The following is a 288,358-nucleotide window of genomic DNA, read 5'->3' on the forward strand; positions in this document are numbered from 1 at the left end:
TCATTTCCACCTGCCCATGTGATTTGGAAATGTGTATCCCAGAAACCCAGCTTCTGGGCTTGCCCAAGACACACCACCAGAAACAACACAAGATGCAGAGACCTACCTTCTCACTATGCAGCAAGAAATTATTTAAAAAATTCAAATGGCAGCAGGGCGGCTGGGGACGGGGTGGGGTCAAGTGATTTTTTGGCTACCTTTTCCCCCAGCGCTGCATAGACATCAGGCTGGCTGCCAGCACCATGAAGATCTGGACTTCAGAGAGCATCTTTGACCACCCATGGGAAACTGTTACCACAGCTGCAATGCAGAAATACCCAAACCCTCCAAGTGTGGTTGGAGTTGACTTATTGGATAGACTTATAGATCCCCCTGGAAAGTTGTACAGCGGTACACTTCTCAGCACAGACAGGACTGCCTTCCTTTGTGAAATCTCTTACTGGATGCAGCAAGAACTAAAACACAGGTGCAAGAACATTCTGTACTTGATCCTACAGAGAAAACAATGGAACTTGAATCTACTAATCTTTTATTTACAAATACGGTTTCAGTAGTTGAAACTCACATACAAACCACATCCTCAGGACACAGAAAACACCATTTTGACTCAAGAAGACATAATTACTGTGAAAGGAGTCAGTCTAAGCAGTTACCTTGAAGGACTGATGGCAAGTACAGTATCTTTGACTGCTAATAATACTGGGCTGAGAAGCAATGGAATGGTTAATACAAAAACTAAATGTTGAGGGGCACCTGGGTAGCTCAGTCAGTTAAGTGTCTGACTCTTGATTTTGGCTCAGGTCATGATCTCAGGGTTGTGGGATTGAGCTCCCCGTTGGGCTCCCACTCAGTGGGGTGTCTGCTTGGGATTCTCTCTCTGCCCCTCCCCTCCCCCACACTCACTGGCTCTCTCTCAAATAAATAAATCTTTAAAAAAAAAACTATATTTTAGGCAGAGTTTCTTTTTAAATAAGCTGAAGAAAAGCTATATGACTTTTCATGAAACCAAAGAGGTACAGGGTTTCTAAATAAAAGGGACCATCTGAAAGTAGTAGTGTTTGAAATGACCACCTAATTTTGAGGATTCCAGTATTTATGCAAAAATTACATAATTTTTGAAAAGTACTTGGAAATCATATTGGCATAATAATCTCCTTTAAGGTAGAATTTTAAAACTCGTCATGCATTGGAATTCTTACAAAGCAGAGCCACCTGAACACATACAATGACCCTGCTGTGGTAAACTTCACAAACTTGTATGAGGGAATGCTCTTTATTTTTTTTTAAGTTTTATTTCAGTTTAACTTCTATACCCACTGTGGGGCTCCAACTCAAAACCCTGAGATCAAGAGTTACATGCCCTTCCGACTGAGCCAGCCAGGAGCCCCTGAGGGAATGCTCTTTAAAAGGAGAAATTACAGGGGCACCTGGCTGGTTCAGTCAGTTAGTGTCTGACTCTTGATTTCAGTTCAGGTCAGGATCCAAGGGTCGAGAGTTTGAGCCCCACATCAGCCTCCTCGCTGGGCATGGAGCCTGCTTAAGATTATCTCTCTCTACCTCTCCTTCTGCTCCTCCCCTCCCCCCTCCAAATAAATAAATAAATAAAAGGAGAAATTACATAGTTTTAAAAGACGTATTAATTTGTATAAAATAACTTGTTCTGCTATAAAGCACCATTACAAAGTACAGTGTTTTGTTTTGGTACTTAAATGACATTTTTGGAGTGAAAATTATCACTAATAAACACATGACCCCAGCAACAACAAAAAAGGATTTTATTACATTAAAGAATACTGTATTAATTTGCCAAAGTTTTGTAACTTAGGAACGGTATTACCTTCCTTGGATTTGTACTTTAAGACAGTATGCTATGCCGTGGGCTGGAAATGTTCACTGAAAAAATAAAGTCATTACCGGGGGGGGGGGGGGGGAGTCAAATGTTAACAAAAGTTTACTTTCATTAAAAAAAAACATTGTCAAAAAACCATTGTAGTAACTGTAGTCATGTTGTAATTATAGCTAACAGCTTACAGTTTATTACAAAGAGGAGGATGAATCCTGTACAAAAGAAAAACCCACTCCTTAGCCAGATACTCCTGGTTATTGTAAAGAACGTATGTGACCTTTAAAACCAAAGAGGTGAGGCTGGAGAGGGACGTGTAGCACTCTTCCGCGGTGTGGCCCCCCTTGCACCACAGGGCCGCCTGGCAGGGCCTCAGCACAAGGTCAGGACAGCACGTGCTCCAGAACACCCTGTCTAACCAGCTGCTCACACTTCCACCTGGGCAAGAAGTGCTGAGGGGAAATGAGGGGGAGAGGAAGACAAACAATTGGAAAAGAATTTAAAGTTACATTTTGCATCATTAAAAAGCAGCAACCAATTACATACTTTTCAAGCAGCTAAGTAGCTAAAAGCTAAACTTAAGTACATTTGCTATTTTAGTCAACTGAAATTGAAGCCACTTAAAACTGTACTGAATTCTGATTTTTATAAATAAATTCATAATTTGCTTCAGTTAAACTTAACTGAAGACTTCTGCATTCCAGCAGGAATTTTGCTTGGCGTCTGCACTTTGGGATTTACGCACAGAAAACCCAGGGGTGGGATTCTGCAGCAGTGCACCACAAGTGGGACAATAGCTTGTCGGGAAGACCACTGAAAGGAGCATCTTCTTGATTAAGCTTCTCTAGTATTGAGTCTAAACATCTATTCTTATCATAACAACAGTAGCCTCTTTCCTCCTGAATTTTTCAAGGATTAAAAGTATCTGTAATCTGCAGTGTGGGTGCTGTTCACACGTGTGAATACCCTGGGACCCAGCTAAGGCTCACCCTGAGTGTCCCCTGAGAAGAAACCACTCTCGTTCTGAGGCCGAAAGGAGTCTCCCTGTCTTAAAATGGAGCGTTTACTGAAGTCTGGGGTGGGGGGGGTGCAGGCAGCAAGGCAGGAAAACTTCCCAGGCTCACAGAGGACCAAAGAAATCTCAAAGAAAAGACAGACATACTTGGGCAAAAACTAAAAACTCTTATGTTAGGAAGTTCAGAGCAAATGATCTTAGAAAATAACCACAGCATGAGGGATTATCATACTAGTTTGGGGGAGCGGGCCGTGCTTCCACGGCCCCGCACGCCTGACGGGCCTTCCTCACCAGCTCGCGGGCTTATTGAGGGGCCCAGGACCAAATAAATCCCTCCCGACCAGTTCAGGAAGACACCGTACTCTCTAACTTGTTAAATGAATTTTTTAAATGCCTTAAGAATGTAAAGTGTAAAAAAAGGGGAAAAGTTGAGTTGTTTAAGTTATTCCAATTCCTACTGCAAAGGGGGAGGAGTTTCTGATTTCTGGACAAATACAATCATGCTTGCCATATGGACAAGTATAAAGAAATCTATGGTAAAAAAAAAAATGCTTCCCTATTGTTTTATATTATGTGGATGATCTACACCAGATTCTATAGAAAATTGGTTTTAGATGTGGTTAGACATTTTAGAAGTAGATAAATATATAGTAAGTAAAAGGCATATAAAATTGTCCTCTACTTTTACAATTGAGGGTAGGGCAATACTGAGAGACAAGTTAAAAGCATCTCAAGGGGAAGGCTTCTGATGGTACAGAGAGAGTGACAACTGTCTAGCACTGGAGCACGGGGGGGGGCTCAACTGGTTTCCACCTGCCCCAGCCCCACATGGGCACTCTAGTAGAGAGATCAGCCAAAGAGCTTGAGAAAGAAATTCAAACACAGGATGCACAGGATGACGGTGTTTGAGATGACGTTTTTTCCTATCTTCCTTTATGAGGATAGCTTTGTTCTTGTGAACCACAGCTTCCTGCTATGTCCTCCAGAAATACAGATGTTTATGAGAGCGCTTCTTCACCATCTGCTTTCTATTCATTAGTATCCTACTTCCAAGAGGATACTTGGGAGGGAAAGTTTTGCTCTACCAACCAAAGATTTTAGGGTCCCTTGAAAAATCTGTGCTTTAGAATGTTCAACGTTTGTGTTAGGAAACTATTTAAAGGGTACTAGTAAACAGGGCATAAACAAAGACATCAATGACTCAAGGTCATTAGATACTAACTGGCTGAAAACAAAATGGGAAAGAGAGTTTTTATTAGGTCATTCTTCCTCCTATGCTAATGTGACTACAAACAATCGAGACAGGATAAAAATAAATCTAGCTAATGTGAATTCATCCAATGTGAACTTGAAGACTTCTAAGAAAATAAATACATTGAGGTTCTTTGTAAGAAAAAATTTAACTTGGGGCACCTGGGTGGCTCAGTTGGTTAAGCGACTGCCTTCGGCTCAGGTCATGATCCTGGAGTCCCAGGATCGAGTCCCGCATCGGGCTCCCTGCTCAGCGGGGAGTCTGCTTTCTCCCTCTGACCTTCCTCCCTCTCATGCTCTCTCTCTACCATTCTCTCTCTCTCATATAAATAAATAAAATCTTTAAAAAAAAAGAAAAAAGAAAAAATTTAGCTTAAATTACAGCTCCACAATTTCAATCTTTCTCTGTTAAACTGTTATGTTTATATGTTAAATACTTAGAAATTTTTGATCCATATCACTATTTGCCAAAGAACAGGGATTTGAAAGGTAACCTACAAACTGAAAATGAGCGCTTAGCACCTTTTTAATAAATTCAAAAAAGCAGTTAAATTCAACAATTTAATAGGCCCTTAACTAGAATAAGCCCACTTACCTAGAATAAGGCCCATTGTGATAATTTCCCAGGAACATGCTTAGTGTTAAATACAAGCAATAACCTAGTAAACTAACCTTTTCTTGGTATATGCAAGTCTTTATTTTAGAAAACAGAGAAAACAGGGTGTCTTATACTAAGCATAATGCTTATGATACAAATGATCATCACAAGGCAACATTTACTTTGCTACTGAGTCTAACATTTCCATCATTCAACACTCTCATAAGATTTAAAGTATCTCAAGGTGAGAAATACCTGGCTATTTTTTTTTAATAGGACTGAAGTACCATCATCAACTTCAAATTCTCCGTAGTCTTTTAGACACCGCACCTGAAAAGAAAAACTGTTGTTTTATTTAAATTGGTTTAAATATTTAGTGACCATAAAATAAATAGGGGTTATAAAAATACCCACACAGTACAAATTCTAGGCTTTCTGTCTGTCTGTTTCTTCTCTGTGTACCTGGGCCTAGGACTCCTTACTGAGGAGCCAACTGTCCTGTTTGGGGAGGAAGGAGAATGGCAGGATCTCCAAAGTATGTGTATGTCTGTGCTGACAGCAAAGAAACCCAGGGAGCTGGTGAGGGGAGACAACATCATGTATTGTTTTTTTTATTTTTTTTATTTTTATTTTTTAAAGATTTTATTTATTTATTTGAGAGAGAGAATGAGATAGAGAGCATGAGATGGGGGAGGGTCAGAGGGAGAAGCAGACTCCCTGCTGAGCAGGGAGCCCGATGCGGGACTCGATCCTGGGACTCCAGGATCATGACCTGAGCCGAAGGCAGTCGCTTAACCAACTGAGCCACCCAGGCGCCCACAACATCATGTATTGTGTTCCCTCTGCAAATCCTGGAAAATCAAAATAGTATCTACAAAGAAAAGAGAATGTTTTATTGACTCCAACTTGCCTCTTACAGATTCTTCCATGAAATATCAGTATCTGAGAACAGAACATAGGTAAATCTCCACAATTTCTGTTTTAAAGGGATTCTTCCAATCTTCTTCAATATTCAGATTGTCTCCCAGGAATATGTAGAAGTACACCATGAAAGAAGAGATACAGACTCACATCATAAGAATCAAGAGAGGTTCTTGGTCAGAAGGTAAGAGGGGTAAGGCAGCCTTTTGATAACCACCTCTGTAACTGCCAAGAAGATCACCGACAGACTGTAGCTCTCAGTTTTCCTCTCCCATGAGAACCCATGACAGGAGTTTGTGCTCCCGAGGTCTCGCATTGGTTATGAGTGAAGCCAACCCCACCAGCAAGTTCCAGTCTTCTACTTTTCCTAGATAATTTCATGCCCTGTGATTCCTCTGGTATTTTACTTAGTTCAAGAAATACCATTTAAGAAAAATCCCCACCACCACTACGACCTTTTTGCTTCTTTAAATAGACTTATATTATGGAAAATCTCAAACATTCAGAAGTAAAAAAGACTAATATAATGAAACTCCCATCAGCTGGCTTCAACAATTATCAACATGTGGCCAATCTTGCTTTCTCATCTACTTCTGGATTATTTTTAAGCAAATCCTACATACCATTTCATCTGTAAATATTTAGGTATCTATTTCTACAAAATAAGATTCTTTTTATTTTTTTAGAGGTTTATTAATTTTATTCTTGTTCACAAAGAATCAGCTTCTGGTTTCATTCAATATCTTTTTTTCTTAAGTTTTTATTTAATTTCAGTTGGTGTTATATTAGTTTCAGGTGTAAGATTCTTTTTACAAAACATAATCTCAATACTGTTATCACATCATCTTAATAATTTTTTACTGTCATGAAATTCCCAGTTAATATCCACATTCCCCCATCTGTTTCATGAATGTTTTCTTTAAAGCTGCCATGTTACATCAGAATCCAACAAGAGCTACACATGACACATTTCTGACATGTCTCCACGTCTTTTAATCTATACAGTTCTCTCCCTTTTCCCCCTTCCCCTTGGCAATCTATTGATAAAGAAAGTGGGTACTTTGGTAGTTTCCCACAAACTAGATTTTGTTGTGGATCCCTGTGGGGTCACTTAGCATGTTCCTCGGTCCCTGAATTTCCTACAAACTGAAGTTTCGTCTAGAGGCTAGATCAGATCAGTTTTGATTTTCTGGCAAATGGTGTTATACACTTCCTCTCACAAGACCCTGTGAAGCACAAAATATCTGGTTGTTCCTTTCTGGATGTTAAGACTGATCAGTGGGTCTAGGTGTTACCTGTACCCATCCATAAACATCATCTTCATCTCCATTAACTTTTCACCTACTGGCTTTAGAAGCTATTTGCCTCTATGTGTTATGGCTACAAAATGTCACTAATTTAGTTCTCTTATTCTACTGCATTTGTTAGCTGGAATTCTATAAAGAAGAAATTTCCCTTGTAAACAATTTGGCTACCCTGAAATACAGTTTATACAGTAAAGGCTGATAGATGCTTGATTCTATACTTTTATTCACCACTTTTCAAAATGAGTTGCATCCCTCATATTCTCCAAGGGGGACCAAAAAGATTTTATTTTTTAAATTGTTATTGTTATTTGATATCATTATGCATTCATGCTTCTAACATAACCGATGTGATGCAATTCACTGCAGTTAATCATTTTGATGCTTGGATTATTCCTTCTTTGGCCAGTGAGAGCTCCTTCAAATTGGCTCCCACTTTTTTAGCACTCCCCACTGTAGTCCTTAAAACACTCTGCTTTCTAGGAAAACAAGGTATTCCAAGCGCAGCTTGTGCATTTTATTTAGGACCTGGAATCAGCCTTTTATCTCCCCCTCTGGTTAAGTCTGGTTTCCTTTAGTGGGAAATGGGATTTAGACTCCAGAATTTGGCTGCTTATGGCATTGGGTTGGTGGTTGTTTCTACGTCTGTCCCATGGACAGAGCTAAAAAACGCTTTTTTTAAAGAAGAGAGATGATTCAACATGAGCCCATGCTGATATTTCTAACTCCAGTTTGGGAATGTAGGATTTTCACTTAACTTTTTCATTTTAATATTTGAATCACTTTTATTTTGAAAATCTTGGTTCCTGGTGCCACTACTTTTTTGCTTGATTTATCAATATATAAACTGTTCCAAATAACACTAATGATATTATTATTAATCATAATAGGATTACTAAAAACAGGTTAAGATTTCTTTGTAATTCTTTTCATCCTTAGAATATATCCACTAGGGATATACAATCAATTTATGTATTTTAAAGTAATTTAAAATAATTCCTGTGTGACTAATCTACCAACTTGAAACACAGGTTCATATATTTCATTCTGCTTTCAAAATCTGTGGGTTGGTTTTCCACTTTAATTTTTTTAATAATATGTAAAGTATGTATATGGTTCCAAAGTTAACCCTGTTAAAATACAAATGCAAATTCAGAAAATTTTAGCTACTCTATCCTATTCCCATCATCACCCTAGAGGTAACATTTTTGGCTTGGATACATGTGTCCTTTCTTTTCTTTTTAATTTTTTTTTTTTTAAGATTTTATTTATTCATTTGAGACACAGAGATACAGAGAGAGAGAGCAGGAGCAGGGGGAGAGGCAGGGGCAGAGGGAGAAGCAGACTCCCCGCCGAGCAGGGAGCCTGATGCGGGGCTCCATCCTGGGACCCCGGGATCACGACCTGAGCCGAAGGCAGACCCTAACCATCTGAGCCACCCAGGCGCCCTCCTTTCTTTTTTAATGTAAGTTAATATATACATAGTCATATACCCCCCTCTTCTTAGACAGAAGTAAGCATAATCTATGCATTGAAGAAAAATCTATATTTTATTTCAGTTTTCTTTTTTAAGATTTTATCTTTAACTAATCTCTACACCCAACGTAGGGCTCAAACTCACAGCCCCGAGATTAAGAGGCACATGTTCTACCGACTGAGCCAGCCAGGCATGCCAAGAAAAATCCATCTTAAAAGGTATATTTACCTCTATATATAGGCTTTTTGGAGGTTTCATATCCTGTGTGATGTCCAAACCTTCATCTCCTCCCAGTGACCTCATATAAGTAGCAAGGGACTTTTTATAATGATTGAACCACTCCATCTGTAAACATAAAGACAGTCATTTGACAAAGTTATAAGAAAACAAACTTGCAGAAATTGTATACTCATCCTTTCATAAATAGCCCATTTCCCCACATAGATCACTACTGACCATTCATTCATTTAAACTACAAGTATTACTAATTGCCTGCTATGAACCAGGCACCAGTCTGGGGATTTAGGATGGATCATTTAACAAAGTGAACAAAAATCTCTATGCTCACAGAAGTTACATACTAGCACACTTAATCACAGACCTAAGGAACATTTGACCAGATACAGAACCATGAAAAAAAACACCATTTCAGAATTATGATCTCTCCAAACTCTGCATTGACAGTTTTTTTGAAAACTATAAAACCCTGTCGAGAAAAACACCCAAGTGTCCATCAACTGATGAGTGGATAAGATATGTATATCCATACAATAGAATATTATTCAGCCATACATCAGAATGAAGTTCTGATACATGTTAGAACATGGATGAACCTTAAAAACATCCTAAGTGAAAGGCACAAAAGCCCACATACTGCATGATTCCACTTAAATGAAAAATCCATAATACGTAAATCTATATACAGAGAAAGATTAGTAACCTCCAGGGGCTGGGAAGACTGGAGAGAATATGGAGTAACTGATAATGGATACAGAGTTTCTTTTGGGGGTGTGAAAATGTTCTGGAATAGGATGGTGGTAATAGATGCGCAACTCTGAATATACCAAAACAAAAACAAAAACAAAAAAAACCTGAATTGTATACTTTAAAAGGGCAAACTTTATGGTATATAAGTTATATCTCAGTAAATCCGTTTTTTTTTCATTTTTGATATTAAAGAAGACCTAAATATAGGGAGGGATTACCACATACATGATTCAGTATTATAATCATATCAACTCACCTATAGATTCAATTCAATCTCAGTCAAAATCTCAATTAAAAAAAAATAGAACCTGACAAATTGAGTCTAAAATTTACATGGAAACGCAAAGGGCCAAAAATAGTTGAGACACTTGAAAAAGAACAAGATGGTAATACACACTCAAGACTTAATAATAAAGTTACAATAATTACAACACTGTAGAATTGGTATGAGGACAGATTAAGAGAACAGAAGAGAAAGTCCCCTATCCCAAATCCTCAGATATATTGACACTCAATTTATGACAGAAGTAGCACCACACATAGAGCAATGGGGAAAGGAGAACCTTTTCAATTAAAATGGTACTAGATCATCTCAATATCCGTATTCAAAATGCAACATTATACACAGAAATCAATGCCAGTACTGTAGATCTCCTCATGAAAGGTAAAACAATACAGCTCCTAAAGGAGTCCATAGAAAAACGTCTTCATAATCCTCATCAGAAAGTGTGTGTGTGTGCAGGAATCACAACTTTACCATAGTGAAAGGAATAAGAATCGCTACCAGCCGAAGGAAGAGACCCAGGGTGAGATGTGGGAAGGTACTATAGGGACCAAGGGCAGGTCACCCCAAGATGGGCCAATTTGGCATGAAGACTGTTTTGAGTTAAAAAGCAATTAAAACCCAGCAGATTCAGGAAAAACTCTTTACCTTCCTTAACAACTGCCTTAAAATTTAGAGGATCTGCTCCAGGAAGAGAGCTCCCACCATAAACAACTATATTATACTGTGAACAAGGTATGATAGACAGGGAAGGACCTAGCAAGGCCTGTTTGATCAAAGTCCTCTCTTTGTCTCATTGTTTTTTGTGGGCCCAGCAAACATCTGTTTACCAAACATTTGCTCTTTATCATTCTTCCTGAGGATTACATTCTTTCCCTTTGAAGTCCTAAACCCCTAACCCTTGGGGCTTCTGGCTGCCTCCACTGGTAGAGCATATGACTCTAGATCCTCTTGATCTGAGTCTTTAGTTCAAGCCCCACATTGGGCATTGAGCTTACTTAACAACAACAAAAAAGACCTCATTTTGCCTGCTTTTGGAATTTCCTTGTCTGTGTGGATTCCCTGTATGTATGAAATTTGATTTTCTCCTGTTTATCTGTCTCATGTTGAGACACCTGGGTGGCTCAGTCAGTTAAGTGTCCCAACTCTTGACTTTGGCTCAGGTTATGATCTCAGGGTTGTGAGAACGAGCCCTGAGCTGGGCTCTGTGTTTAGCACAAAGTCTGCTTGAGATTCTCTCCCTCTCCCTCTGCCCCTCCTCCTGCTTGTGCATGTGCAGGCTCTCTCTCTCTCTAATGAATAAATAAATAAAATTAAAAAAAAAAATCTGTCTCATGTCAGTTTGATTCTTAGTCTGGATAAAAGGACCTTAAAGGGACAGGACATTCTTGCTTCCTGAGAGTAAGCAAACATGAAGCTACTAGTGTCCTCTCCCTATGGAATCATGACACACTGCCCTCCTGGCACAATGGTATGTAACAATACACACAAAGTACTATCAACCAGAGAGGCTCACACAAGTTTTGGTGTCCAGAATTTTTACTGGGGTTTCATCACACAGGCACCATTGCTTAAAATACTATCTATGTGACTGAGCTCCATCTCTAGCTCCCCTCTCCTCTCTAGAAGTTCAACTGGTGTCAAGAGATTCAAAGCTCCAAACCTATGAAGCTGGCAGGACCCCCCAAATTTGTAGCCAATTAGAATGGAGGGAAGCCCTGGGAACCCCCAAACCTAAGGCTGGTGTCTGCAGTAAGGGCAGTCTTAGCCTGTGAAGTGTGGTCTAACTCTATATATAGAGTGTCAGAAGTCACTGCAAGCCTTCAATAGGTAAGTACTACCATCCTCATTGTGTAAATGAGGGAATTTAGGCATAGAGAGAACAAGTCACTTACCAAAGATTAGACAGTAGCAGAAAGAAGATCTGAACCCAAGTTTACTTGAGTCTAGTCCCATGTCCTTAAATATTGGGCTAGCTCTGAGCCTTAGTGATGGGTCAAATGAGTTTCGTTACAGATATTCATGTTGACTAGGAAAGTACACACACACACTCTTTCTTTGGAAAATCCCTAAATAATAATGCCAGTTCTTTAACCCTACTGATGGATCACTAATAAGTAGGACCCTTTATTTTGTTAATCAGAGAGGTTTCCACATAGCATTTAGAATTGCTCCTGCCATTCTCATCATAGTATATAGTAAATAAATACAGGCCAAAAACTGCTGAAAAACAGACATTAAAGACAAAGAGAAATACCATTAATACTATTACAGAACAATGCCAGAACCAGCATTTTCCAGATTCGGAAACGTGAACAACAGTACTAGCTTACTTCTTCAGCAGACATGTGAAATCGTAAGGCATTGGGCAGGACGCTGCCGTACTCCCACCTCAGTGCTCTGATCCGAAGCAATCGGTCATACCTAGGACAGAAAGAAGGTACGAGACTGCATGACTATAAGAAGACACCTTGGGGATGACAGGGAAACCTAAGTATGGACTGAATGGGTGCAGTGAAGGGTTCTTTGTTTCTCTAGGTTTGAGAATAGTGCCATGCTCATGGGAGAAAAGGCCCAAAAGGTCTTTATTTCTTAGAGTATTCAGTGGTAAAAGGCCATCAGATTCTAGACTAGTTTAACACAGGCGAGAAAAACAAGATGAAGCAAATATGGGAAAATGTTAAAAACTGTTAAGCCTATATGAAAGCTCCATGGGGGTTCATATTATTCTCCCCAGTTTTATGAACACTGCAATTTTTCATGATAAAGAAAAATTTAATGGAAAAAAAGTATTTAGAATGCTTATACAGGAAAAATAAATCTAAGAATTTGTTACCCATTTTAAATGGTTAATTAGGAAACCACATGGAAAGCCCTCCATTGTTCCCTGCCACCCCAAGCAAAAATTAAGAAGCTTACAGGTACGCTACAGCACAGCGTCGATTTCTTAACAAAGAACAGTGGCGAAACTTGATGGTTGGTATCAAGTCACTTCGACCACCCGACTTCACTTCATTCCTGGTAAGAACATTTAAAGAAGAAAAGAACAAATATACATACTTCAGCATAAGATAAACTTTCAAAGCCAACTAACAACTGACTTCCTTGTTTGTTTTTATCTATTTATAATTAGCGGTTAATCTAACCAAGTAGTACCTGCTCCACATCAGAGATTTTACTGGTGTGTTAAAAAGATAAAAAAGCCAAAAGCTGAAAGCCAAAAATAAACTAATTTACTTAAGATCATGCTATCAGCATTTCATTTAACCATTTGGTACTATGCATTTTTGCACACTGATTAATCTCCATTATTTTCAAAAGACACATATTGTATTTACTCACTTTTTGGAATTCTTTTATCAGGCTGGAATAAGAGATAAACCTAACATCATGGTTCATAAGATTATGGTCTTATATCATGTTTTTATTTTAAACGGTACTACTCTTTTGATGGTTTTTCCAAATCCTTGGAATAAAATGGAGTCAAAATGGTCCTTCAGTTATCCCACAAATGTTTATTGATCTTCACCTATGTACGTGTCTTATACTGCAGTGTTGTTCACAGAGAGGGAAAAATGTTGGTTTTACCCTACAAAATGTACATCTCCTTAGATATTAGACAAGTATCACATTTAAAAACCAGATGTATAATTAATTAATGGGCACAGAGTTTCAGTATTCCATGATAAAAGATTATGAAGATGGATGGTTGGTGATAGCTGTGTAACATTATGCACATATTTAATACTACTGAACTGTACACTTAAAAGGGTTGAGATGGCAAATTTTATGTTATTTGTTATTTTACCATAATAAAAATGATGGGAAAAAACAAATTAAAGACAGATGTACAGGATGAGTAAGAATCTACTTTGGAGTTTTAAAAGGAACTGGATACAAAAAGGATTCCTTCCTGCAGTGCCTGCTCCGGGCCCTGAAAAAGAGGCAAAAATCTATGTCCCGGTCCTATCATGTCTTCTAGATCTGCTCTGTACACTTCTGTCACTCTCTGACTCGTTCTCCACATTGTTTACAGTGTGCTCTGGATTATAAAGAAACAGTACAAATAAAATATATCTAAGCTAACTCCAGAGTGTTTCATTAAGTACAGAAGGACTTCCTAAAAAATTTTACTTTTACACGAGTAATTAAAAAGGAATAGACTTCCTCTGACAAAAAATTTTAACAGAAACTGGTAATAGTTACTGCCCCCTACCCCCCACCAAAAAAGAAACTAGGTGGGTGGGGCACAGAATTTTGGATCACGAATTTGCAAATGGTACAAATATAGCAAATACAGGAAAATCATTCCCTTACTGGACTAAGGCCTGTTAGGCCACCTCCTAAATAAATATGTCTTTAACCTGTTCACTTTCTATTTAGTCCAGGTCACCTCTGCTGTCACCTGGATGGCCAGCATGCCTCCCTCTCCTCTTGGTCCCCTGGTCTACTGTCCATGCAGCAGCAAGGGTGATCTTTTAAAACACAACCATGCCACCATCAGCCCCACAAGCTTAAAAGTCTCACCTGGTGTCAACCTTTGCCTTCTTGCTAAGCTTCAGCCATACTGGCCTTCTTTAACTATCACTGGCCTGAGCACCCCACCCGCCTTCACAACTCAGGGCCTTTGCATATGCTGCCCCCTCGACCTAGGATGCTCTCTGCCCACAATCACTGCCTCACTGAAACCGGCTTCTCCTTTAGATCTCAGCTGAAAGGTTTCTTTCTTGGAGAGAACTTCCCTGACTCTTTCTAAGTCTATCTATAATTAACTATTCTGTCTCCCAGAATTCTGTTGTTTTCCCTTCATGGCATGTATCCCAGTTTGGTGTATCTATATTTATTATCTGTCTTCTGCATTAGACTGTGAGGGTTATGGGGGCAGATATCTTTCCTGTGTTGTTTACAGCTGAAATACCAGAGCTACTTATCAGCACATAATCATTTAATACATATTTGTTGTATGAATTAATGAACAAACTGCTTGGGAATTTGAGTTCAGGACTTTATATCTGCCTTACGCTTACTGTAAACCTGCTATGGTTCCGTTCCTCATTCCATCTATGAAGATTTTTCTGTATCTTTCCTTAAACACCGCAGTTGGAAAACGTTCCCATTGTTCATGTTCTCCACAGATCTTACCAGCACGTTACTGATTTCTATGCCCAAGTAACTGATAAAAACACCGTACCAAACAAGGCCAAAAGTGAAACATCAGGTAACAGACGGACGTCTCTCTAGGCTGAGGTCTGGATACCTCACCTCTGATCCCGGAGTTGGTCCTCCTTGTGTCTTACTCTTCACCAAATCACAAGAACCTATGAAGTTTGTCACACAGCCCAAATTCTCCACTGTGCCACCACCATGCTCAGCTCTAAATGTTCTCTAACACTAGAGCCCTCTCACGCACCAGGCTGTAGCCTTCTGTCACACTGGTTCTCCGTGAACTCCACTCAAGCTGCTGGAAGTCACTGCTGCTACTGCTAAGTTTACGAATTGCCTGTTACCCCTTTAATGCACTAGGCAGCTATTAGTGCAAATGAGCAGTAGAAATTATAGGTTTCACTTTGTTAGGATTTTTATTTGCTCCTGTCTCATCTCTTAGATTCACTCTAATACCTTGCAAGTCATATCATTCAAATAAATATTTATTGAGCATCTGCTATGTACCATGCACTATTTGAATCCCATAGATTTAGGGTGATCAACACAAATCCCCTCAGTCCTGTATAGCTATAGCGTGATCAGGCTCACAAAGAATTAAAAAAAAAAATCATATCTAAAAACTGATGGAACATTATCTGACTTCAGTATCGTATTTCTTAAGCTGTTTTAAAATATCAGTCTCGATCCCAGGGTCCTGGAATCGAGTCCCGCATCGGGCTCCCTGCAAGGCGGGGAGCCTGCTTCTCCCTCTGCCTCTGCCTCTCTCTCTCTCTCTGACTCTCATGAATAAAAAAATAAATAAAAAATTTAAAAAAAAGGGGGTGCCTGGGTGGCTCAGACGGTTAAGAGTCTGCCTTCAGCTCAGGTCATAATCCCAGGGTCCTGGGATCCAGTCCTGCATCGGGCTCCCTGCTAGGCAGGGAGCCTACTTCTCCCTCTGCCTCTGCCTCTCTCTCTCTGACTCTCATGAATTAAAAAAAAAAAAAAAAAAAAAATTTAAAATATCAGTCTCATCAGGGGTGCCTGGGTGTCCCAGTTGGTTGGGCGTCTGCCTTTGGCTCGGGTCATGACCTTGAGGTCCTGGAATTAAGCCCCATGTCAGGCTCCCTACTCCCTAGCCTGCTTCTCCCTCTCCCTCTGCTCTTCCCCATCTGCTCGTGCTCTCTCTCTCAAATAAATAAATAAAAAATCTTTAAAAAATATCAATCTCATCAAAACTTACACATCAGACTGGTTTTGTTCATATAAAGCTTTCATCTCCTCCAGAACTTGCCTGAGTCCATCCTCCTAGAACATATGATATTGACACATCCATTAATTCCTTCACCAAGTCTGTAGCAATGTTTGATCTACTCTGTCTTTGATTTATATATCTTACCAAAAAGCAATACCTTTGGTAATGGCTATAACAAGTGTTCGTGAGGATGAGGAGAAGTGGAACTCTCATACATTGTAGGTAGGAATATAAAATGGTGCAGCCCTATCTGATGGTTCCTCGAAAAGTTTAACATAGAATTACCATATTATCCAGCAATTCCACTCTTAGGTATATACTCAAGAGACTTGAAAACATACGTTCATTCAAAAACTTTGTACATAAATGTTCAGAGCAGCATTATTTATGGCAGCCCCAAAGTGAAAACACCCAAATATCCATCAGTATTCATCCATATCCAAATATGCATCAACACCCAAATATGGATTAACTAATAAACCAAATATGGTATATCCACTCAATGGAATATTATTTGGGCATAAAAAGGAATGTAGTACTGCATGCATCAGCATGGATGAACTTTGGAAACATTATCCTAAGTGAAATAAGCCAGAAACAAAAGGATAAATAGTGTGAGATTCCACTTACCTGAAATATCTAAAATAGACAAATTCCTGAAGACAGAAAGTAGATTAGAGGTTACCAGGGGCTGGGGAAAGAGAGGGATGGAGAGCTATTGCTTAATGGTTACAGAGCTTCTGTTTCAGTTGATGAAAAAGTTTTGGATAGAGGAGTGATGGTTGCACAACCATGTGAATGTAATTGGTGGTACTAAAGTGTACACTTACAATTGGCTAAAATGGCAGATTTTATGTTATATAAATTTTACCACAATAAAAAAAAGAGAAAAAAGGCAATAAAAAGGAATGAATTACTGACAATTTGTGCAATCAACATACTGATGAAGGATATTCTCAAATATACTGTACTAAGCAAAAGAAATCAGATACAAAGGAGTACATACTGTATGATCCCTACTGGCCCTTTACAGAAAAAGTAGGCAACTCCCGGCATACTGAATCCAGACACCCCCCTGCCCACCCAGTAAAAAATGTAAGCGTGACTTCTATCTTCCCTTTCATCAAGTAGTTAAAAAGAGATCATAGAAAAGTCTGACTTATTAGAATTCAGTTAAATATTCCTTTTACCAGCAAATAATATTTTAAGGAATAGCTGAAACTCTTGTATGATTAATAGATCTGCAGGTATACAAAAGACACAATGTGTGAAATAATTTATAAAAATACATAGATGTGGGGTGCCTGGGTGGCTCAGTCGGTTAAGCATCTGCCTTCAGCTCAGGCCATGATCCCGGGGTCCCAGGATTGAGTCCCACATTGGGCTCCCCACTCAGCGGGGAGTCTACTTCTCCCTTGCCCTCTGACCCTCCTCTCTGCTTGTGTTTTCTCTCTCTTACTCTCTCAAGTAAATAAATAAAATCTTAAAAAAAAAAAAAATACACACATGCTGGGGCCCCTGGGTGGCTCAGCCAGTTAAGTGTCTGCCTGTGGCTCAGGTCATGATCCCAGGGTCCTGGGATCGAGCCCCGTGTTGGGCTCCCTGTTCAGTGGGGAGTCTGCTTCTCTCTCTCCCTCTGCCCCTACCCTCTGTTCGTGTTCTCTCTCAAATAAATGAATAAAATCTTAAAATAAAATACACGTTTTCAGATTTAGATTTATCTATAGTAAAAATTGCAGTTTTGTGTTCCCACCTCAGGCTGGGAGCCCAAGATAATTTTCCTAAAAACTCACTTAAACTATTACCAGTTCTACATGTAGAAAGTGGACAATTATTTCAATTTGCTGAATATAGCACCTAACCTTGAGAGATCCTGGAATGAACAAGGCAGAGTCCCTGCTCTAGACCCAGTGACTATCATTTTCCTAGGAGGAATGATTCTTGAAAGGTCCTGTGGGTCATGGGCTTATCAGCCCTCAGATCAATCAGATGGATTGGCCTGTCCCTGCTTGGCTGTGTTAAAGAGTGGCCAACCTCCTCAGGCTGAGTCTTCCAGGCTGCTGAGTCACCTGGCTATAGGTGGTAGGTTTGTCAGTGGAAGGTGCACATGCAGCAAAAAGTGCCCTGCCAAACTAAGACCTAGAAAAAGGGGTGATTTTATAACTTCTAAGTTCCACCCCTGACCCCCTCCAGAAGTGATAACTTAAAATTTGAGTGAAACAGAGAGCTGGATGGACTAAAGGTCCAAAGATCCAGTTGCAAGGCTGGCATGACCAGCTCTTGTTGAACAAGTCTGAGTCTCTTTGGGCTTGTCTCCTCATATGTTAAATAACCTCCAAAGTGCCTGGTTGTCTGAATGCAGTGTAGTCATATTTTAGAGCCTACACACCTTAGCATTCCAGCATCTCTGCTGAACTTCCCACCATTGTCTCCTAACTTTTTAAATGAAGTAACTGTCCTGAAAGAACAACAGACAGGAATCTAGGAAACCTGTGTTCAAGGTGAGGCTCTGCTCCAATATGCTTTAAATTCAGACAAGTCCCTGAACTTGATCTGTAATTTCTTTTGGCTCAGTCTCATCTGCAAAAGGACCTAACTGTTCGACCAGGCGCTCTTTAATGTTCAAAACAAAACTCACCTTTCCCCAAACACTCTTCCTCCTGATCTCTGATGTTGTACCTGAGAGAGAATCCCCCCAAGATCCTCTAATTCCTCCCTCATTGATTGCCCACCCCATCTCCACCCCTGTTCTAACAGTTACAAGTCCTGTTTGCCTCATCTCTGAAACCCAGACACTGATTTCTGGACCCAGCGACCAGACAGTTTGGACCATACACAGTTCTCACAGTAGGCCTGTCAGAGTGATCATAACCACCCATAACCATCTCCCTGCCACTGTTCTTTCTTATCTCCAATCTGTTCTGCGTAGTTCTGCCATCATTACCCTCAAAACATAAAAAAAACTGCCCTATCATTCCCCTATCTAAAATCCTTTACCAGCTTCCAAATGCCTTATATGTAAATACCCAACTCTCCTAGGCCTAGAACCCACCTTTGTAGTCTCTGCACACACATCAGTCCCCCTTTCCTATGTGACCATGGGTCTCTGCATGGCTGTATCCTTCAGCTGCAATGCCTATCTTCCTTCTCAGAGTGGGGACCTCATCCTTCCAGGCGTGGCCCAAATGCCCCCTCCTCTATCCCTTTTCATACCAGCATTTCTCCTTATGCTCCTGTGTACACCTCTCTGGTGTCCTCACACTGCACTCTAATATTCCTTTTTGTGCCCTTCTCCCAGCAGAACATGCCCTGGCATCCACACAGTGGCTGCCCTATGCTAGGGAAAGTAGTCAAGTGTAGAATTTAGAGTGCAGGTCTGAAGCCAGACTGCCAGGGTTTAAATCCTAGTTTCACCTCTTACTGGCTACAGCCAAGACACTTAATCTCCCCAAGCCTCTGTATACATGGCTGGAAGAAATGGTTTAAATCTCAAAGTGTTCTTATGAGAACAACAGATAACATAAGCTACGTGCTTAGCACCCTTTTGGGGTAGTAAGAGAAAAATAAGAATAAGGGTAATAAGTAGTAGTGAGTAAGGGACAGGCAGGGATAGGTAGGAAGAGATAGGTAGGGGGCCACGGGATCGGGCTCACAAAAATCCCAAAAATGCAGAGGTGTAAGGAAACCAGAGATAAGGGAACAAACCAGACCATCCTGTCCTAGGTGTGAGAGCTGGGGTCTTGTTATAACAGCTACTTATGACCAACAAAGAATCATGGGACCCTAAAAAGGAAGTAAGCCATTGAAGATGTTCTCACTAGTCTTTACTCAATGGTGCTAACAGAGAAGTCAAAAAGATTTAAGTTCCCTGGTTAGCATACTATAAAAGACCAACCCTAAAAGCCCTCAATAGTAACCCTGTCCCGACCCCTCTCATTCCTGAGAACTTCTTCTGTATCCTCACTTAATTACCTCTATCGCTTTACTCACTCTCCTTTGTCCGCGAGATTCATTCTTGTCTCCGTGAGACAAGAACCTCGCGCTCCCACTTCAGTAACAGCAGTGGTAGAAAGAAAATTAATAGCAAACACTAACTTCGCTGCTACTTGTGTGTCAGGTATTGTCCAGGGAAGCTGACATATATATGCCAGTCCTAGAGCCCTCACTACAGGAAGAGTTGAGTTACGCTCTTTCCCATTTTTACAGAAGAAAGGGACAGCACAGAAAGCCTGAGTAACTGCCCCAAGGTCACACAACGGAGTCCGAATCCCAGCCTGGCTCTACAGCCTAGCTTCTGCCTGAGCGTTCAACAAATGCTAGATTGTTATCAGGCAACCAATAAATGCTTGGTCAAAAAAGGAACCAGCAGTAAAGCTATACATGTTAAACACTGAAGGAAATATACTCAGGAAATTCACCAAATTGCTGCGTGATATAAACATGAACGCTCCTTTTCCTGCTGTATTTTGTTTTTCCGTGTTCCCGAAATTTTTGTTCCCGACTTTGGAGCTGACACCGTGAGAAAACCCACGCTCCGATGAGACGCAGGTTAGACCCGCGGGGTCGCCGACCCTCCTCCCACCCGTCCCCTGCGCTCCCAAACCCCGCCCCTTCAGCAAGGCCAGCCCTGTTTACCCCGTCCCCGCCTCACGTTGAAGGCTGGCAGCTGCCCTTCTGGCGCGCGATGCAGCTCGCGAACCAGCTCCATGGCCTTTTCGCAGAACATATTGTACACGCCCCGGTCCCGATGTCTCGTTAACCGCCGGCTCTCAAGCCAAACGGTCGCCGGGTTCACGCACACCGCTCTGGGTATCCTATGGCTTCCAGTCGCACAGGGGCGAATACTCGCCTCCGCCTCTGCTTCGCTCTTTGGCGCCAAACATGCCCAGCCAATAGAAAAGCGCTCCCGGGCCTCGCGGCCTACGGCGACGGCCAAGGGACAGTTGCCTCCGCTGCGCAGCCGCACTGTAAGAGGGGTGAAAGCCGAGGAAGGGTGCACCGGCGCATCCTTTCCTAGGGAAACCTCTGCAGCTGCGGGAGGATCAGCCGGCCTGGGGTCCAGCCTGTAGGCTGCGCAAAGGCTTTTTTTGAAGCGCAGCTCGCACTATATGCATATCTCGCAACTTTTTCCCATTCGATTCATTCATTTTCGTTTAGGTTCAACGGGGTTCTACCCTGAGGTTGAGAAGGAATGCTCAGAAACGTGGTGTGCTTAATGTTATGACGCAGCATTTTAGTTTTGCAGTGTGGAGTTTTGTTCGATAGAAAAGGGAAACCACTTTTATTGGGTATCTCCTGTGTGATAGGGACTGTGACATATATTTAATTCTCATGACTAACCCTAAGGAGGCTTTTAAGACTCTTGGTACTGATTAGAAAGCAAGCTAAATAACTTCTTCCTCTTCTTTTTTTAAGTAGGCTCCATGACCAACATGGGGCTTGAACTCAGGACCCTGAGATCAAGAATTGCAGGTTCTACCAAATGAGCCAGACAGGCGCCCCAACAACTGAATAGATAATTTACCCAAGTTTACTCAGCTTCTAAAGCGACAGACTTTGTATTTAAGCTTTCAGCCCTACAGAATCACCTTTGATTTTAAAGGAGTCATTTAAAAACATTTGGGAAATAGCTCTAATCACGAAGTCTACAAAGGGGGAAAATACCCAGATTAACACAAATTCACACAGCCATAATCCTACCTACTTGATTATGGAAATTTTCGTAACCATATAGAATCAAAGGTGGAAATTACTGCTATAAAAACAATTTGTTTTATTTGGCTACCTTTTAAAAAGTATTTTTAAAAAGCTGAGGAGGGGTGCAGGGGCGCATCCTTCCCTAGGGAAACCCCTGCAGCTGCGGGAGAATCAGCGGTATTTAAAAAGCAGTATTTTTAAAAAGGCAATATTACTGGATTCATTCTAGCTAACCCTAGAAACTATGTTCCTCTTTTGCAAATAAAGATCAACAGATGTGTAATCTGAAGAATAAGCATGGGAATGGCCTACAAAGCCTTTAAATCCTTAAGTGGAGTGACATTTCCTTTTCAGCTCTACAGTCCGGGATAATTTAGCTAAGTTTTGTTAAATACACAGATCTATAGTGGACTGTGCTACAGGATTGTATTCCAAAAATCGCCAGTATCCAAACAACCTTCATCATAAACCTTTTTAATTTCAGATCCTGGGCCTGAGATTCATTTCTTTACCTGTACAATGGGGACAACAGTACACACTTCTGAGGGGTTGTGGTGATTCATTACTCCTTCAGCAAATATTTAGGAAGTGCTTACTATATACTGAGCATTGTTCTAGACACTGAAGATAAAGTAGTGAACAAACTATGTTCACAAGTCTATGTTCCACTGTGGGGTACTGATGATAAATATATTAGTGAAAAGTGCTAAGGAGAATAAGCCAAGGCAGGTAAACAGAGTGATGATGAGAGGACCTGAGGGTTTTGTTAGTGTTCAGAGAAGGAACAGACCTGCAGTGGGGAGGGAGTAAGCCATGTGGAGATGGGGCCATAGGATGGGCAGAGAATTTCAGGCAGTAGGAATGCAGGTGCAAAGGCCCCAATGAGGGGGATGGATGACTCACACACATGCCACCCACACCTCTCCTTGGAGCCACTGCTTCAGCAAGGAGGCAGTGACACTGGAGCAGAGTAAGGGAGGGAAACCCTGGTGGCTGAGATCAGAGTGAGAGCTGGAGGCCATGTCAGGTAGGACACTGTAGGCCCTTTCACAAGCTTTCTGTTTTATTTTCAGTGAGATGGGAAACCATACAGGTATTTTGAGCAAACAAGTGACAGCACTGGACCTACATCTTTAAAAAGAACTTTCTGACAACTGAGTTTAGTAGACAAAAGTTGGCAAAGGTGGAGGCAGGAGACCACTTATGCTATTAAAATAATCCATGTGAGAGAGGATGGCAGCTTGGGCCAGGGTGTGGATGGAGAAGTTGGTGAGTAGTGATTGCATCCTGGATAGATTTTGAAAGGAGTGCTAATACAGACATAAAAAAGGGAGGATTCAAGGATGATCCCAGGGTTTTGACCTAAGGAAATTTAAGTGTAAGTTTGCCATTCCTGAGGTGAGGAAGGTTACACATGGAGCTGGGGGTGGGAGAAGAGTTGGGAACTCAGTTTTGAACATAATAACTTTAGGTGCCTATAGGATATCAGAGTGGCTGAGTAGACCATTAGGTAGAGGAGCCTGGAGTTCAAGGAAGGGGTGTGGACTAGAAATACAAATGTGGGCATCACCAGTGCAGGATAGTATTTAAAGACCATACAGAAAGTCAATGTGGAATATTAGGGAGCAAGAATTTCCTGTCCCCTTAGAGGTCCTTCTGCTGTACTAAGAATCAAATTGATATGAGACAGATTAACAGGAGAAAATCGAATTTAGTTTCCTACATACAGGGAATCCACACTGACATGGAAATTCCAAAAATAGGCAAAATAAGGTATACATATTATAAAGTTATATATAAATATATAAATAAATTAATATAAATATACATACGTATATTAACCTGAACTAAGGAGAATCAGGTAGGGGTAGAAGGGAAAGAATGCAAGTCACAGGGCAATAAGAAGAGATGTTTGGTAATTAGATGCTTGCTTTGACATATAGGTGGGTCACTCAGATAAAATTTTTTTCTGGTAATAACCATTATTCTGGGAAAGACCCCAATTTAGATTCTTCTATGTAGTCAAGGGAGGGGCAAAACGTTTCTTCCATAGGGAGGAAGTCCATAGGGTCTTGATTGCCTTTAGCTCAAAATAATCTTCAAGACAAAGTGGCCAACCTTGGAGCTGCCTGGCCCTTGGCCCCTATAGGACCAACAGTCGAGGACTGTATGGGCAAGGCCTAATGCCAGCCAGACTCAATAATCCTCACATTTCTCTCTTCTCAACAGCCCTCCCTTCCTTGTTTTTTTTTTTCCTATTAAAGAGGATTTTGTGAGTGATAGGGTCAATTTTTTCTTTAAACTTCAGTTTCTGGATTCCTAATCTCCAGTATGTGCTAAAGAATTCACCATTTCGGGGCGCCTGGGTGGCTCAGATGGTTAAGCGACTGCCTTCGGCTCAGGTCATGATCCCAGGGTCCTGGGATCAAGCCCCACATCGAGCCCCACATTGGGCTCCTGGCTCAGCAGGGAGCTTGCTTCTCCCTCTGCCTCTCTCCCTGCTCATGCTCTCTCTCTCTCTCTCTGTCTCTGTGTCTCAAAGGAATAAATAAAATCTTAAAAAAAAAAAAGAATTCACCATTTCAATTCTAAAAGAGTATTTGGAGATATCCACACAAATATGAATGCTGGTTGTGATATTTTTTGTAACACAGTCAATGAAATTCTTTCGCAATTTAGATCTATCATTACAAAGCTAACAGAAGGAGCTAGTGAATTTCTAAAGGCATTTCTAACTGATCTTAAATTATCAGTTGCCAATAGTTTTCAACTGACAGAAATGTTGAACGAAAGTTCACTTTGTGATAAGTAAGCAAATCTCTTGGTTGTAGATCCTTTGTAAGAAAGAATGCCAAGCTGTAAAACTAAAGTTCAATTAGTTCTTAACTTGGGTTCACAAGTGTAAATTTATCTTTGAAACAGATTTTTTTCCCCACTTTTTTTTTTTTTTTTTTTTAAGATTCTTAAGTAATCTCTACACCCAACCTAGGGCTGGAACCTACAACCCCAGATCAAGAGTCTCCTGCTCCACCCACTGAGCCAGCCAGGCGTACCTCCACCCCTGCTAGTAATTGCTTTACAAAAATCTAAAATCAAATACAAGTTTTAAAAAAAGTAAATTGTTTAATGAGTTCAGTTTTCATATGTTCAGCCCAAAACTTAAAAAATTAAATTATCTATATGCTTGTGTTAAAAAAAAAAAGCACCTGAGAGCATATTTTTTTAAGTAAAATCTTGTGGGAAAATAGTTATAAATCATGAGAATGGTGATTTGTTACCTTTTGCTTTTTGTTCTCATAAACCATTACAGAATCGTTTCCGAAGGGTTCATTCACATTGGGTTTTCAGCATTAGGGAAAAATCACAGTCTGGGGCGGGCTAGGAAGAAGCCAGCTTTCTTCCGCGGCTCTGGTTCGTTGGGTGCTTTCTAGCCGGCGTCCTCCCACGTTCGAGCCACTGATCTGGGGCAGGACCGTGTGCGTTTGCTCATGGCGCCGAGCACCCAGGTAGAGGAAGCCCTCCCACCTGCGGCGACAGAGCCCAGACCCTTCGCCACCACCAACGATCAATCGCCTGGCCCGTACCGGACCGTAACGCCCCGCAAGGCTTCACCTGCCCTTCTCCAAAATGGCTGAAAGTCGGCGCCGGGGACGCCGGGCGCGCTCCCGGCGGAACGAAGGAGGGGGCGGGCCGGGGGCGGGGCCGGTGGGAGCACGGCGCTGATTGGCTGGCGCTGCCGACCTGGTCCCCGGCGCCGGTCCGTAGAGCCGGGCGGCGAGGCCTGGCGCTGGAATGCGAGTGGCTGCGGGCTCCCGGCGGCAGCGGCTCCTGTGAGTAGCGGCTACTGCAGCGCGGGCGGGCGGGTGAGGTCAGCGGACGCCGTCGGCGGCTGGCCGTCTCGGCCGCGGGATGAGGAAGCGGACCGAGCCCGTCGCCTTGGAGCATGAGCGCTGCGCCGCTTCGGGCTCGTCCTCCTCCGGCTCGGCTGCCGAGGCGCTGGACGCCGACTGCCGCCTGAAGCAGAACCTGCGCCTGGCGGGCAAGGGGCCGGCAGAGCCGCGCTGCGCCGCGGACGCGGGCATGAAGCGGGCACTGGGCAGGTGAGGCACGGCGCAGGAGCGGGGCCCCCTACCTGGCCCGCACGCAGCCCTTAAGCCCCCCACCCCTCCATAAGTTTCTTGCCTGCAGGAGCGCCCCATGTCTACCCTCCATCCTTCGGTGTCCTCTTCCAATTCTCCTCCATCCCTTTCCCTCGCTTGGCCCGCAGATGCGGCCCGTGGGCATCCTTTCCAGATATCTGCCTGCGGGGTCGCCCCCGACTGTCCCCTTCCCTCCCCTGGTGTCCTTTTCTGGCCCTCCGCGGAGCCCAGCCCCGTGCCCCTACCATTCCCAGGTGAGCCAGTGGGACCTGGTCCGCGACGGGCTGGACCAGCGTTTCTCCCAGGGGCTGGGAGCGGCGGGCAATCACGACCCTGCGTGGGAGAGTAGAGGGCGTGGGGGGCGTCCCATGTGAGGCTCCTGGACCTCCCGCATGTAAGAGGTGGGACGCGGAAGGGGCATGCTCCCGAGCCAGAGAGCGTTGGGATTCTTCGCCTCAGATCTGCATAGAACCCCAAACTGAGCGCCCCTCTTGCTGGGCTGGCGTGTGCGGAAGCTTACCTTTTTCCCGGTTTCTCACTTTGGTAATTTTTCTCGGGTTAACTAGTTGTCAGAAGTGGCATTCTCTGCCCAGAACTGCTGGACCTTTGGGGCAAGGTTAAATGGTGTGCTGTGGGCAGGGATACACCGCATCGTCAGCTGTTGGAGGGAAACCTGTCGTTGATTGTGCAGATGGCTAGTGGTGCTTGAAATTGACTACGCGAGTTGTCTCCTTAGGAATCTCTGTAGAGGCAGGAAGTCTTTTAGTTTTTTGCGTTCTCCCTCTGAGTAGGAGATGAATGCATCCAGGTAAAGCTGATTTCAGAATTAAGTTAGTGTATTTCACAGGGACAAATCTCTCCCTCTATGCTAGCTTCGTAATTAAGCTGGCTCTTCATAGAACGTATCATTCATGACAATTTTGAAGTCTGGATGTTTCACGGTTTTGAACAAGTTAGTACGTAATATTCTCAGGTGCTGTTGCAGAGTCATTTCTTTTGGGGTCAACTGGAATGCCCTTAATTGATACTGGCCACTTCAGTGTCAAGTATTTATCAAAATAGTCTCTAAAAATATCAGTTTCATTGCCTAAAAGATCATGAAATTGAAAATATGAATATTTGGATAAATAAAAATATAAGTATTTGGATAAATAGAAATATTCAGATAGACACTTCAACATTTCAACTTCATTGCTTAAAAGGTTGTGAATTTAAACCATAGTCTCCTCTAAGTCAATGGTTCACATTCTTGCCAGAAGGTCAGGGACTGACAGTATTTTTTTTTTTTTTTTTGTACAAAGTTATCTAGTAACTGGTCGATATCTTTTGTGAAACTAATTTGTTCTCTTTTTTTTTGCAAAGGTTTATCTTCATTACAAACTTATGAATAGCTTTAGTGTACTTTTGTTAACCGGTTTGGCATTATACCTAGATAAGTTTGGGAATTCTTCCTTTGAAGAAATGAAATTGTTAGGCACCATAGTGTTTGGGGAAACAGTGCTGACCTGGCACCTTCCTCGAAAGATGTACTGTATTAAAAGGATATGCTTATTTTCATTTTTGTATTGGGACAAAGACATTCAAGAGGTGCTCATATCCTTTGGAGGAATGAAAGACTGTTAGGGAATAAAAAGAAAAGCAGAGGGCAGGAAAGCCAAATTTGTGTGTTATCCTGTGGCTTCCTTCCCTATTTCTTGGAATGTTCTCCTGGACATTCTTCTGCTTTGTTTTCTTCTTCACCTAGATCTCTGCCCAACTATCACGTCCTCAGAGAGGCCCTCCCAGTCCAGCCCATCCAAAATAGACTTCTTGCCACTCCCAACGCCCTTATTCTGTTTGCTTTTTTTCATCACACTTATCTCTTTTGACCTTGCAATTGTCTGTGTACTTAACTTGCTTTATTGGTTATCTCCTCCCCTATAAGAATGGAATCCCCATGAGAGCAGCAGCGTTGGTTCCTCCACTTTTCTGGTCTCCAGTGCATGGCCATAGCAGGTGGCGGAAAATACTTACTGAATTAGTATCTGTAGTGTAAATTCCTGGGCCAAGGAGTGTGTGTTTATAATTTTGAAAGGTGAGTCCAAAGTGCCCTCCAGTGTACTGACGGGTACTGGGTACTTTCCCCAGCAGAGTCAGTTGCCACCCTTCCCCCCAATACTGAAGGTTACCAAGTATTTTGATCTTTTTTCTATTTGATGAAAATGACGTCTGATTTGTAGCTTTAATTTGCATTTCTAAGTGTTAGGCGGCAATTTTTGTGTGTTTTTATAAGCCTGTTGTGTACCTTGGGTCTCTCATTACCTGCCTTTGTTGGGTTCTATTGTGCACATTTTCAAATAGACAAAAATAAGGAAGACAATATAATGAACCTTGATGTATCAATCACATCTTAAACAGTTTGCCATGTGTTGCCAATCTTGAACCACTTGTCCCTCCTGCCTCTGTTTCTTCGTAGGGGGTGGGACTAGAATATTTTAAAACAAATGATTTTATTCATAACTACTTGGGAACTAGAACAAATAGGGACTTTTGAAAATATATATAACCTCATTTGCTCTATTTATCAAAAATTTTTTAAATATTTATTTATTTGAGAGAGAGAATGGGAGAGAGAGAGAGAGCATGAGAGGCGCGAGGGTCAGAGGGAGAAGCAGACTCCCCGCCGAGCAGGGAGCCCGATGCAGGACTCGATCTCGGGACTCCAGGATCATGACCTGAGCTGAAGGCGGTCGCCTAACCAACTGAGCCACCCAGGTGCCCCCCAAATTTTTTATATTTATCAAATTTAACAATTTATTGCCTATTACTAATTTAATATCCAATCTACATACACATTTCTCCAGTTGTCTCAGAAATGTCTTTTAAAATGTGGTTTGTTTAAAAATCCTGTACATTTCTTAAGTTTATTCCTGGTTATTTGATCTTTTTTGTTGTTGCGTAGGACCCCTTATATTACATATTTTTATCATTGTACTTATTTTTTTTTAAGATTTTATTTCTTTATTAGAGAGAGAGAGAGCGCACAAGTAGGGAGTGCAGCAGGCAGAGGGAGAAGCAGGCTCCCCGCTGAGCAAGGAGCCCAACCTTAGGCTCCATCCCAGGACCCTGGAATCATGACCTGAGCTGGAGGCAGACGCTTAGCTGACTGAGCCACCCAGGCGCCCCAGTACTTATTAATTTTGTAAGCAGCAACTTATGTAATTGTATTGTTTTTAGTAGTTTTTGCCGTTGGTTCTCTAGGATTTTCAGGTATAACATCATATCAGTTACAAATAATAAGAATATCATTCCATGTTTTGTACTTTTTGTCTTGTTTCTCTTTTTTAGTTGCATTGTATTTTCAGAACAAGATTAAATACTTGGAATGATAGTGGGTACCTTATTTTGTTCCTTACTTTACTGAGAATGCTTTTAGTGTTTTTGCCACACTGGTTATTTTGCTAAGGTGTGCGTTGTTGCTATTTGTTTTTTTAATCAAAAATGGTTGTTGAATCTTATGAAATGCCATTTTAGCATCTGTGAAATTATCACATAGATGTTCTTCCTTGACCTGTTAGCATGAATTATAGTAACAGGAGCGCCTGGGTGGCTCAGTCGTTAAGCGTCTGCCTTTGGCTCAGGTCATGATCCCAGGGTCCTGGGATTGAGCCCTGCATCTGGCTCCCTGCTCCGCGGGAAGCCTGCTTCTCCCTCTCCCACTCCTCCTGCTTGTGTTCCCTCTCTCACTGTGTCTCTTTCTGTCAAATAAAGAAATAAAATATTAAAAAATATGTGGATTATAGTAACAGCTTTTATGTTATTGAATCATCTTATTACTGAATCATCAGTGAAAACTCTGTTAATGTGTAGCCAGATTCTATTAATATTTTACTTAGTCATTTTACATTGTTATTTGTGAAACTAGTTTGTAATTTTTTTTTTAAAGATTTTATTTGTTTATTTGACAAGAGATAGCACAAGTAGGCAGAGTGGCAGGCAGAGGGAGAGGGAGAAGGAGGCTCTCCGCTGAGCAGGGAGCCGGACATGGGGCTCGATTCCAGGACCCTGGGGTAATGACCTGAGCCGAAGGCAGCCACTTAACTGACAGAGCCACCCAGGCGCCCCTGTAATTTTGTATTTTTAATGTAATCTTTATCAAGTTGTTTTAATGCTTTCCTTAGCTTTATTAAAAGCTTTCTCCGCTTTAGCCTATTTAAATACTTTTGAAATGATCTGTTTCTTTAAATTTGATGGAATTCCCCTGTAAAACTACCTAAGCCGGGTGCTTTTTTTTTAGATTTGCTGTCTCTTTCTGGGTTTAGTGTTGGTGATTTATACATTCATAGAAAATCATCTGTTTTATCCAGCTTTTGCCTCTGTATCTGGGACTGTTATCCCTGTCCTGTTCCCTAATTTTGTGTGCTTACATTTTTTTCCTTTTCTCCCCTTTAATTATTTAGACTAGCTAATGGTATATCTCATACACAGATATACACTGAAGTATTTTTTCTTTGAAAAAAATCTTTTTTTTTCCCCCAAATAAAAATTTTTTTTGTTAATTCTGGGAGACCAGGATATTGCTGAAGGTTCTGGAGAAGTAGAGAGAACATCTTCCATCTGAAAGGAGCTACTGAACCTCTCCTGTTGCTGCCCGTGGCAGGAATGTGGCACTAGGGTGGCCAGATCATCCGGTCTCTCGAGAAGAGTAGCTGGGTGTGTGTGTGTGTTTGTGTGAACTCAAACTTTGTAAACGTTGCAACTAATTCAGATAAAAACAATAACTTTGGAGTAAGACAGAACAAAACATTTTTTGTTTTTTAAAATTTCTGGATTGGTCGTTTTTAAAGGTAAATGTTTAACTCATGTGTTGACCCTGAACTCCCTGAGAGGAGGGACTAGATATTACTTTTTACAGTATCTGGTAATTTTTGGCAAACAAGGGATTTGCGGGCATTTCCTGTTTTTTTCAGTAACCCTGGAGTTCTTGGGAATATGCCTTAATGGCATAAGTGGTCTAATTTGGACTCTAGGAAGGCGGTAATGAGATGCATGGGTCTTTGTGTTTTAGTGAAGTAGTCTTTATCCTTCCACTCCTAGCTCATAGGTGGATCTGCCGGTGACTGAGACCAGTGGGCTGCATGGGAGGTTTCAGAGCCGGTGATCCTCAAGTGTAAATACAGGGGCACTGAGGCATCATCCTTGGTTCTTCCTTGACCCAAAGCAAGGAAATTCATCCAGGTGCTAATGGCTTTACTATAATCCAGAAAGGCAGGTGGCTGAGGTTAACACCAGTCTCCTTCAACATCAGTCTTCTTGAGCTTACCCTAGGAGCTGCTTTGCATGGTATCTCTTTGTCCTTTCTTTATATACTGAGAAGGTGAGAGTGTGTTCTGAGCTAGCTTTTGTAGTTAAAGTTGGCTTTTTTTCCATCCCCCTTCTCCTTCCACTCCCTGAGAGTACATTCTGTGCCTGGACTTTGACAAGCAAGAGAGCAGGCTTTGTTTATGGTGCCTCAGCTGAGGCCCCCAGCTAAGTTCATCTCTTCCCAATTGCAATTTATCTTATCAAGGCCACACTCCAGCCCTGGACCCAGGACCCTGAGACTTGGTGCTTCTCTGGTGTCTCCCTCTTTGGTGGGACTTTGTGCCCTGTATCTCTGCTTCCTTTTCAGTTCCTTTTTAGCCAGTGCATACTCTCCCTTCTCCAGGGAGTGTCTGTCTTGTATGGTAACTGGGCAGACATTGCTTCTCTGTGGGAGATATTTTTGAGTAGCTCAAAGGCTCCTGAGGACATTATCATGGAGGTAGCCTTGGAAAGAGGAATAGAAGATGGGTCATCTTGCCAGGGTTATGCTGACAGCAGTGGAGACAGGCTGCCTTTCCAGACTCATTATCCTCCTCCTCCTCCTCCTACTTCTAGGGCGCTTTTCTTTACAAAATGAAGTCTACAGGAAAAATTTTTACTGTAATATGATCTTGAAAACTGACAGATTAAGTCAGTGCTCTTCTCCCAGAGATGATGCCACAGAACTTGGGTGTAGGTGGGTTTGTGCTTTGACAGAGGGCTCTTTCAGCACAGGGAGTGGGTAAGTCATTTGTCTTGTCCTGAACTGAAGGCCACGTTGGGAAGGGTCAGTTAGGAGAGGGGATGCTGACACAGGGAAGAACAGTAGCAGAAAACTTTGCCTGAGATATCCATTTAGCCAACTGACCATTATTTGGGCGTGGTCCTCATTGTAGTATCATTTGATATCTTAGAGGATATCACTGTCATAGATAACGGAGCTCCATGCCAGTGTTTTCAGGTTCTGTGGGTTGGGGAGACTTGCTCAACTTTTTGAGTCTGTTTCTCCCTCTGTGATGTGGGAATAGAAATACCTTCCCTGTAGGATCGGGATGAAGCTCGGATGTACAGAAGAGCTGGGTGCACGGTGAGCACCCAGTTAGTAGCACCTTCTACTTTGGTCATCCCCAGGGTTATTACTATTAGTTGGGAGTACTGAGAAAGCTCTGTTAACTTAGGTCAAGAGGAATTTACCCTCTTCTTCTCTGCCCCCAAACTATTCCAGTATGTCTTCTCAGCCAGTTGTGCCTGTAGTTATGATCATGATCTGTGAACTTATCTGTGGGTATTATAACATTTGTAACAGTACTGTTTGGTTATTCAACATTTTTTTTCACCAGTTCACTTAGCAGAGTTTGAGTACCTGTTATATAGAGTAACTTTTCTCAGTGCTGAGGCCGCAGCAATGGATGCAGGTCACATCTTGTGGACTTTACGTTCTGGTAGGGGAGGCAGATAACAAGTGAGAACCAAGCCGCGTCAGGTGTTTGGGGCGCTGAGGAGAACAGTAGGCCAGTAAGGAGCACCTGTGTTGTGTGCATGGTTTAGGTGTCAGGAGGCCTTTCTGATAGAGGACATTTGAATGGAAGCCACTGGCCTCTTTAGAGTGGAGAAATGCCTTGATGTGATGTCATTACCATGTCACTCTGCTGTGACAAGGACAGACTGGAGGGCCAGAGGGAGCAGGAGGACCAGTTAGGAGTCACCCAGGCAACAGATTACGGGGGCTTGGGCTGGCGGTAGCTGTGGAGGGGAGAAGTGCTGCGTTCTGGATCTGTTTTGAAGGAGATGTCAACAGATTTGGGGGTAGATTAGTGTGCGAGCAAGGACAGTCAGAGATGCTTCACCAGTTTTCTTTTGAGCAGCTGGAGGCAAGGAGCTGCCGTGTGCTGAGATGGGCCAGTTGTGGGAAGAGCAAGTGCTCTGGGGGGTGATGAGTTTGGTTTGGGGGCATATTGAAGTGCCTCCTCTTGCTGATGCAGTAGGTAGGAGGAGCTGGAGTTCAGGGGAGTTAGGTTGACTTCTGACCGTTAGCCTGCAGAAAGTATTTAGAGTCATGATGGGGGTCTGAGGGCTGGGCCCCGGGTCCTCAGTGGTTAGGGACTGGGAGAGGAGGAGACCTGGAGGAAGCAAGGGAATAGATTAGGAAGAGCGCTAGGAGGAAAGGGTCAAGGCAGCTGGGTGGAGAAGCCTGTTGCAGAGAAAGTGTGATCGGCTGTTGGATTTGGTGACATGGAGATGAGTGGTTGACAAGAGTGGGTTAGTGGAATGCTGGGGGTAAGAACCTGACAGAGTGGCTCAAGGGAGAGGTGGAGAGAAGAAATGCAGATAATTTTTTAAGGAGTTTTACCATAAAAGGGAATAAAGATAAGGGGGATCCCTGGGGTGGGAGGAGGCTTCTGACAAGTGCTGTTGTTAGAGCTCATTGCTGTGCTCAGTGGGATGGTCCAGTAGGCATAGATTGGCCTCCAGCACCCCAAGGCTAAGTGGAGGGTGCCCACACATGAAGACAGGCCAAGGGGGCCACGAAGGTACAGGGAGGTGGTTAGATTTGTGGGGGGAGCATTGGAAGTTGTCTTCTTCATGCTTCTACTTTCTCTGTGAAATAAGAGCACGGTCCCCTGAGGAAGGGGTGGTGGTAGAGGCGCTGCAGTCTTTCCCTTCCACTTCTCCACCTGGACAGTCCTAGTTCTTTGTCCGTGACCTAAACAGACTGTTCCACCATACTGCTAAACATTAATGTGAACAGTCATGCTACCTAGCAGGGACTCTTCTTTCTTTCTCTCTGACATGTAATGTTTCAGAAATGGCTCCCATGAGAAGTCATTTCAGCTGTGAGCTTGTGTCTGAGAAGCCACACGTGTTTCTGCACAGTCGAATGCTGCTTGGTTCTGGGGGCCTGAGTGGGAGGGCAGTGGCTCCACAAGGTTCCTGCACACATCCTCATGATGAGGGGGCTATAGCTGGGTTGGGGGTGGAGGTAGGAAAAGGAACAACATGAACTGAGGTCAAGATAGAGTGATTATGTGGGACCCAGGCAGAATCCTTAGCTCTCAGGTTTTGCTAATACACAAAGAACTGTTTCTAAATAGAATTTGTCTTGAGATGGTACTTGTGGACTTGAGTTGTCTTGATATCTGTGCTCTGTTCACCAGGTATGGAAGTGTCCTAAAAGGTAAAAAGAGGGGAGGGTCGATGAGTGTCATTGTGAGTAGTTTCAGAAGAGTAAGACTCCTCATTTTGCAAAGATGAAGGCAAAGAAGGGGTGTCACTGAAGGAATACAAGTGGATCTCTGGAATGCTAGACTCTTGGATCTGTTCTTAAAGCTTGAAAGAAGTTGCCCTGAGCTTTAGGGTAAGAAAAGAAAGTTCAAGTTGTTTTCAGTTCTTACAGACTTGTGGAATCTCCATGCAAGGTTTAGATATATGGACTGAACTATTCATAATGGGAAGGAGGAATGTTCAGGGTTGGAGCAGGTCATTTTGATGCAGTCGCAGTTCCAGTGGTTCAGGTCCCTGAGAGACATATATGGCTTTTAACTATTTTCTTGTACAACAGAGACTTCCCACCCTTTCTTCTTTCATCCTTGACTTGTGCCATTCCTGGCCCTGGAAGACCATTTCACCGCTACCTGAAAAAGGCCATGTCAGTGGTGAGTGCCCATAGGTTGTTTTACTCAGCACATAGTTATAATACTTGGGTTTTTGGTCAGATGCATGCTAGGCACTGGGAACATAAAGATGGAAGGAAACAGTACCTGTTCTCAGGGAGTTTGTTGTCTGTCAGTTTTTATTCATGGCAGCCATCAGCTCTTACACTCAAATATTTTAATGATATCTATAGTAAAGACAAAATACAGGCATGGCTGGAGATGGTTAGTCTGATCTCACTTTTGTCTTTCGTTGTTCTGACATTTTTTTGTGCCGATTTATCTGCAGAGAATCTCATCTTTTAGGCTCTCACTATTTAAAAAAAATTTTATTGTTATGTTAATCATACATTACACCATTAGTTTTTGATGTAGTGTTCCATGATTCATTGTTTGTGCATGACACCCAGTGCTCCATTCAGAACGTGCCCTCTTTAATACCCATCACCACGCTAACCCATCCTCCCACCCCATCCCCTCTAGAACCCTCAGTTTGTTTTTCAGAGTCCACCGTCTCTCATGGTTCGTCTCCCCCTCCAATTTCGCCCCTTCATTCTTCCCCTCTTGCTATCTTCTTTTTTTTTTTTTAACATATATTGTATTATTTGTTTCAGAGGTACAGATCTGTGATTCAACAGTCTTGCACAATTCACAGTGCTCACCATAGCACATACTGTCCCCAGTGTCTATCACCCAACCACCCCATCCCTCCCACCCCCCACCACTCCAGCAACCCTCAGTTTGTTTCCTGAGATTAAGAATTCCTCATATCAGTGAGGTCATATGATACATGTCTTTCTCTGATTGACTTATTTCGCTCAGCATAACACCCTCCAGTTCCATCCACGTCGTTGCAAATGGCAAGATCTCAGTCCTTTTGATGACTGCATAATATTCCGTGTGTGTGTGTGTGTGTGTGTGTGTGTGTGTGTGTGTGTGTGTGTGTGTGTGTGTGTGTATCACTTCTTTTTTATCCGTTCATCTGTCAGTGGACATCTTGACTCTTTCCACAGTTTGGCTATTGTGGACATTGCTGCTATAAACATCAGGGTACACGTACCCCTTCGGATCCTTACATTTTTATCTTTGTGGTAAATACCCAGTAGTGCAATTGCTGGGTCATACGGTAGCTCTGTTTTCAACTTTTTGAGGAGCCTCCATACTGTTTTCCAGAGTGGCTGCACCAGCTTGCATTCCCACCAGCAGTGTAGGAGGGTTCCCCTTTCTCCGCATCCCCACCAACATCTGTTGTTTCTGGACTTGTTAATTTTAGCCATTCTGACTGGTGTGAGGTGGTATCTCATTGAGGTTTTGATTTGGATTTCCCTGATGCCGAGTGATGTTGAGCACTTTTTCATGTGTCTGTTGGCCATTTGGATGTCTTCTTTGGAAAAATGTCTGTTCATGTCTTCTGCCCATTTCTTGATTGGATCATTTGTTCTTTGGGTGTTGAGTTAAGTTCTTTATAGATTTTGGATACTAGCCCTTTATCTGATATGTCATTTGCAAATATCTTCTCCCATTCTGTCGGTTGTCTTTTGGTTTTGTTGACTGTTTCTTTTGCTGTGCAAAACTTTATCTTGATGAAGTCCCAATAGTTCATTTGTGCCCTTCCTTCCCTTGCAGTTGGCGATGTTTCTAGGAAGAAGTGGCTGCGGGTGAGGTCGAAGACATTGCTGCCTGTGTTCTCCTTTAGCATCTTGATGGACTCCCGTCTCACATTTAGGTCTTTCAACCATTTGGAGTCTATTTTTGTGTGTGGTGTAAGGAAATGGTCCAGTTTCATTCTTCTGCATGTGGCTGTCCAATTTTCCCAACACCATTTGTTGAAGAGACTGTCTTTTTTCTATTGGACATTCTTTCCTACTTTGTCAAAGATTAGTTGACCACAGAGTTGAGGGTCCATTTCTGGGCTCTCGATTCTGTTCCACTGATCTATGTATCTGTTTTTGTGCCAGGACCATACTGTCTTGATGATGACAGCTTTGTAATAGAGTTGGAAGTCCGGAATTGTGATGCCGCCAGCTTTGCTTTTCTTTTTCAACATTCCTCTGGCTATTCAGGGTCTTTTCTGGTTCCATACAAATTTTAGGATGATTTGTTCCATTTCTTTGAAAAAAGTTGATGGTATTTTGATGGAGATTGCATTGAATGTGTAGATTGCTCTAGGTGGCATTGACATCTTCACAATATTTCTTCTTCCAATCCATGAGCATGGAACGTTTTTCCATTTCTTTGTGTCTTTCTCAATTTCTTTCATGAGTATTTTATAGTTTTCTGAGTACAGATCCTTTGCCTCTTTGGTTAGATTTATTCCTAGGTATTTTATGGTTTTGGGTGCAATTGTAAATGGGATCGACTCCTTAACTTCTCTTTCTCTGGTCTTGTTGTTGGTGTATAGGAATGCCACTGATTTCTGTGCATTGATTTTATATCCTGCCACTTTACTGAATTCCTGTATAAGTTCTAGCAATTTTGGGGTGGGGTCTTTTGGGTTTTCCACATAAAGTATCATATCATCTGCAAAGAGTGAGAGTTTGACTTCCTCTTTGCCGATTTGGATGCCTTTGATTTCTTTTTGTTGTCTGATTGCTGTGGCTAGGAATTCTAATACTATGTTGAATAGCAGTGGTGATAGTGGACATCCCTGCCGTGTTCCTGACCTTAGGGGGAAAGCTCTCAGTTTTTCCCCATTGAGAATGATATTCGTTGTGGGTTTTTCATAGATGACTTTTATGATATTGAGGTATGTACCCTCTATCCCTATACTCTGAAGAGTTTTGATCAAGAAAGGATGCTGTACTTTGTCAAATGCTTTTTCTGCATCTACTGAGAGGATCATATGGTTCTTGTTCTTTCTTTTATTAATGTGTTGTATCACACTGATTGATTTGCAGATGTTGAACCAACCTTGCAGCCCAGAGATAAATCCCACTTGGTCGTGGTGAATAATCCTTTTAATGTACTGTTGGATCCTATTGGCTATTATTTTTGTGAGAATTTTTTTTTGTTAAAGATTTTATTTATTTATTTGACAGAGAGAGACACAGCGAGAGAGGGAACACAAGCAGGGGGAGTGGGAGAGGGAGAAGCAGGCTTCCCACTGAGCAGGGAGCCCGATGCGAGGCTCAATCCCAGGACCCTGGGATCATGACCTGAGCCGAAGGCAGATGCCCAATGACTGAGCCACCCAGGCGCCCCCTTGGTGAGAATTTTTGCATCCATGTTCATCAAGGATATTGGTCTGTAATACTCCTTTTTGATGGGGTCTTTGTCTGGTTTTGGGATCAAGATAATGGTGGTTAGGCTCTCACTTCTTTGACAGGATGTAGTGCATCCTATCAGTGCATCCCTGGCTTACCAGGGTTTCTGTAGATAGAAGAAAAGAAATTCTCACAGTGTGGGGACACAGCACACTTCAACAAGGCATATCATGGCCAGAACCTATGGGAAGGAATATAAGACTGGACATTTGATATTTGGCTTAGGGTTCTAGAAGGAAGGGACTGCTACGCCAGTGTAGGCTGACTGGGAGCCTGCCATTACAGCCCCACGGCCTCAAGGGAAAGCATAAGGGAGATTCTGCAGGCACCAAGGCAAGGATCTACAGGGATGGTGATCACCATGGTGAAAGGCAGCCCTCAAGGAACCCTCTCTCTTCCTCTGTTCCTCTCTCATTTAAATTTTTTTTTCTGATTACAAAAGGAATAAAGATTTCTCAATAAAAAATTTTTTTTAAAGATTTTATTTATTTGACAGAGAGAGAGACAGCGAGAGAGGGAACACAAGGAGGGGGGTGGGAGAGGGAGAAGCAGGCTTCCTGCTGAGCAGATAGCCCGACGTGGGGCTCGATCCCAGGACCCTGAGATCATGATTTGAGCCGAAGGCAGACGCCTAACACCTGAGCCACCCAGGCGCCCCCTTAATAAAAATTTAAAACAGAGAAGATAATGGGAAAGTGGAATTTCCCTGGTTAATTACTGTTAACATTGTGGTATATATCAAAATTATTGCTTGCATGTTTGTTCTTTCATTCATCTAACAAATACTTGTTGAGGCCTACTGTGTGCAAGAGGATGTGGACAAAATGTTGCACAGGAGACAGACAGGTCCCAGCCTGTTTTACAGAGCTTACATTGTCATGAAGGAGAAAGGCAGCAAAAAAGGTAGCATTTACATATACAGTAAAATTTCAAGGGGTGCAAAATGGTATAAAGAAAAATAAAGCAAGGTAGTGTTAAACATAAGACAACAGGCCCCAAGTGGAGTCCCTTAGGCTAAGCCCTACTTTGCCAAACCAAGACCTAACTTAATTACAGCTTCAGCTCTCCCAGAAATGGAATCTTAAACCACTCGTTCAGGAATTGCCTGACCAACAAGCGAGGTAATCTGCCTGACAGACAGACCCCTGCCATCCCCTAAAGGAAAGTGACCAGGCAATAACCAACCCGCTTTTTTGTCCAGTATAACTTCCTTGTTCATGCTCACTTCTCTGCTTGTAAAAGCATTCATTTTGTACTGTTCCTCCAAGCTCCTGTCTGCTGGGTTAGGTGCTGCCTGATTCAGGAATTGCTGAATAAAGCCAATGAGAGCTTTAAAATGCACTCAGTTGAATTTTTGTTTTTTTGTAACAGTGGGTAATGCAGTTGCGTGTAAAGCACCTGAAAACAAGCTATACTGTAGTGTAAAACATTTTTGTCTCTGGCAGAAGAATAAGGCCTTTTCACAGCAGGACAATTCTGCCAACATCCTCATGATTTTTTTGTTTTCTTCTCTGGGAACAAAGAGACATTTATGAATTGCTCTTGTGTATTTTATTAAGGCCTTAACTTTTTCAATTCTGTTGAGTGAAATTACCCCAATATTCACTGTGTTCAGATAAGATTTTGAAGATTGTTCTTCAGGTTTCCACCTATGAACTAAGAAGAATTTAACCAACTGTTAGTCTTGGGGAATGAATCCTGACTTTACTCTTTTGTTCATTCTGAGAGAATATGAGATACTATATATATATTATGCAAACCTTTATATGTTATATATTACATATATATTTTATGTACCAAGTTGCCCCTTGAACAACATGGAGGATTAGGGATACCCAGTCCCATGCAGTCAAAAAACTGTGTATAACTTTTGACTCCACAAAACTTCAACTGCTAATAGCCTACTGTTAACCAGAAGCCTTACTAATAAACATTGTATTATTGTATTGTATACTGTATTTCTACAGAAAGTCAGCTATATATAAGAAAATGATATGAAGAATCATAAGAAAGAGAAAAGGCAGCAGGGGTGGCTATATTAATATCAACATATATTTCCGAGCAGAGAATATTATGAGAGATAAAGCAAATCATTTCATAATGACAGATCAGTTAATCAAGAGGACATAACAACTTTGAACATTTGTATATGTAATTGACAGAGCTTCAAAATCCGTACACCAGAAATAGAACTGTGAAGAAAATAGACACATCCACGATTATAGCCAGAGATTTCAATAACTGATAGAAGTAGGAGGCAGAAAATCAGCAAGGATGTAATAGACTTCAGCAACACTGTCCACCAACTTACCTTGATTGGCAGTCTGTCCAACAGAGGCAGATACATGTTCTCCTCAAGTGCACATCAAAGCAGATAGATTATATTCTAGACCATAAAACAAGTCTCAAGAGCTTTAAAAGAATTTAAGTCATGCAAAGTCTGTTTTGTGACCATAAGGAATTAAATTAGAAATCAGTAAAAACAAGATGTCTGGAAAATCCTGAAACATCTGTGAAGTGAATAACACACTTTTGAATAAGCCATGGGTCATGGAAAAAATCCAAGAGGAAATTAGAAAGTAGTCCAAACTGAATGAAAATAAAGACAAGTGTATGCTCCTAAAGCATCCTTGGGGAATTTATAGTACCAAATGCCCTAGGAAGGAAGGTCTTCAGTGACTTCAGTCTCCGTATTAAGAAACTAATAAACAAAAAGTGGGAATTAAACCCAAAGTAAACAGAAAAAGAAACGTATAATAAAGACCGAAACAAATCAAAGAAATCAAAAACGAAAATAATAATGTTAATAGCAGGTTTAATCTGTAATAGGCAAAAACTGGAAATGATCCAGGGTGCCTGGCTGGTTCAGTCAGTGGAGTATGTGACTCTTGATCTTGGGGTTGTAAATTTAAGCCCCATGTTGGGTGGAGAGATTACTTAAAAATAAAACCTTTAAACAAAGAAAACTGGAAACAGTCCAATACCCATCAGCAAGTGTGTGTAAAAGCGAATTGCATAGCCCCACAGTAGAATATTACTCAGCAATCAAAAGGAATGAACTGGGACCACAAAGGATATTTAGGGCAGTGAAATGTCTGCAGTATACTGTAGCAGTAGATACATGTCATTATATATTTGGCAGAACTTTTAGAATGCACAACACCAAGAGTGAACCTAAAGTAAATGGGTTTTAGGTGGTAAAGATGTGTCAATATTGCCTCATCAGTTGTAACAAATGTACCACTCTGGTGCTGGGTGTTGATTGTAGGGGTGCATGTGTGTGGGGCGGAGGTCTATGATAAATCTCTGTGTACCTTCTGCTCAGTTTTGCTGTGAACCTAAAACTCTAAAAAATAAGTTTTTTTTTTTTTTTTAAGAATGATACAGGCAATAATGAACAAACAAATGAATCTCGAAGTAATTATGCTGAGTGAAAGAAGGCAGTCAAAAGATATCCGTTTATATGAAATTATCCTGTAGTTGCAGACCGTGGATCTATGACTGTTTGGGGTGGGGAGCGGGGACCAGAGAGGGGCAGGAGGGAAGAATTAAAAGGAGCAAGGTGAATTTTGGGGGTGATGGGTATGTTCACTATCTTGATTGTGGTGATGGTTTCAAAAGTGTTTACATGTGTTAAAACTGACAAAATTATACACTTTAAATATTTGCAATTCATATCAGTTGTATTTCAGAGTTGTTTAAAAAAACAAAACAAGGGGTGCCTGGGTGGCTCAGTCCTTAAGCGTCTGCCTTTGGCTCAGGTCATGATCCCAGGGTCCTGGAATCGAGCCTCGCATCAGGCTCCCTGCTCTTCGGGAAACCTGCTTCTCCCTCTCCCACTCCCCCTGCTTGTGTTCCCTCTCTTGCTGTCTCTCTCTCTGTCAAATAAATAAATAAAATCTTTAAAAGCAAAACAAGACACAAATGTTATAGAACTTTTACATGAGCATTTTGAAAGAAAATTTTTTTCCCCAGCTTTCATTCTCACCTGTGTACTTGCCGCCACCTGGAACTTCTATGAGTTTGGCTGCCACCAGCCTTTGGGATTCTGAGCATAGGTGGGTGATCTGAAACCCTAAGAAGACCCAGGGGAACTGTATTTTATTATTTTTCATTCTAAAAATTTTCTGGATCTGGCAGTATTTAATTCATTCCAAATGAGGATTTAGTTGAATAGGAAGAGTGGCCCAGACTTAGACGCCAAGGACCTGAGCTCATTCCCCAGCTGAGGCCTTACCTTGAGCAAGTTATCTAACAGCTATGAGCTTAGTTTCCACATCTCTATACTGGGAATGTTATCTGTCCTCCCTGCTTCACTGAGTTGTACTAAGATTGCAACAAGATCAGATCAGCATTATACAAATATAAGGTGGCATAATGCTTTTCTCTCTCTCTACTCTCTCTGTCTTCGTTTTTAGTTAATTTAAAAGAAGGTCACAGGAGACACCTATTTTACATGTTGATTTATTTTCCCAGTATTTATGTGTTTCTTTGAGATACTAAATTACCTGTATTGCTAATACATGTTCAGTCCTTGTATTTTTGCTTTGCATTGCCACAGGTTTCAGAACTTTCTTGGATACCTTTTTTTGCTGTGAAAATAGGTTTGGAAAGCAGGTAGTTTCTTGTTCTAGTTGGTAAGGAATGCTTAGTTCTGGTAAACAAATCTGGAGCTAGACAAACAGAATGCTTCTTGAGTGAACAGCTAAATGAAAAGGGAGCTCATTTCCCAAATGAGACAGCCTTTGGAAATATTTTTTATTGTGGAAAAATATACGTTAACAATTTACCATTTGTAAGTGCACAATTACATGGCATTAAACACATTCACAAGGTGTGCAGCCATCACTACTCGCCCACCCCCATCTCCAGAACCTTTTCATCTTCTGGAACCGAAACTCTGTGTGCATTAAATGCTAACTCCCCACTCCCAAACCCAGCCCCTGATGACAGCTGTTAAACTTTCTGAATACTCTAGGTTCCTCATAGAAGTGGAATCCTAGAATATTTGTCCTTTTGTGTCTGGCTTATTTCACTTCATATAATGTCTTAAAGGTTCCTCCATGTTGTGACATATGTCATAATTACCTTCCTTTTAAGGCTGAATAATATTCCATTGTGTGTATATACCACATTTTCTTTGAGACAATTTTATTTTTATTAGTGATGAGGAAATTTTTAAAAAAATTCTATGCTTGCACTGTTGATAAGATAGAAAAGCAATGTATTAAAAAAAAGAAAAGCAGTGTATTGATTTTTGTCAAAATATACCTTTACTATTTGTGCATTAGCTCTTATCACCATAAAAAATCCAGGACTTGTGCTGTTCTGACCTGGGCCAGGTAGAGCAAAACCCCATATAAGATGCTAAAAAGATATCATTACACTGGCCCCCTTTAGGAATGAGGCCAGAAGTTTATCTTCTTGCCTGTAACCAATACTGCTTCCGTAAATGAAAGAGAGGATACAGGAATAAGAGCCCTGAAGTGGGATCCGGGGGTTTCTGGAATTGGTTTTGTCCTGAAACCACATCCTTCTTGGACCAAAGTAGACAGAAAACAGGACCAATAGGTGTGAAGAGGAAGGCAGGAAAGAGGGAGGAAGCCCATGGTGCCCTTCCTGAGGAGCAGGAGTTCCCAGTACTGGCTTGGGGTCCATGGTAGTTTTGAACTAAGTTTTTGCTGTGTGGAAGGGGAAATGAAAAATAAGGATAGTGTAGAGAGTATCTCATAAAGGTAAATTTATATAGTGTTTAAATTCTGAGACAGTGTCCTTTGTATATTTTTTGGTGTTAAAATGTTCTCTTCAGATTAGCTAGTTTTAGAAATCCTTACTTGGTAAAATTAAAAACTTGGCAACACTGTGTCAGTCCTCATTTTGCAGAAAATTTTGCTAGTTCATGACCTACAAAAATGCAGGAATCAGTTTTTCTGTGGCGGGAGTCGGGGAGGGCGGGTAGGGGTTGGTTGAGAGGTGAATTGAGCCTGCTGCTGACTCCAGGCTGTGACTCTGCCTATGAGGGCTGGTCACAGTGAGGCCCTGATATCCAGTGCGTGGCTGCCACCACTTAGGTGCAGCAGGCAGGTATGGGTCCACTGTGCTTAAATGCCTGTGTGGACCCAGTGGCCTGTGTGTAGGAGTGGAGGCTACCACACCAGCTCTTGGTCCGTGGCCCCTCAACGGTAGGAAGGCTGCGTTTGCAGAGCTTTTAAAGCCACGGTCTTCCTGATTAGCCCACATCTCTTGTGTCCCAGACGCCACTGTCTTTCAAAAACAGCATTTGGCAAGTTGGTGTTTGCTGATGATGGGCGAAAGGAAGGTGAAAGAGAGTGTCGAGGCAGAACAGTCCCAAAGAAGTGAAGACAGGAAAAGGGAACAGTCCATAAAAGTAGGCACAAGAAGAATTAGTAAAAATAACATTCAGTACTTTGTACCAGATACCATCCTCTTCAGCACTTTGCATGTATTAACTTATGAAATGTTCACAGCTAACCTCATGAGGTGGGGTGTATTATCCCAGATGAGGAAACTGTCACATGTAGTCTGTAGCTTGCCTGTGGTCTCACGGCCATTGCAGGCATTGCTGGGCAGGCCCAGGGCCTGTGCCCTAGCCACTGTGCTCCTGCCTGTGTTGGGGCTATCTCTTGTACACATGCTGTTAGAAGAAGGAAATAGGGTAGTTTGAAAATACTGGGCCAGTGTCTCAGGAGGGAAACCAGGGCTTTACCCAGGGTGCTGTTTTCCTTCTCTGACCACATTAGTGGCCACAGCACAGTGCTAAGGGGCGGGCTTCTGAGGTCACAGGCCTGCCACAGAGCCTTTCCTCAGATTGATGGTGTCCTTTGGGACCTTCTCGGTAGCTTAGCACCTCCCATCTGGTCAGTTTTGGAGTGGCTGGCAGGGTCTGGGTCCCTGCTGCAGAGGCTGTGGGGAAACCAGACCTCCAAGGAAAGCACTGCATGAGGCTCACCTTGTGAGCCCCTTCTGGCTCTCTGATGAGTGATTGTGAATCATGGGGACCTTCCAGTCATCAACATGGGGAACTACAAGCATTGGAGGGTGAATCTGTTCAGGATACCTGTAGTCAATTTAAGTACTGATTTCTGTATTATCAGTGTGTACTCTTTTAATAAAGAGTCTGAAAGCTCAGTCTTCCCAGATAGGAAAATTAAAAGTATGGGGCCGCCTGGGTGGCTCAGTCAGTTAAGTGACCAACTCTTGATTTCAGCTCAGCTCTTGATCTCAGGGTTGTGAGTTTGAGCCCCACAATGGGTTCCATGCCCAGTGTGGGAATTACTTAAAAAAAAAAAGTGGGTGTGGGTGAACAAAGTGGGTGGGGGGGGGGACAGGTTCACTTACATCTAAAAATAGTCCTTTGTTAAGAAGTTTACTTAGGGCTCTTTTAAAGAGCAGGTTTTCTCAGTGCAAATTTGTGAAGTGGCTCACTTTATCTATTTTCTAAGTGCTGTGCACCCGCCTCAGCTGTTTCACCCTGTGGGCACATCTGTTCACCGAGTTTCCAGTCTGGGACCTTACGGTGACATACAGCCTTACGGTCTGAAGGGAGTAACGTGTGACTCTTCTAGGTAGAAGCATTTCACAGCAGGTTGGGTTCTCCATGCTCTTCTTCCCAAAGCCATTTGTGGAGATGGTGACGTTGTAGAGTGCTGGAGCCTCCTGAAGGTTCCTGAGTGATGAGGGTCCGTGGAAGCACCTGACACCCTGTGCTGGACACAGAGCCAGAGCAAGAAAACCATGTCCATGTGCCACCAGATTTGCTAGGGGTTTGTGGCTGCAACATAATGTGGTCTGTTCCTGCTGATACAGTTGTGAAATCTTTGTTATGATGTAAAAGAAATATATGTAAAATTTTTTAAAATACCAAAGCATCTGCAGTAAGTTCTCTGTGCCCCACCTCTTCTTCCCTGACATGAACGGTTCCTCACAAGACTGTAAGCCCTTCCACCCCCACACCCTGTCACTGCATAGACACCTGTTCTTTGTTCTTAACAACTGCATGTCATCCCAGTGTACAGATGCCCTATCCCCTATTATGGAGATAGAAAATCAGTATGCTGTGATCCATAGCTTTTGTATACACAAAACAGCAATTGGTTGTGAAGTATAAGGAAGGAGAAGACAAAAAATATCAACAACAAAAAAAATCCTATAAGGATGCTTAGAAATATGCAAAATCCAGAAGAGGAAAACTTTTAAAACATTCCCAAAGCTCACAAAAGTAGCCTTGAACAAATGTAAGGACATATGTATTCTTGAATAAGAAAGCCTAATCTCTCTAAATCAGATTATTCATTTAACAAGATTTCAAATAAAAATGCCAGCCTGTTTCTCTTGGGTTCTACACAAACTGATTCTGAAGTTCAATGAAAAATGGCATGCAGGAGTGCCAGCAGAGAAAAGAGAGAGTGGTGAGTAGAGACTGGTCCATGTTGCAGAGCTCTGTTTTAGGAGTGTGGCGGTAACTTTGAGTAGCAAGCCAGTGAGACAGGACAGAAATTCCAGAAATAGTCTCAAATACACTTGGGTATTTAGGGTAAAGGTGAGATCATAAATGAGTGGGGTCAAAATTGATTTAGATTTTTAACAAAGGGTTTAGGGATAACTGGTAGCCATTTGGAATAAAATAAATCTGGATCCACATCTTAGACCATACACCAGGATCAAAGTTCAAAAGGATTAAATGTAAAAATGAAAGCAAAAATACTAGAAGAAAACATGAGTGAAATTCTTCATAGTTTTGCAGTGAAGGTCTTTTTAATCAGAAAGTTGAATTTTTTTTTTCTGTTAGTCACCATACAGTACATCATTAGTTTTTGATGTAGTGTTCCAATATTCATTATTTGCATAAAATACCCAGTGCTCATTACAACACGTGCCCTCCTTAATACCCATTACTGGGCTACCCCATCCCCCCTCCCCGAAACCCTCAGATTGTTTCCCAGAGTCCATAGTCTCTCATGGTTTGCCTCCCCGCCCTCCTGGATTTCCCCCCCTTCAGTTTTCCTCCCTTCTCCTATGGTCCTCCCTGCTATTCCTTATGTCCCACACATGAGTGAAACCATATGATAATTGTCTTTCTCTGCCTGACTTATTTCACTTAGTATAATCCCCTCCATTTCCATCCATGTTGATGCAAGTGGTGGGTATTCATCCTTTCTGATGGCTGAGTAATATTCCATTGTATATATGAACCACATCTTCTTTATCTATTCGTCTGTTGAAGGGCATCTCGGCTCCTTCCACAGTTTGGCTATTGTGGACATTGCTGCTATGAACATTGGGGTGCATATGGCCCTTCTTTTCACTACATCTGTGTCTTTGGGGTAAATACCCAGTAGTGCAATTGCTGGGTCATAGGGTAGCTCTATTTTTAACTTCTTGAGGAGCCTCCATGCTGTTTTCCAAAGTGGCTGCACCAACTTGCATTCCCACCAACAGTGTAAGAGGGTTCCTCTTTCTCCACATCCTCACCAACATTTGTTGTTTCCTGTCTTGTTAATTTTAGCCATTCTAACTGGTGTAAGGTGGTATCTCAATGCGGTTTTGATTTGTATTTCCCTGATGGCTGATGATGTTGAACACTTTTTCATGTGTCTGTTAGCCATTTGTATGTCTTCTTTGGAGAGTGTCTATTCATGTCTTCTGCCCATTTTTTGACATGATTATTTGTTTTTTTGGGTGTTGAGTTTGAGAAGTTCTTTATAGATCTTGGATACCAGCTCTTTATCTGAAAGTTGAATTCTAGTAAAAGGTTTTATTTTATTTTATTTTTTTAAAGTAATTTATTTGAGAGAGAGACACAGCAAGAGAGGGAACACAAGCAGGGGGAGTGGGAGAGGGAGAAGCAGGCTTCCCGCAGAGCAGGGAGCTTGATGTGGGACTCGATCCCAGGACCCTGGGATCATGACCTGAGCCGAAGGCAGATGCTTAATGACTGAGCCACCCAGGCGCCCCAAGTAAAAGGTTTTAAAAAAGATTTCACTTTATAAACGTGGAAAACATGTGCGTGACATACCTAATGACAAAAGACAAGAACATATTTGCAGCTTATATAGATGAGTTAATTCCCCTAATAAAGAACTTCGAGTTTTTGAAAAGAAAAAGGTCAAAACCAGTGGAAAAATGTGCGAAGGACATGTATAATTCATAGAGAAAAAATTACCATAACCCTTCAGTATGGGAAAGGGTGCTCAGTCACACTCATTCATAATTAGGGAAATCAAATTAAAACTATACCAAGGTGCCATTTCTCACCTATCAGATTGGCAAAAATGCATCTTCATCAACCACTTCATTAGTGAGGCTTTGAGAGAGACAGGGATTTGTGAGAGTTGCCTCTTATAAGTGCATTTACTCTTTGATCTAACCATTTCCATCCTAGGACCATCCTCTGTGTACTTGCACATAAAAATTTTATGTGTACAGAATGACTCATAGTGGCATTGATTGTTGGAAACCACCCGAAAGTTCAGCAGTGGGAGACTGGGTTAATCACCTGTGCTGTATCAACCCAGTGAAAAACTATGGAGCTACACAAAAGCTATGAATTGATACGGAGAAATTGCCTGGATATGTTGTTGAGAGAGAAAAATCAAGGTGTAAAACAGTTTATAATGTGTAGCAGGCCACCTTTTGTATGGAAAAAAAAGGAAGAAATGAGAACATGTATATATATTTGCATAAGGAAACACTGGAAGGAAAAATAAGTAGCTAATAAAAATGATTATCTGGGCACTAGGTGGGACAGGATGCATGGAGACAAGTTGGCAGTGAGACTTTATATTGTTTTATTTCTTTTTAACTATTTACATATATGACCTCAAAAAATTATTGGTGAGCTGAAAGTAAAAATGAGCATGCAGAGTGTAATCTCATATTAGGATGACACTAGCTACTTTACCAAATCAACAGGACATCCAGACACCCATTCCTTGACTCACATTACCTTGGTGAGCTCTGTGCATGTAGCCCTACCTGCTCCCCAGGTGGGATGGGAGTATAGTCCCAGTTGGTTAGCCACCTCCCACCACCAGCTCTACCCTGGAGGAGGGTGAGTGCAAACTTTTGGTGGTCTGCTAGCTGTCTCCACCACAGACCCTAACTTTGAAAGATATAGTCAGTATGGAATTGAGCTTATACAGACATACTACATTAGTACATTGACAGTGGTTGTTTAAAATCATGTGCTATGAGGTGACGTTTATTCTCTTTTTAATGCTTTTTTGGCACCTTGCAAATTTTCTACATTTATCTGTTAATCAGAGAGGGAATAGAGCTATGCAAAAGTAATCCCTGTTGAATATGGCAAGTATATTCCCTTTCCATCTCAGAAACTGTTGCAGAGAGGACGTCTGTTATAGAATCTTCCTGACATACTGGGATGATGGAGTCCATGCAGTCACCCCTTCAGAGTGGGGATGCTCAGTCAGGGAGCAGGTCCCACTGAGTGTTTGCTCACGTTGACCTCACTGATATTGTCAGTTTCTTATTCTTTGCAAATAACATGGGGGAAGGTGGAATTTCATTGTTTTATTTCTACATGTTAACTTAATGTTACTTGTTTTGATAATAGGAAGTATCTTATAATAATTGTGTAGCCCTTTATATCTGAAGATAAATTTCCAGAATATTGCTTCATTGTGAGTTTTAACTTGTTTGGTTCAAATAAAAATGGAAGGAAAATGATTTTGAGAGCTTTTTCTTTGAAGTCTCAAGATGGCCTTGACTAAGGGCTGGGTGGCATGGTCTTGGGGCATTCAGTCTGCTCTTGTTAACCTGCCCTGTGAAGTTCAGCAGCAGGAGGCTTGTCCACTAGGGTGTAGAGGTTCTCGTGTGGTGGGAAATGCTGTCTTCTAAAGCTGCTATTTATTTAAAATATTTTTATTTATTTGTCAGAAAGAGACAGCACAAGCAGGGGAAGCTGCAGGCAGAGGGAGAAGCAGGCTCCCCGCTGAGCAAGGAGCCTGATGTGGGACTTGATCCTAGGACCCTGGGATCATGACCCGAGCCAAAGACAGCCACTTAACTGACTGAGCCGCAGGCGCCCCTAAAGCTGCTTTTTATACCTTCATATTCCAGTAGTTTTATTGACAAGTCTGCCATCTACTGCACTTAAATCTTTTTTTTTTTAAAGATTTTTTATTTATTGATTTGACAGAGAGAGAGACAGCAAGAGAGGGAACACAGCAGAGGGGGAGTGGGAGAGGGAGAAGCAGGCTTCCCACCGAGCAGGGAGCCTGATGCTGGGCTTGATCCCAGGGCCCTGGGACCATGTCCTGAGCCGAAGGCAGACGCTTAATGACTGAGCCACCCAGGTGCCCCCTTAAATTAAATCTTGATCAAGAACAACAATCTCATCAACCAATGTTATAATGAAAAGTAAAGTGTTAATCGGTGTTTTATTTACTGCTTGTCATATAGTAGATGTTTGATAAATATTTGGTAAATGAGTGGAAATTCAAGTGAAGAAACAAGACTTTTCATTTGCTCTCACCTCTACCATAAAATATTATTTTGAATGTTGTAGATATTGTGGGAAGATGAAAAGTTAAAAGATAAACCTATAAGGAAGAGCCAAAATTATCATTGCTTGCTTACAGATGATAACTACCCATCTGGAAAACTCCAATAAAAATCAACTAGAAACTTCTCAGAATTAATGGAGCTCAGCAAGATTTTCAAATGCAAAATAAATAAATAAAACAAACAAACCAATTAATGGCTTTCTTATCTACTAGTAACTAACCAGCTGGAAAAATGTAATTATTTTATAGTAGCAACAAAAAATATATAGTATCTAAGAATAAGCATAAGAAATATGTAGAATGTGTATCAATAAAATTATTCAACTTTACTGAAAGCATAACATAATACTTAAGTGGAAATATGTTTTTAGAAAAGAAGCTACATATGGGGGCGCCTGGGTGGCTCAGTTGGTTGAGTGTCTGTATTTGGCTCAGGTCGTGATCCCAGGGTCCTGGGATAGAGTCCTGTGTCGGGCTCCCTGCTCAGTGGGGAGCCTGCTTCTCCCTCTCCTCCCCACTCATGCTCTCTCTCTGCTCTTTCTTGTTATCTCTCTCTCTCTCTCTCTCAAATAAATAACACTTTAAAAAAATAAAAAGGCTACATAGTGAAAAGATGCTTCTTTCCCAAATAGATTTAATGCAGTTCTATCTGGATCTGTCTGCCTCAGTTGTCCTTTAGGGAAGGCAGGATGCAAGGCTATGAGTGAGTCTTGGGTACATAGGGCTTCCGTGGTTGCAGATGGCAAGCTGTAGTGTAGATCAGGGACTGGGCATTTGACAAAAGGACAGTCAGAAGTGTGAGGCTGCCCTACATTTTTTGCTCCTGAGCACACCATGGCGCATCTCCAGCTTCCAGCTCTCTGGGAACAGAGCAAGAAGGCTGGGGACTTTCAACATGCTTTTCTAAATTTTCATGTATCTTTTCTGCTTTTAGCATACCTGACCCTCTGCAGTCCAGAAACCTGTGTACCTTTCGCAGAGAATGAATCTTCAGCCTTTTGGTGAGATAGAACAGTGGACCCACTCTAATCAGTGGGGTGGGGGTCCAGAGGGGTTTTTCCAAATTGTCCTTCTGATTGGGGTCCCAGCCTGAGCCCCTTCCACATGCACCTGGAGCCACTGGCTCCATGTCTTATGTCCCTGCATGCTGCCTTAGGACATTCCTGGAGGTATCAGCTGAATTCCCAGGACTCCTGCTTTCTAACTTCCAAAATATTGGTGTCTCTTCTCTCAATCTTTGCCCCTAGGGTTTTATGCTTTTTACAACAAACTGTGTTGTCATTTTAGTGGGGGTTTGGGAGATAACAGTTAAATCTGCCATCTTTAGCTGTATAATGTGTGTTCAAGGTGGCATTCTAGTAGAGAGAAACTATCGGGTGACTATTTAGGATATAAACTCAGAGCCCTACCTCCTACCCTGTGCCAAGATACAGCCCACATGGATTAAATGTGAAGTTCCAAGCCCTAAAAGACAAATGAGTATATTTATCCAGTCTCAAGGGCAGAGAAGAACATCTACCTATAAAGTAGAGGAAGAAATCATAAAAAAAAGGCTAATACAATAAGAATACATACAAATTAGAAGTTATCCTATAACTGGGAATAAGAGGCACAGCACAGGGAATATAGGCAGTGGTACTGTAATGGTGTATGGTGACAGATGGGAGCTACAGTTGTGGTGAGCACAGCATAACACATAGAGCTGTTGAATCACTGTTGCACACCTGAAACTACTGTAATATTGTATGTCAACTATACTCAAACATTTTTTTAAAGAGAAAAAAATGAAATTTTCCTGTAATTAAAGATTCCTAATAAGACAAATGATAAGTAGAGGGAAATGCTTTTAAATATGTAAAATGTCAGACAAAGGGGTAATATCCTTAATAAATGATTGTAAGAGGGGCGCCTGGGTGGTTCAGTCGTTAAGCGTCTGCCTTCGGCTCAGGTCATGATCCCGAGGTCTTGGGATCAAGCCCCGCATTGGGCTCCCTGCTCAGCAGGAAGCCTGCTTCTCCCTCTCCCACTCCCCCTGCTTGTGCTCCTGTTCTCGCTGTGTGTCTCTCTCTCTGCCAAATAAATAAAATCTTTAAAAAAAAATGATTGTAAGAGAAGAGTCCAGAGGCAAGGGAAACAAAAAGAAAAATAAACTTTTGGGACTTCATCAAGATAAAAAGCTTTTGCACAGCAAAGGAAACAGTCAACAAAACTAAAAGGCAGCCTATGGAATGGGAGAAGATATTTGCAAATGTCTTATCAGATAAAGGGCTATCCAAAATCTGTAAAGAACTTATAAACTCAACACCCCAAAAAACCCAAAAAAATCCAGTCAAATGGGCAGAAGACATGAACAGACATTTCTCCAAAGAAGACATAAATGGCCAACAGACACATGAAAAAATGCTCAACATCACTTGGTATCAGGGAAATACAAATTAAAACCACAATGAGACACTATCTCACACTAGTCAGAATGGCTAAAATTAACAACTCCGGAAACAACAGATGTTGGTGGGGATGCAGAGAAAGGAGAACCCTCTTACATTATTGGTGGAAATGCAGAGTGCAGCCACTCTGGAAAACAGCATGGAGGTTCCTCAAAAAATTAAAAATAGAACTACCCTGTGACCCAGCAATTGCACTAAGTATTTATCCAAAGGATATGAACAGTGATTCGAAGGGGCACAGTGAGGTGGGGATTTCCATTTAGGTGGTTCTTTCAGAAGGTCAGGGAATTGGTCTGAAAGTGGGGTGTGTTCACCCAGGGAGTATGTGAGACATAGTGGGGTATGGGAAGGAAATTTTGGGACTTCTAATCATATTCATATTCAGAAATTAACCAACATACACATGCAGACCAATTACACATGTATATAATTTAGTAAGTACATATATATGGAGGGCATGCTCCTAAAAAATGCTGATGGAATGTGTAATCACAAAAGTTTGGGCCCACTGCTCTGGGCAAGATGTGTTGTTGGCCTGCCCCAGAGAGACAGCATTTGGGTGGTTAGAGGCAGATGGACTTGAGATGTATTTTGGAGACTTGGTATGGGTTGCAAGTGGAGGTAGGAGTGAGGAGGGAGTGTTGGGAATGGCTCCTGGGGACCTGCTGTGGGCCTTGGGCACATGGTGTTTGCTGAGGTGGAGAACCAGGAGGAGAAGCAGATTTAGGGGAGGAGGGGGTTGAAGATCAAGAACATGGTTTTGGACATGTTAATTTGAGTGGCCTGTGAGACTCCAAATGGAGATGCTGAGGAGACTGCCAAGTCCTTCAGGCTCCATGTTGTTGGTCTTATCTGAGGGTCCCCTGGCAGGGAAAGAGTATTGGTCAGGACAGACCAGGTCATGTGGCAGAACCCGTGCCTCTCAGGAGTGTTTCTCACTTCCATTGCATGTCTGCCGCTCCTAAAGTCTCTTCTTGCTCACATTTCCTTAGTCAACTTTCAGTGGGGTAGGGACATGCATCCTACCATGGACCCAGTAGGTGGAGAACCAGAGATAATTGGTGAGCAGCGCTGGCCACTGCCAGGAATTCTGCAGAGGAACTCATGGGCCCGCCGTCTTTAATAGATGACAGTGGGGGAGAACCAGGCATGTGTAGCAGAGAACACTGCGCCCTCCTGGCCTTCACTTGGCTTAGGGCATGCCCCGGAGGGACTCAGGCAAAACTTCTCAAGGAGGGTCCTTTGAGTCAGGAGAAGGTTCAAGTATCCTCAGGTCCAAGGGCTGCAGGAGAAGCCAGGAGAGTCCGAGTGGGAGCTGTCGGGGCTGGGCGGAGACCACTCCTGAGGAGACTGCTGACCCCACAGCAAGACCTGTGCCTGGTTGTGGCCTAGCTTCCCTTCTGATGCTGCCGTACACTGCATTACTGGAGTCATTTCTGGGCATCAAACTACTGCCTTTAAGCACTGGTGTGGTTAAAGAGTAATTGTAATTTAAACTACCAGAGCAAGAAATTAGAGCTCGGGTGGATGATTTTGCCAAGGAAGGGGCCCCTATCAGTGAGGGCTGGACAAGCCAGGATGTGTTCACCTACTCCCAGCCCCCACAGAGGCCCTCTCTGTTCAGGTTAACATTGCCTGCTCCATGCGCAAGACACTGAGCTAAGCATTTCACTTCCTTGCTCATTTACTCTTCACACGGGCCTTATAGGTAGATTGAAAACTGAGGCTCCAAATGAGTTTGTCTAGGAGTGTGGGGAGTGAGGGGTGACAGGCCAGCTCAGCCCTGCTCTGGTGCAGTGTCCACCCCAGAGGGAAACACACTAAGGCCCCAACTGCCTGAGAGGGCTGTTTTGCTCTTTGGGTCTTTGCCCAGTCTCTTCCCTCCTCTGGTAGAGGAATCACGGCAGGTTGTTTGAACATCTGCCCCGGGAATAGTAAGATGAAAAGCCAATGACTTTCGAATGGGAGGTCAGAGGGGAAGCAGGCACCACTCCTCTACCACCCAACTCAGCAGGGCCTTCCGGATTCTCATGCGGTTTCCCGTAGCTGGAGAAGGTAGCTGCGGCCCTTTTGCAGAGGAGTATGTGTTGTTCTTCTGTGGTGCGTCTGAGGGATGCTTATGGAGGGGCCTGTGCAGGTGGAGTCAGTCCCCAGAGTGGTGCCTGAAGGCTTCCGGTCCTGATTGTGGGGAGGTGAGCAGGTCTGGGGCAGCAGGGGCTGGCTGAGTCACACCCCCAGGAAAGCAAGGGTGGCCATGTTCTCCACAGTTTTGGGTGTCAAAGCAATGGGTGGGAAAGCTGCTGTCTGGAATCACACAGGCGTGACTTGAATAGAGAACCTTGCAAACTCTGGGTATTGACTGATACCTGGCATCCTGAGGGGAGTGTGAGGGCATGTGCCAGCTGCCCTGTGGAGGGCCCATGGGACGTGCAAACCTCAGCAGTTTCAGGGCCAGGAGCAGAGAGGAACCAGCAGGAAGATTACTGTGGGGGCCTGATCCTGGGGGTCTTTTTCCTTTTCTGTTTTGCAGATGCTATTTGACTGAAAGGTTCTCGATAATACACTTAAGGTATATTTTCCTTTTTCAGCTCTAAGTGCAGGAACTACATTTATATAAACAAGCTCGTTCACTCAAGATTTCCTCAATAAAGATCATCTGTGGGGCTTCCTTGACTCCTCAGTTTGGCTCTACTCTCAGGAGAGGGACTCTCCTTATCTACCACTAGAGTTTCGTACTGTTACCCTCATTTCACATCTCAGAGTGGGGAAAAAGGACACTGCCTCCTTAAAGTATAAATAACAGTTTTTATTTGGTGACATGCAATCAGAGATCTTTTAAAAAATAATGCCTTTTGAATTTACTCAAAGAAAATATTTTGCTCTCTTAGCAGGGAATGGTAAAAATAAAATTGAAGAAATGATAACTTCATCCAACAGGGAGCTTTCTTAGCTTGAGTTGAGAGACCCAGCATTGCTCCTTAAGCATGATAAACTCAGCCTCAATCTTTTTTCAGTATTGCCCTTAAAATTGGGGATAGGAATCTGTGTTTTTTGTGTTTTTTTTTTTTAAGATTTTATTTATTTATTTGACAGAGAGTGAGAGAGAGAGAGAGAGCACAGCAGGGGGAGCCCCAGGGAGAGGGAGAAGCAGGCTCCCCACCGAGCAAGGAGCCCGATATGGGACTCTATCCCAGGACCCTGAGATCATGATCTCAGCTGAAGGCAGACACGTAACTGACTGAGCCACCCCGGTGCCCCAGGAATCTGTGTTTTAACATCTTCCTTTATTTAAAATCTTCCAGATTCTTTGTGAGAGGTAATAGCAGAGAATGAAAGTAAGCCTCTGCTAGTCCTGACAGAGTCTAAAACAGGTTCACTTCTTAATACCTGTTGGCTCAGAATATCTAGCTGTAGCTGCTCAGAGGATGTAATAGCATTTCTTTGAGGGTGGGGACCTTGGGGAATGACTGTACCATTATTTTTTCTATCTCCTGGTCCAAGTACAAAGTCTTGGACAGCTCAGACCTCTTAGAAAAAAATAACGTCTCCATTGTTCAAAGCAGTTTAATTATGTTTGCATATCTCTTTAGAAGGCACAGAAGGAGAAGATAGGAAAGACAAAACAAAGTCAGATTAAGAGACGGGACAGACGTGATTGAGGCAGGTTTCTCATTCTGAGCTGCTGGAGAGGCACAGAAGCAGACCAGACAAGTTCATTTGTTTATATATATATGTTTATATATATATTTATATATTTACTTACGTGTGTGTGTGTATAAAACCTTAGTTTTTTCTGACAATACAGTTGTGTTTTGCATAGGATTTTGTGGATTGGGTAGGTTATATGTGTCTGGGAATTTATCCATTTCTTTTGGGTTGTCCAATCTGTTGGCATATAGTTTTCAATAATATCTTCTACAGTTGTATTTCTATCATGTCAGTTGTTTCTCCTGTTTCATTTGTGATTTTGTTTATATTATAGCACTCTCTCTCTCTCTCTCTTTTTTTTAATGAGTCTGGCTAGAATTTTGTCCATTTTGTTGATGTTTTAAAGATCCAGCACAGCTCCTGGTTTCATTGATCTGTTCTATGATTTTTTTAGTTTCTATATCGTTTATTTCTGCTCTCATCTTTATTTCCTCCCTTCTGCTGGTTTTGGGTTTTGCTATTCTTATTTTTCTAGCTCCTTTAGGTGTAAGGTTAGGTTTTTTTTTTTTTGAGATTTCTCTTGCCTCTTGAGTTGGCCTGTATTGCAATAAACTTCCCTCTTAGAACTGCTTTTGCTGTATCCCAAACGTTTTAGACTGTTGTGTTTTCATTTTCATTTGTTTCCAAGTAATTTTTTATTTCTTCTTTGATTTCTTGGTTGACTCATTCATTATTTTGTAACGTGTTATTTAACCTCCATGTATTTTTGGTCTTTCCAGATTTTTTCTTGTGGTTGATTTCTACTTCATAGCATTTGGTCAGAAAAGATACATGGTGTGACTTGATCTTTTTTAATTCGTTGAGACTTGTTTTGTGGCCTAATATGTGATCTATTCTGGAGAACATTCTGTATGCACTTGAAAAGAATGAGTATTCTGCTGTTTTAGGATGGAATGTTCTGAATATGTCTTTTAAAACCAGTGTGTTATTCAAAGCTGTTGTTTCCTTATTGATTTTCAGTTTGGATCAGCTCTCCATTCATGTGAGTAGGGTGTTAAAGTCCCCTATTATTGTATTACTGTTGATCAGTTCCTTTATGTTTGTTATGAATTGTTTTATATATTTAGGTGCTTTCATGGTGGGTGCATAAATATTTACATTTGTAAATATCTCTTGTTGGATTGCCCCCTTTATTATTATATTGTGTTTCTTTGTTTTAGTCTAGTTTGTCAATATAAGTATTGCTACTCCTGCTTCATTTTTGACATCCATTTGTGTGGTAAATGTTTCTCCATCCCCTCACTTTTCAATTTGCAGGTGTCTTTCAGTCTGAAATGAGTCTCTTGTAGGCAGCATATAGATGTGTCTTGTTTTTTTTAATCTATTCTGTCACCCTGTGTCTTTTGATTGGAGTGTTTAGTCCATTACATTCAAAGTAACTATTGATAGACATGTATTTATTAACATTATTTATTGTTTTGTCAGGCACTGGTATTTTGTGAACTTACCAGAAGATTCTAATATATAGCCAAGTGACTGTCACCAGAGTAACTTTCAGTGTAGTTGCTTGATTGGAGGCACAGACTGTGAAATAGAAAAAAATTGTGGAAATCTATAGGCGGTGGGAGAAGTTGCTGATGGTTCTGCTCATTTTTCTGCTTTAATGATCATAGGGCAGTAATTCTTTGATCAAGGGTTCAGGTGCACAAACTAGGCATGGCATTGATTAGACAAAGGTGAAAGACAAGGTCTTTGTTGGAAGGAGTTCATTATGTTGGAGAAGAAGAAATCTTTCCTCTACCAGCTTAGATTTGAGTGGTTGGGCCTGTGAGTTAACTGACAATGGACAGATTAACTGGAGAAAAGTTTATTATGCACGTGGGAGTACGCTAAAGAGAGAGAAGCTTCTTCAAACAGCTAGAGGGAAAAGGTTTCTACACTAGTTTAATAAAGGAAGGGGCGGGATTAGGATGAACCTTTATAGGATGGAAGGGGATTCTGATGAGCCCTGTTTACACAGTTTTTTTCAGAATATCCTGGTGCCCAGGGTCAGTCATCTCCCTGACTGGAGACATCTCTGGAGGGGCAGTTTGTGGCAACTGACTCTCTTAAATCTCTGCTCCAGTCAGAGCGGGAAAGTTCAGATAAGATTCCTTTCTGCATCTGCTGTAGCTCAGATGTTTTCACTTTGAGGTGACCTTTAAGCCATTTCTGATGGGTCATCAGTCCCCACATTCCCTCCATTGCAACTTCCCAAGCAGTTTCCCAAACAAGGGGCTGGTTGCTTGCCACAGAGAAAAGACTCAATATAGAGGTTGAGATAACAGATCTGCAAAGGAAAGAAGAATATAGAACAAGGAAACGAAACAGAAAACAAAGATTAATGGCTGGAGCAGATTATGAACCCAAGCATCTCAATCCAGAGGGCAGTCAGTTGGGAGGATTTTTAAACACTGAGTTTGAAATAGTTTTAGGTGGTGGCATGGAGGTGGCAGTGGCAACACAATGGATTTCCTGGTTTGAAGTATCTTTGGCAGTGCTGTCCCATACACTGTCTGTTAACGGTGACAAGCCCTTTGGATCTTACATCAAGTTGATTGGCTTCAACTTGCAAGACTGCTTCCCATCCTTGGGGAAAGTGGAAACTATAAAACAATCTGGAGTTCCAGTATGGGTGAGCAGCCAGGCTGTAGTTTTCAGTCACCCCATGTCAGGAAGGTGGGTGAAAAATCAGAAGTGTTGCATTGGAGGGTTGTAATCATATTAAATGAAACGGGGGTGGGGGATGGGTGGTGCCTGGTTGGCTCAGTTGGTAGAGCATGTGACTCTTGATCTCAGGGTTGTAAGTTCAAGCCCCACATTGCGTGGAGAGATTACTTAAAATCTTTAAAGGAAACTGGAATGATTGAGAATTTGGTAAGGACTGACAAAATTTGCAAGGAGCAGGATCCAGTCTGGTTTATGAGTAGATAATAAAAGCTCAGAGATAATGAACAGAACCAGAATCTGATAGCCTACAAGGTTTTCTGTTGAAACATAAAATTTCTTGATATAGTCGCCTCCTTCTTTAATCAAGGATAATCAAAAGTAAGATGATTTTTCTTTACAAAATAATTAAGTTCTCATTAGATTTGGCCTGATTATTTACAAAAGTGCAGCAAGAATGCCAATTGAATACATAGGCCTTTTAATTTAATTTAATTTAATTATGTTAATCACTGTACATTACATCATTAGTTTTTGATGTAGTGTTCCGTGATTCATTGTTTGTGTATAACACCCAGTGCTCCATGCAGTACGTGCCCTCCTTAGTACCCAGGCTAACCCATGCCCCCACCCTCCTCCCCTCTAGAACCCTCAGTTTGTTTCTCAGAGTCCATGGTCTCTCATGGTTCGTCTCCCACTCCGATTCCCCCCCTTCATTTTTCCCTTCCTACTATCTTTTTTTTTTTTTTAATATATAATGTATTCTTTGTTTCAGAGGTACAGGTCTATAATTCAACAGTCTTACACAATTCACAGTGCTCACCATAGCACATACCCTCCCCAATGTCTATCACCCAGCCACCCCATCCCTCCCACCCCACATAGGCCTTTTTAAGTTTGCTTTGCTAGAACTTTTTATAAGGAATCTCAGGTGAAACTTTTAAAAAACACTCAAAGCTAGGAAGGCAAGCCAGGAACTGCAGTACCTATAGCTTTGGATGAATTCCTCTCTTCTCAAAGTCCCCAGAATAGCTTATGGTCCTTGGGCCTGCCAGATAGTGAACTATAAGTAAGGCTGGGACCTTTTAAGTCAGGTACCAGGACTGTTTTTCCAAGAGAGCTTTGTAAGCACTGGCTCCAAAAAGTAGACCTTAGTTCCTTAAAGCTGTCTGGTTATATGTGATCGTATGCATCATTCTCAAATATGACATTCCAGTCAAACTGTAACTGTAACTAATGGCAAACACTTTCAGAGAAGAACCAGTGTAAAACAACTATCTGTGAATGACAAATGACTTAAAATGGCCACGGTTAAAGATAAGAAGAGAGTTCATTATAAAAAAACCATTGACAAGGAAATTTGGTTATTTGTATAACAGATAACATTTAAAATCTTAACCAAAGTTATGACTGATTATACTAGGCATATACATTACATTATGCCAGGTATACATTACATCAGGACATATCATGGATAGTGAGGGCATTGATACATTTCTAGGAACTGCATACAGTTTCTGACATACTTACATTACTAGTACTTGCTCGCATAAATATAACTTAGGGAAGGTTAAACATCTTTTTTTTTTTAAGATTTTATTTATTTGAGAGAGAGAGAGTGATGGAGATAGCAAGAGAGAGCACAAGCAGGGAGGAGAAGGAGGAGCAGGCTCCCACAGAGCAGAGAACCCAAGGTGGGGCTCCATCCCAGGACCTTGGGATCATGACCTGAGCTGAAGGCAGATGATTAACCGACTGAGCCACCTAGGAACTCCTGAACATTTCTTCTTATCTGATGATGCTTCTATGCAACTCAACATATCAAACCTATTTTTTTAAAGCTTTTATTTTAAGTAATCTCTATACCAAGCATGGGGCTTGAACTAATAACCCTGAGATCGAGAGTCGCATACTCTCGGTACCCGAAACCTAGTTCTTTTCTTTTCTTTTTTTTTTTTTAAAGATTTTATTTATTTATTTGAGAGAGAGAATGAGAGAGAGAGAGAGAGCACAAGAGGGGGTTGGGTCAGAGGGAGAAGCAGACTCCCTGCTGAGCAGGGAGCCCGATGCGGGACTCGATCCCAGGACTCCGGGATCATGACCTGAGCCAAAGGCAGTCGCTTAACCAACTGAGCCACCCAGGTGCCCGAAACCTAGTTATTTTCAACATCTTTCTTTCTACAAGGTAAAAGAACAAGTCTTTGTGATTTTCCAGGAACTCTCTGGGAAATCCCAAAGTCAGTTTGAGAGCAAGATTTTAAGATTTGATTTGGGGAAGGCAGACTATCACAAGTTGTCAAAAATGTCAAAAGGTTTGAACACTTAGGTGGGGTGTGGCTCAGGGGGGGCGCCTGGGTGGCTCGGTTAAGCATCTGCCTTTGGCCCAGGTCATGATTCCAGGGTCCTGGAATCCAGCCCTGTGCCCGTGTCCCTGCTTAGCAGGGATCTCCCTCTGCCATAGTGACCACCCCCCCCCGCTTGTTCTCTCTCTCTCTCTCTCTGTCTTTCAAATAAATAAATAAATAAAATCTTTAAAAAAAAAAAAAAGGTTTGAACACTTAGCTAAGTAGGATCTTAAGTCACTATGAAAGAATACATAGCTACTTATTTAAGCAAATTGACAGTAAAAGAATTCAAAAGTAGCTGTAGGAGATAATAGGTTTGTAACAAAACAACCTTAGGTGTTTCAAAAGTGAGAATACTTAGTTCTTTTAAGTAGTCAAAAATGTGATAAAGATGAAAATAAAGCACAGGAAAGTATTCTGATAAGACATAGAGTCTGTTTTCTAGGCAGATTACTTAAAATATAAAGAAAAACCTTTTACAGTCCCTTATTAAGGGCATACTTATAGCCCAAGAAAATTTTAACAGTAAGAAACCAAACTCTAGTTTTGCATTCAGGTATTGTTGATACTAAAGCTCATTTATAAATATATTCATCCAGTCTTAGCCAGCTTTGACCACACAACATGAAATTCCTTTTTGACAAAACTTCTACAACTTTCTATATCCATTCAGGTTTTAATCCTGCTCTCCTCTTTTCTAATTCTGGAAAAATAAGTTGTTTTACTTTAGTGTAAAATTTACTCCCTAATTTTTTTAATTTTATTTTTTATGTAATCTCTACACCCAACATGGGGCTTGAACTCACAATCCCAAGATCAAGAGTTGCATGTTCTTCCCACTGAGCCAGCAAGGTACCCCAATAACTTTTAAACTTATAATAACAAATTTTATTTATTTATTTTTAAAAGTGATCTCTGTGCGCGACGTAGGGCTGGAACTCACGACCCCAAGATCAGGAGTTGCATAGTCTTCCAACTGAGCCAGCCAGGCACCCTGTTAAACTTGTAACAAATTTTATTTTATTTTATTTATTTTAATTTTTAAAGATTTTATGTATTTGACAGAGACACAGCAAGAAGAGGAAACACAAGCAGCAGGGAGAGGGAGAAGCAAGCCTCCCGCCAAGTAGGGAGCCAGATGCCGGGCTTGCTCCCAGGATCCGGGGACCATGACCTGAGCCGAAGGCAGATGCCCAACGACTGAGCCACCCAGGCACTCCAAACTTGTAACAAATTTTAGATGTCAACTTTAAAATGTGCAAAGAGATACACAATTAAAATTCTTATGAGTCAGACAACAAAAGCAATGGGAGAAGACTGGTCCAGATATTATCTGAAAACATGCTTAAAGAAAGAAAAACAGGTCCTCAAGTCCTTACATGCTCGCCAGTCTTGTCAGAGTTGGAAGCCCGCCGGCTTCCTGCACCTAGGCGGCGCGCTGCCCCTCTGCGGAGGTGTGGGCACCGCCGCTTGGGGAGCCATGTCATGCAGAGCAGCGCGGGGCCTGATAAGCACCAGAAATGGTATAAAGACTACTTCAGAGTGTCAAATAAATAAATAAAACCTTTTCTTAACATTTCCTTTTTTCTGGCTTTATTGTAAGAATACAGTGTATAATACATATACAAAATATAGGTTGTTTATATTATAGATATAGCTTCTGGTCAATAGTAAGTAGTTAAGTTTTCAGGGAGTCAAAAGTTATTATCAGGTTTTTAAAAAAGTTTTAATCAGGGACTCATAGGTGACTCAGTCATTTAAGCGTCTGACTCTTGATTTTGGCTCAGGTCATGGTCTCAGGGTTGTGCGAACCAGCCCTGCATTGGGCTCCACTCTGGGAGTAGAGCCTCTCCCTCTCCTTTGCTCTACCCCCCCCCAAAAAAAGTTATAATCAGGTTTTTGACTGCATAGGAGGTTGGTGCAGCTAATCCTCATGTTGTTTAAGGGCCAACTGCACAAAATCAGTAGTATTTCTATACATTTACAATGAACAATAAAAACGAAATTAAGAAAACAGTTCTAGTTACAATAGTATCAAAAAGAAAAGATATCTTGTAATATTAAGTCTTCTCATAAAGGAACATACAATTTCATCATTATACCAAGTCTTACTTCATACTCCTGACTATAAAGTTCCATAGTTTTCTCATTTTCTGTGATGACGATTACTGGAGAATTAAAAACATTCTTTTTTCTAATTGTGGTATGGACCTTTTCCAATGCATATTTTAATTTGTAAATTCTGGTATGTAGGAAAGCTATTGGAGTTTATTTGGCAAATGGCCACTTTTTCATTCATTAATTTTTTATGGTTTTTCAGTTAAGTCTTTTGAAGACAACTGTCAACTATTTTTTTCTCTTCCAGTTTTTATAGTTATTTTCTGTATTTTCTCATGCTTTATTAAATTACACTTCCAGAACAGTGTTAAATCATGCTGATAGTGAATATCATCTGTCTCTAGTGTTTTACTCCTCAGTCCTGCTTGTTTTTGATTACTGGTTTGAGATAGATATGAATATGATCTTGAAGGAATGTCCTTTATTAAATATTTGTTATTGGGACTGCATGTTGAACTTTATTAACCTTTTTAGTACCTCTCTTTTATCCTCCCACTATTCCTGTGGCCAGTCCTTACGCTTCTGTAGTAAAACCTATGTGGACATACTTTGGGATTCTTATTGTGTTCCCTGCACTTGATTTTTATTTAATTGGTATAAAATATACCTAACAAAATTTACCATTAAATGTACAATTCAGTGGTATTAAATACATTCACATGGGGCGACATCACCACTGTCCATTTCCAGAATTTTTCCATCATCTCAAACAGAAGCTTTGTACCCATTAAATATTAACTCCTCCTTCCCACCCCATGCCCCACCCAGCTGCTGGTAAACAGTATTCTACTTTCTGTCTCTTTGAACTTGACTGTTTTAGGTACCTCATATAAGTGGAATTATGGAATATTTATCCTTTTGTGTTTGGCCTATTTAATGCAGCATAATGTTTTTAAGGTTCATTATGTTGTATCAGAATTTCGTTCTGTTTTATGGCTGAATAGTATTCCACTGTATGTGTGTATCACATTTTGTTTATCCAGTCATCTACTGAGGGAAACAGGTTGCTTCCATCTTTTAGCTGTTGTGAACAATACAGCTGTAAACATTGCTCTACAGGTATCTTGTTTGAATCCCTGTTTTCAGTTCTTCTGGGTATTTACTCAGAAGTAGAATTGCTGGATCATATGGTAATTCTGTGTTTAACTTTTTGAGGAACTACCAAGCTATTTTCCATAGCACCTGCACTATTTTACATTCCTACCTAATTTGCTTTATATAACCAGGATTATTGCATCTCTTTGTATTTTAAAATTCATTGGTAATTTTCTTTGTGGGACTATATTGATTCTGTTTGTCCATTATACTAAAACCAGCTTTGATTTTGAACATTCTCCCTGGTTTCCTGTGTTCTGCCACAAATGGTACGCTATGATAATTATCTGTTTCTGAAAACTTATGGGGGGAGTGCCTGTCTGTCTTTCTGGGCTCAGTGTCATTCAGGGATACAATTCTTTTTTGTTTTGTTTTAATTTATTTTTTATTAATTTTATTTTATTATGTTATGTTAGTCACCATACATTACATCATTAGTTTTTGATGTAGTGTTCCATGATTCATTGTTTGCATATAACATCCAGTGCTCCATGTAGTACGTGCCCTCCTTGATAACCATCACCAGGCTAACCCATTCCCCACTCCCCTCCCCTCTAGAACCCTCAGTTTGTTTCTCAGAGTCCATAGTCTCTCATGGTTCGTCTCTCCCTCTGACTCCCCCGCCTTCATTTTTCCCTTTCTACTATCTTTTTTTTTTTAATATATAATGTATTATTTGTTTCAGAGGTAGAGGTCTGTGATTCATCACTCTTACACAATTCACAGTACTCACCATAGCGCGTACCCTCCCCAGTGTCCATCACCCAGCCCCCCCATTCCTTCCGCCCCCCACCACTTCAGCAACACTGTTTGTTTCCTGAGATAAAGAGTCTCTTATGGTTTGTCTCCCTCTATGGTTTCATCTTGTTTCATTTTTTCCTCCCTTCCCCTGTGATCCTCTGTCTTGTTTCTCAAATTCCTCATGTCAGTGAGATCATATGATAATTGTCATTCTCTGATTGACTTATTTTGCTTAGCATAGTACCCTCTAGTTCCATCCACGTCATTGCAAATGGCAAGATTTCGGGGTTTTTTTTTTTTTTTTTTGAAAGCTGCATAGTATTCCATTGTATATATATATACCACATCTTCTTTATCCATTCATCTCTTGATGACCATCTTGGCTCTTTCCATAGTTTGGCTATTGTGGACATTGCTGCTATAAACACTGGGGTACACGTAACCCTTCAGATCACTACATTTGTATCGTGGGGTAAATACCCAGTAGTGCAATTGCTGGGACATAGGGTAGCTCTATTTGCAACTTTTTGTGGAACCTCCATACTGTCTTCCAGAGTGGCTGCACCAGCTTGCATTCCCACCAACAGTGTAGGAGGTTTCCCCTTTCTCCGCATCCTTGCCAACATCTGTCGTTTCCGGACTTGTTAAGTTTAGCCATTCTGACTGGTGTGAGGTGGTATCTCATTGAGGTTTTGATTTGGATTTCCCTGATGCTGAGCAATGTTGAGCACTTTTTCATGTGTCTATTGGCCATTTGGATGTCTTCTTTGCAGAAATGTCTGTTCAAGTCTTCTGCCCATTTCTTGATTGGATTATTTGTTCCTTGGTTGTTGAGTTTGATAAGCTCTTTATAGATTTTGGATACTAGCCCTTTATCTGATATATCATTTGCAAGCATCTTCTCCATTCTGTCGGTTGTCTTTTGGTTTTGTTGACTGTTTCCTTTGCTGTGCAAAAGCTTTTTATCTTGATGAAGTCCCAATAGTTCATTTTTGCCCTTACTTCCCTTGCCTTTGGTGATGTCTCTAGGGAGAAGGCTGCGGCTAATGTCAGAGGTTGCTACCTGTGTTCACCTCAAGGATTTTGATGGATTCCTGTCTCACATTTAGGTCTTTCATCCATTTTGAATCTATTTTTGTGGTTGGTGTAAGGAAATGGTCCAGTTTCATTCTTCTGCATGTGGCTGTCCAATTTTCCCAATACCATTTGTTGAAGAGACTGTCTTTTTTCCACTGGACATTCTTTCCTGTTTTGTCGAAGATTAGTTGACCATAGAGTTGAGGGTCCATCTCTGGACTCTCTATTCTGTTCCACTGATCTATGTGTCTGTTTTTGTGCTAGTACCATGCTGTCTTGATGATTACAGCTTTGTAATAGGACTTGAAGTCTGGAATTGGGATGCCACCAGCTTTGTTTTTCTTTTTAAACATTCCTCTGGCTATTCAGGGTCTTTTCTGGTTCCATACAAATTTTAGGATTATTTGTTCCATTTCTTTAAAAAAAAGTGGGTGGTATTTTGTTAGGGATTGCATTAAACGTGTAGATTGCTCTAGGTAGCATTGACATTTTCACAATATTCTTCCAATTGATGAGCATGGTACGTTTTTCCATTTCTTTGTGTCTTCCTCAATTTCTTTCATGAGTATTTTATAGTTTTCTGAGTACAGGTTCTTTGCCTCTTTGGTTAGATTTATTCCTAGGTATCTTATGATTTTGGGTGCAATTGTAAATGGGATCGACTCCATAACTTCTCTTTCTTCTGTCTTGTTGGTGTATAGAAATGCCACTGATTTCTTTCAATTGATTTTATATCCTGCCACTTGACTGAATTCCTGTATAAGTTCTAGCGGTTTTGGGGTGGAGTCTTTTCGGTTTTCCACATAAAGCATCATATCATCTGCAGACAGTGAGAATTTGACTTCTCCTTTGCTGATTCGGATGCCTTTGATTTCTTTTTGTTGTCTGATTGCTGAGACTAGGACTTCTAGTACTATGTTGAATAGCAGTGGTGATAGTGGACATCCCTGCCATGTTCCTGACCTTAGGGGGAAAGCTCTCAGTTTTTCCCCATTGAGAATGATACTCGCTGTGGGTTTTCCATAGATGGCTTTTATGATATTGAGGTATGTACCCTCTATCCCTACACTCTGAAGAGTTTTGATCAAGAAAGGATGCTGTACTTTGTCAAATGCTTTTTCTGCATCTATTGAGAGAATCGTATGGTTTTTGTTCTTTCTTTTATTAATGTATCACATTGATTGATTTGCGGATGTTGAACCAACCTTGCAGCCCAGGGATAAATCCCACTTGGTTGTGGTGAATAATCCTTTTAATGTACTGTTGGATCCTACTGGCTAGTATTTTGGGAGAATTTTGGCGTCCATGTTCATCAAGGCTATTGGTCTGTAATTCTCCTTTTTGATGGGGTCTTTGTTTGGTTTTGGGACCAAGGTAGTGCTGGCCTCATAAAATGAGTTTGGAAGTTTCTTCTTTAAATGTTTGGTAGAATTCCCCTGGGAAGCCATCTGGTCCTGGGCTCTTGTTTGTTGGGAGATTTTTGATTACTGCTTCCATTTCCTTACTGGTTATGGGTCTGTTCAGGTTTTCTATTTCTTCCTGGTTCAGTTTTGGTAGTTGATACATCTCTAGGAATGCACCCATTTATTCCAGATTGTCTAATTTGCTGGTATATAGTTGTTCATAATATGTTCTTATAATTGTTTGTATTTCTTTGGTGTTGGTTGTGATCTCTTTCATTCATGATTTTATTTATTTGGGTCCTTCCTCTTTTCTTTTTGATAAATCTGGCCAGGGTCTATCAATCTTATCAATTCTTTTAAAAGAACCAGCTCCTAGTTTCGTTCATCTGTTCTACTTTCTTTTGGTTTCTATTTCATTGATTTCTGCTCTGATCTTTATTATTTCTCTTCTCCTGCTGGGTTTAGGCTTTATTTGCCGTTCTTTCTCCAGCTCCTTTAGGTGTAGGGTTAGGTTGTGTATTTGAGACCTTTCTTGTTTCTTGAGAAAGGCTTTATTGCTATATATTTTCCTCTTAGGACCACCTTTGCTGCATCCCAAAGATTTTGAACAGTTGTGTTTTCATTTCAATTGGTTTCCATGAATTTTTTTAAATTCTTCTTTAATTTCCTGGTTGACCCATTCATTCTTTAGTAGGATGCTCTATAGCCTCCATGTATTTGAGTTCTTTCCACCTTTCCTCTTGTGATTGAGTTCTAGTTTCAATGCATTGTGGTCTGAAAATATGCAGGGAATGATCCCAATCTTTTGGTACTGGTTGAGACCTGATTTGTGACCCAGGATGTGATCTATTCTGGAGAATGTTCCATAGGCACTAGAGAAGAATGTGTATTCTGTTGCTTTGGGATGGAATGTTCTGAGTATATCTGTGAAGTCCATTTGGTCCAGTGTGTCATTTAAAGCCTTTATTTCCATGTTGATCCGTTGCTTAGATGATCTGTCTATTTCAGTGAGGGAGGTGTTAAAGTCTCCTACTATTATTGTATTGTTGTCGATGTGTTTCTTTGATTTTGTTATTAATTGCCTTATATAATTGGCTGCTCCCATGTTAGGGGCATAGATATTTACAGTTGTTAGATCTTCTTGTTGGATAGACCTTTTAAATAGGATATAGTGTTCTTCCTCATCTCTTATTACAGTCTTTAGTTTAAAATCTAACTTGTCTGATATAAGGATTGCCACCTCAGCTTTCTTTTGATGTCCATTAGCGTGGTAAATGGTTTTCCACTGCCTCACTTTCAATCTGGAGGTGTCTTTGGGTCTAAAACGAGTCTCTTGCAGGCAACATATCGATGGGTCTTGTTTTTTTATCCAGTTTGATAGCCTGTGTCTTTTGATTGGGGTTTCAGGGTAACTACCGAAAGATGAATTTAGTGCCATTGTATTGCCTGTAAGGTGACTGTTACTGTATATTCTCTCTATTCCTTTCTGGTCTATGTTACTTTTGGGCTCTCTCTTCACTCAAAGAATCCCTTTTAATATTTCTTGCAGGGCTAGTTTAATGATCACAAATCCTTTCAGTTTCTGTTTGTTTGTCCTGGAAGCTTTTTCTCTCCCATTTTGAATGACAGCCAAGTTGGATAAAGTATTCTTGGCTCCATTATTTTTCTCATTTAGCACCCTGAATATATCATGCCAGTCCTTTCTGGCCTGCCAGGTCTCTGTGGATAGGTCTGCTGCCAGTCTAATATTTCTACCCTTGTAGGTTACAGACCTCTTGTCCTGAGCTGCCCCCAGGATTTTCTCTTTGTCTTTGAGATTTGCAACTTTCACTGTTATATGTCGGGGTGTTGACCTATTTTTATGGATTTTAAGGGGAGTTCTCTGTGCCTCCTGAACTTAAATGCCCTCCCATTTCCTTCCCCAAATTAGGGAAGTTCTCTGCAATAATTTGCTCCAATATACCTTCTGCCCCTCTGTCTCTTTCCTCTTCTTCTGGGATCCTAATTATTCTAATATTGTTTTGTCTTATGGTATCGCTTATCTCTCAAATTCTGCCCTCGTGATCCAGTAGTTGTTTATCTCTCATGTTCTTAGTTTCTTTATTCTCTCTCATTTGGTCTTCTATATCACTAATTCTCTCTTCTACCTCATTTATCCTGCAGTTAGAGCCTCCATTTTTTATTGCACCTCATTAATAGCCTTTTTGATTTCAACTTGGTTAGATTTCATTTATTTCTCCAGAAAGGGATTCTCTAGTATCTTCCATGCTTTTTTCAAGCCCAGCTGGTATCTTTAAAATCGTCATTCTGAACTCCAGTTCTGACATCTTACTAACGTCTGTATTGATTAGGTCCGTGGCAGTCCGTACTGCCTCCTGTTCTTTTTTTTTGAGGTGACTTTTTCCATCTTGTCATTTTGTCCATAGGAGAATAGATGAATGAGAGAACAGCATGCTAACAGGGTAACAACGACCCCAGAAAAATATACATGAAACAAATCAGAAGAGACCTGAAACCAGGGGGGAAAGAAAGGGAAAGAAAAAAAAAATAGGATCATGCAGGTGAATAGATCAGGGTCACACACTAGATTTTGGGCGTATTCTGGTCTGTTAGAAGAAACTGCCTCCCAAAGTTTTAAGGAAAGAAAAACTTATGTTTTTCTAAGGGCAATATGATGAAGGGCTGGAATATGATTATAAAGAGGAAAATTATAAAAGATTGTATAAAAGGAATTGATAAGAAGTTGGTTGAAAAAAGAAAGAAGAAAAATTAAAAAAAAGAATGTGATCAGGCAGGAGACTATAACAAAGCCATACACTAGGGTATATTTTGGTCTGTTAGAAGAAACTGTATCCCAAAATTTTAAAGAGAGAAAAACATATATGTACACAAAAAATAAGGTTAACTACAATTAAGGGATATGACTCTAAAAAAATTTAAAAAGATTTTTTCAAAAATTGGTAAGATGTTGGTTGAAAAAGGGAAAAAGAAAAATTTAAAAAAATAGAAAAAGAATAAAGAAAATTTTAAAAATTACCTTTAAAAGACTAAAGAATCAGGAAAAAAGCCATGAATTCTATGTGCAGTATTCCCCTAGTGCCGGAGTTCTGCCGTTCTGATTGATCGGTAAACTTGGTCTTGGTTGGCTGTTCTTGCTGATCTTCTGGGGGAGGGGCCTGTTGCCGTGCTTCCCAAATGTCTTTGCCAGAGGCGGAATTGCCCTGCCCTTTCCGGTCCGGGCTAAGTAATCTGCTTGGGTTAGCTCTGGGGAGCTTTTGTTCCCTGCAAGCTTTCCGCACAGCTTTGGAGGAGGAGAGTGGAAATGGTGGCCCTCCCAATCTCCGCCCCAGAGGAGCCAGAACTTGGGGCCCCACTCCTCAGTGAGCCCCCAGAGAAAAGCAGTCAATCACTCCCGTCTCTGGTTACACTCCGTGCTCACCCTGGCAGTGACTGATCATTTCTATCTCTGGCATCTGACCCCTTGTAGAGTCTCCAAACCCAGGAGATCCCTGCGGTGCGCTCCCGCACCGCTCCTCCTGGGAGAGGTAGGGAAGTCTCCCTGGATCTGCCGCTTGTTGCATCCCTGCTGGAGGAGCAGTGGCCCGACTGTGCCACTGATCATGGTTTATGGCAACCCGGAGCTGAGAGCCCACGCCTCGGCTCTGTCTCTGCAGCCAGCTTCCTGGCTCCGATACCTGGGAGCTCTGCCGCACTCAGGCACCCCCGGTCTTTCTGTGATCCCGAGGGTCCTGAGACCACAGTGTTCCAGAGAGGGTTCCACCCCCTGCTTAGCCACTGGAGCAACGTCCCTCAGTGGAGCCGACTTCCAAAATTTCCGATTTGGGCTCCGTGGCTCTATCACTTGCCAGAAGCGGCCTACGGAGGCCCCCTCCCCCACCATCTGTCTTCCCGAATATCGCCTCGGATTCACTTCTCCGTACATCCTACCTTCCAGAAAGTGCTTGCTTTTCTATTCAGAGAGTTGCTGCTATTCTTTTCTTCGATCTCCTGTTGAGTTTGTAGGTGTTTAGAATGGTTTGATCTCTATCCCTCTGAATTCCTGGGACCAGACAAAATCCAGGTCTCCTACTCCTCCGCCATCGTGCTCCTCTCCCCTCCCAGGGATTTAATTCTTCCATAGCTTTACCCAGTACCTTCTTTGGTTATAGGTTTCATTCATTTTTTTTTTCTAACAATTTGAGAAGATTGTCACTATGTTTTCTGACAAAATAGTCTGTATCATTGAATTACACAAATTTTATTAGCTTAGCAAAGCACGTGATACTATTAAAAGAAATTTTCTCATATGGGGTTACCTCACTTTTCTGATCCCTAAGCTCTTGGATTTGTTAATCAATTTTGTATTTATGTTTGAATTTTTTTTAAATGAAATATTTTTATCTTGCTGATTATGCAAGTGTAATAGACTTTTTTTCTCTGTACACCTTTTAAAAAGATTTTGAATTGCTGACAAGATTTATTATTGACTATAGCACTGATTGAAATAAAATCTAGAGAAATTAAATTTCATTATGAGAACTTATACTCCCAGGTATTAAAAGAATGTGTACTTAATTATTAAATACAGGCATACGTTGTAGGTGTATACGGGTTTAGGTGTAGACCACCGATAAAACAAATACTGCAATAAAGCTAATCAAATTTTTTGGTTTCCCAGTGCATATAAAAGTTAAAGTTATATAAATGTGATGTTTATACTCTTGTCTATTAAGTGTACAATAGCATTGTGTCTGAAAAATGTATGTAACTTAATTAAAAATTATGCTAAAAAATGCTAACCATCATCTGAGCTTTCAGCAAGTCATAATCACTGATCAGAGGTCACCATAATAAATATAATAATAATGAAATGATTGAAATATAGTGAAGCTTACCAAAATGTGACACAGAGACATGAAGGGAGCAGATACTTTTGGAAAAATGGCACGAAGAAATTTGCTTGATGCAGGTTGCCACAAACCTTCAATTTGTAAAAAACTCAATATTTGCAAAGCACAGTAAAGCAAAAAGCATGCTAAAATGAGGTGTGCCTGTATTCATATCAAGAAATAGCATCAGCAATCTAGAAACTCATGTCCTGTATAAGGAAAAGATCCCAGGATGAGAGGGAAAGAAGTGTGCTCCCAAGGGGGCACACTTTACAGGCAGATAGAGCACCGTTGCAGTCGGGGAGCCAGGAGATTCTAGGGAGTACCCTGCTGAGAACACCATGTAGACTATATTTCCAGATTACAAAAACCTTGTCCTTTAGTTATAGAACTCTTACAGAACTTAATTATTTACAAGTCTAGAACTTTCTAATTAAAATAATGGTATAAATATTCTAACATAAGAGCTATGGAGTTTTCAAAACAAAATAGTTTCCACTTGTTCTGTGAATTTCTTAGTATCTATATACTGTTGGTTCCATCTACAGTTACTAACCACTGATTGCCACTCAGCAGTGTCCTCATTTCTCACCCTTGGCTTCAGGTTTCCTGGGGAGTCCCAAAACACTTGATAGCTACAAGCAACATTTTTGTTGTTGTTCGCTTAAGAAAAACTTTATTTTTAAGTTTTATTTTATTGTCATAAGAACACTTAACATATCTACTCTCTTAATAAGATGTGAAGTATACAATGCAGTATTGTTAACTATAGGGACAATGTTGATCTCTTGAACTTATTTATCTTGTGTGATTGAGACTTGATGCATTTGATTAATAAATCCCAGTTCCCACTCCTTGCCACCCCTGACAACCGCCATTCTATTCTGATTCTATGAGTTTGAGGATCTTAAACTTTGCTTTTAGAACAACTTCAGATTCACAGCAAAATCGAGCAGGAAGTACAGACACTTCCAGGCTACCTCTACCCCCACACACGCAACCTCCCAAGCAGCCAACATCCTGCACCACTATAGAACATTTATTATAGTCAGTGAGCCTACAGTGACACATCATCATCACCCAGATTCTGTAGTTTACATTCGGGTTCCATTTGGTGTTGTACATTCATGGGTTTTAGCAAATGTGTAATGAATAGTTCCACTGACCTAAAAATCCTCTGTGCTCTGCCTGTTTATCCTTCCATCCCTGCTAACCCCTGGCAGCCACTAATCTTTTTACTGTCTCCATAGTTTTGTCTTTTGCAAGGTGTCGTATAGTTGTGGTCATACAGTATGTAGCCTTTTCAGATTGGATTCTTTCACTCAGCAACAAGTTCCACAATATTAAGTTTTCTCCAAGTTCTTTCGTGGCTAAATAACTCATTTCATTTTAAGCTAAATAACATCCGATTGGATGTACCACAGTTTGTTTATCCATTTACCTACTGGAGGACATCTTCATTGATTCCAACTTTAGGCTACTATAAATATTTGTGAACAGGTTTTTGCGTGGACTTAGGTTTTCTACTCATTTGGGTAAACACCAAGGAGTGTGATTGCTAGATGGTATGGTAAGAGTGTATTTAGTTTTGCAAGAAAGCTCCAAACTGTCTCCCAATGAGGCTGTACCATTTTGCATTCCCACCAGCAATGAGTGAGAGTCCTTGTTACTCCATGTCCTCATCAGCATTTGGCGTTGTATTTTGTGTTTTGTCCATTGTAATATGTGTCTGGTGGTATCTCATTGTTTTAATTTCAAATTCCCCAATGACATATGATGTTCAACATCTTTTCACATGCTTACTTCTCATCTACATATCTTTTTTGATGAGGTGTCTGTTCAAGTCTCTTGCCCTTTTTTAAATTGAGTTGTTTTCTCATTGTTGAGTTTTAAGAGTCCTTTGTGTATTTTAGACAATAGTCCTTTATCAGATATGTCTTTTGCAAATATTTTCTCCCAGTATGTGGCTTCTCTTCCCATTCTCTCATTTTTTTAAGAATTTTATTCACTTGAGAGAGAGTGAGCACAAGCAGGTGGGGGAAGGGCAGAGGGAGAGGGAGAAGCCGACTCCATGCTGAGCAGGGGGCCAGACGCGGGGCTTGATCCCAGGACCCTGACATTTTGACCTGAGCCGGAGGCAGATGCTTAACCGACTGAGCCACCCAGGTGACCCTCTTCTCATTCTCTTCATGCTGTCTTTGGCAGAACAGAAGTTGTTAATTTTAATAATAAAGTCTAACTTATCAATTATTTCTTTGGTGGATTGTACCTTCGATATGATTATCTAACAAGTCATCACCCTCCCCAAAGTCACCTACATTTTCTTCTGCCATCTTGTAGGAGTTTTATAGCTTCACTTTGTACGTTTAGCTCTATGCGCCATTTATGAGTTTATTTTTGTGAAGGGTGTAAGTGTGTGTCTAGATTCATTTTTTTGCATGTGGATGTCCAGTTATTACAGCACCATCTGTGGACCAGACTCTTTTTTCCCCATTTTATTACTCTTGCACTATTGTCAGAGATCAGTTAACTATATTTATGTGGCTCTATTTCTGGGCTCACTGCTATGTTCCATTGATCTGTTTGTTCTTTTACGAGTACCACACTGGAACTGACTGAATGACAGCCTGCAGCCTCCCCATCTCTTTGAGGGCTCCAGGCTTCCTTCCCCAGACTCCTTGGCCTTTCCTTGGCCCTTCTCCACCCCTCCTTCCCTCAGGTACAGGTCTTGGTCCCTCTCACATCATTACCAACCAGTTCAGCCAAGGGTTGCTTTGGGATCTACCCTTCTAGGCAGCAGGAAGTTGTAAATTGCACAAATTGTCTTTTTCTAGAATAATTTGTTAAAAAGTCCCCTGTCAGAAAATATCTACAGATCTATGATTTGAGAGAAAATCTCAGATTGCACGTTGAGTGCTCTGATTTGGGCTGCTTTTCCAGAAAGAAAGACCAGGATGAAGGCAGGTAGGATGCTCATAGGCCTGGGGGGATGTGGGGGCAGAGGTCATCTTGGCCAGCCCCCACACACTATGCCAGGCTTCTTGTCTGGGAGTAGGTTACTCAGCTCCTTGGAACTTGCTGTGTGCTCTGTGAAAATGGGGCTAATATTTACTTGGACAGATTGAGAGAACATGAAATCCAGCAAATTGGTCAGATTTATTAATGATTATTTATATTTTACTTGCTATTTTTTAGATTTTGTGACTGACTTTTTTCCATTATTTTGTTTTTGTTTTGTTAATTATCGATTCCTAGGAATCGCACAGAAATATACAGTAATGTCCAGTGTTCCCATCCCCCAACCTCCTTCAGTTTGTGGTAACATCTAACACAACTATAGTACTAAATCAGCCCTAGGAGATTGACATTGATGCAATCCATAGAGCTTATTCAGATTCCACCAGTTAAAAATACACTCATCGTGTGTGTGTGTGTATGTGTGTGTGTGTGTGTGTAACGCTGTGCAGTCTCATTACATGGGTAGCTTCATGGAACCACTATCACATAAAGGTGCTCACCTGTACCATCCCTACCCGACTCTTTCATGCTACCCCTTTATTGCCACCCCTATCCCCGCCCTCCCATCCCTAAACCAGGGCAACCACTAATCTCGTCTCCATCTCTATCACTTTGTCACTTCAAGAACATTTTTATAGATGGACTTACATAACATGTGACCTTTTGGGATTGACTGACTTTTTAAACCCAGTATATTTCCCAGGTTCATCCAAGTTGTTGCACAATCGATAGTTCTTTTTTATTGCTGAGTAGTGTTCCATGGTCAGTATGGACAATTTGTTTATCCACTCACCTCTTGAAAGGCATCTGAGTTGGAGCTATTATGAATAGAGCTGCTGTAGACATTCATGTACAAGTTTCTCCATGAAATAAGTCTTCATTTCTCTGGAATAAATGCCCAAGAACACAACTGTTGGGCTATATCCTAAATCCATTCATTGTATTTATTTTTACAGTTCCTTTCTATTTCTTGACATAGAAATCTGTTTATGGTACTGATTATGGTATCTGTTATCTGTTTATGGTACTGATAATATGAGTAACCTTTAAAGACAAGCACACTGAATCATTGTACAGCCTATCGCAAAAGTTGTTCCTCTGCGTGTGGGTGTGTGTACTGTAGAGAAAGGTGGGCCTCCATGATTATTCCAGGTCACATGCAGGTAATAAATGGAGGTGACTCTTTCCTCAGCTGTGTGGGAAATGTTCATTCTTATTAGTAATCAAGAACAGGGAATCTTCTAGCAAGGAGTAACTACATTAAGAGCAGTACTACCAGCAATAAGTGGAGGTTTGCAACTAGGGAATTTCTGAGAAAATGAACAAAATTATCACAAGAAGTAGGTAATAATTAAGAAGAAATTAAAGGGGCGCCTGGGTGGCTCAGTCGTTAAGCGTCTGCCTTTGGCTCAGGTCATGATCCCAGAGTCCTGGGATCGAGCCCCGCATCGGGCTCTCTGCTGGCGGGAAGCCTGCTTCTCCCTGCCTCACTCCCCCTGCTTGTGTTCCCTCTCTCACTGTGTGTCTCTGTCAAATAAATAAAATCTTTAAAATAAAAAAAAAGAAATTAAAATGATATATTTTTCCAGACGTTGTTTATATTCTCCTTCTCTCTTGTTTTTTTCTTGATAAATTCTTCTAACTTTATAAGGAACAGACAGTTCCTATCTTATATAAACTATTTTGAAAGATGAGGAAGATGAAAAGCCACTGTCTGTGGAGGAAGCAGAACCCTGAAACAGCACAGAAAAAACAATGCTGGTTTTACTAATGAACAGGAACACTTTTTAGGTGAAATGATGTATCAGAGTAGAAGTCTCTTGCTGTCCTGGCCATCTTATTGGGCTTCTTTCACTCGGCATAGGTTTGTTTTTTTTTTTAATTTAATTTTATTTTTTAATGTAATCTCTCCCTCCATGACCCCGAGATCAAGAGTTACATGCTCCTCTTACTGTGCCAGCCAGGCACCCCTCACTCAGCATAGTTATTTTGAGGTTCATCCACATGGTTGCATGTATCCATAGCTGGCTCCTTTTTCTTGCTGTGTACTATTCCATTCTAAGGACAAATCATGGTTTGCTTATCCATTCACCTGTTGATAGACATTTGTATTATCTCGATGGCTATTTTTTTTTTAAGATTTTATTTATTTGACAGAGACACAGCAAGAGAGGGAACACAAGCAGGGAGAGTGGGAGAGGGAGAAGGAGAAGCAGGCTTCCCGCCGAGCAGGGATCCCGATGCAAGGCTCATGACCTGAGCTGAAGGCAGATGCTTAACCATCTGAGCCACCCAGGAACCCCTCAATGGCTATTTTGAATAAAACTTTCATGAGTGGTTTTTTTTGTTTTGTTTTTGTTTTTTTTATTTATCTGAGAGCATGAGCACTAGCGGAGGGAGGGGCAGAGGGAGAGGGAGAGAAAGAACCCCAAGCAGACTCCACGCTGAGCACAGAGCCTGATGTGGGGCTCAATCCTATGACCCCCAAGGTTAGGATCTGAGCCAAAACCAAGAGTCAGATGCTCCACTGACCCAGCCACCCAGGTGCCCCCCGTGAGTGTTTTTGATCAAGTCTTTGTGTGGACATATGCTTTCCTTGCTCTGAGGACATAAAATTACAAGTTGCGTGAACACTTTATAATGGCCAGATTTATGCAGGCTCTAGAGGGTGAGTGACCAAATTGTGCAAGGGACATAGGAATGGCCAATGTGGCCAAAGCAGAGGACCTAAACATGAACTTCGCATCTGGCATTTGATGGTTGTGCATTTGATTGCAGGCTATTTTCTTTTTTATGGGCTCTCCATTTTCTCTCAGAATGAAGTCCCGAATTCTTCTTGGCCTCTTCGGACCTCTCACATTGTGTCCTTCCCTTTCAGGCCCATTACTATGCCCAGTCCCTGCTCTTTCCCTTAATGAGAGTAAGAAGATGGTGATGACAGCTTAGATATATTGTGGACCCGGAACTCATATGTGTACTCTATGTGCATTATTGTTTGTAATCCTTCCTGGAGCCCCACAAAGGAGGTACCACTTTTATGCCCTCGGTGTAAGGAAGAAACCACAGCTCAGAGAGATTAAGTAATTTATCCAGGATTGCACAGCTAGTAAGTGGTAGGTTAGAAGTTAGACTAGACCATCTGACTTCAGAGCCAGCACCTTTAACCACAATGTTGTAATACCCTTCATCACTGGAAGGGCAGATTGTGCATGGAATTTAAGATGCCATTTTAGACTATTCTTCTACATCATCTAGTTAACTCCTATATTCCTAACTTAGTGTTCCTCCCAGTGGCCCCTTCCCTGGCAGCCCAGACTGGGTCAGATTACCCTGCACCACGTGCTTCTCTCAGAGCTCTGTGTCTGCCCCACTGAGCTGAGCACAGCATGGATGCAGAGGCCTTCCTTTGCTTCCCTTAGTGTCTGCTGCCCAAAGAGTGCTAGCACTGAGTAAACCAGGTGAATGAGTGAATGAGTTATACTGTCAGATATGCATGTTTGTCATCAGCTTTGCTGAGGTATTATTTACACATACAAATGTGTAACTACAATCAAGATAAATTATTTTGATTACTCTAAAAGTTCCCTGTGTGCCCCTTGCAATCTCCCTCCATCCCCAGCCACCACTGTTCTGTTTGTCTGTCCCTATAGTTTTGTCTCTTCTAGAATTTTAGATAAACGGAATCATACAGTATGTAGTCTTTTGTGTCTGTCTTATTTAGCAGAATGCTTTTGAGATGCATCCATATTATTGCTTGTGTCAGCAGGTCCTGTTATATGTTTAAAACCACTTTAAATAGTTATTTTGGAAACAGTCCAGAAGTAAATACTTAGCCCCACTCAGGTTTAGACTTGGTTCATAAGTTAGAGCAGCGGTTTCCAAGGGTCCTCCCCAAGATCCTTTCAGAGTGTCCACAAGGTTAGAATGATTTTCATAATAACCCAAAGATATTATTTGCCTTTTTTACTCATTGTCTCAGAGTTTTCCAGATGCTGCCTGATGTGTGGTATCGCAACAGATTGGATGCAGAAAGATATGAGAATCCATCTGTCTTTTATTAAGCTATCTGGCTTAAAGAAATTTGTAAAAATGTTAATGCTGCTCTCCTCACTAAAAGTTTTTGTGTTGGAAAATATAATCACTTTTTAAATAACAAATGTTAATTATATTAACATTTAATGGCTTTCTTGTTATTAGATGCATGAATAAATATTTTTAAATTGTATTTTAACTTCTCACATGACAAATAGTGATAAATATAAACCGTGTAAACAGAAGCTCTTTGGGGGCTTTAGTTTTCTAGTTATAGAAAAACACTTAGTCCAAGGAGTTTAGAATCTCTGGACTAGGGACATTTTTGAAAAGGCATCAGGAATAAGATAAGGAAGTCTTGGAGCTGCGTGGGCTTAGAAGAGGGTCTGGAGACCTGGCCTACGTTGCCTGGAGAAGGGGCCTCCATCCGGTGGTGCCAGATGGAATGTGGGCTGGAATGCAAGGACAGGCAGTGTCGGCTACAGTCTCACTGTCAGCCCCCAGCTCGCTCCCCAGACCTGGTTGGGCAGGTTCTGTTGATATTTCAGCTTCCTACAAGGAGCCAGCGGGCAGCGCATGCCTGTGGCTGGCTTACAGGACAGCGATCATGCGGCCTAGAGCCAGCCACTTTCCCCAGATGAAGCTGCCGCTACTCTCTGACTTCAGGTTGGGCACTTGCTGGGGAGCTGACTGATGTCTGTGCTGTGTTCTGATTCCAGGGCAAGCACAGGAGATCATCAGGATGGTCCGCTGGCTTTCAGGAGAAACTGTACCCTCCCCCTTTCCGCGCAGTAGAGTTCTAAGCTCAGATTGAAAGACTGTCTAAAATAATTTTTTAACAAAAGCAGGTGGGATGCTAGTCTTATTACTGGCACAGTTATTGTGGGGAAAGCGACATGTAGATTTTGGTTAGTGATTTTGATAATGCTGTTAATAAACGGGAGCAAAATTGCACCTCCAGTCTTTGACCTGTTAATTGCTCTTCTCTTGCAGGCGAAAGGGCCTGTGGTTCCGACTGAGGAAGATACTTCTCTGTGTTTTGGGGTTGTATGTTGCCATTCCATTTCTCATCAAACTATGTCCTGGGATACAGGCCAAACTGATTTTCTTGAATTTTGGTAAGTACCACGTGCCCATTTTGCCTTGAATTTTAGTAAGAATTCATTTGCATGATGATTTATATATTTTTATATCTACCACCCAGATCAAGAAATAGAACATTTCTGGGATGCCTGATTGGCTCAGTTGGTTAAGTGACTGCCTTCAGCTCAGGTCATGATCCCAGGGTCCTGGGATCGAGCCCCACGTCGGGCTCCTGGCTCAGCGGAGAGCCTGTTTCTCCCTCTCCCTCTGCATGCTGCTCTGCCTACTTGTGCTCTCTCTGTCAAATTAATAAATAAAATCTTAAAAAAAAATTTAAAAAAAGAAATAGAACATTTCTATTACCAAGAAAGTTCCCAGTGCCCCTTCCCAGTTACAGGCTGCTGCAGTGACTGCACTGCCCTCCAGGGCTAACAGTTGTGTGCACAGGTAACCCCTGCTTGGCTGGGGGTCCTGCTTTAGAGGCAGTGCGTGAGGATGTTAATGGTGTTGTGTTGGAGGTGCTCTGCCCTTGTGCCATCTAGGAGGCTCACTGAGATAACCACTAAAAGGTGACCACCTTAAACAAAAATAATTAGGACTTTTTTCTTTAAAAATAAAAAAAAAATCAGCCTGACATGCTTTGGTTTCTATGGAATTATATGCTGGCTCTATAGGTGTTGTAGTCTCCCTGAGTTAACTTAGACTTTGTGTGTTCCAAAGGTGTTTTTTTTTTTTTTCCATGCTGTGTATTTACTTTTGTACAAATAGGAAGAGAAAGGTCCAGAAGTCTCAAGCTTAGGAAATAGAAGGCTGAGGGCTCCCAGGTACATAATTGCTGGGAATAATCCTCATAAGGAGCATCAACAAGATGAGGCTAGGAGGGAAGAGGCTGGGTCTACGAGTGTTAGGGTTTGAAGGTAGAACGTGGTGCTTGGCACACAGCAGGTACTCCATAAGCAATGGCCTTCAGCTTGAGTGTGCAGGTATGCGTAGCATCTGAACCAGTCGAGGTGGGCTCTGTGCATGCTCTTAGCTGTTGGTTTGCAAAGAGTGGGCTTGGACCTTGTGTATTTGGGAGGAGAGGTTTGAAAGTTGGGGCTGATGCCATGAGAAGAGGGAACAGCGTTGCTGGTAGAGAAAGAAGGAGGAGGAAGAGCATGAAGATGAGGGGAGGACAGACAGGAGGTGTTGAGATCGCTCACGTGTGACTGTGGCCTGGGACAAGCAGGGGGTGGCACTGGGGCCAGGCATGTCAGGGTTCCAGAACCCTCTTCTGTAGTAACGCAGTGCTCCAGGCTCTGTAGGTGCCTGGGCATACGAGTTCGGGTTTATGAAGTCTACAGTGGACTTAATCACAGAAACTTGGAAGTCACTGGCTAAAAGGAGCATTTCTGCTCTCAAGAGGAACAGTAAGGAGGAGGAAGAGAAATAGTAAGGTCAGTGTTCACTACTTTGTAAATCCAAAGTAAGTTTTTTTAATTTGGTGTCTTAAAATAAGTATAAAACACTTGTAGTATACCAAGAGGCATTTGATTTTTCTAATGGAAATGTAGCTGAACTTTGAGGAATTTATCCTCTCTGTGTTTTTGCCAGTGTGAGAGGCACAAACTTGAAAGGAACTAACAACATACTAAAATAAAGGGAGTTTTGATTTTCTGACTTTAACCCTTAAATGTCCACAGTCGGTCCAGCACAGAAGAGAGTTTGGGTTTACATAAAAACACGAAGATACTGGGTTGCAGATACCCTGATGGCAGACTTTAGGATGGACTCTGAATGGCTTTTCCTACTCTATAGGCCTCCAGGTGCCTTGAGCAGGTGCCTTTGCCACATGGTGGGGTCCCAGCAGATATTTGAATTGACTTGCTTTTCTTCAGATCAATTATTTGGGCTACTTTAAACACAGCCCACAAATGTTGTTCAGTTGGTTTCCTAATGAAATGGTAGAATGTTCCACAGGAGCAGAACTTTGGGTTCTTCTAGTCCACCTCCACAAGGAGATGCCAGTTGCTTACCCTTTCCTTCCCCATGTCCACTGTGTGGCAGTGGGATCGCCTCCTGCAGGGATGGTAAAGGAGATTGGTTAGCTGTCTGTGCTGCCTACCCTGTGGGAGAATGGGGGTCTCCAGGGCCGGCCTGCAGTGGTTTGGCAGTTTCAGCCCATGGTGCTGGAGGGCCAGTGTGTTGGGGTATCACTTCCATTTTTGTCTCCTCAAAATGTGAATCATGATCCTGTGAATTCCATCTGGACTCTAAAGGAAGTCTAAACAGTCTTTTGGGTCTCAGAACATAATCACAGAATATATTCTTAAGTTCACACCAAATCTATCTGAAATCACATTCATAAATCAGAGAAATAAGCTATAGAAAAAACATAGCCCCATGATTTGAATCATTGTTCTACTTTAAATATATTTTCATAAGCAAAAACTACATGAGCATTCCAAAACCAGAAGATTAACTGAAAAGCCCTGAATGGCAGTGAAGAAGAAAATGAAAATCATTCTGAGGAAATTGTTAATGTTGTTGCTTATCTGTCTGTTTCCTGTAGGTCTCTTTTGTCTGAGTCTCTACACATAAACATGAGTATGTGTGCTTTTCACTACTCAGGTTCAAAAGTCTGATTCCATTGTCAGTGATGGTGGGTGATACCCAGTATTTTGTGGTCTTGAAGTCTAGATGACTAGATTGAAGTATAGTTGGTATACAGTAGGATGCTAATTTCAGGGGTACAACACAGAGGTTTGACAATTGTATGCATTACTCAGCGATCGTCACAGTAAGTATAGTCACCATCTGTCAGCATACTGACTTACTACAATAGCGTTGACTGTATTCCCTATGCTGTATGTCTCATCTCCATGTGTGTATTTAACTGGAAGCTTGTACCTTTTCACCTCCTTCCCCTATTTTGCCCATCTCCCCTCCTCCTCCCCCTCTGGCAACCACCAATTTGTTCTCTGTATTTGGGGGTCTGTTTCAGTTTGCTTGTTCCTTTGTTTTGTTTTTTAGATGCCACATGTAAGTGAAATCCTATGGTATTTGTCTTTCTCTGTCTGACTTATTTCACTTAGCATAATGCCCTCTGGGTCTACCCACGTTGTCCCAAATGGCAAGATCTCATCCTTTTTTCTACTGAGTCATAAAGCCTAGATATCTTCTCTGCAGTTCTTTGCCCTTGGATCTAGAACCGTCTCTTGGTGGGAAGGAATGTTTCAGTTCAGAGGCCTGCACAGAACTGCTCCTCTCTGCACATTACCTTGGGCCTTTTTTGGGAAATAGGTTAGATATATGAATTATGTATTTGTTTTTAAAGCAGAAGGCCAGCCAGCCTGCTTCAACATTCTCCAGGATAATAATCCTTATGCTTCCTCTTTCTCCTTCCTCTTACAGGCCCTTTTAACCCTTGATAGCTTTCCTTCCTTTTAAAATTTTTTTATTTGAGTAGTTGACACATAATATTACATTAGTTTCAGGTGTACAACATAGTGATTAGGCTATGCTAACCATGAGTGTAGCCACCATCTTTTACCATATATGTGATTACAACATCATTGGCTATGTTCCTCATGCCATGCCTTTCATCCCTGTGACTTACTCATTCCAGACCTAGACGCCTGTACCTCCCACTTCTTTTCCCCTATTTTGCTCATCCCCCCATGCCTCTCCCCTCTGGCAATCATCAGTTTGTTCTCTGTGTTTACAAACAGATCAGGTCTGTTTCTGCTTTTTGTTTATTCATTTGTTTTTGTTTTAGATTCCACATATGAGAGAAATCATACAGTATTTGTCTTTCTCTGCCTGACTTATTTCACTTAGCATTATACCCTCTAGGTCCATCCATGTTGTCACAAATGGCAAGATATTGTCCTTTTTTATGGCTGTGTAATTGTGTGTGTTGAGGGGGTATTACATTGTCCTTGTCCATTCATCTATTCATGGACACTTGGGTTTCTCCCATATCTTGGCTATTGTAAATAATGCTGCAGTAAACTTGGGGGTGCATGTATCCTTTCAAATTAGTGTTTTCATTTTCTTTGGGTAGAAGTGGAATTATTGGATCCTATGGTATTTCTATTTTTAATTTTTTTGAGGAACCTCCCTGCTATTTTCCTTTCTTATCCCCTTTCCTTTTATGGAAACCCCTACAGCCCCCATCACAGTGTTAGAATTTGATAAAACCCAGAGAGCCCTCTGCCCTCCCCTTGTTGACACGACACCTCTTCTAGTGCCTCAGTGACTGGGATGAGAAGTAGCCCCGATATTTAAAATCCTCAGGCAGTCAAAAGTGTCCATTATGGCTAAGTAGCTGTAGCCTCTCACCCTATATTTTGCAGGTGGACTAAAGAAGGGATGATAGAATAGGTTGTTTTTCATTCAGTCGTGTCCTCAGTGGTTATTTACTGAACACCGCTTGTGCAGGATCCTCTCTAAATCATGCCCATTGGTATGTGGTTGCCAGTAAATGACAGTGCAGCCAGAGGGTGAATAATGAAAAATGAGAAGGAAGGGAAGCCAGAGGTGGGGTTGAAGCAGCTGGATGTGTCTTGCGAGCCTGTGGACACAGCATGTGTGTATTGGGTTCCCAGGTTGTGCACTTAAGCTGTATGTGATGCTGAACTTGTATAGCTAGCAGTGAGGGGCTGGGTCACTGTCCCAGACTCCTCACTCCTGCCCTTGCCATGGGCCCTGTGGGCCCTGTGCTGTGTCCCTCCTCCAACCCTGTGAATGAAGCAGGGCCCCGAGGGTCATGGGGCCAAGGGATAACACAGGAGGTCAGAGGGCCCTGGTACCCAGCTGTTCCTGGCCAGCAGGAGTGAGGTGTGTTCTGGCCTGGGCATATCCTGCCACCTTCCTCCTGCACCCCTTGACCCTGTCCCTTTGTGGCATTTTGCTTACTCAGACCAGTAGTTACCAGTGGTTCCTCTGGCCACACCTCTCTGGAGCTGTCTGACCCCCTGGACCGACCATGGACCTCCACTCTCCAGAGGAACCCCATGGGAAGAAAGGCACATTGGTGGCATCTGCTGGACTCGGCGCGTTCACTGCCTTCTTTTTCATGGTTATTTCTAAAACAGAAATAAAAGTGGACTGGAAGACAAGTTTTGTGGAATGAGGTCCTCCTGGAGGAGAATCTGGCTTCTCAGTTTCTAAATTTCTCAGGCCTAGAAGCTTTTGGGATTAGCTGCTTATCCTCATTAAACAGTTTTCACAGGTAGGGAGTTCCCTTGGAGCTGTGGGGTTGTGTGGAAGTAGCTTGGCTACCTTCTCCCCCAATCCAGAACCCACTGAGGCCTGAGAGCTGAGCCAGTGGAAGCCAAGTGCCCTCAGCCCTTGATGACACCCACTTTCTGTTTGGCATGGGGGCTGGGGGTGGGTAATTCCAGTCTCAGGAGCAAAATTAAGGGAATCTGGGTGTGGGGTTGAAGAGTGGGCACGGGGTTTGGGGTTTTCAGAGTTTTTTTTTTTTTTTTTTTTGAAAGATTTTTATCCATTTATCTGACAGAGACACAGCGAGAGAGGCAACACAAGCAGGGGGAGTGGGAGAGAGAAGCAGGCTTCCCGCTGAGCAGGGAGCCCGATGCGGGGCTCAATCCCAGGACCCTGGGATCATGACCTGAGCTGAAGGCAGACGCTTAACGACTGAGCCACCCAGGCGCCCCAGTTTTCAGTTTTATTGAGATCATTTCACTTCACAGCTGTGAGATGATGAACGGGCACATGAAGTTGCAGCTGTCAGCTCCCACAGCACGAGACAGTGTCCCAGAAGAGAGATTGCAGGAGTAGATACCTGCATCTGAAACAGCACGGGAAACAGGCCCTTGCCAGCCTTCTGTCTGGTCAGGAGCCTTCTCTGAGGCCCGTTGCCAGAGTAAAATATGACCTCCGTAGCATGGCTGCCTTGGTCCCTGGGGGCAGGTGTAATAAATACCACAAACTGCGTGACTTAAAACAACAGAAATTTATTCTCTCCCACTTCTAGAGCCTGGAAGCCTGAAATCGAGGTGTCAGCAGGGCCACGCTCTCTGAGACTCTGGGCACGGTCCTTCCTGGCCTCCTCCAGGCCTCTGGTGATGGCCAGGAGTCTGTGGTGTCCCTCGACCTGTAGCTGCACACTCCAGCCTCTGCCTCTGTCGTCACGCACTCCACCTGGTGTCTTTCCACTGTCTTCCTCTGTCCTTGTCTGTGTCTGTGTCCCAGTTTTCCCTTTTGATAGGAACACCAGGTCTACTGGATTGAAGTCCACCTTATGACCTTGTTTTAGCTTGATTGTCTCTGTAAAGACCCTATTTCCAAATAAGGTCACATTCTGATGGGCTGGGGGTTGGGACTTCAGTGTATCCTGAAAACGACCTGAGGGCCAGTTCGTATCAGAGCCATTGAACTTCCTTCCTGTCTGATTAGTCAAGAGTGCAGGCTGTGGAGTCAGGCTGCTGGGTGCTGCCAGGTCTGTGCCGTGGGAGCTGGTGACCTAACAAGAGCTCTGAGGTGGGAGAGCTGGTGTGCACATCGCAGGAGGCGCCGCAGGAGGGCGCGCGCAGTATGGGGCCAGCATGGCAGGAGCACCAGGACATGTGATGCCACTTCCTTTGATGGCCCTTTTTCTTTTGAGAGAAAGTCATAATTAAAGTTTAAAAAATTTAGCCTTCTCCTTGGTGAAGAGGTGGATTAAGAAGCTGAAGGTACAAGTGGCAGCCCTCATGGGAGGATTTATCTCCTTGCATGGTTGAAATGCTCAGGGAATTTCTGGGGAAGGAGCATGTGTGCCTCCCTATGTCCTCATGAGTGGGTATTTCATTTCTTCAGCAAATGCATAGTGAGCTGCAGTGGGCATTGGAGGAGTGAGAGCTAAATGTGCAGGTATGTGACGGGAGAGTACTCAGAGAGGTCAGCAAGTGCAAAGGCCCTGAGGGAGCAGATCAAAGGTTGTGGCTCAGGAACAGGATGGTAGTGGGAGATGAGCACGTTTGGCTTGGCGCCGTGTGGGTATATGCAGTCATGTAATGAGACTACTCTCTTCACTAAAGAAAACTGTACAGAGGTGTGTGACTCTTTTATACAAGGTGGGATTGGCTAGAGGCCAGGACCATCCTGCTGTTTGTCCTTACCCCCTTTGGGAGTTGCCATTTGATGAAGTGAGTAAATCTTACCTTAAGGTTTTGGGTTTTTTGTTGTTGTTGTTTTTTTAAGTTCTTCAGTCTTTGGGGCGCCTGGGTGGTTCAGTCATTTAAGCCTCTGACTCTTGATTTCAGCTCAGGTCATGATCTCAGGGACATGAGATTGAACCCTGTGCTGGGCTCCACGCTGGGCTTGGAGCCTGCTTAAGATTATCTCTCTCCCTCTCCTACTCCCCTACACCCTGCTCGCATGCTCTCTCTCTCAAAACAAAAAAATTAAGTTTTTCAATTTTTGACTAAATATAACTTTAAAAAAATTGTGTTCACCACAAGCAGTAAAAGCGCAACAGTATATAAAGGAAAAATTAAATATCCCCACCTGCCCATGCATGCATGCATGCACGTGTGTGTGCACACACATACTTTGGTAACAGCCTGACCTGTGTCTTCCTTTATTTCTTGCTGAGTCCCATGTGGGTTGTGATGTGGAATACATTGGCTTGTTTTTACAGTAACATTGTGGGACTATGCAGCATATCTGGGCATCTCACTCCTCTGCTTTCCAACCTATAGTTCGTGGACACTCCCCCATGGCATTGGGTCTTAGTTGGTCTCCAGCTAATGGCCCCTGGATTTTCCATAGTGTGGGCACATTATGGAATTCTGCTCTGTTGGCAGGTGACCTCTTAAATGTAGGGCTCCTGTTGTACAGTTCCATTTGGTGTCACTCAACTCTAGATGGGCTCTGTGGATTCCCTGCGCCCAAACCTCATCTTCTGCTGTCATGTCTGCATGAAGTGACAGCACTAGAAACTTCAGGACCCCACTTAACTGACTCACACCTACATTCACTTGGTCACCAAGTCTGGTGGCCTTGGCTGCAGAACACACCACCCATCTGTCACCTTTCCCCTTGTTCCTCCCACCACCACCCAGGTTCCAGACTTCACTTGTGGCTTAGCCAGGCTTGGCTGGCCTCCCCATCTCCAGCCTCTCTCGTGGCCGGCATGTCCCTCAGGCCCCACAGGGCTCTTTCCTTCCCTCACTTGTGGTTTCTCACCTTGAACAACCATCAGGGGGTCCATCTGTACTCGGACTCATCCTTGCTAGAGGATGTGCCAGGCGTGCCCACAGTGTTCCAGCGCTCGCTCACCCAGCCCTGCACCTGAGGCCAAGGGCCCTGTGTACCTGGCAATCTTGGGTTGGAAAAGACTTGGCACTTCCTGAGAGCTTCACCTCTGCTCTGTGCGTGTACACGTGTGTGTCCATCTGCCCGCACTAATCCCGGTTTCCATCTCTTTGTCCCCCACAGTGAGGGTTCCCTATTTCATTGACTTGAAAAAACCGCAGGATCAAGGTTTGAATCACACGTGTAATTACTACCTCCAGCCAGAGGAAGACGTGACCATTGGAGTCTGGTGAGTGACCAGCGGCGTGGCCAGTGTTGTCCAAGACGATCGCTTGTCCGTTTTTATCCTCCCCCTTTCCGTTTCCAAAGCAGATATCTTGGCTAAACTTGATCCTAATGGAGCACGATGAGATGGCATCAGATCTGTTCTGAGGTTTTCAAACATCGACAGCTTTGTGAACCAGGCTGTTTGTGGAAGAGAGCCTTATTTCCAGGGGGGAAAAAAAGTATGAGCACAGAATCATGAGCACAGATTTGAGATACACCCTTTCTTCTCAGAGAAGGGAACTTGAAAACAGCTGGATTTCTTCCATGCACAGTGCTTACAGCCACTGATAATGGTGGTGTTTGCTCTCTTCTTGTATTGACTTTTTTGAGCCAAAATTTAAACGGGACTTAAGCTCTGTGACTTCTTTCTGTCTCCTTGGAATATGTTTTCCTGCTTTTCCCTATGGACAAGTGGGTGTTTCTGAACAACTAAATTAAAATTGACCAACTTTTCTGTGGCATTTTCTTTCTTCTCTCTGAAGCAGCTTGGCATCACTGCCCCTTTTTGTAGCTGGGTTTCTCTTTCAGCAGCCATGACGTCCTCTCTGCCCTTGCAGAAAACTGCTGTGTACGTGAGATGCTTCTAAACAAAATGCTGTGGGTGGCTTCCCAGTGTGGGCTGTGAGGAAGTTCAGCCATATCTAATAGTCCTGGGTAGAGAACATAAAATGGGAAGGGAGATTATTGTTCTAGCAGTTAATGCTGGGACTAGGCTTTTGTTATTTCTGGTTTAATTTAATCTTACATTTACTGACCAGTGTGTGTGCATGGGACACTTTGCTCTTGTGTCCTCAGTCAGAAGGTTGATGTGTTTTGCTCAGAGCTATCTGGTAGGAGTTGGTCAGCCCTCCTGCTGGTTAGTGTGGTCTATGCTTTGAGGCATGGACAGGGGTTTGTTAGGGACCTCTTCCTTGGGTAGTGGTTAGGGCAGTCTATTGCAGGAGGGATGTTTGTGCTTCTGATACTTAGGCTGAAAGCTCCTACGGCAGTCACCCAAGAAGGTTGTACTGGGTGACAGCAATGGCGAGACTCAAGTTAGTGACAGCCAGGCTGTATGCTGCTGGGCCTCAGCTGGCCTGCCCAGGTCTGTGCCCTGTACTGGCATGAGGATGCTGTGGGCCCTCGGGCAGCAGTAGGCCTTGTTCTTAGCTATCTGTTTGTGAGCACAAGCTCTCCATCTGGCAGGGGGCAGGAGAGCCCTGGGAATAGGGTCCCTCTCCTCTGGCTGGGAGCTTCCCGGGCCTTTGTCAAGAGCATCAGGTTTGGGGTAAGCTGGCTCCTGGAAGTCATCAGCGTCCAGGACTTTTAAAATGTGCCTTTTGGTCCCATGGGTTTATAATTGCCGTAGAGTGATCATTATGGTCAGAATCAGAACCACCCAAAATGTGATCCTCTGGAATGGGTCAAAGAAACGTTAGAAGTGAAATGCTAAGGGGCACCTGGGTGGCTCAGTTGGTAAGCGTCTGACTCTTGATTTCGGCTCAGGTCATGATCTCAGGGTCGTGAGATTGAGCCCCATGTCATGCTCCGCACTGGGCCTGGAATCTGCTTAAGATTCTCTCTCTGCCCCTCTCTCCTCTGCCCTCTAAAAAGAAAAAGAAGAAGTAAAATGCTGAAACTTAAGTAGAAAATTTAAAAATGGCCATTTAATATCTGTAAGCATTCTTGCTAATAAATGTGAATGTGTTTTACAGAAAAACCTATTCATTCGGACCCTCCCCAGCAATTAACAGTATTTGATGTGTGAATAGCCTACTTATTCTTAGTAGGCTAAGAACAAGGCCTACTGCTGCCCGAGGGCCCACAGCATCCTCATGCCAGTACAGGGCACAGACCTGCAGGCCAGCTGGGGCCCAGCAGCACTTCAGATTAACTGGAGCATCTCCCTGAGGGAGCGTTCTGGCCAGAGAGACTGAGTGCACCTGCCCAGTCCAGTGTGGGGTGAACCGAACTGACACCAGTCCATCCATGTAGCATGTTGGCTTGCAGCATCTCCTCCTACAGAGATGGGTCTGCTCCCAGATGCCTTGTGAGCAGGCTCTGGAATCTGCTGTACGTTAGAAATAGTGCTTTAAGGGTGTCCAGCTTCTAGTCCAGCTCATAATGATCAGTGTCACTGAATTATCACCTATGACAGCATGAACTACCTTATGTCCGTTGTGACTTAAATTGTGTACAGCTTAGACTAGATAGTCCAAGATGGTGGAGGACTTAGTTTCGTCTGGTCCCAGGAATTCAGCTAGATAGCTCTCAAATCATTCTGAACACTAGCGAACTCAACTGGAGATGTAAGAAAAGAATAGCTTCAACTCTACAAACAGAAAAGCGACCACTTTCTGCAAGAGTAGGAGGTGCGGAGAAGTGGATCCCAGGTGATATATGGGAAGATAAACCGCGGGGGGAGGGAGCCTCCATAAACCGACTACTGGAAAGTGATAGAGCCGCGGAGCACAAAATCGGAACTTTTAGAAGTCTGCTCCGCTGACGGATGTCGCTCCAGTGGCTAAGGTGGGGGCGCGGTGGAACCCTCTCTGGGACAGTGTGATCTCAGGACCCTCGGGGTCACAGGAAGACCAGGGGTGCCTGAGTGCAGCAGAGCTCCCAGGTATTGGAGCGGGGAAGCTGGCTGCAATCAGTGAGCCCAGGAGTGGGCTCTCAGCTCTTGATTGCCATATACCGTGAACCGTGGCATGGTTGGGCGAGTGCTCTCCAAGCAGGTTCCCAGCAAGCAGCAGAGCCGTGGGGAGACCACATTTCTCCGTGGAGAGGAGAAGCGCTGGTATGCACTGCAGGAATCTGCTGAGTTTGGAGAGTCCAAACAGGGTCGCATGCCTGAGATAGAAACGCTCGGTGACAGGCTAGGTGAGCACGGCATGTGAACTGAGACCCTGGAGACAGGAGTGATTGACTGCTTTCCCTGAGGGTGCGCTGAGGAGTGGGGCCCTGACTCCCGGAGACTGGGAGGCCGCCATTTTCATTTTTATTCTCATTCTCTAAAGCTGTGCTGCAGAAAGCCTTCACGGAACAAAAGCCAGAGCGAGCAAGCAATCCGGAGCAGATTACTTAACCTGGCCCTCTGGCAAGGGCAGTGCAATTCTGCCCAGGGGCAAAGACACCTGAGAATCAGCGCAACAGGCCCCTCCCCCCAGAAAACCAGCAAGAACATCCAGCTAAGACCCAAGTTTACCGAATACACAGAACTGCAAAACTCCAGCGCTAGTGGAAAATAGTATATAGAATTCATGGTTTTTGTCCCATGATTCTTTAGTCTTTGAATTTTATTTTTTTCTCTTTCCTTTTCAGCCAGTTTCTTATTTTATCAACTCTTCTTTTTAAATCTTTTTTAATTTTCATTTTTACAGTTACAGTCTATCCTTTCATTATATTTAATTTTATTTTTGTATATATATGTTTTTGTTCCTTAACAATTTTGAGATGCAGTTTCTTCTAACAAACAGCCCCCAAGACACCCAGAATCTAGTGTCTGGCTCTGTTCTCTTCACCTGTCTGATTGTATTCTCTCTTTTCCTTGTTTTTTTATTTTTGTTAAAGGGTTTTAAAATTTTCATCCTTATAGTTATGTTCTATCCTTTCATTTTATTTAATTTTATTTTTGTATGTATATAAGTTTTTCTTCCTTTACAATTTTGGGATCTAGTTTTCTAATAAACAGACCAAAATATAGAATCCACTATATTGCTCTGTTCTGATCACGTCTGATTATATTCTCTCTCTTTTATTTTTTCAATTTTGGGTCTTTTCTGATTTGTAGTGTATATTTCTCTGGGGTCATTGTTGCCATTTTAGTATTTTGTTCTCTCATCCATCTATTCTTCTCTGGACAGAATGACAAGATGAAAAACTCACCTCAAAAAAAAGAACAAGAAGCAGTACTGGCTGCCAGGAACCTAATCAGTATTAAGTAAGGTGTCAGAACTAGAGTTCAGAATAACAATTATAAAGATACTAGCTGGGGTTGAGAAAAGCATAGAAGACACTACAGGAATCCCTTTCTGGAGAAATAAAAGAAATGAAATCTAACCAAGTTGAAAACAAAAAGGATATGAATGAGATGCAATCAAAAATGGAAGCTCTAATTGCTAGGATAAATGAGGTAGAAGAACGAAATAGTGATATAGAAGACCAAATGAGAAAAAGAGAGATAAACAACTACTGGATCATGAGGGCAGAATTTGAGAGAGAAGTGATACCATAAAATGAAACAATATTAGAATAATTAGGATCCCAGAAGAAGAGGAAAGAGAGAGGGGGGCAGAAGGTATATTGGAGCAAATTATAGCAGAGAACTTCCCTAATGTGAGGAAGGAAATGGGCATTCAAGTCTAGGAGGCACAGAGAACGCCCCTCAAAATCAATAAAAATAGGTCAACACCCCGACATAATAGTGAAACTTGCAAATCTCAAAGACAGAAAATCCTGAGGGCAAATCAGGACAAGAGATCTGTAACCTACAAGCGTAGAAACATTAGACTGGCAGCAGACCTATCCACAGAGACCTGGCAGGCCAGAAAGGACTGGCATGATATATTCAGGATGCTAAATGAGAAAAATAATGGAGCCAAGAATACTTTACCCAACTAGGCTGTCACTCAAAATGGAGAGATAAAGCTTCCAGGGCAAACAAACAGAAACTGAAAGGATTTGTGATCACTAAACCAGCCCTGCAAGAAATATTAAAAGGGATTCTTTAAGTGAAGAGAGAGCCCAAAAGTAACATAGACCAGAAAGGAGCAGAGACAATGTACAGAAACAGTGACTTTACAGGTAATAAAAAGGCACTAAATTCATATCTTTCAATAGTTACTCTAAATGCCCAAATCAAAAGACACAGGGTATCAGATGGATAAAAAAACAAGACCCATCAATATGCTGCCTGCAAGAGACTCATTTTAGACCCAAAGACACCTCCAGATTGAAAGTGAGGGGGTGGAAAACCATTTATCATGCTAATGGACATCAAAAGAAAGCTGGGGTAGCAATCCTTATATCAGACAAATTAGATTTTAAGCCAAAGAGTGTAATAAGAGATGAGGAAGCACACTATATCATCATTAAAGTTTCTATACAACGAGAAGATCTAACAATTGTAAACATTTATACCCCTAAATGGGAGCAGCCAATTACATAAACCAGTTAATAATAAAATTAAACAACATGTTGATAATAATATAATAATAGTAAGGGACTTTATTATTTTTTTAAAAGATTTTATTTATTTATTTGACATAGAGAGCACAAGGGTGGGGAGCAGGCTCCCTACTGAGCAAAGAGCCTGATGCGGGGCTTGATCCCCGGTCCCAGGTCCCTGGGATCATGACCTGAGCTGGAGGCAGATGCTAACTGACTGGGCTACCCAGGTGCCCCAGTAGTAGGGGACACCCCACTCACTGCAATGGACAGATCATCTAAGTAGAAGATCAACAAGGAAACAAGGACTTTGAATGACACACTGGACTGTACTTCCCAGATATATTCAGAGTATTCCATCCTAAAGCAAAAGAATACACATCTTCTCAAGTGCACGTGGAACATTCTCCACAATAGATCACATACTGGGTCACAAATCAGGTCTCAACCAGTACCAGAAGATTGAGATTATTCCCTGCATATCTTCGGACCATAATGCTTTGAACCTGGAACTAAATCACATGAGGAAATTTGGAAAAAACTCACATACATGGATTCTAAAGAGCATCCTACTAAGGAATGAATGGGTCAACCAGGAAACTAAAGACGAATTTAAAAATTCATGGAAACTAATGAAACTTAAAACACAACTGTTCCAAACCTTTGGGACGCAGCAAAGGTGGTCCTAAGAGGGAAGTATATAGCAATACAAACCTTTCTCAAGAAACGAGACAAGTCTCAAATACACAACCTAACCTTACACCTACAGGAGCTGGGGGAAAAAGCCCAGCAAATAAAGCCTAAATCCAGTAGAAGGGAAATAATAAAGATTAGACCAGAAATCAATGAAATAGAAACCAAAAGAACAGTAGAACAGATCAACAAAACTGGGAGTTGGTTCTTTGAAAGAATTTTAAGATTGATAAACCCCTGGCCAGACTTACCAAAAGAGAAGAGAAAGGACCCAAATAAATAAAATCATGAATGAAAGAAGAGAGATCACAACCAACACCAAAGAAATATAAACAATTATAAGAACATATTATCAGCAAATATATGCCAGCACATTAGGCAATCTGGAAGAAATGGATGCATTCCTAGAGACATATAAACTACCAAAACTGAAACAGGAAAAAATAGAAAACCCAAACAGATCCATAACCAGCTAGGAAATTGAAGCAGTAAATAAAAATCTCCCAAGAAACCAAGAGTCCAGGGCCAGATGGTTTCCCAGGGGACTTCTGCCAAACATTTAAAGAATGAATACCTATTCTTCTGAAGCTGTTTCAAAAAATATAAATGGAAGGAAAACTTCCAAACTCTAAAAGCCAGCATTACCTTGATCCCAAAACCAGACAAAGACCCCACCAAAAAGGAGAATTACAGACCAATATCCCTGATGAACATGGATGCAGAAATTCTCACCAAGATACTAGCCAATAGGATCCAACAATACAGTAAGAGGTTTATTCACCACGACCAAGTGGGATTTATTCCTCGGCTGCAAGGATAGTTCAACATCCACAAACCAATCTGTGATAGACTACATAAGTCAAAGAAGGGCAAGAACCATATGATACTCTGAATTGATGCAGAAAAAGCATTTGACAAAATACAGCATACTTTTTTTTTACACTCTCCAATATTTTTATTATAAAAATGTGGTACTTTTGTTTTTCTAACAAATCATACCCTAATATTTGCATACCTCTTCTTCATTGGCCCCTCCTATATTCTAACAAATCTCCCTGGTTGGGCATGGCCTCCAGAAGAGAACCTAAAATTCTATTTAACTTAATTCCATATTGCATGTTATAATGCACAAAGCACATTTTTTTGCACAAAGCAGTTTTATATACAAATGTATTATTTCATTTGTTCTGGAGCAATAAACAGTGTCTACAAGGGGTTAAATGCTACTTGCTTAAGGTGACAAAAGGCAGAGTGTTGTCAAGATTCTGATTCCTAAAGCTGTATACTTCCCATCCTACTTTTGTGGTTTTTTAAAAAATGTTTTCAAAAAAATTCTGTCCTCTTCAGTGCATTATACAAAACATCAATTATAAAATATAAATCAATTATAAAATACCTCTGGTTTCCTCTATATATTTTCAGTTAAATTTTGGAGAAGGCAGAATTTCCAAAATTTTTAATGATAGTTGTCCACACTCATGTGTCATACAGCATACTTTCTTGATTAAAGCTCTCCATAGTGTAGGGATAGAGGGTACATACCTCAATATCGTAAAAGCCATCTATGTAAAGCACACAGTGAATATCATTCTCAATGAGGAAAAACTGAGAGCTTTTCCCCTAAGATCGGGAACACGACAGGGATGCCCACTCTCACCACTATTATTCAACATAGTACTAGAAGTCCTAGCAACAGCAATCAGACAACAAAAAGAAATGAAAGTCATCTGTGTAATCGGCAAAGAGGAAGTTGAACTCTTTCTCTTCACAGATGACATGATACTTTATGTGGAAAACCCAAAAGACTCCACCCCAAAATTACTAGAACTCATACAGCAATTCAGCAAAGTAGCAGGTTGTAAAATCAATCCACAGAAATCAGTTGCATTTCTATACACTAAGAATGAGACAGAAGAAAGAGAAATTAAAGAATCAATCCCATTTACAATAGCACCAAAAACCATAAGATACCTAGGAATAAACCTGGCCACAGAGGTATAGAATCTATACTCTAGAAACTACAGAACACTTTTGAAAGAAATTGAGGAAGACACAAAGAGATGGAAAAACATTCCGTGCTCATGGATTGGAAGAATAAACATTGTGAAAATGTCTATGCTGCCCAGAGGAATCTACACATTCAGCGCAATCCTTATCAAAATACCATCGCCGTTTTCGCAGAGCTGGAACAAACAATCCTAAAATTTGTATGGAACGAGAAAAGACCCTGAATCACCAGGGGGATGTTGAAGAAAACCAAAGCTGGGGGCATCACAATATCCGACTTCAAGCTATATTACAAAGCTGTGATCATCAAGACAGCATGATACTGGCACAAAAACAGACACATAGATCAATGGAACAGAATAGAGAACCCAGAAATGGACCCTCAACTCTGTGGTCAAGTAATCTTCAATAAAGCAGGAAAGCGTATCCAAAGACAGTCTTTGTTCCCAAAGACAGTCTCTTCAACAAATGGTGTTGGGAAAATTGGACAGCCACATGCAGGAGAATGAAACTGGACCTCTTTCTTACACCATACACAAAGATAAACATGAAATGGATGAAAGACCTAAATGTGAGACAGGAATCCATCAAAATCCTAGAGGAGAACACAAGCAGCAACCTCTTTGACCTTGGCTACAGCAACTTCTTGCTAGTTATGTCTCCGATACAAAAGGAAACAAAAGCAAAAATGAACTATTATGAATTAAGATAAAAAGCTCTGCACAGCAAAGGAAACAGTGAACAAAACTAAAAGGCAATCTACATTATGGGAGAAGATATTTGCAAATGACATATCAGATAAAAGGCTACTATCCAAGATACATAAAGAACTTATCAAACTCATCACCCAAAAAACCAAATAATCTAGTCAGAAATGGGCAGAAGACATGAAAAGACATTTCTTCAAAGAAGACATACAAATGGCCAACAGACACATGAAGATATACTTCACATCACTTGGCATCAAGGAAATACACATCAAAACCACAATGAGATACCACCTCACACCAGTCAGAATGGCTAAAAATTAACAAGACTGGGAACAACAAATGTTGGTGAGGATCCGGAGAAAGGGGAACCCTCCTACACTGTTGGTGGGAATGCAAGCTGGTGCAGCCACTCTGGAGAAAAGTAAGGGAGGTTCCTCAAGAAGTTGAAAGTAGAGCTACCTTATGACCCAGCAATTGCACTACTAGGTATTTATCCAAAGGATACAAACAGTGATTTGAAGGGGCACATGCACCCCAATGTTCATAGCAGCAATGTCCACAAAAGCCAAACTATGAAAAGAGCCCAGATGTCCACCAACAGATGAATGGATAAAGAAGTAGTATGTGTGTATATATATATATCAATGTTCCATTGATCTATATGTGTGTATACACACACACACACACACACACACACACACACACATACATACATACAATGGAATCTTACACAGCCATCAGAAAGGATGAATACTTACCATTTACATGGACATGGATGACTGGAGGGTATTATGCTAAGCAAAATAAGTCAATAAGAGAAAGACAATTACATGATTTCACTCATATGTGGAATTTAGGAAACAAAACAGAGGATCATAGGGGAAGAGAGGAAAAAATAAAACAAGATGAAATAAGAGAGGGAGACAAATCATAAGAGACTGAATCATAGGAAACAAACTAAGGGTTGCTGAAGGGGAGGGAGGTAGGGGGATGGAGTAACTGGGTGTTGGGCGTTAAGGAGGGCACATGATGTGATGAGCACCGGACGTTATATAAGACTGATGAATCACTGAACTCTACCTCTGAAACTCATAATACATTATATGTTAATTGAATTTAAATAAAAATAAGTAAAAAATTGCAGCTTAAAAATATGGGTATGTATGAGGGGAAATGATGTTACTTAGCTAGTATGTATTAAGCACTCATTCTGTGTGAGGCCCAGGTGGAGTCCTGGTGAGGGAGCTGGACTAGATCTTACCTTACAGAGTATACAGTTCACACCGGAGAAACTCCACCCCCACCCCCTGCCCACCTGCTACCAGAGGAAGCTTCTGTGGCCCCGAGGGGCCCAGGTACAAGTCAGGAAATCTCCTACCAAGGCTGTCAGAAGCCATCACTCTAGCTTGGAGTTCTGAGTTATTTCTTCTGGTCATGGGGGCAGTTTGCCTCCCCAGCCCCACCCGTCCTGCTCTGTGCTCAGTTGTGACTCTGATCCTTTGTCGTTCTGTCAGTAGTCATCCTCATCTGATCATGCCACTCCACTCTGCTTCTGTTTCCAGGCACACTGTCCCCGCTGTCTGGTGGAAGGATGCCCAAGGAAAGGACCAGATGTGGTACGAGGACGCCTTGGCTTCCAGCTGCCCTATCATCCTGTACCTGCATGGGAATGCAGGCACAAGGTGAGGAAGAGGAGCCTGCGTAGCATGTCCTCCCTGCAGTGCTGGCCCGGTCGGGTCTACTGATGCCCTGCAGTGAGGGAGTGTACAGACAGTGGGGCCGTGGAGCATCCCAAGAACACAGGAAAAGGCAGAGTTTAAGGGATTTGGGGGAAAGGGGTCAGTGTGAAACTCCCATGAAGCAGTGTTCCCACAGGCTCAGAGCAGAGCTGTATGCAAGGTGGGCTCAGGTGCAGTTTCTTTGGGAAACCACCCCCACACCCCGTGTTAAGCAGATGTGGGAAGCTGTGTCCAGACACCCCTTATCTGGGGCTCGCACCTGGGTGGAATGGAGGAGGCTGTGTCTCTGTCACAGTGACCCGGATCCTCGGCCAGAGTGGGGTGTTTCCTTCCTCCTGACGTAATTTGAAGGGCAAAGTGAGGGCCAGTGACTTAGGGAATAAGGCTTCTCAGTGAGTAAGGAGCGGTGGTTCCTCAGAGGGGTCGCTGTGACACTTCAGAGCCGCAGCGCCCCCGGGGAATGCTGTCTCCTGTTCACCAGCCGTGTGTGTCAGCCCCGTCTGAGGGTCTCAGGCAGGCATGCCCTTCTGGGGCAGAGGCACACTTCCTGGCAAGGGGCAGTGAGTGCTGAGAAGGAGTCAGGGTGACACCAGAGGAGGGTTGGCTGAAAGCAGAGGGAGGCCAGAGGGACCCCAGCTGAGTGCACACGGTTGAACTCATCCTCCCAGGCCGCCCCACCATGCTGTCAGGTTGGGTGATGGGTGTGAGTTCTCTCTCTCTCATCTGTAAGCCAGCAATGCCAGTGTATCCTGCCGGGCTGTTGCTGAGGCACTGTCTGTGGCAGACCAAGGCTTTGCTCAAGTTTATCCCAGATGCTTTTCAAGAGTGGCTTTGTGGGCACCTGGGTAGCCCAGTCGGTCAAGCGTGTACCTTTGGCTCAGGTCATGATCCCAGGGTACTGGGATCGAGTCCCACATCGGGCTCCCTGCTCAGCGGGGAGTCTGCTTCTCCCTCTCCCTGCTCATGCACTTGTGCTCCCTCTCTCTCTCAAATAGTCTTTAAAAAAAAAAAAAAAAAAAAGTGGCTATAACGGCATGTCCTTCAGATTCACTGGGAATTGGCTTTGTCTACCCACATGGTTGGCCTTGTTCAGAAGAATCTCTGGGAGAGCAGTGTGGGTGAAGGAGGAGCTACATTTTCCAAACAGCATTGTCTGAGAAGCCCCAGGAGGGTCAGTGTTGTTGCAGCTTCCTTAGGGCGCGTGAGTGAGCTGGCAGGAGCCGGCAGGAGGCAGGGCTACTACAGGGCCCGGGGAAGGGTCAGCGGGGTGCCATGGCTGCCAGGGTGGGCTGGGGGTATGTCATTCTATAGGCAGAACCAACAAAGAGATCAATTCACAGGCCTTTGTGGGGGGCGGGAGGGCAGCAAGCAGACCCTGGTGGTGTCGGAGCAGAGGGGCTCCACAGTGCACATTGCAGGAAGTCCGGGAAGTGTGGGCTGTGAGGATGCTGTGTGAGGCCGCAGAGCATTTAGCTGCTGAATCATGCATGCACTTGGTAGTTCGCTTTCTTCTTTGTCTGGGACAAGCTACAGTGGGTTTCTCTTCTGCTTTTCAAAGAGCAAGTGGTTATAACCACTCTGGTAGCATCTTCCTATAAATGAGAAAATTTTGTAGTTTACTGGGAGTAAGGTTCAGTTAAGCAATGCCAGTCACATGGTAAAAGAGACAAAGTCTGCCTAAACTTCAGGTTTGAAGGAACACTGTGACTTTGAAAGTGTTGTTGCCCTCTCCCCTGTCTCCAGAGAGCAGCCCCCCCTCGGCCTGGCAGGATTACAGCAGCCCTGGCTCCCCGAGAGCCAGTCTCCGGCTACTGCTGTGCACTGTCACATGCTAAACCCCTCTTCTTTTTGCTCGAGGTAGGGAATTTAAACAACCTAGACAAGAGCCACCATGAACTTTTCCAAAGATAACTGAAAACATTTTTCAGTATTTCCTTCTGGTCCTGAAACTCATTCCCTTGTATTTCTGTGGCCGCATTGCATTGGTTTTCCCCCTTTGTCTCATCCCTGTCTCTCTCAGGGACACTCCCTGCCCTCCCCCAACCCCCCGCCCCAAACATACACACAGCAAAGTGGCCAGGATGCTCACCATAAAAGAGGAAAACTGCTAAAAAGTCTGGAGAGGGTGAGTTTACCCGCTGACATGCTCTCCTTCCTGAGGTGGCCCCATCCCCACTTTTGTGTCTGTTCACAGTAATAGCCAACCAACAGCTGCACAAAGCGTGAGAAGGGATAGGTAGTGCTCGGACAAAGAAGTATAGACACACGAAACAGTTTGGATGCATGAATGCCTGTTTAGTGTCTGTAATAAGAAGTGCCCACTCCACACTAATCTGTGGGTGCAGGGGTAGGAGATGGGCCAGGGCCCCTCTGAAGACAGCTGGGCAGTAATTGTCAAGCTTATGATCACACACACCTTCCACCCAGCAGTTCCATGTGTAGGAACGTATCCCACACGTGAAGCACACTTATGCAAAAGGACATCAGCATGAGCTGGCCATGGCAGTAAAACTTAGGTTCACAGCAGGTAGGAAAGGGCCAGAACGACTGCAAGATAAGGAAGGTGTGAACCACCGCTAAAAAGAGTTCTGGAAGTTGGCTGTGAATTACTGAGTGAAAAGTGAGAGAAAGTAGAGTGCGTATGTCGTATAAAGAAGTGCCTTCACTTCTGCCTACTTGCTGGTCACCAGGCAGCTGAGGGAGGGGCTGCGTGCTGGGCAGGAGTCGGGGGCTTGCTGTGTATCCTCTTGTGTCTTCTGGATTGTGTACTGTACCTATGTATTAGCTAGTCAAAAATAGAAGTAAGGCAATAATTAAGAAATATCCCCCAAATGCTAACACTATCCCTTGCTTGTCACGGTACTGCCAGAAACAAGCATGGAGCCACTATGATGCTGTGCAGAGGAGGTCACGTGTCCCCCAATGACCCTCCCTGTATGGACTTGGGGACCAAGTCACCAAGGACCCAGACACTCCAGTACTGACCCTGGGGCTGGCCTTTTTGAGAAGATGTGCTAACACCCATTCTTGTTTCCTTTTCCCTGATGCTCTAGAGGAGGTGACCACCGGGTGGAACTTTACAAGGTAGGTGAATATGGCACACAATGTATGACAGAGGGGTGTCCCTAGGCTGTATGATGGGGCAGAGCTGAGTACACGCTGCGTGCACGGTTTGATGATGGGAGACCGGCGCGCACGGTGTGTGTGATGGGAGAGCGGCGTGCACACAGTGTAGAACATGCACAGTGGCATTCACAGGGTTTCGATGGGCAGATTTGTGTACAGGGGTATATGAAGGGCAGAGCCACATACGTAGTGTGTATGCGGGGAGAGTGGTATCCACATGGCATAGGAAGGAAAGCGCATTGCCCAGGTGGTGTTTCCCACCTGCTCTTCCCAGGAGGCATGTGCAGAGGGGAGTCCCTCCAGTACTTGTGAGAGAGTTGATCAGCATTGGCCTTTCCAACACTGCATTCATGGAAGCCTCTACCATGGAATGCTTCTTATATAAACATTATACGCCTCCTGTAATGCTGCCTCCAGGGAGAGCTGCCGAAAGCGGAATGAATGCACTTTGGGGATCATATGCCAGATATTGGCAGTTATATTGAAGGCATTTGAAATTGTTAAATGCTGCGTTTCTCTTGTAAAACGAATGGAGAGCACCCAGGGCCAGGGAGCCACACTCCTGCCAAGTTGCAGGGTCAGGAGCTCTGCCACACCAAAGTCTCACCTTAGAACCAGATTCCAGGCTGACCTGGTGGAGGGGCCAGTGGGTCTCCCAGCCAGGCGCTCAGAGCCGGAAATGTGTGGTTGCCTGCAGGGCCATCTCCCTCAGCCTCCCCTCTGCTAACCTGGCAGAGACGGACAGAAGCAAATGCGAGGGAACATCTGCATCTTGTGGGCACCGCTCTGTCCCTCATACACTGAGGACAGGCGCTGCTATGGGCCATGGGAGTGTTTGTGCCTCGATTGAATTGGATTAAGTCGGGGAGGGGGTGCGCTTGCAGAGCTGTGGTCCCTGGTTGAGGTTCGCACCTGGAGCAGCTGTGGCCCTGGTGAGGGCAGACTCTGTGGGAGGCTAAGGACTGGAGGGAAGTGGCTGCCACAGGCTGCACTGGGGCCGGCGAAGGAGAAAGGGGCACACCTCCCTCAGGTGATTTTGGGGGATGTTGGTGGCTGGCCGCTTCCACATGGCTCTGGGCACAGCCCAGGAAGGCTCAGGTGGGGGCTGTGAGTAATCATCTAGTCCAGGAGAACACGTCATCTAGAGGGATTTTGTTTTTAATAATGGAAAAATTCAGCAAAAGCTTACAGTCAGAAATGCTAGGTTGCAGTAAGGATCCCGGATGCAGTCTCTGACCGTAGAGCCCCTCCTCCTGGGTCTCTGGTCTTAGGGTGTCTGCCCTGGGGGGGCTACCTGTGTGAATGTAGTCTGAGCCACAGGAGAGCTGTTCTTTCCATATCCCAGAGGCAGAGGGCATCAGCGTGTCCTGTAGCAGCGGCCGACGTGTGGGTTTTATAATGGGGAATGGTCAGCGTCATAACAGTCTTTATTAAGCTTCCACTGTGTGCAGGGCACAAAGACTGACATCAGGCTGGGTTTAGTAAGAGGCAAGCTGCCCTCAATCCAAGATGTGTGGATTTGTTGCCCAGGTATTTATTTTTCACTTTCCAGGTGCTGAGTTCCCTTGGTTACCACGTGGTCACCTTTGACTACAGAGGTGAGTTTTTTTGCAAGTGCAAGTCTGGGCTGTCGCACCGCTCCAGTCAGGGTCTGCTGTGTAGGCGTCACCCTGGGAAGCCGAGGTGGTGCCCTGACCTGCAGTGATGGCGAGTGTGGTAGTAAGGGGGTGAGGGGACAGAGTCCTCCCATGTGTGTCCTGCAGGCAGACGAGGGGCATCCCTCAGCAACGTTTTAAATGTAGAAAATACTGTCTTTTCTTTACTGGACTCAGACTCCCCCAAAGCTGGTCATCGGACACATTTTGTGGGCAGAAGAGCTGGTCTTGTTAAAGTTCTGAAAGCAGGAAAAAGAACCAGAGGGCCTTTGCCGCTGAATAGACGGAGAACCTGCAGTTATTGTAGGCTAAAAACGGTGCACCTTAATGAGCCAGGAAAATACTTTGTACTGACCGGGAGCTGCCCTGTGAGAAGCGTGGGCCTCCTGTAGTCTCAGTGGCAGAGGTCAGAGGTCAGAGGGCTGCTTGGCCTGCTTGGCCTGACCTTGGGGGAGGGTAGTGGTGTCAATACCCTAAGACTGAGGGTACAGGCGTCGTGTTAGTTTCTTCTTGCTGCTGTAACAAATTGCCACAAACCTGATGTCTTCAAACAGCACAGACTTATTATCTTGCAGTTCTGGAGGTCACAAGTCCAAAATCTTTAGCTGCTGGGTTAAAATCCAGGTGTTGGCAGGGCCAGGCCCTTCAGGAGGTGCTGTGGGAGAATCCAGTTCCCTGCCTTTTCCAGCTGCTCGAAGCTGTCCTTGTGCCTCCGCTCATGGCCTCTTGAGTCTGGTCTCTGACCCTGACTTCGGTCTTCCTGTCTCACTTGTCCAGTAGACCATTGTGATGACTTTGTACGCTGGTAAGCCTGTAATCACCCATGTCATAGTCCACTGATCAGCGCCCTCATTTCCTTCTGCAGCCTCAGTCCCGCTCTGTGCTTGCCACATAATTTAACATATTTACAGGCTCCAGGGATGAGCACACAGACCTCTGGTGGGGAGGGGGGCGGTGGTCCTGCCTACTGCAGGGATGGCTCTTTCACAGAAGACTATTTGCAAGTTCTGGGTTGGGGAAAACTACAGATCAGGATCTAGAAAGTAGTTCACCCACTTACCCTTTTTTCTGTGCTAAAAAGGGTTTTCTATTCCTGCAGGGTGCTAGAGACCTCAGCACCGGTGATAGAAAGAGCGGCCTTCTTCCTTGTTTACCTCCTTGTGCTTCTACCAGGAAGTGAAATCCCTCATACCACTTCCTCTTTCCGGTTCTCATCACGTCTCTGCATTTCTAAGCTCCACTTCTCCCAGTCTCTGTCTCTGTATCCCTTCCTCCTATCCACACCCTGAACCTCTCAGGATGGTCTTGTCTCTCACGTAGTCCCTTCCCTCATCTGGCATCTGGGATGCCCAGGGGAGGTGGCTTATTGTGCCCACTAATTGTGGGTTTTGCTTATGCAGCAGAACTGGCTCTTTCTGAGCCTTGTGGTGCTTTCAGATCATTTGATGATGACTCACTGCTGAGTTGCTAGAAATGACAGTGGCACTTACCCTTTCCAAGAGCCTGGGGGGAGGGCCCCGGGGGAAGATGCAGGCAGAGATGGTTAACTTTTCTCTGCTATTCTAACAGCCTCTTCCCTTTCTGGGTCAGAGTTGCCTTGAGCCTGGAATCTTGCCCCGCCCCCAGCTTGACTCCCCACATCTGTCTTTAGCTGGGCTACAGCTGGCCATGGAATCCAATCTGGGCTCAGGGACCCCCCCTGGGAATGCTCCTGTTCTGCAAGGGCTCCTGGGCAGGCTGGGGTCTCACTGGCCCTTCATCTTGGGCTGGCTCTCAGCAAGCCCTAAGGGTTGGGGAGTTTGCTGTACCATCTGCCCACAGGAGTCTGTGGGTCTGATTGCCCTGTCTGCGCAGTTGTTCTTCGGGACTCAGATAAGGGTGTATGGATGGCTGTCTGGGTTCAGGGGTTGTAGCTGGCTGAGGAAGAGCAGGCTTGTCCAGACTCCCCTCGCATGGGGTTGTGAATGATGGTAGCAGAGACTTCTGTTGCCCAGGACAGGCCTAGGCTGCCTGTTGAGAAAGGAGAAGATGAGCCTGCCCAAGAGGTTCCATGGGCTGGGTTTGACTTCCTCCTCTTGCTGCTTCTCCCCCACCAGGTTGGGGTGACTCAGTAGGAACGCCATCAGAGCGAGGCATGACGTATGACGCACTTCATGTTTTTGACTGGATCAAAGCAAGAAGTGGAGACAACCCTGTGTATATTTGGGGTCATTCCCTAGGCACTGGGTGAGTTCACAGCGTGGTGGAACCATGGGGAAGCAGGTTTTCATGGGGCGTTTCGGTCTCTCCAAAAGTGCCCTGGTGGCTTCTGGATCCCATGACGCCATGAGTCCCAACAAGCCTTGTCCCTCATTCCCATGGTGGGGGCAGGGGATGAAGTGCCACAAAAGACCATGAAGAGCTTGAGCTACTTTAACTCCTCAACCAAAGAAGTTACCTGAGACACACACACAGGCAGCTGTGGGGTGGCTGTGTCCCTCTGCAGGGAGGAGGGGCACACTCGTCTCAGTCCCAGGGTGTGCCTCAGGGAGATGTCTTCAGAGCAGAATGAGACTGGGCACTCGGGCTTTGTATCGCCTGGCTTTGGAGTACAGGTGCTGGCTGGCAAGGCTGAGGGTCGGGGCTTTGATCACATGCAGACTAGGGATGTTTGTGAACAGCTTGGCCACTTAGTCTGTCCTTGGCTTACAAGAGAACTTAGGGGAGGCAGTGGGTGGTTCCCTTCCTACATCTGCCAAGATTGGGGAGGCAGTTTAATCCATTTGGGGCTGCCTGCATCGCTTCTGCTGATGGAAGGTTGAGAGTGTTTCTAAAAGGAGCGCTGCTGTCAGTGCCCGGAGTCCCGAGGCCTTCAGCAGCCATCCCTTTTCCAGTGGCCTTTCCTTCGGGTGCAGTGGCTGTGGCTCCTTCCTCCCCTTGCTGCTCACCTTGGATGGCATGCTGCAGTTGGGATGGGGCCTGCCAGGAGAGTGAGCTGCATGCCTACAGAGAGGGACCCAGGCAGAGCGGGGAGCAGGCCATCCTGCCACAGCTGTCTGCATGGGACCTGCCCAGTGTGGTCCTGGGACGGCAAGAGGTCTGGGGGCTGTCATTGCCATCCTGGTCGGAGAGGGTGGCTGATGGCAGGGGCAGCAGGGACCAGTCACAGTCGTGGGGCATCTTTGTCCACACCCTCCCCCAGCCCCAAACCCCACCAGCTGCTTCACAAATCCCATAGCTTCTCTGGTCACTTACAAGACTAGAACAGTCTCATCTCAGACAACTTTGGTCATCATTCACCTGAACTGTTTCTTCCTCCCTTTTCAGAGTGGCAACAAATCTGGTGCGGCGCCTTTGTGAGCGAGGTAGGAGCTTATGTGGAGGTATGAGTGCTGGTTGGGTAGGCATGGGCCCCTCCTGGTCCCAGGGCTCAGGCAGGGCGCATGGTGTGTCTGCGCACACTCGCCGTGCCCCAGGCTCCGCTGTGGGTTCCTGGGAGGTGGGCCCTGATGGACGAGCAGCACAGCAACAGGGCTTGGTGTCATCTCGGAGCCCTGTGGGCTGGGCCTGGAGGCCAGGGTCTGGGTAAACCCCCAGCGGACCCCAGCCTGTGTTCCCCATGGGTTCTCAAGCAGCTGGGAGAGCCTCATCAAGGCTGGGCTCCTGATACACAGCTTCAGTAAATGTGGTTCTTGGGAGCAAATCACAGCCACCCGAGAGTCCCTTGGGTGGGCCCTTCTTATGTACCTACCATGCAGGAGGGTCTGTGGGGCAAGGCTGGCTGGGGTGGGGGGGAGCGGCTAGTGGGGGTGGCGCCTGGGATCCACGGTCCAGTCTGGGGGACCAGTCTCTCCCATGGGCGTCTGTGGGGGCTTCTTGTTCACCTCACAGCCCCCTGTTTGTTTATTTAGAGACACCTCCAGATGCCCTTATATTGGAATCTCCATTCACTAATATACGTGAAGAAGCTAAGAGCCATCCGTTCTCAGTGGCAAGTACAGATCTTATTAAAAATTGACTTATTTTTATTATTAAAATAATTACTATCAAGATAACTCTTAAGAAAATATAAAATAAAAATTAATCCTTGTTTAGTGCAGGGCACTGGCCTGACCACAGAGCTGCCTGGGAATTTTAGAACTCTGCAGCCAGGCGGAAGGACGGGTTCACAGCTGGGTAGTCCAGGGACAGCAGGACCCCCGGGAGGCCTTGTGTCTGAGGCGTGGTTTGCTGACCTGGCGTCCTTGCTCCGTGGGGCTCAGCCCAGGCGGGCAGCTGCTGTCTTGGCTGCTTCCGCAGACATGGACCCAGTGGGCATCCGTGCTCCCTGTCCGCATAGATGGTGCTCAGCAGCCAGGCTCTCCCAGTCGTGTCTCCAGGTGACACCCTGGGTGAACCCTGGTGGGGATCCCAGGGTGACTGAGAACCTCGTCACCTTCCAGGATTGAGACCTCCTTTTGCAAGCCGGGCCCAGAGGGGGCTCCTCTGTGTCTTCTTCTGTCCCACTGCTTCTTGGCTGGCCACCTGTTCTGGGGGGCTGTGTCAGCCCCCCACCTGACCTCACGGTGCTCTGTTGCAGACAGGAGGAGTCCTCTATAGTCTTACTTTTTTGATGTTCCTTTACTCCCAAGTCACATGGACCCCTGTTTTTCCAGGGGTGGAAGCCCTCACATCTGTGGGAAGTACAGTCTCTGAGCCGGTCCTGCCCGGCTGCTGCTGGGAGTTGTGGGAGCCCATTTTGTGGGCAGCCACGCGTGGCCAGTTCGGGAGCCTCTTAAGCACAGAGTCTGGGGCAGCGGGGTGCCCCAGCACAGCTCTGGTGGGGCCTCAGGTTGGTCCACTCGGAAGCTGGGGAGACTCTTGGGCACTCAGCACCCTCTGTCGGAACCCTCGACCTCGGCCTTCTCCGTGGCTGTTTTAATTGATGCTTCTGCACGTTGTTTCCATGTCGCCTTCAGATATATCGCTATTTTCCTGGGTTTGACTGGTTCTTCCTCGACCCCATTACAAGCAGTGGAATTAAATTTGCAAATGATGAAAAGTGAGTACTCTACTACAATACCTCATTTTTCTTTTTTTTAATTTATTTTTTTTAAGATTTTTTTTTTAAATTTTATTTATTTGACAGAGAGACAGTGAGAGAGGGAACACAAGCAGGGGGAGTAGGAGAGGGAGAAGCAGGCTTCCCACAGAGCAGGGAGCCTGATGCTGGGCTCGATCCCAGGACCCTGGGATCATGACCTGGGCCAAAGGCAGACACTTAACGACTGAGCCACCCAGGGACCCCAATACCTCATTTTTCAATTTAAAAAAATCACTGAGAACCCCCAGGACTAGTCACCTTAACCAAATAGGATGGAATTCTGCATACTGGGGTTCTTCTCTAACCATCAGACCTCTGTAAAGGGCAAGTCAGGCCGAGAGCTGCAGCCAAGAGAGAAGGGATTGGAAAAGGCCATGATGGCATGAAAGCAACAGGAAGACAACATGTCCCTGTGGTTGTTTTATTTGAAACTTGTCCATCAGAATCAGAATTCCTGACAGGTTCTAGAGCAATAAGGAGACTATTATTCAAACAATGACACCGCTTCAGCCGTTTGATTTCTGTTCGGTTGTAGAAGGATGTTACAAAGTTCACTATTAAAAATATTTAGGGGCATCTGGGTGGCTCAGGCCGTTAAGCGGCTGCCTTCGGCTCTGGTCATCATCCCAGGTCCTGGGATCGAGCCCCGTATCGGGCTCACTGCTCAGCAGGGGAATCTGCTTCTCCCTCTGCCTGCTTGTGCTCTGCCTCACTCTCTGACAAATAAATAAATCTTTAAAAAATATATTTCTATTGGGGCGCCTGGGTGGCTCAGTCAGGTGAGCAGCCAACTCTTGCTTTCAGCTCAGGTCTTGATCTCAGGGTCGTAGGATCGAGCCCCACGTCGGGCTCTGTGGGGAGTCTGCTTGAAGATTCTCTCCCTGTGCCCCTCCCCCCCACTCTCTCTCTAAAATAAATAAATCTTAAAATAAATATTCAGTTAACATTTAAAAAAATACACTCTGGAATGAATGTGAAAAAATGGAATATTTTTCCCTTTAATTATTTGTTTTGGTTCTAAAAATTGAGCAAACTAAAATTGAACAGACATAAGCAAAAAACCTGCTTGTTTATAAATATTATTGTTTTGGAACTTCAAGAATGATCTGAAGAAACTGGGTTCCAACAGCAAGCACCACAGTGAGTGTTGGGGCCCCCAAAGCCGCCTTTTGGCCCTGCTCCCAGCTGAACATTGAGGGGATGGCAGTATTTCACCCATAGGAAGTCACAAGCCCCAGGCGTTTTCTAGAGTGGGTCAGGGTTAGGACAGACTACTTACAGTGGAAATCCTGAAAAGATGGGCTGTTCCACTCTCAAAATGTGACCCTCGCAGCAGAAGCACTCCCCCCTGGAAGCAGAATGCAGGGAGAGCGCAGGTGTGTGCCGCAAGCAGAAGCACAGGTCACCAGATGGGCTGGGTCCATGGGGTGGCGAGCCTCCTGGCCCAGGTCCTGCCCAAAGTCGGGCTTACTCAGTGAGGGGAAGCCAGACACTCTGGGGCCTGTCCAGTCCCACAGCCCATCCGTGGTTTGCTGGCGGGTTTGGATCGTGTGAACCTATTGAAAATATCAACTTATTTGTGAACGTTCAGGGTGACCTTAAATGTCATTTTCAATGAAGACAGGTTAGAGGGTGTGGGCTTTTTTACCAACACATTTCTAGTGACCTTCATTTGCAATAAATTTCTTGGCCCACCTCTGTTATTGGGTTTGTAAATATCATTCTGTAACTTTTAAAGAATAGGTCTAGTGGCATAAATAATCATTTTCAATTTCCAAAAAGTACGCAGGGGCCTGATTTGGTGAATGAATCGATCTCTAGACTTGACTGAGTGGTGGTAGAAACATCTAAGAAATCTACTTGTAGTTCTCTAGTGAAAAGCCAGTTGAGTTCTAGCTGTTGAGCACCATGGTGAAGCCCCCACTAAACCCAGGTGGGCCCAGAGACCCCAGACCTCTCCCCGGGGCCTTGGTCCAGTTCCATCTGCTCCCACAGTGTGAAGCACATCTCCTGCTCGCTGCTCATCCTGCATGCTGAGGACGACCCGGTCGTGCCCTTCCAGCTTGGCCGAAAGGTGAGAGCCGGGCACCAACCCTGGTGCGGGTAGGCATCTAGCCGGCTCCCGTTCAGGCTGGGCCGGGCATCCGCGGGTGTGGAGGGGTGCTGCTGCTGCCAGGTGCCCCTTGTGAAAAAGAAGCGTGGGAGAGGTCAGCAGCAGGGTTGGGGTGGGGGCCAACAGGTGATGTCTTATGAGCAAAGGTAAGTTAGAGGGTGTGGACTTCGTCACCAATACCTTCGGTGATGGCAAGAGGAAATGTGAGAAATAAGCAGATGGTTCCCGGTCCCTGTGCAGGGGTCCTGGCCTGACAGAGACTTGACTACCAGGATCTCAGCCAGGCTGGAGGGAGAGAACCTTCGAGGAAGAGGATCTCCCACCCCCATGCGGGGGCCCCAGTTGGCAGAGTTGATACCTCTTGTCTGTTCTCTTGCCTTTGGGATGGGACTGATGTCAGGAATACCATGCTGTTGTGGGGCCTCTGTGTTTGCTTTTGCTGAGTTTGCTTTGCCTTTGCTGCCAGGAAGCAGCATTCGGTTTGTGGGTGAGTGTTGGAGATAGCACCATCTGGCGTGGCGATGGTGAGGAGCAGGGTCAGCCTGGAGGGAGTGAGGCCCGGGTGCCAGTGGGTTCCAGCAGGACCAAGTCCCCTCCCTCCAGTGAGTGTAGGCACAGGGGACTGCGCAGCAACCACCACTCAGACCTGCAGAGCCCGGCCATCTCTGGGGCGGGAGGAAGGGGCTGAGGAAGGACAGATTGTGACCCAGGCACACGGCAAAGTCTGAGGCAGACAGCCCAGCCCTGGGATGAGCCCTCCGGGCTGCTCTGGCACGCAGGCCTCCATACCACTGCATGGCAGGCAGCTCTTCCCACGAGGCTGGCTCATCCGCCTTGCTGCGCCCTGAGGAGGGGCCATCTGGGAGAGAGGCATTAGGACAGAGGGTCTCGAGCGTCAGGCCTGTCGGTATGCGTGCCCCCCGCCCTGGCCCTGCAGGCTGCGGGCAGCAGTGTTGTTGGTGGGGGCTTGGGTTGCTCTTCAGAGGCAGCAGCCGCTCACCGGTCTCTGCAGCAGGGAGACCCCCAGGCAGGGCTGCCATCTGTGGTTTTGACCTGTCTCTCCCTCGTCCCAGCTCTACAACATTGCTGCTCCATCCCGAAGCTTCCGAGACTTCAAAGTTCAGTTTATCCCCTTTCACTCAGACCTCGGCTACAGGCACAAGTATATCTACAAGAGCCCTGAACTTCCACGGATACTGCGGTGAGGCTTCTCCCCCCTCCACAGACTCGCCATGGGGGGGATGGCTCAGGCCAGGCATGCAGCACCCCTACGTGTGCCTCGGCGGGGCCAGGAGTCGCTGTGACTTGGGAGCCTTCCATCTCCATGGAGAGGGGTTGAGTGTTTATGGCCCCACTCTCCTGAAGCATTCCCGTGATCACACAGGGCAGTGACTTCCCTGTGGTGTGGGTTGTGCAGGCTGCATAGACACACCACTCGGGAGCATCCAGCGCGCAGACGTGCACCCCAGGTGCTGTGGGTCAGGCCTCAGTCTCTTCCCACACACCTGTTAGGTCCTGCCCCTGTGCATAGGCACACAGGAGACTCTGGGCCAGCTCTCAAAAGCCTGTCTGTCCTCAGCTGCTCCGTGAAAAGAGGCTGAGCTCCCAGCTCTGCCACAGTTGTCATGGTCTGGGGCCAGGACAGCGGTTGGGTCCATGGCCCACATCCCGGGCCCAGGTGCAGAGCCCAAGCATGCAGGGCAAGATGGTGGCAAAGAGCAGTTTGAACTGGATGAGGCCTGGCCCCACCTCAGGAGCCTGGGCTTTTGTGCAGGGACCAATCCCATCACTCAGGTGCTGCCCGGCCTCCTGGCCTCCCATCCCAGGCACAGGCAGTCTGCCACTTCCGGGCCATGTGGCCTGCAAGGTGCTGAGGTAGGGATGGTGCAAATTCGCCTTCCTGGGGCTGCTGAGCCTGGAGGGGTTGGTATGGGCCCTCAGGGCATTTTATGCCCTCACATTTCAGCTCTCCTGTGGCTGCCTCAGCAGTTCCAGAGGGAAAGCTGCATTTCTTCAGTGGTTTGCCATTTCCTACATCAAGGACCTGGGTTGCTGAGAGGGGACTGTGAGCTCAAAGAGTATGGGTTTGCTCTAGGGTTGTGATTTTTCCAGCATAAAAGGAATAGGTCATAGAAAATACAGCCCAGAGTACAGCTCTAGAGTTTAGAACAAAGAATAGTAGCCCATTGCTTGGTCTTTCTTCCTATGGGGTTGGGATTTAACCCTGTTTATTTAACTCAGGCTTTCTGAGTGGGGGTGGTCCTCCAGGATCCTTCTCAGCCTCCTGGGATGGGCTGTTTGAGGATGGAGGAGGCAAGACCTCTGGCATATGCTCAGGGTTTGGTTGATGTCTGTGCTCATCTCGTCTAGGGAATTCCTGGGGAAGTCAGAACCTGGGCGCCAGCACTGAGTCTTGCTGCCTGAAGGAGCATGAAGACCTCTGCCCTCCTCCCCTTTGCTCCGGCCAGCCTGGCACCCTGGGGCCCAGGGCTGCCAGTGTTTTCAGTGCCCCCGGAGAGAGGACTTGGATGCCAGCTGGGGCAGGCAGAGGAGGCCCGGCAGACCTGGGGCACCTGCCTTGGGTGGCTGGGAGCTTGGATCTCTGTGGAAAACACAGGTTGCAGGCATGGGATCCCCTCTCCCCTTTGTTGCCACTCAACCTGAGCTCTTGTTGGGAAGACAGTGACAGAGCAGACCAGCTGGTGGCTGGCCGATCCCACGCTTGCTGAGCTGGGCATGGGGAGCCCGGGGCAGGAGGCGTGGGGTCTCGGGACCACACTGAGCTTTCCAGCACCACCGGTGAGACTGTGGCCATATCGGTTCTTCTGTCCCTTCCCGGCACACGCAGAATGGACTGTAATGGTTCCGTCAGCCCTTTGCACCCGGAGCACCCTGCTTGCCTACCTTGGCAGTCCCTGCCTCCCCGAGCGGGCCCCCACTGCTCACAGCGGGGGAGGTGCCCGTGACCTGCACTTCCTCCACTTTCTGCCCACCTGTCTGCCTAACCTGGCCTTAGACTGAGCATTTATTTAAGAATAAATTCGTGGTGGTGGTCTATCTGCTATGTTCTCAGTGACACCTCCAGCTGCCCCCAGGCCATGCTCAGAGCCCAGCCTATGGGAGGAGGGGCAGCTCTCTAAGGAGGGATCCTGGGCCTTCCTTTCCTCCTCCTTTCCAGATGTGGAGGCCCGTGCAAGGAGGGGCGTCATCCCAGGACAAGGTGTGTTCAAGGGGGGGGACCACTTCTCCAGATGGGACAGAGGGCATATTCCTAAAATACAGGCCCCCTTCAACCTCACGCTGTAGCAAGCTTGCTGGATGCTGGTATTGGTCGGCAGGCTCTGGGGTTTCACCCATAGACCCCAAGTGAGTCCCTGGCATGAGTTCATGGAAGGACATAGGGCACTGGAGTGTGGGGTCTCTAGTTCTAGCCCATGAGCACCACCTCGTTCACTCACTGGGTGGGGGCGGGGGGCTCTTGTGTTTTTCAGCTTTTTGTCAAATCAGTCTCCCCTGCACTACTTCTACCCCCCCTCACCTTCCCTACCCTTCTGCTGCCCCCACTTGGCACCCTCTAAAGATCCTGCTTCTCATCGGCCCCAGTGCTGGTGAAGGGTCAGATTCTTGGATCCCAGCTAAGTAACCCAAGAGTGAGAAGGTGCATGGTTTAATAAAGGGGGTTTCAAGCTGCCCCCCCAGAGGACTGTCTGCCCCCGGCGGCGCAGGTACAGAGGCGTGACGCACAACAGAGGATGCAAACCCACCTGGGACCCACTTCTCTCCTGATGGCTGGACTTCTCCCAAGTCCTAAGGCTCAGGGACTTTCCTGTCGTGGCAGCTCAGAAATTCCCTGGGGTGTACAGAGGGCTTCATTCACCGGCCTGCCTGTTCTTCAAGGTCTGTGGTCTCTCGTAGCAGCTGTGGGCAGGCTAGGGGGTCCAGATGCCAAGGCAGGGGACACCTCCTCATTTCTGAGGCATCTTCAACCTGCCTACAGTGATTCTCACATCAGGGAAACCATGCCTTTCTTAAATGGGTTGAAACGTGAACCGACTCTCCTGAGGTCAGTTTGTCATCTTGTTTCAATGTTGTGTGAGCTGCCGCAGGTCCTTATTGGGGGGGTGAGATAGGATAGGAAGTAAAATACAGGCTGTTGGTATTTTGATTGATAGGTGTCTGATAAGCAGACTGAAGCAGACTGAAGAGGAGAAGGCACTGAAGGGGCTGGTGAGCTGCTGGGCCATCGGGTTGGCTAATCAGGTCCAGATGCCCCCACCTGCTGGCTTCTTAGATTATTAACTAGCTTAAACTGTGGGCTAGGACAGACCTCTGCTGATTACAAAACCAGTCCTTGGAAGGGGGGGAACAGATCGAGACATGCACTGCTATAAATTCAGTTACTATGTGTTTCCTGGAAGCATGGGTGTCCTGGGAGCTGCTCAGCGCCCTCCCCCCACCCCCGGCCCCCACCGAAGACCAGCAGGGCCCACGGTGCTCCGGTGTCCTGCAGTTCTCAACTTTTCGGGTAACAGCCCCAAGTTCATGTCCCTCCTGGCTTTCGATTCAGCCTGTAGCGACACAATTTAGGGGGCGATGCTCTGGTCCCCAGGGCATTCCATGCCCAAGGGCCAGGACTGGCTGGTGTAGGACAGGTGCAATTTGCACCAACAATGCTGACACCCAGATGACAGTGTATACAACAACAGATGTGATGATTCTTTTACGAGCTAGTGGTTCAAGCACACATACGCTAAGTCCCACTCGCTGGTCTGTCCTTAATCCCAGAGTGATGGGCCCTTACGAGAGAGGGTCTGAGGCCTGCCCCTGGGACCCAGCCCGCACCCTTCCCTCGGCACAGAATGAAACATAGGCCAGCTCAACCAAGCACAGGCAGGAAGGTTTAATTGGTTTCTCACACAAGGCAGTAACAGCAAGTGGCACAGTGATGGTCACACACAGCCTAAGAAATGGGGTAGCGGAAGGTGGTGGGGGTATGACCACAGCCTCAGAACGTGGGCCTCCCCAGCAGACCTCCACACAGCTCTGGTGAAGTGCGCACATGAGCAAATCCTCCATGGCCTGATTCTGTGAGCCATCAGGACCCAGGGTGAGGGCAGAGCCCTGTGCCATCCAGATCCAGCATGCAAAGAGACAGAGCCTCTGGAAGGGTGCTGTCCCCCGTGTCTCCATTAAGCCCGTGGTGAAGCGCACCAGCCTGCTCCCTGGCTCTCTCAGCTGAGAGAGGCTCACCCACCCTTCCCGCCACCAGCCTGCCATCCAGGCCGAGTGGAAAGTGGGCTCTCTGGGCCTGCTCAGTCCTTTCCAAGGCGGTCACACTGGTGGAAATGGAGAGAGAAGAGAGGCAGGCCCCAGGACATGGCAGGGGCACTTGGCCTCTCCAGCCAAGGCAGCGCCCCACCCTGGGCTCCCGAGGGCTTGGCAATACATCCCAGCATTGCCTCCCCAGCACAAAACTTCAAAAGTACAATTTTTAGTTGCTAGAACAAGAAAAGGCTTCAGCTACTTTCATTTCCCTGGGAAAGCTGATTATCCTCTTGAAAAAGCAAAACCAAGCTAACTGCATCAGTCAGCCTTGTCCTAGCCAAGGACCCCTAGATGTCGGGCACAGGTATCCTCCTCATGTCCCCCTGAGTCATCCTAGGGCCCCTTTATCTGATCAGTCTGGAAACCCTGGGCCAGAGCACCCACTCAGCAGCGGCAGGCTTGGCCGGAGTACTAGCACAGCCAGGAGGCTGGGAGTCCATGCAGCGGGCCAGCACATGTGGTGCAGAAAACACAGTTCCCCAGGCTTCGCCACAGCTACCTGCCCAGACCCCAGAATCCAGAGGCTCAAAACTAAAAACAAGCTCACTGCAAGGTGCGTGCAAGGTCTCAGAGGAGCCCATCTGGTGGCTCCACCTTCCCCACCTCCTTGGGGCAGGTGAGCTAAAGCTGCGGAGCCAGCTGCCCTGGGCAGGGCTGCAAGCTCTGCTTTCCTGCAGGAAACCGGGGAGCGTCTCCCTTTTTGAGCTTTTCCTTCCTTGCCCACCCCAAGCCACCAGCACAATCCCCATGGCCCTCCAGAAACAGCAGACCATTGCCAGGGTGCCTAATCCCTGGGGAGGTTGGGGGGCGGGATCTGCAGGTCAGAGGGCTCCACGCCCCAGATGTCCCGGGCGTACTCTGTGATGGTCCGGTCACTGGAGAACTTGCCCGAGCAGGCGATGTTCCTGATGACCTTCTTGGTCCACTCCCTGGGGTTCTGCAGAGGGAAGAAGAGGTTGAGTAATCTTAGGTACCAGGCAAGACAGCTTGCACTTCCAGGACTTCAGGACTGTTCCCAGATGGGTTCTCAGCCTCTGGGCCAGCCTGATGATCAAAGACGAAATTGCAGTCAACAGCTCACTGAAATGGGCCCTCACCGACCAGAAAAGCTACCAAATGACTAGGTATGGGGGTGAGAAGCCTGAGAAGACCGTGGGACGCAAAATGTGCCAAGCACTCTGTGGCACAGCCCACCTTACAAAGAAACACCACCAGGTAAGTACTCGCCAAGTGGATCCAGGGAAAATGGCCAAGTGGTCCCCCATCCACGGCTTCCCCCAGAGCCTGACAACTACCCCCACACTAAGCCAGCATCAAGAGGGGCCTCCCCGAAAGGGCAGACTCTGCTGAGGCCGTCAGGGGAGCAAAGGTGCCCCCCCAGAGCCCTGCCAGGTCACTTAGTGCCCCAGGCACACCTGTTCTTTCACGGGTCCCCCAAGGGCAGACAGCTTCCCTAAAGGTGGGGGATGGGAGCCAGGACCACAACACATCAGAAACACAAATCCCACAGGCCTCATCCAAGAACCTAGGGAAGAATCCATCGGACCCACTGCAGACTCACGCCACCACAGCCAGAATCCTCTCCCACTGCCACCCCCGGTGAGACACAAAGGCTGGGAGTCCGGAAAACCCCAGCAAGGGGAGGGAAGTGGGTACCAAGGGACACCCTCCTGCACCCCCTCAAACTCAGGCCCTGGGTCTTCCTACGAGGCCCCACATGGACATGCCCACTCCCTCAGGGACACATGCTCCACACATGCTCCACACAGAAACACATGCTCCTCTCTTGTCCACCTTTACCAAGGAGTAGGGAGCTGACTACAGTGGTCTGGCCCTAGAAAGGCTAGTCCCTACAGCTGTGGGTCCCTCACTCTACTTAACATGGAAGCTTGCACCTTGCACCTTTCCAAGGAAGTACTCTAATTCTCACTTTTAAACACAGGCTTTCTGTGTGCACACACAAGTCTTCCTGGCTCGCACCCGCTCCCCACACCCTCCCGATCACACCCGCTTTGAGGCTCAGACCACGGGAGGAGGAGGGCACAGCCCATCACCTCTGCTGTCCGCAGAAAGGAAACTCCTGTCCTGCTCAGGGGCTGTGCGGAAACATGCCAGTGTGGAGAGCGGCCTGGGCCCAAGGGGTCACAAGGCACCAGCCTCACCACGGGACAGCAGGACAACGGAGACCGTCTGAGTGGAAGATGATTAAGAAGCCCTGAACAGCCCATGCCCATGATGCAACTTAGCCCACCGAGCCCCCAGCCACCCTGCCCAGGGCCACAAGGTGAACGGTGACCTCCCAGGACTGGACCTCATAGATGTCCCCTGCTGCTCCCCTGCCAGGGCCACCCCTGGGCCCTAGAACCATACCCGGTACAGCTGGTCCACCTGGGCCTGGCATGCCACGTACGCTTCATAATCTGCAAACACCTTGAACCTGAAACGGGAGACAGGGGGCTAGGCCATTGTGGCAGGTGGTGAGTCAGAGGTCACCAGGCCCCGGCCATCCAGGTCCTTATGCTTTGGGATGACAGAGTCTACCTGGCCACAGAGGTGGCTCTAGGAGCAATACTTCTGTCCTGGGGATACTATTCTACAAAAACCTTGTTTTCAGCCCTTTCAAGAAGTAGTTGTTTACAAGACACCCTCCCCACGCAGGGGGGGCCGAACGGCACAGGCTGAGGAGCTACCTGCCAGAGAAGGGGCACAGGCTGACAGGGAGGCTCTGCCTGGCCATCCCTTCCTGGAGCCCAACTGGGCGAGAACTGGAGATCTAGGGGAAGGATGCTGTGGACAACACTGTAGGATTTATGAACAGGGAACTGCATTTCTATTCATGGCTGAGGCACAGAGACCATTCATGAACCCGTGAACAATGTTTCCTTGATCCCAGTCTGAGCCAGGGCCAAGCTCCCCGCCCTGTGCTGAGTGGCGCCGCGCTCTGGTCTGACGCCGGCCCCCAGCACCCACCAGCGAGCAACAGATGAAAGCAACCCAACAGCAGCTCAGAGCGGGACAGAGGTCAGTTCTTAGCACTGACCGGATTCAGCTCTTACCAACAGGGCAGAGCAAAGAAATGTCATGAAAAGACAAGTGGCGGTGCTCACCTGCTATAAATTAGTGCTTCCGGAAACATGGATGTTATTCCGTGTCCATGCGTTGTAATAAAACATTAATTACAACGTAATTTGTCTCAAATTAATTCCACTTGAATCACTTGGTGTCACCATCGGCCAACATTTGCCTCAGTTGGGACTGTGGGACTTTGGCTGTGGAGGCACAGTGCCCCCACCCTGCCCCGCCTCCCAGAGGTTTCTGGGGCATCCTGCCCACACTCCCATTCTCCCTGGGGAAGACAGGATCAGGAATCACCTCCGACCAGCCCCATAGGAAACCGCCTTCTGCCTGTCAAGCCCTTCGGGGTAGTCAGCCAGTGCTGGGGGGGCCTGGGGCTGGACCATGGAGCCGGCAACCCCTACCACAGGGCCCCCCAGCAGGCAAGCACCTCCAAAGGCCCCTGCAGGCCCTGGTTGGCGGCCAGAGGCTCTGCCCATGGGCTGGAGTAGGGAGCAAGTCTCATCATGGCCCAGGGTGACCCCCAAAGTGTAGTCTTTGGCCCACCAGGAAAACCCATGTGTCTGACTGGCCAGTAGGGAGGGACATGAGAACGAACCTGTCGTGGTTCAGCAGCATGTTGACCATGTCCCTGAAGCAGTCTGGTTCCTTGGGAGAGAAGAAGCCGCTGCTGATCTGGTCCACGGCCTGCTTTAGCTCGGGCAGGCGGTCATAGTATTCTCTGGCATTGTACCTGTGGGGAGGTGGGGCCGAGTGTCAGCCTCCGGGGTGAGTGGCGGGGCGTTTGTCCCGGGCACACCCCTGGTCTGAGACCACCCCTGGCTCAGGACAGGAGCGGGCTCGGCCAACATGCCCAAAGCCACCCCCAGCCACCAGGCGGGCATCACCCCAGCAAGCATGGGCCTGGCTCCCGGAGTGCTCTCAGCTCTCCCACCCCTCAATGCTCTGAGCAGTGCCCTGATGGCACAGGGAGGGACACACACCCTTTCCGGTCCAGGGCCTCGACATCCTCCACACGCATGCCAAAGATGAAGAGGTTCTCAGCCCCAGCTTCCTCAGCCATCTCTACGTTGGCTCCATCCATGGTACCAATGGTGAGGGCCCCATTGAGCATGAACTTCATGTTGCCTGTGCCCGAGGCCTCGGTGCCTGCAGTGGAGATCTGCTGGGACAGGTCTGCTGCGGGGATCACTGCAAGCAGATGGGCGATAAGGTACGTCACCACAGGCTGCTCACAGCGTGAGAGCCATTGGGAACTGTGTAGGGACACCACACGCCCTCCTCCAGCCCATGGCTGGTGCTCCCAGAGTAGGCACCACCTCCTGCTCAGTCCAGGATGGGCCTGAGCCCTGCAGCCCACCCTGCTGGCCTGTAAGGGCTTCCCTTCCTGATCCAGAGCAGCCTAAGGCCAAGAGGGTAACTCCTGAGAAGACCCCAGGTCAAAAAAGACCTTTATTCTGGAACCTTCCAGGGACCAGGCCCAGCCATAGTCTCGGGGCCCCTGGTTCTGGCTTTTGGTGTTATCATTCCCTTTCATCCCGACAGGAGTTGTGTCTCATGCCATCAGCCTGTAAGGCTCCTTCAAGCACTTCAAGAGGAATCTAGACTCATGGAACCAGAGAACTACAAAGGTGGGGCAATTCTCTTGTGTTCACATGTACGCGAGTCACTCTATGCTGTATGCAGACTGGGCATGGCCAGCCACCACGATGACCCAAATGCCAGGGCCCTGAGGCTTCTCCCAAGGGTGGGCTCCCTGTGCCCCCTAGACATGGCTGGTGGGAAAGCTACATCTTCCTACCCTGCCTTGGCATCCCTGCCCCCACATCCTCATCTTGTCCATGGAGCTGATGCTGCTTCCCCAGCCCAGTGGCTGGCACTCGGGGTCAGCAAAGAGCAGAGTCCAGCCCTTCTTCAAGGTCCAGCACAAGGAGCCAGGGTAAAGAGATACGGACATCCCCAGCCCCCATGCAGCTCTACACGGAGCTAGCTGGGGGAGGGGGGCACTTGCGGGACCCAGACCCCCAGCTCTGATGTCCTAGACCAGGCACCCCAAGTCGTTCTAAAGATGTCCAGGAGCCAGCCGGCCCCAAATAACAGTGAGGAGGGGGAGGTTCCAGGCGGCAAAGGCTTGACAAAGACGTGTCAGAAGCTCAGTGAAGAACTAACCATAGTACTGACCCTGAACCACATACGGTCTGTGACAGCCGAGGGACCAGAGACGGTCTGATGAGCTGGCCGAGCTGGTGGGAGAGGAGAGCGAGTCAGCCTGCACAGCATTACTCAGTGACTCAGGGCAGAAGGCAGCAGCTAGTCTGAGCTACAGAAGTACCTACTACTCAGAGCCAGGATGCCAGGCTCAGGCTTCCCATCTCTTGGTTCCTGCCAGGACCTCCAGAAGGGGCCAGTTTAGAAAGCCCCGCCCAGCTCCAAGGCACATTTGGCTGCAGGAACTTCTCCAGATGGCGGCATACACCCTTAGAGGAACAGCCCGAGATGGACCTCTCAACAAGGGTCGCAATGTCAGGCCCTAAGCTGCCCTTGGAAAGGACAGAAGAGGCAGGTGCCGGCCCAGATCAGAAATTGGTAATGCCCCTGAGAGCACATCGGTGGTGAGAGCAGAAGCATCCTCTGGGGATGGGAGAAGGGAGGGAGGAGGCCGACCTGGTAGCCTATCCTGCCAGCAAGAGTAAGCTCTAGGAGCAGAAATGAAAGCCGGGGAGCAGAGGAAGTGGGAGGAACGAGGTCACAGGCAGAAGTGAGAAAGTACAGAGACAAAGGAAGTCTGAGGTTGAGAGTAATTCTCTGCACTTGGTGATGGGCAGAGTGCTTCCCCAAAGCCTTTCACTGCTAGAAGAAGGCCCCCTCCAGCTGGGAGAGCCTGCTGTCCAGGGCAGAGTTCATCTGCCCCACCAGCAATGACCACCCATATCGCAGCCAGGCAGGGGTGGGCTTTCCTAACATGGCCACCCTGGGCCTACCTTTCTCAGCCAAAGACACTCGGTAGTTTTCCAGGAAGATCACTTTGAGCTTGTCGCCCACAATTGGATCGTGGTTGACGACACTGCCGATGGATGTGACCAGCTTGATGATCATCTTCGCCATGTGGTAACCGGGGGCCGCCTGGAGACGGAGGGCAAGTTCAGTATGAACACACCTGTGCTCAGGGCAGCGCAGGGTCCTCAAGAGGGTCCTGGGGCCCCGTGCTGGATTGCTGAAGTCACGCCTGGCCAAGTGGCCTCCCTGCCTGTCCTGCATGCAGTCTGGCAGACAGCCTCTCCCAACGGCCGCATCAGCCTGTGCTGAAGCCTGGCAGCCTCAGACTTGTCTCCGACTGTAGTTAGTTCTTCAGAAATGAGAAGATAAAAGGAGGACTTTTAGACTACCAACTTACAAGAAACACAGGGAACTAAGGAACATACTAGAACATGCCAGATATCTGGAAGACACACAACCCAATCTCTGTAACAAATCAGTTGCAGGGAGGGGGAAGAGGCAAGCATGGGGGGAAGCTCTACCGATGACAAGATGCAGCAGACAGCAAGCAATTGCCAGGGGAGACCCTTGCCAGGGTCCAGAGTCAAACAAACTGCTCCAGACATTTGTAACTTTACTATCTACGTGGGAAGACGGAATCGTGTAGTGGTGTTAAAAAGAGTCTGTTTCTGTAGCGGTTTGGGAGGAAAACATCATTGGGAATGTGTGTCAAGTATTTAGAGGTGAAGTGATACTATGTCTGGAATTGACTTTGAAATGGTCCTGTAGGAGTCTGGGATAGGTGTATAGATATTACTCCCATGCTTTCTACTATTCTCTAGACTGAAAAATTTTAATAGTGAACATTTAAAGAACTGTTTGAAAGCCCGTACCTCTAAGAAATGCACCCTGGGATACTGAAAAAGGAACCGACAGGCGCTGAGCTGCTGGCTGAGGCTCACTGGCCCCAGGCAGGTGCTCATACTTCCCACCCACCCTCATGTGTGCTTGAGCTGGTGGGGCAGACAGTGCCTGGGCTCCGCCCCATAGCCCCCCATAGAGAAGCTTGCCCCACAGTGTTCCTCATGCTCTCAGATGACGCTGAGGCTCTTGGGGAAAAGTGGGAGAGGTGGGGACACAGGTCCTAGAGCACGGAGCACGAAGAGGAGACCCATCAAGGAGTAATGGCAACACACTGGGACTCCATGATCACATGTCCAAAAGCATGCACCGTCATGAATAAAATGAAAGAAAGCTAGGCTGAGCTCCCAGCAGGTGCACATCCGGCTGATGAAGCAACCAGCCATCTATGTCCACTCAGCACACGAGTGCAGGGGAGTGAGTGGGCAGCCTGCTGGGACCTGAGAGCTGGGCACAGGTGTGGAAGGGTGGTGCCTATGTAAGAAAGGGCACTGCCCCATCAGATGGAGGGCCAGCAAGCCCGCTGGGGCTGGGGACCCCCACTGTCACGTGCCTGGCAGGCAGGGGTCCCCTTCAGCTCCCTCCTATTGCTGCGCTGATGGACACTGAACCAACTCAGTCCACAAGCACAGCTGGAGAAGCAGAGGAGAGGGCCTCTGGCAGTCCGTGCGCATGCTGGCTCTGAGCCACCGCGGTGTCCAGCCCACTGGGCGGCCGGTGCTCCAGTGGGGTCACAGTCTGCACGGACAAAAAGCATGGTGGTTTGTGCATTCAGGGTAAATATCAAGCAAGGAGCAAAGAGGACATCACCTCACCTTGCCCCCGATCATGACAGTCCTGGGCACAAAGGCCTTGGCTGGGTCCTTCTTTATTCCTGCAAGACAAACAAGAGATTCAAATAAGTCACTAAAGCCAGATAAACCCCCGCTTTGGGACACAGTGTGGTGATCAGAATCCCCAAAGATCAATCCTGACACACGGAGCAGGGTGCAGCCACTGGACAAGCCCCTAGATTCTGCATTTATATCCCACTTTGGTGAGGAAGGAGGCCAGAACAAACTCTTCCAAAAGGCTCACAGGAAAAGCTGCACCTCTGTTTCCAAAACAGCCCAAAGCAAGGGGCTGGCTTGGGTCTAGTCACTGGCTGTCAAGGCCCTTGCACATGATGGATACTTGGAAAAAAGGGGACCCTGGGATCATGGTAATGGTACCGTCAACCATTGAGGGGTGTCAGATGAGACCCCAAGTTTCCCCCTACCCTCGCTGTGACCAGAGGTGAGAAGCTCTCCTGAAGCTCTCTTGCACAGGGGGTAGCGCAAGGGTCAAGGTATAGCGGCCGGCTCACCTGCAGCCCCGGCAGACTGAGGGGGTCCTCGCCAGGCCCCTGGCTCTTAATGTCAGTGTGTATGGGGAGGTGCTGGAGGGGATCTACAAAGGGGTGAGGCAGCCCTCCACCACATTCACCAGAGGTCAGGAACCGACCAGAGCAGTGAGAATCGTGGCTGAAGCTTTAACAACTGACTTCAGGTCCTACCAAGAATATGGCTGTCCCTTAGTTCTGAAATTTCCCACTTCTAGAAATCAGACCGAACAGGGAAAAGAGGAAAAAATAAAACACAAACATTTTCACCAAAACCCAGAAAGAGGAAAAAGAGGAAAAACACACAAACTCCAGGTCACTGTGCAAGTTCTGCCAGATCACAGGGTGGGTGGGGGATAGGGCTGCGAGGGCAAGGTGTCCTGGGACCCAGCCTCTCCAGAGATGCTGTCAGCAGGGCTGGCGTCCTGGGGGCCAGGAAGGAGCGCTGCTGCGGCCAGGAAGACAGACCTCACCTGTACCTCTCCTCGAGGGAAACCGCTTGGAGGGTCTCCCATCCTGGGGCAGAGCCCCCAGGGCAGAAATCAGGGGGCCAGGGTGGGTGGCCTCCTGAGCCAGCCTGGGCTTGGAGAGACACAGGGGCCACGGCCACACAGACAGGGGCCACGGCTGCGCTGGGCTCCATGAAGCCCCTGCTGGTAGCCCCAGGCAGTGCAGTTCAGGCAAATCCGGACATGGCTTTGCTATAGACAAAAAGCGGAACCGGCCTCCCTGTAAGAATCTCCAACCTGGGGGGGCCGCCAGCTCGGAAGAGTCTGCAGAGCCGAAACTGAGGTCCCGGGGGGAGGGCAGGACACGGGAGCGAAAGGACGCCAAGAGGGAGGCGAGACAGAAAAAGGACCCACACACACAGAGGATGGAAACGAGAAAAGCAGACAACACAGCAGAAGAGGAAAGATCTTTGGAAATGTTCGGAGAGAAAAGAGACAAGAAGAAGATAGGTAGAAGGAAGCCAGCACACAGCTCGCTGGAGTCTGGGCGGGGAAAACCAAAACAGTGACACTTAAATACACTTCAAGACATCTTCCTAAAAATAATACAAGACCTCAGTGAATGCATTCGGGATGCCCTGAGCTTCCGGAGAAAACTGACCCACAACGTTCAGCACCAAGACCCAGCCCAGTGACATCAGCACAGGCCCTCAGGACACCACGACATGCCAATGCCTCCCGCCCCCCTACTCCGGACAGTGCAGGATGGATCTCCAAGATGCTCGAGGAAAGAAAGTGAAGCCAAGAACATCACCTGCAAACAGTCCCATGTGTTCTGAACAAGCAAGAACTCACAGCTCATGCGGGCGGCTGCCGTGAAGCGGCGGGAAGCCCGGGGGGAAGGGCAGAGCAGGACGGCTTCACAGAAAGCCTGGTGGTGGGCACCGAGCGTGGTCGTGCCGAGGCGGGGAGCGGCCAGCGGTCCGCTGTGACCAGGGAGAAAGCGCACCTGCGCCGGCCGGGGAGCTGCCGGGGGGATGGCACAAGCCCCGGAGGCCTGCCTGGCGGAAGAGCTGGGCTCGCAGGACGGCCCGGGCAGCTAGCAAGGCCAGAGGCGCGCGCACTGGGGAGCCCACGGGCCCAAGCAGACTGACTGGGACGGGCAGGCGGAAGGGCAGTGACGTCACAGCTGCTCACAGACAGGGGACTGACGGGGTGCTCCCCCCGGGGGCCAGGGACAAAGAAAAGGCAGAAAATCACAACCACAGAAGAAAACCATGGCAAAGAAAACAAGACGCGGTCTCCGTGAACTGCGGTTTCTGGCCAGGGAGGCACTGTGGAGCGCCTCCTTCGGACAGACGGACGGACGGACAGACGCACGCACGCACGCACGCGCCCCAGTGGGGGGCCTTTCCTAGAGGATCGGCGCCAGGAGCATCAGAAACACTCAACCATGAACGTCGTCTGTCCTGTTACTTAACTGTCTCACAAGTGAGTGGCTTCCTCCACCTGACCGAGTCTTACGAGGACCTCTGTGTCCTGAGTAGAATATTAGTGGTTCCTTGGTTTTCAAAATTAAGAGTCACTGTATTAAATTACAAAATTCTAAAATCTAAGTTTTTCCTTAAGGCTTTATTATATTTATAAACCTAGCAAATATTCATATTTACTTTTAGGGGCTCTTTGATTCATGTTTGCTCCCACAACTGAACACTGCTTAAGCAGTTTAAGGCACATGTATAATTTACCAAAAATATTTTATTTTTGGTAAATATACTTTAAATGTCTAACAGGTAAAATCTTTCCAAATAACTCACGACAAGTCTAACGAATAACAACCAAGTTCGAACTCAACACTAAACCGAGCTGTCACGCAGCCCGAGTCCCTGAGGCGCCGCGGCGAGGGCCCCGGGCACACTCACGGTTGTACAGGGTGATGATATGCAGGCAGTTCAGCAGCTGCCGCTTGTACTCGTGGATCCTCTTTACGTGCACGTCGAACATGGAGGAAGGGTTGATTTTCACCTTATGCTCCTTCTCCAGGAAGGCAGAGAACTTCAGCTTGTTTTCCTGGGAAGAAACAAGGACAAGGACGGTCGAACCCCAGCGTCCCCAAGGTCTGACTACGGCTCCGGCCTTCCAGCCATGCAGCAGGGCAGGGGCTCCAGGAGGCCTTCTGAGGATGGGGGATGGGGGATGGGGGAGCGGGGTGCTGAAGGTGGGCACACACCCGGAGTGGCAGAAAATAAACCGGAAACTAGACCAAAAAGCAAACCTACACAGAAGCAGAAGGGTTAAGGCAAGTAAAACAAACGGGAGTTGTGAGTGTGGTGTCAAAGGAAACAGATGGGGGCAGGCAGGGAGAGAAAACTCAAGATGAAGGACTCTTTCTGGGCCCTAAGACCATGTGGCAGCCCAGCAGACAGGGAGGCTGGGGAGGGGCCGTGTTCTTGGTCATGGTGGCCACCTGTCAGGTTTGGAGGGCTCCAGGGGCCCCGGCCTGTCTGCCTGCAAGGCTAGCTGCCCTCGCAACTAGGGCTGGGGGGAGATGCTCTCACGCAACCAAGCAGCATGCCACGTGCAGGGACGCCAGGCCTGGATGGACTTTCAGCGCACCTCCTGTGGATGAGCTCTTCCTGCAGAACTTGGGGCAATGCATACTTGGGCTGCTCTGGGGTCTGCACCTGCCTGCCCACCTGCTGGTGACCTGAGGACTGAGCGGGGTGGATGGACTAGGCGGCCGCTGGGTCTGACACCCAGATCATGCAGGACGGCTATCCCACACTGGGCCTACCTGCTTGACCTTGGCCACATCCCTGATGAGTGCCTCGTCATCAACCAATGGCAACAGCTTCTTCAGTTGGCTCAGGTCAGTCAGGAAACCCTCCCCGATTTTCTGTAGAATTGTAAAGGGACACATGGTTTCTGTTCTCTGTGAGACCCATCTTCCTGGAGACCGTCCTCCCATTTTGTCATCCCTGCCTCTGCTTTCCTCCCTGGATCTGCTCCAGCTTGGCCCCAGGCCTGCTTCTCTCTCAACAACACCCAGCTATCAAAAACACCCCCACACCATGGCCACAACCAACAACCATGGGCAGCCCACCCTGGGCTCCCTCTCAAACAGGCTTGGGTTTGCTCCCAACCAGGACGTCGCAGTCGCAGTCTGGTCAAGTTCAAACATCCACAGCAATCATGCAAGCCTCCCTTGTCCCCTTCACAGACACGTCCCAAGCCTGGGAGCCAACCATGGCCTAGCAGCTCCTCACCCATTCCCAAGGCCCTGCACCCTCCAGCCACTTCCTGGTCCAGACCTCTCTGCACTACAGCAGGGCAGTCGGTCTGAACGCACCTCTCATCAAGTACCCCGCTAAGTCTCCCTGTTGCTAACTTAGAATCACGAGGAAAACTCCCGGCCTGTCCTCCCTCTGCCTGACTCACCAGGCACTGAGTCCTGCTGGCCTTCCAGCTCCCGGGGGGCCATGCCCCTCACCAAAGGAGCAGAGAGTCTGTGCTCCTGGCTCCCTCCTGTTAGCACTTCGGATCTGTGCTCTGCTGTCCCTTTTCCAGGGAAGGCTTCCCTGACACACGCAGCCCAGACAGGCAGTGTCGCCATGGTAGGCCCTCACCAGGCACCACCCGGGCACAGGTCTTCTTTGTGATTTCCCAGCTAGCACAGCACCCGGGGCGTAAAAGCACCCATCCCTTCCTTGCTTCCTGCACGAGCACATGAACAATCAGTTTAACACCGTGTCTCTGCCTCACCAAACCTCATCCGTGGGCCTATGGCTGCTGCTCAGCCGGGTGGCCCCCACCCCAGTCCTTCCCGAAGCCCAGGACCTCACTTCTGAAACTCCTGCACAAGCCGCTGGGGCCGCTGGGGCCGCTGACGGCTCAGCCTGGCCCAGCACTCCCACGTCTGACCCCACATGTCCCCAGCCTGGAGCCACTGCTGATCAACACACAAAGGAGCAATCACTCCCCACTCTGCACCAGCTGGCGAAGGGCCTGAGGGCTTTGGGCAACAGCTGAGGCTCTAACTGTGCCCACAGCTCCCTGGGGACTCGGAGGCAGCGGGTCTCACCTCTGCGATGGTGCCGGCCAGCCCCGGGTTACACAGCAGCAGCCACCGTCGGGGTGTGATGCCATTTGTCTTATTCTGGAACTTCTCTGGCTCCAGCTCATAAAAGTTCTTAAAGCTGAAACAGAAAACAGGCAGGTATCATAAGCCCTGTGTTTTGAATAAGGTGAGCAAAAGAACATAAGGAAATCCCCCGGAAGATCACGACGCTCAGTTTTTCTGTTCTGTTTTCTAAAGAGCACAGAGCATCAGTGTTAGTGCACGCCTTGACAACGGTGGGCACGGGTGCTTTTCAAAGCACTACACATTCGGCCACAGAGCGCTCACCACACGGGGTGGAACCCGGCCATCTTCCACGGTGACCGTGACATTGGAGAGGGTACAGGCTGTAGAGCTTGAAAACCGAGGTTTAGTTTCCTCATCTGTAAAATGGGGACACACCCCACTGACAGGCTTGATGCAGGGACTAAAGACTATTACACACAAAGCCCTCGGGCCGGCACTAGGAACACAGAAGCCTCCACACGGACAGACCCAGTGTGGGGTCTACCTGGTACTCACGGAGGTGCTCCACACACATCTGGGATGAGGATGGAGGGAAGGAGTTCCAAGATCATGTCCCACCAAGAGATGGAGGGGGAGCACGAAATCTGACCTAAGGATTCCTCCTTCCTCTCGCTGATGAGCCCTGGCTCTTCCGGCCCTAACCTCCATGCTGTCTAGGCATGGGACACCTGTCCCCAAGTGCGGCACTCCGGCGCTTGGTCAGCAGCAGATGGCTCCAGGAGAGAGCCAGAAAAGAGGAGGGCACTGGTGACAAGAAGGCTCAGCACCTCAACACCACCCGCTGAGTTGGAGCCCCCGACGGCTGTGCCCTGAGCAGTTCAGTCAGTGCGCACGAGGGCAGCAGGCCCCAGCCACCGTGCGTATGGCTGCTAACAGTCCCAGAGGCAGATCCGGAGTCAGCTCAGGGCAAATGCTGGCCCCACTCACACTGACTGCTTCACAATCTCCGAGTGGATCCTTGCCACGCCGTTGACAGCATGGGACCCGATCACACACAGGTGGGCCATGTTAATCCGCTTGCAGTCCCCTTCCTCAATCACAGACATCCTCCGCAGGCGGTCCACGTCTCCGGGGAACAGGGCGGCCACGTGCTGTTGCCAAGACAGAGAGCCGTGAGCAGGAGGCCCAGGGGCCCCCAGGGGAGATTCCAGCTCCTCCAAGGAAATCCTGGGGTTGCTGCAGCCCAGACATGCATTTGAGCTCCCGGGACGCACCTCCCAGAGCAGCGAGTGCAGGAGGAAGCTCCTCCATGCTGCACCGCCCAGGGAATGGCCTGTGCTGGCTGGGGGCAAACCTGTCCTGCGGGCAGACAGTCGGAGGACCTTGGTGCTGAGGTGTGCCACGGGACTCACAAGGACAAGACGAGAGTGCTGCCTTCCTGGCCTAGGCAGGGTCTAGCCACAGTCTGACCAGTTGGGAACGACTACTTTTTCAACGGAAGGTTAAAAAACTGAACTACAGGGGCGCCTGGCTGACTCAGTAAGTTAAGTGTCTGCCTTCGGCTCAGGTTGTGATCCTGGGGTCCTGGGATCGAGCCCAGTGTTGAGCCCCAGTCGGGCTCCACGCTCAATGGGGAGTCTGCTCCTCTCTCTCCCCCTCTGTCCCTCCCCTCACTCGTGCTCTCTCTCAAATTAATAAAAAAATCTTAAAAAAAAAAAAAAAGAACTACAAACACATCTGGATTCTAAGTTGCCCTTTTCATGCACCATTCTCCTCTCTGCAGGTAACAAAGACAAATGCTGCTTTGTTTCCAAATCACCCAAATGCCACTATGATGTCCCAGGACAAAGACATTTCAGGAACAGACACATCTGAGCCCCACTCAGGAATGGGAATGTTTTAAAAAGACCTGAATTTATGCTCCCACATACACTGCAGAGCTCTAGGTGTGGGGACTAGGCATCACTTCTGCCGGGTGACAGCCACTGGACCCCAAAGTCCTCTGCTAGGCAGAGGCTATTCAAGAAATCAGGCACCTGTTCCAGGCCAGATGATTCCATGTGGAGGACAGGAGGGCCCTCCACCTCTATCCCTGATCACGACAAGAGGGGTGGTCATACAGCACCCCAAGCTCCCACCCACATCCCTGCTGCTCACATCCAGGTGCCTCTGGTTGATGGCATAGATGATCTCCAGGTGCCGTGGCAGGAGCTTCTCAAACATGGACACAGGCCAGCGCTCTAAGGCCTCGGGTAACACGGTGTGGTTGGTGTATGCACAGGTCTTCTTTGTGATTTCCCAGGCCTAGAACATTCCAATGTGTTTTGTTTAGAAACAGTTCTTCTACCAGATGCCTAAGCAAGGGGCAAGTCCAGGATCAAAGGGAGATGCTCGGATCCCACCAGAAAGGGGCCCAGTCGGCTAGCTGTACATCTCTGCTCTCTGGGGCCTGTCTGGAACCTCAAAACCTACAAGTGAGCCCCATGCCCTCCACATTTCAGACATGACCACGTACATTCTACGTCCTGACAGAGCACACACACATATATGAGTAACGCTTACCTCACCACCTGGCATCATTCACTGACTCACTTTTCTTCTGTAAACTATTTTTTATTGGTGAACAAAGCAGAACACCAATTTTCTACTTTATTTCCACCCAACTGATCTCACACCCAGTCCAAGAACACTGAGAACCTGTGTGACCTCCCTCCACTGGACAGGAGCGGACGGGACCATGGGGCGGGGGGGGGGGGGCGACCAGCCCCACCTGGAAGGGCACCCCAAACCAGAGAGGAGCTCTGGGTTCTACAAAACGATGTAAAAGTTGTTCTACAGTTTTACATGTTGATTTAAACTAGATTAAGAAAATCTATACAAGTATCTAGGACCAAATGAGTCAGAACAAACTTATAAAAATGTAAACAATGTGTTTCTTTATACTTAATACTTCTGGGGGTTTTGTCACAATTCTAAGATGAGAAAAATGTATGTGAGAAGCTCTAAGAAGTGTCAGGATCCTTTTCCTGTCTTCTAGAAAATTATTCTTGTGTGCCTTTGCACCATTGCCCCACCCATGGTGTCCTGGTCCCTTGGGAGAAACCCCAGACCCACTCCGGGAATGTCCTCCTCCCCACAGCTCTGTCTTCTCAGGTACAATGTCCCTTTCCCCCCAGGCCACAGGGGAAAGGCCGTCCTCAGCATCCTAGGGGCATCTCAGTACTCACCACTGTTGTTGGGACAGGCCTGAAGGTGAAGGGGATACCATCACCCCATGTGCCCAGGTCTGCGGGGACACCGTCACCCCACGTGCCCAGGTCTGCGGGGACACCGTCACCCCACGTGCCCGTGACTGCGGGGACACCGTCACCCCATGTGCCCAGGTCTGCGGGGACACCGTCACCCCACGTGCCCGACTGTGGGGACACCGTCACCCCACGTGCCCAGGTCTGCGGGGACACCGTCACCCCACGTGCCCAGGTCTGCGGGGACACCGTCACCCCACATGCCCGTGACCGTGGGGACACCGTCACCCCACGTGCCTGACTGCGGGGACACCGTCACCCCACGTGCCCGTGACTGTGGGGACACCGTCACCCCACATGCCCGACTGTGGGGACACCGTCACCCCACATGCCCGACTGTGGGGACACCGTCACCCTGTGTCCCCAGCCTTCGGTGCTCACCTTGTCCCAGTCCACTTTCTCCACGTCCACCAGTATCCGCATGAGCTCAGGAATGGCAAGGGCTGGGTGGGTGTCGTTCAGCTGGATGGCAACCTGCAGTTTACACAGGGCAATCCCCCTCAACCCGCTTGCCTGATGGGTGCCAGCATGGTCAGTGTGTACAGAGTGCGGGTCCTCAGCCGCCCACCCCAAGGAGCCTGGTCCATAGGGCCGACAACGGGAGCTGGAGGCATGGCAGAGGTGCTGAGCCCAGCATGACAACCAGCCAAGGAGCAGGGAGTACCGCAGGGCCACAGGAGGGGCCAGGAAGACCCCATAGGCGGGCTCCTCAGCAGGACCTTCAGCCGCCTCCAAGGCCCTCCTCATGCTCTCCACAGCTCCCCGATCCAGGATGTTCCTCCCAACGAGGATATGTTGGCCTTATTTAAAATCATGGAACCCAGCCTGCCAAATGCATCACGATTTGCCCACGGGAACCTTTTACAGTGTCCCTTGCTGCTCCTAAGGACGCCTTGTATGGCACTAGTCAGGGAGGAGGAGCCCAGCCCCCGATGACAAGGAGACCAGGATAAGGGAGGGCTGCTGTCCTGCCCATCCCCCTACCTACCCAAGGCCCAGCCTTGAAGAAGAAACCAAGCCTGGGAACGTCCTGCCTTTCTGCACTGGGTTCAAGACCCATCTACAAACCAACCTTGTCTGGGAACGTCTCGAAACAGGTTCTCACTGGGTCCCGGCAGCCGAACTTGGAGGACTTAAAGCGGCGAATGATGTCCTGGAGGGTGGCAGCCACCACAAAGTACTCCTGCTTCAGGCGGAGCTCCTTCCCCTCGAAGAACTGCAGACAGGGACAGTACTAGCACCAACAGCAGCCAGTACGGCCGCCGCAGGCCCTCGAGGGACCGCCCCCCAACCCAGGACCCAAGAAGGGCAGCAGGCCGAGGGATCCCGCTCGGGGGCTGCAGAGGCACACGTGTGCACTAGAATGGGAGCCTGTGGGGCCCAGCACAGTGCTGAAGCCTCTATCCCCACCACCCCGGGCCCCAGTCAGGTAACTGCAGCTCAGGGGCAGAGTCATTAGGTGACGATGGCCTACCCTGCATGTGATCTTCAGACAGGAAGGCAACCAGCACAGGGCCACACTGCCCTGTGTGAGGACACCAGGCATGCAGGTCTCGTTCCTTAACAGCCAGAGCCACTCAGAAGCAAAAGCTCCAAAGTGTCAGTGTTCGTGGCGGGGGAAGTGAGGACAGGGTGGGTTTGGCTGTGAGCCTCTCAGCACCAATGCCCTTTGCTACTAATGTGCACACACTACTCTGATTAAATAGAAAACACACAACCCACTCAGGCAAATTCCAAGGGCTCTTGTCTGGCAATAGTAACAAAGCCAGTGGACACTAAATTTGGTGGCAATGGAGACTGTGGTTGTGACTCCATCTAGTGGGTGGTGGCACATACTAAAAGCTTTTCAAACCATGACTGGCATATGTCTCAAGGCATCACTGACAAACAGGGACTGCTGTCCCCACTTGAGAAATGGGTCACACAACTCTCGGGGAAGCGGCATCACGTGGCAGAAGAGAAGCCGGCTGCATGTGAGGTCTGACAAGCTCGCACATCCCCCACACGTTGCCCTGCATGTGGCCCCCTAGAGAGTCAGCCTGGAGCCAGCCCTCAGACTGTAGACGTGTGAGAAGAGCCCACGAGCCTCCCGAAGCATCCCCTTAGGGAGAGGGCAAGGGGAAGATGCTAACAGGCGCACTTGGACTTGTGGGGCTTCATCAAGCATGCAGCGCCATCCTCACTCCAAGGAGCCACATGAGGGTCACTGGTGGCCACTTACGTGGTCTCACCTGAGAAGTGTGGTCCTTCTAGAGAGCCCCAGCCTCCCCATGCACTTTCCTAGCAGATGAGAACCAACCATGTGAGCTACTCACATTATCATTTGGATAGAGGACTCTGGAGATGTTCTCAGCCAGGTTCCTGTCCAGGACTGCCTCGATGTAGCCACCCACATTAACTGTGTGCAGAGATGGTAAGGTCAGGACCCGTGTGCCTTTCCTTGACTCCTCATGTGCCCTCTGCCCACAATTTCTCCCTCACTTCCCTGAACCATGTGAGGGGCATTCCTAAACAAGAGATGCCCCCAGAGCCACGGTTTCACTGCGCCCTCACACACCCTATAGGGCCCCAGGCCCCTTGCTCCTTCCTGAAGGTGCAGGGTCCCAGGAGCACTGGCTTTGCCTGTGGGTGCTCCCTGGGAGGCCCCAGTGCTCTAAGGAGCCTGCCCTCTGCCCTCCGCAGAGGGAGCCTTGTGGTCTCTGCAGCAGGGACAGTGCAGACAGGACAGGAGCTGCACGGGGCAAGTTTGGGGGAAGCCACCCAAAAGAGACAAGAGGGGCAGAACGCACAGTCATGGAGCTTGAAGTCGTTGGGTGCCTTGGCGGACCACAGCCTCATAGTGTTGACGGTGTTGTTCCTGTAGCCAGGCACCGGGGTGTCGTAGGGCATGGCCAGCACCACCTGGCCAAGGAGAGATGGTCCGATCCAGTCAGCCAGAGACACAGTCCCTGGGCCCAGCCTCCTCATCCCACCAGTAACATTCTGCTGCCTGCTGGTGGCCAAACTGCTTGCCCTCTGGCTGTTCTCCTTTGGCCCCAGACGCCTGCCACTCGCCCTGTGCCAGGGCAGCCCAGGCCAGGAGCACCTGTGGTGGCCCCACAGGGAAGGTCCTGACCACACTCCTGAGGTCACATCTGTCTTCTCTAGATTTACCTCCTTCAACGTTGGCATTAAGAACTCTTCCCACTCAGCTGCTCAAGGGGCCACTGTGTCAACCTCGCTTATGCTGTTAGTGGCCACAGCTCCTGGGGCCCTTGTCCTCTGCCCTCCACACTGTCCCTCTTCTGGCTCGACCCTGCTTGTGCAATTTCAGGACTCAGCGAACTTCTCCATGGATGGCTTCTATTTCTGATTCTGTTTCCCAATGTCTGCAGAAGGCCTTGACCTCTAACCCTCAGAGAAACCAAACCAGCCCACACTCTACTCACAACAGAAAATGCAGGGCCTGCTCTCTACCCACAGAGCCTGCCAACCCCACCCCCCCACTCCCCTCTGTCCACAAGTATCTGCTTTTCTCTTAGCAAGAACGGGAAGATACGCACAAGCCTCAAGGTCACTTCCAACCCTCAGACCCTCCAATGGGGCTTTTCACACTCAGGCATGCCTGTGGGGTCTCATACAGGTTCCACTATGTGGCTTTAAGAGATGAAATCCACTCTTACAGCCAAAAGGACTGCATGATAGCATCGCTAGAGCCTCAGTATCGCCTTTCCCCTCCCCTCCCCTCCCCCCCCTTCCCTGCCTCCTGCTTCCCACAGCCTTGTCTAAGCCAGTGACAAGCCCTGCAAAGCATCCCTAACCACCCCTCCTTCCCTCTCCAGGGCCAGCCCTCCAGGTTAAGGCCCCCACCACACTCTTCCTGAAATGCCCCCATGGTCTCTGTGCTTCCCTACATACATGATATGCTCATCTTCTACAAGCACATGCACTGGGATAACTGACCCCTTCTCTGTTCTTTCAAATTAAATACAACTTATTATGGCATTTTAGGCCTCCATAACATGGCTCCAGCTAGCTTTAGCCTATGCACCCTGTTTAAAACTTATGCTGCAGAAAACCTGGTTTCCATGCCTGGCACTTCCCCAGTCTCCCGGGCTCACCTCCCCACATCCAGACGACTGAATCTTGTTCATTAGAGCTATGCCCCCATGAAGGCTCTCCTGCCTCCTCCCTCTGTACCTTAAGACCACCCAGATGTGCACTGTCATCCCCGAGCCTGGACTAGACTGTCCGTGCTCTTGTCCTGGTCCCCTTGTCAATGCCCGTGCCCTGTTCTGGGACATCCATCCAGCTTACCACACTGCCCAGGGCTCTGACGGCTCAGTAGTGGTGGGTGACACCTGGGAGACACCACTAAGGCCTGTGGTGTGTGCTGAGTGCATGCATCAAGCGCCTGCTCTCTGGACATGCTGGGGGGCTATCCATGTCCCCCAGGGAATCAGTGCCCTGCCCCTGCCACCACACTGTCCTGCTAGCCGTCCAACGCCGGCTGGTATCAACTCCGACACAAGCCCCTGTTAAAGTGCAAAGTCTGGGGCTTCCCACGGAGCCTTTTCTCACTGTCTGGGCGGCTCCCGACAACGTGTAAGAAGCAGGTGTATGAGGACAAAGCCTCCCAGGCTTTCACCTAGAGTCAGGTTGTCTGGGAAACAGCACATGTCCCACTCTCGAAGGGAAGCCGATGTGACAATGAACTGTGGCAGCCCCACAACTCCCCGGGGGTGCCGGGGTACCTACCTGGGTGTCCAGCCACTTGACGCCCTCCGGGCTATGCTCCACCCTCCCATAGAAGTGCACAGGCAGCATGTACTCTGGCCGGGCCTTCTCCCAGGGGTTGCCGTAGCGCAGCCAGTCATCGGCCTCCTCCACCTGGAAAGGGGCCAGCAGTGAGGGCAGCTCTTGCAGGGGGCGCTGGGGAGACAGGCCCTCAGCCCACACGGACCACACTGTCCAGACAGTACTGCCTGGAGCTGAAATAAACCACAGCCTGCCTACAGGGCAAAGATTTCCAGTTCTGGTCAAGGCCTCATGTTCAAAAATTAACGTTGGACCCTTAAAGAAACGAACTCCGAAAAATGCATTTAGGTAAAAAGACGTTAAGAATCACCCGAATGTAAGAATAAAAAGGAATGAAGTCCCACTGCGTGCTGCAACATGGGTGAACCTCACATACACGTGGAGTCAAAGAAGCTCCTGTAGTGTATGGTTCCATTCACAGAAAATGTCTAGAACAGCCAAACAGCAGGTAGATCAGTGGCTGTCAGGCACTAGGGTGTGACTGCAAATCCATGCGGGGCTTTTTTGGGGGGTGATGGAAGTGTTCTGGAAATAGACAATGGTAATAGCTGTCTAACTTTGTAAATATATTAAAAACCACTTGGTATCTCAATAAAGTCATTAAAAAAAAAAAAAAAGAATCACTGGAGCCCATTGCTTGGAAAATGACACCACAAATTAGTGGGTACCAGAGACTGGGCTGCCTTTGCTGCAGGAGTGCCTGGATACACCACTGGAAGACACTGCTTTTCTGCTAGGCCTTCCATAAAGCAGCTTATTTTTCAAAAACTGCACCTAGTAGCATCCAAAATCAGTAAATACACAAAAAAGAATCCCACAAATAAAACTAAAAGTAGTCCCACAGATCTAACCATCTTTGAGTAGAAGCATTTGGTGGGGTTGCAATGGAATTAATTTGGTAAGCAGTGAATCAAGAATTATAAATATAAATTAAAATTCAGACGAAAGCCCTTCTTCAATTTTTTTAAAAAGGTCTATTTATTTATTTTAGAGAGGGAAAGAGAAAGCACACACACATGTAGTGGGAGGGGCAGAGGGAGAGAGAATCCTAAGCAGAGTCTGCACAAAGCTCAGAACCCAACTTGGGGCTCGATCTCACAACCATGAGATCACGACCAGAGCCAAAACCAAGAGTCGGACACTTAACTGACTGAGCCACCCAGGTGCCCCAGGTGCCCCTTTCTTCTTCAAATTTAACAAGCAACCCTAAGTACAGGCATACCTCAGAGATATTGCAGGTTTGACTCCAAACCACCGAAATAAGGCGAATATAGCAATAGAGTCAAATGAATATTTTGGTTTCCCAGTGCAAATGAAAGTTACATTTACATTACATTGTAGTCCTATTAAGTGTCCAACAGCATTATGTCTAAAAAACAGTACCTTGGGCATCTGGGTGGCTCAGTCATTAAGCGTCTGCCTTCGGCTCAGGTCATGGGGATCGAGTCCCGCATTGGGCTCCCTGCTCAGTGGGAAGCCAGCTTCTCCCTCTCCCACTCCCCCTGCTTGTGTTCCCTCTCTTGCTCTAATAAATAAAATATCTAAAAAATAAAAAAAAAACAAAACAAAAACCCCACAATACCTTAATTAAGAAATATTGCTACAAAATGCCAACCATCATCTGAGCTTTCAGCAAGTTATAATCACTGATCACAGATCATGGGAACAATGTAATAATAAAGTTTGCAATATTATGAGAATTACCAACATGTGACAGACATAAAGTGAGCAAATGCTGTTGGAAATATGGGATCAACAAACTTGCTCGATGCAGAGTTGCCACAATCCTTCAAGTTATAAAAGATGCGGTAAGAGAAGCACAATAAATTGAAATGCAATAGAACAAGGTGTGCCTGTATGTTACTTGAGGGTTTTTTTTTATTTTTATTCTTTAATTTTTATTTATTTTTTATAAAGTAAGCTCTATGCCCAATGTGGGGCTTGAACTCACCACCCCAAGATCAAGAGTCGCATGGTCTACCGACTGAGCCAGCCAGGCGCCTTGTTTTTTTGTTTTGTTTTTTTTTTTAATGGTTCTTACACAGAAGTAAAAAGTCAAGAAGAGTATCTGGTTGCAGTTTTAGGGAGGTGACGTGGATGAGGTTATTGCTTCAATATGTGTCTCTGCATCGTACTCCTGGCTGGGCTTTTTTGTCTGGTGCAGGCAGCTATTCATCATGGGACCAGCCCTGCCTTTTGATCTGGTGCCATGTCCTTGTACATCAGTGAGATTCTCCAACACCAAAGCCTGGCCATCTCCTGCAGAGTACATCCATGAATTGTTTGCAGAAGCAGCATCTCCTCGACTACGGTGGTGGTGGGGGGAGGCCTCCCAGGGGACCCCCATCTCTGCCCCCATGGCCAACAACACTGCTGTCTGACCACTGTCTGCATTTAATTCTGCTACAGCTAAACTCAATTAAAAACTGGCTCCCATGAAAACAGGGTGGGAGGAGGCTGAGTTTATAACTCACCTATCATTCCACAACTGTCTTTAAGCTGTTATGCAAGATGGCAAGAGGTGGAAGAACGAGAACACCAGAAGAAAGGAATGTCTGTGATCAAGCAAACAAAAAACAACACAAAAATACCTTCCTGCCTATAACCATAACACCAAGTAGGCAAGGAGGGGCCTCAGAGTTTCTGTCTTATGAATACACATTGCTTGAATGGGTCAAAGCACATGGGTGTACAAAGGCTGGGGTGCCTCTGATAGACACACACACATAAGGAACTCTGCATCAAATTACCCAGAATATACCAGGAGGAAAAGTGCAGTTCTAAGGTTGGAGAGAGTATGTCTACAAATTAAGCAGCAGATACAAATCTGTTTTAAGTTTTCTTTTACTGTTAGCCATACTTTTGTCAACTTTTTATTATGAGTGTTTTCAAACATACAGAGGTGTTAAAAGAATTGGCAGTAAACACTCACGCACCTTCAACTTAGGATCCATAACTGTTAACATGTTGCTATACTTGATTTATCACATATCCATCCATCAACCCATTCATTTCTTGATGCATTTCAAAGTCAGTTGCAGACATCTGTACACTTCTCCACGAACAGTTGGGCATGCACATCATTAAGTACAGTTCATCCTGTGTTTATGTTTTAGGTTAATACATATACAGCGCAATGTATAAACCTGAAGGATACACTTGAGTTCTGGCAATTGCACGTGCCTGTGACCCAAGCCCCATCAAGACACAGGAGCTTTCCATCACCCCAGTCTGTTCATGTTCTGTACTACTCTCCTGTTACAAACCTTTTAATCCCAACCACAGTCCTACTTTATATGTCACTTTTAGGCCCCAAATTATATTACATAAACTATTCTCCCATCAAGTGGAATAACTATGCCTTCCATTTTGAAGTCCTGAATGAGGGAAATGGTCCCCCTGCCCAGTGGAGGGCAATGAGGCTGCACTTTGAAATTAGACTCTTTCCACTGATGTGGTCTCGGCCACCTCAATTCACTGTGGTTTCATGCTTCAGAACCCAAGCCCATTCTCCCTCAGAGCCACGTTACTTTGCAGTCCGGCCTCTAACCCTCAGGACACTGTCCCGTCACTGGCATCAGGGAGTGAAGGCAGAAGGCGGGAACAAAACCTATGTTAACACTGTTTCTCCAACTACTGCAGGTCAATTGTCCCACTGAGGGTGAAGCAGAGGGGCCGCCTCTGCTTCACACTGAGGGACAACAGGGAACCAGCACACAGAATGTGGTGGCCTCAACCCCTGTGCTCCTGTAAGACCAGCTAGGCCCTGGGTCCCTCCCTGACAGGCTTTGCAGGCTCCCGAAGTTGTGTGCGATGAGCTCACACAGATCAGCCTCTGGCAGCCCATAGAGAACTCTAAGGGAAGCACGGAGCTCACAGGATAGCCCTGACCTGTCACACCTCTGCTTTGCCCTGGACTGGCAGACAATCCCTCCAGAAAGGAGATCAACATAGAAAAGTGCCTGTTTTCTTGTGCGCATGAGAGCTGGAAACAAGTGAAGAAATGGAGTCTCACTCACCTGCCAGCCATTGACAATCTTCTGGTTAAAAATCCCAAACTCATAGCGGATTCCATAGCCATATGCTGCCAGGCCCAACGTGGCCATCGAGTCAAGAAAGCAGGCTGAAAATTCCAAACACAAAGCACTTCTTGGGATCAAAGACAATCAGCAGCTTCGAGGCCCACTGGAAGCAAAGCCTAGACACCCACGTTAAGTAGGCCCTGGGACACCAGCTTCTGGGTGCCAGACGGCAATTAAAGGCTGACCCGTAAGCTTCAGATTTCGTGAAAGGGAAATAGCCCCCCTCCCCATCCCTTCACCTTGAGAGCCGGGGGGGCCGGGCCAAGAGGGTGTTCAGCATGGGGGTGTGGGGAGGTGGCAAGGGCAGAAGTGAGGTACTCCACAGACAGCCCCATCTAACTTGGCATGCCTCTGAGCGCACAGTTCCCTGACTACGAGCTTTGTCTTAGAGCCTCATGCAGGCTGAAGGCCACAACAGCCCTACACATTCTACTTAAAATCCAAGTTGTTTGGACAGTAACACCACAAAATAGCTGTACACACCAGTGAAGAAGGCACAGGGATGGGGCTGGGAATGGATGGACATCTTGCCATCTATAAGGACTCAAACACCTAAGAGCCAAAGTTCCCCAAGGCCCCCAGGAAGGTGGCTGGAACAGCACGTCACCATAAGGAGCCTTTGTTCCAATCAAAATGTCTTGAAGAAAAAAAACAAAACAAAACAATGTTTTAAAGATTTATTTATTTGATAAAGTGAGAGAGACCTGGGTTGGGGGAGGCAGAGGGAGAGACAGAGACAGAGACAGTATTAAGCAGACTCCTCGCTGAGCATGGAGCCAGATGCAGGGATTGATCGCATGACCCTGAGATCATGACCTGAGCCGAAATCAAGAGTCAGACACTTAACTGACTGAGCCACCTAGGCTCCCCAAAAAAAACCAATGTTTTAAAATAAAGGTCCAGAAGGCAGCCTTATTAAACTTCTAGATTAAAAAGAAAAAAAAGTCCATAAGAAACACCAGCAAATAAAATACTTGCTGAATTGAACAAACATGCCCAGACCAGTTATCAGACCTTGTGCTAAGGGGAAGGAATAAGAGTATCCACAAATACAAGATCTGGGCTCTTGTTTTGAAGAAATCATTCTCGCAGGAGGGACACAGGACATATCAAGTTACAACAGGCTGGGGGCTACCCACATGTACACGGGTGGGAGGAGTCCCAGAGGAGGTCACGCCAGTCCACGCACAGGGCCAGTGGTGCCGCAGGAGGAGGAAAGGAGACTAGGAAGTTGATAGGAACCAGACTGTGGAAGGCCTGCAGACGCCCTGAACCCCTGAAGGGAGCAGATGGTGGAAGACCAGGGATGGGACCACCCTGGCTGACAGTCACCAGCCTTGGGGTAGGAGAGGAGGTTAGGCAGCTGCCCTGAGCCGTGAAGGAGACCAAGGGGTCTGGAGCCTTCCTTGAGCTTGGTGAAATGGGTGCTGTTTTACTGACTGGGAAGATGGCTACGACCAGGAGAATGCTACTGAGGGTGAAGGGGGCTGCAGGGTGCTATGCCCTAGGGGCTTACGGCACATGGGAGGCCCCCTCGGGGCTGGCGCTCACTGCCGGAGGGGCGCCATGATTCCTTCTGTGGGGGAAGTAGGGTTCAGCTTCCTGTGTGGGATGATCTCATGGCATAATCTAAAGGAGAGCATTTGAGAGCAGGTGTAGGGGATGCACGGGCTTTTCCCCCCGCGAAGAGGTGGGGGCGGGGCAGGCCTTGCAGCTGTCCCCTTACACAGAGCCAGGTGCTGTTTCGTTTGGGAGAATCATATGCTGCTTTTGTAATTTCTGAAGAATTTAACTTCAGATTGGAAAACATAAACACATACACATACTCAGATACATTTTAGGGGGTTTGATTCCTTTACAAAATGACAACTCTCAAAAGGGGCAGTAATGCAAAGTGGTGGGGGCCTAAACCCACCCTCCTGTGCCCTCCACACCAGGGCAACATAAAACTTGACTTAATTCTGTTCCAGAAACACTGTGCCCAAGAGCCTTGAAGCACACAGCAAAATCAAATTTCACAGTGACAGTGATTTCCACTTCTAAGTTCTTGGTTTTTTTTTTTTTTTAGGTTTATTTATTTAGTAATCTCTATACCCAGTGTGGGGCTCGAACTCACGACCCTGAGATCAAGAGCCGCATGTTCTTCCAACTGAGCCCACCAGGCATGCCTCCACTTCTAAGTCCTTCACTCAGCTCCCTTTGCCCTAAAAGGCTAGCAAAAATAACTCGAACAGGAAAAACAAAACAAAACTGGATATGCTCTCAAACAGAATGGCCCAAGGGAGCAATATCCCAAAAGGAATGACTCTGCTATTTTGGGGCAATCTGTTTACTACAGTAAAGCAGGAATGGCTTGCCAGCGGGGTTGCATTCATAAATTGTGTGTGTGTGCACGTGTACATGTGTATGTACCTGGGTTTATGTGTGTGTGGATGTGTGCATGCATAGATATATTTGTGTGTGTGCATGTATGTGTGTTGCCTATGTGCATGCATGTGTGTGTCTATCCGTCTTTCTCCCAATTACTGGCTGTGGAAGGTGGTCAGTGTATTGGAAACCACCCCCCAGCGCCAGCTACCCAACACCGGCAAGCCTGGTCTTCATGATAATTAGGAAGTATCCTTGTGTGAAGGGAAACATAATGTTTTGCCTTTAATTCCACTTGGATGACACTCTCCCATCCACTCAGGCCAATTTACCCCGACAAACCGCTGTTGGGAGCACAGGTGACCTCACCCTCACCAGGTGCTCAGCGACCAGGGCACCATATCAGGAGAGACCATGCCCTAGTCAGATGGCGGGATTACCTGCCAGCCTCCCCAAGCCTCCGTTCCCGAGGCCAGCGTCCTCTTCTATTTCCTCCAGTTCTTCCAAGTCCAACCCCAGCTGTGAATAAAAACAGAGGCAACACTTCAATAATACTTAATATCTTTGCATGCAACAGGTGGAAAGATATTAAGTCTTGTCAGTTTATATCAATCAAAGGTTAGAATTGGCTTTCTTTTAGACTTGAAAATCTAATATTAAAAATCTGGCGTTTAATCAATGCACGATGATGAAAGTTTCCAGGTATTTCAAAAGCTGCCAAACTATATAAGAATTAATAATCAAAATGAGGCTTGGTTTAACAGCCAAAGATATTTATTGCCAGGTTACTAACCTACGTATAGTGAACAGATTATAAACACGTATCCTAAAAATGAAACCAGTGGTTTCAGTAATTCTCTAATTTCATATGGTCTCATGATATTTATGTGACTTATTTGTTTACTAATTATTTAACTGGCTATCTTTATTATTTGCCTCTCCGAAGTGGCCTCTTCTCTACACTTAGCTGTGGAGAATCTGTTCTGCCAGGCTTCAGGTCAGTTTCTGGGTTTTCACACAGTGAGGTGTATCTGTACGAAGTGAGCTTGGGGTTCTTCTGCTCTGCCATCTTCCCTAGGACTCAGATGTGACATCTTTTTAAACTAAAACCTAAAAGTATCTTTCCTGTGGCATCCCAACTGCATTCAAGCAATCTAGTGAAATGTTAAAAATCAGAAAGAAAGCAACAAAGTACCAACTTCTTCACCTGACTGGAAACCATCCCACAATGGTTTAGATGGATAACTGTTCCGTTAATCTGACTTCAGTGTGTCAAACTTCACAAACGGCTCACACTAATTATCTTGATGAGTGTGTTTTAAACTTTTTGGCTTCAGGAGGACTTCAAGAGCTATTCTTTAATGGAATTGTATCTATCAGTATTTATTAAGTTAGAAATTTAAAATAGATTAATGTTTTTTAAGTATATATGAATTCATTTTAAACTAATAAACCCATTAATATTCACATAAACAACACAATTTAATGAGTTTTTAAAACAAATAAATTTACTAAGAGTAGCAGTGTTTTACATTTTTACAAATCTCTTTAATAAATTTTCTGCTTTAGCATTCAATCTGCTGAGATATTACACATCATATAGCCTCTGAAAAACTTCACCACATAGTCGTGATAGAATAAAAATAAATAGTTCTGACCTAGCAGACCACTTGAAAAGGTCTCAGAGGCCCCAGGGATTTCCGGACCACATTTCAAGAATCTGATAAATTACGAAGGGTAAAAGCAAACTTGTGGAAAAATAAAAACATCAAGGTCATAAAAAGATGGTTTAGTGTCTATTAAGTAAATTAAATGGTATTAACACAAACAGTAATCTGATTCAGAGTAGTATTTCAAAATATTGACTTAATTCCCATAGCAATTTCAAGGAGCATGTTCCACCAAAAATATTTTGGGTATGTGGGGGAGGCAGGATTTACCCAGTAATACACACCGGCTCCAAGTTAAGAAACATGTTTAACTACATTTTCCAAATTTATCTGACTGTGGAACCTCTTATTCATGAAACATTTACTAAAGTCAAAGACCAGCACACTACATAAAGGCAGGCTAAGAGCAGATGTTTTGTTCTTTTCTGTTTTTACCTTGAATGTTGTAGGCACACCTCAGCCTAGGAAAGCAAATTTTGCCATGAATTTGAGAGTATTCAAAAGAGGCACAAATAGCTGACAGAAAGTCTAAAATCTTGCTAAAGTGGGCTTCTGAGCTGAAGACAGAAAAAGAGCACGACAGAGCACCCTTAACCTGTTTTTTCTTTATTGAGATATAATTCACATCCCATATAAAATTTACCCTTTAAAGCGAACAATTCAATGGTTTTAGCATATTCACAAAGTTGTGCAACCACCACTAATTCCAGTACTTCACCGCACACAAAAATAAACCCCGTACTCACTGGCAATCATTCCCAGTTTCCCTATTCCCTCAGACCTTGGCAATCACTCTTCTACTTTCCGTCACTACAGACGTGCCTATTCTCGTCATTTCATATAAATGGAAACATACAAACATATGGCCTTTTGTATCTGGCTTCTTTCAATTAGAATAATGTTTTCAGGGTTGATCCATGTTGGAGCACACATCAGTACTGCTTATCACCGCTTAGCTTTCCATTGTATGACCACTCCACATTTTGTTTATCCATTTATCAGCTGAGGGATATTTAGGCTTGTTCCACTTTTGGGCTATTATGAATAATGCTATGAACATTCATGTACAATTTTGTGTGTGGACATATGTTTTCATTTTTCCTGGAACTAAACCTTGGAGTGAAACTGCTGGTTTACATGGTAATTCTATGCTTAACTTTTTGAGTAACTGCCAAACTATTTTCCAAAGTGGGTCCACCATTTTACTTTCTCCCAGCAGTATATGAGGGTTCTAATTTCTCCACATCCTAGCCAACGCTTGTTCTCTGTCTTTACAATTATAGCCACTCAAGTGGGTGAGAAGCAGTAGCTCATGGTTTTGATTTGCATTCTCTGATGACTAATGATGCTGAGTACCCTTTCACATGCTTTTTGACCATTTGTATACCTTCTTTGGAAAATGTCAATTCAAGTGCTTTGCCCATATTTAAACTAGGCTGTCTTTTTGTTGTTGAGTTGTAAAAGTTCTTTTTTTTTTAAAAAGATTTTATTTATTTGAGAGATAGAGAGAGAGAGAAAGAGAGAGCAGGAGAGCACAAGCAGGGGGAAGTGGCAGAGGGAGAAGCAAGCTCCTCACTGAGCAGGGAACCTAACGTGGGACTAGAGCCCAGGACTCTTGGGATCATGACCTGAGCTGACGGCAGACCCTTAACCAACTGAGCCACCCAGGTGTCCCTATAAGAGTTCTTAATATTCTGGATATCAAATCCTCATCAGATTTATTATTTAAAATATTTTCTATTTGTCTTTTCACTTTCTTCATAACATCCTTTGATGCACAAAAGTTTTTACTCTTGTCTAATTTATTTTTCCTTTTCTTGCTTATGCTTTTGATGTCATTTTTAAAATAATCTACTGCCAAATCATGAAGAGTTACCCATATATATATTCTTCTTAGAGTTTTATGGTTTTAGCTCTTATATTTAGGTCTTTGATCCATTTTGACTTAATTTTTATATATAGTGTGAGATAGGGATCCAACTTCATTTATTTGCATGTAGACATCCAACTGTTCTAGCACCATTTATCAAAATATTTTTTCTCTATTGAGTGTTTTGGCACCCTTTTCTTTAAAAAGAAAAAAAGCACTTGACTATATAGGCTACCAAAAGCACAGGTGACAAAAGAAAAAAACTGGACTTCATAAAAATTAAAAACTATCAACGAAGTGACAAGGTAACCCAGGAAAAAGTTATTAGCAAATCATGTATCTGGTAAGGGATTAATATGCAGAATAGAGAACTCCTAAAACTCAACAATAGCAACAAAACAAACAGCTCAATTCAGAAATGGGCAAATGACCTGAACTGACACTTCTCCAGAGAAGATATTTAGATGGCCAATAAGCACATGAAAAGATGCTTAACATCACTCATCAGTAGATAAATAATATTAAAACCACAATGAGATACTATCTCCCTTAGAATGGCTACTATCAAAAAAGAAAGAAAAAGAACAAGTGTTGGTGAGGATGTGGAGAAATTAGAATTCTTGTACACTACTGGTAGGGAACTAAAATGGTGTCACCATTGTGGAAAACAGTATAATGTTTCCTCAAAAAGTTAAACATAGAATTCCCATATGATCCAACAATTCCACTTTTAGGTATATACCAAAAAGAATTAAAAGCAGCATCTTGGAGAGGTATTTGTATACTCACGTTCATAAAAGTATTATATTCACAGTAGTTAAAAGGCAGAAGCAATCAAAGTGTCTATAGACAGATGAATGGATAAACACAGTGTAGTATATTACATACAGCATATACATACATTCATAGAGCCTTAGAAAGGAAGGAGACTCGGGGTGCCTGGTTGGCTCAGTCATTAAGCGTCTGCCTTCGGCTCAGGGCCTGATCCCAGGGTCCTGGGATGGAGCCCCACCATCAGGCTTCTGGTTCCCTGCTCAGCGATAAGCCTGCTTCTCCCTCTCACATTCCCCCTGCTTGTGTTCCCTCTCTTGCTGTCTCTCTGTCAAATAAATAAAAAACTAGGGATACCAGTCAAATAGAGACTGCAGGACACTCTACAGGACAAACTTAGTTTCAACAAATAAACTGCAAGGCAGTTTAAAAAAGAGGAGAAGTCTATAGATTAAGAGAGACTTAACAGACATATCAACCAAATACAAATAAGTTTCTGAATAGACTGTTAAAAAATTATAAGGCAATCAACAAGTTTGTCAACTGCCTGAAAATTACTGTCAATATCTTAGGGGTCATAATGGTATGACCCTATCTTTAGAGATAACTGTTGAAACAGCAACAAGTAAAATATGCTATTTGATATTAGCTTAAAATAATCTGGGAGTAGCAGGGGTGTGAGGGAAACAGGAGAGGTCATGAGTGGGGCTTGAAGATAGGTGGAGGCTGGTGATGGGTATATGGAAGTTCATCATAGTAGTCACTCCATTTTTGTACATAATTTAAACTTTCCATGATAAAAAAAATACTTAAATGCACCCATGATTACTCAGTAAGGAGGGAGATGCTTCTATTAAAGTTCCAGTTTTTAGTATAACCTGCTCCCCAGAACTACTTTCCAGCCCTGTACAATAGAGTAGTGGCATGTTTCACTTTTCACACTACATTATAAATGTGGGGACCTGGGGGAGGAGGCCCATCTAAGCCCCATGTCATCATTTGGTTCCCACTCAAAACAACTGGCACTCCATCTTATGACTAGAAGGGCCCAGCAACTGTGTACTTGGAGACATTAAAGTTTTGATCATCAGAAAACCTTTCAAATACAAGATTAATAAAAAGCTTAAAAGTGAGTAAAGTATCACTTTTAAGAAAAAAATGTACACATAAAAGGATATGTGCTACCCTGCATTTTCTAAGTTTCTATAATTAACACATTGTGTAATAAAAATTATAAACAGATATGGCATATTTATGGTATAAACATTCCCTAAAATCTTTACTATCTGTAAGAATTATATAAAGAGAAAATGTTTCAAAAAATAAAACACTTCCTATAGCAATAAATTCCACTGAAGATCTAGACTTTACATGTTCTGTGGTGCTTACAGATGCATTCTGAGATTCATACTCAGTAAACAGTTCAAATGACAAATCACCTACCAGGATAATGTCTATCTTTTTAGATAATTTTTAAATTCTAATTCCAGTATAGTTAACATACAGTGTTATATTAGTTTCAGTGTACACTATAGTGATTCAACAATTAAATACATCACCCAGTGCTCATCACAAGTGCACTCCTTAATCCCCATCACCTAGCTCACCCATCCCCCACCCCTCCCCTCTGTTAACCATCAGTTTGTTCTCTATAGTCTGTTCTATATAGTCTGTTTCTTGGTTTCTCTCTTTTCCCTTTGTTTCTTAAATTCCACATATGAGTGAAATCATATGGTATTCGTCTTTCTCTGACAGACTTATTTTACTTAGCATTACACTCTCTAGCTTCACCCATGTTGTTGCAGAAGGCAAGATTAGATTCTTATTCATGGCTGAATAATATTCTATTGTATATATGTACCACTTTTTTTTTTTTAGATTTTATTTATTTATTTGACAGAGAGCGACACAGCAAGAGAGGGAACAGAAGCAGCTGGAGTAGGAGAGAGAGAAGCAGGCTTCCCACCGAGCAGGGAGCCCAATGTGGGGCTCGATCCCAGGACGCTGGGATCATGACCTGAACCGAAGGCAGACGCTTAATGACTGAGCCACCCAGGCGCCCCTGTACCACCTCTTCTTTATCCATTCATATATCAATGGACACTAGGGCTGCTTCCATAATTTGGTTATTGTAAATAATGCTGCTATAAACATAGGGGTGCATGTATCCCTTTGAATTAGTGGTTTTATATTTTTTGGGTAAATACCCAATAGCGTGATTACTGGATTGTAGGGTAGTTCTATTTTTAATTTTTTGAGGAACCTCCATACTGTTTTCCAGGGTGGCTGTACAAATTTGCATTCCCACCAACAGTGCAAGAGGGTTCCTTTTTTTCACATCCTCACCAAAACTTGTTTCTTGTGTTTTTGATTTTAATCATTCTGACAGGTATGAGGTGATACCTCATTATGGTTTTGATTTGCATATCCCTGATGATGAATAATGTTGAGCATCTTTTCATGTGTCTGTTGGCCATCTGAATGTCTTCTCTGGAGAAATGTCTGTTCATTTCTTCTGTGCATTTTAAAAATTGGATTATTTTTTGGGTGTTGAACTGTGTAAGTTCTTTATATTAATTTTCAATACTAACCCTTTATTGGATATGTCATTTGCAAATATCTTCTCCCATTCTGTAGGTTGCCTTTTAGTTTTGTGATTGTTTCCTTTTCTGTGCAAAAGCTTTTTATTCTGATGTAATCCCAATACTTTTTGATTTTATTTCCCTAGCCTCAGGAAACATATTTAAAAAAATGTTGCTATAAAAAAAAAAGAAAAATGTTGCTATGGCTAATGTCAGAAATCTTAGTATTTGGTTGAGGTTTTTTGCATCCATGTTCATCAGGGATACTGGCTTGTAGTTCTCTTTTTATGTGTATCTTTATCTGGTTTTGGAATCAGGGTAATGTTGGCCTCATAGAATGATTTGTAAGTTTTCCTTCCTTTTCCATTTTTTGGAATAGTTTGAGAAGAATGGGTGCTAACTCTTCTTTAAATGTTGGGTAGAATTCACTTGTGAAGCTGTCTGGTCCTGGACTTTTGTTTGTTGTAAGTTTTTTGATTACTGATTTGATTTCTAAAGAAATCAAATTTTCTATTTTTCCTGCTTCAGTTTTGGTGGGTTATATGTTTCCAGGAATTTATCCATTTCTTCTGGGCTGTCCAATTTGTTGCCATATAGCTTTTAATAATATTCTTACGATTATTTGTATTTCTGTGGTGTCAGTTGTTATTTCCCCTTTTTCATTTGTAATTTTATTTGAGTCCTTTCTCTTTGTTTCTTGATGAGTCTGGCTAGAGGTTTATCAATTTTGTTGATGTTTTCAAAGAATGAGCTCCTACTTTCATTTAACTGCTATTTTTTTTAAATTTTTTTGGCTTCTATATCATTTATTTCTGCTCTCATCTTTATTATTTCCTACCTCCTGCTGGTTTGGGGTTTTATTTGTTCTTTTTCTAGCTCCTTTAGGTGCAAGGTTAGGATGTTTGAGATTTTTCTTGCTTCTTGAGGTAGTGTTGTGGTAAAGATGCATGTTGTGACTTTGATCCTTCTGAATTTGTTGAGACTTGTTTTGTGGCCTAATTAATATGTGATCTATTCTGGAGAATGTTTCATGTGCACCTGAAAAGAATATGTATTCTACTGTTTTAGGATGGAATGTTCTAAATATATCTGCTAAATCCACCTGGTCCAATGTGTCATTCAAAGCCACAGTTTTGGGTGCCTGAGTGGCTCAGTAAGTTAAGCGTCTGCCTTCGGCTCAGGTCATGATCTCAGGGTCCTGGGATCGAGTCCCGCATCAGGCTCCCTGCTCAGCGGGAAGCCTGCTTCTCCCTCTCCCTCTGCCCCTCCTCCCCCCTCGTGCTCTCTTTCTTGCTCTGTTCTTTCTCAAATAAATAAAATCTTTTTTTAAAAAAAAGCCAGTTTCCTCATTGAATTTTTGTTTGGATGACCTATCCATCAATAAGAGGGATGTTATGTTCCCTACTATTATTGCATTATTATTGAATAGTTCCTTTGTGTTTGTTATAACAGTTTTATGTGTTTGGGTGCTCCTGTGTTGGGTGCATAAATATTTGCAATGGTTGTATCTTCTTGTTGGATTGTCCCCTTTATTATTATATAGTGTCTTTCTTTGTCTCTTGTTACAGTCTTTATTTTGACATCTATTTTGTCTGAGAGAAGTATTGCATCTCCAGCTTTCTTTTGACATCCATTTGCACAATAAATGTTTCTCCATCCCCTTGCTTTCAATCTGCAGGTGTCTTTAAGGTTTAAAATGAGTCTCTTGTAGACAGCATATACATGGGTCTTGTTTTTTCATTCATTCTGCTACCCTGTATCTTTTTTTTAAAGTTTATTTAAGTAAGTCTACACCCCACATGGGGCTCGAACTCACAACCCCAAGATGAAGAGTTGCATGCTCTTCTGACTGAGCCACTGGAACGTTTAGTCCATTTACATTCAGAGATTACTGATAGTTATGTATTTATTGCCATTTTATTACTTATTTTGTGGTTGTTTCTGAAGTTTTTCTTTCTTCTCTTTCATTGTTTGCTGGTTTTCTTTAGTGATATATTTGGATTTCTCTCTCTTTATTCTTTGCATATTTGTTAGTGGTTTTTGATTTGTGGTTACTATTAGCTTTTTTTTTTTTTAAGATTTTATTTACTTGGGGCACCTGGGTGGCTCAGTCCTTAAGCGTCTGCCTTCGGCTCAGGTCATGATCCTGGGGTCCTGGGTTCGAGCCCCACATTGGGCTCCCTGCTTGGCGGGAAGCCTGCTTCTCCCTCTTCCATTCCCCCTGCTTGTGTTCCCTCTCTTGCTATGTCTCTGTCAAATAAATAAAATCTTAAAAAATCTTAAAAAAAAAAAAAAAAGAATTTACTTATTTGACAAAGAGAAAGCAAGCACAAGCAGGGGAGCTGGAGAGGGAGAAGCAGGCTCCCCGCCAGGCAGGGAGCCTGATGCAGAGCTCGAACCCAGGACTCCGGGATCAGGACCTGAGCAGAAGGCAGATGCTTAACCGACTTAGCCACCCACGTGCCCCCTATTAGGTTTTTATATAACATCTTCTGCATATATGTCTATATTGAGTTGATGGTTGTTTAAGTTTGGACCAACTCTTTACTCCTCTTCTCCCTATCTTTTAGGTATATGGTGTCATATTTCACATCCTTTTATTTTGTGAGTTCCTTGACTGAGTTTTTACTGAAATGTTCTTTTTACTGCTTTGTGTTTCCTACTTTCATAGTGTCATTTCTGGTCTTTCCCTTCCACTCAAAGTGCCCCCTTAATATTTCTTGCAGGGCTGGTTTAGTGGTCATGAACTCATTTTTTTGTCTGGGAAACTATCTCTCCTTCTATTTTGAATGACAGCCTTGCTGGATAGAGTATTCTTGGCTGAAGATTTTTCCCATTTAGCCCTTTGAATATATCATGCCATTCCCTTCTAGTTTGAAAAGTTTCTACTGAAAAGTCCGCTGAAGGCCTTATGGGGTTTTTCCTTGTATGTAACTATCTTCTTTTGTCTTGCGGCTTTATTTTTTCTTTATCACTACATTTTGCCATTTTAATTACAATATGTCTTAGTGGGGATCTGCTTTTGTTGATTCTATTGGGGGGGTTCCCTCTGTGCCTCTTAGATCTGGTTATCTGTTTCCTTCCCCACATTAGGGAAGTTTTCAGTATTATTTCCTCAATTAAATTTTCTGCCCCCTTTTCCCTCTCTTCTGGGATCTATATAATATGTCTGATGGAGTCAATGATTTCCCTAAGTCTATTCCTGCTTTGCATAATTTATCTTTTCTTAAACTTGATTACTTTCTAATACTCTGTGTTCTAAGTCATTAATTCATTCCTCTGCTTCTTCCAGCCTGCTGTTCATTCCATAAAGCATGGTTCTCATTTTGCATATTGAACCTTTTATGTCTATTATGTTATTTATCTTCGTGTTAATCGTCTCACTGAGGCCTTCCGCTCTTTTCTCAAGTCGAGCAAGTATCTTTATGATCATTACTTTAAATTCTCTATCAGGCATGTTACTTTTATCTGTCTTACTTAGATGTCTGGCTGTGGCCTTATCTTGTTCTGTCATGTGGAATAAATTTCTGTCTTCTCATTTTCTCTAGGTCTCCATGCCTGTTTCTCTGTGTTAGGAAAGCCAGTTACGTCTCCTATTCTTGAGGGTAATGGCTTTATGAAGAAGAGGTTCTGTAGTGTTCTGTGGTGTAGTGTCCCGTGTTCCCTGGGACCTGGCATTTCAGAGTGTCTCCAGTGTGTGCTGTGTGCACTCTGCTATTGGGTCCTGGCCACTTTTCCTTCAGGCCAGTCATCTGCAGAGACTCTCTTAGTTGTGGGTAGTGTTTAGTCCCTGGCCCAAATGTGGCCGGTTTTGACTAGGTGTGCTCTGGTCTGCTTGTGAAATGATACCTATCTACACCACTGCTGAAACCGAGGTCCCCCCAAATTCCCACAACAGGAGACATGGTGTGAGCAGGGGTTTGGGCCAGTCTCCCGGCAGAGGGGCTCCAACACCCTGGGACTGAGACAAGCATTACTGGGAGGGGCAATTCCACCAGAGTGGGGGCGGGGGTGGTGGGACTTGGTGTAAGTAAGTTACCTAGTGAGTGTCAGCACCGCGCCGGTTCTCCCAGGTAGTCCTGTGCGTATGCTGAGGGGTAGGGGAGAGAAATGGTGCCTGCCAGTTCCTTAGTTCTCAGAGGGGTCTCTGTGAATGCTGCCTCTCTGCAACATGCTCCTAGATGAGCAAATAACCTCCGCACTGTGTGCCCCAGGTGCTCTTCAGATAGCTGTTTCCACACTGTATGTCTGCAAGCTGTTTACCTGCCTTTTCTCCAATAGCAGTACAACGTCCCTGGGTTCTACCCCAGCCAAGCCTGTTGACCTTTAAAACTCCAGGCTTTAAGTAAGCCCCGCTGGTTGCAGGAAGTCATGAAATTTGGCCCCTCTCACTTTCCAAGTCAATTCCTGTGGGGGTTCGTCTTCCCCGTGTGCTCCCCTGTGTGCTAGTCCGTCTCTTGCCCTTCTCTGCAATCATGGCTCCCTCCCCACCACCGCAGCCATGATCCGTTTCTCTCCCAAACCATCCATGTCTCCACACCTCCTACCTTCTTTGATGTAGCCTCTTTTCTCCCTTTAGTTGTAGAATTTTTCAGTCAGTCTTCAGGTTGACTTCTGGGGTATTTAGGTGTTGATGGGACAGGGCGAGCCTAGGATCCTCCTATTCCATCACCATCTTCCCTTCCAGTCTCTTTTTAGATAATTTTGAGGATACAATTCCCATTTTGGGAAGTCAAATTTTTTTCCAAATTTTTATTTTGCCAACTGAAACTACCTGGCCCCAGCAGCTCCTCTCCACTAAGCTGTGGACAGAGACAGGAGCCCCAGAAATGTGAGGCTGCCTGAGACCCACGTGAGGTCCCTCCCATGCCGCTACCAGTAAGGCCCCCAGAGCGTCTCCCACACCAAAACTGAACAAAAGCAAAAAGAGCAGAAGGTGCTAGGGGAGGGATGACTTTGGTGAGGACCCTGCTATGCTCATGCAGGAGGGTGGGAGGGCTGCACATCTATACCCTAAGAATTGTACACTGAGTGTGCAGTGCAGGAGGAAGATGGTGTCCAGGGAGGGGGGTACGGAGACAGAAAACAGACATGATGGATTCCAGTTATGCTCTAAAACCACAAATGAACTGTGGACGGAATCAGCATCCAAGTGATAATTGTTAAAAGCAAAGACAGTTTTTATTCTGATTGGAGAGAAAAGGCAATTTTATACCTAGAGGGCAAGATGAACACAAGAAGTTGTCTAGGGGTGGAAGAGGGGACTGGAGGTTCAGTACGGTGACAAGCAATGGGACAGTACTACTTCTGCCCTGTGGTAAATCTGCCCCTGGGGTGGGTATGAGGAGTGCAATGGCCTTTAGAAGCCTCGAAACCTTAGCATCACAATGCAATCCCGTGCTCACACACTCATGCCTTAGCTTCCCATCCAATCCTTACGTTTTCCCCTTGAGAAGGGGTGTCACCCACCAACCCACTCTCCCCTGTGTAGGACAGACTAGGCCATAAGTCACGCCTGGCCCCAGACGGCAACAAATCCCAACATCAGTGCTCACCTCTGCGGGGCCTGGATTAAAACTTAGTGTGCCACAAGAGGCTACCCAGCAGCCAGGCCCCAGGGTCCCGTACCTGATAAATGGCTTCATCACAAGCATTCTGAAGGCCCAGGTTCACCATTGTGTTCTGCAGTGTGCGGCCCATGTAGAATTCCAGGGAAAGATAATAGATGCGCTGAGGAGGCAAAAGAAAGCATCTCAGATTTCGAATTCCATCCCCGCACACAAGGAAGATTAGGGTGATGAGCAAATTCATAAGAGCACCTCCTTAGGTGTTTCATTTGGGCTACCCACACACCCCCAAATGGGCTCACTCCCTATGCCAAGCCTTGGCCAACCTCAGCTTTCCAAGGGCAGCATTCAGGACCCTTCTACCGCAGAGCCTCTGCTCAGTGCCCTGCTGGATGTAAGTTGGCCTCCCCCAGATGGCAGGAGGCAGGGCAGGGCAGCGCTGGTGAATAAGGCTCCCAGAATAGAAAGAGCCAGGTCTGAACTTAGCTTGGCCTCTTCCCCACCATGGGCCCTTGAGTAAATGACCTCTTCACCTCTCTAACACAGGATAAAACAACCCTGTGACGGGGGAGTACTCTCAAGTATTAACAGCTTCTAACACCCACATTAAGTACTCAGTAAACATCACCCAGTCAACACAACTGGATGGATGGATGGATACATCCATTTCCCCTGGGCCCAAGTCTGGGTAGTGCCTGCTGCCTGACTCAGGGGGACTGGGATATGTGACAGTCCCTGTAAACAAGAAGGAGGGCCACCCACACTCACTGGGGGCTGAGTGGGGTTCTAAGCCCTTCCCATGAGTGGTACCAATTACTCCTCACAACCCCCCAGTGGGCCCTGAGGCAGCAGTGGTTGAGCCACACTCTGGCCCTCAGAGTCTTGCTCTTACGCAGGACTCCATGCTGCTTCCTGCCATCAAAAGTAAAGCCTGGGAAAATAAATGGGGACGAAGGGAGAAATGTTCCTTACGGGAGAATTCCAGTGAATGTACGCAGATGGAACGAGGGGGAGAGAAAACCGGGCACCGCAAAGTGTGACTGCCGCGGACAGCAGCCCCCGCTGGAGCCTGACGCCGGCGGGCACAGCTTTCCAGACGAACGGGGTATCTGCCGGCCTCCAACGTCTCCCCCACAGTATTCATCGATTACCATGGTGGTGTTAACAAATGTCCGGAAATTCTGATATCCTTCCCCCCAGTGGGTGGTGCCCAATTCCCTCCCCGAGGCGGGCTGGATTGGGGTGACTCCCATCTACTAAACAGTCTGGGACGGGAAACCATAACTTCACAGGCGAGGGACCTGGCTGTGCCACCTTCCTCAGGTGACAAGGATAATACCATCAGTGCCAGGTTATGGTGATACGCTGTGATGAGAAGGTGCTCTGTGGTATTCTTTCCAAGCACCCCACCCAGACTAATCAGAAAAGAGCCTTGCACAGGCCCCTATCTAAGGGTCATTCATCAATTTGCCAAGGTCATGAAAGACAAGGAGAGACCAACAACCATCACAGATGGGAGGAGATTAAGGAGACATAATAACTAGGGGACCCCGGATGTGATCCAGAGACAGAGACAGTATTAGAGGAAAAAGTGGTAAAATCCGAAGAAAGTGCTGAGCCAGTGCGAGCTCATTTTGATAACCGTGCTATGGTCATGCAAGGAGAGAGTGCGACACAGTACTCCACACTATCTTTGTGACCCTCTGCAAATCTACTCTTGCTCCTAAATAAAAAGTTACAAAGCAAAACCAGGCCTTGAAAAGGGGTGTGTCTGTGACTGTGTGCACATGCACAATGATGAGTGTGTGTGTGTGTGTGTCTCGGATTCAGATGTGAATCCATGGGGAAGTATGGACTGGACTGGACTATGATTTTCTCTTTCCAGCAGGCTAAAATTTTCAAAATACAATTTAAAAAACATCAGCTTCTCTCCCTGCTGCAGAATGCAGGGAGAGAATTCACTTTCCACAGACTGTCGGCAGGGCTTCTTGGCCAGGGTTTTACTGGGATGTCCTGTCTTTACAGAGCAACCTGCCTAAGCCACTTTTGGACTCGCATTCCGTGCAGTGCCCCTCTTAAACTATATGTCTTTATACCCCATTTAGAATTCTGACCAACAGCTGACCAGAAACCTTTTGAGAAAATTGCACGGTTTCAGTTTCAGCAGTGTCGTCCTCTGGGTTTTTACAGCCATGTTCATACCATTATATCACACTTTCATGCAGCAGTTTTTAGACAATTCTCCTCAGAACCAAGAAGCAGCTTCAGAGGGTGAGCCAAGGTAGAAAGGGGCTCCCAATTTGCAAAATACACAGGCAAGGGAACAAAGAAAATGGAGATAACCCATGTCAATGGATTGGAAGGCTTACCACTGATAAGATGGCAATACTTCCAAAATGGATCTACAGATTCAACATAATCCCTGTCAAAATTCCAGCTGGCTTCCTTGCAGACTGATAAACTGATTCATTAGATGGATTAGGTGGATCAATCAGACGGAAATGCAAAGGATCTGGAATAGTCAAAACAATCTTGAAAAAGAAGGACAAAACTGGAGGACTTACACTTCTTAATCTCAAACCTTATTATAAAACTACAGTCAGCAAGACTGTGTGGTACTGGCATAGGCGTGGACACACAAGGCAATGGAATAGGGACCCAAAATCAACCCTCACATTTATGGTCAACTGATTTTCAACAAGCATGCCCTGATAATTCAGTCGGAGGAATAATCTCTTTAACAAATGGTGCTGGGACAACTGGATATTCACATGCAAAAGAATGAAGTTGAGCTCCTACCTCACACCATATACAAACATTAATTCGAAGTAGATCAGAGATCTAAATGTAAAAAACCATACAACTTTGAGAAGAAAACACAGAAGTAAATCTTCATGACCTTGGAATAGGCAATGGTTTCTTTTGTATGACACCAAAAGAAAAAACAGATAAATTAAACTTCATCAAAATTAAAAACTTTTAATAACATGAAGAAAGTAAAAAGGATGGGAAGGAACAGAATGGGAGAAAATATTTGCAAATCATATAACTGACAAGAGATTTGTATCTAGAATATATATACAACTTAATAATAAGAAGACAACCCAATGGTTTGTTGGCAAAGGATCTGAACAGACATTTCTGTAAAGAAAATACACAGTGCCGGGGCACTTGGGTGGCTCAGTCATTAAGCGTCTGCCTTCGACTCAGGTCATGGTCCCAGGGTCCTGGGATCGAGCCCCGCATCGGGTTCCCTGCTCAGCGGGAAGGCTGCTTCTCCCTCTCCCACTCCCCCTTGCTTGTGTTCCCTCTCTCGCTGTCTCCCTGTCAGATAAATAAAATCTTAAAAAAAAGAAATCAAGTACCAATATATGCTACAATAAGAAGGAACCTAGAAAATATTACACTAGATGAAAGAAGCCAGTCACAAAGGATCACATTATATGATTCCCTTTATAAAATATCGATAACCCTATAGAAAGAAAGTAGATTAGTAGCTGCCTAACTAGGAGCAGGTAGGGAGTTTGGGGTGGGTGATAGCTAAAAGGTGTTGGTTTCTTTCTGGGGGTAGTGCAAATGTTCTAATATTGACTGTGGTGATGATGGCCCAACTCTCTGAATATACTGAAACCACTGAATTGTATACTTTAAATGGGTGAATTGCATGGTATCTGAATTTTTATCTCAAAGCTGTTACCAAAAAATATAAAATATTAGGGGCACCTGGGTAACTCAGTCAGTTAAGCATTCAACTCTTGATTTCGGCTCAGTTCATGATCTCAGGGTCCTGGGATTGAGCCCCGTGTTGGGCTCTGCACTCAGCAGGGAGTCAGCTTGAGGATTCTCTCTCCCTCTCCCTCTGCCCCTCTCTGCCCCGTGCATGCTCTCTGTCCGATAAATAAATAAATCTTTTAAAAATATATATATACATAAAATAGTAGAAATAATGTACAAAATTTTGACAGAGTACAGTAAAATAAATGTTGTACATTAAGTAGAACACTTCCAATTGTAAAGATGATAGAATAAAAATGTTTCTGCCCATTTTTCCCTAAAACACACTGATGGGAAGTCAGAACAGGGAGAACTAAATTAGAAAACTGGCTCTCATACCTGGCAACCACCAAGTTGCAAGGGGAGGACAAGGGTGATTGTCCACTGCTGGCCTCTGCTTTTCTCAAGCCGAGGAATGGATAAAGCACTTTACACTCACATGCATGTGCACTCACACACACCCACAGATGCATGCATTCGTGTACACAGCCACACATGGGCACATGCCCATGCATGCATGCACATTCACATGCACTCACACCTGTACACAATTCACGCACTTGCACACATGCACTCACACATGTGGATACACACAAAAACATGTACACACTCATAAATCTGGGGACCAAGGAAGGGCTGTTCCCTCCAGGCTGCACACACCCTCCAGGTCCCTGCCCCATTATCCAGTTGCAAACAGCTAGTTCAGGAAGAATTCCCTCCACTCAGGGAGATAGAACTCAGGATCTACATCCTGAAATTTAAAACAGGAAAACTTGCCCCTTTGAGGCTGCATGGAAAAAAAAATAATAAAAAATAAAACAGGAAAACAGAACAAGGAAATAAAATGGGCAAACAACACCCAGCATTTATCAAGAGACAAATACAATTTGTTAGTACAGACTAATCCAAGATGTCAAGAAACACTGATAAGGTAACAAAAGGACAGCACCAAGCCCTGGGAAGAAAAATAAATAAGTGATAAAACCGCCATAGAAATGGAGGTACCACTAAATGCAAAACAGGGGCAAGGCTGGAAACAAAGACCTGGCTGGAAAAGTGAACAAAATGTGGGAGAAGCATGAAAAAGATTGGAGAGGAAAATATCCACATGGAATCCAAAGACTACCTAACATCTGCATGATTAGTGTCCCTGAAGAAAGGACCTGAATAAAACATTAAAAACATTTTTTCACTATAATTGAAGAAAACTTTCCATACACAGCTGAATCTACCAATTCAAAGGGAATGCATATGTACAAAAAAACCATGCCAAGTTCTGTCTTTGACAGACTTTCCTCACTTTCCTGAGACACAAACTCAGCAGCGCAAGTGAGTGAATCCACAGCCACGCGGAGGACAGCTGCTGTCACCACTGCTCATGGCCCATTGCTTCTTCTCAGACGCTATTTACTCTGCACTTGAACTGAGTTATTGTCATATGGTGTTTCCATAGCATTGCGCCGCCCCTCCCTCCAGACAGGGCTTAGCCACCGGAGAGAACACCAGAGCCCAACAAAACCCAGCTGTCTGAGAAGAGTGTGAGTGAAGGTTTCAAGCACAATCATGTCCTGTTCCTCTGTATACATGAAGGCTTGCTTCTCCCCCTTGTAACTACTTTTGAGGTTCTCCCCAAGAGGCTTCTTAACAAGTTGGCACTCAGGAATATGATCAAGACGTTTTTATGTTGCCTTTAACTAGAACGTGTATTTTTATTTATTTATAGAGAGAGCGTGTGTGCACGTGCACAATGTGGGGAGGGGCAGAGGGTGAGGGAGAGAGAGAATCTCAAGCAGGCTCCACACCCAGCTGGATCTCGTGACCCTGAGGATCATGACCTGAGCCAAAATCAACGGTCGGACACTTAACCGACTGAGCCACCCAGGAGCCCCACAGAAACATGTATTCTTAGTTGTAGTTGTAGTTCCATCTCTGCTAAAGTCTCTAACTTTGAACTAGCACTGTGAAACAGCTTGATTATCTTTTTGTAAGGGATGGGTACCGAGGCATAAAATGTTGGGCCTCATCTTAAAATCTTCCAGTCTTTCTTTCTCCTCCCAAGTTGAGCACAGATGTCAAGGGCTCTGTAGTTTATTTAATTCTGCAAAGAGCTCCAGGGAGCCTCCCAATGCACCTCTGCATAAGAGGGGAGCAGAAGCAGTGACACTGGGGGTCCCTGGATACCACCCACCCAGTGGGCTCTACGGCAGGCACTGCTCATCTGCCCAGCTGGAACTCTGCGTTCTGACCTGTGGCGTGTTTTCTGGTGTTGCTGTGTAATTTGTTCTAAGAACTTTTATAATTTCTTCAAATGTATTGAAATGGTTTTCCCCAGTTTCCTTAAGATGGTTCAGAGTAAAGGCAAACTAAAGTAGGCTTGCCAGCAGCACGGCCCAAGGAGATGCACACACTTTTGAATCGCGCATGCTCAGGTCCAATCCTGGCTCCTGGCCTGGCCAGTCAGGTGGCCTAGATCCCTTCACCTCTCTGAGAAACACCATGTCTACCCTAAATATAACAAAGGGCTAGCTCTGAACTCAGGCAATATTGGTCCCCTTGCCAGGCCAGATTTTCAGGGAGAGTAATGGAACCTAATTAGCAGGGTGGCAATTTTGGACAAAACCACCTGAGGGCTCAGGCTTGGCATAAGAAAAAGCATAGCAGGCTCACCTGCAAAGGGACAGCTCCTCAGTGTCCCCAAACTCTGTTGCTGCTGCTGCTACGGGACCAGGGTCACCCTAGGCCTGGCCCAGCATCTTTCCACCCCTCGTAACCCCCAGCTTCCCCAGCCACCATCTGTGCAACTGTGGACAGGGACGCCCAGCTCAAGGAGAGCTGGCTGAAAAACCAGACACTCTCCTGCTTCAGCCTGAGAGAGACAGGGACCCCTTTAACCCCTCTACAGCAGCCTGGGGGCCTGCCGCCTAGGGTGCTGAGCTGGGCTGTTGACTTTCTTGTATGGTCCCTTCTTGCAATACCACTGTAACATATTAAGTGGCTTAGAGGCAGCCTCATTTTTTTTCAATTGGGTTTATTTATTACTTGCATAGCCTATACCGATAGGTAACATCACAGAAAAACATAAAGCTCCCTGACATAAAGAGATGAAAGGATGCGCAACACAAATACTACACAACACAGTAGTCTTCTAAACACAATTTAGGAAGTAAGGAACTCGAATTGTGGAGCTGGAGCTGAATAGCAACAGGCAGAGCCTCATTTTCTCTTTACACGACGGAGAGTCATTAAGAGAACTGAACTTTTACAGACTGCCAATTTCTTTTCCCTCGCCAAAAGGGCTGCTGAGAGTCTTTGTTTAACAGAAGGCTCTAAACGCTCTGCAGGAAAAGGAAAAAAGAACTTCTCCAACATTCAGGGCACCAAAACACAGACTGGGGCAAATGTTTTCACCGAGAAGAACCAGATTCTGGCCAGAGACGTGTCAGCTGTGCCCAGGAGAAGGCAGCAGCACTCCCCTTCTCTACCAGACTCTGTGCCTCGTCTTCCCACGCTAGCTGCCACCTCGCCATGGCTAAGCAGAGTGGCCCCCAGGGCAGACTGCCAGCTCCCTGCCAGACAGAGACCACCGACCCAACAAGAGGCCAGCTCTGGTGGGCTCCCCAGCCTCTCCAAAGGCACCAGGGCCACTCTGCCCTTGCCAGCCCAAAAGGGAGACTGCTAGGGGGCAGCAGTCTCTCCCCACCCCACCCTGCCACCACACAGCTGAGGCTCGTCCTAGTATTCACTGGCCATGTCACAGCACCCATTCTGCTGTGTCAGAGGGGTTTTTTGGAGGGTCACACTGAAAACAGCTTTATGAAACCCCTACTCTGTTTGCCATAAGGATGTTGAGCATTATCTCTCTCTTTTTTAAATGATTTTATTTATTTGAAAAGAGAGAGAAGGGCAGAGGAAGAAGCAGACTCCCCACTGAACAGGGAGCCTGCTGTGGGACTCGATCCCAGGACCCTGGGATCATGACCTGTGCTGAAGGCAGACGCTTAACCAACTGAGCCACCCAGGCGCCCCTATTATCTCATCTCTTAAACTCCCAACCTATGAAGTCACACTCAAGCACTTTCTTTTAGGATTAAGTGCCAGGGAAACTTGGCTTCCTATGAGTAACTGGCAGATTTTTGTCTCAATGTGGATTACGGATTTCCTTTTTCACTTTAGGTACTGGTACCTTGGACTAGAACACAGGTCTGTTTACAAAGTCAATTTGGAAACCGTAAAATATAACAATAGAATCTAAGAACTTACAGGGATCACAGAGATCACTCAGCTCTGCAGGGAACAGATTTACTTTGTGCTCCATGACGTTACATTTTACACTCCCCTGCCTTCTGCCTTCCATGCTGTTAAGCTCTACAAAATATCTACTCACTCCCACCCAGTGCCAATCATGCAAGTCTCCTTATCAAAGCCAGGGAAGCCAGAGCCGAATCAATTTATGTGAAGTGATCTGGACTATGCCGAAGTAGATTTATAACCTGTGTGGTCCTAGTCAGCATTTTAACTGAGCTACTTCCACCTTCCATTTTAAATGTTTCAAGGCTAAGAAGACACTCAGCTAGAACTGAAATCACATATAATTCCTACACCAGGAGATCCTGTCCAAGACACGGTTTGACCAAACTTCTCTTGTAGTCTGATTACCTTGCTAAATTTGTGTTCATTTCTCTTCCCTTTATCGTGTCTTTTTTTTTTTTTAAGATTTTATTTATTCACGAGAGACAGAGAGAGAGGCAGAGGGTGAAGCAGGCTCCCCAAGGAGCAGGGAGCCCGATGCGGGGCTCGATCCCAGGACCCTGGGATCATGACCTGAGCCGAAGACAGATGCTTAATCATCTGAGCCACCCAGGCGCCCCCCTTTACTGTGTCCTAAGAACCCCATCCTGTAATAAGGTAGGAAAAAAGTCAGTTATTGTCTGTTGCTGATTTGCTTCTGTCTCAGAATGTGCAGATTTCTAAATGGCTTAAAGCTTTGATTTAATGAAAAATTAGGGGGGCGCCTGGGTGGCTCAGTTGGTTGAGCGACTGCCTTCGGCTCAGGTCATGATCCTGGAGTCCCAGGATCGAGTCCCGCATTGGGCTCCCTGCTCAGCGGGGAGTCTGCTTCTCCCTCTGACCCTCCCCCCTCTCATGTGCTCTCTCTCTCTCTCTCATTCTCGTTCTCTCAAATAAATAAAATCTTAAAAAAAAAGAAAAATTAGGTACAATCTGAAAAGACATAAAGTTCTCCCAATTGTCTTATTTGTATTTCTTATTAGTTGTGCAACTGGCAAAGCTATAGGAGATCCAGAGGTGGCAGCACCATGTCAGTGTGAATGTCCTGGGTTTACTCATTCATGGTGTTTGTCTAACAGAGTCTCCCTGATTTTTGGAAGCACACACTTACATTTTTAAGGGTAAAGGAGCATCAAGTCTGCAACTTACTTTGAAATGGTTCAGAGAAAAAATGTATTAATATATACAGAAAGGGACATAAGAAATGTGTTAAAATATTTAATGTTTGGGAATTGCATGAAGAAAGGGAATTTATTGTATTATTTCTGCAACTTTTAAGTCTGATGTCATATAAAATAGAATTTTTTAAAAAGTCATTTACAAAGGTCTGGGATTCAGAAGCGAGGTTACGATATTTCATAAAAATACAAAGGATCTTTGTAGCCATCTAATACCAGCCCCTGATGTTAGAGTTCTCCAGAGAAACAGAATCAACAGGATATATATATAGATTTATTTTAAGGAATTGGCTCACACAATTGTGGAGGTCTGAGACTAAAATCTGATGAGGGAGGGAAGACTGCATTTGCAGTCCAAAGGCAGTCTGCTGGCAGAATCCCTTCCTGCTGCGGAGGGTGAGCGTGGGGGGTGGGGGTATCAGTCTTTGTTCTATTAAGGTCTTCAACTGATCGGATGAGGCCCACCCACATTACAGAGGGTAATCTGCTTGACTCAACGTCCATGGACTCAAATGTTAATCTAAAAAAATACCTTCACAGAAACATCCAGAATAGTATTTGATCAAATTTCTGGACACTGTGGCCCAGACAAGGTGACACAGTAAATAAACCATCACAGCTCTTAAGAGCAGAGCCAAACTGTCTTCTTCAAAAAATCATAGCACACACTCTGAGAGGCTTCTTAATCTCATAAAATGATGGCTTAACCCTACCTTCCACTTGCCGAGCTGTCAGGTTAATCAGCAACACAAAACATCTGTTCATCGTCAAGCTAGCCAGAGAAAATAACTGAGCGGTATCAGGGAAGCCTGCCCATGGGATACAAGGTCAACTTCACAAGACAAGTGGAAACATATCAAAACTGGGTGTGTTAAAAAGATTCCAGTGGCTCGTCCAATCAGTAAAAGAAAATCTTGTAAGTGGAGGCTGTGGGCAGCCAAGGCTGCAAAAACACTGCTCTAGATCATCTTCCTTTAACTCCTGAATTCAGCCAAACCATAAGATTAATCGTATTCATTATGATTATCTTATTAGAAATATTTAAGACTGCAGTTTGGGTCCATGGTGGAGCTCTCTTTCCTTAATCTACCATCATGGCTATGCCATGAGCTTATGGCAAAGAGGCATTAGTAAACAGACTCATCCACTACCTGGATGTAGTAGGCCAGCTGTCCTCATTCTACACTACCCACTTTAAAATCCCATAGAAGATATCTCACACCTGCTCATTCTAGCAATTATCACGGAGATCCCATGACTCCCATAAGTGGACATGAGCTGCCATTTGCTTTGATTGCCAGAACTTACATCTGCACTTTGTGTCCTGACCTTGCCCTTGAATGCAACCTGTTTCTCTACCCTTACTCTCTGGCCCCAACCTTCTCTTTGAGGTCTTCTATTAGTTTGAACCTTCTGTGTCATGCCTTGCTTAAGCATTCTCTGATTCTTTTAGGGTAGAGATGGAATGTCAATATAAAATGGAAACATTTTATAAGCAAACACAAAGCCACAACTTTTTACCATAGCGAGGGACCTCAGAAATGGATTACCTCGTTCCACCCACCCACCCTCCATTTTAAAAGATGAAAAAACGGAGGCCAAGCAAGATTAAGAAATCCAGCCAAGTCCAAGGTCTCACAGACAGAATGGTAAAGCCAGGACTAAAAGGAGCTTGGACTCATGTACGCCATCCCTCCCCATCCAGCTCTTTTCTATTCCTGAATCCAGGGTGGAATTCCAGCTCTGGAGTTTTATCCCAGACTCCTGGCCTTGCCATTACCTCAGAGAATCCTTGAACCATCTTCAGAACTAAGCACTGCCTCCTGCCACCCGCCAACATCTCAATTTTAGCCAGGTTTTTTGACTTGACTTGCCACGCTAGTTGCCTGAAAAATCTTTCTCTGAGCACAAGTTTCATTTGTTTCTGCTGTTGCCAAAAATAGAAGGCTAAAAGGTTCTGAAACAATAGGTACACCACGATACAATTTTGTGTAATAAAAGCGGTGTTGCTACCAGTGTAGAAAAAAGATGTAGGACACAAAATGTTTATAGCATTTATCATGTTATTACTCGGTGTTGAGAGAGATTAAAATTAATTTTTTCCTTCCGGCTTATCTGTTTTCCAATTTTTCCTCCAATAATAACTTGCATAATTGTCTGGAAGACAAAAAAATTAAGTAAAAGCACTCTAATTTATTAAATATAGGTCATTCAGCTACCCCAGGCAGAAGTGCAGTGGTACAAGTCCCCGAGGTCATTCCCAGGCTGGGGTGCAGCTATGCAGGATTTTTATTGGGAGCCTACCTCCCGTCAGGTTCTGACCCTTGTGGGGCTTGTTTCTGGCCCATTATAAGCAAAGAGAAAAAGGAGAGGAGGAGCTTATTTTTCAATGTGAATTAGCCAGACTGAAACACTTAACTTCCAATTTTCCGTTTTAAATGGCCTTCCTATCCAGAACAGGCAAACAACCTTCCACTTACAGGCTCTGTGGTTTCTTTAAAAGACAAAACTTTCTGCCTGTAGTCACCACAGCAAACAACCAAAACTCAAACCTCTCCGTGAGGACTGGGAAAGCCGTTTTGTTAGAGGAATTAATTCTGTTCATGAAAGGTCCCTTCTGTAATCCCTGAGCCTCACTGTCCTTTTCAGGATCTAATTATACATAAACACTCTAATGGGAATGCAAGGTTTTGGGGTGTGTCCTGGTCCAGGACCAGGAAAATGTCCTTGAGTGTGCAGGCAAAGCTGTACCCTTGTCATCTGCTAAACTGACGGCAAAAATGATGTTGCAAACCAGAGCTCTGCCATCAGCAAAGGATTCTGGGGGAGCCACTGCCTCTTGGCTAGTGTCCCTGGCAAAGTCATCCTAAGCCCCTGTTGTAAAAACCCGCTTTACCCATTTGGTGCCACTTCTTTCTATGCTGTCTTGCATACTAAATGTGAAGGAACCCAATTGGTATTCTAATAAATCTGTCCTCCTTACCATCTCTATTTTAGAAAAAAGAGTGCCCCAGAGTAAGTTTGGAAAAGCAATCAATCTCACTCTTAGCAATTATTAAACATTTAATGCCTCATGAAAATACTCTAAAATACTATCAACAAAGCAACTACCCACTGCCTATGTGTATACCGCAAATCAGATCTTTGCAAACTGGCTTCAGGCCTGCAAGTGTGTCCTTTCTTCACCACTCTACCTGAATATCATGGAAAGGACAATATTCTCTACAGTCAAGAGCAGGAAGAAAATCCCCAAACTGAGAGCAGATGGGTGGCCAAGAGTATGAGAGGCCTATCAAACTACGAATGGTACTGGAGAAGCATATTTACTAACCTGTAAAGCTACTGAAAAAGTTACAAATGTCAATGAATGAAATAGAAAAACCACAACACTGTACATGCAATATACTTTTAAAAATGTGTATGTAGGGCGCCTGGGTGGCTCAGTTGGTTAAGCGACTGCCTTCGGCTCAGGTCATGATCCTGGAGTCCCTGGATGGAGTCCTGCATCAGGCTCCCTGCTCAGCGGGGAGTCTGCTTCTCCCTCTGACCCTCCCCTCTTCTCATGTGCTCTCTCTCTTGCTCTCTCTCAAATAAAATCTTTAAAAAAATGTGTATGTATATTTAAGAATATACATACACATGTATGTATATTTAAGAAAAGGATCTGAAAGTACATACACCTTCAATTTAATATGGTTAAGAATAATGGAGTCACATCAGTGACTTTTCTTTGGCCTATTTTGTCTTTTTCTGCCATAAGCATAAATTTCTGCAAAATATAAAAAGTAACAATTAATCTCTGTAATTATCTAATCTCCGTGAACTTTAAACCCAACAATGTTCTTCAAGGTAGGTGTGGAAACCACTAAAGACAGAGCCTTCTTTGAGGGCTCCTTCTCTGAGCTCCTGACCCCTCCTGCTTTAGCAGGCATCCTCAATGATTTTCTTCCGATTACTGCCTAGCCAAAAAAAGCCCCACAATTCCCTGCAGATGACTGAGCTCACCCACTAACAACACCAAATTGCCCAGGCCTGGTTCCAGGACCCTTTTCTCTCACACTCTGCTGCAGAAAAACAAAAGGTGGGGGGCGGGGGCAGCGGAGGAGGAAGCACCGACTCTTGCAGCCATCACGGAAGCACCCGGCTAGAAACAGGCTGGAAAATTCCGCCAGGACTCCAGGGCTCAGGAGTCACAGGGAGCAGCGGACCCCCCGCAAGACCGAGCTCTTCGTGCAAAGTGTCTGCGAGCTCGCGCCTAAGCAGAGGATGCCGAGGCCAGGCCCCCCGGGGAGCCAAGTGTAGACAACACCCTAATCTGCTTACTTAGACGACCTCCTGACCGCCCGAATCCGCTCTGCTCCCGGGGTGGCAGGGTGGGAAGGACCGGACCAGGCCTGTGCAAAGCTGGCAGACCCCCGGGGAAAGGCGGTGGGAGAGACGTGACCCCAGCCAAGGCTATCCTCCTCGGCAAGAGGCCAGTGCGTGGACCACCGATGGGCTGCGGGGGCGGACAGAGGGTGGCCGTGCTCAACTTAAAGACACTCCGCAAGCACGGGCCCTACGTGCGTCTTTCTGGGAGAGAGGCGCATCGCTCTGCTCTCTTCATAGGGGCCTGTGGCTCGGGAGACCGGCCACAACGGCTGCCCTTTTCCGGGGTGGGGAAAGCGGGCGCGCAGGATGAGCGCAGTGACCCCAGCCTCACCTTGGGGTCGCGCTCGTAGTAGTGCTGCTGCGTGCGGATCCAGCGGCCCACCAGGTGGTCCCGCACAGTGTGAGCCAGCGCGAAGAAGTAGTCGCGGGGCGTGGCCACGTTGCGGTCCTTGACCAGCGTGAAGTGCAGGTGCCGATTGAAGCTCTTCCGCACCTCGGCCACGTCGCCCAGCCCCGCGATGCCGCGCACACTGATCTGCTTCCGCTTCTCGCTGTCCGTCAGCGGCTTAGCCATCGCGCCGGCGGAGGAGTAAGACAAGATGCAGAGCCGGGAGGACACGCGAACACCGAGGATGCTGCGGCGGCTCTGTCACAGGGCACTGCGGCGACGCAGCTAGCCCGGGCCGCGCCTGCGCGGTGTGCCGGGGCGGGGCCGAGAGGCGAGGGGGGCGGGGACGTCGGTGAATCGGGGCCTCTGGAGACGCGGGGAGGTTAGAGGGGCGGGGCCTCCAGAGAGGCAGGGCAGGGTCGCTGGCCCAGGTCGTAGTCCTCGGACGTTGGCGGGGGCGTGCCGTTTCATAGGTGAGGAAGATGAAGTGATTTACCCAGGCCAACCAAGAGCGGGGGCCTGCCCCCAAGATGGCCAAGCCCGGCAGGAGGGGAGGAGACTGGAGGAGCAGGAGGACTCGGGAGTCGGAGCGTTGATCTCGCGCCTGCCTGCTCCCCACCCCCAGGGCCATGTGGGGGTGGGGGTGGGGCGTACTCTGCTTTCGCGGCTTTCGGGATTTGGGGACCGGCTTCCCTCGCCCGGCCAGGGTCCCCGGCTGCCCCAGCTGGGATGCCCTGGGTGCTGGGGTGCGGCCGAGACCTGGTAAATGGGAAGGGAAACCGGGTGCATGCTAGAAATGCACCCACCGACGCCTATTGGGCTCAATCTCCTGAATTGGGGGCGGAGTGGCTCCGAAAATGACAGCTAGGAATGTAAAACTTCGCTCATACTGAGAAATGCTAGCCTGCCTGCGACCCTCAGACGGGGCTGACACACACGGCTGGTGAACAGGAGACAGCATTCCCCGGGGGCGCTGCGGCTCTGAAGTGTCACAGCGACCCCTCTGAGGAACCACCGCTCCTTACTCACTGAGAAGCCTTATTCCCTAAGTCACTGGCCCTCACTTTGCCCTTCAAATTACGTCAGGAGGAAGGAAACACCCCACTCTGGCCGAGGATCCGGGTCACTGTGACAGAGACACAGCCTCCTCCATTCCACCCAGGTGCGAGCCCCAGATAAGGGGTGTCTGGACACAGCTTCCCACATCTGCTTAACACGGGGTGTGGGGGTGGTTTCCCAAAGAAACTGCACCTGAGCCCACCTTGCATACAGCTCTGCTCTGAGCCTGTGGGAACACTGCTTCATGGGAGTTTCACACTGACCCCTGCCTTTTCCTTTGTTCCCTGGATGCCTATGGACCCACCCGACTTTGTGCCACTGCAGGTTTGCATTTGGTGGTCTCACACTGATGGGCTGCAAAGAATCCTGACTTACATGAAGGTCAAATTTGCCTGCAGAAGATGCCATAAAAGTAGATGCAGGAGTTTTCCTGGCGTGATGCTTCTAAAGTAATCTTACCTGGACCCTCTCCTACATGCATACTTCTTGGGGGACAATAAATGTGGAATGCCCTCTCTGTCCCACCTATTCACACACACATCCGCTCCAGGTGGCCACTAATATAACTGGAACGGATAATGAACCCCATGGCCATCTCAGCCATTTTCAGATAAGTAATGTTTAGATAGTTATAAGTGCTGTGAAGAAAAGCACATTAAGCAGCCAGGAGACGACACCTGAGTTGAGACCAAAAAAATATTAATGAGTAATGAATCTGGGGGAGAAGGAAGTACAAAGGTCCTGAGATAAGTACCCACTTGGTGAGTTCACTGAACATCAAGTCCAGTGTAGGTGGGGCAAAGAGAACAGTTGAGGGGTATCATAATATGCCACCCCCCAAAATGCCTCTTCTGCTTATAGGTTATTTTGAGCTAAAGGCTTCTGAGAAAAGAGCAAAAGCAGGAAAAGCTCTAAAAATAGGGTACCAGTTTTCCCTTTGTAAAGGAAATTTACATTTAAAAGGGCATTTCCAGTCCTAGAAACCTTTCCTCTCTTGACAGGTCTGATCATAAAACATTACAAACAACTTCTGTTTACCATACTTCTGGTCACCTTCCCATAACTTGCCTCCCTAGCTAGAAGCCCCAAAACCTTTCCTTTGTTTTAGCCTAGGATGATATTTAAACTCAAGTTCTAACCACCACTTTGAGTTACTCATCTCTAGGTACTCCTGGGTGTTTATGTGATGCACATGCTAATAACCTCATGTTTTTTTTCTCTTGTTAATCTGTCTTTAGCCAGCCAAATTTATAGGGCCCCACATGGAGAACTTGAGCTGGGTAGAAGAAAAGATTTTTTCCTCCCCAACACAACCAATGGATACATTCAGACTGGAGGTGGGGAGCCAGGTCAGGCTTGATGAAGAATCTGGATCTTCCAACAGAACTGTAGGGCTTCTGAACAGATAAAATGGAAAGAAAGTGGGCTCAGCTTTGCCCCTCCAAGGAAAAGGACTGTTTTTTTTGGCAGTCTGGTCTCAGCTATGACTAGGCCAGAGCACCTCCTCCCCTAATGGGAGACAGTTGTGAGGCCAGTCAGGCCACCTTGTAACTGTCTGGTTCTCTATTTTTGGGAGACCATTTTAAATATTCATTTACTAAGAAGTGATAGATATTGATCCAGGTTCAGTTACTCTTTGTAGTGAGCTATTCTGTATTACGGGAGATAGATTACCTTTAAAGTTTTTTCAAATAGGTATTTCAGACTGTCTATAGCTAGTTCTCTGCCTCGGAAACAGAAGATGCCTTGTGTGTGTAATGAAATGCTGCGGGAGTTAGAAGAAACCAGGTGTGGAAAACAGACACTTGTGGTCTGCTTCAGTTTCTTGAGTGTCTCATTGATCATAAAGGTTCAATAAGTGTTGGTTAAGTGAGTGACTTAGACACTCTGCCAGCCCTTGTTGAGAATGCACAAGATAAGGGTAAAGACTGCACGGGACCCCAGCAATACCACTGGCTAATCTGTGAGGGTCAGTTAAGTATTTGCAAATGAACACAGACCTGGCCTTTCAGGAAATGGGAGGCAAACAATAAATGCATTATTTTTGAGAGGTCAGTAATTGAAAACCTCAGTAGAATTAAGACCACTAGCTAGAATGATATTGTGGAATTGGGGTTCTCCCTTCACTAGGGTATGTAACAGAAAGATACTCATAGTGACATTAATGTATTGTAACACGTTGATGTTAAAAAGAAATCTGTAGGCGCCTGGGTGGCTCAGTTGGTTAAGCATCTGACTTTGGCTCAGGTCATGATCTCAGGGTCCTGGGATGGAGCCCCCATCAGGCTCCCTGCTCAGTGGGGAGTCTGCTTTTCCCTCTGCCTCTCCAGCTCCCCCTACTTATGCTCTGTCTTTCTCTCAGATAAATAAACAAAATCTTAAAAAAAAAAAAAATCTACGAGCCAGAGTGATATGAAAAGGAAATAAAATGGGGGTGGGGAGAAAGGAAGCTCTTCTCTACAGAATACCAAATAAATGTAGGAGTGGATGCTAGAACTATCAGACAAAGGCTATAAGTATCACCCCACAGATTACCTTAATAGTTACAAAAAAGAGGGGGCACTTGACAGTGGAAAAAACTTCATGAAGTGATCCAACCTAGCATTACCAGTAAGGGAACTAAAGGATACTACGTGTTTTCTGATTCAATGCACTGAGAAAGACACATCACTTATGTGAATATAATATAGTATACTACGAATATCATGGTAATATAGTAAAGACACCTAAGCCCCAGCTTATAGAGGTACAGATAACAGCTAAGGCAGTTTCCCAAACTTGCTGATGAGACCTCCCTGTAGGGCTTGTTAAAAGCACTTTTCCCAAGCTCCAAATCCAGAATTCCAACTGTCTAACTTTTAAGGTATTTTGTGTGTATGTGCAAATGTGGGGATCTCCACTCCAGGCAGCATTTCTAACCCAGCACCCAGGGCCCTGTCCTAGTAGGAATGCCATTAATGCACTGCGGGAGTACCCCATGTGTGCTAGAGTTGCTGGGGCTTTCAGGAGTGATCAAGTCAGACACTGTCACATGCTCAGCTGGGCCTAAGGTCTGATACTTTTTAGTGTTTTTAACATACAGTGTTATATTAGTTTCAGGTGTACAATACAGTGATTCAACAATTCTATACATTACACAGTGCTCACCGTAAGTGTACTCTTCATTTCCTTCACCTATTTCCCCCATCCTCCCACCCGCCTCCCCTCTGGGCAACCACCAGTTTGTTTTCTGTATTTAAGAGTTTTTTGTTTACTAAGTTCCACATATGAGTGAAATAATATGGTATTTGTCTTTCTCTGTCTTATTTCACTTAGCATTAGACTTTCTAGATCCATCCATGTTGTTGCAAAATGGCAAAATTTCATTCTATTTTGTGGCTGAATAATATTCCATTATATGTATATGTGTGTATATATATATATCACATCTTCTTTTTCCATTCATCAGTCGATGGACACTTGGGTTGCTTCCATAAATTCTGTTGTAAATAATGCTGCAGTAAACATAGGGGTGCATATACCTTTTCGAATTACTGTTTATGTACTCTTTGGGTAAATACTCAGAGGAATTACTAGAGCATATGGTAGTTCTATTTTTAATCTTTTGAGGAACCTCCATACTGTTTTCCAGAGTGGCTGTACCAGTTTGCATTCCCACCAACAATGCAAGAGGGTTCCCCTTTCTCCACATCCTCATCAATACCCGTTATTTTTTTTTTTATCTGTTTCTTGTGTTTTTGACTTCAGCCATTCTGACTGGTGTAAGGTGGTATCACTGTGATTTTGATTTGCATTTTCCTGATGATCAGTGATGTTGACCATCTTTTTATCTGTCTGTTGGCCATCCGTATGTCTTCTCTTGGAGAAATGTCTGTTCATGTTATCTGATCATTTTTTAATTGGATTATTTGTTTTTGGGGTGTTGGGTTGTATCAGTTCTTTATAGATTTTGGATACTGACTCTTTATCAGATATGTGGTTTGCAAATATCTTCCATTCTGTAGGCTGCTTTTTAGTTTTGATTGTTTCTCTTACTCTGCAGAAGCTTTTTATCTTGATGTAGTCCCACTAGTTTAATTTTGCTTTTGTTTCCCTTGCCTCAGGGGACATATCTAGAGAAATACTGCTGCGGCTGATGTCAGAGATGTAACTGTCTGTGCTCTCTTCTAGGATTTTTATGGTTTCAGCCCTCACATTTAGGTCTTTAATCCAGTTTGGGGTTGGTTTTCGTGGGTTTTTTTTTTTAAGTAGGCTTCTTGTCCAGCATAGAGTCCAACACAGGGTTTGAACTCACAACCCTGAGATCAAGACCCAAGCTGAGATCAAGAATTGGATGTTCAGGGCGCCTGGGTGGCTCAGCTGTTAAGCATCTGCCTTCAGCTCAGGTCATGATCCCAGGGTCCTGGGATTGAGTCCCGCATCAGGCTCCCTGCTCAGCGGGGACCCTGCTTCTTCCTCTCTTCCCCGCTCATGCTGTCACTATCTCTGTCTCTCTCAAATAAATAAATAAAATCTTAAAAAAAAAAAAAAAGAATTAGATGTTCAACCAACCGAGCTACCCAGGTGCTCTGGTCTTTAATCCATTTAAAATTTAGTTTTGTGTGTGGTGTAAGAAAAGAATTTCATTCTTTTGTGTGTAGCTCTCCAGTTCTAAGGTCTGCTACTTCTTAAGTGATTGTGAGATAGGGTCTAAAGCCAGCAAGAGTCAGTTTACGAGGTCCCCCTTACTCAGGGGCCCCTCCCCTGGAAGGGAAGGTGGCACAGACAGGGGTTGGTGAGGGACAGGGTGATGAACATGCTAATGAGAGGAAGCTGGTTACACTCCAGGGCCATTGCCCTGCCGTCCTCCAAACCAGAAACATTCCCCAATTTTAATGGGGTTGAACTGGACAAGCCCTTGCAGTTTTTAGGATTAGCCTGGAATATGAGATGGGCTTTCTGCTGCACCGGAGTAACCTGGGGGACCAGGGTAAGAGGGCCAGGCATGAGGAGAGCAAGTCTGATGTGCACACCTGCACCCCTCAACTCCCGCTCATTCAGGGTCAGACCCATCAGAAGGAAAACAGCCCTTAGAGGATCAGGGTCCTCAGTATCACTTCTGTCCCTTAGCACAGACCTCCTGGCATGGAGATTAAGATTCCTCAGGCAGGCGTGGTTGTTGCCCTGTCTCCACAGAGAGTATGTTAAGTTCACAGTGAGAAGTCTGTCTCAGCACAGCCTGAATTAATGCAAAATGAGGGATGACAGCCACCTGTGGAAGTCACCCTGGAAAACAAGTGTCTTGAATCCATGTGCCGCCCAGGGGAGGCCGGGGAGGAGCCGGACTCGAGGTAAGGCTGAGCCAGGCCGGCGACCCTCAGGCTGCACAGGGAAGCCCCTGGTCTGCTGCCCCTGCTCCCCTGTCTCGGGAGCTTCCCAAAGTCGCTGGCACTCCTAACACCTGCTGTGCACAGCTCAGGCCACACATCTGCTCCACACCCACACAAGACACCAAGAAGGGCTGGAAGGAGACGGGGTCCAGCCAAAGGGGAAGTTTAGGATGCTTTCTGTGCGAGGAGCTGTGTAAAAGTCCCCTAAGAGGACAAGGGTAAATGGCTCCATTATTTGTTCATTAAGGCTCCTTGAGTCAGATCTCCACATCGTCAGGTGGAGGCACACTCCCAGGAGGCCCGCTTCACCTGGATTACAGTTACAGTAGACCCCTCAGGTGGCGCTTCCTGGAAGGTACACAAGACTATCAGAAGGCAGGTTCTGGCGGTGTCTGGGTGGCTCAGTCAGTCAAGCATCTGACTCTTGATATCAGCTCAGGTCTTGATCTCAGGGTTGTAAGTTCAAACCCCAGAAAAAAAAAAAAAAAAAAAAGAAGGCAGGTTCTGATTCAGCAGGTGTGGGGTATGGCTGCCGTCTGCATTTCAAACAGGCCCCCATGTTCTGGGAGCTCACCGTAGGAGGCCAAGGCCTTATGGCATAAGCGCAGCTCAGTTTTTAATGATAGAAATTACTGGAAAGGGGGTTTTGAAGAATCACAATTTCCCACACTCCCTGCCACTGTCCTGAGCAAGGAGGGGAGAAGGGCAGTTCCTCAAGGTGGCTGGGCAGGATGGAAGTGTCTCTTCAGTATATCCAGCTATCTCATCTGACTTGGAATTTCCAGGCTGTGCTGTGACTCTGAGAGAGTTTACCTGGGGCTGTTAGGGACAACCAGTGCCTTTTGGGGGACCAGGTATGCCAGACAATAAATACATCAAATTCTTTTTCTTTCTTTCTCCTTCCTTCCTTCTTTCTTTCAAGTAGGTTCCACGTGGAGCCCAACACAGGACTTGAACTCATGACCCTGAGATCAAGACCTGAGCTGAAATCAAGAGTCAGACCCTTAACCAATTGAGCCACCCAGGCACCCCCATCAAATTGTTTCTTAATTGGCATCCCCTGCAACTTGTTACATGACCATTTCCTGCCATCTCCTTACCCCTGGATGAATGAATTAGCTGAATTTTTCAATGTGCAGCTCTGAGGATGAAGTCTGGACTTGTGGTCCATACTCCTACTGGCATCTCTCCTTCCCTCCAACCCATGAGACTCTCTCAGCACTCCTCTGCTCTTGCTCCTCCTCCTTCCCAAAGCAGGGTCACCTGGTTCCTACCTGCAGACCCTGGGCTTAAGGACCCCTTGCTCACTCTTACCAGTAGCTCAGGTCCACACACATTAACATCACTGCTGGTGTTCCTCAGGCCATAAGAAGTCCCTGGCTTCAGTCCTGCTCTCACTGATCCTGATCTCATCTTGGCCTCTGTAGTTTCTATATCAACAAGAACACTTATAGATTGGTACTTTGAAAAACTTTTTTTTAAAATTTATTTATGTAATCTCTACACCCAATGTGGGGTTTGAACTCATGACCCCAAGATCAAGAGTCACATTGCTCTTCCGACTGAGCCAGCCAGGTGTCCTGGTAGTATTCCTGAAAGTTAAACAAACACCTGCCTTGGAACCAGCTATTCTAGTCCAAAGAAAATACCCAAGAGAAATGAATGCTTATGCCAACCAAAAGGCATGCACAAAAATGTTTGTTAACAGCCCTATTTAAAACCGTCCAAACTGGAAACCATGCAAATGTCCATTAACACTGGAGTGGATAAATACATTGTGCATATTCCCACAGCTGAATAGTCTGCAGTGGTGAGAATGATCAGCCATAGCCAGGAACAGGGGCGAATAATGCTGGGTGAGAGCATTGGAACTAGAGCACATCCTGTAGGATTCCATTTACATGATGCTCTAGGACAGGCAAACTAGCTCTAGGACATCAGCCCTAAGAATGGTGTTTGAATTTGAGGGGTGGATAACACTGGGGATGACGCGAGTCTGTGGGGTCTGGGAAAACTATTGCAGTATGGCGTGAACACTGTAAAAGTTCACTGTGTGCACACCAGGAGCCAGCCCCTTGTGGGGAACATCTGTGTGTGTGGTGGACACCACAGACCTGGGGCAGAGCCTGGGGTTTTCACACTGTGCAGCCCCTGGCCTTCCACCATCTCCTCACCAGCTTATCCTATTTCCTCCCTCCATAGCCAACTGGGCTCCAGATCCTTTTTTAGGCCAGTGGCTTTCTGCCTACTTCCAGATCATGTGCCAACACTACAAAGGGCTGGTGGGCATCTTCTCTCCCAAGCTCCCAAGGACTGTCTCAGGAACTTGTCCTCCAAGAAGAAGCTTGGAGCCTCTAGCTGCTTTGTTGTCTGTGGGTCTAGACTCATTTCACCCATCCCCGGTTGCTCTTTAAGTCCTCCTGCTGGGATTCCTGCTGTAGTTTCCTAATGGGTTCCCTTTCCTCGCAGACACTCTCCAGAACTGTCCTACACAGGCTGCAGAATTGGACACTCCCTCAGCAGAAGATGGAGCCCAGTACTGCTCTTACAAACCCCAACCCCAACTGGGCAAGTTTCCTAAGCCAGTCTCAGCCACTCTCTGGCAGGCCTCTGGGCGGGCGTGGGGCTGGCCTAGAGGGGGACCTGATGTGCAGGCAGTGACGGGGGGCACCTGACTGCCATGGGCGGGCATTCTGACGTGTCTGATTCCAAAAGAATCAGGCAGGAGCGGGAGTGTCAGAAGTGAGGTGAGGGTGGGGAGGAGCCCCAGAACTGTGGAGCTTGGGGCTGCCTGTGTTGCTGTGAGGGGCTGGGAAGGACACACAGCCAGGCTTTACAGGCCTTCCCATTCTGGTTCTTGCTCCACGGCCCCTTGCAGCCTTTCCCTGAGCGGGAGGCAACCCAGCCCCTCACCCTCATGGAGTCCCTTCCAGGAGGAGTGGGATGTCGCCACTCTATCCGCATGGGTACCTGGCTTAGGGCTGCATCTGAACCGGCTGCCTCTGCTTACCTAGGGCAGGGGCAGCAAACTGCAGTCCTCAACCCTTACATGGCCCTCAAGCTAGGAATACCTTTTACATTTTTTTTTAAAGATTTTTTTTATTTCTTTATTTGACAGAGAGAGACACAGCGAGAGAGGGAACACAAGCAGGGGGAGTGGGAGAGGGAGAAGCAGGCTACCCGCTGAACGGGAACAAGATGGGGGGCTCGATCCCAGGACCCAGGTGCTTAATGACTGTGCCACCCAGGTGCCCCTGCCTTTTATATTTTTAAATGATTGAAAAAAAAATCAAAAGAATAGTAATTCTTGATATACGAAAATTATGAAATTCAAATTTCAGCACCTGTAAATCAAGTCTGGCGGGAACACAGCTGCAGTCATTCTTTCACATTTCATCTAAGGCTGCTTTCACACTTCCACAGCAGAGCTGAGCAAATGGGACAGAGACCAAATGCCTGCAGAGCCTAAAGTATTTACTATCTGCCCTTAACAGAAAGAGGCTGCTTCCCCTGACCTGGAGTATGTCCCCAGCACTGCCTCACACGTGTGGGTTCCACGAGTGTACACTGAATAAAGTAGTTCCCGGCGGATCTGTGTGCAGCATGGCAGCTAAGGTGGACTGGGGGGTGGGAGAGGTGGCTGGCCCAGGCAAGGACTCTTGAAGCTTCTTTAAAATTCATTACATCACATCAAGGAAATGCATGGTCAAACCACAGCGGGGTACCCGAACTCACCTGCTAGAATGGTTAGCATTAAAATGACCGGTGAAAGTACCAAGTGTGGGTGAGGATGTGGAGCACTGCAGTGGGAATGTAAATGGTAATTCACACTGGAAAATGGTTTGGCAGGTTCTTATAAAAGAGTTAAACATGTACTTACCATATCTCCCAGCTATTCCACTTGTAGGTTCAGGCATACCTCGAAGATATTGTAAGTTTGGTTCCAGACCTTAATAAAGCGAATACCACAATAAAGCAAGTCAAATGAGTTGTTTGGTTTCCCAGTGTATATAAAAGTTATGCTTGGGAGCCTGCGTGGCTCCGTCAGTCTGTTAAACGTCTGCCTTCGGCTCAGGTCATGATCTCGGGGTCCTGGGATCCAGGTCTGTGTCGGGCTCCCTGCTCAGTGGGGAGTCTGCTTCTCCCTCTGCCCCTCCCCTGCTCGTGCTCTCTCTCTAATAAATAAAATCTTTAAAAAAAAAGCTATGCTTACACTATACTGTAGTATATTAAGTGTGCAATAGTATTATATCTAAAAATGTACCTTAATTAAAAAATCAGAGCCATCATCGGAGCTGTCAGTGAGTCAGAATCACTGATCACAGATCACCATAACAAATTTAATAATAATGAAAAAAGTTTGAATTATTCCAAGAGTTACCAAATGTGACATAGGGACACAAGGGACACAAAGTGAGCAAATGCTGTTGGAAAAATGGTACCAACAGATTAGCTTGATGCAGGGTTGTCACAAACCTTCAATTAAAAAAAAATTATCTGTGAAGTGCAATAAAGCAAAGCACAATAAAATAAGGTACACTTGTATTCATCCAAGAGAAACAGAAACATGTCCACAAAACAACTTGTGCAAGAATGTTCACAGAAGTCTTATCATTAAAGTCCCAAACTGTGAAACAGTGCAAGTGACTGTCAACAGGAAGAGGAGAAAACAAAGTGGAGAATACGGAAATAATGGACTCCCACTCAACAATAAAAAGGAATAAACTGCTGATCCACACATTGATATGGGTGAATCTCACAAATATTCAGAGCTGAAAGCCAGACACAGAAGAGCACATACCGTAGGATTCCATTTATATGAAGTTCCGGAACTGGCAAAAGTACCATGCTGTGATGGAAATCAGAACTGTGCTCTCCAGGGGCCAAAGGTGGGTGGCTTGTCTCAGGACTTTCTGGGCTGACAGAATAGGGGTATGGGCCCCATGAGTGTATTTGCCAAAATTGTTTGGGCTGTATAATTAAGATCTGTACATCCTACGATATGAAAATACCTCAACAAAAATATTCTTAAAAGAAATTCACTAGGTCAGAAGTAAAAGCCAAAACAATCTTCAGTTCCAAACACGGTGCAGCCTTTTGCAAATCCAGGCCTGTAGGAAGCAGGACCAAATTCCTTCTAAGATTCATTTTGTTTAGAGGAATTCCAGCTGAAGCTTTGAGCAAACTGAAGACCCCATGCAAGAGGGTAGTGAAGGAAGTCTTCTTGCAGAAAACCTATTTGCTTTGCTGACAGTTTAACCTCACTGTTTGGCTTGGGTGGAGTCCTGGCCAGGCACTCCCATTGAGTAAACAAAAGGATTATTGGCTCCATAAGGAAATTTGGAGGGTGGGGAGGGAAGGTCAATGTCCCTATTCTCAGGGGTTTTCAATTCTCCTGCTTTCCTTCAGCCAACCTTTCATTATTCAGTAGGTAGGTGAGAGCTCCTCCCCAGGAGCCCAGAACTTGCAGGACCCAGGGGTTCAACAGGAAGGAGCAGACCTGACTCCTCCCCCGGGAGGGGATTTTCTCTTAGCACACAAGTTCAAGGGGTGTCCGTGATGAGACTGGAAAAAGTCTAAGTGTTGCCTTTCTATTTTAATTCCCTTTGCTCTGCAGAAGCCTTTTAGTTGATGTAGCTCCACTTGTTTATTTTGCTTTTGTTGCCTTTGCTTTTGGAATCAGATCCAAAAGATCATGGCCAAGGCCGATGCCAAGGAGCTGACCACCTAGTTTTCTTCTGGGAGTTTTATGGTCTCAGGTCTTCAGTTCTTCTTTAACCCACTGTGAGTTAATTTTTGTGTATGGTGAAAGAAAGTGGTCCACTTTCATTCTTTTGCATGTGGCTGTTCAGTTTTCCCAATACCATTTATTGAAAAGACTGTCCTTTCTCCACTGAATATTCTTGTCTCCTTTGTCATAGATTAATTGACCATATAATTGTGGGTTTATTTCTGGGCTCTCTGTCCTGTTCCATTGATCTTTGTGTTTGTTTTTTGTGTCAGTACCATATCATGTGGGAAACAAAGGCAAAAGAATTAAATTTCCTTCCTACCTACAGCCCATTGACAAATCCTTTAAACAGGTAGAGTGACCTTCCTCTGGGAGCTCAGCTGCCTTGATGTTGATGCTAAGGGAAAAAGGCAATCTTAGCCTGACCCCCCCAGGATCCTTTAAGTCTCCTTTAACATATAAATTCCTTTGGAAACCTCCTTTATCTCTAACCAACCCCCACCCCGCCCCGCCCCCATACATGTTAGCCATCATCCTCCAAGTATATGGCCCACTGATACCATCTGAAGGGTGTCATGACTGAGGGTTTACTAAACAATAATAAATGACCTTTTCCTCACAATAGCTAGCCCCCTCAGGATCCTGGAAACCTTGTTTCCAAAATACCTTGAAGGCTTGTGCTATCCCTAACCCCCTCCCAACTTGAAGGTATATAATCAGCCACTCCTCATGACCCCAGTGCAGCCCTTTCTGCCCATGGGTTCTGTCCTTATGCTTTAATAAAACCATCTTTCTGCAGCGAAGATGACTCAAGAATTCTTTCTTGGCCGTTGGCTCCAAACCCCACCACTTCATACCACATCACCACACTGTTTTGATTACTACAGCTTTGTAATACAGTTTGAAATCAGGGCTTTGTTCTCTTTCTTCTTTCCCAAGATTGCTTTGGTTGTTTGGGACCTTTTGTGTTTCCATACAAACTAGGATTTTTTTTTTTTTCTGTGAGGAATTTTGATAGGCAGTGCATCGAATCTGTACATTGATTTGGATAGTATGGACATTTTAACAATATTAATTCTTCTAATCCATAAACATGGAATATCTTTCCATTTATTTGTGTTTTCTTCGATTTCTTTCATCAGTGTCTTACAGTTTTCTGTGTACAGGTCTTTCAAAAGCTTTTGCACAGCAAAGGAAATCAACACAAAAAGGCAACCTACTGAATGGGGAAAATATTTGCAAATCATATCTGATAAGGAGTTAATATCCAAAATATATAAAGAAATCATACAACTCAATAGCAAACAAAAGACAAATAATCCAATTAAAACATGCACAGCGGATCTGAATTGACAGTTTCCCAAAGACATATAGATGGCCAACAGACACATGAAAAGGTGCTCAATATCACTCATCATCAGGAAAATGCAAATCAAAACCACAATGAGATATCACCTCACACCTGTCAGAATGGCTATTATCAAAAGAAGAAATAATGAATTTAGGAGAGAACTGGAGAAAAAGGAACTCTTGTGCTCTGTTGGTTGGAATGCCAACTGGTGCAGCCAATGTGGAAAACAGTATGGGGTTCCTCAAAAAGTTAAAAATAGAACTAACAGATGATCCAGCAATTCTACTTCTGGGTATTTACTGAATAAACAGAGACATTAACTCAAAAAGATATATACACTCCCATATTTACTGCAGCATTATTTACAATAGGCAAGATATGGCAACAACCAAAGTGTCCATCAATGGAGGAGTGGATAAAGAAGATGTGGTGTGTGCGGTGTCTGCATCTGTGTGTACATCTTATAATGGATTACTATTCAGCCATAAAAAGAATGGACTCTTACCATTGTGACAATGTGGATGGACCTTGAGGGCATTATGCCAAGTGAAGTAAGTCAGACAGAGAAAGACCTTATGATCTCACTTATATGTAGGATCTAAAAAAACAGAACAAACAAACAAAACAAATAAGCCCAAGCTCACAGATACAGAGAACAGATAGGTGGTTGTCAAAGGCAGGGGGCAGGGGGTGGGCAAAATGGAAGAGGATGGTCAAAAAATTACAAAATAATCAAGTCCTGGAGATGTCATGTACAACATGGTGACTATAGTTAATAATGCTGTATTGTTTATTTGAAAGTTACCGAGAGAATAAATCTTAAATGTCCTCATCACAAGAAAAAATGTTTAAGAAAAAATATTTCTAACTAAGTATGGTGACAGATCATAACTAGACTTAGTGTGGTGATCATTTTGCAATGTGTACAAATACGAAATCGTTATGTTGCACACCGGAAACTCACATAATGTTACATGTCAGTTATACCCACTTAAAGGAAAGCTGCTCTTTTAGACTTTTGCCCTTTTGGAGTTCCCATCCTCATTAATTAATTATTATTTATAGAGAGGGGTGGGGAGGGGTAGAGGGAAATAGAGGGAAAGAGAGAATCCCAAGCAGATTACACACCCAGCATGGAGCCCGATGCAGGGCTAGATCTCACAACCCTGAGACCATGACCTTAGCTGAAATTATGAGTTGGATGCTCAAGTGACTGAGCCACCCAGCTGCCTCTCCAGTCCTCATTTTTTTTTTTAAGATTTAATTTATTTATTTGACAGAGAGAGACACAGCGAGAGAGGGAACACAAGCAGGGGGAGTGGAAGAGAAGCAGGCTTCCCGCTGAGCAGGGAGCCCGATGTGGGGCTCGATCCCAGTACCCTGGGATCATGACTGGAGCCGAAGGCAGATGCTTAATGACTAAGCCACCCAGGCACCCCCCAGTCCTCATTTTTTTTTTAAAGGATTTTATTTATTTGACAGAGAGAGACACAGCAAGAGAGGGAACACAAGCAGGGTGAGTGGGAGAGGGAGAAGCAGGCTTCCCGCTCAGCAGAGAGCCCAATGTAGGGCTTGGTCCCAGGACCCTAGGATCATGACCTGAGCCGAAGGCAGACGCTTAACGACTGACCACCCAGGCACCCTCCAGTCCTCATTTCTTAAATTGCTGTATTAAGATATAATTTATATACCATAAAGTTACCCATTTAAAGTGCATGATTCAATGGTCTTTAGTATATCTGCAGACAAGCACACCCATCAAGATAATCTAAGTTTAGAACCTTCCTGCCATCCCCCCAAAACCCTATGCCCAGACCACTCAGCATCTACTTCCGATTCTCTCCCCCTCGCCCCAGCTCCGGGCAATCACCAATCTGCTTGCTGTACTATCGAGTTGCCTGTTCTGGACACTGTATATGAACAGAATCATGTAATACAGGATCTCTGTATCTGATTTCTTTCACTAACTAGCCTAATGTTTTCAAGGTTCAGCCATGATGCAGCAGATGTCAATACTTTATTCACTTTTACTGGCAGATAATGTTCCAGTGTATGGAGAGTCCTTAAAGTCTCTTCATCCCCAGCAAGCTGAAAACCCTGGTTTACATTCCCACTTCTCCTTGTTGCTTTAGGACAAGCCCTGTAGCCCCCTGAACTTTGGCATTTTTACTTGCAAAACCATCTGATCCTTAGCTGACCTCCAGATGGATCCGGGAAACCACGAAGCTGGTTTTTTGAGCACCTCACACCTTGGAAGCTGTTTGAAGCCATCCCACTGCCCTGTGTTCCACACCATAAAACGCAGCTCTGGCACTCTTCTGACCTTGAGAGGCTTCTCCAGGCAGGAGGCCATATAGGGGGATGTCTGCTCTGTGCTATGTAAATCCGGAGGCAGACATGCAGATTTACAGAGCTGCACTTAAGCTCTTAAGCAGAAACCTTTTTCCACCAATCAATAACACAGAAAAGTAGGAATCAAATGTCAAAATGTCAAAATTAGATAAAGGGGCAGTTAAGTCTAGAGTTAGGTTTAATTTCTCTTGACTGTATAACTACTTTTCTAAATATCCGATCAGTACCTGCTCCGTGGGCTGCCACAACAATGCAATCACCCGTGCTTGACGCATAGAAAGCACTCCACAACAAAGGCCACCGTCATTATTTCAACTCAAAATTCAGGGACATTACATGCAAGTATGCTTACCTGGTCATGATGTTTAAGATCATTTTCAAGAAGAATCCAAAGATCTGGAGTGTGAAGAGGCCTTGCAGGTGCCTGATTCTGACCTCTTATCTGGGCAGGAACCTCTTCTTGAGCACCCTTGAGTGTTGACAGGGCAGGGATGCACACAACTGAGACCCTGTCTTTTAGGACATCTTTCCTTGTTAGACAGAAACCTGAAAATACTCCCTGTAACTTGTGCCCACATGTCTGAGCTCTGGCCTCTGGAGTAACAAAGGCAAGGCCAGGGTCTCACAATCCTCATAATATTGAAGATGCTGTCAGAGTACCATTCACCCTAAAGCCTCTCTTTCCAGGACTCTGCATGTGATTTGTAACAGGAAACAGATTTGGCTTTCGTTCCTGCTCCTGGCTCACAGCTCCCCAAACCCTTGGGATTTCCTAAGCATTAAGAGCAATGGGAGCATCTTTTGTTTTAATGCTTGGGTCTTTTGTCCCAGGTTCCATTCAACCACAGCTCATTCAACCACATCTGAATTTATGTCAATGAGGTGATTTATGGAGAGCCCCTAGGTGACCAAAGGGTGGGGGACAGTTGCCAAGAGGAACCGACTGTGTAATCAGAAGGTTGGAACTTTTAGGGGCACCTGGTGCCTCAGTTAGTTGAGTGTCCGACTCTTGGTTTCAGCTCAGGTCACGATCTCATGGATTGTGAGATCAAGTCCTGTGTCAGGCTCCACGCTCAGTGGGGAGTCTGCTTGAAGATTCTCTCCCTCTGCCTCCCCCCACCACCACTGCACTCTCTAAAATAAATAAATAAATCTTTAAAAAAAAAAAAAGCAGGTTGGAACTCTCGGCCTCCCCTAACCCTGACCTCTGGGAGGAAAGGGGCTGGAGATTGACCTAATCACCAACAGCCAATGATTTAATCAAGCTCACATAATAAAGCCTCTATAAAAATCCCAAGTAGGGGTTTTGAGAGCTTCTGGTTTTTGTTCTAAGATTTTATTTTTAAGTAATCTCTACATGCAACGTGGGGCTGGAATTTACAACCCCAAGATTAAGAGGCACATGCTCTACCAGCAGGGCAGGGCCAGCCAGGTGCCCTGATTCTGGCTTAGTTAACACATGGAGGTGCTAGGAGGGTGGCATGCCCAGAGAGGACATGGGGGCGCCAGACTCCTTCCATGTTCTGTCCTACGTGTCTCTTCCAGCTAGCTGTTCATCTGTATCCTCTGCAATAAATCAACAACAGTAAGTAAATTTTTCTTCTGAATTCTGTGCGCCTCTTCAGCAATTATCAGATCTGAGAAGGGGGTCATGGAAACCACTGACGGAGAGCCAGTTGGTCAGAAGCACAGGTGATAAGCTGGATTTGTGCCTGGTGCCTGAAGTGGGGGGGCACATGTGTGGTCTGCACTGACTGCAGCAGTGTCAGGCCATCCAATTGGTGTCACAGCGTTGCTGGACCTGGGGTAGACCCTGCATGTCTCGTGTCAGAGGGAGGTAACGAGAGTAGAGGGCTGAGTGGGCAGCAGGAGAGGAGGAGGTTTTTCCTCCATAAGCATGACTTGACTGCCCCCGCTTCAATCATTCCTCACACCTCGTGCTCCCCAAATAAGTCATGAAAACAGCTTTACTACACTGCACGTGCCATGTGGCTTCCCTGGGAGACTTCCCGACACTATGATTCTGCACACTTCTGAAAGAGCCCTTCTGAAACTGCCTCAGTACTTTAGAGCCAGCCTTGATTTTATCCAAAAATGGTATTATCCCAGTATGAGTATCACATTTGCCTTCCAGTGACTCTGAAATGGTTCTAAAAATCAAATCCATCTTGAAACAATAATTTGCTGTGCCTGAGAATATTCATAAGCAGGTACTGGGAGTTCTTAAAGTAATAAAAAAACCCAACAACACTGTTTTAACTTTTAGAGCTATCTCAGTGGAGAAGCCTTTCTAATTATGATAAAAAACCTGGAAGTCATCATGATAAAGTTGTATAAAAATGTAAATTAAATACATAAAAATAGTAAAATTGTGCATCGAAGACACCACCATAAAATCAAAAAGTAATAATAAAATGGGGACAAATTTGCAACACTTTCTTTCACAATGGCTAATTTCCATTATAAAAAACTCCTAAACATATAAAAAACTCCTAAAATCAGGAAGAGAATGACCACAATCTCTCAGAAAAATTGGTATGGGACATGGACAGACGTCTCATTGAAAAGGAAATGCTCTTGGACATACAAGATGAATTAGGTCGGTGCACAGTAAAATTACCAGTTATTTTTTACCTGCCAGTAAGGCAGAGCAAACAGGGAGGGCTGTAACTTTGTTGGTGAGGAGGGCTCAGGGAAGCTGGCATGGGAAGCTGCCAGTGGAGTTGAAGGGAAAACTGACAACATGGTCACAATTTAAAACGCTCCAGCCCTTGGATCTGGCAACATCAGGAGGGCTCATGCACAGGGATGTGAGACTGGAAACCACCTGATGCCATGGGGTCCTGTCATCCAGACGCGGGACTGCCACCAGCCACTGCAAGACGGAGGTAGCTCAGTGTGCGCCAACACTGTAGCCGTTCTGAGAACAGGAAGATGCAGGACATGTGGGCAGGAGGCAGTGTGTGTAGTGTGCCAGGAAGATCTGAGCACATAGATGCACACGTCTTTGCCAGAGGTGGTGAAATTCTTACCGTATCCCTAGTTTGCATCTTTTACATGTTTGGATGTGCATATGTAGCTACTTTTTTAAAAAACAAGGCCCTAATTTATAATCACGAAAGACAGAGCAAAATGACTTGCATACTTTGCTGGGCCTAAAAATATTCCATGACTTATTTGGTGATCTTTTGGGAAACTTCCAGTTTCCATTTTTTCAGATGTGAGATCACTAACCTATAAATGGACCAAATCAATTTTCACTTTTACCTTCATACATATTTGATTCCTGGCCTCTGGACGTCTTTAAATATTTAAAACTGTTAGATATTATGGAAGGAAAAGGCTGAGGAGACCTAGGCAGGGGTGATGAGCTGCTGGATTTTCCTGCCCTTGTCAAGCAAAGGTTTCCTAGATGCAGCCCGAAGGTGGTTTTTTATTTAGGGGAAGCAGCTCTCCTGCTTTGTCTTTTTCTGCTCATCTCACATATACATCTCCAGACCTCTGCCCCAGGGTTTAAGTTTTGGGGAAACCACGGGGCAGAGGGTGGTTAGTCTCATCTTGTCAGTGGTTTTTGCCTGGGGTGGGGGGGTGTTTCCCTCCAGCCTTCTGGAATTGGAGCAGTGATGATCAGACCACCAGATTAGGACCCTCCAAAAAAGGGAGAAATGCTCCCCTGTCATGTCCTGTGGGCATAGCACTTCTCCAACATCAAAGGCCTCCACCTGTGGGGATGAAGGGCTCTTGGAGGTGAGGAGTGAAACCAACCTCCTGCGGTATTCTGCAGAGCCCTTTTCCCCCAACAAGCCTCCACTCATGGGCTCATTTGGCAGTCATGTCCATCGTGGTCCTGCTGTGGCCCTGGGTGATCAAGAGGCCAGACCCTGTGCTGATGCCCAGTCTTTCTCTGGCGTGCAACCCCTTTCCAACTGTCCCAGATTAAAGCCAGGTCCTCACTGAACACACCACGCTGCATATGCTGTGGGTCACAGTCCCAGGGAGGATGGGAGCTCCACTTGGAAGGCGAGAGGCTCCCCTGGAACAGCCTGGGCCTCCACAGAGCCTGCCACCACAGGGACACAGGAGGGCCTGAGGGTGGCCACCATGTGTCCTTCTGTGGTTGTCTCCTCAAAAGGCACACTGAGAAGACCTAATGTGCCACCTGTCACCCAGCCTGGGCAGTTCTTTGTTTCCACTACAGTAAACAGGGACCTCAGGGGCTTTCCTGCCAGTTCTGGGGTCAATGAACATTGCTGACACTCACTGAGAGGAGTCACCAGACCAGAAACCCTTGTAAACTCTTTATTTTGAGTGGAACACATGATGTTTAGCTTATTCCATGTACCATACATTTACTGCACAAACGACTGTGACCCTGAGGCCCAGGTCTCACAGAGCTCACACCCCAATGTAGGAGTCTGGGCCAGTGTCCGGTGGAGCCCCCTGGGGATGGGCAATGGCCCCGCACCCCAGCAAAGCCAGAAGGCGGTCCCAGGGACCGCAGCCTGCCTGACCCACAGTGGGGTGGTGTGCGTCTTCAATACTGCTCAGTTGCAAATGGCTCATGGTAGCGATACATCCACTGGGGCTCAGAACACAGTTGCTACACGAACACTCAGCAACACATGACAGAGACGTCACACACAGCACAGCCATAAATATTGTAAGCAGTTCACGCTCACGTTCGGACCTCCTCTGTAGGGCTGGGGCACACGAGAGGTATTTCCCCCAGCCCCTCTTCCTATTCACAGGGCCAACTCTGACAGTTAACTCCAAGCTGTCCAAGAACCTGAAAAAACAGACCTCTGGATGACCTCACACATCCACATCCAAGGAAAAGGCAAACACATTCAAGTCTGCCAGACCCCCTGTCCCAGAGGGCATGGTGGTTGCCACTTGGCCCACCCTGAGTAGCCAGGACAGCTCGTACAAACTCACCACCGAGTCTCTGGGGTGAAGGTGAAGGTCTGCCCTAGGGATGGGAGGAGACCAGACAGGGGTAGTGAGATAAAACAAGACTCCTATCACAGAAACACGTTATAACCACTCCAACCCTGCGGACAGGGACAGGTGGGGGACGGCGTGGCTGCATCACCCTGGCCTTGGCATGTGCCCTTTGCCTGTCTGGTTCACTGTCCACTTGGAGCCAAGGCAGGAGGCGCTGGGCCTGGGTCACGTTGCAGCCCTCTACCTGTCCAGAGGCAGGTCTGTAAGGTCAAGGGGAGACGGGTGGCAGCCTAAGCAGTGGCTTCCTCCCAACATGTCAAGGGGTTCCACAAAGGTCTATTCTCACGAAGGTCTGTTCTCATGGAGGTGGAGCCGCTTCTGTGAGGATGGCTGGGGGCGGCTTGGCCGCTACAAGGCTGGACTCTTCTGTCTGCTCAGGGAGTCGATGTAATGAAAGATGGCCCCCAGAGCCCAGCTGGTCTCAACATTGTTGATTTTCCGAGTCAGCTTGAAACACAAAGGGAGGGGCAGAGTGGCATGGTTGGGAGACTAGAAGCAGTGCCCCCAGCCCTTCAGGCCATAAAAGGCACAAGGGGCACCCTAGAGACAGTTCTTACCTTTAGCACTTTGTTCTCTGGGAAGCCAAACTCTTGGAGCAGCAGGCTGATGTAGGTGAGGTCCATGCACAGAAAGGGGTTGCCCTGCGGCCGGGTCTCCGCCGTCCGGCACACTGGGGTGAGAGAGCCCTTTCCCAATCAGATTCCAGGTGGTTCACTCCCAGGCGGGGCGGGGGGAGGCTTGGGCAGACTGGCTCTGCCCACTCCAGGTGCCCACCCTATGTTAGGCTCTGTGCTGGCCCCAGGTCCTCATTGGTTCTCACTGGTTTAGACAAGACTACAGCCTAGAGAAGGAAGGTGATTCACCAAGAGTACACCAAAAGGTAGGGTCTCAAGGCCAACCAGCCTCCACTGGGCCTGGCCTCCAAGACCAAGAAGGACTTGTATGTCTTGGTTTGGTGTCATGAGCCGAAGACCACAGTCTCATAGGGCAGAGCTCTGCACCCGTGACTCTGGACACCTCTCCCAGGTGTGAATCTGGGCTTTCTGGGGAACGTAAATACCGACAAAGCTGTCTCAGAACATTCTATTATTCTTGAGGCAGATGAACAAACACACCAACAGTCTTCCCAAAATTCTGTTCAGAACCTTTTCCTGTTGAAGAGTCATGAACACCAAGTATCCATGGGATAAACCCATAAGTGACAAGAAAGCTTAAAAAAAAAAAGCCACTTGGGGGGAGGGAGGGGGAAAGGACTCTCTATAGAGAAACATACAAAGTTTAACTCTTTTGATCTGTAATTGGGAACAGCAACCGAAGAGCAAAATATTTACAGCCAGCCTTCATTTCATTCCCCATCCGGCTGGATTGTGATGGACAAAGGAGAGGAAGAGGGTCAGCCACCTGCAAATTCAAGGGGAAGAGCTCCTCACCCCCCACACGATGGGTCTGCTGTGACAATTGTGAATTTGCTGGGACACTTTCAGGGGAAATCCCTGTGACGATCACCTGAGTTACAGTGAAGAAGTGTCAGAAGAAGTGAAATCCAGAGAGCCCATTCCTAACACCCTAGGACTAGAAATATGCACTTTCAGAGTTGGGGACACTGAGACTCCCCTCCCCCTCCCCCTGCTGCGGTCACAAAGGACATGGCGGACCTGTCATCTGGGCCCAGCAGTGACCCCAAGTACCCTCCCATACCTCTGAACACTCGTCCGGCTGGCTGAATCCGGAACCAAACCTGGAAGCTCCCAGTACTGCCTCACAAGTACTAAGCTGCGTCTACCACATGGTGGGGCAGGGTCCCTGCCTCCCACCCTGGCCCTTCTCACCCAGCAGGGCAACCACTACTCACCATACTTGGCCGCGATATCAAAGTCTCCGACGACGAGGCTGCCTCCCTTTTCCACATCTGTGGGACAAGACCAAGCACCTGGTCTGCACCAGCATCCCTGAAGCAGCAATGCCACCAAGGCCCTGAGGCTGGCCCCCGTGAGGATGACATGGGGTGGTGTGTCCAGGCTGGCTGCAAGCCTGAGTGTAAGCAGGGCAGCGGCCCCACATACACTGGTCATGTGTCTGAGGTGATGTGGCGAGGGGTGGGCAAGTGTTCCATGCAGGACCACATGGGGATGATTAGCAGTTACGGGTCTTCGAGGGTCCCTCACAGGAAGGTCACCAAGAGCCCTGGACCCCACAGACTGAGCAATCTCTTCATGTTAAGTTAAAAAAACAAAAGCAAGGAATTGGATATGTTTCCTTGAGCTATGGCCCTGAGTTTAGCAATGGTATTCTGGTATAAATTTTCTGAATGTGGAAAAAAAAATTCTATAAAAAAAGCCAAGAAGTGGGTTTGTCAGGTCTCAGATCAAATGGGCAGAGCCCTTACAGGGCTCTCCAGAAGAGAGTGGCCCTAGGCCTCTGTGACATTCCCAGGGAAGGAGGCATGAAAGCTGTGTTCCCCAACTCTCAAGAATGGCAACTGTTTCTTCAATGTACCACAAAACCTCTACATTTGATAGAGCTGTCCCACACATTTATGTTTCTTATGAGGCAGCTGCTCAGTGAGCTGACTTTTCCTTGACTTTGGGCATTTGCTCAGTCAGCAAATATCATCGCTGAAGATGGATTCCATTTCTGAAAACAAACCCAAGAGCTCTTTCAGAGCCATGTGTAACTACAAAAGGGAGTTGGAAGAGCTTTCTGAACAGCCCAGCATCTCCTGAGGTCACTCTGGGACGATGTCGGTCCCCTAGGGGAAGGGCAACTTCAAGCCAGGGTGAGGGGCCCCCAGCACACTGCCAGGCCGGGTTTGCGTGTAGTAGACCCTGAGCACTGTGATGTCCATAGCTGGTAGTACAGATCAACAAACCCTTGCTCCAGCTATGGGAAGCCTGCAAAGGCCCTCAGGCCTAGCAGGCCAAGTAACTATGGGGCCAGCTACCGGGAGGTACCCCAGGGACCTTGCTCTGTGCCAGAGAGACCTGGGCCCAAGCAAGGGGTAAAGAGGTCACCTTCCCCTGGACTACCCACCCCTGGCTGGATGCGTTGCACACTGGGCCCAGGCAGCAGGTGGCTCAGTGAACTTTGAGATACCATAGTGCTCATAAGCTCCTGAGGGTGGTCTGTGGAGTGCGCTGACCCCTTCTCATGCCAGCCTGGGTGCCATATGGGGAAAGATGACCACGTGACCATGTCACAAAGGGCTCCCTCAGCCAGAGACCTGAGGTCAGACAGGAACGACTAAGGGTCAGTTACACAGGTGAGTCAGTTCTGCCTTAGAGCAGAACAACTTGACAGCAAGTAACTGTTCCTGCACTGACAATGTAACTTTACTAAGTGGCTCAAAGACCTGATTTATTTATAAAAAGGGGGCTTACTACTTCCTATATAGATGACAAGACACCTGCCCTCCTGTCTACTTCTGTTACTCTGAGAGTGACTGACAACATGATTACTCCCTGCTGTGGGCCCTCTGCCCAGACAATCTATACCTTGGCCCCACCTTTACCTATGAGGCCAACATTTGCTGCAAGGTCGTAATAGTAGGAAAAAGCATAAAAATCCACATCCTTCACTTCTTCCGTTCTGTGCACTTTGTTTCGAAGGATTTCCGATACTCTGCTGGCACACAGCTCATGGAGGTTCACTGCTGGGGCAAAAGAAAAGCACAAACACAATAATTAGGGGGCTCAGCACCTGGGCCACATAGCCCCTGGGGCCCTTCCCAGTGACTTCAGACCTTGACCTGGAAGGTGAGGCAGGACAAGAAACCTGCAGAGCACTTACCCGAGTCTGGGTGCTCATCAACACCACACATGTCAACAGCAACTTTTCAGGAGCCATGGCACTGCGGGCCCAGGTCAAGGGAGAGAAACCCAATGTGTGAAGGTGTGTCTAGCCCTGGTCTAGCCCTGACAGCTAGAGATGGCATGGCCCTCAACCCTGGATGACAACAGCCTTCAGCTGATGTAGCCCAGTGGGTTCAGGTTCACACTGTTGTACTGTTTACTCTCTGCCAGCCCTTGTGGAGCTCAAAACATGTAGGGCCTTACTCTGTCCCATCAGCCACTTTGGAGGTGGGGCCCGCAACCTCCTTATGTCACAGATGAGGAAACAGAGGCCTAACAGCTTGTCAAGCTCACACAGCTAAGACCATTAAACCTTTGCTTGGAAGAATGACAAAAGAGAGCCCCAGAGGTAAACAGATGTTGATGTCCTATGACCCACCCCTAGACTCAGCTTCCCATCTCCACCAGCCGATCTGCCCACAGCCTCAAAGCAGCTCTAGCCAGTTCTCCCTGTGCCCTTGCCTGTTGGACCTTATTTCTCTCCACTCTCCCTTATCAGGACAGCCAGGCAACCTCCTCCTAGTTCCTTAAACACAGCAGCCACTCTGGGGCCTCTGCAGCCTGGAGAAGTACTGCTTTCGATCCATGTGGCTCATTCCCCATCTCTTCATGTCTTGGCTCAAATACCACCCACCCCATGTAGCCTTCCCTGGCCATCATATTTAAAACTGCAATCTTCCCCTCAGCCCTCCTCTCCCTTCTGTTTTTTCCCTCAAGTTACTTTCTCATGTGTTTTAACAACTCCTCACACTGAAGTGTCAGCCATATGTCAGTGGCTGCTGCAGGGCCTGACACGTATCAAGTGCATTAGTGGCTGCCTGAGTCACAGTGACCTTCATGGTCAACAGATAATAAGAAACCAATATTTGGTCTTTGTTCCTGGTTCTGGACACAGAGCTTTCAAAACCCTTGGAATTTCCTGAGTGATGGGGATGAGATGAGCATCTTCCATTATTGATGATAAGCCCCTTTTTCAAGTATACCTGAGTTTATGTGAATGAGTGGACTCTTATCGGTAGGTCCCCAGTGGCTTTAGGATGGATGCTAGTTGTCAGAGGAGCCAACCATGTGATAGACGGTTGGAACTTTCAGCCCCACTCTCCAACCTCCAGAGAGGGTAGGGGGTTGGGGATTGAGTTCAACTAGCAGCCAAAGATTTAATTAATTAACGTCTGTGTAGTGAAGCTTCCCAGAACCCTAAATGATGGATTCAATGAGCCTCCTGGGTAGTGAACACATGGAGGACCTGCGAAGTGGAGATCTTAGCGTGTGGAGCCTCTGCACCCCTTCACCAACACATTGCTCTCTACATCTCTTCCCTTTGGCTGTTCCAGAGTTGTATCTTTTATAACAAAATAGTGGTAATAAGTAAAGTGCCTTCCTGAGTTCTGCAAGCTATTTGAGCAAATTATTTGGGGGGGGGGGCTTGTGGGAACCCCCAACTGGTAGTCAGCTGGTCAGAAATATAGGAGGCCTAGGACTTGCTATTTGCATCTGAAGTGGAAGTTGGGTGGGGGGAGCCTTCTCTGTGGTCTGCATTAACTCCAGAGAGTTAATAGAATTATTCATGGATGGAGAATTGGCTGGTGTGGGGAAACTGGCTGGTGTGTCTTTGGTGCCAGAAATGTAAGTAGAAATAGCTCTGTCACCAAAGGCAAACTTCTTGCCCATGTGTCCAGCGTGGAAACAATATTTCAATGTTTCTATTAGCACAAACTAAAGGAGTGCAGGGCAACAAAGACCACATGTGGGGTGAGAGGGGCCAGGCTGGTGGGACAGCACACCCACTATCAAAGGCCGGGGGCTACACAGCCCAGAGCAGCCTCTCCTGTGCTCACCATGCAGCCTGAGGTGATGGCATGACTCCACTGGAGGAGAAGCTGTTTTTTCCTCAATTCAGAGATGTGCTCACGTTGCCCCTGGACCAACAGCCCCAACTTAGTCATTTGTCTTGGAGTGGGAGAATGCTCAGGTCCTTCCTCATTGTAGGCTTGTTAGGAAATGCAGTCTTTTGGAAGAAAGCATGTGGCAACAGACAAGTGAGCCTTGTGCAGAGAAAGCCTGTACCAGCTGTTCCCAGTGTGTCTGGCAAGGGCCCCCTGCAGCCCTGACGGTTCACAGAGCTACTTCCATTTCCTGGACAAGTAAAGGCTTGTCTGTGAATGAGGTCTGGCAATAGCCTCCCTGCTTCTCAGAGGTATTTGGAAGGTATGGGAGAGAGAGGGCAGGCTGCCATTCTTAACCCTTACACACCACTGACAACTGAGAACTCCACCGTACCTGCCTTCTGTCCTGAAATTCTGTATGTTATTTCAGCATGTTCCCACTCTCCTGTGAAACCTGGAGACAAACAAGGGCTGACCAACTCCTTTCCATCCTCCGCTGAAATAGAGAGATAAAGAAGAAGAAAGGCACATTACCACAGGAAGACTGGGATGTGGATTCTGCTGAGGGGAGGCCTGTATGCTAGTGAAGGGGAGGTTTTTACTTCTCCCTTAACTACCTAAAAGAATTTAAGTAGGGGGTCTGGCCCAGAAAGAGAGGTATTACCAGAGATAAGATTTTATCTAAATGACCACTGTATGGAAGGGCAAAGATCTAATGACCAAACATCTGTTCTTTTGTCCTGTGAATCACCCTCCTCCCCTTTTTATTTTTTTTAAGATTTTATTTATTTGACAGAGAGAGACACAGCAAGAGAGGGAACACAAGCAGGGGGAGTGGGAGAGGGAGAAGCAGGCTTCCCACTGAGCAGGGAGCCCGATGAGGGGCTCGATCCCAGGACCCCGGGATCATGACCTGAACTGAAGGCAGATGCTTAACGACTGAGCCACTCAGGCGCCCCTACCCTCCTCCCCTTTAAAACCCCCAGGGCCCTTAGCTCAAGATGACACATAGCCTCAATTGCCCAACTTGTTCTTGGGTGTCATTTTCTTCCCATTCATATGTAAACTTGCTTTTCTATTAATCTACCTTATATCAATTTAATTAATAGACTAAAGAACCTAGAAGGGCAGGAAAAAAACCTTTCTTCCCCAGTAGTTGGTGAGCCAGCCAGGAGAAAGCTCACTGGCTGCACACTGCCTGTTCTGGAGCTGCGGCAGCTGCGAGAGCCTGGGACCTCTGACAGGTGCAGCAGAAGTAAGAATTCTTACCCCGTCACACTCCTGGATCCCTGCCTGCAGGGTCCAGTGGAAGCAAGTGGTGAGAATCTTCCCCCCAGCCCTGCCCTTCCAAATTTAGATTAGCTGGAGAAAATATTTGTGGAACCAGTTCCTTGGGTATAGTGACTGGTAAAGATTTATTATGAGTACTCTTGACTTTTTTATTCATGTGTTTCATCCCAGAGATGGTCACTGCTTTTTATGTTTCTTGTCTGTTGTATCATTTGTCCTAAGAATGAAAACCACAGGGTAGAATGCAGACCTAGGCCGTAAAAGCCTGCTGTTCAAGCTGGACTCACAGACTGGTGAGTTCACAGTTCTCACCAGGCCAGTGTCTGTTTAGACAAATGTTGCTTCGGGTCAGTGTGCACACGAGGTGAAGGCAGTTACTAAGGGACATCTTGGAAGCCAAAGCCGCAAAACTCGTGGGCATGGGTTGAGAACTTAAAAGCTGTTAAGCACTCCCTACCTAACCCAAAGACTCCTGTGTTAGTATGAGTTAGTCACACTACAGGCCAGGCTGACATTAGGTCACCCGTCAAACTCAAGAAAATTTCCATACAAGGAACTCTGTAAAACACCTTGCAATCTCCAGCCCAGCAGCACATCCCTCTTCGGTACAGTTTGGCTCTGAGACACCAAAGGCTCAACTCAAGTTGTTAAGGTGCTTACGAGGGGTTTTCCTTTTGTCCTGTTCATGTCTTGAGAGCTTGTCTTTATGACCAGTGAGAATGTTCTCTCTGCACATATCACATGCACTTTGGTAGCCCTGGGTTCTGAGACTTTAAGTCACAAGCAGCACTTTCTGTCCAACTGTGCCACCTTTCAGGAGAGTTTGTTATAGGGATCCTGGTCCATAAGGTTTCTGTCATCTCACCTTCACTGTTTTATTAGTGCTGGAAAAGTCCCATTCTAGTAGTGCCTGTCTGGTGTCACAGATTTGCAGGTCTGTGACTAGAGGTGCCTCATGTTCTCACAGGAAACCGGAGACAGTGTTTTCACTACACCATTCTTACTGCCCATAACAACAGGGCTTTACTGTCTTAGACTATTTCTGGGAGTAAACTTTCTGGATCTTATAAGGGCTGCATCTTTTGCACCCTCTTTTGGGACACCTCTTGTATTCATGGTGAAGCCATAAAAAGGCTTATTAAGGTTTGTGTTATACTGAGATTAATATAAGATCCTCACCATGTCAGGCTCACCAATGGCCTGACAATGGATCTTTTGAATTGACAATATTTGAGAGCTCTCCTCCTAAATAACTGTCTTATTGATACCTATGGAAAAGCCAAGTTAAAAAAAATAGACACAAAGAGATGTAACAGCTAAGCTTTAGGGACTCCCTTAATAAGACGGGGAGCGGGGGAAGAGAAATTAGACTTAGAACAAAAATTAAAGTCCCCATCCAACATAAATTTCCCTCATTAAAATCTGGCCCTGTCTCCTCAGCAAATTCTCTTAACTCCCAGAGTCCACCTTCCCCAGAAAATTCCTTAAACACCCAGCTGCTTATTTTAGCTTCCCTTTTCCTTAAGATTTACAGAGAGCATTCTGGTCTGATCTCTAAGCCCAGGGTACACAGGTTACTCATGTAAATACTAAAAGCCAGAGAGCAAATTTAACAGAAGCACCCAAGGTAGATAATGTTTATACAGAAGGCTTGTTTTGCAGGGCTCTATAATCAGGCTCTGCCAGCTTCAGGCCTTCCTGTGCAATGTCCTTTGCAGCTATAGCCTAGGCCCCCATGCAAATAATTCATGTCCCCTAGACAACAGCATATTTTTAAAATTATAAAGCCCTTAAAATACTTTTAGAGGATCCTACCAAATAAAACTTTAAGTTGAATTAAACAGATTGATGTCCACCACAACCCCACTCATAGGGACCTTGTTTGGCTGCTAAGGGGTGTTCTTCCCACCCATGATTATGATTATATTGTAGTTATCAGACAAGCCAGATGGCCCCCTGGAACCAATACCGCCGTCCCCCCACCGACCCCAGGAAACAGATGACTAGCATTTCTCCCAGGCCTTCCTACAAATGATCAGCTGAAGGCTCATGTTAGGGGCTGACAGAGAGGCTTTTCTTCCTAAGGTAAAGGATTAAAGTTGAAATGTGCGCTCAGGAAGGAGGCCTTTGTTAAAATGGTTTATGTAGACTTTACAAAGGCATACTCCATTAATCCCAGAAAACACCTGTTTGTCCTGACTGAAAAATGACAAGATATTTAAGAGTTTTTTAAATAGCTCTGTGGTTGGAGACTGGCCAGCCTGGAAGCTGATATTCAGAGCCTGATAGGATTTTTTAGGTCTCTTCCCCTAAGCTAAAATGAAACTATGTACCCAGAGGGAAAGAAAAACCTTCTGAAGCCTCTGTAACAGGATTTACTAAAACATTCCAAAGCTCCCTGATATAAAAAACATATTGAAGATAATGTGGTTGGATGGGTGGATCAAACTATGATGACATTTAGGTTGCAACCCTATTCTTTTAAGGAATTGAGAGTAATTGTGCTCATCTTACAAATCTTTGCAAAACTAAAAATGCAGCTCTAGAGGCAGCTCAGAGTTCACCTGTTCCAATCCTCTCCCCAATTTATCTTAAAAGACCTATAACGGGCATTTTTCCTTGTGCCTTTGAGATTTAAAAGTTAAAGTACAAAATTCAAAATTCAGGGAGGTAATTCTTATCAGAAGGAAAACAAAAGAGGGAATTGTCACTTGGAACTTGGGCTCACAGGAAATTTTAAGTGTATGGAAGCTGTAAGGTCTGTTTGCATCCGTCTGTATGTTTATGTATTCTATATATATATGAAGTTGGGTATAATCTTCTCTGTCAACAAAATTAATTTGTAAGAAAGCTCTATTTAATTGATTTAAAGAAATTAAGTGCTTATATAAATTGAATTCTCAGGAATATAATAGAAATGAGGGACCCCTGGCAGGCACAGTTGGTGGAGCCTGTGACTTTTGATCTTGGGGTCGTGGGTTTGAGTCCTACTTTGGGCGTAGAGTTTACTTAAAAAAAAAAAAATTATGAAAGAAAATCTTTTAAAAAAAGAAAACCCAAATGTTTTTCAAGTTCATGTGATTTAGTATTAACTTTTAGTAAATAAAAACTAGTTTAAGTTTGTTGATTAAGATAGGCATGTCCTCAGAAGTTATCAGTATGAAATATAGTACTTTTATTCTACCTTGGTTTACTAAAGGTCAAATGAGTTCATGCTATCTCTTACAAAAATCTGTCAGCAAGAAACATAGCTTGGGATGATGGCTGACTTTGTCTAGTGTCTCATGAAGCAGTTTAAACACAGTTGTTAAGAACTTGTTAAGAACAAGAAAATTAAATAGGTATAAGTAGTATAAAAGGTTTTTAGGTGAACTATTTAGCAATAATTATGTTTTATGGTATGTGTACCTAAAAATGGTTTTCCCAAATCTTTCAGGTAAGCTGAAGCTTTAAACTTTTGCTAAATGATGAATTAAGTTAAATTCACTGAATATCCAGACCATTTCTAAATAAGATAAAACACTGAACATAGTTTTATACACTTTTAACTGCTGAACAAAGATTTAGACACTATTACTTCCTTTTACAGAAGAACTAAAAGGCATTTGGGTCATGAGTAAGCATATGTCTTTGGAAATTATTAAATGCATTTATAAGTTTGCCATTCTAAACAATGCTGGTGTGACACAGTTCACTACTGCTTATTTCTTAGTCAAGGGTTCTAAGGGTTAATTCTAATTAATATATGTAACTAAAATTACTAGAAATAATATAAGAGAAACAACTCTGTATGCAAGGAAAGTAAGACGTGTTTTTGGTAAGAAGAGGTATGAGGTATGAGGAGGCATTTTTGTTAAGGGAAAATAAGGGAAAGTAAATTTGTCCCAAGTAAAACTGGTTATTTCCAGATGGGAAAGAGGAAAATAAAGACAGATTAAATGGAAAGCTAGAAAGACAGAGAAAATCTTACCTTGTGTGGTTAGGTTGGCTAAAACTGAATGAATTTATTTTAATGGTTGTAAAATGAAGCTTTAAAATCAGTAGTGTACTTTTACGAAACCAAAATTGAATGTTCCTTCACCTGAAAGGACAGTTTTCTGGGACTACTGGCCTGCTCCTGATAAGACTGTGAAAGGCTTTTTGTCACCTTCTAAGTAACCAGTCTTCAAAAAGCAGATTATGTTTTATCAAAATAATTTTCCATGTTTCATCAGGTCTTTTGATCAGTTTTGCTCACAACTATGTAACATTCTGTATTTGCCCTTAAAATCCTTTGTTACTTTGGCTGAACAGGTAAGTAATGCTTCATTATGATCTGTGATCCTATTTGGTCAAGTGTCCAAATCTTGTGATATTTTTGACAAATTTCCAACATCATATTCTAAATGAAGTCTATTATAGCCTTAAACTCAGTTTGAGATTTTTAAGAGGGCCCCTAGAACATCTCAAAAAATATGTGCTCTCTCTTTACAAAAAGAGATGAGTTTATCTGATATGTTAAATTACCTGGTAGGCATGTCAAATAAGTGATGACAAGCCTTCTTAGGTTATACTATATAGGTAAATGTTACTAACATAAGTATTATAAAAATTGTATGAAATTCCTAAAATTCTGATACACCCTGGTATAATGTTATCAGTCATAATTCTAGCTATTACCTTAAAATACTGCATACCACAGAAATAACCAGACTTGTCAATTCTGCTACAATGAACTCTCATCAGATCTTTAACAATGGGCATCTTAAGTCTTTTGTCGCTTACAGTTACTGTATCACTCTGCTGCTTTGTAAAGTGTTCCTGCAAAAGCACTTCCCTTCAAGGAGATTCAAGAAAAGGACTTTTGACAAGTAGACTTGTCAAAAACTTGTCAGAAACCTCCAGGTTTCTGATAACCTTAAAGACCATAAAATTGGGCTGGGTAAGATTATCCAGAACTAAAGGGAAAACTGGGTTTAAGGGGAACAACTATTAATTATATAGAACTGAATAAACAGAGGAGGATTATAACGTTTATGAGTTTTTGTTTGAAACACTGCCTGTTCTTTTATGTTTCATTTTTCCAGATTTAAGGAAACCTTTTACTCTTTTCTCCTAAGCTACCAATAATTTGGTAAGATATACCTTTGTGAACAAATATGAAACAATTACTTTTTCTCTCTACCTTATCCTTCCACAATCTGGAAAAAGAATATTATTTTCATGGCAATATAGTTATGTGCATCTCTTCTCCTTGTGTCTCCAGGACACAACAACAAACACTGGTTACATTACCAAGGCTTTGACTGGAATGTCCTATTTGAGAAGGATGTGTGTAAATTCAGATATGACCAGACAGCTTTATGGAAGTAAGGGTGACTTTATGAAGCCAATGAAGCCCCTTGGAAAAATTAGCCTGGTATGATTGCGGGATTCCCAGCATCCTTACCAGGTAAATAAACAAGGTCGTTCCTGGCAGGCACAGGAACCCATGATATTTCGGGGATCTCAAGAAGAAAGGAATTCACCCAAACCTAAAGGTATTGCAGGTTAAGTCTGATGGCCTAGGCTTGGACTTTCCAGCTTCAAGAGGTTTAAAAAACTTCAATCTGAGATTCCTTATGAAAAGTTCCAGCAGGGGTGCCTGGGTGGCTCAGTTGGTTAAGCGACTACCTTCGGCTCAGGTCATGATCCTGGAGTCCCGGGATCGAGTCCCACATCGGGCTCCCTGCTCATCAGGGAGTCTGCTTCTCCCTCTGACCCTCTTCCCTCTCGTGCTATCTCTCATTCTCTCTCTCTCTCAAATAAATAAAATCTTAAAAAAAAAAAAAAGTTCCAGCAAAGAGGATTAAAAGAGCCCAAATGGTCAATCCCTATTTGCACTTATGCAAGTAATCAGACCAAATTTATTGACACTAGACTTATTCTGCAAACAAATTAGTCTTACTGTGGTTATCTTTGGTAGAAGTGGGGTGACTGTAGAAATAAAAATTATGTTTTAGTAGAAACCACAGTATACACTTGTGGGTATTAGATTCTACTCCTGCTGTCTTTGAGGTTTTGTTTTCTCCCTGTACGTTGGACTGGATCCTCATTATTCTACCTTCCTCCAGTATTTGGCTATAACTCTCCAAACTAACATTTCCAGTTTTTGTCTCACCCCTCTGACTTGGAATCACTGAGAACTAAAACTGCCCTTTTTTCAAAGCTATGCAACCTACGCTGGATGCTTTGATAACAACTTCAGAGAACTCACCACAATAGCTCATGCACAGATAATCTTCACACCTGCTGCTATGTGGACCACTCAGAAAGATCACCAAAGACATTGAAACTGCAACAGGAAAACCTATCAGTTTGCCGCTGCCTGCCCTCACTCTGTCTGAAGGTGCTTCAAGCCCGACATCTAGAAATCCTGTCAACTGGCTTGCCTTCAGAATGCAGAAACTGGGATTATAATCTGTTCTAATCATTAACCACTATTTTTTATTTCCACAGAAACGCCTTTTATTAAATAACTGATTTCTTGCACCACAGGCGTAACTTTGGGAGCCTGCCTACATCACTGCCTCCTGAAATGAGAAACAACTGTCTAACTGAACCCATTTTTTATCAGCACTAAGAGCCTGGTTCAGTGAGATGGAGCAATCTAGCAGCTTTACTTCTGGACTGTGAAACTTCCTAGGGAAGTTTCAAAGATAGGACTGAGAGGGAGTAAAATACATGACCCCAAAATATGTCACTTTGGCATGTGGACTATTCTGAGCTAAAGACAATCTAGACCCAGCAGATTCAGGAAAAACTTTTACCTTTCTCTTAACTACCTAAAAGAATTTAGATAGGGGGTCTGGCCCAGAAAGAGAGCTGTTAACAGAGATAAGTTTTTAAGAATGACTTCTGTACGCAAGGGCAAACATCTAATGACCAAACATCTGCTCTTATTGTCCTGTGAATCACCCTCCTCCCCTTTAAAGCCCCAGACCCCTATCCTATTCCTTAGTTCAGGATGGCACATTCGCCTCAATTGCCTGACCTGTCCTTGGGTGTCATATTCTTATGGGGCTCCTGTACATACATAATTAAATTTGTTTTTCTCCTATTAATCTGTCTCATGTGAATTTAATTAATAGGCCAAAAGAATCTTGAAAGGTAGAAGAAAAATTTTTCCTCCCCAATACTAGTAACGAAGGCATTGGAGGGCCAAAGGAACACTCTTCCTTTCTGCCAGATGAGAACTGACCTGTGGAAGCATTCCAGGTCAACTAGAGTACGCAAGCCTTTCTCTATCACAGAAGCCACCACAAAGCCTCATCAGTTTTAGAAACATAGTCTCTCCTAGCTTACACGCACTGAGGGGCTTCAGGGTTCCAGGCATTGGGCCAAGTGTTGTTCAGTCAACTGTCACAACCACCCTAATAGAAGGGGAGCCAACACTACCCAATTTTATAGATGAATGAGGTTGCAAGTAACCTGGCAGGGCCAGGACGATGCCACCATGCCATGTATCTGTGCTGCTGCACAACACAAAATCTGGGGCCCCACAAATAACAAAGGAAGCGTGGTGGTTGGCCTCTCAGCCTGGCCCCATGATGCCACCCCTCAAGGATGTGCATGTTGAAAAGTGAATCCCTATGCCTGCCCTTGATTCTGGCCTGGGCTTGCTTTCACCAGCAGAATGTGCAGGATATGATGCATGTGACTTCAGGGCAGTCCCCCTTCCTGAGCTGCCAGAAAGAAGTGCAGGCTGCTCTGCTGGGGAGGTCACATGGGGGGGCAATGAGGTGTAAGACATTCACCCAGCCACCCCAGCTGTCACCACACAAGCCCCAGGGATCCCAGGAGAGGCACTGTCCAGCTCAAGCCTGTGCAATCATGAGATACTATAATATCTATTTGCTCGTTTTGACCACTCAGTTTAGTGTGTACTTGTGCAACAACAGATAACACAATAGGGAGATGTTTCCTCTGGGGCAAGGAGCTGTCCACACCCTTCTTGGCAGGTATTACGGCCCTATGTGTCCCAAGTAGGTACTTTATGTAGCTGATGGGTTTAAGGCCAGCCATGGACAGGCAAATGGGTAACTGCCTTCTTCCTGCTGGCTAAATAGGTGTTTTCTGGCCACAGAGTGAAAACTGCTAGTGTTTCTGAGACATGGAAATGTTTTTGGTTTGCAACAGAGGAATACCATAATAAGGTTAAACACCAGGATTTGAAATAAGATGTACGTGAAAAACAAAAATTCCAGTCAGAACAACTAGGCCCTTGAAAGAAGTACAGAGAAGTGCTAGGCCTGTGGAGGGGAGCAGGTATGGGGCAAGGAGAGGCAGGGCTGAGGGAAGGGCAGGTGGCTGGAGCATATGTGTGGGCTTGCACAAACACATCTGGACCAGAGGCATGGGTCAAGGCCTTTGGGTCCTGATTGATGTCATCAGGAAAGACAGGCCAATGCCAGCCTCAGAGCAGTGTTCCCCTACTCCCAAATTGGGACATAATGATCCCCTAGGGCCTCCTAAGATCTCATGTGCCCTGGTGGCCAGCACCAGGCTTCTCCTCAGCCAGGCCAGTCAGGAAAGATCAGAGAAGGCCTGGGAAGAAACATCCTGACCTGGCCATCTCCAGTTCAATGCCATGTCTGCAGGAAGGGTTTATGTTTCATGTTTAATGATCCTTCACAGAGCAAGAGAAGAGGGAGGGACATCCTCGTAACACTACAATCACTGTGAATGAGGGAAAAACTTTCCCCAGCTTCCCAGTAGCAGCCCCAGAATCACCTCCTCCTGTGCCATCATGAAAAATAAGATTCCTTTCTGATGCTTAAAAACCAGTCCCCTCCAAACGCAGGTGATGACTAAACACAGTTACTTGGTGGCTAAAATCCCACAGCTCAGTGTTTGAAAAATGAATTCTCCAGCATCTCTTCCTTTTAAAAAATAACTTAGCATGTACACAGGTAAAACACATTACTATTTATCACCATGATAGTGCCCACCAACATAGTGCACACCGACATGTGCGCTCTTCCCCACACGTCCCTCCTGGGCTCCTCTAGTTCTGAGGACCAGGGCCCACTGCGCTGCTGTGATAGTGGAGGGCAGGAGCACCTTTCCTGAAAGGCTCCTCAAGGCTGCTGAGCAAGGAGGGCTCTGAACTCTCATTCCACTCACCAGGTTTCCCTTCCATGCCACCCAGAATCGCCAGCCGCGCCGACATCAAACCAAGCCCCAGGTAGCTGTGGAAAGAAAATCCTGGGTGAGGGGCTGGCCTACCACAGGAAGTGCTGGGTAACATCTTCAATCCTGCCTCCAGTACGTTCACCTGGCCTGAATCCAAAACAAGTGGGAAAGGGAGGAAACCTGTGGCGAGGCAGTAGACTTTCTGCTTCTAGAAGCCTCTCTTTATGGAGGTTAGGGCATTCAGTTCAACAAATGAAAGCCTATTACCTAACAGGAGCTTGCCTAGGAGCTGTGGATGCCAGTGAACAACACAGATGTGCCCTGATCTTTATGGAGTACATATGCTTTACACCAAGAATCAACTGAAGGTGCCATGTGGTAAATAGATGGCCAAGAAAATTCCTGCACAATCCATGGGCTCTTTCCCACCTTTTAGAAACCTCCTCCAAAGCAGAATAAAATAAGCACAAAAAAAGGGAATGTGATTTTACTGGAGGTGAATTAAAAAATGAAGTGGGGAGAAGGCAGGAGGAGGAAGTGTTGGAAGGAGAGCCTCCAGCAGGGGGGTTTCCGGGTGCTCTGGTCACTGCACAGGGCTGGCTGAGCCACACTCCTGGATGGGCAGCCTCTCCACCCCCACTCCCAAAACAAACCTGTAAGAATAGAGCTTGTAGGTCTGATTAAACATCTGGAGTGACGTTAGGTAGCCAGGCGGGGAGGTCTGGAGGGTGTCCTGTGGAAGAATATGAGGAATGCTATCCTTCCTGCTGGTCCTTCTTTTGAAAAGACCAGGGTACTCACAGATGTATTCAATTAAATTAGTTTTTCATTAAGTCACATGTTTGAACAAGAGTTTGAACAAGCAATGAAAAATAAAATGTCCAAAATGAAATGTTTTTCCTCCTTACAACTTTTACCATTCTGACAAATATGGCCCAACCAAGACAATTATGAGTAAATTTAAGTGCTTTTCCATTGTAAACTAAAAATAAAAACAATAAAACAGTGGTGGGTGAGGAAGGCACTGTGGCTAAAGCAGCAGTCTAGATTGGAAGTATTTTCATCTCCTTTACAATGTCCCATCACACAGGGCTTAAGGCTCTCTCCCCTTCTGGAGTCAGACTAAGTAATGGCCCCTCTCTGGCTTGTCCTGGGGGAAAGGGGAACATTTCACATCCTATGGCCCTGAGGGTTCCAGGTAGTTTCTAATTTATCATCCCACTGAAGATCAAATTTCCATTTTTTTCCCCCAAGCAGAATAAAATGAAGCGAAGAAGCATTAACTGTGAATGAATCTGGCCGTGAGGATAGGAACTGACTGCACAGGCCCAGAGACACCAGGTCAACAGGCCTTCTCCCAGGGGCTGCAGCTCCCGGGGGCAGGTGGCCTTTGGAGGATGGGGGCCACAACGGGGCGGCAAAGGCCGGTTACCTCAACTCTTGGAAGAAAGGTGATCTGAGTGGATCCTCCGCCCAAATCCAGCATGCCCACACTGCTCCTTCCTGGGGTTTTCAAACTGCCTGGGGCACAGTGAGTAGAAACCAACACATACTGTCACATTAGTAAATAGATGAGAACAGCCGAGAAAGTAAAGAGTTTAGGAGCCAAGCCCCCCAGTGGAAAGAAAAACAGAGAAACAGCTGTGGGTATTTAACAATCTCCCTGGAAGGATGCACATGTTTAAGGGGCATGAATGCAGCTCTGCCAGCTGTGGCTTTAACAATATAAGACAACACCGACTTTCAGCAGAGAAGCCGGGCCTGCCCTTTCTACTGCTCACCCCGGGACACACTGACTTCCATACTGTCCCTTCATGCCCAGAGGCATGCCTTCCCCCAGCACCAGGCTCCTAACGTTCCCCTTAACATGGCTCTCCATCCCCAAGGGGCAAATTCTGCTACAAAGCCTTTTTCTTTTTCATATATGCGTTCACACACACTGGTTTTGCCATAATTACAATAAAGGGACAAAAATCAACCTGTACTGAGAATAAGAAAAATGACTCCTTGCCATCTTGTTCCAAGAACAGAAGTTTCTGTTCTCTATCTACAGCAGAGGAATTCAATTCTAAGGCGAAGAGCATTCCCACCACATTTAATAACTGAAAGCACGACTGGTTTTATTCATGACTTCCCTTAGCAATGAGAGGACAGGGCCCCTGCCTGATGTGGCTGCAGTCGAGAAGGGGCAGGAGCTATGCTGGAGAAAACCAGGCCTACAGAGAAGCTCCTTTCCCCAGCATTTTTATCTGCAAGCTTGATGCCCACTCTGATGAGCCCCCATCCAACCCAATGCTCTACTTTGAACCAGCACCACTGGAGAAACCCAAGGGATTATTTTAAAGAGTAGAAATGAGACCTCTGCCATCAAGAATGGCATCTGTGGACTGTCAGCTTCAGGGAGAGGGAAGAATGTACCTGTTAGGAAGTTGACAGTGATCCACGCTGAAACGCCTACAAGAGAGGGTCACAGACGGCATGTGAATCACCTGAGATGCTGTAAACAACACACGCACTCAAATGACCACTTTGAGATTCCAGGAGAAGTGAGCGCCCCTCACTTCTCAGCCTCCAGATCAGCTACAGGAAGAGGCATCAGTCATCAAGTCACCCAGCAGCTTCTGGCAGACTGTTCCAGAAGATGCCATACTAAAACACTACAATACACTGCCAAATGTCACATCTCTCCCTCCTATTCTTTATCGTGAACTTCCTCTTTTTGGAAAGAGAATCAAGTGTTGCTCTTCCCCTCCCCTGGTCATATTTTAAAATCAGGGGCTGGTGAAGAACTTGACGGTCTCTCTCAGCATTAACAATGCAACAGCAAACTTCTAAATAGCAATTGAGGATTCTCTCTAAATGTTCTTAAAGCTGAAAAGATGACTTGTTTTCAGAAACTTCATCTGTGCCAGGTTTAGAGCTAGTCGAGATGTGAATCTGTCTCTAATACTGGCCCCCCAAAGATCCTCTGAGACAGTTACACTGTGAACGGAATGGGACCATCACTTTAATTCTTGCCTCCCCACGTCTGACTGAGGAGAACGCTCCCACTCGGAATGCCAATAGCATCCCTGAACACAGCCTTGTCTCCCAGGACAGCCTTGTCGCACAGCAAGCTTCTGGAGACCCTACCTTCATCTGTTCCGTTCATGATGGAAACACAGTCATCTCCTACAAGGAAGGGCGATGCCTTAAACACTTCTTTCACCTAAATGTAAAGGGAGACAAGTCTTTATCCTTTACAATCTAAACTCAAAGTTCCCAATTACACTGTGCTTTCAGCAGGTCATGACAAAACAGCAGAGGGTGTCAGCTGGTGCTGTCAAGAAACAAAGCTCGTGTTTTGTTTTATATTTCTCGAATCCTCTGCAAGTGATATCCTTATCTACTGCCTGGTCTGGTGGAGGCAGATGCTACCCTGGAGAGCCCTGTCTTAAAGCCACTCTGGGCTGGAAAAGCTCAGGGGCCCCCCTGAGCCTGCTGGGCCCCCAAACACTGCCCTGCTTTAGACTGGAGATGAGGCACTGGAAGCCCCTCAAGGCAGAGCTCAGCCTGGGACCCAGGAGTTAGCTCCACAGCCAGGAGGCGAAGACAGTGAGCAGCAGCATTTGGGGGCACCTCCCTCCCCATTTTTTAGCAAGTACTGACACACAGAAACGTCAGTCCATCTGCACATTCCAACTGCACTGGTGGCCCACAATCAGACTTGAGCACGTAAAGGTAACTTTTACAGGGGACCTTGACCAATGTGCAACAATTCATCATTTAGTGGCTGCATAGTTTAGAAAAAGTACAGAGAATGAAGAGGACCATGTTGGTGAAAGCAGTTTCCCTAATGTGCCTGACAATAACCGTCCAGGCACCTGTAAGAAACAGGGTTCAAAGCCTTTCTGCAGGGCTGCCACTAGGCCTGGGGGGCAATCCCAGTCATGTGAGAGCCAGACCCTGGCAGGTGAAGGCTAAAGGCCTCTTTAGCAGTTACATCTGTGGACCAGATCAAGAGAAGAACTGGCAGTTTCCATGAGAACACGCAGGCTGGAGATGAAGTGTCAGGAACTCAGGCTTCTACAACCCTCTACAAGGATCTAGTCTCTGCATGGAAGGAAGCCCTTCAAAAGGCTTTCAACGTATTTTTTTTTCCTTTTTTTCTTTTAATTCCCTCCTCTTCAATTTTATGAAGGAGTTTGCTAAGAATTGGTATTATTTTTTCTTTCTCTTTTTTAAAAGATTTTATTCATTTATTTGACAAAGAGAGACACAGCTAGAGAGGGAACAAAAGCAGGGGGTGTGGGAGAGGGGGAAGCAGGCTTCACTGCCGAGCAGGGAGCCCAATGTGGGGCTCGATCCCAGGACACTGGGATCATGACCTGAGCTGAAGGCAGACGCCTAATGACTGAGCCACCCAGTTGCCCCAGGCTTCAACGTATTCCTAAAACAGAGTTGGTGTTATTACACAATACAGGTTCATTCTAGAAAACAGGAACAGCTAAATGCTGTTAACATTTTGATGTGTTTTCCTCTTCAGGAAGTTTATACATAGCCCATTCAACTGCTCAGACACTAGCTGAATATTTGGTGTTTTCAGTTATCATAAGCTATCTACCCCCCACGGGGAAATGGGTAAGATCACCTTTTGCAGTAACTTTTGAGCCTTTTCTCCTGGTAACAGACGTAAACCAGCTGTGGCCTTGAGCACCAAGGGGGTGGCCTTCCAGAAGTCAAAAGGAACGTCTTGTTTAGCAACATCCAGTAATTCCTGAATTCCTGAAGTGCTCTGTGAATGTGGTAAAAGCAGGGTCTGTCAAAGCTCAGCATACAGGGTCACAGATGCTCCCCCAACCCTTTTGGTTTTATTGACTTACACATTTTCTTCTAACTTTCCAAATCAGCAGAAAACGACTTAGGTGGTGCTAGTGAATGTGAGGGGCACGGGGACCAGGCGAGTACAGAGCAACACCCCAGCAGTGGAACATGGTGGGGAGAAGATACACAAGGGGGGGTCCTGCTGTTCTATACTCTGGCAACCAAAACCCTGCTCAGCCCCATCACCAATCCTCACCAGGTGACCTCAGATGAGCTGTGAGTCCCCTGGACCTCATGAATGAATTCTGGGATTCCTCACGGTGCCGAAAACCCCAGAGGAATCATTTATGCCTGCCAGAATGCTTGAGATCCAAAAGTTGGCTAAGGCCCTGTGTCAGGGCAGAGGTGGGATAACAACTTTAGTAAAGTACTGCTGGGTATTACCAACAGCTACAATGCTGCGGGAACAATCTGGCAATGTCTGCCCAATGAGAAAATGTACCTTCCTTTTACTCAGAAATCTCATTCTAAGAATTCATCTGAGATGGATGCCCTTGCATCTGTGGGTAATGAAGTTCAGTAAGGTGACAAACTGTAGGCTTTCTTAGACATTATTTGAACATCCCTCAGGAGGGGACTGGTTCCATAAATTCAAAGTGCCTGTACACACTGCAGTATCATTGCCAGAAAAATCAAGGAAGCTCTTCACATCCTGATAGTAAATAATCTCTATGTTATATTGTTGAGTAGTGAAAGTGAAGTATGTAACAACATGAATGCCATTCTATTGTGTACGTGAAATAAAAAGGGGAGGGGGAAGAATATAGATGAATTTGCTCATAGGTATGTCAATTAGCCCTTGAAAGACACATAAGAAACCAGGGACACCAGCCCTCCTAGGGGAGACCGGAGCAGGAGGGGAGTTCTCAGCATCCACCCTGTGAAGCTGTGAAATATGTCCCACTTGAATGTGTACTCCCTACTAAAACAAGTAAGGTTTTAAAAATTTTATGAGTTTATTCTAAAGCTATCTAATTTACTTATGTGTAACCTTATAGTTACTCTAACATCACTGATTTTGATTTTTGTTTTCAATTTGTTTTTTAACCAAGCCACAGGAAAGCAGGGTTATGACTTCACTGTATGAGATCAAGATGCACCTGTGGGCAAGAATGATGTATTATTTATTTATTTGAGAGAGAGCACAAGCAGAGGGAGAAGCAGGCTCCCCACTGAGCAGAGAGCCTGATGCACGGCTCGATCCCAGGACCCCAAGATCATGACCGGAGCCGAAGTCAGACGCTTAACTGACTGAGCCACCCAGGCGCCCCTATCTATTAGCTTTTATTTTTTTAAAGATTTTATTTATTTATTTGACACAGAGAGACACAGCGAGAGGGGACACAAGCAGGGGGAGTGGGAGAGGAAGAAGCAGGCTTTCCATGGAGCAGAAAGCCCAACGCGGGGCTCGATCCCAGGACTCTGGGATCATGATCTGAGCCGAAGGCAGACGCTTAACGACTGAGCCACCCAGGCGCCCGTTTCATGCTTGCATCAAAAGGAACTTGTAGCTATGTTACTACCTCGTCCATTTCATCAGCGCCTTAGCGGAAATACAGGTGTCCTGTATTAGTGCAGCTGTAAGCTTTAAGGAGTTGAGAAGTATAAAAGCTACAAATTTACAAAAATCATTATTTGACAGTTTAAGTAAATCACTTTTACACTTATTTGGTTTTGTGAATTTTGCATAATACATTTTTAACTTCAGTGTTTTTAGTCAACTTTTGTCATCTTCAGAGGAACTGAAACAAAAACAAACTCTCAAATACTGCTTTTTATCAGTTTGTAGCCTGTGTGCTTTTGAATCGCACCAAGACTTCTGGGTGGCATGCCTGGTGGTTGGGGGAAGGGCCCGGGAAGCTGGGGTGTAGGGGAAGGTGGGGCCTGGGAATAGCGGTCCTCCTTTGGCCCCATGTGCTGTACCAGTTTCCCCCATCTGGCCACCCTAAATAGCATGAAATGTCCCAGGGCAACACCATCAGAGATGCTTTCCTCTGTGAATAAGGCCTATGCACTCAAGGAAAAGGGAGCTGGCTTTAACAAACTGCACGCTGGAAGACAAATTTGAAGAACAAATAGACGTGAGAGAAAAACATTACCTTTTCAACATCATCAGCATAAGCAGAAAGACCTGGCTTCAGTGCTTTGAACGTCTCATGGGTCAAAGTGGGAGTTTCTAAAGGGAAATCATGTTTAAAAAAAAAGTACAACCGTGAACATTTACACGAATATATGAATATATACGATTATGGCTAGCCACCCTTTTTAAAGGCAGATGTCTGAAATCAGACCAATCTCAGAGTGACTGGAACACTGCTTCTTTAGCCAGGATAAACAGGATGAGTGTTCTACCTGATGCTCTGGCCAGAACTTTTTTAAAAAACCCAACTTTACTGAGGCATGATTTACATACAAAACTATATACATCTAAACTGCTAAATTTTAACATGGTTAATTCTCGTTACATTTAACAGAGGAGCAGGGCAGATGATTCTAAACTGCAAATATAAAAGTTATTTCTCTATCCTGTGAGGGATGTAGTATAGGTTCTAAAGAACATTTTTCTTCCTTCTTTTAAAAAAACGGAGTGTCTTAAATTATGAAGGCCCTGGATTCATGCGCATACAGCAAGGGAGTGTTCAGAGGCACATGGTGGCTGAGGGATGCTGGCCTGAATTTGGACATGAACACCCAAGAGGAAAAATCAGGGACAGAGCTTTTTTTTTTTTTTAAAGATTTTATTTATTTATTTGACAGAGACACAGTGAGAGAGGGAACAAAAGCAGGGGGAGTGGTAGAGGGAGACGCAGGCTTCCCTGGGAGCAGGGAGCCCAATGCAAGGCTCGATCCCAGGACCCTGGGATCATGACCTGAGCTGAAGGCAGACGCTTAACGACTGAGCCACCCAGGCACCCCCAGGGATATAACTTTTTGAAAGGATGTCTCTTTGGAGATAAAACACTGGAATTTGGCTATTAAAAGATTACATGCTGATAAGTTGTCTTAAAACAAACCGTTGTCCTAACATTCAAATCGGCAAAGAAGAAGTCAAACCCTCACTCTTTGCAGATGATACACTTTATGTGGAAAACCCAAAAGACTCCACCCCAAAACTGCTAGAACTCATACAGGAATTCAGTCAAGTGGCAGGATATAAAATCAATGCACAGAAATCAGTGGCATTTCAATACACCAACAAGAAGACAGAAGAAAGAGAAATTAAGGAATCGATTCCATTTACAATTGCACCCAAAACCATAAGATACCTAGGAATAAATCTAACCAAAGAGGCAAAGGATCTGTACTCAGAAAACTAGAAAATACTCATGAAAGAAACTGAGGAAGACACAAAGATGTGGAAAAACGTTCCATGCTCATGGATTGGATGAACAAATATTGTGAAGATGTCAATGCTACCTAGAGCAATCTACACATTCAAAGCAATCCCTATCAAAATACCATCCACTTTTTTCAAAGAAATGGAACAAATAATCCTAAAATTTGTATGAAACCAGAAGAGACCCTGAATAGCCAGGGGAATGTTGAAAAAGAAAAGCAAAGCTGGCGACATCACAATTCTGGACTTCCAGCTCTATTACAAAGCTGTCATCATCAAGAGAGTATGGTACTGGCATAAAAACAGACACAAAGACCAATGCAACAGAATAGAGAGCCTAGAGATGGACCCTCAACTCTATGGTCAACGAATCTTTGACAAAGCAGGAAAGAATGTCCAATGGAAAAAAGACAGTCTCTTCAACAAATGGTGTTGGGAAAATTGGACAGCCACATGCAGAAGAATGAAACTGGACCATTTCCTTACACCACACACAAAAATAGACTCCAAATGGTTGAAAGACCTAAATGTGAGACGGGAGTCCATCAAGATCCTAAAGGAGAACACAGGCAGCAACCTCTTCGACCTCAGCCACAGCAACTTCTTCCTAGAAACATCGCCAAAGGCAAGGGGAGCAAGGGCATAAATGAACTATTGGGACTTCATCCAGATAAAAAGCTTTGGCACAGCAAAAGAAATAGTCAACAAAACCAAAAGACAACCGACAGAATGGGAGAAGATATTTGCAAATGACATATCAGATAAAGGGCTAGTATCCAAAATCTATGAAGAACTTATCAAACTCAACACCCAGAGAACAAATGATCCAATCAAGGAATGGGCAGAAGACATGAACACATATTTTTCCAAAGAAGACATCCAAATGGCCAACAGACACATGAGAAAGTGCTCAACATCGCTTGGCGTCAGGGAAATCCAAATCTAAAACCTCAATGAGATACCACCTCACACTAGTCAGAATGGCTAAAATTAACAAGTCAGGAAACGACAGATGTTGGCAGGGATGTGGACAAAGGGGAACCCTCCTACATTGTTGGTGGGAATGCAAGCTGGTGCAGCCACTCTGGAAAACAGTATGCAGGTTCCCCAAAAAGTTGAAAATAAAGCTACCCTACGACCCAGCAATTGCACTACTGGGTATTTATCCCAAAGATACAAATGTAGGGACCCGATGTTTATAGCAGCAATGTCCACAATAGCCAAACTGTGGAAAGAGCCAAGATGGCCATTGAAAGATGAATGGATAAAGAAGATGTGGTATATATATACAATGGAATATTATGCAGCCATCAAAAGGAATGAAATATTGCCATTTGCAACGAGATGGATAGAGCTGGAGGGTATTATGCTGAGTGAAATAAGTCAATCAGAGAAAGACATGTATCATATGACCTCACTGATATGAGGAATTCTTAATCTTAGGAAATAAACTGAGGGATGCTGGAGTGGAGGGGGGTGGGAGGGATGGGGTGGCTAGGTGATAGACATTGGGGAGGGTATGTGCTATGGTGAGTGCTGTGAATTGTGTAAGACTGATGAATCACAGGCCTGTACCTCTGAAAAAAGTAATACATTATATGTTAAAAAAAAAAAAAGATAGTAGGAAGGGAAAAACGAAGGGGGGCAAATCGGAGGGGGAGATGAACCATGAGAGACTATGGACTCTGAGAAACAAACTGAGGGTTCTAGAGGGGAGGAGGGTGGGGGGATGGGTTAGCCTGGTGATGGGTATTAAAGAGGGCACATAATGAATGGAGCACTGGGTGTTATACGCAAACAATGAATCATGGAACACTACATCAAAAACTAATGATGTAATGTATGGTGATTAACATAAAAAAAAGTTGTCTTAAAACTCACTGGCTAGAAGCTGGAGGGTGACCCTCAGAGCTGGAGGGTACAAGAGGTGCCAGGGAAGGAGATCCAAGGGAGAAGGGAGGAGTGCAGAGCTGGGCAGGGACTGGGTTTCCCCACAGGAGCAGCTACGGGGAGAACACACACAAACTCCCTCTTCCCTGTTGCCGGAAGCCTGCGGGCCCCCACCCCGAGGTTATAATGGGGCTCAGGCTCCAGCTCCCTCCTCACTGCTTGAGGCCATTCTCATCTGTCACTCTGACTGGACCCACTGGGCAGCACCATGTCAGTCTAGGTCCTAGGTCCTTGCTAGTTCATAACTTTTCCACTTTGCCTCATACTCGCCTGCATCAGGGGCAACTCCCTGCCTTAAACTCTCCCAACGCAGCTTCTGGCCTAAGTCACAATCCCAGCCATCTGACCTGCTGCTGAATGCGGGAAAGGACAGGCTACCCAACACCCTCAGGGATCTCAGCTGCCCTCAGATGGTCACCAGAAACTACTGTGAGTAAGGACAGTCAGGGGCTCCTGGGAAATTTAGATTCCTGGGCCCCAACCCATGCCTGAGCCAGTCTTTCCAGGAACCTGTATTTTTGACAAGCTCCCAGGTGAGTCCAAGGCAGAGCATCCAGCCCATCCACTGTCTCTAAGTGGAAGCGATCCCAAGAGCTCTGCTGTGAGTGAGGAGAGCCTAGGAGTGAGTGGCCAAGGCCTTCTACCCAACATACCTCCAGGCTGCCGGGCAAACTGGAAGATATGGACGCGGGTGCCAGTGCTTCCTGCATCAAACATGATGCCGTAGAAAACCTCGTGACCACGTGCAGCTGTCTCTGGGGGACTGTGAGCCTGCTGGACCCTCCGGGCCCCCGATGCCACCTCAGTGATGCTGAAGAAGGCCTGGGTGGCAGAGGCCCAGTGCCACTTGATGTAGGCGACATAGATGAACAGGCAAATGAACAGCCCCAGGGGGTATGCCACCTTTGTCATCTTCAGGTTTCCATTATTTGGTATTTTTCTCATTTCTCTGTCTGCTGAGGATTGTGCTGCAGCTGCTGGAGGAAAGGGAGGAGAAGCAGAAAAAACATGTTAGGCTACAAGCTTCTGGGGCAAGTCAGAAGTCCCTGTGCTCAGGGACAAAACATTCAGCAGAAACTGGTCTGCATTTTCCCCTTGGAATCAGAAGCTTCATTCAGTCCTGAAAGTGCTTCCAGAAGGTGTGAGCCCATTTTACAGAAGAGAACAGGAACTGGGGTTTACAAAGACTAGATAACTTGTTCGAGGTGGTAGGTCCTGGAGGGTCTGACTTGGGGCACAGACGCACAACTGCTGGCTCTAAGGCCTGAGCCTGGTCCCCAGCAAGTGCTGTTCCAGACAAGTGGCTTTGGGACTTGTTGCCACTTTAAACAGCCACATGTAAATGGTGTCCCCAAACCTTCCAAGGTACAGGAACACATGTCCAATCCATTCTTTAAATTCTCACTTCCTCTTCTATACAGATATTCAATTCTTAGAAGGCTTAAAGTCTCATCCCTTGGGGACTACAGAGAGCCCCAGCCATGTCTGAGAAATGCAGTTCATTTCCCTGGAAGTTTTACAGGAGACGTCTCTTTTCACTCATGTACTACACTCCGCCAAGGAGGAAATAATGCCTGTGAAAATCTTTCCTGAGACTGGAAAAACTTTCCAAGCCTATGAAAATCTTACCTGAGAAGCAAAAGAACTAACTCAGCACCACTGTCTTTGGTTCAATGCCCCCTGTGCCCCCAAATGAAAGCATTTGTTCAGGCTTTCTTAGCAGCTTCTGGTGTAAGACACCATGCGGGAACCTGAGGCTTCAAAGGACAAGAAGTGAGGTGCTTGATTCTCAGGGATACCCTACCCTTGGGGAATGTCCACCTGTGTCCATCCCTGACTTTGTCAGTTGTGGCAAGTGCAGTGGACACTCCTAGAGGTAAGGAGACAGGAAAGTGCCATTTTGAAAGCAAGACACGTAACAGACCAATATCCCTGATGAACATGGATGCCAAAATTCTCAACAACATACTAACCAATAGGATCCAACAGTACATTAAGAGGATTGTTCACCATGACCAAGTGGGGTTTATTCCTGGGCTGCAAGGGTGGTTCAACATCTGCAAATCAATCAGTGTGATACAACACATTAATAAAAGAAAGGATAAGACCCATACGATCCTCTCAATTGATGAAGAAAAAGCATTTGATAAAATACCGCATCCTTTCTTGATTAAAACTCTTCACAGTGTAGGGACAGAGGGTACATACCTCAATATCATAAAAGCCGTCTATGAAAAGCCCACAGCGAATATCATTCTCAATGGGGAAAAATTGAGAGCTTTTCCCCTAAGATCAGGAACACGACAGGGAGCCCACTCTCACCACTGTTGTTCAACAGAGTACTAGAAGTCCTAGCCTCAGCAATCACAAACAAAAAGAAATAAAAGGCATCCAAATCGGCATTGCAGATGACATGACACTCTATGTGGAAAACCCAAAAGGCTCCACCCCAAAATTGCTATAACTCATACAGGAATTCAGCAAATCAGTTGCATTTCTATACATTAACAATGAGACAGAAAAAAGAGAAATTAAGGAATTGATCCCAATTATAATTGCACCAAAAACCATAAGATACCTGGAAACAAACCTAACCAAAGAAGTAAAGGATCTGTACTCTGAAAACTATAGAACACTTATGACAGAAATTGAGGAGGACACAAAGAAATGGAAAAACATTCCATGCTCATGGATTAGAAGAACAAACATTGTTAAAATGTCTATGCTACCCAGAGCAATCTACACATTCAATGCAATCCCTATCGAAATACCATCAACATTTTTCACAGAGCTGAAACAAATAATCCTAAAATTTGTATGAAACCAGAAAAGACCCCAAATACCCAGAGGAATGTTGAAAAAGAAAACCAAAGCCAGCAGCATCATGATTCTGGACTTCAAGCTATATCACAAAGCTGTAATCATCAAGACAGTATGGTACTGGCACAGTAACAGACACATAAATCAATGGAACAGAATAGAGAACCCCGAAATGGACCCTCAACTCTATGGTCAATTAATCTACAAAGGAGGAAAGAATATTCAATGGAAAAAAGACAGTCTCTTCGATATATGGTGCTGGGAAAATTGGACAGCCACATGCAGAAGAATGAAACTGGACCATTTTCTTATACCATACACAAAAATAAACTCAAAATGGATGAAAGACCTAAATGTGAGCTAGGAATCCATCAGAATCCTAGAGAACACAGGTAGCAACCTCTTTGACCTTGACCGCAGCAACTTCTTGCTAGACATGTCTCCAAAGACAGGAAAAACAAAGGCAAAAATGAAATACTGGGACTTCATCAAGATAAAAGCTTCTGCACAGGGGCGCCTGGGTGGCTCAGATGGTTAAGCGTCTGCCTTAGGCTCAGGTCATGATCCCAGGGTCTTGGGATCAAGCCCCACGTCGAGCCCCACATCGGGCTCCTGGCTCAGCAGGGAGTCTGCTTCTCCCTCTCCCTCTGCCTCTCCCCCTGCTCATGCTCTCTCTCTATCTCTGTGTCTCAAATGAATAAATAAAATCTTAAAAAAAAAAAAAAGCTTCTGCACAGCAAAGGAAACTGTCAACAAAACCAAAAGGCAACCGATAGAATGGGAGAAGACACTTGCAAATGACATACAAGATAAAGGTAGTGTCCAAGATCTATAAGGAACTTATCAAACTCAACACCCATGGGCACCTGGGTGGCTCAGTCGGTTAAGCATTTGCCTTCGGCTCAGATCATGATCCCAGGGTCCTGGGATCGAGTCCTGCATCGGGCTCCCTGCTTGGCTTCTCCCTCTCCCCTTGCTTCTCCCCCCTGCTCATGCTGTCAAAAAAATAAATGAAACCTTTAAAAAACAAAAAAACTCAACATCCAAAGAACAAATAATCCAGTCAAGAAATGGGCAGAAGACATGAACAGACATTTCTCCAAAGACATACAAATGGCCAACAGACAAATGAAAAAATGCTCAACATCACTCGGCATCAGGGAAATCCAAATCAAAACCACAATGAGATACCACCTCACACCAGTCAGAATGGCTAAAATTAACAAGTCAGGAAATGACAGATGTTGGTGAGGATGCGGAGAAAGGGGACCCTCTTACACTGTTGGTGGGAATGCAAGCTGGTGCAGCCACTTTGGAAAACAGTATGGAGGTTCCTCAAAAAGTTAAAAATAGAACTACCCTATGAGTCAGTAATTGCACCACTAGGTATTTACCCCAAAGATACAAATGGAGTGATTCGAAGGGGCACCTGCACCCTAATGTTTATAGCAGCAATGTCCACAGTAGTCAGACTGTAGAAAGAGCTGAGATGTGCATCGACAGATGAATAAAGAAGATGTGGTATATACATACAATGGAATGTTATTCAGCCATCAAAAAAAAAATGAAATCTTACCATTTGCAATGATGTGGATGGAACTAGAGAGTATTATGTTAAGTGACATAAGTCAATCAGAGAAAGACAAGTATCATATGATCTCACTCAAGAGGTAGAATTTAAGAAAAAAAAAATAGGATCACAGGGGAAGGGAGGGAAAAATAAAATAAGACGGAATCAGATAGGGAGAGAAACCATGAGAGACTCTTAACTATAAGAAACAAACTGAGGGTTGCTGGAGGGGAGGTTGGTGGGGGGGATGGGATAACTGGGTGATGGGCATTAAGGAGGACATGTGATGTAATGAGCACTGGGTGTTATATGCAACTGATGAATCACTGAATTCTACCTCTGAAACTAATAATACACTATATGTTAATTGAATTTAAATAAAATAAAATAAATTAAAAAAAAGAAAGCAGGATATGGGTTTGTGTTCTATCCACAGCAGCATGTGACCGTGGGCAAATTAAACTTCACAGGGGGCTGGTGTCCTCATCTGTAAGGTAGAGAGCCACCATATGACACTGTCTGGGGATACAATGAGATGTGTGATGTGCTCAGAAGAGGACACAGAGAACACATACTGAATGCTGGCTTTACAGCAGGGCAGTGGGAGGTAACATCCCCTTAGAACCAGGGACAGTGATGGGCAGGAGTGCTGGAAGATAGTATGACTGCACTGTCTGTGGAGGGCCAGGGCTAGGAGTGCAGGGGTCAAACCTGTGGTGGTCTTTACACCAATCTCAAGGGTACCTGGGAAGAGGAGAAATGGAATGAAACTGGCCCTTGGGACAGGGGTGGGGTGGTGGGGGCAGAGTCCAGGCCTTCTGTAGCTACTCCTTTCCAGGATCTAGCCCTGCAGCCATACCTGGATGCCCTCAGGTCTGACCAGCACTGCCCAAACTTTTGGGCTGTCTCTGTGCTCCTACCTAAGGGATAGGCCTCTCCAGCGGCCCACCTCCCATGCTTGGGCAGGGGGCAGGACAAATCACACCCGCCCTCCTGAGCATCTCCTGAGCCCTGTGCACAGGGCTATGGGAATGGCTCTGCTGGCAAGACCAAGGAGCAAGCCTCCTTCCCAAGCCCTTGTTCCTGCCAGACTTTGGGCTTCTCTTGGGTCTCACTGCACTTAGGAGCTTCCTACTGCTCTCAGGATGATGTCACAGCCCTGGGTGGGCCTAGCTCCTTACCAGCCTCTGCAGCTTTCCGTCACCCTCTCTTGTCTTTGCTCACAGTGCTCTGAAAACCTAGTGTCTCCTTCTGTTTTGTGTTCCCAGAATGCTCGTGCACCAACCTGGCCAACCTTGTCTTCATCCCCAAGCCTCAGCTGAAATGTTATTGTCCCCACTTTCCCTGATCACCCACAACTTGAACAGCCCTCACCACCATTATGCTCTCTCTGCACTCCCTCCCTCTACTGACCCAGCACCACCATAATTTATAACAGTATCAGGGTCTGTGAGATTAATTCCTAAAGGTCCCTGTCACCCTCTAGGCTATGAACTTCCAAGGGCAGGGATTTAGCCCGTTTTGTGCCACTGCAGCTCAGTTGAGAACACAGGTCCTTATCTAGAAGGGTGGAGGATGCTCCTCTATCCCCATCTACCTCCCATACTGTTGCCAGACACACAGAAAAGTTCCTGTTTCAAATCCTTTAATGAGGAGAGGATGTCAGCAAGATGGTGGAATACGCGGGCCTAGGCCTTTGTTACCCCATAGAAATATTTTAAAAAATTGGGACTGGTTGAAATATTTTATAAGAGTCCTGAAAAACAAAGATCTATAGATCTATAAGAAAATGCCCAATCAAGAAGTCACATTCAGGGATGCCTGGGTGGCTCAGTCAGGTGTCTGCCTTCAGCTCAGGTCATGATCCCAGGGTCCTGGGATCGAGTCCCACATCGGGCTCCTTGCTCAGCAGGGAGCCTGCTTCTCTCTCTGCCTGCCGCTCCCCCTGTTTGCACGCTCTCTCTCTGTCTGACAAATAAGTAAAATCTTTTATAAAAAATAAACTTAAAAAAAAAAGTCACATTCAGAATGGTCGGAAGTTTTGTGGTGTTTACTCACCCTTGCCCCACCCCTCCCTGCATAGCATGGTCTAAAGGAAGCAGCAGTCCAGTGCCTATTTCCTTCCTTCAAACTGGAGAGAGCAGAACAACATCCTAACCTGTCTTGGGGCTGGTCTCTGTTTTGCCCGACTTAGAACTCAGAGCTCAGACGGGAGAAAAGTGTGGAAGGCCGTTGTGGATACTACTTTTTTTAAAATTTTTATTTATTCATTCATTCATTTATTTTAAAAGATTTTATTTATTTGTCAGAGAGAGAGAGTGCACATGCACAAGCAGGGGGAGCGGCAGGCAAAGGGAGAAGCAGGCTCCCCGCTGAGCAGGGAGCCCGATGTGGGACTTAATCCCAGGGGATCATGACCCTTAGCTGAAGGCAGGCGCTTAACCGACTGAGCCACCCAGGCATCCCAGTTGTGGGTACTTCTTGTGAAAGTCACAGGGTGACTACAGAGCCAAACATGCCTGAGGCAACAGGCTGGGTATGTGTTTGGGGGGAAGAAACAATAGAACATCAAAGACCTAAGAAAGAGCATGGCTGAAACTGTTTGAGAAATTAAGACATTTAAAAGCAGCCATAATATATGGGGGAATTGAAACTAACACACACACAAGCCCAGGCAACACATGTTCAGAAAAAATCCTGAGAAGACCTTAAGCCTTTGCCTTGGGCTGACTCCAAGGCTCAGACACATCCTGTTAATTAGTGAAGGTCTTTCATGGCACAGAGCCAGTCTACAAAGACTGGGAGATGTGGCTATTTTCTCAAATGCTCAATTTTTCAACAACAACAAAGATCACAAGGCATATAAAGAAAGGAAAATATGGTCCATTTAAAGAAGGAAAAGTGACAGAAACTGTCCCTGAAGAAATACAGGCATTGGATGTACTAGATAAAGACTTAAAACAACTGTCTTCCATATGCTGAAAGAGTTAAAGAAAACATAAGAACTGAAAGAAACTAGGAAAATGATATAGGACAACAAAATGAGAGTATCAATGAAAAGACAGAAATTGTAAAAAGGAAGTAAACAAATTGTGGAGATGAAAAGTACAATAACACATTATAATCAAACTGCTGAAAGCCAGAAAAAAAAAAATCTTGAAAACAGCAAGAGAAAAGTAATTCATCATGTACAAAGGATCCTTAATAAGATTATCAACTCATTTCTCACCAGAAACTTTGGAGGCCAGAAAGCAGTGGGATGATACATTCCAACTGCTGAAAGAAAAAAATCTGTCAACTGAGAATTCTGTATTCAGTAAAACTATCCTTCAAAAATGAAGGTGATATTAAGGCATTCCAAGACAGATAAAAGCTGAGGGAGCTCATTACCAACAGACCTGCCCTATAACAAATGCTAAAGGCTGAAATGAAAAGATACTAGACAGTAACTGAAAGCCATGAGAAAATATAAAGATCTCCAGTAAAATTATATACATGGACAAATACAACAACCAATATTACTGTATATTTGGTTTATAACTCCACTTTTTATTTTCTTCAATATTTAAAAAACAAAGGCTGTGATATCAAAAACATAAATTAGGGAGACATACAGATATAAAGGAGTATCATATGCAATTTGAGCTAGGCTGGGATAGACTGTTATAATTTTAGGATGTTATAGGTAACCTCTGTGGTAACCACAAAGAAAATACCTAGAAATATATACAAAAGGAAATGAGAAGGGAATCAATACTATCCCTAGGAAAAAATTAATTAAACACAAAGGAAGGCAATAATGGAGGAAATGAGTGACAAAAATAGCTAAGACATACACAAAATAAAATGGCAAAAGTAGTTCTTCCCTGTCAGTAAAAGGATTAAACTCCCCAACCACAATGCATAGAGTAGCTGAATGGATAAAAAAACAAGATCCAACCATTTGCTTCTACAAGAGACTTACTTTAAATCTAAGGGCCCATATAGACTTAAAGTAAAAGGATGAAAAAAGATTCCATGAAAAGAGTAACCAAAAGAGAGAATATCTATACTAATATCAGACAAAACAGACTTTAAGTCAAAAACTGTCACAAGAAATAAAAACACGTATCACTGTATAATAATAAAAGGATCAAGTCACCAGTAAAATAATTGTGAACATATACACCAGAGCTCCTAAATATATGAAGCAAACAGAACTGAAAGGAGAAGTAGACAGTCATACAGTAACAGGAGGAGAATTCAGTATCCTGCTTTCAATAAAGGATAGAAAAATCAGACAGAGATCAATAAGGAAACAGGGGACTTGAACAACAGTAAAGACCAACTGGACTTAACAGGCACATACAGACCACCCACCAGCAGCAGCATATATGTTCTTCTCAAGTGCACATGGAACATCCTCCAGGATAGACAACATGACAGGCTACAGAACATGTGTCAATATATTTTAAAAGATCACAAACTGTATTTTCTGATCAAAACGGAATGAAACTAGAAGTTAATAGGAGAAGGAAAGCTGGAAAATTCTAAAACACATGGAAACTAAACACCACACTTTTTTTTTTTTAAGATTTTATTTATTTGAGATAGAACAAAAGAGACAGCATGAGCGGGGGCGGGGCAGAAGGAGAAGTAGGCTCCCCACTGAGCAGGAAGCCCGATGCAGGGCTTGATCCCAGGACCCTGAGATCATGACCTGTGCCAAAGGCAGATGCTTAACCAACTGAGCCACCCAAGTGCCCCTAAACACCACACTCTTAAACAACCAATGGGTCATAAAAGAAATCAAAAGGGAAATCAGAAAATACCTTGTGACAAATGAAAATGAAAATACAACATATCAAAACTTACGGAATGCAGTGAAAGCAGTACCAATAGGGAAAATTATACATGTAAATGCTTACATCAAAGGAGATTTCAAACCAACAACCTAACCGTACATCTTAAGGAACTAGAAAAAAAACAAATTATTTATTTATTTATTTTTAAACATTTTCTTTTTTTTTAATTTAAATTCAATTAGCCAACATGTCATTAGTTTCAAATGTAGTGTTCAGTAATTCATCAGTTGCATATAACACCCCATGCTCATCACATCAGGTAGTCTCCTTAACGCCCATGACTAAGTTACCCCATCCTCCCACCCACCTCCCTCCCTATTTTTAAACATTTTTAATTTTTATTTATTTATTTTTAAGTAGCCTCCACACCCAGCATGCAGCCCAATATGGGGCTTGAACTCATGACCCTGAGATGAAGACCTGAGTGGAGATCAAGAGTCGGACACTTAACTGACTGAGCCACCCAGGTTCCCCCAAAAAGAATTAAACACAAAGTTAGAAGAAAAGAAACAGTAAAAATTAAAGCAGGATAAATAGAGGATAGAAAAACAAGAGAGAAAAGTCCATGAAACCAAGAGTTGGTTCTTTGAAAAGATCACCATAACTGAAACCTTTAGCTATCTTGAATAAGGAATAAAGAGAGAAGACAAATTATAACTAAAATCAGAAATGAAAGAGGGAACATTACTACTGATTTTATAGAATGAAAATGCTTATGAGAGTATTATGAACAGTTGTACACTAATAAATTGGATGACCTAGATGAAATCAACAAATTCCTAGAAACACAGAACCTACAAAGATGAATTATGAAGAAATAATCTAAAGACCTATAACTAGTAAGAAGATCAAATCAGTAATCAAAAATCTCCCAACAAAGAAAAGCCCTGGACCAAATGAATACTGATTTGTTAGTCACCTCTGATTTTACCAAACATTTCAAGAAGAATTCCAAAATCTTCCCAAAAAATGAAGAGAAGGGACCACTTTTCAACTCATTCTATGAGGCCAGCATTACCCTAACACCAAAACCAGACAAAGACACTGCAAAAAAATACCATCATTCCTTATGAATAGTGATGCAAAAATCCTTGACAAATAACAGCAAACTGAATTCAACCACATAGCAAAGGGACCAAGTGGGATTTATTCCTGGAATACAAGGATGGTTCAAGATTTGAAAATTCATCAAGGCAAATATATCACAATAACAGAATAAAGGGGGGGGTGCCTGGGTGGCTCAGTCAATTAAGCATCTGACTCTTGATTTTGGCTCAGGTCATGATCTTGGGGTCGTGAGATCTGGCCCCCACACTGGACTGTGCTCAGCACAGAGTCTGCCTGTCCCTCTCCCTCTGCTCCTCCCCCTGCTCCCACACACTCCCTCTCTGAAATAAATAAGTAAAAATAAAATCTTAAAAAAAAAAACAGAACAAAGGGAAAAATTGATATGATCATCTCAATCGATGCAGAAAAAACATTTAATCAAATCTGATATCTTTTCATAATGAAAACAATCAACAAACAGAAATAGAAGGAAACCACCTCAACATAATTAAGGCTATATATGCAAACCCAACAACTAACATCATACTCAGTGGTGAAAAACTGAAAACTTTTACTTTAAAATCAGGAACAAGAAAGGAGGTCTGTTTTCAACACTTCCATTCAACATAGTAGTGGTTGACTACTAGAACACAGAAGTTCTAGCCAGACCAATTAGGAAAGAAAAAGAAATAAAAGACAACCAAATTAGGAAAGAAGAAGTAAAATTACTTGTTCATAAACTACGTGATCTTACATGTAGAAAGCCCTAAAGATTCCACAGGAAAGGAAAATAACTGTTAGAACTAATAAATTCAACAAGGTTACAGGACACAATATTAACACACAAAAATCAGTTGTTTCTATCCATTATAATGAACAATTTGAAAAAGAATTTAAGAAAACAATTCTATTTACAATAGCATCAAAAAGAATAAAATACTTAAGAATAAAGTTAACCAAGGAGGTGAAAGACTTGTACCCTGAACACTACAAAACATAGCTGAAAGAAAATTAAGAGTCAAATAAATAGAAAGATATCCCGTGTTCATGGATGAGAAGACTTAATATTGATAAAGGTATCAATACTAGCTACAGTGGTCCACAGATTCAATGCAATCCCTATAAAAAATCCAAATGACTTTTTTTTTTTTTTTGCAGAGACAGAAAAAAAAAATCCTAAAATTCATAAGGAATCTCAAGGGACCCGAAATCACAAAACAATCCTGAAAAAGAACAAAGGTGGAAGCCTCATACTTCCTGATTTCAAAATATACTATAAAGTCACAGTAATAAACAATTTGTGGTAGTGGTATCAAGACAGACACAAAGACCAATGGAACAGAATAGAAAGTCCAGAAATAAATCCTCACGTACATGGTAAAATGATCTTTGATAAGGGTACCAAGACCATTCATGGGGAAAGGACGGTCTCTTTAACAAATGGTACTGGGAAAACTGGATATCCACCTAAAAAAGACTGAAGTTGGATCCTTACCTTACACCATATGCAGAAATTAACCCAAAATGGATTAAAGACCTAACTATAAAACAAACTCCTAGAAGAAAATATAGTAGAAAAGCTCTGTAGCATTGAATTTGGCAACGATTTCTTGGATAAGTCCCAGAAGCAAAAACAGGACAGCAAAAGCAAAAAGACAAATGTGACAAATTAAAAAAACTTTATGCATCAACGGACACTAACCACAGAGAACAAAGGCAACCCACAGGATGGGAGGACATTATTCGCAAATCATATCTGATCAGGGATTAATAACTGAAATATAGAGAAATAAATTTGACAATGAAAAAAAACCAAGCAACCTAATTCATAGTATGAATGCATGCAGAGCATCTGGATACACACCTCTTTAAAGATATATAAATGATCAACAAGCATATGAAAAGATGCTCAACAGCACTAAGCATAAGATGTGCAAAACCACAATGACATCATCTCACAACCATTAGGATAGCCACATAAAACAAAAAATAACAAGTGTTGGAAAGGATGTGGAGAAATTAGAACCTCTGTGGGATATATTTTAAAGATTTTATGTATTTGACAGAAAGAAAGAGCGTGCGTGTGCACAAGCAGGGAGAGAGGGGGAGCCGCAGGCAGAGGGAGAGGGATTAGTAGGCTTCCTGCTGAGCAGGGAGCCCAATGCGGGGCTCAATCCTAGGACCCTGAGATCATGACCTGAGCCGAAGGCAGACGCTTAACTGACTAAGCCACCTAGACGTCCCCCTCTGTGGGATTATAAAATGGTTGAGCCACTACTGATAGTAGTACGGAGGTTCCTCAAAAACTAAAAACAGAATCACTGTATTGATCCAACAACCTTATTTCTGCATCAGAAATGCAGAAATGCATTATATTAGAAAAAGAATTGAAAGCTCACTTCCACATTATTCACAACAGCCAAGAGATGGAAGCAGCCCAAAAATCCATTGATAGATAAATGGATAAAGAAAATGTGGTGTACATACACAATAGATTATTATTCAGCCTTAGAAAGGAAGGAAACCCTGACACATGCTACAACATGGATGAACCTTGAAGACACTATGCTAAATGAAATAAGTCAGTCACAACTGAACTAATATTCCACTTATTATGAATTACCTAGAGTAGTCAAATTCAGAGACAGAGAGTAGAATAGTGGTTCCAGGGGTTGGGCTAAGGCAGGAAATGAGGAGCTATTGTTTAATGAGTGCGGAGATTCAGTTTGGGAAGATGAAAAAGTTCTGGAGGTGGATGGCTGTGATGGGCACAACAATGTTAATGTAATGAATGCCACTAACTGTATACTTAAAATCGTTGAAATGGTAAATTTTATATGTATTTTATCGCAAGAAAAAAAAAATCCTTTAATGGCTCTGAGGCCAGGCAGGTAAAATAAATGAGTTCTGTGGGCACAGGACTAAAGGCAGTGGTGGTGGGAGAAGGAAGAGGGCTGGGCCTGCTCATTGCATCAAATGTTTTAAAGTTTCAGTCCTGCCTCACTCTCTCAACAGCAGTAGCAGGTCATGCCTTATTGAGATTCTTTCTGCCTTAAACACTTTTTTTTTTAAAGATCTTGTTCTGTTGGTCCTTTCTCCATACCCCTACAAAATCTACCCAAGATGTTTACTGCCACTCTGAACCTTGGCAGCTAGAGGCTTCTCTCTTGGGCTCTTTGGTGCTCTACACACTTCCACTCCCTAAGTAAGCAGTATGTGGAGCTATTCATTTGTGCCTTTCTTCTCTCTGGTTAGGGTGCCTCTCTAGAAACAGAGACCAGCCCACTCATCCTGGGTCTTCCAACCCTGACACAAGGCCAGAGCCCAGCAGCCACTCAGTCAATACTACTCGCTGGTGAAGGAAGCTAACTGATGGAGCCATCAGCAATGCTTCAGGACCCAGATGATGACCACCAACAGAAGTAGGCCATTTGGGCAGGAGACTACAGTGACCAGGTTTTCAACATGTCAAGTTTGAAATGACAGCAGAGTATCAGTCAGAAATGGAACTGACCCTTGTGAGATAGCAGGTTTGGGGTTAGGACCTGGGAAATGATCCACAGTAGAAGGATGTTAGATAAGATCAGGAGTGAAGACATCAATGACAGACAGAAGACCCAGGGACGAGCAGAGGCTGAGATGTGACCCGTCCCCAGGTATCCAGCACTCACCCTACAACTAGCCTTCTCACAGGCCTCCCTTTGTTAGGTTACTGTAACCCAGAGTTTTCCATTGCTAACAGATCATTAAACAAAAAGTATTTATAGACAATGTTCTAAAGCAGCTATTTCTAAGGATGAATAAGGACAAAAAAAGTAATACTAACAAATACTAACATAACTCTGACAGTGTTTTGTAAGATCCCTTTTTTTTTTTAAAGATTTTATTTGACAGAGAGAGACACAGCGAGAAAGGGAACACAAGCAGAGGGAGTGGGAGAGGGAGAAGCAGGCTTCCCGTGGAGCAGGGAGCCCGATGCGGGGCTTGATCCCAGGACCCTGGGATCATGACCTGAGCCAAAGGCAGATGCTTAACGACTGAGCCACCCAGGCACCCCTAAGATCCTTCTTTTTTTCTTTCTTTTTTTTTTTTTTTGCTTGCTCTCCTGTCCCTCTCGACCAGTGGGCCAGAGCACCACAGGTATAAGACCCTTTTACACAATCAACTTTTATCATGTTCTATGTTGGTCTAAGAACCATGACCTACATGATCAGATTAACAGGCAGTATAGCAAAATTTGAGGCAAAGGTTGCTCTTTATTAAATTTGTCTACCCACTAAAAAAATACCCTTTACATATGCTATATCCTGTCAACAGAGACCCACAAGGCCAGCACTTACACCACACAACAGACGACAACTTATTTACATATAACAGCACCAAGGCCCAGGGAATATTTGGAAACAGACTTGTCTGGAATCATATAGGTGGCATGTGGCGAGGTACAGGCAAGACTTTCTGGCTTCTGTCTCCAAACTAAATGTGCTCCATCATTTCACTTTCCCTATTAATGTTAAGACTCTAGACAACCAAAAAATACTCACATAAAATTACATGCATATAATTGTTACAGTTACACACCAACAGGCTCAGCATGACATAAACAGAGTCCAAACCGAAAATAACATTTAAGGGAGCACAGAGCCAGGAACAGCCTGGCCCACAGGCACCTCCATGTCCTGGAGGCTCAAACCTAAAAGCCAGTTTCACTCCATTGGGTTAAGGTGTTCAGTAATACTAAGTACTATAAGACAATTTCCAGAGGAGCAAATCACATTTCCATGAGCACCACTAACACCATAGTATAAATGTGTCAATCAGGTCCTTCCTAGAGGTCCACTCAAGAAAACAACTCAGCTTTAATTTTCTCCTTTAAAGGAGAGATAATCTAGAATAAGACTATAAGGAAGGTAAGCCAGGTACGGAATAAGGAGTAGGCTGGGAGTAAAGTGGGGCAGGATGTAGGTGCACAAAGGCCAAGAGAGGTTTGGCTCAGGAAAACTTGCTCCCATCTGGCTCCTGCTGGGGGCTACCCTGTGTCAAGTGGAGGTCGGGGTCAGGGAGAATTTGGGTGTGGAGTACTGATGCCGAAGGCAGGTGCCTGCCCCATCCCTCAGCTAGCTTTCTAGGAGCTGGGGAAGGCAGATGAGCTCTTGGAAATACAAGCTTTATCCGATTTGGATCAGTGGTCACACAATCTGTTAGCCAGTTTCTTCAAGGTTTTCAGTTAAAGTACACAAAAGAGCCATGTGTGCAAATGACTCCACATATGCTAAAAACCTATCCAAAATTAAACATTAACAAACCACCACTTATTCTCCTGGAGGTTTAAATTGACTTTCCTCTCCTTCTCTGAAAAAAAGTATACATACATGAGTCAGCCCTGTTAACACCACCAGTTGTTTCCTTTTCACAAGACACAGTGGGCGGGGAAGCTCTTCCAAGATCTCTTTACATGGTTGTCCACCTCTCTGGTTTTCATATTAGGTTCCACAAGGGAGAGAGACACACGTTAGCCAACTGATGCTTACGAGAGAAGGAATGGGAGATACAGAAAACAATTTCTGGGTTTATACTACTATGCCCCCTCCCACAACAGAACCTCCCCCAGACAAAACCTAATCCCCCATCCATCATGGCTTCTGCACAGTGGGTCAGAAAGCCCTTGTAATCACAGTTGCTATCCACCTATCCCCAAGGAACCTCCCTCCTAGAATTTCAAATTCCCTCACTGGAGGGGTGGGGAGGCTATGGGCTAGAACCTCCACAGGATCCTGAAGGATGTACGATGTGATGTATGGCCCAGTATGCATGATCCTGGAATACACGTGTGTGGAGGGACAACTGGAGCTACCCAGGCACTTCTGGGTGAATGATTCTTTTGGATGGAAGCCTGGGATATGGAGGACTTTGCTCATCATAATCTACAAAAACAATTCAGGCTTTCCTCCAACCCTTAAAACCATTCTATGGCTCCTAGCTGAACTTAAGATAACCACCACCCTTCCTTCCACGGCCCCCTGTCCACCTGTCCCTTCTCTTTTACTCTCCTGCCTCTTCAAGGCTTTCCACTGAAGGGAGTCGAGCCTGGTGTCCAGCTCTGTTCACCTCAAGGTCTCTCTCTCTGGTAGCCTGGAGCACTGCTGGCTCATGCCTCAGCTGAGGCAGAACCACCTTGAGCTCTTCTGGGCACCACAGCAATGTCAGAATTTATTGTCCTCACATCTGCAGTACTGTCAGAATGGCACGATCTTGCCTGTTACTTGCGCTTCCCAACTGGGCTGTGAGGTCCAGGAGGGAAGGGGCCTTGCCAGTCCTTCCCCTACTGGATCTCCTGCACCTGGCACAGCCCTGGGAAGCGGGTCAGCAAATGCTGAATGAATGAATGAATGCAGGAAGCTCCAGGATTCCTGGGGGGTAGAGACCCTTGCTGTCTGGCCCAACCAGTTTCTAGAACACGGACTGTTCCCCTCACAGGTCAGCGGAGTCCAGAGTTCTGGAAGACTAATGGAGCCAGAACAAGAAGGCAGCAAAAGGAAAGACCCGCGTGCGAATAACCGAGAGTCCGCCTTCAGGAGCCACTGCTAGAGACCGAGGAGCTGACAGGTGTGTGGGTCTGGACCCCCCAGGCCCCGACCCTCCTCCACTCGGGCCCCCTCCTCCAGCGCGCCGCAAGCCGGGCTGCCCACGTGCAGCTACCTGGGCCCGGCGGACCCCGCCAGCCCCACACGCGCCTCAGGCCCGCCCTTAACCTGCAGGGTCCCCTCTGCCCTACCACGGAGGGAGGTTCCGTTTCCCGGGAGCACGCGGCCGACCGAGGAAGCTTCCCTGCTCCAGTTCCCGGGCTGGCGTTACCAGGGCCTCCGCCCACAGGCCGCGAGGCGGCAGATCCCGGGAGCCTGAGCCCCGCCCACGTGCACGTAGTGTCACAGGCCGGGCGGAGCTGGGCGTTAGGGGCCCAGCGCGCAGGCGCGGCGTACGGGCGGGGCGTAGCGGGCTCTGCTGCGCAGGCGCCGCCGTGTTTTTTTGCCTGGGCGGGTCTTGTGGTTCCCTTCAGGCCAGGTTCGGCTAGTGTCGGCTCTGACCCGGGTCTTTACCTGTCTGGCCTCCAGCGCCAGTGCAGCCCTCGCCAGCCGGATTCGGCTCCTGTCGCAGCTTGTAGGGGTTCCTCTGCGTGGCAAGGCAGGCTGCGGTGCTGGCCGAGGAGTCACCATAACCTCACAACCTTGACCTTGACCAGCCTGAGGAAGTTTTGAATTTTCCTTGGGTCCCGCCATACCTAAAGCCCCCCCGTCTTTTTTGAAGGTAATACGTGACAGAAAATGCAACTACAACACAATAGGCAGTGCAATCAATCTCTCTTGTTCTTGACCCCCATTTTCCTAACTTCCTAGGTGCTGCCAAGGTGGGGCGTCAGCTCCTGACTTGGGTTAGTCATCCACGCAGGCTCCCAGTTTACTTAAGGATCATGGTGGCAGGGTCTACCCAGATGTCCACTCAGTCTGTCCCATTTTGCTCTGCCCAGCCCGGAGTTGCCTTCCCAGCTTCCCCTGCGGCTCTGCTGCCCATGTGACAGCGTCTGGCCAATGACCTGTGCGTGTGCCTTTTCTGGGGCTGGTTTGGAAACCCACCTCATCTCGAGGTGGTGTGGGGCCAGTGATTGGGAGACTCTGGGAGGACCATTAGTGGGTTCCTGAAGCACACGGTGTTCCTAAGTCTGTGGTCAAGATGGTGGCACTTTGGAGAGTGAGTCTATGCTAACTAGACAGGATGTAGGGACAACATACGTAGACCAGGACTGGGAATGAGGCATGTCATCACCGTAAGCCCCTGGTTGGGCGCTGCCCTTCTTCACTAGGTCAAACCGCTGAGACTTGGTTGTTTATACAGCAGTTTGCTCATATGGTCCCTTAATGCTTGCTATCATAAATAATGCTACAGGATCCTAGAGGACTATTTTTGTGTGCATGCGTGGGTATATCTATAGGAAAAAATCTTAGAATTGCTATGGTAAAGAATATGTCCCCTCTCCCCCTTTTCTTTTAAGTATTAGATACATATGGCTAAATTGCTCCTTAGACATTTACTAACTGACACACCCACAGTAATGTATAGGAGTGTGGGTTTCCCCACATTTTCCCCAGTGGAATCGTTACAAACCTTTGGATCTTTGTCAATCCACTGTTTGAAAAATTCTATCTCACATACAGGTTCAATTTACATTTATTCTAATATTTTGAAAATTCTGTTCATGGAACTGTGATGGCCTTGCTTTGTCCACCTCACTCATGAAATCACCTTCACCATATTTCATTCCTAGAGTTTCTAGAATGTGTCAATTTTACTGATGTGAGCTTTTGTATATGCCATTCACTGCTTGGAAAGCTCTTCCCCCAGGTCTTTGCTTAGCAAACTGCTATGGTTTGAATGTGTACCCCCCAAATTCATATGTTCATATAACCCTGAAGGTGATAGTATTAGGGCCTTTGGGAGATGAATATGATTAGTGCCCTTATAAAAGAGACCCCAGAGAGATCCCTTGCCCCATCTGTCATGTGCAGTTACAGTGAGAAGGCAGCACTCTGAGGAAGACAGCCCTTAGAAACCGAATCTGCCAGTGCCTTGATCTTAGCTTTCCAAGCCCCCAGAACTGTGGGAAATACATGTTTGCTATTTATAAACCACCCAGTTTATGTTATTTTTGTTATAGCAGTCCCAACGGACTGAGACATAGATTCTTCTCATCCTTTAAGACTCAACTCAAATGTCATCTCATCAAACCATTTTATCTAGAATGGTTCTGTCCCCCCCTTTTCTTTATTTACTTCATAGTACTTTTCAAACCCAACATTATTTATTTGCTGATTTGTGCATTGGTATATTCTTTATACCACATTGAAAGGTAAATTCCATGGAAGTGAGGAAGTGGTTTGTCCTGATAGTTGTTGCATGGCCAGCACCTAGCACTCTGCCTGGCATGTGATAGGTACATGGAGCAGACACTATAGTTACCTTATTCCCTCAGTCCACTTCTGACTTCAACTCTCCAGTGGTGGTGGAGAGTTCCCATGAATGCTGCCACCTCAAGTAGCTCTTTGTTGTCCTCTTTAGAGCTTACCTTAGAACTTTCTCTGGCAGCCTTGGGAGCAGGCACAATCTGGAAGTTCAGGGAAGTTAACCCTTAACTAATTGGGGTTGAATGCTTCAGCCTTCCATGCTTCATAAGAGTTGGGTTGAGTCTCAGTTGCTCACAGTGGTAACCAGCTCATTCATGCCCAGCCCCTTGGGTTGGCTTTTCCTTCTTCCTTGGCCCCCTTTCCCAAATAAACTACTTAGATCTAAGCTCTTGTCTCAGACTGCCTTTGGGGAAACCCAAACCAAGACAATGCGCAATAAATATTTGTTGAAGGAATGCAGAGATAAATTATAGTGCTTTTGTAGTTTCCACTGGTCAGCCAAGAAGTAGCACTCAGTCCTGCAGGTGAAAGATCATTGGAAACCAATTGGCACCTGTTCTGGACGTGCAGGAAATGGGACAGATACCAACGATATGAGATACGGCAGAAAATGTGTGCAAGTGCTCTGACAGCAGGGAGGCATGACTGGCCCTACCTTTGGGAGGTGAGGAAGTTTTAAGAAGAGGTAGATGAGTTACTAAGTTGCCTCAGTTTACCCAATGTGACTAAGGACAAAGTGGAGGAAGCCCATTATTTTGTGCAGACGCTTGTTCAGATTTGTCCACCTCCTCACATCTGTCCAGGAGGACAGCTGCAGATCTGTTACATGAAACAGTATAACATGGACTCCACAGTGCCCTGGTATCAGAAGGTACCAGTGCCCTTCCTGCCCATATCCTTCCCACCGCAGTCACTGGTGATTCTCCCCATGACAACTTTCTTTTGGCTCAAGCATGCCCCAAAACTGGAAGTGCCAGGGAGCTAATGCTGCCCCTCAGCCAGCAACAGGTGTGAATACCCTGGATCCTTTGCCTCGCCCTTCCTTGCACCTCAAGAAGGACAACACTCTGGCAAGTTGTATATTGAAATTGAGCCACAGTTGCCCAGAGCAGTGACACATACCGGCTTATTCCCTGTCCCTGTCTTATTTCCCACCCTACTAGTGTTTTCTGGGGTCACCTTCCAAGTAAATTACTTGTACTCCATTTTTCTTTAAGATTTTATTTATTTTTATTTGAGAGAGGGAAAGGGAAAGTGAGATGGAGAGCATGAATGGCAGAGGGGCAGAGGGAGAAACAGACTCCCTGCTAGGCAGGGAGCCCCATGTGGGGCTCGATCCCAGGACCCTGCGATCATGAGCTGAAGGCAGATGCTTAACAGACTGAGACACCCAGGCTCCCCAACTGCGTACACTCCTTTTTCAGCATTTGTTTTGGGGGAATTTTTTTCTAAGACACCTGTTGCTCATAGGTCATTTTGATAATAAAATATCTTAGTCACTTCTGATTCCCTGAAGAGTATAACCACAAATTACTGCCTTCCCATTCAAATTCTTCTTTCTTAACTCTCCAGAAAAGTCAGATCCTCTGCATTGATGGCTAGCCTTCCATTTTCCAAAATCTAGTACATGCATGAAAAATGTGAGGGAAATCTTCTTCATGCCTAGAGGTTAGCTTTTATTATTTCTGCCAGCCACATTGGCCATTACAGGGTCTCCTTTGACTTCCTGTTATATGGTCAACAAAAGCCACCTGCACCATAGTGATAATCTAGTTGGGACCCCAAGAAGTGTGGCTATAACAAGAGTAAATAGTGTTCTGGGTGATTGGGTTAACTATCAGAGACGGACTGGTGTGGATGATTGTCCTGTTTAACTCCCTGAGCAGTTGTGTATTTGCTGTTCTCCCTTCCATGAAGGCCCTTAACTTTTTAATCATTAAATATCAGATTTAGAAATCTGATATTTTATCAGATTAAGAAAACTTTAAGAGTTTTTAATCCAGTTTAAGAGTTTTTAAAAACCATTAATGGATGTTGAATTTTATTTTGTACATTTTATTAATCTATTGTGGCAATAATCTATGTTTTCTCCATTATTTTGAATATGTGTGAAGTTAAATTTTGATGTTGAATCACTCCTGATTCCCAAAAGAAAGCACATTTAAAAAATTAGTTTCAGAGGTAGAATTTAGTGATTCATCAGTTGTATATAACACCCAGTGCTCATTACATCAAATGCCCTCCTTAATACCCATCACCCAATTACCCCATCCCCCCCACCCATCTCCCCTCCAGCAACCCTCAGTTTGTTTTCTAAAGTTCAGCATCTCTTATGGTTTGCCTCCCTCTCAATTTTCATCTTGTTTTATTTTTCCTTCCCTTCCCTTAAGTTCATCTGCCTTGTTTCTTAAATTCCACATATGAGTGAAATCATATGGTATTTGTCTTTCTCTGACTGACTTATTTCACTCAGCATAGTACCCTCCTGTCCCATCCATGACATTGCAAATGGCAAGATTTCATTATTTTTGATAGCTGAACAATATTCCATTGTGTACATATATCACATCTTTGTCCATTCATCTGAATAAAAAAATATCTTGGCTCTTTCCATAGTTTGGCTATTGTGGACATGGCTGCTATAAACATTGGGGTGCCCCTTGGGTCATAGGATAGCTCTATTTTCAACTTTTTAAGGGACTTCCATACTGTTCTTCAGAGTGGCTGCACCAGTTTGCATTCCCACCAACAGTGTAGGAGGGTTCCCCAGAAAGCACATTTCTTTTATACATTGCTGGATTTGATTGGCTAACATGATGTTTAGGCTCTTTGTTTCTGTGTTCGTAAGAGAGGTTAGCTTCTAATTTTGTTTTTTATATTGTACTTGTTTGGATATACTGTCATGGTTATATTAGCCTTACTGAGGGAGTTGGAAATTAAAAAAAAAATCTTCTAAAAGAGTTTGTGTATGGTTTGAATTTTCTTTTCCACGCATGTTTGAGAGAATATGCCTATTTTCTATGTAGCCTATTTTAAATTGCTGATTCCATTTCTAATCATTCAAGTGTTCTATTTCTTTTTCAGGCAATTTTGGTGTATTTCTAGTGAGAACTTTGCCTATTTCACCTAAGTTTTCAACTTTATTGGCATAACATTGCTCATATCTTACCTCCTTAGCATTTGTAGTTATTGCCTCTCTCTTACTCATAATATTACTTATTTGTGCCCTCTCTTGTTTTTCTTGATCAACAGTCCTAGAAATTTAAAAATTTTGTTGATTTTTCCCCACAAGAACTAACTTTTGACTTTGTTAAACACCTCCATTGTATCTGTTTGATATTTTAAAATTTCTCTCTTTATTATTTCTTTTGTCCTACTTTCTTTGAGTGTGTTCTGTTTTTTCTTTTCCTAATTAATCATCTCATTAATATTCAAACTTCTTTCCTAATATATGCATTTAAAGCTTTAAATTTTCAAGTATTGTATTCACTCTGTCCTACAAATTTTGCTATATTGTCTTTTTATAATTGTCAGCTTGAAAATTTTTTCTAAATTCCACTATAATATCTTTCTGTCCCATGAGTTGTTTAGAAACATGTTAAGTTTTTGAATGAATTTTTAAAATTAACCTTTTACTTAGTAAATTCTCACTTGATTTTATTGTGGTCTGGGGATGTAATCTCTGTAGTACCCATTCTTTGACATTTTTTGAAACTAGCTTTGCAGCTACTATTTGTAAATTGACCATAGGTATTTGAGAAGAATGTGTGTGTTTCAGCTCTTGAGTGAATAAAATACTAATTAGATCACCCTTGTGATATTAATAAGCAGGAGACCCCACCATAGATCTAAAGCAAATAGAAGATGATTATTTGCCATCTCAGTGATGCCATCTCAGTGATGCAGGCTTGGGGGGTCTGCTCCTTATGTTCCTTCATCCTAGGACCCAGATGCACTGGGTTCTGTTAACTGTCAACATGTGCTGTTCCAGGCCATCCTCTCAGTAGAGTCTGTGCACTCTAGGAGCGCAGGAATGTGTCTGTTTTCTTCGCCTTTGTTCCTTCAGACAGTGCCCAGCACATAGTAAGCATTCACTAAGTATTTGTTAAGTATATGAATCAATGAATGAAGAAAAGATGGGTCCCTAGTTAACATTCCAACTAAATTCAATAGATTTTTTCTTTTTAAACTTTGCTTATTTTTTCAATTAACAATACATAATTATGGCTCAAAATTTAAAAGGTATAAAATTGTATACAGTGATGGTTTTCCCAGCTACCCAGTTCCCCTTCCTGGTAACAGCTTGTTTATGTTCCCCAGAGGTATTTTATATTTACACAAGCATCCATGCATATATATATATAGATTAGTTTCTTTTTTTTTGAGAGAGAGAGAGAGAAAGAAAGAGAGAGAATGAGAGAGCACACCCATGTGTGTGTGTGTGTGTGTGAGGGGCAAAGGGAGAGAGGGAGAGGGAGAATCCCAAGCAGGCTCCACACCCAGCATGGAGCCCTACACGGCCCACCATCTCAGGATACAGAGATCATGACCTGAGCTGAAATAAAGACTCAATCACTTAACCAACAGAGCCACCCAGGTGCCCCTGAATAGACTAGTTTCTAATATATTTTCAATCATAATAAAATACCTCATTCTTCACCTTATGTATTCCATTATTTCTGAACTCACATTTCTGAGAATGTGTTTGGTGTCAGTTTTTTTAAGGGACACTAGGTGGCAGTATACAACCAGAAGATGGGGGTGGACTGGGGTGGGGGTAGGAGTGGGTTGTGCGTGTGTGTGGGGGGGTCTTTCCAAAAATCAAACAGCGGTTTCACATGGCGAACCTCTGCCCAACAGGTTTCCTGAGCCGTCCTGGCCGTGTGTGTCTGCGTAGGTGTGTAGGTAAGTGCCTATTCAATTTTAATAAATGAGTGCTTGGTTGAGTTTTAAATCTATTACAAAATGGAGCTATAGAATCTGACATGGGACTTTAGTTTGTTGAGAAAAACACAATTTTAAAGCCACTTCCAATCCAGACTTCCTGACACGTCTTCAAGATCATGCACATGCCTAGTTCTCATCTCTCGGAACTGTTAGCTTCAAATGATTTAAACCTACGCAACACATGTAATCTCAGGTAACAATGGAAGCACCCTTACTTTCTCCATGCTTTAGATTTTCCCTTGCTTTAGTATTTTCCCTTCCCTTGACTACCTTTCCCCCATGTGGTCGTTTCCCCAGGCCCATAGCCATCCCTTCTCTTCTCTCCTGGTGACAGTGCCTCACTCATTTCTCCTACTCCCTTCTAATCAAGTTTGAGGAAAGATGAGGATCAAAGTGTATACATTTCCTTTATTGAAACCCTTCCCCCATCACGATTACATTCTATATACATTGTTGTATATACATTTTTCATTTACCAATAAACCCTGGATAATTCCTTATCAATATATAAAGAATAATTTTTCAAAGCTTTTAAAAAATTGCGTTATAACTTACATATGGTAAAGTGCAATCTTAAGTGTGGGGCTTGATTTTTTGCAGATGTTCACACCTGTGTCACCACCAACCCTTTGTGACATAAAACACATCCCAGCTCCCAGCCTGCCTCCCTTGCCCCCTCCCAGTCACAACCTCCTCCAAATTACCACAACGTGACTTAAAGGGAGAAGATCAACTCTTTTTAATGGTTGCATGGTAATGTGATGTATGGATATGACTTCTTTAGCCGTGAATTTCGTCTTTTGCTATTATAAATGAGGCTACAGGGACTATCCTTGAACACATGCCACCTCTTGTCTTTTCACCTTCACAGGCAAGCCCAAACTCACCTCACAGAAAACACATAAGATATCATTTTAAACAAGGCTTTTTTGATTTTGGTATGTCTTCCTTTCATTTCTGTCTTTATTCTGTACAGATTCCTTTCCCTCCTTTGAATTCCTATTATTTTTCTTGTCTCACCAATCAGTACCCTGCATCCTCTTGCACTTCCCCTGCCTCCCCTTTTGTAAAAGATTTTATTAATGTCTTTGAGATAGAGAGAGCAGGAGCAGGGGAACAGAGGTAGAGGGAGAAACATGCTCCCTGCTGAGTGGGAAGGTCGACATGGGGTTTGATCCCAGGACCTCGGGATCATGACCCGAGCAGAAGGCAGACACTTAAACTGACTGAGCCACCCAGGCGCCCCTTGCTCTTCCCTTTAAGGTGATTTTCAGTCTCTCCGACTAGAATAGACACATCCCAAGGGCCTGGACTGGGGACTCATCTCTTTGCATTCCTATCCTTGGCCTAGTGCCTGGCAAATCCAGATAAAATTCAGTGTGTGCTGGGTAAACACATTTGTATGCCAATATATTAGATCTTAGGATTGTTACAAATGTGTAACACCCTCAAGGATCAAACATCTGTCTGCTAAACAGATAAGCAACAAAATTATATATAATAGACTGTGTGGAGCAGACTAATTGCTTAATTTAATAGCTATAATTAGTCTTCTTACTAAGGCTCTTATTAAGACACTCTCCTACATAGCCAGTGTACTCATCAAAATTAGAAACTTAACACTAATGCAGTACTACCATGGGATCCACACAGATGAAGTTTCACTGATTGTACCAATAGCATCTTTTATAGCAAAAACAAAACAGAACAAAAAATTCTTTCCTTTACCTTTCTTCCTTTCTGGGCCAGGATATAATCCTTGATCATGTACTGAATTTAGTTGTCTCTGCCAGTCTTTTTCAATCTAGAATAGTCCCTCAGCCTTTCCTTATATTTCATAACCTTGTCATTTTTGAAGAGTATGTGCCAGTTACTTTGTAGAGTATCTCTCAATTTGGGTTTGTCTGATGTGTCTTCATGATTCAATCCAGGTTGTGTATTTGGGGCAGTAATACCACAGAAGTGATCTTGTGTTCTTGTCGGTGCATCATGCTAGGAGCCCATGATGGCTTATTATTGGTGATGTTAACTTTAATCACTTGGTTGAGATAGTATCTGCTAGGTTTCTTCACTTTGTTACATACACTCTTTAAAATAATTCCTCAGATGACTATTATTATTTTCATTCTACAGATGAGCAAACTGAGGTACAAGATGTAGATAACTTGCCTAAAAACATACTCATAAGCCAGATCCCAACGCAGCCATTTTGGCTACAAAGCAAACACTCTTAGCTGCCACACTGGAGGGAGCTTGTTGGGGCTGGAAGACTTGATGTGCCTGGCCTGTGGAGAACTGTTGGAGGGCAGGGAATATGTGGATGGACAGAAAGGTGAAATGTAATGGGCTAAGCCTCTTTATCAGTATGTCTGGCTTGGGGCTTGGTGTATTACTCTGTGGATAATTTTGTTAAGGATGGCTTGAGGTATGACTTTGTGCTGACTTGGCCCTTCTTCTCTGGAATGTGAGGGCTGGAACTGGCTTGAGATTACACTGCTCCAAATCTCCATTCTGAGGGTAAGTTCCTTGTAGTCGTTGAGAGGCCATGATCTGCCCCCAATCTTGGTTTCTTGGCTACATCCATGATTTGCATTATAGAAGCATAGTGAAAAAGTTGTCATAATTTAGTCATGAACAAAAAGAGTTGAGCTATATTTTGGAATGCCATGTGAACAAGAGCTATAGACCTGTTTCAAGATAACTCTCTGTCTGCTAGTGTCTGAGCTCACTGAGGGTTAGACACCCCCAGGTACCCAGGCTTTGAGCAGACCTATACCTGGTCCTTTGTTCTTCCCTCCAATTCTTTTGACCTGTTTTCCCCCAGGCCCTTGCTGACCCTTGAAAAGCTCTTGGTCATCTGCGCCCTTGCTTCCCCAACTGCTGATCCCATTGTGTGCTCATAACATACACTTCACCATGCACTCCTTCTCCATAGCTGGCACAGCTCCAGCTTTCACTCAGTCAAGTTCCTCTGCTTCACAGCAATATTTCCAGATTCTCAGTCTTAGTTTGGGTCCCCCAGAAGCAGAGTCTGGAGCAGGAGGGAACTGGGATATTTATATATCAGCTCCTGTTAGTCTTTTATTAAGCCTGAATTTCCCTGCATATGTGGCCTGCTGTACATGCAGGCTCTGGAAGAACTCTCAGGCACAGAGATCACATAGGACAGTTGGAGTTGACTGTAGTTGATACTGGAAAGGTAGGGCCTGAGGGCTATTGGTGAGAGCACTGGCAACCTGGGTCATAAACTCTTAGGATTTTAGAGCAGAAAGGGAGTTCAGAGACAACCTAGTCCACTTTCTCCCTCTCCCCCAATGGAGTCAGGGATAAGCATTGTATTTATAAAGAGGAAACTCAGACGGGAAAATTTCCTGAATTTTTTTGATTTCTCTGAACTTCACTATTTTTTTTAAATTTTATTTTTGAATTTGTTTTCATTTTTTAAAAATTTTAATTCCAGTGTAGATAACACAGTATAGTGATTCAACAGTTCCATATATTACTCAGTGCTCATCAGGATAAGTGTACTCTTAATCCCATTTACCTATTTCACCCATCCCTCCATCCACCTCCCCTCTGGTAACCATCTCTTTGTTCTTTATAGTTAAGAATCTGCTTTTTGGTTGGTTTCTCTCTTTTTTTCTTTTGTTCATTTGTTTTGTTTCTTAAAGTCCACACATGAATGAAATCATACACTATTTGTCTTTCTCTGCCTGGATTATTTCACTTAGCATTATACTCTCTAGATCCATCCATGTTGTTGCACATGACAAGATTTCATTCATTTTTATGGTGAAATAATATTTCATTTTATGTATATATACACACATTACATCTTCTTTATCCATTATTTATCGATGGATGTTTGGGCTGCTTTCATAATTTGGCTATTGTAAATAATGCTGCTATAAACATGAGGGTAGCTCTATTTTTAACATTTTGAGGAAACTTCATACTGTTTTCCGCAGTGGCTGCACCAATTTCCATTCCTGACAACAGTGCACGAGGGTTCCTTTCTCTCCACATCCTCACCAACATCTGTTGTTTCTTGTGTTGTTGAGTTTAGTCATTCTGACAGGTGTGATGTGAGGTGATATCTCATTGTGGTTTTGATTTGTATTTCCCTCATGATGAGTGATGTTGAGCATCTTTTCATGTGTCTGTTGGCCATCTGTATGTCTTCCTTGGAGAAATCTCTGTTCATGTCTTCTGCCCATTTTTAAATTAGATTATTTGGGAGTTTGTTTTTGTGTTGGGATGTATAAATTATTTATATATTTTGGATGCTAACCTTTTATTGAATATGTCATTTACAAATATCTTCTCCCATTCAGTATATTGTGTTTTAGTTTTGTTGGTTGTTTCCTTTGCTGTGCAAAAGCTTTTTATTATTTTTATTTTATTTTATTTATTTTTTAAAGATTTTATTTATTTATTTGATAGAGAGAGATAGCGAGAGCAGGAACATAAGCAGGGGGAGTGGAAGAGGGAGAAGCAGGCTTTCTGCCAAGTAGAGACCCCAGTGTGGGCCTTGATCCTAGGACCCCAGGATCATGACTTGAGCCGAAGGCAGATGCCCAATGACTGAGCCACCCAGGCACCCTATTTTATTTATTTTTTTAAAAAGATTTTATTTATCCATTCAAGAGGAAAGGGAGAGTGAGCTCAAGGGGGGGAGGGACAGAGGGAGAGAACCTCAAGTTGATGTGGGGCTCGATCTCACAACTCTGAGATCATGACCTGAGCTAAAATCAAGAGTCAGATGCCCAACTGAGCCACCCAGGTGCCCCAAAGCTTTTTGTTTTGATGTAGTCCCAATAGTTTATTTTTGCTTTTGTTTCCCTTGCCTCAGGTGACCTATCTAGAAAAAAAGTTGCTATATCCAATATCAGAGAAATTACTGCTTGTTGAGCTTCACTCTTATCATATGTAAAGTGAAGATTAAAAATAATATCTAACCCTTGGGTAGCACAGAGTAAACCATAAATGTCAGGTGTTATTTTAGGAAAAAGAGGCTTGTCGTACTAGTTAGCTATTGCCACAATAATGCTATGTAACAAACCATCCCAAAACTTAGTGCACACAGTAGGAGCATTTCTGAAGTGGTGTGTGATGAGCTCTGCTTTCCCAAGCAAAACAGCCAAAACTGGCAAAGATTATTTAAAAGAAATTGTCATGTAAAGTCTGAAAATTCTAAGAGCATATAGCACATGGAAAAACACTTATTCAAGAAATTTTACTAATTCTTTGTAAGAACAGTGAGAGTCTGTGGCACTGAGCCATGGTCTGCCCCCTCTCCCTCCCTGAAGGTCTATTCTAGGTGCATACCATCAAGAAGATGGACTCTTCCCCTCAGCTCTCAGTCTTGGGCTACAGATTTACCCCAAAAGGGAAAGACTGCTGGCATTCCTCATCTCCCTCCAGCTTCATGTTTGCAGGAGCTCTATTTCAGACAAGAGTGGCCAAGAAGCCTGTGACTATCTTCCTCCACCTATGAGCACCCATACATAAGGCAGAAGCAGTACTCCAGGTATGACAGGCAAGAATACTGGGTCCTGATTCCCCTCACCCCAGCACATTCATAAGATAGACGTTCCATACCAGAAAAAGCAAATCGAGAAAACCTCTGAAAGCTGAGGGGCTATGTCCCTGCTTAGTGCCATGCTAGTAAAGCAAGGGCATCATTCTAAGAGAAGGGGACTACTGTCCCTTCCCTCAGAATCAAAGCAGTGGTGCAGAGGTTCTGTGATGGAATGAGACAGGCCATAAGAATAAGAAAGGGCTTTGTAGTTCTCCTCAAGGGGATTGACCTTACATGAGACAGAGCATGGAGAATTTAAGCCTAATCACATTGTCAGAAGCAATGGAGATTTGGTGGTTAACAATTAAGAGGAGACTGATGGCAACAAGGCAAATGGTGGGCCAGTTACACTTTCGACAGAACCAGGGAAATAGGTAGCTAGGAAGAACCCTACTAGAGTCAGAGCAAGTCTCAAAGACTGATTCAAAGACTACTCCTTTAAAGGGGCCCCAAATTTAATTGGATTAGACTGTAGAGCAATTTACACTACAGAATGTTGTCAAAAACAATAGAAAAATCAGCCAGCAATTACTGGAAGTTAAATCTGGCTACAATATCAGTAGAGGCACAGATCATCTAGAAACATAAAAGGAAGCAGTCCTTTCCTCAGAGAAAGAGAAGTCAAAGCAAGTCCAACTAGGACCATTGTCATCCCTGGACAGGAGGAGGGATCAACATGGCTGTGAAAGTGCTGAAATTGTGCCTTCTGAGGAATGACATACAGGTTGCATATTGGAGGGGAAATAGATATCAATGAAAAGACCTAGACCAGTAGACAAATAAGCAACTATAGCCTTAGAATAAGTGTTCAGAGTTGCTATATTATATTACCTAAAATGTACAGTTTTCAATAAAAAAGAATGAGACATGCAAAGAAACAGGAAAGTGTGACCTGTTCACAGGGGGAAAAAAAGTAGTAGTAGTAGAAATTATCCTTCAGGAAGCCAAGATGTTGGACTTATTAGACAAGTGCTTTAAACTGGCTATTCTTCAAAGAACTAAATGAAAATATGTCTAAAGACTTAGAGGAAAGTATGAGAACAATGCCTTGCCAAATACAGAATGTCAATAAAGAAATAAAAAATTATTTTAAAAGGACCACATAGAAATTCTAGAGTTGGAAAAGGACAATATCTGAAGTAAAAAAATTACTAGAAGAGCTCAATAGCTCTTTGAACTAATGGAATCAAGAATCAGCACATTTGAAGGTAGATCAGTTGAGATTATCCAGTCTGAGGATCAGAAAGAAAAAAGAATGGCAAATGAGCAGAGTATAAGAGACCTGTGGGACACCATCAACCATACAAACATACACATAATGGAATTCCTAGAAGGAAAGGAAGTAGAAGGGCACAAAGAATATTTGAAGGAACAATAATAAAAACTCACCAAATTTTATGAAAAACATTAACCTGCATATTTCAGAAGTTAAACCATTTCAAGTAGAATCAGCCAAAGAGATCTACACCAAGACACATCACAAACTGCTGAAAGCCAAAAACAAAGAGAGAATCTTGAAAGCAGTGAGAGAGAAGTGATTCATCACCTAGAATGGATTCTCAATCAGAAACCACAGATGCCTGAAGGACAGTCTTCCAAGTGTGAAAAGAAAAACCCCACAAAATTTATATTCAACAAAAATACCCTTCAAAATGAAGGAGAAATTAAGACATTTCCAAATAAAACCCAAGGGAGTTTGTCACTAGTAGACCCACTATACAAGAAATGCTAAAGAGTTTTCCAGGTTGAATACAGGACAATAGACAATAACTTCAATCTACATGAAAAAGCAAAGAATACTGAAAAGATAAATATATAGATAAACATAAAAGAGAGTATTCTGTATTTTTGTTAGTAAGCACTTTCCTTTCATATATGATTTAAAAGACCGCCTTATAAAACAATCATTCTAAAATTGTGTTGATGTAATGTATAAAGATGTAATTTGTTTGACAATGACAATAATAGGGCAAAAGAAGGAGCAGGGAACAGAATTACATTGTAGCAAAATTTTTGTGTACTATTGAAATTAATTAGCCTTAGTCAAAACTAGATTATTTTAAATTAATATGTTAATTGTAATCCCCAGGGACAACCACTAAGAAAGCACCCAAAAATATAATAAAATAAACAGAAAAGGAATTAAAATGGTATATTAGAAAATATTTAAATAGGGAAGGCAGTCATGGAATAATGAAAAAAACAAAAAGATGTAAGAATGTAGAAAACAGCAAAATGGAAGACATAAATCCTACCTTATCAGTAATTACTAGGAGTGTAAATGAACTAAACATTCCAATAAAAAGACAAGGATTCCTGGAATGGGTTAAAAATGATCCAACTGCTCTATAAGCCAACCAGGAAGAGTTCCTTTATAAGCTGATTTATTAATACTCTCTCAAGATAGGGCAACATTATATAATTACATAACGAGAAGGAAAGGTCTTTCAGAACCAGAGACACAAAAACACACAGATAGCTTTAATTGTACAATTTTAGCTGTGGGCAAAAGACACAAGATATAAAAATTCGTAGGTCTTCATATCAAACAGTGTTTTCCAGTGGGCTGATGTGTGCTCAGACAAATATGCAAAAAAAATCAATAATGATAAGCCAAATTCTCTGTCATCTCTAACCCAACAAAGAATGTTACTCTATAAATCCATTTACTCATTTATAGATCACCATGTGATCAGACCAAAAAACCAAATTCATAATCACTGCTGTCACCACAGGGGAATCACATATCAGGTATAAGTAAGGCAGAAAGAAAAAAACACAATAAAATCAAAGGAGAAGGGGGAAATTACTAGAGAAACAATAAGTCAGCAAAGTTAAAGTTCCATTTGTGCCTGGAACTCACCTTTGGAAGACAAAAAAAGTGGTGCCTCAGCTTAAACTGCCCATGTAGTATATTTCTTCAGCAAGGTAGTTTACTTGGCTTCAGGTAAATCCACTGGGCATCTCAGTTAATAGCACCCCAAGTTGTTAAAGGATTTTTAAAGAAGGTGATATTATGACTTTCAAAGACATATAAATTGCTCACATGCCAAAGACTATTTTTGGCTCATTAATTAATGAGGGAGACTGTAAGTAAAATCTTAAAACCAGTTTAAAGGCAAATTTTGAGTAGAATTATATAGCCAGTTATGAAATGCTGAAATAAGTTTAAAAAGAGAGGTAAAAACTTAAAGCTTTAAAAAAATATTCACAATATCCAAGTGCATCCCCACACACAATTTATATTGTAAAATATTTCAAAGTAACAAAAGGTGAAAAATCCCTGTAGAATCAGATACACAAAATGGGAGAATACCCGGTCATCTCTCAGTCCATTTCAAATCTTCAAAAAAGATCCAATGTGGGGGTGCCTGAGTGGTTCAGTTAATTAAGGATCTGCCTTTGGCTCAGGTCATGATCTCCAGATCCTGGGATTGAGCCCCGCATTGGGCTTTCTTGCTCAGCAAGGAGTCTGCTTCTCTCTCTCTCTCCCTCTGTCCCTCCACACTGCTCGTTTTATCTCTCTCAGATAAATAAATAAAATCTTTAAAAAAATCCAGTGTGTATGCTGTCTATAAGAGACACAGATTCAAAACCACAAATAAGTGGAAAGTAAAAGAGTAGGAATAATATACCAGGCAAACAGTGACCAAAGGAAAGCTGGAACGGCTACACTAACATCAGGAAAAATAGACTTAAAGACAAAAATTTTTACTAGAAACAAAGAAGACATTTTGTAATGATAACAGGGTCAGTCCACCAAGTAGTCCTAACAATTATAAATATATATGTATCTAACAGAAGTTAAAAATAAGTGAAGAAAAACTGAATAGTTTAATTAAAAATACATGAAGAAAACTGAAATAATTGAAAGGAGAAACAGATAATTCAACAATAATAATTGGAGATTAAGACATTACAAACCAAAGAGATCAATTAGATTGTTATTTCACTGAACAGCACACAGAACATATTCTTCTCAGGCACAGGATAGACTATTGGCAGGCCATAAAGCAAGCCTCAGTGAATTTAAAAGACTTGCAATCATACAAAGTATATTATCTGACTTTGATGGAATGATATTAGGAATCAATAAATATGTGGAAATCAAACAACATAAACAACTAATGGGTCAAAGAAGAACTCACAAGGGAAATTAGAAGTTGAGATGAATGAAAATGAAAACACAACATACCAAAACTTACATGATGCAGCTAAAGCAGTGCTTAGAGGGAAATTTATGGTTTTAAATGCTTATATTAAAAAATAAGTAAGATCTCAAATAAATAACTATCCACCTTAAGCTGGAGAAAGAAAAAAAATCAAATTCAAAATAAGCAAGTGGGATAAAGTAATAAACATTAAATTGGAACTTAATGAAATAGAGATTAGAAAACAGAAAAGAAAATCAAGAAAACCAAAAGTGATTTTTTGAAAGTCACAGAATTAATAAACTTTTCACTAGACTAGCCAAGAAAAAAAGAACACTCATATTACTAAAATAAGAAATTAAAGGTGTTTATCATGGGACGGTTGGGTGGCTCAGTAGGTTGAGCATCCTTCTCTTGATTTTGACTCAGGTCATGATCTCAGGGTTGTGAGATCAAGCCCCACACTGGCTCCATGCCCAGCAGGGAGTCTGCTTGAGATTCTCCCTCTCACTGTGCCCCTTCCCCTGTGGGCACTCTCTCTCTCCCCTCCATCACCGAAATAAATAAATAGAAAAAAAGATGTTTATCATGACCAAATTTCAGAAATAAAAAGGGATATAAGAATACTATGAACAACTGTATGCAAACATATTAGGTATTCAATAAAATGGTCAAATTCCTAGAAAGATACAAATTACAAAAACTGACTTAAGAAATAGAGAATCTGAATAGATTATTACAAGTCAGAGATTGAATTGATAACCAAAGTTAAAAAACAACAACAAAAACCCCACCCCCCCAAAACAAACAAAATTTCCTATAAAGAAAAGCTCAGGTCTGGATGGTTTAAACCCAAAATTCATTTAAAAAAATAAAAGATCCTTTCTAATCTCACCCCCAAAAATAGAATAGTAGGGACTATTCCACAACTCATTCTATGAAGCATGTTTTACTCTGATAATAAAACCAAAGACAAGAAGAGAACACTACAGACCAATATTTCTTATGAATATAGATGCAAACTTCTACCCAAAATACTAGCAGGTCAAAACCACCAACACATTAAAAAAGATTATGTAGTGGGCGCCTGGGTGGCTCAGTCATTAAGCGTCTGCCTTCGGCTCAGGTCATGATCCCAGGGTCCTGGGATCGAGTCCCACATCGGGCTCCCTGCTCAGCGGGAAGCCTGCTTCTACCTCTCCCACTCCCCCTGCTTGTGTTCCTGCTCTCGCTGTCTCTCTCTGTCAAATAAATAAATAAAATCTTAAAAAAAAAAAGATTATGTAGCATGGCCAAATGTAATTTATCCTAGAAATGCAAGATTGGTTGTACAAAAATCATAAAACATCATATTAATAAAATAAAGGACAAAAATCACATGATCATCTCAACAGATACAGAAGCATTTGACCAAATCCAACACACTTCATGATATAAACTAGGAATGAAGGGAATATTTCTTAAACTATTAAACGGTATCTATAAAATCCACAGCTGTGCTAGCATAACGACAGACATGCAGACCAATGGAATAGAACAAAAAGCCCAGAAATAAGCCTGTTCATATACATCAAATGATTTTCAACAAAGGTGCCAAGATCATTCAGTGGAGGAAAGGACAGTCTTTTCAACAAATATTATTAAGAAAACTGGATATCTATATGCAAAAAAATGAAGTTGGACCCTTACTTTACAAGATATACAAAATGTAATTTAAAGTAGATCAAAGATCTAAATGTAAGTCTAAAATAAAATTCTTATGGCTGAGATTAAGCTAAGTGAAATAAATCAAGCAGAGAAAGACAATTATATGGTTTCACTTACATGTGGAACATAAGGAATAACATGGAGGACATTAGGAGAAGGAAGAGAAAAACGAAGAGGGGGAAATCAGAGAGGGAGACGAACCATGAGAGACTATGGACTCCTGGAAACAAACTGAGGGTTTCAGAGGGGAGGGGGTTGGAGGGATTGGTTGGCCTGGTGATGGGTATTAAGGAGGGCATGTATTGCAATGAGCACTGGGTGTTATACATAAATAATGAGTCATGGAACACTACATCAAAAACTAATGAGGTACTATATGGTGACTAACATAACATAATAAAAAATAAAAATAAAATAAAATTCTTAGAAGAAAACAGAAAAAACTTCATGACATTGGATATGATGGTGATTTCTTGGATATGATACCAAAAGTACAGACAAAAAGAAAGAAAGAAAGAAAAAGAAAGAAAGAAAGAAAGAAAGAGAAAGAAAAAGGAAGGAAGGAAGGAAAGAAGGAAGAAAGAGAAAAGAGAAAAGAGGAAAGAAAAGGGAATAAATTGGACCACACAAAAATTAAAAACTCTTGTGCATCAAAGACAGAGTGAAAAGAATCCACAGAATAGAGAAAATATTTGCAAATCATATGTCTGCTAAGGGATTAATATATAGAATATATAAAGAACATCTGCAAGTCTACAACAAAAACAACTTGATTTTGAAGGGGACAAAAGACTTGACTAGACATTTCTCTAAAGATACACAGATGAACAGTAAACACACAAAAAGTTGCTCAACGTCACTAATTATTAGGGAAATGCAAATCAAAACCACAATGAGATACCACTTCACATTGATTAGAGTGGCTATTATTAGCAAAACAAAACAAAACAGAAAATTACAACTTTTAACAAATATGTGAAGAAACTGGAACACTTGTGTATTGCTGGTGGGAATGTAAAATGATGCAGCTGCTATGGGAAACAGTATGGCAATTCTTCAAAAAATTAAAAATGGAATTACTGTATAATCTAGCAATTCCAATTCTGGGTATATAACTGTAAGAATTGAAAGTAAAATATTTGTACTCCCATGTTTATAGCAACATTATTCACAATAGTCAAAAGGTGGAAGCAACTCAAGTTTCCATCAATGGTTAAATGGATAAACAAAATGTAGTACATCCGCACAATGGAATATTATTCAACTTGAAAAAGCAATAAAGTACTGACACATACTATAACATGAATGAACCTTGAAGACATTATGCTAAGTGAAATAAGCCGGACACAAAAGGATATTATTCCACTTCCTTTAATATGAAATACTTAAGAGTATTCACATTCACAGAGACAAGAGTTAAACAGTGGTTATGAGGGACCAGAGGTAGTTAGAGAATGGTAGTTAGAGATTAATGGGGACAGAGCTTCAGTGTGGGGAGATGAAAAAGTTCTGAAGCTGGATGGTGGTGATGGTTGTAGAACAATGTTAAGGTACTTAATGCCACAGAACAGTAAACTTAAAAATGGTTATATGAGGGATGCCTGGGTGGCTGAGTCTGCTAAGCATCTGCCTTCAGCTCAGGTCATGATCCCAGGGTCCTGGGATCAAGTCCCGCATCAAGCTCCCTGCTCAGTGGGGAGCCTGCTTCTCCCTCTCCCTCTGCTCCTCCCCATTTGTGCTCTCTCCCTCTCTCTCTCAAATAAATAAAAAAAGTCTTAAAAAAATAAAAATGGTTAAATGATACATTATATGTTACGTGTATTTTATCATAATAAAAATATACAGTTGGGACACCTGGGTGGCTCAGTTGGTTAAGCATCTGACTCTTGATTTTGGCTCAGGTCATGTTGTGAGATCGAGCTTGGTGTCAAGCTCCATCCTGGGCATGGAGCCTGGTTAAGATTTTCTCTCATCCTCTCCCTTTATCCCTCCTCTTGCTCTCTCTCTCCCTCTCTCTCTCTTAAAAAAAAAAAAAAAAAAAGCCCAGTTAACACCATATGTAATGATGGAAAACTGAATGCTTTTGCCCTAATATTAATAACAAGACTAGAGTGCCAACACTTACAACTTCTATTCAGCTTTACACTGGAGATTCTAGCAGGGGTAATTAGACAGGGAAAAGAAATAAAAAGAAACTTGGTTGGAAAACAGTTTAAATCACCTCTATTTGCAAATGATGTGACTTTATATATAGAAAATCCTAAGGAATCCACTCATGCACAAAAAGCTATTAGAACTAATAAATGAATTCAGCGAGGTGGCAGGATATAAGATTTATGTAGAAAAACCAATTGTAGAGTTAAGATGGCAGAGGAGTAGGGGACCCTAAATTCATCTAGTCCCTCAAATTCAGCTAGATAGTTATCAAATCATTATGAACACCTGTGAAATCAACCAGAGATCTGAGAAAAGAAATGCTGCAATTCTAAAAATAGAAAAGTGACCACTTTTTGGAAGGTAGGGGGTGTGGAGACTTGAATCTGGGGCGATATATTGGAGGAAAGGGCAGCAGCAGAGGGAACCAGCTTAAGGAGGCTATTACAAGGTATTAGAAGCAGCAGAGCACAAAATCAGAACTTTTAGAAATCTGCTATGGTGGGGGACATCCCTGGCTTGAAGATGTGCAGGTGGAAAAGCAGGGCAGAATCCTAGGTGCGAGAGCATAGTCTCAGGATCCCTAGGGTCAGGAGAAGAATGGGGGTGTCTGAGTGCAGCAGAGTTCCCAGGCATTGGAGTGGGGAAGCCGGCTGAAAACAGTAAGTCTAGGTACTGGATTTCTGCTTGGTGTTGCCATGAACTGCAAACCGCTGCCTGGTCATGTGACTGCTCTCCAAGCAAGGGCCCAGCAATAGGCAGAAGCACAGTGAGACCCCCTCTTTGCCCCAGGAGGAGCAGCGTGGGTCTGGGCCAGCTGGAGTCCATAAAATTTGGAGACCTGAAACTCCATTGTGTGCCTGAGATAAAAACACTCAGTCACAGGCTAGGTGAACACAGAATTCTGATGGAAACCAGGGAGAAAAGAGTGATTTACTGCTTTTCTGTGAGGGCTCACTGAAGAGTGGAGGTCAAGAACTTCTAGCTCCAGAGCTAGAGAGTGGGGCACAGCCATATTCATCCCCCCATCAGTGCTGAAAAGCTTCATGGAAAAATACAACACCATATAGTGGAATCCAGAGCCACTTACAGTGAGCCTGGTCTCCTGGCAAGGGGGGTGCATTTCTATCACAACAAGGACGCCTGAGAATCAGTGCAACAAGCCCCTCCCCCAGAAGACCAGCAGGAACAACTGGTGCGTACCAAGTTTACTGATCATAGAGAACTGCAAAACTTCAGCTCTTGGGGAAAACAGTATATAGGATTTGTAGGGGTTTTTTTTATTATTATTCTTTACCCTTTCAGGTTTTTTTTCAGCTATTTTCTTATTTTTTTCAATTTCTTTTTTCTTTTTAAATTTTTATAAATACATTATATACATATATTTTATTTTTGCTTTACTTTCATTGTATTTTATTTTATTTTTCTATATACATAAGTTTTTTTTCCCTTATTTTGGGATTTGTTTCTTTTAACAAGTAGACCAAAATACACCCAGGATTTAGTTCTTTATTTTGTTTTGTTTTGTTTCTTCTTTGATTTTCTTATTTTTTTTTTCTGCTTTGTTGTATTTTTTTTCTCCTGTTGCTGTTGTTATTGTTGTCTTCTCTCTCTTTCTTTTATTCTTTTCTGGACATAATGACAAGACAGAGAAATTCACCCAAAAGAAAAAACAGAGGTAGTACTCACTGCCAGGGATTTAATCAATATGGGTATAAGTAAGAAGTTGGAACTACAATTTAAAACAATGATTTTTTTTTAAGATTTTATTTGTTAATTTGACAGAGTGAGAGAGGGAACACAAGCAGGGGGAGTGGGAAAGGGAGAAGCAGGCTTCCCACGGAGCAGGGAACCCGATGCAGGGCTCAATCCCAGGACCCTGGGATCATGACCTGAACCGAAGGCAGCTGCTTAACGACTGAGCCACCCAGGCCCCCCTAAAACAATGATTATAAAGATACTAGCCAGGCTTGAAAAAAAGCATAGAAGACAGTAGAGAATCCCTTAGTGTAGAAATAAAAGAACTAAAATCTAATCAGGCTGGGAAATTAAAAATGTTATTACTGAGATGCAGTCACAAATAGAGGCTCTAATAGCAAGGATAAATGAGGCAGAAGAGAGAGTCAGTGAAATAGAAGACAAAATAATGGAAAATAGGGAAACAGAAAAGAAGAAAGGCAACTACTGTATAATGAAGGGAGACTTTGAGAACTCAGTGATTCCATAAAGCAAAATAATCAGATAATGGGGGTCTCAAAAGATGAAGAGAAAGAGGGGCAGAAGGTTTATTTGAACAAATTATAGCTGAGAACTTTCCTAATCTGGGGAAGGAAACAGGCATTCAAGTCCAGGGGGCATAGAGAAACACCCTCAAAGTCGATAATAGGTCAACACCTCAATATATAATAGTGAAGCTTGCAAATTTCAGAGATAAAGAGAAAATCCTGAAAGAAACTCCAGACAAGAGGTCTTTAACCTACAAGGGTAGAGGCATAAGGTTGGCAGAAGACCTGTCCAAAGACAACTGGCAGGCCAGAAAGGACTTGCATGAGATATTCAATGTGCTAAATGGGATATTATGCAGCCAAGAATACTGTATCCAGCAAGGCTGTCATTCAAAATAGAAGGAGAGATAAAGAGTTTTCAGGACAAACAAAAACTAAAGGAATTTGTAAACACTAAACTTAAAGAAACACATTGATAATATACAATAATAGTAGGGGACTTTAACACCCCACTCACAGCAATGGACAGATCATCTAAGGAGAAGATCAAGAAGGAAACAAGGACTTTGAATGACACACTGAACCAGATGGACTTCACATATATATTCAGAGCATTTCATCCTAAAGCAGCAGAATACACATTCTTCTCAAGTGCACATGGAACGTTCTACAGAATAGATCACATACTGGGTCACAAATCAGCCCGCATATACAAAAAGATTGAGAATATTCCATGCATATTTTCAGACCACAATGCTTTAAAACTTGTAGTCAACTACAAGAAAAAATTTGGAAGGACCACAAATACATGGAGGTTAAAGAGCATCCTACTAAAGAATGATGGGTCAACCAGGAAATTAAGAAATTTAAAAATACATGGAAGCAAATGAGAATGAAAACAGAACAGTTCAGAACCCACAGCAAAGGCGGTCCTAAGAGGGAAGTACATAGCAATACAGGCTTTTCTCAAGAAACAAGAAAGTCTCAAATACACAACCTAACCTTACACCAGCAGGAAAAGAAAAATAATAAAGATTAGAGTGGAAATTGATATAGAAATTAAAAAAACACAGTGGAACAGATCAACAAAACTAGGAGCTTGTTCATTGAAAGAATTAATAAGATCAATAAAACCCTAGCCAGACTTATAAAAAAGAAAAGAGAAAGGACCCAAATTAATAAAATCACAAATGAAAAGAGGAGAAATCGCAACAACACTGAAGAAATACAAACATATAAGAATATTATGAGCAATTATATGCCAACAAATTACACAATCTGGAAGAAATGGATGCATTCCTAGAAATTTATAAACTACCACAACTGACACAGGAAGAAATAGAAAACCTGAACAGACCCATAACCAGCAAGGAAATTGAAGCAGTAATCAAAAACCTCCCAAAAAACAAGAGTCCAGGGCCAGATGGCTCTCCAGGGGAATTCTACCAAACACTTAAAGAAGAATTAATACCTATCCTTAGGTATTAATAGGTATTAATTCTTCTGAAGCTGTTTCAAAAGATAGAAATGGAAGGAAACCTTCCAAACTTGTTCTATGAGGCCAGCATTACCTTGGTCCCAAAACCAAAGACCCCACCAAAGAGGAGAAATATAGACCAATATCGCTGATGAACATGGATGCACTCATCAAGATACTAGCTAATAAGATCCCACAGTATATTAAAATGATTATTCACCATGACCAAGTGAGATTTATTCTTGGGCTACAAGGGTGGTTCAATATGTGCAAATCAATCAATATGATAAACTACACTAATAAAAGGACAAGATCCATATGATTCTCTCAATCGATGCAGAAAAAGCATTTGCAAAAAAAAAGAAAAGAAAAAGTATTTGACAAAATACAGCATCCCTTCTTGATAAAAACTCTCCAGAGTGTAGGGATAGAAGGAACATACCTCAATATCATAAAAGCCATATATGAAGAACGCACAGTGAATATCATTCTCAGGGGAAACCTGAGAGCTTTTCCCCTAATGTTAGAAACTTGATGGTAGTGAGGGGGTGCTTGGGTGGCTCAGTCAGTTAAGCGTCTGCCTGAAGGGATTGAACCCCACATCAGGCTCCCTACTCAGCAGGGAGCCTGCTTCTCCCTCTCCCTCTGCTTGTGCTCTCTTGTTCTCTCTGTCAAATAAATAAGTAAAATCTTGAAGAAAAAAAAAAGAAACATGACAGGATGTCCACTTTCACCACTGTTATTCAATATAGTACTGGAAGTCCTAGCTTCAGCAATCAGACAACAAAAAGAAATAAAAGGCATCCAAATTGGCAAAGGAGAAGTCAAACTCTGAGAGGAAGCAAGATGGTGCAGGTGTAGGGGACCTTGTTTCATCCGGTCCCTTGAATTTAGCTAGATAACTATCAAACCATTCTGAACACTCATGAATTCAGCCTGAGATGTAAGAAAAGAATATCTGGAAATTTACAATTAGAAAAGTGACCACTTTTTCCAAAGTAGGAGGAGTGAATCTGAGGGGAGGTATCAGAAGATAAAAGGAGAGGGGAGGGAGCCTCTATAAGCTAGCTACCAGAAAGTGATATAGCCCTGGAGGGCAAAACCAGAACCCTTAGAAATCTGCTCCAGTGAGGGACATCCCTGCCTGAAAGGGTCTCAGGGGATGAAAGGGCAGAATTCTAGGTGTGTCAGTGTGGTCTCAGAATCCCAGAAGTCACAGACCTAACAGGAGTGCCTAAGTCGGTAGAATTCCCAAGCAGTGGAGCAGGGAAACTAGTTATGGTCAGCAAGCCCAGGAGGGGGCTCTCAGCTTCGTTGGCCATAAACTGTGAGCTGGACTGATTGGTGACTGCTTTCTGCCTGGGCACCCTGCAATGGACTGGAAAGTAGGGACTGTCCTTCATCCCCTGGGAGGGGTAGAAATGGTGCACCCACAACCAAGCAACAGCTCTCAGGGCAGAGGCCCCATAAAAGACAGTACCTGGTGACACTCAGCTGTCCCCCGGGGCGGGGTGGATTGGGTACTCACATGATCCTTGAGTGTTCTCAATGTCAGGACCCACAAAGGGCAATAATGCAGGACCCTCAGACTCCCCCTCAGGAGGATCACTGTGGGCATATACCACATGAGTCTTTGGAGTTTGGCACACACAAATATGAAGACCGTTTGTCCCAGAGGGTTTACTGAGGAAGAAGGGCTGGGATCTTTCGACTCTGGGGCTGGAGATTGGGCACAGCCATTTTTATTTTTATCATCTAAAGAGGCATGGAAAGCCTTCAGGGAACAAAAGCCACATAGAGGACCAGCTTACACTGAGCCCAGCCCCTTGGCAAGGGGTGGTGCAACTCTGCCCAGGCAAAGACACCTGAGAAGCAGCACAGCAGACCCCTCCCCTAGAAGACCAACTGGAAAGACAGGTGAACAAGTTTTCAGATTCAGTGCTAAGGGGAAATAGTATATAGAACTTGAGGTTTTTTTCTCATGATTCATTTATCTTTCAGTCTAAAATTTTCCATTTCCCCTTTCAACTAGTTTCTTATATTATCAACTCTTTGTTTTTAAGTCACTTTTCAACTTTCATTTTTTACATCTACATTTTATAGATGTAATCTTCATTTTTGGTCTCCTTTCACTCTATTCAATTATATTTTTGTATATATATGTTTTGCTTTCTTTGGAATTTTGGGATTTAGTGTCTTCAAACATACAAACCAAAATACACTAAGGAACAACAGGATCACCCTATTTTGTCCACCCTGTGAAATTATATTCTCTCTCCCCCTCCTTTTTATTTTGTTTTGTTTTGTTTTTGTTTGCTTTTCTGTTTGGGTTTCTGAATTCTTTGGATCTGCTTGTGTGTATTGTGCTTGGGTTGTGGTTGATATTTTTGATTCTGCTCACTCGCTCATCCATTCTTCTCTGGGCAAAATTACTAGAAGGAGGAATTCGCAATAAAAGAAAGAACCAGAGGAAATGTTCTCTGCCACAGATCTAATCGATATGGATATAAATAAATGCCAGAAATGGAATTCAGGATAACAATTATAAATTTAATAGCTGTGCTGAAAAAAGCATAAAAGACACTGGAGAATCTCTTAGTGCAGAAATGAGATCTAATCAGGCCAAAATTAAAAATATTCTGAAATGCAGTCTAAATCGGATGCTCTAACAGCTAGGGTAAATGAGGCAGAAGAGAAGTAAGTGATCTAGAAGACAGGTTGATGGAAAGGAAGGAAGTTGAGGAAAAGAGAGAAAAACAACTAATAGCCCATGAGGAGAGGCTTCGAGAAACCTGTAATGCCATGAAACTTACCAACATCAAAATTATTTGGATGCCTGAGGGTGAAGAGAGAGTGAGAGCTCCAGAAGGTATATTTGAGCAAATCGTAGCTGAGAATTTTCCTAATCTGGGGAAGGAAACAGACATTCATGTCCAAGACGTAGAGAGGACCATCTCCCAAAAATCAATAAAAATAGATCAACACTCCGACTTATAACGGTGAAGCTTGCAAATTTCAGAGACAAAGAGAAAATCCTGAAAATAGCTCAAGACAAGAAGTTCCTAACCTACAGAGACATCAAACTAACATCAGACCTATCAACAGACCTATATCCTGACTGTTTCCTTTGCTGTGCAGCTTTTTATCTTGATGAAGTCCCAAAAGTTCATTTTTGCTTTTGCTTCACTAGCCTTTGGACAGGTATCTTGAAAGAAGTTGCTGTGGCTGATATCGAAGAGGTTACTGCCTATGTTCTCCTCTAGGATTTTGATGGATTCCTGTCTCACATTGAGGTCCTTCATCCATTTTGAGTTTATCTTTGTGTATGGTGTTAGAGAATGGCTGAGTTTCATTCTTCTGTATACAGCTGTCCAATTTTCCCAGCACCATTTATTGAAGAGACTGTTTTTTTCTCCATTGAATATTTTTTCCTGCTTTGTCAAAGATTATTTGACCATAAAGTTGAGGGTCCATATCTGGGCTTTCTATTCTTTTCCTTTGGTCTATATATCTGTTTTTGTGCCAGTACCATGCTGTCTTTGTGATCACAGCTTTGTAATATAGCTTGAAATCAGGCAACGTAATGCCCCCAGCTTTGTTTTTCTTTTTCAACATTTCCCTGGTGATTCGGGGTCTTTCTGATTCCATACAAATTTTAGGATTGTTTGTTCAAGCACTTGAAAAATGTCATTGGGATTTTGATCGGATGGCATTGAAGGTATAGATTGCTCTGGGTAGCATGGACATTTTAACAATGTTTATTCTTCTGATCCATGAGCATGGAATGCTTTTCCATCTTTTTGTGTCTTCTTCAATTTCTTTCATGAGTGTTCTGTAGTTCCTAGAGTATAGATCCTTTACCTCTTTGGTTAAGTTTATTCTGAGGTATCTTATGGTTTTTGGTGCTATTGTAAATGGAATCGTTTCTCTAATTTCTCTTTCTACAGTTGCATTGTTAATGTATAAGAAAGTAACTGATTTCTGTGCATTGATTTTGTATCCTGCCACATTACTGAATTGCTGTATGAGTTCTAGTAATTTGGGGGTGGAGTTTTTGGGTTTTCCACATAAAGTATCATGTCATCTGTGAAGAGAGTTTGACTTCTTCTTTGTCAATTAGAATACATTTTATTTCTTTTTGTTGTCTGATTGCTGTTGCTAGGACTTCTAGTACTATGTTGAACAATAGTGGTAAGAGTGGGCATCCTTGATGTGTTCCTGATCTTAAGGGAAAGGCTCTCAGCTTTTCCCATTGAGGATGATATTCACTGTGGGTTTTCATAGATGGGTTTTATGAACTTGAGGAATGTTCCCTCTATTCCTATACTCTGAAGAGTTTTATTCAGGAAAGGATGTTGTATTTTGTCAAATGCTTTTTCTGCATCAATTGAGAGGACCATATCGTTCTTCTTTCTCCTCTTATTAATGTGTTCTATCACATTGATTGATTTGCGAATGTTGAACCAACTTTACATCCCGGGGATAAATCCTACTTGGTCATGGTGGATGATCCTTTTAATGTATTGTTGGATCCTATTAGCTAGGATTTTGTTGAGAATTTTGGAATACATATTCATCAGGGATATTGGTCTGAAATTCTCCTTTTTGATGGGGTCTGGTTTATGGATTAAAGTAATGCTGGCCTCATAGAATGAGTTTGGAAGTTTTCCTTCTGTTTCTGTTTTTTGAAACAGCTTCAGTAGAATACGTATTATTTCTTCTTTGAATGTTTGGTAGAATTCCCCAGGGAATCCATCAGGCCCTGGACTCTTGTTTTTTGGGAGGATCACTGCTTCAATCTCGTTACTGGTTATTGGTCTATTCAGTTTGTCAATTTCTTCCTGTTTCAGTCTTGGGAGTTTATAGGTTTCCAGGAAGGCATCCATTTCTTCCAGGTTGCTCAATTTATAGGCATATAGTTGTTGATAATAATTTCTAATAATTGTTTCTATTTCCTTAATGTTAGTCATGATCTCTCCCCTTTCATTCATAATTTTATTAATTTGGGTCCTTTCTCTTTTCTTTTGGATAAGTCTGGCCAGTGGTTTATCGATCTTACTAATTCTTTCAATGAACCAGCTTCTAGTTTTGTTAATCTGATCTACTGTGTTTCTGGTTTCTAATTCATTGATCTCTGCTCTAATCTTAATTATTTCTCTTCTAATGTGTGGCTTAGGCATCATTTGTTGCTTTTTCTCTAGTCCTTTAAGGTGTAAAGTTAGTTGGTGAATTCAGGTTTTTTCTATTTTTTTTTGAGTGAGACTTGGATGGCTATGTATTTCCCCCTTAGGACCGTCTTTGCAGTATCCCATAGATTTTGGACCAATGTGTTTTCATTCTCATTGGTTTCCATGAATTGTTTAAGTTCTTCTTTGATTTCCTGGTTGACCCAAACATTCTTGAACAGAGTGGTCTTTAGCTTCCAAGTGTTTGAATTTCTTCCAAATTTTTTCTTGTGATTGAGTTCCAATTTTAAAGCATTATAGTCTGAGAATATGCATGGAATAATCTCAATCTTTTGGTATCAGTTGAGAGCTGATTTGTGAAACAGTATGTGGTCTATTCTGGAGAAAGTTCTGTGTGTGCTCGAGAAGAATGAGTATTCTGTTGTTTTAGGGTGGAATGTTCTGTGTATATATATATATATATATATATATGAGGTTCAACCCACAGAATGGGAGAAGATATTTGCAGATGACACTATGTACAAAGCACTGATTTCCAAGATCTATAAAGAACATCCCAAACTCAACACCCAAAAACCAAATAAGTCATAAAATGGGCAGAAGACCTGAACAGACACTTCTCAAAAGAAGACATACAAATGGCTAACAGACACATGAACAAGTGTTCATCATCATTAGCCATCAGGGAAATTCAAATCAAAACCACACTGAGATACCACCTTACACCAGTTAGAATGGCAAAAATTGACAAGGCAAGAAACAACAAATGTTGGAGAGGTTGTGGAGAAAGGGGAACCCTCTTACACTGTTGGTGGGAATGCAAGTTGGTACAGCCACTTTGGAAAACAGTGTGGAGGTTCCTCAAAAATTTAAAAATAGAGCTACCCTATGACCCAGCAATTGCACTACTGGTATTTACCCCAAAGACACAGATGTAGTGAAAAGAAGGGCCATATGCTCCCCAAAGTTCGCAGCAGTAATGTCCACAATAGCCAAACTGTGGAAAGAGCCAAGATGCCCTTCAACAGATGAATGGATAAAGAAAATGTGGTTCAGGGGCGCCTGGGTGGCTCAGTTGGTTAAGCGGCTGCCTTCAGCTCAGGTCATGATCCCAGGGTCCTGGGATTGAGTCCCGCATTGGGATCCTTGCTCAGCGGAGAGCCTGCTTCTCCCTCTCCTTCTGCCTGCCTGCCGCTCCCCCGCTTGTGCTCTCTCTCTCTATCTTCCTCTCTCTGTGTCAAATAAATAAGTGAAATCTTAAAAAAAAAAAAAAGAAGATGTGGTCCATATAGGCAATGGAATATTACTCAGCCATCAGAAAGGATGAATACCCAACTTTTACATCAACATGGATGGGGCTGGAGGAGATTATGCTAAGTGAAATAAGTCAAGCAGAGGAAGTCAATTATCATATGGTTTCACTTATTTGTGGAACATAAGGAATAGCATGGAGGACATTAGGATAAGGAAGGGAAAAATCAAGGGGGGGAATTGGAGGGGGAGATGAACCATGAGAGACTATGGACTGCAAGAAACAAACTGAGGGTTTTAGAGGGGAAGAGGGTGGGGGATGCATTAGCCCAGTAATGGGTATTAAGGAGGGCACTTACTGCATGGAGCACTGGGTGTTATATGAAAACAGTGAATCATGGATCACTACATCAAAAACTAATGATGTATTGTATGGTGACTAACAAAACATAATAAAATTAAATTAAATAAAAAACAAAACAAAACAGAAAAACAGACCTCGCATGCCTGAAAGGGCTGGCATGATATATTCAGGGTACTAAATGAGAAGAACATGCAGCCAAGAATACTTTATCCAGCAAGACTCTCATTCTGATTGGAAGGAGAGAAAAAGACCTTCCAGGACAGACAGAAACTGAGAGAATATGTGACCACCAAGTCAGCACTGCAAGAAATATTATAGGGGATCCTGTAAGTGAAGAGAGAGCCCAAGAGTAAAAAGACCAGAAGAAACAAACAATCTACAGAAACAGGGAATTACAAGCAACACAATGGCACTAAATTCATATCTTTCAATAGTTACTCTGAATGTAAATGGGATAAATGCTGCAGTCAAAAGACAAAGGGTTTCAGATTGGATAAAAAAGCAAGACCCATCCATATGCTGTCTACAAGAGACTCGTTTTGGACCCAAAGGCACCTCCAGAATGAAAGTGAAGGGGTGGAGAACTATTCACTATGCTAATGAACCTCAAAAGAGAGCTAGGGTAGCAATCCTCATCAGACAAATTAGATTTACAACCAAAGACTGTAGTAAGAGATGAAGAGGGACACTATATAATTCGTCAAGTGTCTATCCAACAAGAAGATCCAACAATTGTAAATATTTATGTCCCCAACATGGAAGCAGCCACTTATATAAACCAATTAATAACCAAAGTAAAGAAACACATTGATAATAATGTATTAATGGTAAGGGACTTAAGCATCCTACTCACAGCAATGGACAGATTATCTAAGCAGAAGATCAACAAAGAAACAAGGGCTTTGAAAGACACACTGGACCAGATGGACTTCACGGATAGATACAGAACACTCCATCCTAAAACAACAGAATACTCATTCTTCTTGAAGTGGACATGGAACTTTCTCCAGAATAGATCACATACTGTGTCACAAATCAGGTCTCAACTGATAGCAAAACATTGGGATTATTCCCTGCATATTTTCAGACAACAATGCTTTGAAACTGGAACTCAATCACAAGAGGAAATTTGGAAGGAACTCAAATACTTGGAGGTTGAAGAACATCCTACTAAGGAATGAATGGGTCAAAAATGGAAATTAAAAAATAATTTTAAAAATTCATGGAAACTAATGAGAATGAAAACACTTCTTTTTTTTTAAAGATTTTATTTATTTATTCATGAGAGACAGAGGAGGAGAGAAAGAGAGGGAGAGAGAGAGAGAGAGAGAGAAGCTGAGGGAGAAGCAGACTCCCAAGGAGCAGGGAGCCTGATGCGGGACTCGATCCCAGGACCCTGAGATCATGACCTGAGCCGAAGGCAGACGCCTAACCATCTGAGCCACCCAGGCGCCCGAGAATGAAAACACTTCTGTTCAAGGTTCTAAGAGGAAAGTACATTTGCAATACAAGCCTCTCTCAAAAAATTAGGAAAATCTCAAATACACAAGCCTACCTTACACCTAAAGGAGCTGGAGAAGAACAGCAAATAAAGCCTAAACCAAGCAGAAGAAGAGAAATAATAAAGATTAGAGCAACAATCAATGAAATAGGAACCAGAAGAACAGTAGAACAGATCAACGAAACTAGAAGCTGGTTCTTTGAAAGAATCAATAAAATCAATAAACCTCTAGCCAGACTTATCAAAAAGAAAAGAGAAAGGACCCAAATTAATAAAATCATGAATGAAAGGGGAGAGACCATAACCAACACCAAGGAATACAAACAATTTTAAGAACATATTATGAGCAACTATATGCCAACAAATTAGGTAATCTGGAAGAAATGGATGCATTCCTGGAAATTTACAAGCTACCACAACTGAAATGGGAAGATATAGAAAATCTGAACAGACCCATTACCAGCAAGGAAATTGAAGCAGTAATCAAAAACCTCCCCCAAACCAAGAGTCCAGGGCCAGCTGGCTCCCTAAGGGAATTCTACCAAACGCTTAAAGAAGAAATAATACCTATTCTGCTGAAGCTGTTCCAAAAAATAGAAATGGAAGGAAACCTTCCAAACTTGTTCTATGAGGCCAGCATCACCTTGATCCCCAAACCAGACAAGACCCCACCAAAAAGTAGAATTATAGTCCAATATCCCAGATGAACATGGATATCAAGATACTAGCCAATAGAATCCAGCAGTATATTAAAAGAATTATTCATCATGACCAGTGGCATTTATTCCTGTGATGCAAATGTGGTTCCACATTCACAAATCAATGTGATAGATCACATTAATAAAAGAAAAGACAAGAACCATATGATCCTCTCAATTGATGCAGAAAAAGCATTTGACAAAATACAGCATTCCTTCTTGATTAAAACTCTTCAGTGGTAGGGACAGAGGGAACATACCTCAATATCATAAAAGCTATCTATGAAAAACCCACAGCGAATATTATGCTCAATGGGGAAAAACTGAGAGCTTTTCCCTTAAGGTCAGGAAACGACAGGGATACCCACTCTCACCACTATTGTTCAACATAGTGCTAGAAGTCCTAGCCTCAGCAATCAGAAAACAAAAAGAAATAAAAGGCATTCAAAATGGCAAAGAAGTCAAACTCTTTCTTTGCACATGACATGATACTTTATGTGGAAAACCCAAAAGACTCCACCCCAAAATTTCTGGAAATCATAAAGCAGTTCAGCAACATGGCAGGATACGAAATCAATGCACAGAAATAAGTTGCATCTCTATACACTAACAATGCGACTGAAGAAAGAGAAGCTAAGGAATCAATTCCATTTAAAATTGCACCAAAAAAAAAAAAAGTAAGATAACTAGGAATTATCCTAACCAAAGATAAGGGATATGTACTCTAAGAATACAGAACACTTATGAAAGAAATTGAGGAAGACACAAAGAGATAGAAAAACATTCCATGCTCATGGATTGGAAGAATAAGTATTGTTAAAATGTCTTTGCTACCCAGAGCAATTTACACATTCAGTGCAATCCCTATCAAAATACCATCGACATTTTTCACAGAGCCGGAAAAATAATCTTAAAATTTATATGGAACCAGAAAAGTCCCCAAAGGACTAGCCAGAGGAATGTTGAAAAAGAAAACCAAAGCTGGGGGCATCACTACGCCTGACTTCAAGCCATATTACAAAGCTGTAATCATCAAGACAGTATGGTACTGGCACAAAAACATACACATAGATCAATGGAACAGAATCGAGAACCCAGAAATGGGCCCTCAACTCTATGGTTAACTAATCTTCGACAAAGCAGGAAAGCATATCCAATGGAAAAAAGACAGTCTCCTCAGGAAATGGTGCTGGGAAGATTGGACAGCCACATGGAGAAGAATGAAACTGGACCATTCTCTTACACCATACACAAAGAAAAACTCAAAATGGATGAAAGATCTAAATGTGAGACAGGAATCCGTCAAAATTCTAGGGGAGAACATAGGCAGCAACCTCTTTGACCTCGACTGCAGCAACTTCTCGCAAGACACTTCTCAAAAGGCAAGGGAAACAAAAGCAAAAATGAACAATTGGGATTTCATCTAGATAAAAAGCTTCTGCACAGCAGAGAAAACAGTCAACAAAACTAAAAAGCAACCTATGGAATGGCAGAAGATACTTGCAAATGACATATCAGATAAGGAGCTAGTTAGTGTCCGAGATCTATAAAGAACTTATCAAACTCAACACCCAAAAAACAAAAAATCCAGTCAAGAAGTGGCCAGAAGACATGAGCAGACATTTCTCCAAAGAAGACATACAATGGCTAACAGACATATGAAAAAATGCTCCATATCCCTTGGTATTAGGGAAATACACATCAAAACCACAAGGAGGTATCACCTCACACCAGTCAGAATGGCTAAAATTAACAAGACAGGGAACAAGAAATGTTGGCAAATATGTGAAGAAAGGGGAACCCTCTTACACTGCTGCTAGGAATGCAAGTTGGTGCAGCCACTCTGGAAAACAGTATGGAGGCTCCTCAATAAGTTAAAAATATACCTACCCTAGGACCCAGCAATTGCACTACTAGGTATTTACCCCAAAGATACAAATGTAGTGATCTGAAGGGGCACCTGCTCCCCAATGTTCATAGCAGCAATGTCCACAATAGTCAGATTGTGGAAAGAGCTGAGATGTGCATCGACAGATGAATGGATGAAGAAAATGTGAAATATATGGAATATTACTCAGCCATCAGAAAGGATGAATACTTACAATTTACATTGACGTGGATGGAACTGGAGGGTATTATCCTGAGCGAAATAATTCAAAGAGAGAAAGGCTATTATATGGTTTCACTCGTATGTGGAATACAAGAAACAGTGCAAATGATCATGGGGAAGGGAGGGAAAACTGAATGGGAAGTCAGCAGAGAGGAAGAAAAACCATGAGAGACTCTTAACTCTAGGAAACAAATTGAGGGTTGCTGGAGGGGATGTGGGTGGGGCGATGGGGTAACTGCGTGATGGGCATTAAGTAGGGCACGTGATGTGATGAGCACTGGGTGTTATATGCAACTGATGAGTTATTGAACTCTACATCTGAAACTAATGATGTACCATATGTTGTCTGTTTCAGAGGTACAAGTCTGTGATTCAACAGTCTTACACAAATCACAGTGCTCACCATAGCACATACCCTCCCCAATATCTATCACCTAGGCACCCCATCCCTCCCACCCCCCCACCACTCCAGCAACCCTCACTTTGTTTCCTGAGATTAAGAATTCCTCATATCAGTGAGGTCATATGATACATGTCTTTCTCTGATTGACTTTTTCACTCCAGTTCCATCCACGTCGTTGCAAAAGGCAAGATTTCATTCCATTTGATGGCTGCATAATATTCCATTGTATATATATACCATATATATTGTATATATATATATATACCATCTTCCTTTTCCATTCATCTGTCGATGGACATCTTGGCTCTTTCCATAGTTTGGCTATTATGAACATTGCTGCTATAAACATCGGAGTGCACGTACCCCTTCAGATCCCTACATTTGTATCTTGGGGGTAAATACCCAGTAGTGCAATTGCTGGGTCGTAGGGTAGCTCTATTTTCAACTTTTTGAGGAACCCCCATACCGTTTTCCAGAGTGGCTGCATGAGCTTGCATTCCCACCAACAATGTAGGAGAGTTCCCCTTTCTCCGCATCCCTGCCAACATCTGTCGTTTCCTTACTTGTTAATTTTAGCCATTCTGACTGGTGGGAAGTAGTATCTCATTGAGGTTTTGATTTGGATTTCCCTGATGCCAAGCGATGTTGAACACTTTTTCATGTGTCTGTTGGCCATTTGGATGTCTTCTTTGGAAAAATATCTGTTCATGTCTTCTGTCCATTTCTTGATTGGATCATTTGTTCTTTGGGTGTTAAATTCTTTATAGATTTTGGATATGTCATTTGCAAATATCTTCTCCCATTCTGTCAGTGGTCTTTGGCTTTTGTTGACTGTTTCTTTTGCTGTGCAATACTTTTTATGTTGATGAAGTCCCAATAGTTCATTTTTGCCCTTGCTTCCCTTGTCTTTCCTGATGTTTCTAGGAAGAAGTTGCTGCAGCTGAGGTCGAAGAGGTTGATGCCTGTGTTCTCCTTTAGGATTTTGATGGACTCCTGTCTCACATTTAGGTCTTTCAACCATTTGGAGTCTGTTTTTGTGTGTGGTGCAAGGAAATGGTCCAGTTTCATTCTTCTGCATGTGGCTGTCCAATTTTCCCAACACCATTTGTTGAAGAGACTGTCTTTTTTCCATTGGACATTCTTCCCTGATTTGTCGAAGATTAGTTGACCATAGAGTTGAGGGTCCATTTCTGGGGTCTCGATTCTGTTCCATTGATCTATGTGTCTCTTTTTGTGCCAGTACCATACTGTCTTGATGATTACAACTTTGTAATAGAGCTTGAAGTCAGGCGTAGTGATGCCACCAGCTTTGCTTTCCTTTTTCAACATTCCTCTGGATATTCGGGGTCCTTTCTGGTTCCATACAAATTTTAAGATTATTTGTTCCATTCCATTGAAAAAAGGTGATGGTATTTTGATAGGGATTGCATTGAATGTGTAGATTGCTCTAGGTAGCATTGACATCTTCACTATATTTGTTCTTCCACTCCATGAGCATGGGACTTTTTTCCATTTCTTTGTGTCTTTCTCAATTTCTTTCATGAGTACTTTGTAGTTTTCTGAGTACAGATTCTTTGCCTCTTTGGTTAGATTTATTCCTAGGTATCTTATGGTTTTGGGTGCAATTGTAAATGGGATCAACTCCTTAATTTCTCTTTCTTCTGTCTTGTTGTTGGCGTACAGGAATGCCACTGATTTCTGTGCATTGATTTTTATATCCTGCCACTTGACTGAATTCCTGTATGAGTTCTAGCAGTCTTGGGGTGGAGTCTTTTGGGTTTTCCACATAAAGTATCATATCATCTGCAAAGACTGAGAGTTAGACTTCTTCTTTGCCGATTCCGATGCCTTTTATTTGTTTCTGTTGTCTGATTGCTGTGGCTAGAACTTCTAGTACTATGTTGAATAGCACTGGTGATAGTGGACATCCCTGCCATGTTCCTCACTTAGGGGGAAAGCTCTCAGTTTTTCCCCATTGAGAATGCTATTCGCTGTGAGTTTTTCATAGATGGCTTTTATGATATTGAGGTATGTAACCTCTATCCCTATACTCTGAAGAGTTTTGATCAAGAAAGGATGCTGTACTTTGTCAACTGCTTTTTCTGCATCTTTCGAGAGGATCATATGATTCTTGTTCTTTCTTTTATTAATGTATTGTATCACATTGATTGATTTGCGGATGTTGAATTAACCTTGCAGCCCAGGGATAAATCCCACTTGGTCGTGGTGAATAATCCTTTTAATGTACTGTTGGATCCTATTGGCTAATATTTTGGTGAGAATTTTGGCATCCATGTTCATCAAAGATATTGGTCTGTAATTCTCCTTTTTGATGGGGTCTTTGTCTGGTTTGGGGATCAAGGTAATGGTGGCCTCATAAAACGAGTTTCCAAGTTTTCCTTCAATTTCTCTTTTTTGGAACAGGTTCAGTAGAATAGGTATTATTTTCTTTAAATATTTGGTAGAATTCCCCCGGGGAAACCATTTGGCCCTGGATTCTGTTGGGAGATTTTTGATGACTCCTTCAATTTCCTTAGTGGTTATAGGTCTGTTTAAGTTTTCTCTTTCTTCCTGGTTCAGTTTTGGTAGTTGATACATCTCTAGGAATGCATCCATTCCTTCCAGGTTATCTAATTTGCTGGCATAGAGTTGCTCATAATATGTTCTTATAATTGTTTGTATTTCTTTGGTTTGGTTGTGATCTCTCCTCTTTCATTCACGATTTTATTCATTTGGTTCTTTTTTCTTTTCTTTTTGATAAGTCTGGCCATGGGTTTATCAATCTTATTAATTCTTTCAAAGAACCAGATCCTAGCTTCTTTGATCTGTTCTACTGTTCTTTTGGTTTCTAGTTCATTGATTTCTGCCCTGATCTTTATTATTTCTCTTCTCCTGTTGGGTTTGGGCTTTATTTGCTGTTCTTTCTCCAGCTCCTTTAGGTGTAGGGTTAGTTTGTGTATTTGAGATCTTTCTTTTTTATTGAGAAAGGCTTATATTGCTATATACTTTCCTCTTAGGACTCCCTTTGCTGCATCCCAAACATTTTGAACAGTTGTGTTTTCATTTTCATTGGTTTCCATGAATTTTTTAAATTCTTTAATTTCCCGGTTGTCCCATTCATTCTTTAGTAGGATGCTCTTTAGCCTCCATGTATTTGAGTTCTTTCCGACTTTCCTCTTGTGATTGAGTTCTAGTTTCAAATCACTGTGGTCTGAAAACATGCAGGGAATGATCCCAATCTTTTGGTACTGGTTGAGACCTGATTCGTGACCTAGGATGTGACCTATTCTGGAGAATGTTCCATGAGCAGTAGAGTAGAATGTGTGTTCAGTTGCTTTGGGATGGAATGTTCTGAATATATCTGTGAAGTCCATTTGGTCCAGTGTGTCATTTAAAGTCTTTATTTCCTTGTTGTTCTTTTGCTTAAATGATCTGTCCATTTCAGTGAGGGGGGTGTTAAAGTCCCCCACTATTATTGTATTGTTGTCGCTGTGTTTCTTTGCTTTTGTTATTAATTGCCTTATATAATTGGCTGCTCCCATGTTAGGGGCATAGATATTTACAGTTGTTAGATCTTCTTGTTTATCCCACATTAAGTATTATATAGTGTGCTTCCTCATCCCTTATTACAGTCTTTGGTTTAAAATCTAATTTGTCTGATATAAGGATTGCCACCCCAACTTTCTTTTGGTGTCCATTAGTGTGATAAATGATTTTCCACCCCCTCACTTTCAATCTGGGGGTGTCTTTGGGTCTAAGATGAGTCTCTTGCAGAGAGCATATCGATGGGTCTTGTTTTTTTATCCAATCTGATAGCCTGTGTCTTTTGATTAGGGCATTTAGCCCATTTACATTCAGGGTAACTGTTGAAAGATAGGAATTTAGTGCCATTGTACTGCCTGTAAGGTGACTATTACTGTTAATTGTCTGTGTTCCTTTCTGGTCTATGTTGCTATTAGGCTCTCTCCTTGCTTAGAAGACCCCTTTCAATATTTCTTGTAGGGCTGGTTTCATGTTTGCAAATTCCTTTCGTTTTTGTTTGTCTTGGAAGTTTTTTATCTCTCCTTCTATTTTCAATGACAGCCTAGCGGGATATAGTATTCTTGGCTGCATATTTTTCTCGTTTAGTGCTCTGACTATATTATGCCAGTCCTTTCTGGCCTGCCAGGTCTCTGTGGATAGGTCTGTTGCCAATCTAATGTTTCTACCATTGTAGGTTACAGATCTCTTCTCCTGAGCTGCTCTTAGGATTTTCTCTTTGCCTCTGAGACTCATAAGTTTTACTATTAGATGTTGGGCTGTTGACTTAGTTTTATTGATTTTGAGGGAGGTTCTCTGCCTCCTGAATTTTGATGCCTGTTTCCTTCCCCACATTAGGGAAGTTCTCTGCTATAATTTGCTCCAATATACCTTCTGCCCCTCTCTCTCTTTCTTGTTCTTCTGGGATCCCAATTATTCTAATGTTGTTTCATCTTATGGTATCGCTTATCTCTTGAATTCTGCCCTCGTGATCCAGTAGTTGTTTATCTCTCTTTTTCTTAGCTTCTTTATTTTCCATCACTTGGTCTTCTATATCACTAATTCTCTCTTCTGTCTCATTTATCCTGGCAGGTCGAGCCTCCATTTTTTATTGCACCTCATTAATAGCCTTTTTGATTTTGACTTGGTTAGATTTTAGTTCTTTTATTTCTCCAGAAAGGGTTTCTCCAATATCGTCCATGCTTTTTTCAAGCCCAGCTAGTATCTTTAAAATCGTCATTCTGAACTCTAGTTCTGACGTGTTACTAATGTCTGTATTGATTACGTCCCTGGCAGTTGGTACTGCCTCTTATTCTTTTTTTTGAGGTGATTTTTTTCTGTCTTGTCATTTTGTCTAGAGGAGAATAGATGAATGAGAAACAAAATGCTAAGAGGATAACAACAACCCCAGAAAAATATACACTAAAGAAATCAGAAGAGAGCTGCAAGTGGTGGAAAGGAAAGGGAAAGAAAGAAAAGAGAGAAAAAAAAGAAAAAGATAAAAACAAACAAACAAACAACAACAGCAAACAGAATATGTTCATATATGATCAGGCTGGTGCATAGATCAGTGCCACACTCTAGATTTTGTGTGTATTTTGGTGTGTTTGAAGAAAGTGCCTCCCAAAATTTTAAAGAAAGAAAAACTTAAATATATACAAAAAAAAGGATAAATACGATGAAGGGATGGAATATGACTGTAAAGATGAAAATTATGAAAAATTTTATAAAAGGAATTAATAAGATAAGATGTTGGTTTAAAAAAGAAAGAAGGGGGCACCTGGGTGGCTCAGTCGTTAAGCGTCTGCCTTCAGCTCTGGTCATGATCCCAGGGTGCTGGGATCAAGTCCCGATTTAGGCTTCCTGCTTGGGGGGAAACCTGCTTCTCTCTCTCCCACTCCCCCTGCTTGTGTTCCCTCTTTTGCTGTGTCTCTTTCTGTCAAATAAATAAATAAATCTTTAAAAAAAAAAAGAAAAAGAGAAGAAAAAAGAAAGAAGAGGATTAAAAATATAAAGGGACAGAATGTGATCAGGCAGGAGACTAAAACAAAGCCATACACTAGAGATTTAGGGTGTATTTTGGTCTGTTAGAAGAAACTGTATCCCAAAATTTTAAAGAGAGAATGACTTATACATATATATGTATATATATATGTGTGTATATATATATACACATATATATATACCAAAAATAAGGTTAACTACTACGAAGGGATAGAATATAACTCTAAAAATGAAAAATAAAAAAGATTGTTAAAAAAGGGATTGATAAAATTTGGTTGAAAAAGGGAAAAAAAGAAAAAAGAAAAAAATTAACTTTGAAAGACTAAATTATCAGGGGAAAAAAGCCATGAATTCTATGTGCAGTAGTCTCCTAGCGCTGGAGTTCTGCCGTTCTCATTGGTCCGTAAACTTGGTCTTGGCTGGCTGTTCGTGCTGATCTTCTGGGGGAGGGGCCCGTTGCTATGGTTCCCAAATGTCTTTGCCGAGGTGGAATTGCCAGCCCTTGCCGGTCTAATCTGCTCGGGTTTGTTCTCGGGAGCTTTTGTTCCCTGCAATCTTTCCGTACAGCTTTGGAGGATGAGAGTGAAAATGGTGGCCTCCCAATCTCCGCCCAGAGGAGCTGAAAACCTGGGGCCCCACTCCTCAGTGTGCCCCCAGAGAAAAGCAGTCTAATCACTCCCATCTCCCTGGTTTCCGGCTGCACTCCGTGCTCACCGGCCTGTGACCAAGCGTTTCTATCTCTGGCACCCGACTCGGTATGGAGTCTCCAAACCCAGCAGATCCCTGCGGTGCACTCCCGGGCCGCTCCTCCAGGGGAGGAAGGGGAGTGTCCCTAGATCTGCTGCTTGTTGGGTCCCTGCTGGAGGATCAGTGCCCCAACTGTGCTGCGGATCATGGTTTATGGCAACCCCGAGCTGAGAGCCCGAGCCTTGGCTCTGTCTCTGCAGCTGGCTTCCCTGCTCCGATACCTGGGAGCTCTGCCGCACTGAGGCCGCAGTGAGGCTGCCCTGGTCTTTCTGTGACCCCGAGGGTCCTGAGACCACACTGTCCCAGGAGGGTTCCACCCCCCGCTTAGCCACTGGAGCGACCTCCCTCAGCGGAGCCGACTTTTAAAAGTTCCGATTTTGTGCTCCGCAGCTCTATCACTTGCCGGTAGCGGCTGACAGAGGCCCCCTTCCCCGCCGTCTGTCCTCCCAAATATCGCCTCGGATTCACTTCTCCACACGTCCTACCTTCCAGAAAGTGGTTGCTTTTCTGTTCAGAGAGTTGTTGCTATTCTTTTCTTCGATCTCCTGTTGAGTTCATAGGTGTTCAAAATGGTTTGATCCCTATTCAGCTGAATTCCTGAGACCAGACGAAATCCAGGTCTCCTACTCCTACTCCTCTTGCTCCTCCCCCATATGATTCATATATCTTAATTTGAATTTGCCATTTGTTCCATTAATGTCCCTTATAGCAAAAGAAAGTTTTGACCATGTGTTGCAATCAGTTGTAATATCTTATTTCCTTTAATCTGGAACAATTTCTCAATCCCCCCTCCCATATCTTGACCTTTTTTTTATAAAGATTTTATTCATTTATTTGTCAGAGAGAGAGAGAGAGAGAGAATGCACAAGCAGGGGTAGCAGCAGACAGAGGGAGAAGCAGGCTCCCTGCTGATCAAGGAGCCCAATGTAGGACTCAATTCCAGGACCCTGGGATCATTACCTGAGCTAAAGGCAGATGCTTAACCCACTGAGCCGCCTAGGCATCCCCTGACCTTTTTTTTTTATGATTTTATTTATTTGACAGAGAGACAGAGAGAGAGGGAACACAAGCAGGGGGAGTGGGAGAGGGAGAAGCAGTCTTCCCGCTGAAAAGGGAGCTCAATGCAGGGCTCGAACCCAGGACCCTGGGATCATGGCCTGAGCTAAGTCAGGTGCTTAAGGACTGAGCCACCCAGGTGCCCCTCCCCCAACCATTTCTTTTTTAATAATATTTTACTGTTATGTTAATCACCATACATTACATCATTAGTTTTTGATGCAGTGTTCTGTGATTCATTGTTTGTGCATAACACCCAGTGCTCCAGCAGAATGTGCCCTCTTTAATACCCATCCCCCCACCCCCTCCCCTCTAGAACCCTCAGTTTGTTTTTCGGAGTCCACCGTCTCTCATGGTTCGTCTCCCCCTCCGATTTACCCCCCTTCATTCTTCCCCTCCTGCTATCTTCTTCTTTTTTTTTCTTAATATATATTGCATTATTTGTTTCAGAAGTACAGATACGTGATTCATCGGTCTTGTACAATTCACAGTGCTCACCATAGCACATACCCTCCCCAATGTCTATCACCCAGCCACCCCCTCCCTCCCACCCCCCACCACTCTAGCAACCCTCAGTTTGTTTCCTGAGATTAAGAATTCCTCATATCAGTGAGGTCATATGATACATGTCTTTCTCTGATTGACTTATTTCACTCAGCATAACACCCTCCAGTTCCATCCACGTCATTGCAAATTGCAAGATCTCATTCCTTTTGATGGCTGCATAATATTCCATTGTGTATATATACCACTTCTTCTTTAGCCATTCATCTGTCGATGGACATCTTGGCTCTTTCCACAGTTTGGCTATTGTGGACATTGCTGCTATATATATTGGGATGCACGTACCCCTTCGGATCCCTACATTTGTATCTTTGTGGTAAATACCCAGTAGTGCAAGTGCTGGATCATATGGTAGCTCTATTTTCAACTCTTTGAGGAACCTCCATACTGTTTTCCAGAGTGGTTGCACCATGTTGCATTCCCACCAACAGTGTAGGAGGTTTCCCCTTTCTCCACATCCCCGCCAACATCTGTCATTTCCTGACGTGTTAATTTTAGCCATTCTGACAGGTGTGAGGTGGTATCTCATTGAGTTTAGATTTGGATTTCCCTGATGCTGAGCGATGTTGAGCACTTTTTCATGTGTCTGTTGGCCATTTGGATGTGTTCTTTGCAGAAATGTCTGTTCATGTCTTCTGCCCATTTCTTGATTGGATTATTTGTTCTTTGGGTGTTGAGTTTGATAAGTTCTTTATACATTTTAGATAATAGCCCTTTATCTGATATGTCATTTGCAAATATTTTCTCCCATTCTGTCGGTTGGGTTTTGGTTTTGTGGACTGTTTCTTTTGCTGTGCAAAAGCTTTTTATCTTGATGAAATCCCAATAGTTCATTTTTGCCCTGGCTTCCCTTGCCTTTGGCGATGTTTCTAGGAAGAAGTTGCTGTGGCTGAGGTGGAAGAGGTTGCTGCCTGTGTTCTCCTTTAGGATTTGGATGGACTCCTGTCTCACGTTTAGGTCTTTCAACCATTTGGAGTCTATTTTTGTGTGTGGTGTAAGGAAATGTTTCAGTTTCATTCTTCTGCATGTGTCTGTCCAATTTTCCCAACACCATTTGTTGAAGAGACTGTCTTTTTTCCATTGGACATTCTTTCCTGCTTTGTCAAAGATGAGTTGACCATAGAGTTGAGAGTCCATTTCTGGGCTCTCGATTCTGTTCCATTGATCTATGTGTCTGTTTTTGTGCCAGTACCATACTGTTTTGAGGATGACAGCTTTGTAATAGAGCTGGAAGTCCGGAATTGTGATGCCGCCAGCTTTGCTTTTCTTTTTTAAGATTCCTCTGGCTATTCGGGGTCTCTTCTGGTTCCATACAAATTTTAGGATTATTTGTTCCATTTCTTTGAAAAAGGTGGATGGTATTTTGATGGGGATTGCATTGAATGTGTAGATTGCTCTAGGTAGCATTGACATCTTCACAATGTTGGTTCTTCCAATCCATGAGCATGGAACGTTTTTCCATTTTTTCGTGTCTTCTTCAATTTCTTTCATGAGTATTTTCTAGTTTTGTGGGTACAGATCCTTTGCCTCTTTGGTTCAATTTATTCCTAGGTATCTTATGGTTTGGGGTGCAATTGTAATTGGGATCGACTCTTGATTTGTCTCTCTTCTGACTTGTTGTTGGTGTAGAGGTATGCCACTGATTTCTGTGCATTGATTTTATATCTTGCTACTTGACTGAATTCCTGTATGAGTTCTAGCAGTTTTGGGGTGTCTTTTGGGTTTTCCACATAAAGTATCATATCATCTGCAAAGAGTGAGAGTTTGACTTCCTCTTTGCCGATTTGGATGCCTTTGATTTCTTTTTGTTGTCTGATTGCTGTGGCTAGGACTTCTAATACTATGTTGAATAGCAGTGGTGATAGTGGACATCCCTGCCGCGTTCCTGACCTTAGGGGAAAAGCTCTCAGCTTTTCCCCATTGAGAATGATATTTGCTGTAGGTTTTTCATAGATGGCTTCTATGATACTGAGTTATGTACCCTCTATCCCTGTACTCTGAAGAGTTTTGATCAAGCAAGGATGCTGTACTTTGTCAACTGCTTTTTCTGCATCTATTGAGAGGATCATATGATTCTTGTTTTTTCTTTTGTTAATGTATTGTATCACGTTGATTGATTTGCGGATGTTGAACCAACCTTGTAGCCCAGGAATAAATCCCACTTGGTCGTGGTGAATAATCCTTTTAATGTACTGTTGGATCCTATTGGCTAGTATTTTGGTGAGAATTTTGGCATCCATGTTCATCAAGGATATTGGTCTGTAATTCTCCTTTTTGATGGGGTCTTTGTCTGGTTTTGGGGTCAAGGTAATGGTGGCCTCATAAAATGAGTTGGGAAGTTTTCCTTCCATTTCTATTTTTTGGAACAGTTTCAGGAGAATAGGTATTAATTCTTCTTTAAATGTCTGATAGAATTCCCCTGGGAAGCCATCTGGCCCTGGGCTTTTGTTTCTTGGGAGATTTTTGATGACTGCTTTAATTTTCTTAGTGGTTATAGGTCTGTTCAGGTTTTCTATTTCTTCCTGGTTCAATTTTGGTAGTTGAGAAATCTCTAGGAATGCACCCAGTTCTTCCAGGTTATCTAATTTGCTGGCATAGAGTTGCTCATAATTTGTTCTTATCATTGTTTGTATTTCTTTGGTGTTGGTTGTGATCTCTCCTCTTTCATTCATGATGTTGTTGATTTGGGTCATTTCTCTTTTCTTTTTGATAAGTCTGGCCAGGGGTTTATCAATCTTATTAATTCTTTCAAAGAACCAGCTCCTAGTTTCGTTGATCTGTTCTACTGTTCTTTTGGTTTCTAGTTCATTGATTTCTGCTCTGATCTTTATTGTTTCACTTCTCCTGCTGGGTTTAGGCATTATTTGCTGTTCTTTCTCCAGTTCCTTTAGGTGTAGGGTTAGTTTGTGTATTTGAGACCTTTGTTGTTTCTTGAGAAAGTCTTGTATTGCTATATACTTTCCTCTCAGGATTGCCTTCGCTGTATCCCAAAGATTTTGAACAGTTGTGTTTTCATTTTCATTGGTTTCCATGAATTTTTTAAATTCTTCTTTAATTTCCTGGTTGACCCATTCATTCTTTAGTAGGATTCTCTTTAGCCTCCATGTATTTGAGTTCTTTCCGACTTTCCTCTTGTGATTGAGTTCTAGTTTCAAAGCATTGTGGTCTGAAAATATGCAGGGAATAATCCCAATCTTTTGGTACCGGTTGAGACCTGATTTGTGACCTAGGATGTGATCTATTCTGGAGAATGTTCCATGGGCACTAGAGAAGAATATGTATTCTGTTACTTTGGGATGGAATGTTCTGAATATGTTTGTAAAGTCCATTTGGTCCAGTGTTTCATTTAAAGTCTTTATTTCCTATTGATCTTTTGCTTAGATGATCTGTCCATTTCAGTCAGGGGGGTGTTAAAGTCCCCCACTATTATTGTATTGTTGTCAATGTGTTTCTTTGCTTTTTTTATTAATTGCATATAATTTGCTGCTCCCACGTTAGGGGCATAGATATTTACAATTGTTAGATCTTCTTGTTGGATAGACCCTTTAAGTAGGATATAGTGTCCTTCTTCATCTCTTATTACAGTCTTTGTTTTAAAATCTAATTTGTCTGATATAAGGATTGCCACCCCAGCTTTCTTTTGGTGTCCATTAGCATGGTAAATTGTTTTCCACCCCCTCACTTTCAATGTGGGGGTGTCTTTGGGTCTAAAATAAGTCTCTTGTAGACAGCATATTTTTTTTTAAAGATTTTATTTATTTATTTGAGAGAGACTGAGAGATAGAGAGCACGAGAGGGAAGAGGGTCAGAGGGAGAAGCAGACTCCCTGCTGAGCAGGGAGCCCGATGTGGGACTCGATCCCGGGACTCCAGGATCATGACCTGAGCCGAAGGCAGTCGCTTAACCAACTGAGCCACCCAGGCGCCCTTGCAGACAGCATATTGATGGGTCTTGTTTTTTAATCCAATCTGATAGCCTGTGTCTTTTGATTGGGGCATTGAGCCCATTTACATTCAGGGTAACTATTGAAAGTATGAATTTAGTGCCATTGTATTGCCTATAAGGTGACTCTTACTGTATATTGTCTGTGCTCCTTTCTGATCTATGCTGCTTTCAGGCTCTCTTTTTGCTTAGAGGACCCCTTTCAATATTTCTTGTAGGGCTGGTTTCATGTTTGCAAATTCCTTTAGTTTTTGTTTGTCCTGGAAGCTTTTTATCTCTCCTTCTATTTTCAATGATAGCCTAGCTGGATATAGTATTCTTGGCTGCATATTTTTCTCATTTAGTGCTCTGAAGATATCATGCCTGTCCTTGCTGGCCTGCCAGGTCTCTGTGGATAGGTCTGTTACCAATGTAATGTGTCTACCATTGTAGGTTACATATCTCTTCTCCCGAGCTGCTTTCAGGATTTTCTCTTTGTCTCTGAGACTCGTAAGTTTTACTATTAGGTATCGTGGTGTTGACCTATTTTTATTGATTTTGAGAGGGGTTCTCTGTGCCTCCTGGACTTTGATACCTGTTTCCTTCCCCACATTAGGGAAGTTCTCTGCTATAATTTGCTTCAATATACCTTCTGCCCCCCTCTCTCTTTCTTCTTCTTCTGGGATCCCAATTATTCTAATGTTGTTTTGTCTTACCGTATCGCTTATCTCTCGAATTCTGCCCTCGTGATCCTGTTTATCCTGTTTATGTCTCTTTTTCTCAGCCTCTTTATTTTCCATCATTTGGTCTTCTATATTGCTGATTCTTTCTTCTGCCTCATTTATCCTAGCAGTTATTGCTCCCATTTTTGATTGCACCTCATTAATAGCCTTTTTGATTTCGACTTGTTTAGATTTTAGTTCTTTTATTTCTCCAGAAAGGTTTCTCTAATAACTTCCACACTTTTTTCAAGCCCAGCTAGTGTCTTTAAAGTCATGATTCTTAACTCTAGGTCCGACATTGTACTAATGTCTGTATTGAGTAGGTCCCTGGCAGACGGTACTACCTCTTGTTCTTTTTGCTGAGGTAATTTTTTTGTCTTGTCATTTTGTCTAGAGGAGAACAGATGAATGAGAGAACAGAATGCTAACAGGTTAACAACGTCTCCAGCAAATATGCTCTATACAAATCAGAAAAGACCCGAAACCAGGGGACAAGAAAGGGAAAGAAAGAGGCGAAAAAAAAAAAGGAAAAAGAAAATGATAAAAACAAACAAAAACAGAACAAAACAAAAAAAACAGAATATGATCAAATATGATCAGGCTAGTGCATAGATCAGTGCCACACACTAGCTTTTGGGCATATTGTGGTCTGTTAGAAGAAAGTGCCTGCTAAAATTTTAAAGGAAGAAAGCCTTATATATGTACAAAATAAGGGTTGATACAATGAAGGGATTGCAGATGACTGTAAAGATGAAAATTATAAAAGATTTTATAGAAGGAATTGATAAGACAAGAAGTTGTTTTTAAAAAGAAAGAAGAAGATTTAAAAAGAAAAAAGAAAAAAAAGAAAAAAAAAGGGAGAGAATGTGATCAGGCAGGAGACTAGAACAAAGCCATAGACTAGTGATTTAGTGTATATTTTGTTCTGTTAGAAGAAATTAAATCTCAAAATTTTAAAGAGAGAACAACTTATATATATATGCCAAAAATAAGGGTAACTACTATGAAGGGATAAAAATATGACTGTAAAAATGAAAAATAAAAAATGTTTTTTTAAAAAAGAGATTGATAAGATGTTGTTTGAAAAAGGGAAAAAGAAAAATTCAAAAAAAACCAGTTAAAAAAATTAACTTTGAAAAACTAATGAATTATGGTAAAAAAGCCATGAATTCTATGTGCAGTATTCCTCTAGCGCTGGAGTTCTCTCGTTCTCCTTGATCGGTAACTTGCTCTTGGCTTGCTGGCTGTTCGTGCTGATCTTCTGGGGGAGGGGCCTGTTACTGTGGTTCCCAAATATCTTTGCCGGAGGCTGAATTGCCCCACCCTTGTGTGTCCGGGCTAAGCAAGCTGCTCCGGTTTGCTCTCAGGAGCTTTTGTTCCCCCGCAAGCTCTCGGTACAGCTGTGGAGGACCAGGGTGAAAATGGTGGCCTTCCAATCTCTGCCGGGAGGAGCCGAGAACTCGGGGCCCCGTTCCTCAGTGCACCCCCAGAGAAAAGCAGTCACTCCCGTCTCCCCGGTCTCTGGCCGCACTCCGTGCTCACCCGGCCTGTGATCGAGCGTTTTCTATCTCTGGCACCCGACCCCGTGTGGAGTCTCCAAACCCAGCAGATCCCTGCGGTGTGCTCCCGCGCTGCTCCTCCTGGGGGAGGAAGGGGAGTCTCCCCGGCTCTGCTGCTTTTTGGGTCCCTGCTGGAGGGGCAGTAGCCCAACTGGGCCTCAGATCAAAGTTTATGGCCACCCCAAGCTGAGAGCCCGCGCCTCGGCTCTGTCTCTGCAGCCGGCTTCCCCGCTCTGATACCTGGGAACTCTGCCACACTCAGGCACCCCCAGTCTTTCTGTGACCCCGAGGGTCCTGAGACCACACTGTCCCGCGAGGGTTCCACCCCCCGCTTAGCCACTGGAGCGACGTCCCTCAGTGGAGCCGGGTTCTAAAAGTTCCGATTTTGTGCTCCGCGGCTCTATCACTTGCCAGAAGCGGCCGACGGAGGCCTCCTCCCCCGATGTCTATCCTCCTGAATATCGCCTCAGATTCACTTCTCTGCATGTCCTACCTTCCAGAAAGTGGTCGCTTTTCTGTTCAGAGTGTTGTTACTCTTCTTATCTTCGATCTCCTGTTGAGTTCGTAGGTGTTCAGAATGCTTTGATCCCTATTCAGCTGAATTCCTGAGACCAGACGAAATCCAGGTCTCCTACTCCTCCAACATCTTACTCCGACCCCCTTTCCCCCGACCATTTTTAAGAGTAAATTATTTTGGGTGGGAATGCAAGCTGGTTCAGCCACTCTGGAAAACAGTATGGAGGTTCCTCCAAAAGTTGAAAATAGAGCTATTCTACGACCCAGCAATTGCACTACTGGGTGTTTACCCCAAAGATACAAATGTAGTGATATGAGGGGTCACCTGCACCCCAATGTTTATAGCAGCAATGTCTACAGTAGCCACTATGGGAAGAGCCCAGATATCCATCCACAGATGAATGGATAAAGAAGTTGTGGTGTATATATACAATGGAAATTTATGTAGCCCATCAAAAAAATGAAATTTTGCCATTTGCAACAACGTGGTTGGAACTAGAGGGTATTATGCCAAATGAAATAAGTCAATCAGAGAAAGACAATTATCATATGATCTCACTGATATGTGGAATTTAAGAAACAAGGCAGAGGATCATGGGGGAAAGGAGGGAAAAATGAAACAAGACGAAACCAGAGAGGGCGACAAACCATAGGAGACTCTTAATCTCAGGAAACAAACAGGATTGCTGGAGGGGAGGTGGGGGATGAAGGGATGGAGTGGCTGGGTGATGGACATTGGGGAGGGTATGTGTTGTAATGAGCACTGGTTGTTACATAAGACTGATGAATCACAGACCTGTACCCCTGAAACAAATAATACATTATATTTTAATTAATTGAATTTAAATTTAAAAAACCCAATTTCTTGAAAAAAGAAAAAAAGTGGCACAAGCTTTCCAACGGATTTCCTCACAGTTAATGAAATTTCAAAAATAAAAATAAAAACACCAAACCATGTAATTCATCACTCAAAACCTGCCCTCCAAAAGAACAATACAAAAGAATTACATCCCCCCCAAAAAGAGTAAATTATTTTGTAAAATGCTTCTCACTTTACTTTTGATATTTCCTTATGGTTAGTTTCAGATTATACATTTTTGTCAGGAATACCACAGAAGTGGTGATGAGCCTTTTCTTTTCTGTGTATCCTATGATAAGGCAGGTGAGGTTGCTTGTCCAGTCACTGGTGATGTAAGATGGTTTCTCCACTTTCAAAGTATTATATTTCCTAGAGAAATTAATATGTATCTTATGGGGAACTACATTGAGGCTATGGAAATATCCTCAAACTTCTACCCATTTTAGTGTAATTGATGATTTTTGCCTGAACAATTCAGACTCACGTCAATTCCTATTTTTGTTTTGGCAGGTTTTATTTTGATTCAAAAGATTCAAAGAGCTTTGAGTTTTCTAAAGCATGTATAGTCAAACGTCAGCCTGCCTGTTTTGAAGGGGTACATAAAAATAGCCAAATCAGCCCTGTTTAATTTTCCCTATTTGCAGAGAAGACAATGATCTTATACCCAGGGGCTTAAAACCAGCTAAGTTTTTGGAGTTTGCACTCTGCCTTCTTAGACTTGGAGGGTTGTATTGATGATCTGGTGATTGTTTTAAAGAATACTAAGGTAATTCTTTGTACTTCAGAGAGGTTGAGAGGGTCTTAGACCACTTTTATTTGTTAGGATTCAAGGAATACTAGCAAATAATAGCAAAAATGGGTTGTGACTCTGGTAGAAAAAAAAAAATCAATAGTTATTGCCTGTGGGGTGGGGGTGAGGGTGAGCTGGGGGGTGGGATGAGATTGCCGGAAAGGGCCAGAGAACTTTTTTTTTTTATGTTATGTTAGTCACCATACAATACATCATTAGTTTTTGATGTGGTGATCCACGATCCATTGTTTTCATATAACACCCAGTGCTCCATGCAGTATGTGCCCTTCTTAATACCCATCACCGGGCTAACCCATCCCCCCTCCCCCCTCCCCTCTAAAATTCTGTTTGTTTCTCAGAGTCCATAGTCTGTCATGGTTCATCTCTCCCTCCAATTCCCCCCCTCCTCTTTTTTCCCTTCCTTCTCCTAATGTCCTCCATGCTATTCCTTATGTTCCACAAATAAGTGAAACCATATGATAATTGACTTTCTCTGCTTGACTTATTTCACTTAGCATAATCTCCTCCAGTCCCACCCATGTTGATGTAAAAGTTGGGTATTCATCCTTTCTGATGGCTGAGTAATATTCCA

General features: G+C 44.2%; 4 protein-coding genes, 1 long non-coding RNA gene and 1 pseudogene across 18 annotated transcripts; 2 read left to right on the top strand and 4 right to left on the bottom strand.

The window, feature by feature from the left end:
- The first annotated feature begins 202 nt into the window (after nucleotides 1-202).
- LOC114224539 (PRELI domain containing protein 3B pseudogene) lies at nucleotides 203-1,564 on the top strand (annotated as a pseudogene).
- A 379-nt stretch (nucleotides 1,565-1,943) lies between these two features.
- Nucleotides 1,944-25,254, bottom strand: GINS1 (GINS complex subunit 1). Of its 3 annotated transcripts, none has more exons than XM_028123752.2 (7): nucleotides 25,055-25,254; nucleotides 16,068-16,132; nucleotides 12,599-12,697; nucleotides 12,013-12,103; nucleotides 8,638-8,754; nucleotides 4,963-5,037; nucleotides 1,944-2,295 (listed from the first exon to the last, which is right to left on the bottom strand). In XM_028123752.2, the coding sequence occupies exons 1-7, from the start codon at nucleotides 25,079-25,081 to the stop codon at nucleotides 2,227-2,229; spliced, it is 543 nt and encodes a 180-aa protein (XP_027979553.1). In that variant the 5' UTR covers nucleotides 25,082-25,254; the 3' UTR covers nucleotides 1,944-2,226. The 3 variants fall into 3 exon arrangements, with proteins under 3 accessions (XP_027979553.1, XP_027979552.1, XP_027979554.1); XM_028123751.2 differs by lacking the exon at nucleotides 25,055-25,254 and adding an exon at nucleotides 20,731-20,939; XM_028123753.2 differs by lacking the exons at nucleotides 4,963-5,037; nucleotides 25,055-25,254 and adding an exon at nucleotides 20,731-20,939.
- A 262-nt stretch (nucleotides 25,255-25,516) lies between these two features.
- On the top strand, nucleotides 25,517-115,181 carry ABHD12 (abhydrolase domain containing 12, lysophospholipase). 2 transcript variants are annotated; one of them, XM_028123737.2, is made up of 13 exons: nucleotides 25,517-25,606; nucleotides 81,208-81,332; nucleotides 89,728-89,833; nucleotides 99,992-100,111; nucleotides 103,222-103,252; nucleotides 104,847-104,892; nucleotides 107,046-107,175; nucleotides 108,256-108,293; nucleotides 108,840-108,919; nucleotides 109,887-109,969; nucleotides 112,007-112,085; nucleotides 113,198-113,325; nucleotides 114,495-115,181. In XM_028123737.2, the coding sequence occupies exons 1-13, from the start codon at nucleotides 25,569-25,571 to the stop codon at nucleotides 114,532-114,534; spliced, it is 1,044 nt and encodes a 347-aa protein (XP_027979538.1). In that variant the 5' UTR covers nucleotides 25,517-25,568; the 3' UTR covers nucleotides 114,535-115,181. The 2 variants fall into 2 exon arrangements, with proteins under 2 accessions (XP_027979538.1, XP_027979537.1); XM_028123736.2 differs by lacking the exon at nucleotides 25,517-25,606 and adding an exon at nucleotides 25,615-25,876.
- LOC148163566 (uncharacterized) lies at nucleotides 89,728-97,431 on the bottom strand. The gene is made up of 2 exons (XR_015768976.1): nucleotides 97,255-97,431; nucleotides 89,728-90,521 (listed from the first exon to the last, which is right to left on the bottom strand). It is a non-coding gene; the product is annotated as an uncharacterized LOC148163566 (long non-coding RNA).
- A 2,777-nt stretch (nucleotides 115,182-117,958) lies between the features above and the next one.
- PYGB (glycogen phosphorylase B) lies at nucleotides 117,959-171,617 on the bottom strand. 2 transcript variants are annotated; one of them, XM_028123735.2, is made up of 20 exons: nucleotides 171,267-171,616; nucleotides 157,387-157,488; nucleotides 145,306-145,384; nucleotides 142,436-142,539; nucleotides 138,357-138,488; nucleotides 136,409-136,520; nucleotides 135,935-136,017; nucleotides 134,692-134,835; nucleotides 134,001-134,093; nucleotides 132,472-132,618; nucleotides 131,302-131,465; nucleotides 130,312-130,426; nucleotides 129,025-129,126; nucleotides 128,153-128,300; nucleotides 125,237-125,295; nucleotides 123,506-123,647; nucleotides 121,508-121,715; nucleotides 121,123-121,257; nucleotides 119,820-119,886; nucleotides 118,152-118,386 (listed from the first exon to the last, which is right to left on the bottom strand). In XM_028123735.2, exons 1-20 carry the CDS (start codon nucleotides 171,507-171,509, stop codon nucleotides 118,234-118,236), a joined length of 2,532 nt encoding a protein of 843 aa, XP_027979536.1. In that variant the 5' UTR covers nucleotides 171,510-171,616; the 3' UTR covers nucleotides 118,152-118,233. The 2 variants fall into 2 exon arrangements, with proteins under 2 accessions (XP_027979535.1, XP_027979536.1); XM_028123734.2 differs by lacking the exon at nucleotides 119,820-119,886 and having other exon boundaries at nucleotides 117,959-118,386; nucleotides 171,267-171,617.
- A 19,856-nt stretch (nucleotides 171,618-191,473) lies between these two features.
- ENTPD6 (ectonucleoside triphosphate diphosphohydrolase 6) lies at nucleotides 191,474-235,705 on the bottom strand. Of its 10 annotated transcripts, XM_088026675.1 has the most exons (16): nucleotides 235,573-235,705; nucleotides 234,170-234,268; nucleotides 220,490-220,573; nucleotides 219,170-219,493; nucleotides 215,329-215,405; nucleotides 212,997-213,140; nucleotides 211,499-211,574; nucleotides 210,785-210,820; nucleotides 209,799-209,887; nucleotides 209,020-209,099; nucleotides 208,358-208,422; nucleotides 198,318-198,419; nucleotides 195,698-195,838; nucleotides 194,042-194,098; nucleotides 192,747-192,859; nucleotides 191,474-192,636 (listed from the first exon to the last, which is right to left on the bottom strand). In XM_088026675.1, exons 3-16 carry the CDS (start codon nucleotides 220,527-220,529, stop codon nucleotides 192,538-192,540), a joined length of 1,443 nt encoding a protein of 480 aa, XP_087882801.1. In that variant the 5' UTR covers nucleotides 220,530-220,573; nucleotides 234,170-234,268; nucleotides 235,573-235,705; the 3' UTR covers nucleotides 191,474-192,537. The 10 variants fall into 10 exon arrangements, with proteins under 10 accessions (XP_087882801.1, XP_087882802.1, XP_087882800.1 ...); XM_088026676.1 differs by lacking the exon at nucleotides 234,170-234,268 and having other exon boundaries at nucleotides 195,698-195,835; XM_088026674.1 differs by lacking the exon at nucleotides 234,170-234,268.
- Between the last annotated feature and the right edge of the window lie 52,653 nt (nucleotides 235,706-288,358).

Source organism: Eumetopias jubatus, unplaced genomic scaffold, assembly GCF_037043125.1.
Source record: "Eumetopias jubatus isolate StellerSeaLion01/CBP00866 unplaced genomic scaffold, mEumJub1_p1.0 scaffold_9, whole genome shotgun sequence".
NCBI lineage: Eukaryota > Metazoa > Chordata > Mammalia > Carnivora > Otariidae > Eumetopias > Eumetopias jubatus.

Coding starts and splice junctions, on each gene's coding strand:
- GINS1 (XM_028123751.2), bottom strand. CDS start 20,805: ATGTTCTGCGAAAAGGCCATGGAGCTGGTTCGCGAGCTGCATCGCGCG. Junction 12,698..16,067: donor GAACAAAACCAGTCTGATGT/GTAAGTTTTGAT, acceptor TGTTCTTACCAG/GAATGAAGTGAAGTCGGGTG. Junction 12,104..12,598: donor CGCTGTGCTGTAGCGTACCT/GTAAGCTTCTTA, acceptor TTTCTGTCCTAG/GTATGACCGATTGCTTCGGA.
- ABHD12 (XM_028123736.2), top strand. CDS start 25,686: ATGAGGAAGCGGACCGAGCCCGTCGCCTTGGAGCATGAGCGCTGCGCC. Junction 89,834..99,991: donor GACGTGACCATTGGAGTCTG/GTGAGTGACCAG, acceptor TTCTGTTTCCAG/GCACACTGTCCCCGCTGTCT. Junction 104,893..107,045: donor GGTCACCTTTGACTACAGAG/GTGAGTTTTTTT, acceptor CTCCCCCACCAG/GTTGGGGTGACTCAGTAGGA.
- PYGB (XM_028123734.2), bottom strand. CDS start 171,509: ATGGCTAAGCCGCTGACGGACAGCGAGAAGCGGAAGCAGATCAGTGTG. Junction 128,301..129,024: donor ATGTGGCCAAGGTCAAGCAG/GTAGGCCCAGTG, acceptor GTTTCTTCCCAG/GAAAACAAGCTGAAGTTCTC. Junction 121,258..121,507: donor GAGGCCCTGGACCGGAAAGG/GTGTGTGTCCCT, acceptor ACCTCCCCACAG/GTACAATGCCAGAGAATACT.
- ENTPD6 (XM_088026674.1), bottom strand. CDS start 220,529: ATGGTGAACAATCCTCTTAATGTACTGTTGGATCCTATTG. Junction 209,100..209,798: donor CCTTTCTTCCAAGAGTTGAG/GTAACCGGCCTT, acceptor ATTCTTCCACAG/GACACCCTCCAGACCTCCCC. Junction 192,637..192,746: donor CAGAGAACAAAGTGCTAAAG/GTAAGAACTGTC, acceptor TTGTGTTTCAAG/CTGACTCGGAAAATCAACAA.